Source organism: Arvicola amphibius, chromosome 7 (genome assembly GCF_903992535.2).
Source record: "Arvicola amphibius chromosome 7, mArvAmp1.2, whole genome shotgun sequence".
Classification (NCBI taxonomy): Eukaryota; Metazoa; Chordata; class Mammalia; order Rodentia; family Cricetidae; genus Arvicola; species Arvicola amphibius.
Genome location: NC_052053.1, coordinates 29,182,755 through 29,418,465, shown reverse-complemented (window position 1 = coordinate 29,418,465; position 235,711 = coordinate 29,182,755). Strand labels below are relative to the sequence as shown.

General features: G+C 43.1%; 1 protein-coding gene across 2 annotated transcripts; it reads right to left on the bottom strand.

Moving 5' to 3' along the window:
• Nucleotides 1–7,043: 7,043 nt before the first annotated feature.
• Nucleotides 7,044–196,135, bottom strand: Neb (nebulin). 2 transcript variants are annotated; one of them, XM_038336440.1, is made up of 155 exons: nt 196,100–196,135; nt 192,330–192,371; nt 190,554–190,754; nt 188,708–188,815; nt 188,150–188,254; nt 187,415–187,519; nt 186,686–186,790; nt 182,907–183,011; nt 177,032–177,136; nt 176,429–176,536; nt 173,897–174,013; nt 172,221–172,325; nt 172,019–172,126; nt 171,812–171,916; nt 171,266–171,364; nt 170,055–170,159; nt 169,009–169,116; nt 168,779–168,892; nt 167,531–167,632; nt 167,332–167,439; nt 167,139–167,243; nt 166,048–166,146; nt 163,851–163,955; nt 163,202–163,309; nt 162,997–163,110; nt 159,881–160,078; nt 157,607–157,714; nt 155,621–155,719; nt 154,703–154,807; nt 154,511–154,618; nt 152,851–153,162; nt 152,565–152,771; nt 151,605–151,709; nt 150,823–150,930; nt 148,425–148,736; nt 147,302–147,508; nt 145,302–145,406; nt 143,691–143,798; nt 142,509–142,820; nt 141,678–141,884; nt 141,333–141,437; nt 141,055–141,162; nt 140,195–140,506; nt 138,685–138,891; nt 137,478–137,582; nt 136,390–136,497; nt 134,883–135,194; nt 134,549–134,755; nt 133,946–134,050; nt 132,891–132,998; nt 129,305–129,616; nt 128,928–129,131; nt 125,760–125,864; nt 124,472–124,579; nt 123,799–124,110; nt 120,253–120,456; nt 119,916–120,020; nt 119,724–119,831; nt 118,340–118,651; nt 117,850–118,053; nt 117,301–117,405; nt 114,285–114,392; nt 111,709–112,020; nt 109,422–109,625; nt 108,791–108,895; nt 107,101–107,208; nt 105,654–105,965; nt 104,846–105,049; nt 103,639–103,743; nt 99,884–99,991; nt 98,615–98,926; nt 97,316–97,519; nt 95,692–95,796; nt 95,109–95,216; nt 93,143–93,454; nt 91,511–91,714; nt 90,379–90,483; nt 90,129–90,236; nt 89,309–89,620; nt 88,240–88,443; nt 87,370–87,474; nt 86,342–86,449; nt 84,883–85,194; nt 79,167–79,370; nt 78,684–78,788; nt 75,305–75,409; nt 74,892–75,203; nt 73,977–74,081; nt 73,319–73,417; nt 72,855–72,956; nt 72,614–72,721; nt 71,628–71,939; nt 70,372–70,476; nt 70,156–70,260; nt 69,735–69,839; nt 69,012–69,119; nt 68,796–68,909; nt 68,193–68,390; nt 67,739–67,843; nt 66,931–67,035; nt 66,729–66,833; nt 66,398–66,505; nt 64,669–64,782; nt 63,965–64,162; nt 63,509–63,613; nt 62,814–62,918; nt 61,570–61,677; nt 60,970–61,074; nt 59,537–59,644; nt 58,831–58,935; nt 58,459–58,563; nt 57,167–57,265; nt 56,651–56,761; nt 55,785–55,889; nt 55,069–55,173; nt 54,533–54,637; nt 52,370–52,474; nt 52,105–52,209; nt 51,239–51,343; nt 49,802–49,906; nt 48,364–48,468; nt 46,049–46,153; nt 45,610–45,717; nt 42,306–42,410; nt 40,440–40,544; nt 39,980–40,084; nt 39,255–39,359; nt 39,054–39,164; nt 38,348–38,458; nt 38,031–38,132; nt 37,819–37,923; nt 35,889–35,999; nt 35,423–35,527; nt 34,646–34,750; nt 32,744–32,848; nt 30,210–30,320; nt 29,699–29,809; nt 29,036–29,149; nt 28,486–28,590; nt 27,661–27,765; nt 26,971–27,075; nt 26,233–26,325; nt 24,663–24,755; nt 23,127–23,219; nt 22,566–22,658; nt 19,750–19,842; nt 16,534–16,626; nt 16,142–16,234; nt 15,715–15,807; nt 14,741–14,848; nt 14,239–14,422; nt 13,837–13,929; nt 12,741–12,884; nt 12,215–12,321; nt 7,044–7,217 (listed from the first exon to the last, which is right to left on the bottom strand). In XM_038336440.1, the coding sequence occupies exons 1-155, from the start codon at nt 196,133–196,135 to the stop codon at nt 7,044–7,046; spliced, it is 21,450 nt and encodes a 7,149-aa protein (XP_038192368.1). The 2 variants fall into 2 exon arrangements, with proteins under 2 accessions (XP_038192368.1, XP_038192369.1); XM_038336441.1 differs by lacking the exons at nt 22,566–22,658; nt 84,883–85,194; nt 86,342–86,449; ... (4 more) ...; nt 109,422–109,625; nt 111,709–112,020 and adding an exon at nt 18,221–18,313.
• Between the last annotated feature and the right edge of the window lie 39,576 nt (nt 196,136–235,711).

Here is a 235,711-nt window from a genome sequence, read left to right as displayed (position 1 = left end):
AGCCCTGAAATAACCACACAGTAAACTATTAATCAAATCACTGCTTGGCCCATTTGCTCTAGTTTCTTATTAGTTAACTCTTACATCTTAATTTAACCCATTTCTATTAATCTGTATATTGCCATGTGGCAGTGGCTTACTGGGTAAAATACAACTATGTCTGGCTGCAGATCCATGGCCTTTCTCTGACTCTGCTTTCTTCCTCCCAGAACTCAGTTCTGTCTTCTCCACCTACCTAAGTTCTGCCCTATCAGACCAAGGCAGTTTCTTTATTCACTAACCAATACAAGCAACACACAGAGGGGACTCCCACATCAGTGGACATTATTGGGGTGTGAATTTTGGCTGAGGGCAGAAGCCTGAGTCATTACAAAAACTAGTTCAGGCTCGACTAGAACTTATTATGTAGACCACTTAGTCTCAAACTTATAGCCATGCTTGCTTCAGTGTTTTGATTATATGTATGCTAATTGATGTGTGGTTTGTGATCATTTAGTTAATGGTTATGTCTGTTATGTACCTGGCTTTATATATTGCTCTTTCAAAGTATCCATAAATTTAAGATCTGCAGTTATTTTGTAGATGTGCCCTTAACAGTATCTGTGTGAGTTCTTGGAATAGATAAATGTTACAACCTTTTTTCCTATATATACTAAATCTTTAAGTAAATAACAGACATAACCTGTTAGATGCTCATGTTCCTGGAAAGTACCTCTAGTATGGGTTATGGACCCTTTATGTGATTTGAAAATTCGGGCAATATTTTAAACCGCTGATGTTGAAAAGAACAACCTCTCCCATGCAACTTTCGTGGTTCAGTTGTAGCAGAAATGTTCTTTGCTGGTTTGTAACTGAGTATAAAACTACTTTAATGTTAAGTGTATATGCTTATTAGCACATAGTAAGTGGGGCAGTGAAGAGAGAACAGGAGAGGAGGGTTTGGTTTGGAAACAGTCTTACTTCAGCCCCAGGTAGTGTGGACTGTACTTCATTGCCAGGGCTGGTCTCAAGATCAGGGCACTCTAGCCTCAACCATTTGAGACAGGGCTTTTTTTGTAGTTTTCATTCCTTATATATAGACCAGGCTGGCCTAACTCACAGAGATTGCCCCCGACTTTTATTCGATGTAGGCATTAATGTGTACCACCACACTCAGCCAAAAGTTTGATAATAAAACCATTTGGTGTAAGGGTAGGCACTGGTTCCCGGGTGCCTTTATCATAAAACTGTGTCGAAGTTAGTTCTCAAAATTAACTTGAGTGATTATTTTAAAATATCTGATCGGGAGTGTGGTGGCATGTTTGTGTAATTCTAGTCTTAGGAGGTATACCTAGGAGCAAGAGTTCAAGGCCATGAGAGACCGTTTCAACAAATGTTAAAACATTCATTCAGTACTTTATACTTCCAGCAGTATAAATGTTTAAAGGTGGCCTTGGGTCTTAAAAGATAAATACCTAGGATGTTCAATATAATGTCTTGAAACCTTTAAATAGATCATTAAAGCTATTTTTATGCATAATTAGTATCTAAAGCATTTTAATTTTTTTACAGAATAAGAATTTTCTAAGAAGAAAAGAATTGATTATTGAAATCAAAGTGCAATAGGATAGTTTAGTCATGATAGTGAAGCAAACTGCCTTACCTCCTGTTTTTAACAATTCACTTTTTGTGTGTTGGTGTTTGGCCTGCACACTTCTGTTCTTTGTTTTAAAGTCATTGGGAAGAAATTTTAAAAATATTTCAAGCATATGAAAAAATAGGAAATTCTTAGTATTCAGAAATAGTTGTATTGTGGCAGTCAGGCTGTGTTTGGCTGCTTTCCTGGTTTGATGACTCGAAAGTCATCTGAGACTGGCCTCCTTCAAGTCTTCAGATATTTCCCTCTTAATTTAAGTTTGTCAGTCCTTGTTCCAGAGAACAATTCTGTTCATATTTGGTATGTGGTCAGTTTAGACAGTGGTAGGTAGGTCTGAACTTTTCTGTGACCCATCATAAGAATCCTGATGGTCACTGCTTTCCTGATGTTCCGGTATACATATACTATGAGCCAATTAGTTCTTCAGTATACTTTTCTCAAGTTTTTTAGTACACTTTTTTTGAGCCCTTAAGCATATTTACCATGATATCAGGGGACTTTGGTCTTAAGGAGAAAGCGTGGCACTAATTAGTAAGTTAAACCTATGAAATAATGTGGAATTTGGCAGTTTGCTTTCTGTGTTGGTAAGTTAGCAATTGCTTTCAGTCCATTTTAAACACTGGATAGCCAGCCCTAGCAGAATCCAACTAGTCATTGTTAATATTTTGCTGCTGTTGGTAAAAGTTCAGTTTTACGTTCAAAGTATATTTGTTGAGTTCTAAAATTTGGCAAATACCTATTCATCCTATCAACTACACTAGCAGGTAAGAAGCAAGAGTACTGTTCTGTGAGACTGTTTAACAGTCTGGAAGCAATAGGCGGTCCTACTTGCTGTGTCGGGCACTAATAGTTGAGTAGAGGCGTCTTTATAGTAAAACTAATGAGTAATTGAGAGTTGACGGTAATAATTTGCCATTTGAGACTGGTTATTAAAATGCACTTTTATTTAAAATAAAAGTATAAAAACATTTCTAGTGTTTACTTTTGTTTCTTGATTTTTGATAGCTGTGGTTTGAGACCTAAATGGAATAAGGATAACATGATCTAAATATCTGGGTTTATGAGCATATGGTGTGCCAGAGACACAGTATTCTCCCCCTCCCCCATTTCTCAGGGTTGCCTTACAAAGATTGATGGGTTCCATTGTCTTCTCAATCTGTATTTATTAAATAATGAGAAGGTGTATAATACTGCATTTATGTGCTAGTTAGCATGCCAGGGTCAGTTTTAAAGTGGTAAAACACCTCCTATTGGGAAGGCTGGCCCTGGGGTTGGGGAGAGAAGTCATAGTGTTCTCCTGGGTGAGCGAGCGCAACCAGCCGAGACTCTCCATCACAGTCTCGCAGCAGATCAAGCAAAGCACAACATAGTCTCATTCTGAGATTCCTGGAAGAAGGATCACCATTTTCAAACTGAGGTTGAGGTAAGGTCCAATGGTTGTCTGTTTTGCTTTTCAGATCTTCAGGTTGAACTCCAATTTCTGACCCTTAGTTTTTATTAATCGTGCTTCATAACTTTATTGTAATTGTGTCCTCCATTTCTTAACATGGGGAAAAAAATCCCCCTTTAATTCCTCTCTTAAGAATTCCAGTTTTCTTACCAAATCTGCCACAAATAATGATGAAGATGTGAGGCCGATTGCTGCTGCGTAGAGCAGTAGAGGCCTGACTGGATTTCAAGGCAGCCACCTAGTTTGACAGCAGCCTGAGAAGGGGGTTCAGGGGGAGCCCACCAGGAGTGAAGAAAGGAAGACTCAGGTGGCAGGCAGTGACTCCAGTCGCTTCTAGCTCCGGCCTATGTTGGTAGCTGGAAGGCCACAGACAGCTTTTGCATGAATTTATTCCCCCAAAGTTAGGCATTAGTTGTAGCATGACTTAAAGCAAGCACAGAGACAGATATTGGTGATCAAACTGAAAGATCAGAGAAGCTAAGCAGCCAACTTCTGGAGAGCTTTTACCTCTATGAGATCTTCAGACTGAAGAGAGTTCCTGTCTCATTCTGCCTTATATTCCTCTCTAGTGCTAGGATTAACGGTGTGTACCACCTCTGCCCAGCCTCTATGGCTAACTACTGTGGTTGCTGGGATTAAAGGTGTGTGCCACCACTGCCTGGCCTGTATGGCTGACTAGTGTGGTTAGCTTTGCACTCTGATCTTCAGGCACGCTTTATTTATTAAACACAAATATCACTATATCCCTCTGCCCATTATCTGATTTTCTGGTTTCTGTGCTGTTGGTAGTCTATGTATCATGCCCAAATCTTCAGGGGTGTAGGTTGGGAGATTGGGAGGTACTGGGTCTGGCAGAGTGAGCACCAGAAGGACATCAGTAGTCTATTCTGCCTCCTTGTCATTCTATCAGCTCTCTGGTTTCCACTGACCACTGGCATGTCAGCCTTTTGATGTCCCAGGCAGGAGATGATGACCAATTTGGTTAGCAGTCATAGGCTGCCAGTAAGACTAGTATCTTCCATTTGTTTTTGGTAGTCTTTCCTTCTGCAGCGAGGAGCCCCAGTTCCTGACAGATGACTCAATGAATGTGGGCTGTGGTGAAGGCACAACGGCTGTCCATGTATGTATTCAGCCTCCTCCCCTTCACCATCTCCAGTGCCTTGGTTAAGACTTCGAGTTCAGGCTTCTGGGTTGATGTCCCATCATGTGACATCCCACATGAAGCTGCTCCTGTCCATCTACCAGGTAAGCTCTGCATCTGGAAGGGGCTGGTCTTATAGATCCTTTCTCAGCCTGTGTGCTTGGCTCAGGATTCCTGCACAATCATGTAGTGGAATGTCCAGGTCAGGGTCAGGGAGTTAGGGACGCGGGGTTCAAGCTTGCACTCGGAAGGAAACGGATCTGGGGGGGCGGTGATTAAAAAGGAGGCTCTGATAGCGAGAGTCATGTGAGTGTCACACTCATTCATAGGTCAGGCGGTTCTTTGAGCACTCCTTCAGTGGCACAAGGAACTCTTGTCTCAAGGTTAACTTGATGGCATCTTTAACCTGCAGGGCGATGGCCACAAGGATTCTAAGGCATGGGGACCAACCAGCTGCCACTGAGTAAAGTCTTTTAGACAGGTAGGCCACTGGCCTATTCCAACGTCCTAGAATTTGGGTTAAAACCCTTTGGATATGTAGAGATGGAAGGGTTTGGAGATGTCTGGCAGCCCTAGTACAGATTCTGAGAAGGAGGACCTTTTTGATTTTATTGTAAGCCTTATCTTCAGTCTCAGTCCAGAAGAAGGGCTGGCTTTGCTTTGTGGTCTCATATAATGTCTTAGTGCAGCCAAACTGGAAATCCAGAGGCGGCAGAAGCCTGCAGACCCAAGGAATTCTCTGTTTTACCTCTTGGGGGTTGGAGTGGGTATCTTGAGTCTCCTTATGGGCTTCTTAGAGTCATCACTGTCCCCCTTTGAGTATAAATCTCAAATGGGTTACTTCTGTCTGGCAGATTTGAGCCATTTTAGACGATGGCCGATACCCCGGTTAGCAGATTGCCAGTGCTCACCTGCAGTCCTCTTCACTGGTGGCTGCTCTCAAGGTGTGGTTCACATATCTTAAGAGGGTGACCTGTGGGTGTCCCCTCCAGTATTTCCTAGGTCCTCATGTAGGGCCTCATCAAAGACGGTCACTAAGATTGAAATTCATTGCTTTTCCTTATTGGACCAATTGGATTGAAATCATCACAAAACTGTTGAGTCCAGAGAAACCTTCCCTGATTTAAGTTACTTTAGGACTTTTGTTGCAGTAATGGAAAATCAATATAGGTAAGTATGCCTTTTCTTGGGACTGTGAGGACCCCAACTTTGTCCTGCATATGACTTCCATTATCTAGTGCAGTGCCCAGCATTCTGCTATTTGCCCTTATTCACAAGTGTGTGATTTTTGCTAGAGCACTCAACCCCTTGAGTCTCAGAGAGGCACATGGTAAGAGACTTGAGGGAACAGGGGTATTTGCCTAGCATTCCCAGGACCCTTGGTTTGATCTCTAGCACGCCAAAACCAAAAATCAACTGAAAGAACCAGCTCTGGACAGTTGTACTAACGTAGCTATCACGTTAAGGGACAGTCTTTGGCTCCTCCAGAAGGACAGTATGTGAGTAAGTGGTCAGACATTCGTTACTGGTTGTCTTTCCACCCCTTGTTCCTTCACACAAGGTTTTCATATTGTTAATCCCATTGCATTCAGGAGGCAGGAATCCCTCAAGTTAACATTGCATCCCACAGGTCTCTCTCTTTAATGCTCTTAAGGGAAGTTTGTTAAATAAGTATGGATTAATACCGGCCTAAAAAGTTGGTATGAATTGTCTCCATTCTCTGGTTAAGAGATATGAGTTAGCTGAAAGATTAAGAAACCAAATCCAATACATATGTAAAATGGACCATTCTGAGAATGTCTATCCTTCAAGATTATCAGTACATTAAAAAACTTTGACTTTGGCTTTTATTTTATTGTTTATAGGCATAGATGTTTTTCTTGTGTATATGTCTGCACCATGAGCATGTGCTCCTTGGGACTCCAGTTACAAATGGTTGTAAGCTGCCAGGTGGATGCTGGGAATCAAAGTTCCTCTGGAAGAGCCACCAGTGCTTCTGTGTCTGTTTTTTCATTTTGTTTTTCCAAGATAAGAGTTTCTCTGTGTAGTCCTAGCTGTCTTGGAACTTGCACTATAGACCAGGCTGGCTTTGAACTCAAGAAATCCTCCTGCCTCTGCCTCTTGAGTGCTGGAACTAAAGGCATGCACCACCTCTGTCCGGCTCAACCAGTGCTTCTTAACCACCAATCCACTGTTCCAGTTCCAAATTTGGTAACTTTTAAGCTGGGACTTTATTAGAGTGTAGCCCAGGAGCAGTTTGATGCAGAACTATGGAGCTTATTAGCTTTCAGTTTCTCACCAGTTTGTCGACTGTCATCTTTATAACTTATAGAAACAAGAGTAGAAACACAAGAAAACAAGACAAAGGTGGTTCACTCTTTTTTTCTTTTACTGTTTGGCATGTCCAGAATAAATGTCAAAACATTTTTATAATCGGGAAAGACTGGTCTGGTTACATAGCGCTACAGAAGCTTTTAAAAATCCTAATGTGAATTTCAACTTACTTTAAAGCGGAAAGGAATTGATGGTAATAATTTTCAAAATGAGCTTTTACGTGTTTGCTGTCTTTAGTTTCCTGTGTAAATCTAGAAAAGAATGAATCTGAAGTCTAGTTTAAGGACTGACCAGATGAATTAATGTTTGGTTTCATGGAGAATCACTCAGGTTCCTATAGAGGAGATGGCAATACATTAAATGATATTGATACAGGTGAAAATATTAGGCACTTTGAGATCATGGGTACACTGATGTTTCCTGAAATGTTGCCTGCAGAGGACAGATGCAGACACCGCAAACTGATGGAGATCTTGAGGTGCTTAGATAGCTTCCACGTAGTTGGCTGGGAGCATTCCGGTCCTGCCGGTCCTCTGCACAGTGCCATACATCCAGCCTTCATCAATTGCCTGAGCATTCACTATAGCATCTCCATCTTTGAAGGACACTTCATCTGCATCGGCAGCCATATAGTCATACATGGCACGGAAGATTTTCTATTCATGGGAATGAAAACAAGGAAAATATAATGATAAAAACATATAACCTTTTGTGCGGCTACCACAAACAAATACAAAACAAAAACCAGTAACAAAACAAAAATCTCAAAATATTTGCAGATCATATGTTGATTCATGAAGGCCTCCAACTCAACACCAGAAGTATTATTTAAGATGCTAAAGTTATGAATAAACACTTCTCCAAAGGAAATACATGAGTGAACAGTTAGGGAGAACAGAAAAAGATGTTTCACTTATTTCTTTTGGTTTTTGAGACAGGGTTTCTCTGTGTAACAGTCCTAGCTGTCCTGGATCTCACTTTGTAGACCAGGCTGGCCTCAGACTCAAAGATCTGCCTGTCTCTGCCTCCTGAGTATTGGGGCTAAAGGTGTGCACCACTACACCCAGGCAAGATGTTTCACTCTTATTCCCACTCTCAAGCTACCTAATGATTTTTCTTGCTGGAGAGAGCTCAGTCATTAAGAGCATGTCCTATTTTTTTTTGGAGGATCTGGTTCCTAGAACTTAAGCAGTGGCTCACACTGTAACTCCAGTCCTAAGGGATCCAGTGGTCTTTTTTGACTCTGCACTCATGTGGGGCACATAAATAAGTACAGGGAAAACACTCATAAAAATAAATCTTTTAAAAGTGTAATAAAGAGGCTCTGGAGGGAGCAGAGGACATCTTCTAGAAGAAGTCCTGAGTGAATGTATATTGTTGACATGGCGTGGTCACACCAAGGACTCCACATGGTGTGGTCACACCAAGGATCCACATGGCGTGGTCATACTGAAACAAAGGCCATTCGCCATATGGGCTAGGCAGAAACTGAGGGCAAAGCTCCCTCAGGCGTCCTACTGATGTTTGTGGACAACTGGTCACCTTGTATAAGACAAAAATCTCCTGGATTTTTTACAGCCTGAGACTGCTCAGTGACCTCCTGACCCCCAGCAAAGCAGCCTTGCAGAGAACACTGGAGGCAATATTTTGGGCGGAAGAATAAGCTACAGAAACAAAGCAGATGAAGCTTTAATTCCTGAAGTGCAAAACAGGACGAAGACAACAGATAGCAAGCAGCTCCACTCCCGAAAGCTGGTATTTATTGCTTCGATTCTCTGTTCAAGAGAAATGGTTAAGCTGAAAGGATTAAGAGATAAAATACGTATTTCTGCTGTCTACAAGAAACTCAACTTTAAAAACATAGGTACCACCTTTGAGTGAAATGATGGAAATCAGTGCTTCAGGCAAATGAGGCTAGGAAGCAAGCAGGTGTGACGATCCTACCTGACAAGTCTCTCTGACCAAATAGACTCCGAGCTTCTTTCTAATCAAGGGAACAATTAACCAAGAAGATGTTCCCACCCTCCCTCCCTCCCTTCCTTCTTGTTTTTTTTGAGACAGGTTTTCTCTGTATCTTTGAGCCTGTCCTGGAACCAGCTCTTGTAGACCAGGCTGGCCTTGGACTCACAGAGATGAGTCCTGCCTCTGCCTCCCAAGTGCTGGGATTAAAAGCATGCGCCACCTCTGCCTGGCGACATTACATTTCTAAACATATACGTCAAACTTGGCAAACCCAATTTCAAAAAAAGTGTACTTCTGGAATTAGAGACAAAATTAACTCCCAACTCAATATTAGGTGATTTCACTATCATACTTTCTCTAAGAGACAAGCTGTCTGAATAAAAAACAAAAAACCAAACAAGCAGAAGAGTCTGAATTGAATGACTTCATACATCAAATAGGCCTGATACCAACAGAATATCACTCTAATACCAAAACTAGGCAAAAATACAACAACATAAAACAAACTACAGGTCAGTAGAGTATGGATGGCAGACCATTTTTTAACTCAATACCGTAGTCTAAGTACTGGCACGTATCAAAAGATTGGTATAGGAGGTCCTTCTATGTGTTGCTTTCATTAATGAATAAAGCAAACTGCCTTGGCCTGTTGATAGGGCAGAACGTAGGTAGGCCAGGAAGATGAAACTGAATTTTGGGAGGAAGAAAGCAGAGTCAGATGCCATGGAACCACCAGAGACAGATGCTGGGAATTTTACCTGGTAAGCCACTGCCATGTGGTGATATACAGATTAATAGAAATGGGTTAAATTAATACAAGAGTTAGCCAATAAGAAGCTAGAGCTAATGGGCCAAGCAGTGTTTTAATGGATATGGTTTCTGTGTGATTATTTCAGTTCTGGGCAGCCAGGACAAACAAGTGGGCCCTCCTACAAAAGATGACCACAATCAGGTTGACTATCTCAGGAATACAGGGATGATCCAATATATGTAAGTCAATAAATATAACACACCACATGAATGGACATTAAGACAAAAATTACATGCTTATTTTACTGGATATAGAAAGGTTTCTTTTTTTGACAAAATCCAACATGGCTTCATGATAAAGTTCTAGGGAGTGTGACTTGAGGTAGCATACACAACAAAGGCTGCAGCTGGAAAATCCACAGCCATGAAGCACTAGCTATAGCTGGAAGATGAGCCAGAAATGAAAGGGATGCAAGTTGGAAAAGGGGTCAATGTTTATCTGCAGATATTCTATGTAGATCCCAAAAATTCTACCAGAAAAATTCTAGAAATGATCAACACTTTCAGCCAAGTGCCAGGACACAAGCGACTTAGAAAACTCAGTAGCCAACAGCAGCAAGCATGTTGAGAAAAAGAGATCACAGAAACATTCCTATTCACAGTAGCCTGGAAAAACATCTTAGAATAAACCTAACCAAGGAGGTGGACAACCTCTACTCTGAAAACTTGAATCACTGAAGAAAGAGATTGAGGAAGACACTAGAAAATGAAAAGACCTCTCATACTCATGGATTGGTAGGATTAATATTATTAAAGTATTTTACAGCTTCATTGAAGTTCTAATCAAAATCACCACAGGGGAAAAATCCTATAGTTTCATATGCAATCACAGAGACCTCTGGAGAGCAAATCCTGAGCAAAAAGGGCAAGTTCGGAGGGATCACCATTAGGTTTCAAAATCTATCCCGGAGCTGTAATGATAAGAACAGTACGGCACGGGAACAAAAGCAGACACGAAACAACAATCTCAAACTATGAGACCACACAACTCCAGCCATTTGATATTTGAACAAATACAAAAACACACTTTCCAGAAAACACAACATCTTCAACAAATGGGGCTGGGAAAACAATGTCTATACGCAAAAGAATGAAATTAGACCTGTCTCTATCAGCACACACAAAAGTCAACTCCAAATAGATCCAAGACCTCAATATGAGAAATGTTGAAAGTGCTAGAATAAAAAGTACGCAGTACTCCTCAAGATGTAGACAAAGGAAGGACTTTCTGAATAAGATCCATCTGCCCAGGAGTAACAGCCAACAATGGACAAGTGGGACCTCAGAACTGAAGTTTCCGTGCAGCAATTGAAATGTTCAAGCCCACAGAGTGGGAGAGAGTCTTAGCCAGCTATACAGTTTACAGAAGATTAATATCCAGAATGTACAGATACTCTGGAAACCAGTGTAGAGAATCCTCAGAATCGATACATAGATTGCCCATAGAAGCCCCCTACACCACTCCTTGGCATGTGCCCCAAGTATTCGATGACCCTACTCTGCAGATGTTTGCTCATCCATGCTCATGGCCGCTCTAGTCAACAATAGCCAGGAACTGCAAAGTCTGAAATGTTCTTTAGCTGATGAGTGCATAATGAAAATGTACACATACACAATGGAAAAGTATTCAGCTAAAAAATCATGACATCTGCAGGTAAATGGGTAGATTATGTATTATTCCTGGTAAGGTAACGTGTGCGTGTGCGCGCGCGCGTGCGTGCGTACCCTGGAGTAACTGCAGAAACCAGGAAAGTGAAGAGAAAGGGCTCTAGAGAGGGCAACAGCCGAACACAGGTGCTGTGACTGGGAAATGGAAAAAATGAGGGGAGGGTTTTAGCTGGGGAGAGGGGAGAGATAAAAAAACCATAGGGAATTGTTTTATGTTTACCTAAAATTACATATAATGTATACATATTATTACATTTCTTTCAGGAAGTGATGTCAGTGGAGCTGTAATGCTACCCCTAAGATCTACAGACTAAAACTCAAGTACTAGGCGTGGAAACCTCCTTTGGAGTTGATCGCAGAGTAACCCAAGAGATCCCCAAAACCTATGCTGATTGCCTTTAATTGCTCCCCATAATTTGAAAGTAAGTGCCTGTTCCTGAAGACACCACCCACTTCAGACACAGGGCTTGTGGAAATGCAGCTGGATCTGACCTCAAGGTCTCCTCCCTGAGGACTAGCTCTCATAACATCTGAAGGTGCCATGCAAGCTGCTGGAGGAGAAAGATCAACAGGCGTACCCAGCGATAATGCTTAAGGGCTACAAAAATGACCAGCACAGCAAGACATTCCTAAAAGACAATAATGGCACTTATGTCTTGGTCATAACCAACAGCTGTCTAACTAGACCTAGAGCCTGCTCAGTGGAGAGTAATTGTGCCTGGAACTATACACCTCGTCAACGACCCAATGGATCCTAGAGGAGAATCTATTACTGCCTCTTTCCTAAACCAGTATTATCTTTTAGCTGCATTCTAAATACTTACAAATCCTTATACCTGCAGTTGGTCTTATCTTATCCCTTATCCCCCCCACAAGAAGCCAGAGGACCAGGATGCCTGCTTCAGGATTGTGCCTAATATAGAAACCTCAACAATATGGCTGCCTAAGCAAGACTTCAACAATTGGGAGAAATCTTACAAGGCCAGCCCCATAAAGGAAGAGCAATAGGCAATTAATAAGCGAGGAGAATCAGTCTGGAATAAGCCCGTAATTGGTTATCTAATACTGAGTGGTCAGCCCTAAATGTATATACATATGAGCAACTCTTTATGGACCTAGCAGGACGATTTTGCATATTTATGTGTTTGTATATTTCACAGTCAGAACTGAGGAAAGAGAGTCTAGCAATTTGTGTCCATTACTCTTTACTTACTCCGGCAGTGGATGGGTGGGAAGGGATAGAAGACAGCGTGGTCTGCTGGGTGGCCGCGGAAGATGACCGCTGCTGTGGGAGTTCGGTGGTTTTCACGTGCTTGTAAGCTGCGAAGAAGAAAGAAACAGTTGGTCAGGGCGTGTGTCAGACGGCTCATCGGTGGTTACCAACCAAGCAGGGCTGTCCTTTCCTCAAATTAATGACTCCTGCGAAGAGAAGAGCTAGGAAAATTATGAAAATTAACCACGTAGCTTCGTGTGACTCCACAAAGACTTCTAGTCTTTCCCCCAGCAAAATAATTAACTTTTCAATTTAAAACATTGCTTAGTAACAGTCAGTGAGCGGACCTCATGACAGTCCATCCATACCATCCGCTTGATTGTTTTGGCTGGTGTGTCTGTTGGTCTGAGACAAATTCTCTGCGTGGCACGGCTGGCCTCGGGTGTGCAAACCTCTGCCGGAGCCGCCGGGATGCTGCAATTACAGCTGCGCACGACCACGCCCATCTGGGAAAGTCTACTTGTACCTGATGAGGTGGCCGAGAAGAAGGCAGCTCCGTCGCTGTAGGTGGAAAGGCGCTGGTCCGCGGAGTGCTCAGACTTGTCCTCACCTCCACTGATGCTCAGTGCGCTGGCGGACCGCGACTGCTCCCGGCTCCGGCGAGCTTGGGCTGGGAAACAGGAAAGAGACGCCTCCGTCACGTCGTTTGTTTTTGTGGAATGTAGCTCTAAGTGGTTTCCTACGACTTACATGCAATTCTTCTAGTGTAGAGTTGTTCTCCCTTTCAGGTGAGAGATTAAATGGTCAAAGCCCGCGTAAGTGGCAGAAGGAAGGAGGTTTCAGACCTGTATCTGCCTTTAACTACAGGGCCTTCCCACCACCGCATTCCTTTCCTGGCTCACTTCAGTGAATAGAGGGCAAGCACATTCACATTTTGGTTTCTCCAGAAAGGCCTCCCTCACTTCCAGATAGGTGGAAGTGTCTGTCCTGTGTCCCATGGTATTGCGAGCACAACCTTAAAACTGTGTATGTCAGGGTAGAACCAGGAGTCCCTACTGGTCTCTCTTTATCCACAGACTGCAGCATAAACCCTTAAAGAACAGTATAGCATACTTAAAAAGAAAAACCCAAACAAACAAAAAGTAGGGTGTCTCACCATGGAGCCCTGGTTGGTCTGGACTCATAAAGATCCGCTTGCCTCTGTCCCCTGATTATTGGGACTAAAGGAATATACAATCTCTGGCCCAATGGTTTATTTTCTATATAAGAGACAGTGTGAATATGTGCCATGACTCTTGCAAGGATCCCCCTAACACAAATAGCTCAAGAGGTTCCTGATGAACATTTGTGTTCTATTCCCTCTGTATTTTGTATTTTACTGTCATCTTTAACTTACTAACTTTTTTCTTTAGGAAAATACAGAAATGATAATAATGGGACTTGAAGGAGAAACGAAGTCAAACAGTTTGTCAAAATTTTTTCCTTAACTGAACATGCTTAGTTTGGCCCACCAGTCAATGAGCAAGCTCAGAAGCTGGGAACCCTGGCGGGAAGAAATGCTCATTGGCTGTAGTCTGCTAGATGGTGGTGTTTTTGTCCCGCATCGCTGGGGGTCTGCATACCATTAATCATGTGTAAGCTCCGGGATTGAATGTTGTCTTCTGCCGGATCATAGTCAAAAACTGAACCAGGGTTAGTACGCCAGACACGCAGACCTGAAAGAAAGCCAGCAGTCAGGGGAAATATATATATATATATATATATATATATATATATATATATATATAATGTATATATATATATGTATATATATGTATGTATGTTCTCACATTTGTCTGTAACTTAAGAAGGAGTGTGGGCAATCACAGGAGGGCTGGGCTGTCCTGCTTAGCTTATCTGGTCTCAGAACAAAGCTGGCAGAAGATGCCTGTGAGACCTCAGCTTTGTGAACTGGCATTAGCTTTCTTTCACAGATCTGTGTCCTTCGTCTTCCATTTGGTGTAAGTGTCCCTTTGTTGTCTTACCTGTAACAGTATCTTGATCCTGGTCATTCCGTTTCTGTTCCATTTCTACCACTTTTCTTTGAATACCTCGGTAGTTAATGTCACTGAAATCCTGGGTGTTTTTCTTCACTCGTTCAGTGATGGGATCTGTCACCACTGGCGTGAAACAGCCTTTGTGTTTCTCAAAGTCTTCATGATATTTTACCTGAAATATGAATTTGCTTTATGAAAATATGATAGTGTAACCAATCTCTGAACATGTTCCAGCAGGTTGGCCCACCAATCAGAAAGAGTTCTTGCAGCTGGAGAGATGGCACAGCAGGTAAGAGTGTGTGTTGTTCTCGCGGGGGACCTGGGCTCAGTTCCCAGCACACAAGGCACTTCGCAAACATATGTAACTCCAGTTCCAGGAGCTCAGATAGTCTCCTTCTGGCTTCTGCAGGCATTGCACACACATAGGAAACATACCGACAGACAGGCACATACATACAAAAATAAATTTGACAATTAATTCCTGACTTACTGTTGAGATGTGCCTTTGGGTTTCCCTCACTCGTCTCATCTCTGGTGTGTCTAGCACGTAGGCAGCTTTGCCTTGTATTTGTTTCCGGAAGCTATCAGAATAAAGGACCTATGGAGGAGAAACCATGCATGAGCACACGGCATGGCATCATTCTAATTCTTAAGCTCAACAACTTCAACAGCTTCATTTAAATGGAAGAAACTGGTGGAGGGAAGTCGGAGTCACCAGACAGTGGCCAGATATACTGGACTAGCAGTTTACCAGATTGGAGCAAGGACAGGCAAAGCTTACATCAGTAGACACAAAACTTGTTTTGACTTTGAAAATGAGAGGTTTCATTTTCAAAGGAGAAGGGGCACAGTAAAAGTCCGAAAGAGAGGAAGAAAACAGCCTCTCGAATTTACTAGGAATTGCAAAACCAGTGCCGGAATATTTGGTGGTATTTACATTAAATCTGATACTGAAAGGAGTTTGAAAGACCTGGCCTTTAAGCAGGTAACCATTAGATAATATCCAGATTACATACCAATATGCCCAAACCAAAATCAGAGTCTTCCAGACACCAAACACAGTACTATCAAAGTGAAAATAGTAGTAATTTCTGGGTCTGTTACCCATTTAATAAAGTACCTTAGCAATAACAGCAGAAGGTAGAAGATGTTAGGGGTCAATTTGTTATGGCTTGTTATGAAAAACTACTTGAGTCCAGTGTCAGAGGAGAAAAACCATAGGCAATTATTGTATTCTTAGTATGATCATTTGGGACGGAAAAGCACAGCTGTGTTAATTTTAGTGTAAATTTTCAGGGAACGAAGTGCACATTTTTATGATGTTAAAACATTTCCCAAGATGTTGCATTATCTGTCATTTTTAAGTTTTAGTGTCGTTTTCAGTTGAACAACAAAGGGCGTGTTTTCATTATGTTAAAATGTTAATTCCAAGGTGTTCCACTGCTTATTCTAGTCGGGAAATACCGAGCTAATGTTCTCTTGGTTGCGCTTAGCTCTCTCCATCTCTGGAGTGACAGGTGTCGGAGTTGCTTTTCTCATATTCTCTTTGTACAATACCTAGAGGAGCCAAGAGAGTATCCTGACATCAGAAAGCAAAAGAAAACACAGGCTTGAAAAGTCGTCATTTAGCTGTGGTTATGGCTCAATTATGTCACGCAGTATAAGAAACACCTCAGGAGGAGAAAGCCATTAAAATGTTATAGTAGAAAGCAGGAGCTCAAAGGCCCGAACTCAGTGTGAACTAGCAAGGTTGGGTTCTTGTTTTTAAGTGGCCAAGGAAGAATTTTAAGAGGTATCAAGTCTTGGAAACAATGTGAGAGAAATTAGTGGTATTGCCATGATGGTCAGGCTTGTTAGGATTTTAATGGTTTTTTTTTTTCCTTTCAAATACCGAGCTAAAGTTTTCTTGATTGCGTTTGACTCTCTCCATCTCGGGGGTAAAGGGTGTGGGGGTTGCTTTCCCCATGTTCTCTTTGTATAGCACCTGTGAGAAACAAGGCGGTACCTAAGAGTCACTCACAAGGAGGCAATAATCAATTAAATATAAATACAGCTGGGGAGGGGAGGGGCGCATTAGGTATAACCTGTTGCTATTAGTGAGAACAGCTCTCAAGAAAAAAGCAAAGGTGGTTAATGGCAATGATAAATGTGTGTGGTATTTAGAGGAGAGTAACCGAACTGGCATTTAATTTGGTTTTTAATTTTGGATGGGATTAAGAGCAGGCCAAACTGCCAAGAGTTACTTTGTAAAATTAGAAGCACTTTCATTTCTCAAGACAATACCGAGCTAATGTTTTCTTGATTGCGTTTGACTCTCTGCATCTCTGGAGTGACAGGGGTTGGGGTGGCTTTCCCCACATTTTCTTTGTACAAAACCTAAAAGAGTCCAGCAGATCCAAAAAAAAAAAAAATCCAAAAGGAGACACAACAACAAAAAAGAGTTACAATTACCAAAAGGAGAAACGGAATAATACATTAACTTTCGATAAGGCCCTGGGGACTCAGTTAGGCACTAAGGTTAGATAGCAGTCCATGTTTTCAAGGGAGAAGCTGATTACAGTTAGAGCAAGACACACGTTTCTATGGGACAACCTTGCCCTGAAGCTCGCAGATTCCAGATGAGGACTGCGATGTTCCAGAAAAGACGCAGTCCTGCCATCATTTCACCATGGTTCCATGCCTGTCAGGCCCCTGGTACATCATCTAGTTGGGAGTTACCATGAGGGCTTGTACCACAGAGGTTGAAGTTGCCCCAAGACAACAGTTGTTGAGTGGGTATTTTTGCAGCATAGGCTCTCATACAGAGTAAAACTGTAGATCCCGGGCAAGTGTTTCCCTTACTCTTCTATCTTTGTCTTCTGTTTATTCTGTTCACTAAAGAGTCCACACATATCAGCCATGAAATGTTTTCAACAATTACACGACCAGTGTGGAATAGCAATAGACACGTGTCCTGATAAATCCTCAACCTCCATGTCTTCCCTGGTGTCTCTCTAGGTGACCCGGGAGATTTGGGACATGGCACTCTGGAGGGAGTCTCTTCCCGCAGTTCTCCAATTCCTTGAACAGCGGGCCAGTGTCAGTGGCGAACTTACTAGAAATGCCCGTTTTCAGCTCCATACTGACAAAACGAAAGGAGCCCAGGCCAGACCCAGAAACCTGGTTACATCAGCTTCCAGGTGATTCTGATGGCGAAGCCTTCAGGTGCTGTAACGGCTGAGTAATAACTTGTCTACTGGAAGCTAATGTCCCCACAGACCTTATCCCCCCAGCCACTGACAGATTACTAGCAGAGAGCTCAAGCTTGAAGTTATAGTTATCGTTATCATTATAGTTATCGCTAAAGATCAGAATGAAGAGAACAAAATCAAAATGAAAATCATAGAAGACAAAAAGCCTTTTTGGTGACACCCTCCTTTTTAAGCAACTTATTCAAATATGGAAAACACCAGTGGACTGAATTTGCGTGGACTGAATTTGCATCACTCTCTGTGGAAGACCAGGAGCTACTTTCCCAAGGCCTCTTTGCCCACATCTATCATAGCAGGGTTGGGAGCCCATCTTAGTCTGTGTAAGGCCCTGCGAACTGATTCAAATCTGGTGGGGTGAACCTCACACCATCAAAGACGTCGGTATCAACAAAGAGTTCCATTATCCCTCCTACCGCACCCATCAAGATCCCCCCAAGTTTTTCAAGCACACAAGGAGACGTGGGTATATCAGAGAGTAAGTCTGGGGAGAGATGAGCAGAGGATATTTTGTAGGAAAATCTGTTACCTCGATATTAGAATTTTAAATGGAATAAAGCAATTTTGTTATGAAGTTAAGGCTAGGAACGAAGGATAAACGTAGTCAAGAAATGGACAAGACTTAGGTGCCTTTTAAAAGTAGGATTAATAGGAATTATTTTAAATCACTGAAGTAGTTTCAAAATCATTAGAGAAGTATTTTTTTTTTTTTGTCAGAGTACCGAGCTAATATTTTCTTGATTCTGTTTGACTCTCTCCATCTCTGGAGTGATGGGTAAAGAGGTTCCCTTGCCCAGGTTTTCTTTGTATAGCACCTGTATGATGAGAAAGTATCAGAGAAAGCTGTGGTAAGTGGTATTTCATTGAAAGGTAAGGTCAACTTCTTTGGTCTAAAATAACAGAGGAGCCAGGAGTTATATGCTGGCAAGCTGCCGTGTGCTATTTAAGGAAGCTGTTACTGGGCTAGGAAGCTGTGTGCCGCAGAAGCAAGACCCTAAACTGCTAGCCAGCGAATTGTAGGAGAGCCATCCACACTCTTCTTTCTCCCCTTCATCTTTGTGAGCGCCGCACTTCCTAAGCAACTGCGGGGATTTGAGGTGGTTAGAACTCGGTTTTGTTATCCACCAAACTAAAATATATTAACATCTTTAAAAGCATCAGGTGAAGTAACAGAGGTCCAATCATACAACTGAGAAAGAAAATCAGATCCGTTAGAAGCAAAGGAAGGGAGGAGGCTTAATGGTGAGTTCAGATCTGGAGTTAAATGGCACCTTGCCCTCCCCCCCCACACACTTCTTTCCAATACCGAGCTAAGGTTCTCTTGATTGTGTTTGACTCGCTCCATCTCGGGAGTGATGGGGACTGCAGTTCCTGTCCCCAGGTTTTCTTTGTATAGCACCTAGGTGATAAGAAAGCATGCAGAACAGAACTGGCTGTCAATCACTGTCCCTCTCCTGTGGAGCAGCTGGCCGTGGGAGGGTGGAGAGGAAAAGGAGTTAGGGATGGGGAAGTACCAAAGCTTCAACCTGGAAGACAACAGGATTGCAGGAAGGAGCCGCAGAGATAGACATTAAAGAGGTTCTGTTATGTTTGCTGTTTGAATTTCTGCAGCATAGGCAATAAAGATCGCTCTGAAGGGAGAAATTAGTTGTTAACACTATCAGAGGAAAACGGGGGGAGGGTGGGTAGCAACCAAACCAAGAAAAGTTATTGCCATAAATCATGTAAAGGATGTTTGAGTTTTATCAATGTCATCGATGGGAAGATTCATACATACTTTTATTGACTTTCCAATGAAGTCGAAGTATTTAATTTTTAGTCCGGGTGGTCTTCAGAGCAATTATGTTAAGATGCTAAAGAAATGTCAGAGGACTATACAGGCGCCAGGAGAGCGGGAGGTTAGGATAGGAAAGGAGTCGGAGACCAGATCTTCACAGAATGGAGCTTTTGAAACTGTGCGTTCACGTTACATTTGCCAAAGCAAGGTAAACACAGATGCCGAGACACCCAGGCTGTTATGTGTTTTAAGCTGGGATACTTTTAATGATCAGGTTAATGTTTAACCAAGGTATGGAAACCGACTCATAGGAAACAGCAGCATTAAACTGGATACGAAACAGGTCATATTTTAAAAACTGGGATAAGTTAATTAGATTTTAAAGTTCTAGTCATTAATCTTTTTAAAAACATTTTAAAACAGTTAAAGGGTTTTTGGTTCTTTTTTTTTTTTTTTTTTTAAATTTGTAAATACCGAACTAAAGTTTTCTTGATTGTGTTTGACTCGCTCCATCTCTGGAGTGATGGGGATCGGAATGCCTTTCCCAAGGTTCTCTTTGTACAACACCTGTATGACAGGAGAGAGCACGGGGTGGGGAGGGACAGGAACAGTCAGACTGTGAGCCGCGCATCCTTCAGGAAAGACCACGCCCACTGCCCTGGGTGCTGGTGGTGAGTACAGCTCATTCGTTCACCTTCCTCCTCTAACCCACAGAGGTAGTGAGAACTACAGCTTTATGAGAGCACAGAAATGTTCACTGTGCAAAGAGACGAGTCTTTGTTGAGTGAGCAAATGGTCCCTTTTTCTACATAAGACATTTGTCTCAGAGCATAATAGGCATTTACAACTACAGACAGAATCTGGGCTCTCTCTGACTAAATTGGTCTTTGCTAAGGTTACAGAAATAATAAAATCCAAAAGTTCACATTTAACATACAGTCTTTCCCGTAGTATCTAAAAGCCCTGGGTACTCCTGAACAATATATAACTGGTGTAAAATCAACACAAATCATACTTGAACAGAGAAAAACTTGTCCAGGGCCATTAGAATGATTAGCTTCAAATAGGTATACACAATAATACACTGTAATATAGAAACAGTTAAAATATCATTTTGAAAAGCGATACTTTTTCCCAAAATGGAGAACAGTAAGTGAAGCACCCCAAAAGACAAAACCGCATACAGTGAAAACACATTAAAATTGGGAAGTTGTTAGTGAGCAGCAAATTAGGAACAGAACAAAAGGAGGAGTCACAGGAAGACACTCCTTTCACTGTGCCAAAGAGGGATCTTTCCACAGAAAATCAAACTGGCAGCAAGTACTTAAACTAACTCAGGTGGGCCCTCCTCCCACAAAGTGGATCCAGTTAAATTATTGGATATGTGAATCTTCGTTTCAGGCCCAGAAGTTCCTTATACAGAAGGATCACAGGTTATTGATTACTGTAGTTTTTCAGAAACATCAATTAAAAAAGAAAAGACAATAACGCAAACGCATGCTCTCTGATTTAATTGGCATGTTCAGAAAGAGAAAAACATGCCTATGCTTTTCTCAGTGCTAGGGAAGCTGAGGCGGGAGGATGGCACACTTAAAGCCACCCTGGACTATCTAGAAAGCTCCTGTCTTAAAAAAAAAAGTAATTTAGAACGTGTAAGTTTCTAGTCATAAATCGGAACTATCAAATTGAGGCTTTTGGTTCTAACCCTGAGCGTTTTTCTTTGCTGTGCATCCAGGTGAGACCTGTAGTAAGGACACCACTTTGCCCAAGCAAAGGCACTGGTCCTGCACACGGCCTTGGGTCAGTGTCTTTTCTTATTGCACTAACCTGGAAACATCCGACTGGAAGATTCCATGTAAATACAAGCTACCAGGTTTGGGTCGTCGGGAAATCAGTTAGTTTCAAAAGTACCAGTACTAACAACATGGCAAAGGAAAAGGATTTAAAGTGTTAAGTGGGGAGCCCACGTGGTGGAGCACTTGCCTAGTCCAGGCAAGGGCATAAGTTCAATTCCCACCACCACTACGTACAGACACTAAGTTAAAACAGATATACCTACATATCTAATGACGTTTTATGGAGGTATTTCAAAAAGTAGAAAGAAAACATCAAGATTAAATGGTAAGTACAATGTCCAGGACAGAAGGATTCAGTTGGTAAGTTTTAGTTTTTTTTTTCAAAGAATTTGTTAAATTATTATAAAGGGATAAATGGTAAGAATTTTGTTTTATCGGAATTATTCTTTTTAATACAGAGTTAAAGGAACTTTCTCGCAAATACCGAGCTAAAGTTTTCTTGATTGCGCTTGACTCTCTCCATCTCAGGAGTGACAGGCAGGGGAGTCCCCTTGCTCAGGTTCTCTTTGTACAATATCTGCGTGCACAGAACCGACAGTCACATCAGCCTGGATCCATCTTTTAGGTAAATATGACCTTAAAACAAATCTCCAAGAGTACTTATTCTTACGAAGAAGCAAAGCAAAACCAAGAAACAGAGCAACCGTGGACCGCTTTGTGCATTTAGTTGCACACCATATAATGGCTGGTCTCTCAGTGATATCAGAGCACACACAGGGCTGCTTGCTTACGCACATTCTCAAATATACAGGATTAGGCTTTACCAAACAGTACTTAGCTCGTTGAAGTTACTGTCTATGAGTTAGAGACAGCACTGAATCAGAAAAACTGAGGGCTTGAGGAGATTAATAAATATTCATAAACATTATCAACTTAGCAGTGGTCCTGAATACATCCCTCGTAGGAAAGCTCACCTGCATCTTTTATGGCATACAAACAAAACTCGCTGACATAAGTGAACTTATATTTCTGAGTTACTGTGAATTGATCTGTTATTTTCGAAGGATGATGTTTAAGGATCACGACCATTTAGGAAAAGCTACGTATACAAACAAACAAACAAAAAAATTCAAGCCACAATAATCACAATTCTGATTAGTGCCGTCCTTTGGGGAAGGATGTTAGATTTTCTTTTTGACCTGTACCACACTAGTTAGAACTGGAGGAAGAAAACTGAGAATTATAGATTTTTAAGGAAAGTAATATATAGCTGAGTTTAAACATTAAAAAAAAAATAGTTAAAATTTCACACCAGTATTAAAAATCACATTAGATTTGGGTCGAAATCTTAAGTAATATTGGCATCATTCTTTCATTATATGAATTTAGTCATTTTACATTTGTATGTTAAAGACATTGATGTGCCCACTGTTTGTTTGTTTTTTTTTTTTTTAAATAAGAATTAGGGTTGGGATTTTTGCCCCTGAGAAATACCGAGCTAAAGTTCTCTTGATTGCGCTTGACTCTCTCCATCTCAGGAGTGATAGCAGTAGGGGTTCCTTTCCCCAAGCTTTCTTTGTACAAAACCTGTGAGATACAAGAAAGTGCCCAGAAGACGTTCAAAACAAGCCAGAGACAGAGGAAAGAGGGGCTGGGGTGGGGGTGGGGAGGGAGATTTTTTAGATAGCGGCATTTAGTCAGGGCAATGCTTTTGCGCGTTGCAAAATGCAAAGATGAACTCTACACCACTACATCTTAGAAGAGAAAGGTACAGGAGGAAGGAGGACTGGGTTCTAGGGTGCAAGCACCCCGAGGAAGCTTGTTAATTCTGCTGGCCATATTTCAGATCTAGTTCACATCAGTCAGTTGCAAGAATGTTAAAGAGCAACAAGAAGAGTGGGCATTCTGGATGGGACCAGGGGGCTTTCATCAGAGGGCGATACACAAACACACAGAGCCATTAAAATGTTACTGTGGAAAGGAGGCCGGTAGGTTATTCTGGTAGTTTTTTTTTTTAATGGGAAAGAATTTCTTAGTTCATATATCCATAAATACCGAGCTAAAGTTCTCTTGATTGCGCTTGACTCTCTCAATCTCTGGGGTGATAGTGGTTGGAATGCCTGTTCCCAAGTTTTCTTTGTACATAACCTGCAGAATAATTAGAATACCCAGAAAGCAAAGTGACCACAAATGCTTTAGATTACAGCTCCTTGAGGGTGTTCGGGTGAGTGTTCATAAGAACGAGCTACATTTGGAATACGAACTTGGGGACAAAAGGAAAACAAAGTTCAGAAGTATTTGTAGAAATTTTGCCATCTTGAACACCAGATCCTAAGTTTTTCATTTTTCACAGTCAATACTTAGTGCATTCTTGAAATGCATTAAGTTATGACAGCAAATTTAATAACAATGAGAAACATTTTCAATTAGCATGTGCAAAGCCCTGGATTCAGTTGCCAGTAACCACCCCCCTCAAAAAACAAAAACAACAACAACAACAAAAAACCAACCCCAAACTAAGCATTTCATTGTATCCAGTCTCAATGTCTTGTGCATTCTAGGTCTGCATATCTATACTCAAAGCACATGTTGTCTGTTTTATAATTTTCTAACCATATGATGTTCTAATACTTTCTCCTTCAGAGTCATTGAGAATTTTATGCATTTCCTACCATTTTACCATATATACATATTTTACCACAAATATATTTTTACCACAAATGTTTGTTTGCCACAAACACACACACATTCATATATATATTTGTGAAGGCTCTTTTGCTACTCAGCCCTGACTCATGTTACACCCCTAGTATTCCCCCTGCTTCAGCTTCCTGAGTGCTGGGATTTCAGGCATGCATATACGGCAGGTTTATTGGAACCTTAGGTGGTCCCTAGTTGGACATGTGATATGAGCAGGACTAATTTGTATTTCAGGAAGAGCATCTTTCTCAGTGTTCTTTTACTGTGGGATCAAGTAAGCTAATACTTGTTGGTTGGTCTTTTTCCCCCCCACTGTGTTTATTTTTCTGTTTTATTTGTAGTGTTGGGATTGAACTCGGGGCCTTGTTCCACCACTGAACTATGTTCCCAGACCCTGCACTAAATCTATGCTGTTTTTTTACGGGGACTGCAAATTTTAACAAAAAGAGTAAGGAATCCCCACTTTCTAAACCTCTTATCTCCTTTCCTCTTAGTGAGTTGCAGCCTAGGCTCAGCATGGTGGTGTGAGCCGTGAATCCCATCACATGGAGGCAGAGGCAGGGTGGATCACCAGAAAACTACAGAAAGGCAAGAAGTTAGAAGCCAAAGCAACACAGAACCCCTGGGCTGGTTTTCTTTTCAGGTTAGGGGACAGAAATTCAAAATGACGTTTACAGCACAGAGAAGATATAAGGAGTCATAGGGGGTGAGCGACAACCATGACTGAGGTCTCTTGGCTACTTCTGCCATCTGAGGGGAACTATGGGGGAGTCACAGCATCCCTCAGCATTGGAGGCCATCGGCAGAAGGAGGGGATGGATGGCACTGGGGTACCAATGAGAGGAGAGGTGGCCCGTCACACAAATAGGCATGCCGAGTAAGAGTGTGTACCGAGCTAATGTGCTTCTGCGTCTCCTTGACACGTTTCACTTCGGGCAGGTCAGGGATTGGAGTTCCTTGTCCAATTGCTTCTTTATACTTGACCTATGGGGAAATGGGGACATGAAGGCACAATTGCATGCTGAGATCTTCTCACCTCCTCTGTCTGGTCGATTAGTAGTCCTGTACTTTTGAGGGGAGTTGGAGATGGTGCACGTTTACTTTCTGCTCCCCAGCTCTCCTTCAGTTTTAGCTGCTTTGTCCTGACGGAAGACCTCACCAGGTCACCAGACTGACCGCAGACTCACAGAGATCCACCTACTTCTGCCTGCTGAGTGGTTTAAAGGTGCACGCCACCACACTCAGATTGCCTTTTTCTTAATTAAGTGCTTGCCATGCACTGTGGCTTTCTCTTTTGCAGTTCTGAGGCATGATAGCAAACAAATATGGGCTTCTTTCCCTCTTTTCCAAGTCCATGAACATAAAAATTCATTCTACTGTATCTCTTAGCAACCTTAGCAGATGGCATCTTTACTTATTATGTTGATCACTTTGATTTTTTTTTTTTTCAGACAGCGAGACAGGGTTTCTCTGTAGTTTTAGAGTCTGTCCTGGAACTAGCTCTTGTAGACTAGGCAGGCCTTGAACTCACAGAGATCCACTTGCCTCTGCCTCCCGAGTGCTGGCATTAAAGGAGTGTGCCACCATCGCCCGGCCACTTTGACCTTTTTTTTTTTCTTTCAGAGGAAGCACATTGGTTTATTTATAAGCTTTGGTTTTTCTGCATGGCCAGCATCGCTCCTCCTGCTCTTTGGGGCCATCACTAATACAATAAGGGCTATCTGAACACAAACATTGCAGTACTAAAATCTGGCAATGCAGACAGCTAGGGAGGGCAGGCAGCATGCACTTTGGAATGTACAGATGCAGGGATGATTCTTGCCCCAGGTGGGATGAGATGGGAAGCCATGGCACTGATTATATGAGAAAGAATAATTATTCTGTGCTTTTCCATTTCACACTTTTGGACCAAGACTGCTTGAGAGGAGCCGGGCGGTGGTGGCGCACGCCTTTAATCCCAGCACTCGGGAGGCAGAGGCAGGCAGATCTCTGAGTTCGAGGACAGCCTGGTCTACAAGAGCTAGTTCCAGGACAGGCTCTAGAAACTACAGGGAAACCCTGTCTCGAAAAACAAAAACAAAAAAAACCCAAAAAAACAAAAAAAAAAAAGACTGCTTGAGAGGCAGCGGAGGTCAGAAAATGCAAAAGTAAGAAGAGGCTGCCTGGCCTCCAGCATCTTCCTACCCAGCAATCCCTTTGATTAGGACATCTGTAGCTAGCCACACATGTGCCTCCAAAAAGGTTCACTCCTTGGTGCTGATAGGTCCTATTTTCCCATAAGCCTCTGCTTTCCATCTTCATGAGAACCCCCACCGGGACGTAGCCTGTGATGTCGGCAGTGCCCAGACATCTGTTTTGAGGCTGGATGCTGTTTCTGGTGGCATGTTTAGATTACGACTTAGAAGCCACAGATTTATCAAAGTCAGGTCGAGAACAGCCCACGTGACTCTGACGTCCTTACCGAGCTAATGTGGTCCTGCGTTTGCTTCACTCTTAGCATCTCAGGGGTCTTTCCGATGGCTGTTCCCGGGGAGACATCCTCTTTATAGAGAACCTGGGCATTCAGAAGCAGGAGACTGTTACACAGAAAGAAGGAAACCCGGGCAGTGCCTGGAGAAAGACTAGCCCGCATGGCTTCCATGAAAACAAAGGCACTACACAGTATTTCCAGGCAAGGGCTGAAGTTTCGCTTCTGAATTCCTCCTGTCAGAATCAGTGCCCAGAACCAGAGAGGCAAGGCCAACCGCTTGCCAGCTCTTGAGAGTTCTCTTTAGAATACCACACCATATTAATACAGGATGAGAAAAAAAAAACCACAGAAAACGATTAAAAACCACAGAACTCATTAAAGAAATGCAAAGTCAGTCGGTCAGTTATTTTGTAGAGGGCTAATAAAAGAAGATCACACCACAAAGAAATCCACCACCTCGGAACAAGACAACACGGGTTACTGTCTGAGTTACTATTTGAGATCAAAAAATATAAAGAGAGGCGTTATTTTGTTAGCTTTAAGTTATTTCAAATGTTCTCAGGAGTGATGATTTGGGAGCAAAGTTTGGGGCATTTTACCAAGGACCCGCTAGCATCAACTGGGCAAGTTAGAGGTTAATTGCCTGTGTGAGCACGGGGCCCATGTACCTTCTTAAACAGAACGACATTGTTAGGTTAGCATTAGATGGAGAGAAAATCGTAAATGTACCGAGCTGAAATTCTTTTGGTTTTCTTTGACACGCAGTATTTCTGGCGTGTCTTGAACAACTGTAACTTTCCCTTTACTGTTTTTAAGGTCACACTGGTATTGGAGCTATGAAGAAAGAGTAAATACCCTGTTAAGATTGCCACATTGCCTGACATACTTTATAACTGTTCTATATTGTGGATAGGAAGCTAGAATTTTACATTCATAAAAGCCCGTGCCACAATAATCACAATGCGATAGCCCCAAATCAGTTCTTTACCAAGAATTTTGGAGAGAAACTCATTTTAGTGATGGGGTGTTGCTAGAGACTTGCTGGGGATTGAACCCCGGAGTCTCACGCCATAAGAAACTCACGTTCTAACACCAAGCTATGTGTGCTTCTAGACAGAACTAATTTTTAAAAACATAAAATATATAAAAATTCAAAGTATCTCTTGCTGAGGTTTAGTTGGAAAAGGACGTGTCAACAGTAAAAGGTGACAGCAATAGGCCTGCATTCAGTGACAAGAAGTCACCTGTTGAGCAGCTGAGACTCGGACACTCATTTGGGATTAAAACACAAAGTGAGCCCAGAGAAGATTTGCATACTCCTCTGCCCTCATGGGATGCCAAGTGTGTGTCCTCAAAGCCACCCCCTTAGCCTGCTGTCCCTCGACCAGTGGGCTGAGCCTCAGCGGAATAGAAACTCACAAGGCTGAAGTTCTTCTGGTTCTCACGGACTCTTTGCATCTCGGGAGTGTCCAGGACAGTCTCGTAGTATGACATGGACTTCTCTGCATCTTCCTTGTACTTTTTCTGGGAAAAGGCAGGGAGCACAAACATAGCATGAGCCCCATCGTTATATAGGCCGGTAACCTAAAAGAGCCCTTACACTTCGGCAGGGAAGGCACATCTGAAGAGTACTAACAGAGGAAGGAATCCTGTTGATGCTTTATTTTGTTTTTGTAATTGTTTAATTTTGTTTCAGAGACAGAATCTTGCAGTACAGTTTATGGCGGCCTCCAACCTTGTCTCCCCGACCTGCTGAGATTACTTCCGGCCCCACCTAACTTTTTGTCACAGGATTTTTAGGAATTGGGAAAGTAGCCCACCTGGGGCGCCCCAGGTTGTGTGGTTCAAGTTGATGGCTCAGTCTCAGGCACGAGTGAGAGGGTGGCCTACTTTGTGTCTTCCACATGCACCCACACACCTTAAACCCCCATTCTAACAGATGCTCCAACATTCATTAATTGTGAGTTGTACCGCGGAAGCTGCGGAAGGGCTCCAGGTCTTGGAACCTCCCTCATGATGGCTTGAGTTTTTCCTTCCAATGTCTGAGCTAGAACCCAGGGTGTCACACTTTACTACTGAGGTGCCTGCACCCCCACCCTTCTGTCTTTAAATCTCATGCAGAAAGTTCAATCCTGTCTCAAATCTGCACTGTAAACAAAGGCCTCCTGTTCTGGCGGGGAAAACAGTGTTATGAGAAAACTGTTGGGATTTACCAGGAAACCCTTTGCCCTAAGGAAACTTTACCTGGCTGGAAAGGTTCTTGACCTGCTGAGCATGAATGATCTCCGGGGTATCAACGACAGAAGTGAAATTGGCTTTTTCCAGTTCGGCTGATTGCTTGTACTTAATCTGTAAAAGGGACACCCATCAGTTCGGTGAATGTTTACGATACGCGTAGCCCTTATAGGCTTGGTTGAATTAAGACCTAATCATATTTCTTTCTTTCTTGTAATGATTTTTTTTTTACATGCATTGTTGTTTTGCCTGCATGTGTGTCTGTTTGAGGGTGTCAGATTCCCTGAAGCTAGAGTTACAGACAGTTGTGAACTGCCATGTAGGTGCTGGGAATTGAACTTGGATCCTCTGGAAGAGCAGCTGGTGCTCTTAGCCTCTGAACCATCTTCCCAGTCCTCTTCCTTTTTTTTTTTTTTTTTTTTAATTCTGGCAATCAACAACGCTTCTTCCTGTTGTGTTTATAGTTTTTAAAGACTTAAAATTTTATGTGTGTGGGTGCTTTGCTGGTACATATGTTTGATCTGGCGATGTTGGTAGCGTGCAGGGATGGAGTACTGACCTGGCTGGCGATGTCTGTAGCATTCTTGGCCCGCATAAAATCTGGAGTCTCGTTGGCCATGGTATTCAAGCCTCTTCCTTTAACTTCCAGCTCCAGGTCCCGCTTATATTCTTTCTGTAGAGGAATTGGTTTTTAAGGGAAAAAGGTCATGCGCCTTCTCTTAGTAGGTGGTGACAGTACCACATAAATAAAAATCCACAGGACACGCCCTTCACGAGTCACAGGCGGTGTCCTTGCCAGCTGCTTCCCAGGACAGGGTGGCATGCGTGTTCATCCTGCTCTAGGTATGGTGACATTAGGCAAGGGAAGTCTGTTGACATGGAAAGTACATTTTAAATCTGGCTTGGTACATTATCAGGATTAAATTTAGGAGCACACCAACCATCCCGGTGTGCTGTGCTGTTTTCATTTAAATGAGCATTGTGAATATATCAAAACTAAATCAAGCAATATTGGATACTAATTGGTTATGACAGCTGCTATAGACGCATCCTGTTTCATATCTACTCACCAGAAATTGGCATACATTTTATCTAGCAGTTAATAACTAGTCTGGATATAAAGTCTGAAAGGCAAAAATTATTTTTTTCTCTCTCTTGGTCTAATTTGGGTATGCAGGTGCCATATTAAGGATGTGCATGCAGTAGCTGGCTACAGTCTTACCTCATTGAGGATTTGAGTGGCGTTCTTCGCTCTCAGCATGTCAGGAGTATCTTCCATTTCAGTGAGACCTTTCCCTCGAATGCTTTCTTCCAGATCTTTCCTATACTCTTTCTATGTCACAAAATAAAAGCAACAAAATTGACAGGTAATGAGTAAATAAAACAATTATCCCAATTTTAACAGTTCCTGGTTGAGTAAGTAAATAGGTGATTATGCAGGGTGTATGGTTCACGGTTGGTGTTAATTATTAAATAAATACAAGACTAGAAATTAATAGAATGCAAAGGTAGGCATGTTTGATTAGATTGTCTACAGAATACTAAGGTATGCATGTTTTATTAGATATTCCATTTTAAAAATTAGAAGAATTAAAAGGGTCATAGATTAGACAGTAGTACCAAACATAGGAACTCCACCGGAAATCCCAAGTGGTATCTGGGTAGGAGCACAAAGGTGAGTCATTAGTGTAATTATTGGGTGAAGAGGGACGGGAAGACCAAGCATCTACTACCTCGCTTGCTATTTTGGTTGCATGTCTGACATGTAACAAGGCAGGCGTGACCTCCAGGCCCGTCAGGTTTCTGCCTTTAATGGACTCTTCATATTCTTTCCTATATTCTTTCTAATATGAGTAAAAAGGAAAAACAAGAAAGACCCTGTTAGAATCCATATTTCAGTCATGTAGGTTTTCTTTCAGGGTTTGGCCTCTTAACCACAGTTCTGACAAGGTGTGCACATTTGAAAGTGTCTCATTGTTCTGGAAATATTTGGCTGGCAGTCAGTGGCTCCAAAGAAACTCTGAAGTTCTTTGATGACTCCCAAAAGTCTACCTAAGGTTGGGATGGAGCTGGCACCAACCACAGTGAGGGAATGGGTGGGCCATTAACTTAGAATCTACTCTCTTCCTGAGACTGTCCCATTTAATTTATTATTATTATTATTATTTCCATCTTTGTGGGTGATGCGTGAGTGAGAGCATGGGCACACACATGCCACAGTTCTTATGCCAAATGCATACGTGAAGGATGGGGACAGCTTGTAGGCATCAGTGCCCTCCTTGGGTCTTGTGGAACTTGGGTTGTTGGGTTGTTGCAGCACAAGTCCTTCACACACTGAGCCATCACGCTGTCCTGTCACACGTTAAATTTTACTTTATTTTATTTTCCCGTGTATGGGAGTTTTGCCTGCTCAGGCCAGAAGGGGGGTGTTGGATTCCACAGGAACTGGAGTTACAGTTGTGAACTGTCATGTTGGTGCTGGGAATCAAACCTGGGTCCTCTGGAAAAGCAGTCAGTGTTCTTAACCACTGAGCCATCTGAACAACTCCTCTACCGCAAGTTTTTTTTTCTTAAATTGGAGAAAATATTTTGTTTCAGAATTTACAGCAGCTCCAGGGAATGGAATTAGAAAGAGGAGCCCAAGGGACCACACCTGCATTGGCACTTCGCAACATCATGACTTTGTTTTTGAGGTGTGGCAGACAGGCTGGCTTTGAACTCATGATCCTCCTGCATCAGCCTCCTGAGTGCTGAGATTACAGGTGTGTGCCACCACCCCTGTCACAACCTCCTTTTCAACCTCTTCATTGAACAGGCAACATTACCATGTGCCAGCACTTTGTTAGGTTCTAGCGTTGAAGTGACAGACACAGTCCTGTCTGCATTACAGTGCCAGGCTCAGTCCTCTTGGGCCCCAGGGAAGCAGTAAGGGGCTTGTGACCTATTATTTGAATCCCCGAATAGACTAGGTGAAAAGTGAGGCTGGAGAATAGGAATCTGTGGTTTCATCCATGGGTGAGAGAAAGGGCTATTCCCCTCTCCTGATCTCTTGAACACATGACGTCACTCACAGAGAACAGATGTTAGATGCGTGCTTTGCTGGCTTATCTTCATAGGGCTTTAAATCCCTAGGAAGGTTTCAAGAGTACCACAGAGCACTCGCATAGACTTAGTTTGGACTCACCTATTTCTTGAGCCTGTTTTGAACTTTCTATGACCTGCATTCCATATACCAAGAAAGCTCACAAACTACTTCTCTTTAAAAATGAAAAAAGACAGAACAGAACAAAGCATCATCTGTTGTCATAGGCCTCACGGAGAAGAGGCAAGCAAGGTCTCCAAAGGCCTATTTCCCTGTAAAATTCATTCTCTGTTTATGGTTCAAACTAAAAAAAATATTTTAAAAATACCTCCTCTTTTCATAAGGAATATGGCATTTGACTTGACTTTTCCTCTACATGTATATAATATACTTTGATCATATCTACATCCCCACCCCATCTCTGTCTCTTTATCTTTCTTTTCTCCCCATCTTCCTTCTTGGTCTTCTTCACAAATAATTCCCTCTGTGCATTCATGTCCTTAAAAATAAAACCTGGGTTCTGTAAACATAGGACATTTGTCTAAGTCTGGCTTGTTTAACTTAACACGATGACCTCCAGTTCCATCCATTTTCCTACAAGTGACATGACTCCCTTCTGTGTGGGAGTAGCACTCCATTGCGTATAAATAACACAACCTTTCCCATATTCATTCATTCACTCCATTGCGTATAAATAACACAACCTTTCCCATATCCATTCATCTGTTGATGGGCAAGTAGGCCGATTTCCTGACTTGACTGTAGTTACTACTGCCACAGTAAACACGGGTGTGCAGGAAATGGAACCCCACTTGTTTGTCCCGGGGCACCCCACTAAGTGGAGGCCACGGCAAAGCAGCGATGTACCTGTACGGTGGGAACTCTTCTTTCAGCAAAGAAATATTCACACTGTGGTCCATATAATATTTTCATGTTTAGGAAGGATTGTTTTCTAATTTTATGAAAATACTTGCTGGAACAAAACATGTACGCCAAATACTACTCAAAACATCCTAAAGAAAATAATTATAGGATTTCTACAGTGAGCAGGAATTTAGGAATCGTGGGTTACAAAGCTATGTCTCCGATCACTTTTGAATAACTGGAGGCTGGAAATGGTCCTGCCTGAGCCAGTGTTCACTGGTTTGATGTTGCTGTCCTTTATGGTATTTCTTCAGGACTTACCCCACTCTGCATCTGCTGAGACTCTTTGGCAGTAATATATGTTGGAGTCTCAAAGTCGAGCATGGGCTTTCCTCGTTCTTTTTCATATTTTTCTTTGTATTTCACCTAGGGATGAGAAGGTCTGTTAAGTATCTCCCTGTCAGTTCCTAGACTGGCCTTGAACTCATAGCCCTCTTGTCTCAGCTTCCCAAGTATGGGGATTATGGGGTTGGGCTACTACCAAGCTAGAGAAAGGACTTTTAGTGACAAACTATGTCCAGTTAATTCATCTCATTGCCACTCAAGAGACTTTCCTGTTGTGTTGCTGATCGAGGACCTTTTAGTTGATGCCTGGGCATGGGGTAAGGGTGGGGCCGAGAATCAATGCTATCTAAAAGTACAATGTACAATGTTTAGATTTAGTTTAGAGGCACAACAGAATCAGTGGCAACAATCAGCTGATGGGAATATTGACTTATGGAAATGATGCTTGGAGAAGGTTGCCCATATCTGAAGTTGGCCAGGATTTGATAGCGATTCATGAATGCTTTGACAATAAATAGCATCTGTTGATATTGCTGATAAAACCCCCAGTCCTTTCAAAAGAGCTATCACCAGAGACTTGTGATTTCAACTGAATGGAGAGCATATGAGGTTTTATAAGCACATAACTTTCCTGGGTTATCACTCTCTCTCTATTTGACTATTTGCTATAAACTGGCATAGGAAGAAAAGCTAGTTTACAGTTGGACTGAATCACTAATAAACTTGATATTAACAAATAAAATTACCTCATTCTTACCACATGCTATTATTAATAGGGAGTCACATAAACAGAATATTTCACAGAGGAGAAACTGAGACAAAGACAGAAAGGCCCTTCCACTCATAACCTTAATGGCATCGCTCAACTCAGCTTTCTCGATTATATGGGACACTGGAAGAAGACACACTGCTTACATGGGATGTGGGGTACCTATAGTAACTCAGCCTGCTGGACAATACCTGATGGGGCCCCATAATGGTGATTTTGTGGTAGCAAGGCCATGTTAATAGAACGTTATTTTCTCTGGGAAAAAAAACCACTTTTCTTCTGAAGAAAATTATAACACCCAGATCTTCTTCCAGGGCTAGATCTGATGATGTCACGTATCTAGTAAAACCCTCCCCTAGGAATCCCTGTCTGCTGGTGTTTCCTGACTTGGGACACAGACCAAAGGGCACATCAGGGTGACTGTAAGGGGCTTGTCTTGCTGGGAAATTAACTGTCATGCTTCCAGCCTTGTCATAACCTGAAGAACAGTACAGCATGTATATGGTGTGGGACAATTGTCTGTATTCTGTCAATTATATTTTAAATAAATGCTGATTGGCCAGTAGCTAGGCAGGAAGTATAGGTGGGACGACCAGACAGGAAGTAGAGGTGGGCCAATGAGAACAGGAGAATTCTGGGAAGAAAAAAGCTTATTTAGCAGTCCTGGCCCATCCACAGAATAAACAAGATGTGACTGCCTCACGGAATAAGGTACTGAGCCACGTGGCTAACATAGACAAGAATATATATATATATATATATATATATATATATATATATATATGTTGTAAGAGTTAATAAGAAGCCTGAGCTAATGGCCAATCAGTTTATAACTAATGTAGACCTCTGTGTGATTTCTTTAGGACTTAACGATTGTGGGAACCTGGCAGGACAGAAAACCTCAGTTAGCATGTATATTTTTCTATTATGCACAAAAACTGTTAATGCAATACTTTCAAAATGTTACTAAGTTCAAAGCCCCAGTACCAGTGAGCCTTTTCTCAAATAAAGTCTATTAAAAGCCTCATTCCTAGAGTGGACCTGGTACTGGTTATTGATACTGCAGGCGAACAGACGCTGGCTGTGGGCCGCCATCCTGATGGACTTACTATGCTCTGCAGCTCCGTGGCTTCTTTGAGGTGCAGCTGTTCCAGGTTGTCAGGTATCGTGTGGTAGTGGCCTTTGCTCTTCTCATAGTTCTTCTTGTACTGGTACTGAGGGGAAGCAGCAGAAAACACATCAGTAGGAAGGGCCCAGTGTCTCAGGTTTCCTCTTTAGATTGGCTGTCTGGGGGGCCAGGCGTGTGGTGCATGCCTTTAATCCCAGTATTTGGGCAGGGGTGTCAGGGATCTGTGTCCAGCGTCAGTCTGGCTTACACAGCAAGCTTCAGGCCAGCCAAGTATAGAGAGAGACACCCTTCCACCCCTTCCCCATAAAAAAAAAAAAGAAGAAAGAAAAAATGATTGGCTAGATAGAGCTCCAGTGTAGTGCTGTTCCTAAGACTAGAGACATACACTGCACTGGTACGGATGCTTCTGTGTAGGCATCAGTGAAAGTGAGAGGCTATTTTAGACAATTCTTTTACATCTTTGCAAGGACTAGAGCTATTTGTTTGTTTGTTTTTCTCCTGGACATCAAACCCATGGGTTAACATTATGGAGCCACATCCCCAATCCAAATAGAAGCAGCTTTACATTCTAAGAGGTATTGTAGTTGATGCAGGATTGGAAGATTAATGCCATTTGGAGGAATATCATCAGCTAGGAATTTTAAGAAAAGTTCAGAGTAAGTATCAGTAGCAGAGAAGAGACCATACAATCTCAGAGGAGGAAGCAAACTGCAAATGGCTGAAAGGAGCTGTCTCCAGCATGGATGATTGAGCTTACAGAGCTGGCAAGCTGGCTTGTGTTGAGGACGTGATTCATTATCAGGGACTCCTTCATGTCAGTCACAGGCTTGTGGAGTTTCTTCAGGTCAGCCTTGTATTTAACCTAGTGGTAAGGGAGGAAAAACTGGAAATCACATAACTAGAAAATAGAAAACAGCACTAAGGAAATGAACAGGAAGATGCTGCTTCGTGAAAGGAACGCTGGGGGTGGGGGGGAGGGCTGCGGAGGAAACTTAAAATAGGACACAAAGAAATATGACATCTATAAATTAGGCAGAATCATACAGATATAGAGGTTACCAGGAGCCAAGGGAAGAAGGGGTTGCTTAATGGTTTTGTCTAGGGTAATTTAAAGGGCTTTGGAAATAGTGGTAGCTGGAGAACACGTGAAAGTGATTAGTGCTCCTGAAATATGGTTAAAAGGCAACAGGATGTATACAGGTCACCACAGTTAAAGAACATACCTCACTTGCAAGGTTGTTGGCATCTTTCATAGTTTTGTAGAGCTGGCTGTCTTTTGGGTTGTATTTTGGTGTCTTGCCTTTCTCTTTGTCAAAATTTTCCCGGTATTTAACCTAACAACAAATGCAAACATCCAGATTACTCCTGAGCATCCGATAGGGAAATGGGAGCGGTAGTGGCTATGCCCATACTGTAAGGGGTCACACAATTTGTTCTCCAGCTTATGTTTAGAAACCCAGTCACCGCAGCTATGACATGAAAAGAAAGTGTGCTAGTGCACATGGGGACAGGAAGAAATAGACCCTCATGCTGAGTAAGAACAAAGCCTAGAAGTGTGCAGATCCACCCTGGAGACTGTAACTTCATTCGGAAGCAGTATTTGTTCTGAGGAGCGGCCACCCAGTTGGCTTCACCTGAGTGTCTTCATTCAATCTCAAGTTTACTTAAATTTCCAACTTTTAAAATTAATGAAACAATCCAAAACAACAACCCCAAACACCTTTCCTCTCCAAAAGAGGGCTGCCAGGCAAATGCAGCCTACCATAATGGCAGACATGATCTGAGCACCTTGGGCTATGGTTTAACCAACCTTATCTTCAAAAATGTGTCCATACATAAGATCCAGCGCTTCAGCAATGGGAAGGGTGGTGCTGGACCAGGTGGGAAGGGCAGTGACATTTGGGACTGTAAAGGCTACTTCTGCTCACTAACCGTGGAGGCCACTGAGGTAGCTGTGCTACCATGGCCCCACAAGAGGCAGCACCCAGGCTCTGTCAGTCCACAAGGCTCAGTTATTGGTCTATAGCACACGCAGTGCTGGAAGTGGTTATAAGTTAGTTTTCTTTCTAGTAATTACTTCTAACTGTTTAACATCTAGTTAATGGTTTAATGTCTAATTGTTTAGTTGGTTTTCAGGGCATTGTACGAGACGTTGGTACTTGTAAAGACTAGAAAACAATCCCCAGATAGAAAACTACTCCCATGAAGACCTGTTTTACAAAGGATGAAGGAACTATGGGGAAAACTCTTCAACATCTTCCTATTCCAAGTATGTTTCAGAAGGAAAGCTCTGAAAAGAAAAAGAGTCTGTATGGTAAGTGTGGTGGTTTGAAAGAAAATGTCCCCAAAGGGAGTGGCACTGTCAGGAGATGTGGAGGAGGTGTGTCACTGTGGAGGTCTCTTTTGCTAAATCTTCCTGGCACCTGCAAGATGGAGCACTCTCAGCTCCAGCAAGGTGTCCCCCCCTGCACACTGCCATGCTCCCTGTCGTGATGATAATGGACTAAACCTTTGAAACTGTGAGCGAGCAACCCCCCCAAAATCTTTTCTTTATAAGAGTTGCTGTGGTCATGGTGTTTCCAACACAAAGTTAACAGAAAAAAAAAAAGAACAGGACCTTTGACCTTCTTTTTCTTTTTTAAATGGCACTAACAGGATCTGGTTATTCCTCTGACCAAGGTCCATGAAATGAGAAAGGATTGCCTTGCTGGCATCATTCTCCCATTACTGATGAGAATCTCAAGTTGCCCCATCACGACTGCATGTGCTATGTGCCACAAACATGGCACTGACATGGTATTCTTTTATGCAGTTGGGTTTTAAAAGTTAGAAATTCATCACTGCTACACAGTGCCAAGCATCTCGTAGGTGACCTACATATAAGGTAGACTTGGATATGAATCTTACTGCCTGCAAAGAGGTCCCCTTTGTCACATGAGAGCAGTTCATTACACAGGCAGCTAGATGCATACCTATAAATGGAGATCTGGAAGACTACAGAGCCTAGCTTGGTTAGCAGGAAATGAGTCAAGGCCCTCAGTACTTTTCAAAGGGCTACCGTGCAACTTAAGAACCCGTGTCTGCTTAGTTGCTGACACTGCTCTTTCTGGGAAGCACTTCCCACTGGAGTCACTGCTTGCTCTTTTCCCTTACCTGGCTGCTCAGCCTGGCTGCCTTCTTGGCCATCTCAATGTCTGGGCGGCCAAGCATACTTAACCCATGGCTGCCTTCCTTGCGGTGCTTGGCTCTGTACTCCACCTGTATGAGAGAACCGAAATGGGCAGTGTGGTCTTAGTGGCACACACCCTGTTCTTCTTTTTCACAGTAGCCATTGGGTGCCAGGGACATTTTAAGGGCACTCTTACCTCGCTGGCTTGTTTGGCTGCCTGAGTGGCCTTCTTGATGTCTGGCCGATCAGCAACTGTGGTGTAATGCAGATTCTCTTTGGCATCTTTTTTATAAGCAACCTTTATTTGGGGGAAGGAAATGCTTATTTGAGGTACACAGAATTCTGAAACATCCTCATTCAATATAAGCATCTTTTGTGTTACGTAAAAGCCAGCCAGTTTGCAGCACTGTGGTTCTAAACCCATTGGCAAGAGAAATCACTAGAGCAGGAACGCACACTCATCTGGGGTCCACAGGCTCAAGAGAGCCACTGGGATGCCGAGGGGGAACTTACGTCGCTCTGCTGCTTGGCCACTTCCATGGCATGCTTCACCTCGGGGGGCTCTTGCATGATGGAGTAGTTGGACTTGCCTTTCTCTTTGACAAACTTCTTTTTGTAATTTGTCTAAACAACATCAGAATTACTCACGTGAGCGGAGGAAGATGAGAAACAGATTTATTTGAAGACTCTGAGATCTCCGGGAAAATCCATGGCTCCCCATCATGGTGCCAGTTAGAACTTCAATCTACTTTCTCCCCACCCTTTCTCTATTTGAACCAGAAATACCAGGCAAGTTTAGAGAACTGAATTCAAGCATATTAAATGCTTACTCCTGATTCTTACCTTTAGAATATACGAGTCATAGTCTCTAAGAGCAGGATGCAGTGGGCAGAGATTACTGAGGTGCACAAGGTGATTTTAGCTCTCACACTGCACAGTAGTTTAATGGTTGCAGAAGTCTTCTTGACTGGCCCTGCGCCCTCCCATTATCAACACTAGTTATGCCTTCTACTGCTGGCTGTGCTATGAAGCAAAACCTACGTCTGCCACGACTGGCATACCAATACAGTTTTAAAAACTAGAGTTTAGGATTTGTATACAAGTAAGCACTCAGGTTATGGATGCTGAGACATATAAGAAAGCAATTGGTAAGCAAGGAGGTGGCAGTCTTTGACCCGGTTCAAAGCTGCCATCTAGAGCTCTGTGGCTAGCCACTTACATCACTGACATGCTTGGTCACGGCCTTGACGTGAACTGTGTCCCTGGTCTCCGGCAGTGTGGTGTATGAACCCTGGGCCAGGTGCTTCTTCACATGGTCCTTGTACTTGTTCTGGGGGAATCCACAAAGGGCGTGTTAAGGACTCTGCTTGGGGCCTCAGCCTGTGATGGAAGCGAGGCATATGGGCCGTGGGTGGGTTACCTCAGACACCAGATTGCTGACAGTCTTTGCCAGGAGGATCTGTGGGGTGTCAGGTACAGCATGACACGTTCCTCTTTCCTTAACATGTTTCTCTTTGTATTTCAGCTGTAGGAGTAGAAGGGGGGAGAAGTAGTCATTTCTTACTTTCTTTGAGTATCCTGCATACTTTTAATCAGCCCCCAAATCCCTCAACAGTATCAGAGAGGATAACACCAAAGCACACAATAAAGAATTTGATGCGCATTCAAAATGTTTTTTTTTTTTTTTTTGTCCCCTGACAACTCTGAAGTTGAGGCTTTAATAAAGATGGCATCTCACAGCAAACCTTTGCCTTCAGTTCAGAGCATTCTCAAATATGCCATCAGGGCTGTACGCACCATCTTTCTTCCTTTCCAGATGTGGGAAGTACGCGGTAGGAAGAAAAGGATTTCACAGAAAAGAGACTAAAGGTTTGGGAGAGAATAGAGCCACAGCTTCCGAGTCCTAGTCTGTGCTGTGTGAACTGCCGGCTGTGGTTTAAGCCAAGAACAAGCCCGGGCCCGCCAGCATTTTTACAGATGGTGCTCAGCTCATCGCTGATGCCACTGAGGGCAGGACCATGTGTCAGGACCACAGCCAAGCCCCTACAGAGAGGACTTCTGTCCTGTCCTGGATGTTTCTGGGGATTGTTGCTGCAAGAGATGGCCTCGAGCCAGGGCAGACACTGTGGAAGGCAGGATACTTACATCGCTTTCTATTAAGGAGTTCCTGAGGGCCAGCACCATGTCCTTATCGTCAGTGACAGACAGCTTGCAGCCCTTGAGAAACTCCCGGTCCAGCTTATATTCATACTGTGATAGAAGAAAGCAGAGGATTCAACCAGAGAGAAGTCTCTGAAGAAGACTTTCCTAGACTAAAGGGAGGGGATTCCTGGCCGTTCCCTTCATCCCTTCATCCCTTCCAGCCCAGAGATCAGAACCAGGACCAGGATTCGGGTCTCCCAGCCAAACCCCCTCTAGCTTCAGGTCTCTGAGTCCACAGTGCCTATGCCCAGTTGTCAGAGAACAGGCTCAACAGCCGGGTTGGTTTCATAAACTTGCTTCTCCCTTCAAACTTTCTTCTCCTTGGACCTCATACGGTACCCGCTGGGGTTAGTGCCCTGGCAGGGCACATTAGAAACAACCACACGCTGCCTCCGTCCCTTACGTCACTCTGCTGTAGCGATGACTTCGCAGCCTGGATGAAGTCAGGCCGGTCAGGCGTCCACTTCCAGTAGGCTTTGTTGGCTTCGTATTGCTTCTTATAGTCCAGCTGTTTTGAATGTGACAGAAAGACAGTACTCAGGCTCCGTTGACGAATGCATGCAATGCGCAGGAAGACTCCTGCCATTGGACATTCCACCAATCATCGCTCATGAAACCGTCTGTGCTCTATGCAGCTCGCCAGCCACTCAGGTCATCCATCGACACCCTTTGCCCCCAAATCGGCGCTAAAGCTTTGAAATGCTTCCGGGTGAAATGATTCTACAATCTTCCTTAACTGCCAGTACCCCCTCATCACCTGCAGAGTCAAGTGCTGGTTAGCTTGTAAGTAAATTACAGGTGTTTCTGTAAAGGTGGCCGGAATATTACAGAGACTACATACAACCACCACCCAGATTCCACAGGGTCTATTTCCTTCCCGCATCTAGTTCCCTGTTCATTGCCGACTAACTGGTTGTGGTGGTTTGAAAGAAAATGGCCCTCAGACAGAATGACACTATTAGGAGGTGTGGCCTTGTTGGAGTAGGTATGGCGGTCTTGTTGTAGGAAGTATGCCACTGTGGAGGCAGGCTTTGAGGTCTCATATATGCTTAAACTGTGCCCAGTGAGACAGTTCACCTCCTGTTGCCTTGGGTCAAGATGTAAGAAATTTCAGCTTCAGTAGCATCATGTCTGCCTGCATGCTGCCTTACTTCTGGCCATGATGATAATGGGCTAAACCTCTGGAACTGTAAGTGAGCCCCAATTAAATGTTTTTATTGATAAGAATTGCTGTTGTCATGGTGTCTCTTCATAGCAATAGAAACCCTAACTAAGAGAGTTCTCCTTAAGACACTTGCTAACTCCTATGGCACCTTAATTTACTGGCCCCAATAAATGGATGCTTCTGGAATGAATGAGAATCAGATGGGTTACTACTAATGTCTCATAACACTATTTTATATATTTTTAAAAGTTGGTGCCCATCTAATTCGTGGAGTTGTTTCTGTGGATGAGACTTTAAGATATTACAGCTAAAGACACACATCAATGCAGGCAGATCTAAACAAGCGGAGGATCTAGACAGTGACCCGATGGCAGCTAGTAACTCCATTTTCTCCTTCAGAAGGAGATGTTAGGGCTAAGGGCCCGAGGAGAGCATGGGGCAAAAGAATGAAAGATGCTGAAGCCCTTTCCAAAGTGCAGCCTTCATTGCAGAATTAGCCTTCAGGTTTCAGCCGCTCACAAAGGCTAAGGAGATGTAACGTGTGACTAGGTCAGGACGCCCTTGCCCTTCTTCATGCTCCTTCATGAGGAGCAGAAGGGGTGCTTGGTTTTTAACATCACTCAGTACTCATTTTCCTGGAGATGAGCTTTTCATCTGGACGGGCAGAGCTCTGTCTCACGAAGAGACTCGAAAGGACCTATGCTTCCTGAAGTCGATAAATCCCTACCGCGCTTGCCATGAAGCAAACGGCAAACCACAGCCATCTCCAAAACTCACGCTGAGGTTTTCCTGCCACTGTGATGACAGGAGGAGGGGAGACCTTCAGCAGGCTGTGTGGTCGTGAGGGCAGAGCCTCGAGAAGCATTGGCGCTCAAGGCTCAGTAGGGTGTTAGCTACCTCTCAGCCTTTTCCCTTGCTCTCCTGCCCTTCTGCTTTCTGCCGCGGGAGAACGCAGCAAGAGGAGCCACGCCAGACACACCGTGCTTTTGACCTCCCTGTCTCTAGAGCGTCAATCAATTTCTGTAAGCTACCTAGTCATGGGTGTTCTAGTACAGCAGCAAGAAGAGGCTAAGGTTGCCTTGGGGGGAACATCTTGGCACTTACATTGGTGTTGACTTTGTAGGCATCTTTGGCTGCTTTGATATGAACAGCGTCTGGCTTGATGGTGCAGTTAGATTTATTTCTTTGGTAAACTTCCTTGTATTTCAGCTATGGGAGGAAACAGTGGCATGGTAAATTTTTTCCCCCTAGGAAGGAAATTAGTTAAACATTTTATAAACAAAGTAAAACTGTAATGTTAGCACATGACGTTCCCCGTGAGAGTGTTGAGTCGAACCCTGCTGTGGAAAGGAGATGGAGCTGCCAAGAGACGGGCCCTTCTTCCTTAGAAGTGTGGTCAACAGTGCGGCCACGGGGTTAACACCTGTGGGCGTGGTCTGAACAGGGAGCTGGTGCTACCCACTTCCACTTTACCTTCCTGCATCAGGGAAGCTTGGTGCAGACGTCCTGAAAACCCGCCCTCGAGGAGGCATTCAGGGCTGCCCTCCTCTGTGTTTCCATAGCTCTTCGCGCTCTCTGCTCAAAGCATAGCCCTTTATCTGCCTAGCTTCCTATTTAGCTGAAGCTCTTCAAAGTGAAGTTGTTGTCTCCTATCCAGGGACCGGCACATAAACACTCAGGGGGCAGAGGGACTGAAAGGTGCTCTCCTCACAGCTGTGGGTCCGCAGCTGCCCCTCGTGAGGGCTGGTAACTGGATTGAATGGAAGAGGCCTGACAAGCCGTTCCTCTGTGTTGCGTCTGGGACTTCTAGCTTTTCTATTTTTGTTTTCCCTAAATTCCACGGCCCTAGGATGCAATCTGGTCATTTCCACTAGTTGTCGGGGAAGAATCCCAGATGTACCACGACTAAGGTAGAGTGAGCTTCTCAAAGGCAAGGAACCGTAGTAGGGATTACTATATTTATGAGAAGAACCACTGCATTCTGGGCTTGACCACGGACCTACTGCATTAATTCAGACTCCAGGAGGAAATCCTAGGAATTAGTACTTTTCATCAGTACCCAATCCCAGGATATTCTAACACGCATTTGAGGAAATAGGTATAGATACGCCTCAATTTTCTGCAGGGAGCAAGCTGTTCCCATATGGGCTCGACCTGACAGATACTTATGATCATTTATGTTTGTAACATCCAAACTTATTTTAACAGATTTTACATTGCAAAGATGCTCTTTACAGATTTCCACCTTCTCAACCAATGTACTGAATAATCAAGTGTTTTTCATGGTGAACCATAGTCAACAATATGGCATATTTATTCATCTACCAATGCAATTCTGAGCACAGTAATAATCAAGTTTTTAGGATGGTGATTAGGCACAGCATAGTTGCCTCAACTCAGATAAATACATAAACATGTGCATATGCATATACACACGCACACATATATACATATATGTATACATTGTGTATTTATGCATGCATGTGTGCACCCAGAAGTGTACATAACCACAGAGTTATTTAAAACATTGAATCTATGTGAGGCATGTTGGTTCATGCCATTTGGGAGGCTGAGACAGGGGAACCAGTGTGAGCTCCAGGCCAGTTGGAGCTACAGAAAATTAAATAGTTTTAAAATAATAAATAGTGAATCTTTTTTTTTTTTGGTGAAAATGATGGTGGTTTTCAACTACAAAATCAAGCAAATATCTAGTTTTGGTTTGGTTTATTTTTGAAACAGATCTTGCTATGTAGCTCTATCTGGCCTTAAACTAGCAATCCTCCTGTCCAGCTTCCTAAATGCTAGGTTATAGACATTAATTGCCATGCAGATCAAAAGTCAACTATTTGAAAATTTATGGATAGGAATTCTTGTGAAATTCAGAGTGTGAGAACACAAGTTTGTTTTTCTCAGGGAAGATAAGGTGGAGAGAGTGTTTTTGGCACATGTGACATGCTGCACTTTTATTGACAGTGGCCTCCGTGAGACCGCTTCCCCATGCTGGCCTGTAGTGTGGCTCTGCTGTTCGCTCATCCAGAGCTGGTGATCATTTCTTTAGCACTTGCCGTAGTTTGGATCTGGAATGTTCCTAGAGTCTCATATGCTAACGTCTTGGTCCCTAGCCGCAGGTGTTGCTAGGAGGTGGTGGAAGGTGGCCGCATCTCCCACAGCTTCTTCTGCCTCCCAACAGCACTGCCTGCTGGTCCTCCGAGGGGAGCCTGAGACCCCACCTTTTTCTTCTTTTGTATCTCAAGCCTGAAGAGGTCAGCAATTTTGCTCCACTGTGCACCTCTGCCATGCCGGTGCAGCCACATCCAGGCTCAAGCAACAGGGCCAGCCAATCACAGAGTGGAAATGCCCGACTATGTGTCAAAATAAAACGTTCTTTTTCTACGAAAATTTATCTCAGTGACAGCAAGTGAACACATCTCTTGAATGTGTATGAAAAACAGGGAGGGAATGATGTCTGAGTACTAGGTTAAGCTCTCGACTGACTTTGAAGTTTCGGTTCTCTGGCTCCTGGAGCCCAGGCATTACACTGCTAACATCCATGCCACGTGGAGAAGATGCCCGGAAGAAGCCTCATTTATATAGAAGCCAAATGACCATCAGCTGTCAGTTGTGAGTGTGGCTCTCTGTGGATTCAGTTTTGTACGGCTGTGCTTATCTGATCCTAACTGCCATGATCACCCAAATCGGTTTCTCCTGCACTGTTTCCCAGCAAATCACTGTAGTGATAAATAGACCTTTGCAACCAAAGGTCGGTGCCAGGGAAAGGTCGAATTCTTTGGCATTATTGTTTGTTGCTGTTGTCTGCTTTTGCTTTTGAGGCAGGGTCTCACTATATAGTTCTGGCTGGTGTAGAACTCACAGAGACCCACCTACCTCTGCCTCAGGACTGCTGGGATTAAAGACACGTGCTACCATGCCCAGCTGACATTATCTCAAGATGAGTAGGCACGTTCCTGGTTCTGGTGGAGTTGCCTTTGACCTTTGACCTGACCAATATACATAGCTCTCCCTCTGTTGCGAACTGTACGGATCTGCTTCGTCTTGCTTCCCTGGGCTAACTAAGCTCCATCAGTAAGTCCCCTCCAACTGCACTCTGTACCTCTGGATCTGCCTGCCCTTCTCCTTCACACTGACGTGGTTCTCACACACTGTGCCGGGGTCCTGGAAGATTTGCCTTGAATTTCTGGCCCAGCTGTGGCCCAGATGTCTGCCTACAGCCTTTGGAACAAACCTATTTTGCTGCGTCCAGCCAACTTAGAATCATAAGGAAAATGGAGGATTATGATTTCAGGCTATTAGGATGCAAAGTGGTTTTTCCCCAGACAGAGGTCACTACCTGGGGTTTACGCCATCGTATTAAAAGCCCAAGACAGAGGGGCTAACAAAGGCTACTCACATCACTGACTTCATCCTTCACTTTGCGGACATGCAGCAGCATGGGTGTGTCATGGATGGTGGTGTAGCCTCTGGGTCTGGCCTTGTTGTATTCCAGTTTATAAAGTATCTGCAGCAGATAAAAGGCAGGAAGGTACAAAATTACATTTCTCCATTTATAATTTAAAATACAAACGGAAAGTGAATAAGAGGGAAAGGCAATTCTATAAACCCAATAGGCGTTTGTATCTGTCTGCTGGGGCCTGATGCTCCACTGGCAGGCTTGCCGATTTGAAAGACAAGTCTCCAGTGTGAAAGAAGAGAGAGCTCTGTGTGCGGCAGGCATGCAGCCCCCTTACCTCCCTCCCCCTGCATCTCAGATGCATGACAGTCTACAATGGCCCCCTTCTGGGCAAACACTCCTGAAGCCAAGAACGCAGGCTCTTGGCTTCTGTACTTACGTCACTGATTTGCTTGTTGACTTTGGTGGTGCGCAGGTGCTCCGGAGTGTCCACAATTGAGGTGAACTTGTCCTTCGTCTTCTCGTACTTCCTCCTGTAGTTGATCTACATTGTGGAAGAAAGGATATGTTACTTTCAAGAATGAAGGTCTTGAAATCTCAGGAAACACCAGAGTGGGTGCTGGCATCCTAGTGGCTTCTGTTTTGAATCCTAACTGGAGGTGTTTAATAAAACTTGCATTAGATAGCAGTAGTGTAGTAGAGTGGACTGGTATTTTTCAATATGTTTCATACACATGGAAGTGAACAGGCTCTCAGAGGTTAGGAGACCGAGCCAAAGGCATGTGTAGGGTAAATCTCAGAGGAGGACTAGAACCTTCTTTGTTCTGACAAGTACAATTTCTCTCTAACATTCTATATAACATCGGTGTTTTTCCATGCCCAAGTGAAATAGATGCTCGTTAAAATGAGTGTATATGATTTTTTTTAAAAATTATATATTTATTTTATTTACATTGTTCTGTCTGCATGTATGCCTGCAGGCAAGAAGAGGGTACCAGATTTCATTACAGATGGTTGTGAGCCACCATGTGGTTGCTGGGAATTGAACTCAGGACCTCTGGAAGAACAGTCAGTGCTCTTAACCTCTGAGCCAATTCTCCAGCCCAAGTGCATATGATTTTTAAAGTATTTTAATTAATTTATTTTTCTTCTCTCATAAAATACATCCCGACCACAGCCTCCACTCCCTCCCCTCTCCCATTCCCCCCCATTTCCCCTCTCCCCAAGATCCAAAATGCATCTATTTTTGTAGTTTTCAAGGCACAGTTTTTTTTTGTTTGTTTTTTCATGCACGCAAGCTGTTTTAAGCAGGACAAACACAGAGAACGAAGAACTTCCATGCACACAGTTTTGATGTTCCTATCAAGGCCAAGGATGTTTATGGTGAGAACATGGTTCTCTCTTCCTAATATGTTGATTTGACCAACAAACAAAAACGACAGAGCACACTGATGATATACAAAAGATCGGCTAAAGCCTTTTTGGTTTGGGCCAAGAGCCTGGCATTCCCTTAACGTTCTTACTGGAATCAACAATCACCACACTTCCCTTCCAGCCTCTGAGGGAAAGGCGGCAGCATGTTCAGTAGACCTTGCTGGGTGGCAATCCTATCAACATGAACATGGACAAGGTCCAGAGGCAGCATGGCTAGCCTCGGCTCTCTGAAACAGTGCAGCCGCAGAGAGAACTGGGCAACGTTAGAAGAAAACATTAAATATCCAGACCTTTCAATCTATTAATCTACCAAACACCTCAGTTTCTAAGGAATCTGTCTCTTGAAGCACACGTTAAAAAAAAAAAAAAAATACAAGTTAATGTTGTACCAATTTGAAAAAAAATTTTTTTTTGTGAAGGAGACTCAGCTGATCTTGGAGGGTTTCTAAGTACAGACAGATGATGGCTGCCTAGGACCCGGGCCAGGGTCAGATTTCATTTCTAAGGAATGAATATTCATGACTTCCTGTGAGAAAGCAGCATGGGCAGGGGTCGGGAGAGGAAGCCAATGAAAGCATAGACAGGAACGCCTCCTCCCACCCTGTCGGACGTTACCTGGCTCCACATGTATGTATTGTAGAGAGCAGTCAACATATCTGGGCGCAGAATTTCATTACATCCTTGTTTCAGAAGCATCTTGGCACTAGATTTATATTTTCTCTGTCCATGCAAAGAGCAGTGAAGCACAAAAAGAGACTTATCAAGACGGAAGGAACATGGCTCTATATCCCAGTCACCTCTGAGTGAAGAGATGTAGGCTTAGCATGCTTTGTGCGCTCACAGAGCTGTGCGGTGAAGACCCCCATGGGCGAGGCAAGGGGAGCGGCTGAAATCTTTACTCTGGCCCATCCACAGTCCTTGCCAATGGGGAGGACAAAGGCAGCAACGTGTATGTTACCACCCAGACTGCCTTACGGGGATGACATCATCGGAACAGGAAAAGATAGCAGGGATTTATTTCTTTTTGTTTTTACAACTCAAGTTGCAGTTTACAGTCGCGGTTTCCAAACAGGCTCTGCAGGGGAGGGGCCCCAGCTTCTCTTCTCGTCTTCACCACAGAGCCAATGAGGACACAGAGCATTGACTGGGCACACTCAAACAGCGCCAAGGCTCTTTGGGTGGCTAGACAGATGTTTTGAAACAGAACAGTCCAATATCATAGGCAGAACCTATGACATCCTTGCAGCAGACAGGACGACACCTCGTGAGAATTTGGAGCGCGGTCCTGCTTGGGCCGCGCTGCCAGCCTCGCCACAGTACCTGGCTGATCTGGTCGCCTGCGGTCTTAGCCAGCAGATGTCTAGGCTCATCGACTACCAGGTGGTATTTATCTTTCCGCTGTTCATAGTCAGCTCTGTATTTTTTCTGCTCGAACATCATATTAAATTATAGCAAGAATATGGCATCAAGGGTACACAGTAATATCTCAGTCTAAACACTCCAGTGAGGGAGAAACCTGTCATTTTTAGCGAGTCCCTCTATCTCCCAGGACAATGTTTACTGTTCATATAGGAAGCAGAAAAGGCAGATGAAGACCGATTGCATGGAGAAAGGCTGGAGCCTAGGGGAGAGCAACCTCTGAAACAAACTGGGGTACCTCATGCCCGGAGGTTTCCACCTTTTCGTATGACACATTATTAATGTCTGGCATCTTCCATTGTATTTAAAACGAGATGCTGATAATCTATGAGTTTAACAAATAAGGCAGGAAGAACCCAAAAGCGTAATTAATGCTATACGAAAATATCGCTCACTCTACTAACCCAAAGGTATAACTAAGGAGGAATACCCAAGCACAGCTGCCATCATGGTGGAGCGCTAATTTACTCGATGATTTTAGAGGACACCTGGGAATTCTTTATGGAACAGGAAAAACAAAATATATCAAGACTGCCCTAGGAAGTTACTTATGGTACCTGTTCAGAGTTTTCCAGCCTGGAAATGCATTGAAATGAAAAAAAATAAGCAAAAATAGTTGAAATTGACAAAAGTCATCCATGTAAATGTACCACTGGCTACAATCTCATTACGAGGTCTTTTACTAACTTTCTAACATGTCTGAACTTAGGCAAATCCACAAAGTATCTGAAAGCATAAAATTATAATTTTAGCTATGGAAACATCTAAGCATTATAAAATTCCCCAAATAGAACTCACAGTTTTCTTATTATAACTTGCTTGAAATATATTCAAATTACATCACTGCAAAAATGGCTATAGGGAAGACTGAGTTGATTGTAAAGGGGGGGGTGTAGATTGGACTACTGTGTATTCAATTCTGTGGGAGTGGCAGAATATATCTGAATGCATGGTTCACACAACTACCCCACTGTGAAGGTCAGGGGGTCTAAACCACTTCCTCTGGGGTGCCTCTGCGGGACTACCGGATCAACCTTGAACTTCTAGGTCTCCTGGCTCTAACAGTTTAAAGGCGTTTAGCTGACAGTCCACAAAATCCTTCTTCCTTTCTCTGACACCACAGGAATGTGCTGAAGAGGTGAAGGGAGGGATAGACTTAGTCAAGGTTTTGGCAGAGCCTACCAGATAGTGACAGTCTACCATCTTTCCAAGTCCTTCTATGGAACAAACATTTAGGACAGGATTTCCTGTCGTGCTACAGATTAGATTTTAATTAAGTAGCCCTACAGATTTCTCAAGAGAACCGAATAGGCTTATTAATACACTTAGTAGTACGTACCTCATTCATCAACTGAGTTGCGTATTTGAAATGCCTGTTAATTGGGCTATCAGCAACATACTTGAAATTTGACTTCGTCCTTTCAAATACTTCTTTATACTTATACTGGGGGACAAAAACATAATTATTAGATTGCATATACAGTCTTAAGAGGATATAATCTTTTTCTTACAATTATAATAATGCTTTCACAGAGCTAACAAGTCTTTATTATTTTTTTACAACCTAAAACAGTGATAAGTAGAAAACAGTCCAAAATACACAGTATAAACCGTCCATTAGAGCAAGGGTTCTCAACCCTTCCAATGCTGCGACCTTTTCATGCTGTTCCTCATGTTGTGGTGACCCCAACGATAAAGTTATTTTTATTGCCGCTTCATAACTATTATTTTGCTACTGTTATGAATCACAATATAGATATCTAGTATTTTCTGATGGTCTTAGGTGACCCAGTGAAAGGGTCATTTGACCCCCAAAGGGGTCGTCACTCGCAGCTTGAGAATCACTGCGTTTGTTGGTTACTAAATACAAATTCAATGCTGAGCAAAGATCTAAAGCATTTCTTCTCTGTTTTGGTATATTATGATGATTTTACTTTAATGTATTTTAATGTGCCATGTGAATGCAGTTTTTAGTCCATTAGTTAGACTATAGTTTTCTAGCAACTAATCTGATAATTAAATATTATAGAGCAGGGGTGAGTGACGACCTAGCTACCCTGCAACCTGTTTTTTAAACAATTCTACAAATTATGAATGGTTTTTACAATTTTAGATAATTATAATAGAGAAAATAGGTGCTATTATAAATGTGACCCACCAAGTCTACTGTAAAATATATACTGTCTGGCATGTATCAGAAGTTGGCTGATTCTTATTTTATATTAAAAGCAAATTCAACTGCTTTATTTTGTAAATAGGAAAATTAGGCCCTAAAAACTTGATTTACAGCTTGTATCACATATTTTGTAGATTAAAATAACCACACTTGATATTTGCTGCTGTATTCTGCTTTAGCTGGGTGAATCATCCACACAGATTAATGAGAAGGAACACAGGAGTAGTCATGAGTGGCTGTACTAGATAATTTTTCATCAGATTCAAATAAGCTACAGGTAATGAGGTCAGCACTAAAGAAATCTCTAGCTAGGCGTGATTGCACTTGGGGAGGCAGAGGCAACCAAAATTCTGTGAATTCAAGGCCAATCTAGTTTACCCATAATGAATTCTAGGTGAGCCTAGCTACATAGTAAAGACCCTGTCGAAAAACAAAGCAAAACAAAATTGAAAATCTCTCAAGATAGTAAAGAGTTCAGCATGGCGTTAGTTTCAGGATTTAGAAGACAGGACAGGGATGAAGCTACAAAGGCTGTTTTCCCTCTGTAGACTGGGTTTGTATCTAATGGATGAAGCATTCTCCTGGAGAATAAAGGTATACCTTGCTGTAGAGAGTCTTGTTCTGTTCAGCTAGAGTCAGGTCAGGGGTGTCATGGGCATAGCAGCCAATGCCTCTGAGCCAGGTCAGATCTTCTTTATATTTTACCTGAGAGAAGAGGAATATCAAGGAGTTATAACGATTCTTCTCTTAGGAGCCATCCAAGAGAACAAGTCAGAAACTCTGATTCCCAAAGTATGCCAAATAATGAAGATGTAAAATAGTCTGTATTATTTAAATACATTTCTAGAATTACTAATTTTTTCCTTATGATTTGTTTGATAATATTTAGAAATTTTCATTTTTACTATTAATCAAAATCAACTTTAACCAGTATACTTTTGTACAGAGAATATCATTGGCTTGGCAGCTATACTTTCATGCAGAGAGGTGAAACCTCTTTCTAAATGAGCGTTGCTTTCTGTCACAATCTCTTCAAAGGATGCAAGATAGGCATGAACTATAATTGCTTTGACTCATAGAGGAAAACAGAAGGTGACAAATTCGAATATAATTTGTCCTCTCCCAAGCTCAGGTTTACTCACTTAGTAATTAATTGAACTTTATGACTTGAATAACCACATACAAGATCTAAACTCTGTGGAAGCGGGGCCAGGTAGATGACTCAGCAGGTAAAGGTACATGCCACAAAGTTTGATCTTTGGAACTCTAATGGCAGAGTGACAGACTCAACTCCCACGAGTTGTTCTCTGACCGTCACGTGATTCATCATAACTCACGTACAGTGACATGGGACACCTCCTCCCCACCCCTGAAAAAATGTAATTATAACCCAGACAAATGCTTCACCAGCTTGACATCACAGTAGAAATATGGATTCCTATGGGAAAACTGGAGGTGACACTCACATCGCTGACGGCATCTGTGACTGCCCGGTGGTGGAAGTGTTCGGGGCGGTCGGGGATGGAACTCCAGATTCCCAGCTGGCTCATGTAGTTCTCCTTGTATTTCACCTGTTGTAAAAATGTCAAGACTCAGAGTTAATCTCTCTGGAGTTTTCTAAAAATGAGATTGTGCTAAGAAAAAAACAAAACAAAACCAAACAAACAAAAAAACCCCAAAACAGTGGTAGGTTTCAGAGCCCCTCTGAAGTAGTCCTATCCAGGGACATACTTTGCTGATGTCATCTGTGACTTTGCGATGGTACACGATGTCCAGAGCATCCTTCACGGTGTGATATCTCCCTTTAGTCTTTTGAAATGTCTCTTTGTAGCGAAGCTGTTAAGAGAGAATACAACACCAATCATGAAGAATAACTAACTACCACGTTAAATAATTCAGTTCTGCTAAGCTCCAACTCTCGAGTTCCTCTCTTAGATTTTTCTCACAAATAGATTTAGGGAAAAATTTGAAAGGTTATCCCTGATGTTAGAAGAGAAAAAGACATGAAGGAAAACTTCATAATCCAAAAAAAAAAATGACGTGGCTTGATAAAGTAATAATGTATGGATCATGGTTCACTGATGGTGACAAATGTCCGAGAGTCATTAGTGATGGGGAAACTACGGGGGGCGTGTTAGAATTCTCTGTATGTTTTCACTGTTTTTCTTTAAATCTAAGACTATGTAACATAAGACATGTACGTAAGTGTTAGAGAATTCTAATTCAGGGAAAGACGAAAACAATAAAGACCACAGCCTTGGTGAGACATACCAAGGTACATGGGTGGGCAGAGATTCGACTCCCACCTCCTGCTGTTAAAATGACTTTTGCACTAAGCAATCTTGCCATTTCATTTGATTATGACTGCTGACTTTGTGATTGGCCGATCGACTCATCTCACGTGTAAGACCGCTTCTCTAGGCAGTCTGCTTCCCAACCATCATCTCGTTGACGTAAGACCGCTTCTCTAGGCAGTCTGCTTCCCAACCAAGACACCTTTTCTGAAATGCTTTGTTCTTTACGTGGGTCATGTTAGAAAATTACTTGTGGGGTCAGCCATGGCTGATATATTAAAAATTAATACCAGCTACCACCCTTGTTGCATTGGGTGATTTTAAAAATTAAAGTTGTTGGAATTGGTGCTGTTTTAAAGATAGAGGATTTGGAAACTGGCAGAGGGGAAGTTCTGGGGTACAGTCAGACTCTGGGATCAATTTTGGTGTGTGGCCACCCCCGTGCAAGGAAAATTAAATTTGACACGAATTAACAGTGGGCAGTATTGGTCACAGTGGCTCCAGCAGTGTGCTCCCAGTACCTGGGAGGGACCGTTGTGAGTTTAAGGCCAACTCGGGCTACATAGTGAATGATAGGCCACCTTCAGCTACAATGTAAAAGTCTGTCTCAAGAAAACAAAACAAAATGGGGAAAATTCAGCAGTAACCTTGAATGATAAAGACAGGGGATGTCACAAGACTGGAACTGTCCAGAAGGCTATGGCTTTCTTATCTTGCATTTTAAGTGCTAACGGGAAATGTCTCTTTTCTACTAATTCCTTTGTGTGGCCATGAAATCTAGAGCTATATTGTGGACACGTGGTTCTGCCTGAGGCTTTTGACTGGGTTTAAGTCTCAAGTTGTCCATCCCACGAAGGGTTGTGGCAATAGATATAGCAAATCTGAGTCACACAGCCAGGAGGAGCTGGGCACCTCATCAAGTGGACTAATAATTCCTATCTTCAAAAACAGATAAACTAGTTACTAGCGAAAGGCAGACATGTCCCTGAACAGGTGATGGGGACAATGAAAGTCCACCCTCTGATTCTAGCTGCTGTGGTCATGTATCCTGGCACATCTTTTTTGAAACTCTTTGTTCTTTACGTGGGTCATGTTAGAAAATTAACATATTAGTCAATTAAGAGACAGACGAGAGCATTTCCCAAGCATTGATAAAGTAGTGTAATAAACACATTGTTCACGTTTTCTTGTGCATTCTTACGTCATCACGTTTCTCATTTTCTCATTCTATTTCACACACAAGAAAAATTAAGTAAATTATATGGACTTGAAGAGCAGGCAATTAAATTGAATCTATGTTTGTCTGCATCCAAGACCATGATTTTATGTCTAAGTAAATTAGCTACCAAGTATCTCTAGGATGCTACCCAAAAATTACAAGGAGGGGGTCATATTGTTGCCCAAGAGATAACTAATGCTTGTAGCATCTCGACACAGTTCTTAGCTACTTTGCTAGATTGGTACTGTGTGAGTATGTATTCTTTCCTGATCCATGTTGTGATCAATGACTTTCAGCTATGGCTGTGACCAAACACTTTGTGTTGCTGGATCACCGCAGCTCTCCCTGTCGCAGCAGGAGAAAGAAGGAAGGGATGCTCACATCACTGGCGTTCCAGTAAGCCCTCTTGGCTCTGATGAGGATTGGTGTGTCTGCAACTGGTGTATACTTGTCCTTCATCTTTTCATATTGAATCTTGTACTTGTTCTAAGATACAAAAATAGAAGAGAAAGACAAACAAGTTCAAATCTTACTACAATTATCGTGGTGTATTTGCATGTTTGTGTGTCTGGGGCCTATGCATAGAAGTCTGAGGGTAGCTCTGTGGAGTTGGTTCTCCTCCTCATTTTCTGTGGGTTCTGGACACTGAACTCAGGTTATCAGGCTTGTACTGCAAACACTCTCCTGGCAGAGCCAAGGCACCAGCCCCAGTTGTGATTTAACCCTCCCCAATTTACACCCGAATCACAGATCTAAGGGAAAGGCACATCATTATCTCATTCGCAGAGTACAGCTTCTGCAGTTGGGGGATGCTGAGCCCACTTTGTAGTGATAAAATTCTCATCAGAAATAGCAGAGGAAAGCTTTGGAAGTATTTCTTAGCAAACGGGCACGTTGGTGTAGAATCCCCATCTTACCTCGCTGACCAAGTCCTTCACGTCTTTGGCGTGCTGCAAGGCTGTGGTCTGGTTTCCAGCGTGGTGATGGGGTCTCTCTTTAGTGGCCAACTCAACATAGAGATACTGGGTAACAAGAGAGCCGGAGGAGTCAGAGACACAATTTCACCTGTCCTCTTAATTTTGAGTATTTCTGTGTGTGTGTGTGTGTGTGTGTGTGTGTGTGTGTGTGTGTTTGGTTGCTCGAGGTTGCTGTTGGTGTGTGTGTTTGTGAGTTTGTCTCTCTGTATGTGTCATTTGAAAACACCCATCCACAAACCAGTTGTCTAACAGTTCTGCTGGGTATGGTCCAGTGGAAAGCCATGTGATAAAGAATGCTAAGAGAAGACTGGGTGGATTCTGAAAGATCCTTTGGCATCCTTTCTCCCTAGCATTGCCTGCATGTGTGACACAGGATTTCATTTGTCTGTAGATAACAGACACATCCTTGAAGTGATCAAACTCCTGAGAGTCCATAACCACTCATCTGAGGACAAAATTAGCCCTTTGCAAAGAAGATGTGGGATCCTTTGCCGTAAGAACATCAGGATTCTGATAGTCTTGAAGAAAACTGCAATGTTAGTGGGCACAGACTACAGCAAAGACAACCAACTGTGTCAGCTACCAGCCTAAGAAGGTCAAGCAGACATTACTGTCCTATGGCGGGCTAATCAGCATTCATTAATGACAGGCATTACCTGACTTTGAAGCTTCTGTCCTCGCTTGGCTCTTAGGAGGTCAGGAGTATCAGGGACTGAAGTGAAGACGGACTTCAGCTTCTTGCCTGTAGCTCTGTACACCAGCTAAGATGCAAAACAAGCCATCATTGTCCCTAGTCGCCCCAACTGCTTACTCGTATGGAAGGCAGGCAACCTACTACTGCAACAGGCTAAGTAAGTTCCTTCCTTCTAAACCCGTGGTTCCCAACCTCCCTACTGCTTCCACCTTTTAATACAGTTCCTCGTGTTGTGGTGACTTCCTGTCGTAATATTATTTTCACCGCTACTTCATAACTGTAATTTTGCTACTATTCTGAACTGTAACGTAAATATTTGTGTTCTCTGACGGTCTTAGGTAACCCCTGTGAAAGGGTCACTTGACCCCCATGTTGAGAACCAGTGCTCTAAACTGATTGTTTATGATTATTTGCCTCTAGAAGCTTCTTTCTTTCACCCCCATGGCATCAATACAGCAGATATTATCAAGCCTTCCAATAGCTGACATTACCTTGTTGCTATATTTTTTCGTATACTCAAGACAGAAAACCTTGAATTAGCTTTAGTTTGCAGACAATTGTTCATGTCAAGTCTTTCATTTGCCTTAGTTGTAGAAAGGCAAATATTAATGTCCACTTTAAAAAAAGAGAAAATTAAACAAACAAATTGAACCAATGTAAGGCCAACTGATTAACAGAGACATTGGGTCACTCTGCAGTCAAGGGAAGAAGGGACATTTTTTCCTGCCATCATTGAATACTGATCACCATAGATAGGAACTAAGAATCTTTTGAGTAGCTCAGGCCAGCCGGTCCGTTTGCCTCTCGAGACAGATGATGGACCCTTACCTCACTCAGATGGGTCTTCAGTTCCTGCACTTTTCTGTACTCTGGGGTGTCAAGCACCACTTGGTACTTGTCTCGCATCTTCCTGGCGTTATCAGTGTACAGGTAATTTGACTTAGGAGAGGAAAGCCAGAAGGACAAACTGGTTAGTTATTGAAGGGACTGCATTTCACGTCTTCCAAATGACTGGCATATGCAAACTGAGCAGGCTTTGACTGTGTCCTGGGATACTCAGAGCCTCAATGATGTCCACCCTATATTTCCTGGCCCCCACTTTCATCTCCCTAGGCAAGAACAAAAGCAATGATCATTTAACTAAGTTCATTACCTTTATAACAGGCATGTGTGGATCATCATAAGGAAATCACGACCTACTTAAGTGGGTTGATTGCAAATTTCTCCTTAAAAGTAGATGTAGGCTGAGATTTGTTCTGCCCTACCCCCCCCCCACTGGAAGCTAGCAATGGGATGCATGATAGTTGTGTGGGGAAGCTGTAGACCGTGAAGGTGTGACCTTACCCAGAGTTTCCTTAGGTGCCGGGAGCGGACCATGTCAGGAGTGTCATACAGGAAGCAGCCAAGCCCCTTCAAGATCTGCAAGTCCTCTTTGTATTTAATCTGTGGGGCAAACATAGACAGCTGGTTGTGAGCCAATGTAAACACACGACAAAACCACAGGCCAGCCACACTTCTTTGTCAGTGCACAGTAGCTCTCCCTATCACAGGTTTGCTTTCTGTGGTTTCAGTTTTCCAGTGTTAACTGTAATGAAAAAATATGAAATGAAATATTCCAGTAAAAAGCAGGTTTTTTTTTTCCAGATGGTAGTGGTGCATGCCTTTAATCCCAGCACCCAGGAGGCAGAGGCGGGCGGTTCTCTGTGAGTTTGAGGCCAGCCTGGTTTACAAGAGCTAGTTCCAGGACAGGCTCTAAAGCTGCAGAGAAACCCTGTCTCGGAAAACCAAACCAACCAACCAACCAACCAACCAACCAACCAACTAACCAAACAAACAAACAAAGAAGCAGTTTTTACATTTTAAGTATCTTTTATCTTAGTATATTGTTATGATTATTCTACTGTATCCTTAGTTGTTAATCTTAATATCTTATGCCTAATTCCCAAGTTCAATTTTATCCAGAGTATGTATTTAATGACAGTATAGTCATGGTTGGTACTGTCTATGGTTTGATGCATCCCTTGGGGTGGGGGGGTCTATGGAAGGTACCCTCCTCCACCAATACAAGGAAACACTGTAGTTTTCGTCTTGGCTCAACATGTATACCTTCTGATATTACTCTGCTTGCATTCAGACCACAGTTGAATCTCTAACCCTGAGCTGAGTGGAGGGGACGGCACTAATATTGTCTTATCACATTAAGGGACAAAAATCCACAGATTTAAGGGGTTGGTCCACCAGGAAAAGGAGATCGCCAAGGAGTTCTTTTCTTGACGGCAATAGGAAGATGCTATGAGGGAGTGCCGCCAGGACCAGGAGGGGAAAGAAGCTAATATGAGCTGGGAAGCAGGGCACTTGGACGGCGGGAACTGGTGAAGACCTCACGCAGATGTAGAGCGGCAGTCACTGAATGAGCAAGCGTGCTGGCAGCCCTCTTCCTCCACTGGTTTTCTCCCGACTTTCCCTGTGGCTGGAGACCTGGAGGAGTTCCCTAACAATTTCACCTCCAGATTGTACATTTAGGTAAGAAACGAGCGCTGGAAAAGGCTTTTCAAAGACCACTGAGTGTCTTAAATGCCAAAAGCAAGGCTACTTCTTGGTAGGACTCCTTTAGAAAGCGCCTACAGGATGCTTACGTCACTGGTGATGTCGCCCACGTAGCGACAGTGCAACACTTGAGGTGTGTACGGCAGCGAGATCATGTGGCCCCGCATCTTGAAGAAGTCTGATTTGTAGATCAACTAAAGAAAAAAAAAAAACGAACAGAAACTCAGATTAGAGAGCAAATGGCCAGCGTTTCTCCCTGGGTGATGGCCTGTCCACTCCCCAGCATTCTCCCTGGGTGATGGCCTGTCCACTCCCAGCATTCTCCCTGGGTGATGGCCTGTCCACTCCCAGCATTCTCCCTGGGTGATGGCCTGTCCACTCCCAGCATTCTCCCTGGGTGATGGCCTGTCCACTCCCAGCATTCTCCCTGGGTGATGGCCCCTCTGTCCCATCATTCTCACCTCACTGACAGCTTCCTGTGTCTTCTTGACTTGGCGGATCTCAGGTGTGTCTGGAGTTGTGTGTATCTTGTCTTTTAGTTTATGATACAATTCTCGATACAGTCTCTGCAGGGAAGGAGAAACCATTCTAGGTGTTTGGGACAGGAACACAGGGGCATTTACTGACTAAGAAACAATTGAACACTTTACACAAAGAACCAAGAGAGGAAACTCTGAGACTATAAAATGATTTAAGGTTAGCATAAGAGAAAATGCTTATTTCATTTTGGCGAAGAATTCTGAGGGCAAAGTGGTCTACACCCCATGACATGGTTGCTTAGTAGGACAGAGGTACAAATACGGCTGATGAAAATCAGGGCTGTAAGTCAGACAAAAATATAATCTGATGAAAGATGTTGCACAAATATCACCATAGTCTATGGAACCAAGTCTTTATGATGAATTATGAGGGACACAAGAATCAAAATTGAGTCCTCATACTGTTTTCTAGGCTGTAAACTTACAGATGAAGCCCAAGAAATTCTTAATGCATTTCAAATGAAGTCATGATTTTATTTTATTTTTATTTTTATTGATTTTTATTGACCTCTACATTTTTCTCTGCTCTTTCCCTGCCTCTCCCCTCCCCTTCAACTCTCTCCCAAGGTCCCCAAAAGTCATGATTTTCAATTCAGTATTTTTCTCTGAGAATAAGTGTTCACAGTACCTCACTAGTAACGTTGTTGACCCTCCGGACATGGACGAATGGGACATCCTTGGGACCAAGTGTGTACCCATATGCCTTGATGTGTTCATAGGCTTCTTTGTACTTGAACTGAGAAAGCAAAATCAGACTGAGATCAGTGATGGCTACACAGAGAACTGTACTATATTTCTCAATTAGAAAAGAGATTGTGTCTTGATTTGAAGTTTATTCTCTAAACGCCAAGAGTAAGAACTAGCCATAATTTAAATAAATATGACATCCATTAAATGTTATTTTGTTATTAGTACTGTGTGTGTATGTGCATGCCATGCGTGTGTGGGTACAGGTACATATGTGTGACATGTGTGTGGATGTCAAAGGTCAACTTTTTGGAATCTGTTCCCTCCTTCCACCACGGGCTTTGGGGTCAGATCTGGTGTGAGACTTGCACGGCATATGTTTTTACCCTTTGCATTATCTCACTGGTCTCGATGACACGATTTTAGTATTGTCTTAAGTCTTAAAAGTTATTAGTTGACTGATAAGCAATGTCTGGAAAGGTTAAAAAAATTCCCTCCTGGGTGAAATCTATTTGTAGGAAGTGAAGGAAACCCAAGAAATAGCGATCACTTTAGTCTTAAAGTAGTATGAAAATTAGGAAATATAAAAGGACCAAGATGACATTTTTAATACTGATGAATGACTTATAGTCTGGTTTCTAAAAATAACAGGTTTGATTCTTAAATTTGTTCATGTCTGCTTTGGAACTGTATTCTTGGGCCACAGAGGCGCTGCGTCATTAGCACAGCTGATTCCCAGGACTCTGAAGATGAGCATCAACGAGAGAGAGCTGAATCTTGGTCTCTAGCCAATGGCTGGCTATGGTATAGCCTGCAGTCTACCACACTCTCCTAAGAGTTGCCCCTGGAGTACATGTCTCAGGTCTATGCTGGCACTCAGGAAATCCAGGAAAGGGAAGTATCGGTGGACTTCCAGAGGCAAATCACAGGCAGTGGAGTCTAGATAGCCCATGAACCGAGCACAGATGTTAAAAACCAAGGTAAGTGTCAGGTTCAGTAGCTCTGTAAGCAGTCTCTTCAAAGGGACACACAGCGACGCCTCCTAAGTAAACTTTGTATTTCCAGTAAATGATGTGGGAAGAGCTTGGGATGTTTCCAGTCCTTGGCCAGCTGAGACAGAGGCATCTTGCCAGCACTCAACACTGAGCCGAGGTGCCCAGGTTGTCCTGTTGTAACCCACTGTTGTATGCAGGCGCTACCAAATGGTATGTCGAAGAACCAGTGCATCTCATCCCCAGGAACATGCTGTCTGCCCCTGCCCTGCCCACCATCAGGTTGAGCCTTCCTGGTATCATTTATGAGCGCGAGAATCGATGCTAACATTAGTCTCTGCATATTCAAATTTCAGGCTCCAACAGAATGAAGAGTACTCACGTAGCTACTCATGTAGCGCATGTCCTTGACGTGATTGAAGTGAGGGGTATCACCTGGGAGCCTGTATCCAGTGGGCAGGTAGCGCAGGCCTTTCTTGTACAAATTCTGACCGAATGAAAAAGAGCAAGTAAAATGTCTTCTGGCATCGAATAACATCGAGTTAAACACATCACAAGCAGTTTGTTAGATTTTTGGCCAGGGACAGGAAAGGGAGTGAAGGGTAGGGCCCGAGTTCTTTGCTTAATATTCAGTGACTTCCGCCTTTATCCCTTACGGTTAGTAGCCCTTTTAGAATCAAATGCCCTAACTCTGTCATTGTGATTTCAAGGTTTTTTTTTTTTTTAAGAGCAGTGCCAGCGTGCCAGCTCTCTTCTTTCTGACTTGCAAATATTGGTCAACAACACACCCATTTTTTATCTGTTTGACTGCTTGATAGGAGGATCCCATTAGTCAAGAAGGAAGGCAAGGCGTGCTGTTTATTGTTCAACTCTTTGAGTGGATCTTACAAGATCAGCGAATGAGGATGCATACACGAGCCAGCATGCCTCTAGGGGCCCTGTGGCTGGGGTTTCTGCCGATACCCCCTTTCCCAACACCCACCTCACTCTGAAGCTTGTACGCATGGAGGGCCCGGTCCAGATCCACGGTTTTGGTGGTTGGGGCCACTTTGCCTCTGATGCTGTGCACATAGTCATAGTGGTAGACAGCCTGGGTGAGGAGAGGTAAGGTCAGTCATCAGATTGTGGGAGCATTGTTAGAAAGACACAGAGCAAATGGAAATCCATGATCTCTTTTAAAGACTATGAAAAGGGCGAAGCCGGCCTTTGCTTAGTGTTATAAATATGGACCCCTGTCCGTGCCGTCACTGCTTGGACCTGATCTGGTGGCACTATTTTGTAAGTTAGCTGGAGGAAGTTGGTCAGTGGGGGCAGATTCTTGCCACAGGCCTGCTTCCCCACCCCTTTCTTTCCTTCCTATCTGCCACAGGCAGAGAACTGGCCTTCCCCATATGCTCCTACTACCATGGTATCTACCCAAGGACACAGGACCAAGAAACCATGGGATGAGTTCTCTAAACCTGAAAGACAAATGAAATAGTTCTTTCCATTGTTTCTGTGAGGGATCTGTCACAACGAGAGAAAAAGAACGAATGAACCCAGAGACCTCTGCTGTGTAACTCTGTCTTTTTATGCAGTGGAGTCAGAACCAAGGCTGCAGATATCCCTGAAAGGTGGACAACCCATCTCAGGTGTCAAGGGGTGGCCATCTCCCCTCCAGGAGTTCTAGATAATAGGTAGGAACCTTCTCTTCCCGGGTGTGATCTATTATTTACTTGCTACCTGTGCATTTAATTGATCAAGGACAGCTTGGTGGCTCTCTGCCTGCTCTCAGGCATGACAGGGAATACATGCACAATCCATTTTACACATGAGCCTTGGAGGAGTTAGAAGCTTTTCCCAGGCTTGGATTATGTGGCAGAGGCAGGACTCCAACCCACATCCTTAACATCACACACAGCCCACTTCCTTCCCATTCTACCAGTTGGCTCTAATTAACAGAAGGCCTAGACAGGGAGAAAGACATGAATGCCTCTAACAACACAGAACACAGCACAAAAAGCAGCACTGGATGCTCTGACAACAAAGCATTTCACGAACTCACTCACGACGTCACCCCTGCAAACTGCTGACACTCCGGATGTTAGGGAAAGGGGGCTGTGCAGACCTGTTCTAAGGCACCAAGTCTAGTACCCAGGTAGAGAAAGGCTGGTGTTGCCCAGTCTTTGGTTGAGCCGTGCCCCATCTTCACTGCTACCCAAAATCGCTTCCCCAGGGAGGGCTTACATCACTCAGCTGCTTCCCACTCTTGACAGCCTGAACGTAGACCGGCGTGTCGGTCACCAGCTTATAGTCATTCCGTGTCTTCTGCACGTGAGCTTTATACTTGATCTGCCAAGAAGAAGCAAGCCAGCCTATGCTGGAGCATCTATTGCAGCACACAGCATAACATTTTACTGAGGGCTTGAGAGTCACACCCATCAACAATGTGCACAGGATGTATCTGAATTTGAATGCCCACACTACTGGTGTTTACAACCATAGGGGGCTTTAGAGTTATCTAGAAGGTGTGACAGCTGCTCCCCTTGGAAAGCTCTTGCTGAAATATTGTCATATTACATTGTGTGGCAAATTTCCCTGTACCTTATGACTAAATCCCATCTATTATCCTAACAGATGAGTTTTTCATATAGTAAAACTTATGCTCATTAATATATTCAAAATAATTTAAAAGGTGGAGAGGAGAGCTTGGAGTCACTTCTCCACAGAGGAGCGTGACACAGCTGGGTCAGGTTGTTTGATAGAAATGCTAAATGCTGAGAAGCGAATATTATGTTTTTAGCATCTTTCTCCAGCTTAGCTATCCTTAACAAGATTTAATTTACAATGGTGCCATGGCACCGTTCTCGTTTTAAGCATTGTTTCCTTGCCTCTAGATTGTGCAGAGGTGTGCCTTAGACCAAGAAACCGAAGACACTCACGTCGTTGCGTAGATCATAAGCGTGTTTTGCATGGAGAATTTCAGGAGTGTCCCAGACGTAGCAACCAATGCCCTTCAGCCAGGTGAGGTCATCCTTGTACACAATCTAGGGGGGTTTCGGTAGATGCAGAGGATAAGAAACACATATCTGGCCATTTCTTTTCTTTTCTTTTTTTTTAATCTGGCCATTTCTTGAAGGGCAAAGAATAGGTGTAGCCTAGACCCAAGTGGCACTGGGAAGGAATGAAAAGCAAAAGTTCCTGGGCAGAGGCTGAGAAGCCACCGGGATCTGCTCAGCCGGCTCCCAGGGATCGTTCCCAAAGCCCTCAGACCCGTGGACAGGAAAGCGAGAGGGACAAAGGCCAATGTGGATATCTAGATGAGCCTGCTTTTCATCAGGTGGAAGGAGGAGGATGGTGGGGCGACCATGGGGGGTCCTCCTAAGCCATGAGCTTACGTCGCTGATCTGGTCAGTCACTTTTCTAACGTGACTGTTGACTTGTAAGTCGGGGTGGCAGATCCATTCATGGAGGTGCAGGCGGTAGTCAACCTCGCTGACTTTCTTCTGAGAATCCTTGGCCGTCACCATCTCTACCATGTCGGGCACGGTGTGGATTTTCATCTTGTTCTGTTCATACACCGATCTGTACAGGCGCTGTGAAAGTCAAGTTGCATCTCAGTTACCAAAAAGCTGCTCTATCGTCACGCAACATCTGCCTTCTCCAGCTTATAGCAATGGGGGATGGGGTGGAAGCTGGATTCTTCTTGCATCTTGTATAGATTAAAACCAGGCTATTTTTTTTAAAAAAAGATCCATTTTTATTTTTATGTATGTGTCTGTGTGTGTGTATGAGTGAGTGTATATCACATACATGTGGGGCCCCTGGAGCTGGACTTTCAGGCAGTGGTGAGTTGCCTGACATAGGTTCTGAGAACTAAACTTGGGTCTTCTCTAAGAGCAGCAAGTATTCTTATCTTTTACCCATTTTATCTCCCAGCCTCCAGAACCATTTGCTAAAGTGCAGGCTGGGATAATACTTAGCTTCTTTCTGTATGTACAACCAGTGCCACGTGCCTGGTTTCATAGAACAACCTCTAACGGATACCACGTGACTACTTGATTCAGCTTCTGTGCCCACTCAAGCCTTTGCCGGTACTCACATCGATGTTGAGCTTGCCCACCCGGAGGCACCGCGCTGTGTTTGGGTCATCTTCAACGCTTTTCGGCAATGTGTAAAGAGCTTTGAATTTTTCATATTCTTCTCGGTATTTGATCTATAGAGGACAAGTAGAAAAAGCTAAAACATAAAGAGTAAAGACTTACTGTTTAAAAAAAAAAAAAGCGCGAAACAAAGGTTCTGCCTCCAAGATCCAGATGATGTCGGGGGCTGAAGCACTTCCCAGTGCTCACGTTCGGACCCATACAAAGACACTAGAGCTGGCACAGGGCCATCGTGAGGCTGCAATTAGGCCGCATCTGGAAGTACTTTTATCCTGGACCAGGCTATAAAACTGTATTGTTTTTAAGTGCCCATGTCAAATACCGCTGCTACTACACCTTATTTCTAGGATTAAACACCTAAAATGTTTGTAATGAGGATCAAACCCAGGGCCTTGAACATGCAAGGCAAACAGACTGCCACTGAGCCACGCCTCCAGCTTGTGGCAAGCAGACTGTTAAATAGTCTCTTTCTTGCTCTCCCGCGTGAAAGGTTCAGACTGTGCTCGGAGCCTTTGCTGTTGAGACGTGCAATGGCCTGTGGTGGAGAGTGATAATTCTTGAATTTCAGTGTCTCCAAGGGTTTGCAAAGGTAGCTCAGTCAGCCTTTAGATTTTAGTTTGTACCACTTGTCAATCAATATTCTGCAACGCAACGAGCTAGGGACAAGGCAGAGGTAAGAGGCAGCCTCCGGAGTATGGGACCAACACACAGACTCCCAGGACCCAGGAGGAACACACAGGCTCTCGGGACCCAGAGAGCCACTCTCAGAGGCTGTGGGGGGCTGCTTCATTAATTAGAAGCCAAACAGAATTCCCATCCAAATCCCAAACAAATACCAGGACACAATATTCCAGCCTCTCTGAGCTGATCTACCCTCAGCTGTGAAAAGTCAGCCTTAACAGGAACTCCATTTTCCCCCTTAAAATTATTTCCCAACTGATGTTGGGATCCTTAATTTTCCCCCTACCCCTCTTTCCAACAATGTTCTGCCCAGCATCTGCAACAGAAGAAGAGGCACCTCCCCGGGGCTCTGTAAAGTTTATTCGCCAATCCAAACAAGGGGCATGCTCCTCGGTCACATCGGCTTCTCTGGTAACGGTGTGAAAACCAGCTACGGCTACCACATTCCCCAGCTTAGCTTTGGACCAGCTCTCACCTAAGTCTATCAAAACACGCTATTTTTGGTTTTGTTTTCTGAGGCAGGATCTTACTCTCGTCCAGGCGAGACTGAAACCCATTACTGTAGGCTAGACTGGCCTTGGACCCACAGCAATCTTCTTGCCATAGTCTCCTCCATGCTGGACTTGTGGTTGTGAGCTACCAGGCCTGGCTGGAAACGCTCCATTCTTACGGTGGTTTGTGTTAGCTTTCTCTCTTCATTGCTCGCTGAAGCAGAGGCTACCCAGCCATGCTATCTGCACACAGGGAGCCTGAACGACTGCACCTGTGTCCTCCTGACTGGTAAGTGTGACTCTCCAGGGACTACAGTGCCCCGAGAGGAGGCAGTGAGCAGGGACTTTGATGCCAAGCTATTAGAAGTGTTTGTCAGACACCCCTGAGGGTGTTGGGGTGCTTCTGGGCAACATCAGAACAGCCTGGGTACTTCTTGGTATTGGGGGACGGAGAACAAAGGGTGAAGGGATGCTGCGATACTGGTACTTGACTTACATGACTGGCCAGGTGCTTCTGGTTCTTGGCATGAGTCAGGGACAAGGTGCTGGTTGGCAGCTTATAGCTGGTGGCTTTCACCTTATCCCAGGCCTCCTTGTATATGTTCTGGAAGGGTTAAAAAATCTTGTGAATATAGGCACCACGCTCTGTTAGCCCCCACATATTTTCCAACCCTGGGGCATTCTTTCAGTGTGAAGTTTAGCTGTATAGTGAAGATATATTGGGAAAATGGGAATTTGATGGTTCATGAAAAACTAGACAAACCTTTATGGAAAAGTTTTATACCTATTTTTAAAAAACCTGTCTCTGAAGGGGAAGGACAACTCACACTGCTGTAAAGACTCTTCAGGTTCTTGGTTCTGTCGTAATCGGCAGTCTCTAGCACCGTGGTATACTTGTCCTTAATCTGATGATAATTTTCCTTATATTTCACCTGCAGACAAAAAGGAACGGCTTCTGCACCTCTGCTGGTGGAAGATCTCTCAAGACAAGAAAGGGCTTACCCCACAGAGAGGACAAGGACATCATACCTCGCTGGCATTGATGCCACTCTGAAGAGCAGTCACGTAAACCGGCGTATCTGTGACCAGGTTATAGTTCTGCAGATTGTCTTTGCTTGCTGCTGTGTATTGTAGCTGTGAAGGAAAACAAAAGTCGTCCAAGATGGCAATAAAGCAAAGTTAGCTGCTTCTAGCATCTTAGCCATCTCTGTCTTGATTTCTGGGTTTCTGCTTTAATTTAAGAAGCAGGCTGCCACCACTCTGCCGTCCACAGACTTCGTGCAGCAGCCAAAAGAAGCAGCAGCTGTCCTTGGCCAAGACAGAGGTCTGGATCTCTGTGAGGTGTCTTTCTTCATTCTGTTACCTTCTCCATGCCGCCTTCCAGCCCTCACAGTAGCAGCCCACAGAGCCAATAGCCATCAGACCTGCCCAATCACAGCTCAGCTGCGACACATGCTGCGACATGCCCCCCGATAACGATTTCCCCCAAATATAGGTACCTGTTGTCAAAGCACACTTTACTTCCTATATTCTGCAAGTTAACCTGGCCAAGATGGAGATGCCTATAAACAGTTCACCATCCCACAACCCTCTCCTCTGTAACTTCCTATTACAAATGCACATGACCTTCAGCTATAGGCTAGAGTCACACCAGAGCAGGTCACCACAAGAGGTTTGATTGGGGACAGTTGCCTTAGATTATGAGTTACCTTAGATCATGCACCTTTACAGCAATCTCCCATCAGAGCTTAGGGACAGCCTGGCCAGCAGCCTACTGATGCTACCACGGACTATGATGACATCTGGACAGTTGGTCCTTCTAGAGAGATCGGCTCACCTGACTCTGGAGGTCATATGCCTTCTTGGCATGGAGGATCTGGGGTGTGTCCCAAACATAGCAGCCGATGCCTTTCAGCCAGTTCAAGTCATCTTTATATACATTCTGCAACAGAGAAGAAAGACGAAAGGTGGCAGGTATTCAGAATTTACAGTTGGTCCCTTTGATGGCGTCTTGCTGCTCCTTGACCTTCAACCAGCTGAAAGCTACTTCCTGGCTGAAAGATGTCTCAAGAGGGGAACAGTGCCTAAGTCTGAGTGTAGTGCTAAACCGATTAAATATTCAGCAGGGCATCCTACGGCTCAGAGGGGACCCTCACACGAAGAGTAGATAGTCATGCCACTTAGTGTTGGAAGTCTCTGGGTCTGTGAGCAGGGGAAGTGGCAGCACGGAAGGTTAAGCAGGAACAGGTGAAGCCTACAAGCTAAGGCAAACTGCAGAAGGGGCATCGTACATCACTTAAAATCTCCTGGGCGTTTCGGGCGCGGATAACGTTGGGCTCCTCCGGAAGTGACGTCCACTGGTGGAAGTAATGTCGGTACTCCAGGTCGCTGAGGATGTACTGGCACCTTTTTGCCAGCACGTGGTTCATCATGTCATTGGGGATATGCACGTTTGCTTTTGTGTCCTCATAATCTTTCCTGTAGTTCAACTAGAGATGGTTTTAGAGACAGAAATTATTAAGGGATGAAAACTTAAAATATTCAGGCCAATTTCTTTAGTCTCATTTCTAATGTAGATCAGTACATAGAGAATAATACATAAAACAACATTAAAAAATTTTAAAAGTATTCTTCCTATCCCTCTGTAATGCAATGTCATTAGGAAACTTGTTTTCCTTTTTTGCCAATTCAAAGCCCGTATTGTAGGCTTGGTTAAAAAAAAAGGAGTGGGGGCAATGTCTACAGCCATTGAGGGTGATGAAATCTGAAAGATGATTCACTCCCATCACTCTCTCCCCCCAGCTAATCTTGAGTCACAGGGAAGGCGATAAATGGTGGACACAAGAGCACACGGCAGCTGTACACATCTCACAGGGAAGTAAGCCCTGGCTCACCGCACTCCGCATCTGCTGGAAATCCAGGCAGTGAACCACTCCGGGGAATTCGCTTATTTCTTTTCCAGCCAGGTAGTGACCCTTCTGCTTCTCATAGGTTTCCTTGTATTTCAGCTGAAAAATGGGTTCAACATTGAGAATCGCTAGAGTTTTCTATCCAACTTCTTGCTCCTTAATAAAGACTCTGATCCTAGGAGAGGAAACAGTCAAACTGACCTCACTGTTCACCAGGTCGGCATGCTTGGCTCCAACGATGGGGATGTAACGCTCATCCAGGGTGTAGCCGTAGGCCTTGGTTCCCTCCCATGCTCCCTTGTATAGTATCTGGAACAAAAAAACACAAGTTAACAGAATATATTATTCACCTATATTCAGATAGTACCCAAGCCATCATTTATGTTTAAGGCAAGAATGAAAATTTTGTTTGTCATCATTAGTGTGCCTAACCTAGAAGCAGGAAGTTATTTGATTAAATCTACAAATGGAAACATTTTATAACAGTTGCTCACATTTATACTTCTTGAAAAAATGATGAGAAATTTGCACACAAGGAAAAAATTCACCAAACATTGTTCCATATTGGTGTACACACACACACACACACACACACACACACACACACACACACGTCTTTAAATTAGCTGGATTAAATTAGGAAGCATAAGCCTTCCATTTGCTGACTGGAATTATATGTGTAGGGTTGTTGAGGAAGGATGTGTTCTCCTCCATTTTTTTTTCTTTTTGGTACCTCTCCATCCTTTGTGCTGTCTTCAGAGCCCTGATAAAACTTGCTACACCATTACCTATTTATTTGCATAAGTATAAGCAATGAAGGCAACTGGCCACCCTCCAAGTTCATCAGTTTACAAACCAGTTAAGAATACAAAAATTGACAAGACCGTAATTAGGAAACAAGTCATTACATAAAACAGGACTCACAGTGCTGTAGAGTTTCCCCATGTCTTTGGAGTGGGTGATGTGTGGTGTGTCTGGAGAAAATATGTACTTGCCCTTTGCCTTATTAAATGTTTCTTTATACTTCACCTAAAAAAGAGGAAAAAGGAAAGCCTTTTGGTTAGCCTAAACTCACATTTAAAATTTCCTAAGTCATACCTTGAAGACATAATAATCTACATTTATATAGAAAAACTAACCAATTGGTTGACTTTCAGATCATTTTAGTTGAATTGAATATTCTGGTCAAGAACACAGATATGTAAAAATGGATGCAATATATACCATTGTCAAAGATCGTCTTGCAATTTATCCCTCTCTCAATTTTAAGTTGTCAATTATCTAGAATTAATAATTCACTTAGCTTCTTGGTTCAAGCACTTCAACATAAACAATATAAACTTACATCACTTTGATTGACTGAATTAATCTTGGCTAAAACAATCTCTGGAGGGTCCACTACACTGGTAAAGTTGGGATAGTTGTCAAGAGCGTCTTTCTTATATTTTATCTGAAATGAATAGAGACAATTAAGATAGCTCTGTCCCCACAGGATACCCCATCCCTTTGTGGCAGGTAAGGAAAGTAGGCATTAGGTTAAAAATCTAATAGCTCTGCATACCTGATTCACCATTTCCTGGTTCCTTGTAACCCTCACATGGTCCACAGAATCCAGAGGGATCCAGCCAATACCTCGGAGCCATTCCAAGTCAGCTTTGTAGACATTCTGAGGGGAGAGGAGAGACGGAAGGGGCTGTAGGTGACACAGGATAACCGCAGAGGATTCCAGACAATCTTTCAGAAGATTGTGATGGATTTCTCTTTAGCAGCTGTTGTCTCGTTCATTCAGCCATGGCTTTGCCTGGTATTAGTTCTTGAGCCTGTGACTGCACAAGGCCCTGAGTTCAGTGCCTTAAGGAATCAGCACAAGGTGAAGTGCCATGAGAGCTAGGTCGTTGGAGGGTGACTGGACTTAGGAATAAGTTGTGGCCGTGAAGAAAGGTTTACCAAAGAGGCTGCAGTCGTAGATGGGCAGGGTATCTCACGTAGCTACCTGGACTACATGAAGGAGCGTGTACATGGACATGCTCATGAAGGTGTGGGGAATGGGGAGGCATCTCCTCTCATCTGGACAAGGCTGCCTGTTCCCATCACCACCTTCTCTCCAACCCTAGCTCCTGGATTGGCTGACTGGAGGAAATCTGGCCACCAGTAACTTTGTAGCAAACAATGAGGCAGAGTCTCTTCCATCTGCTAATGATGAAAAGACCCATGTTGAGTTACTCCTCTGTGTCTGAGACGGGACTCCAGTACACTCACTTCAGGCTTCAGGGTGAGGTGGTGTGTCCTATTACCCTCCTGAGGTATACTGGGCTCATGCAGCTTACGGTTCTCTCTCCGTCTCCCTCTCCCTCTCCCCCTCCCCCCCTCTCCCTCTCCCTCTCCGTCTCCCTCTCCCTCTCCCCCTCCCCCCCTCTCCCTCTCCCTCTCCCCCTCCCCCTCCCTCCCTCCCTCCCCCTGCTCCCGCTCCCTCCCCCCCCTTCGCTCTCTCTCTCTCTCTCTCTCTCTCTCTCTCCCTCTCTCTCTCTCTCTCTCTCTCTCTCTCTCTCTCTCTCTCTCTCTCTCTCTCTCTCCTTTGACTCCCTTATAAGCAGCTGCTTAAGTCTCTTGAAGAGTAAGACATCCAGGGAAGTAGGTCGGCTTTCCTCAGTCTTCATCTTCGATCAAGGTTGCTAAAATCTCAGCTCAGTCTCCATCATTATTCCTTTCTAGGGACAAACTCAATGCTTGTGGCTCAAAGTGTCAAAGATGGAATGCTGCTTATTATTCTCATAGTGTATGGCGTAGTCAAGATAACAAGAAACGACAGCCACTTACGTCACTCTGAAGGTCATAGGCGATTTTTGCTTGAATAACATCATTTTGGTCAGGATGGCACGTCCATTGGCGTAGGTAATGGCGGTAATCAATGTCACTGACAAGGTTCTGCCCCTCCTTGGCAGCCACCACTGACACCATGTCGGCAGGTATGTTGATTTTGGCCTTTGTCTTATGGTAGTCCTCCTTGTAGAGCCTGTCATTCTGAATCTGGCCTGCATGCTCAAACCAAACCAGCTTGGGATCGTCTCTCATTGTGGGAACACCAACATAGTGACCTTTCTGCTTCACGTGTTCAGCTTTGTACTTCAGCTGGGGAGAGGCAGAATATGGAATCCGTCAGCTTTGATAAGCTTGCGGCACAAAGAAGAGTTGATGAAGATAAGGAACAGCCAGCAGTTTCACTCCCTAGCTTTCTGGTGGACACTTCTATTCTGAGATAACAAAAACCACACTGAAATAGAGATAAATGTCACTGAGATAAACAGATATGAAGAAATAGCTAGTTTAGCCTTGTTATTGTTGTTGTTTTAGCCAGTTTCTTAGCTCGTCAAGTGGAGGCTGGCCTTCGTAAAGTAAAGCTGAAGTTCTCCTTGAACTCCTGATGCTCCTGCCTCTACCTCTTAAGTTCTGTGATTATAGGCTTGTGCATAAATACCTGGCTGAGACAGCCATTTTAAATAGAGAAAAACCTTATATGCTTGTTCTCTAATTGTGGCAATTTCTTTATTTGGGAGCCTGCGGATTTTATAGAGGTCAGAAGATATAAGAAAAACAAAACAAAACAAACAAACAAACCAAAACCAAGCCCAAAACCAAAGTAAAAAGACCCAAAAGGGAGGGACTATTTCAGCCCTCAGCAAGCACAGCCAGGTCTACCAAGCTGAGATGGGGCATCCTTGAGCTGATATTTGTGTTTTACAACCAGTGTCCCTTTCTGGCAAGGTCCAGTTTCTGCAGGGTACAGACACATTGGGATAAATTACCTCACTCTGAACATCGCCGGAATGATGGGCATGGACAAACGGTACAGCATCTGGTGGCAGAATGTAACCCGTGGCTTTCTGTTTCTCCCAGCCTTCCTTATAGAGGTGCTAAAAGACAAAGAGCCATCATAGGGGCTAAATGAGCCATCAGAGGAGGATGAGGTCAGGTCTGTAAATCTCCTACAGACCTGTTATGTGATTTTCTATCTCCAAGCACTAGGCCACTGCAAAAATCCCCTACCTGGTCCAGGATGCGGGCAGCCTCTTGGGCAGTGTGCAGTAGCGGCGTTTCTGTAAGGGTATACTTTGATTTGATGGCATTCCAATCTTTCCGATATTTAATCTGAAAGTGAGAGGCATTAGGGTAAATTACTTGATGTTAAGAAATCTCTCTTAAGAGAGACATGCATGGATCTAATCTACATGGAAAGTAGAAAAAGGCAAGATCTCCTGAGCAAAATGGGGAGTGTGGAAATCATGGGAGAGGGTAGAAGGGGAGAGGGGATGAACGGAGGGGAGCGGAGATATACAACTCAATAAAAACAAAAACAAACAAACAAACAAACAAGAAATCTCTCTGTTGTCTAAGCATTGCTAGCATCGATAATTTGGGCGCTGGAAATACAGTTCAATGATCGCAAGAGGCAGGAAGTCACGGCAACAGCCTCCGCAGGGCTGTGTGGTTTCACGACAGTGCAAACTCACGTCGTCTCGGATCTCAGTGCTCTGTTTTGCCGTCACATAATCTACTCTGTCATCCACAGGAGTAAAGTTGAGACTTTCTATTTTGGTGCGGTATTTTTTCTGTGAAAAAAAGAGAAGTATGTCAGTCGTAGTCCCTGGATGTGTGAGCTGAGAGACACTAAAGTAAGGGTCCTTCTCTGTTAGGGGGATACAGTGCCTTCAGTGAATGGCATTTTCTTGGAAATTTAGCACTATATTTTGTAAACACCCATGCTGCCTTAGTATACTACCTATGACCTTTTGATATTGAAGTTTGAATTCAGGGCCTCACAGACTTTAAAGCAGCAAAATGCTCACCTCCCAAGGTCTATCATTACTTGTATCATGATATTCCATATTTCCAACTGGAAGAACTTCTCCCAACAATTGTACACTGCAATTGTTGACAACAGAAATTTCCCATTTGTGCTATCTCACGCATGGGTGAGTGTGCTAGATGCTGTCAGGGACACGGTCCCTAATGTGATAGCAATAGTACATTGTGGACAAAGTCTGGCTTAAATCTCAGCAATGGAAAACGGTTAAAAGGTTGACCTAAGGTTATTATATATTTTGGCTCGTGTCTCTTGCTCATGTTCTAAGGAAATGTGTAGAATGGCCGGGCAAAATCTTGGAGTACCTCACTGAAGATGTCTGCAGCATGTTTGGCATGGTTGACAGAGACAGAATCGTTTGGCATCCACCCAATTCCACGTAACCATTCCAAGTCAGCCTTGTAAACAGCCTGTGAAAAGAAGGGCAGAGTTAATTTAACAAGTCTAATTCATGGAGCCTATTGGTCTGATGAGGAAATACAATGTAAATAGTGTAAAAGCCACGAGAGGTAGCCAGGCAGGTAGAGTAGCAAAAGCAGCCGGGCCAGGTAGCCGCAGCTGGAGGATATTTTTTTTTCTACTGAATATGAACTACCCTCAATTCAGCTGCGGGGTACAGTTGCCAAGTGGCACCACCTGTATAGAGCTGCGTGTTTAGAATTTTCAAGAGAAACAGGGAGTTTCAGACTTGCCAAAAAATTTCCCGAACTGAAACTTGGAGAGCTTTTTCAAGCTCTCTCAACAATTGCGTCAGTTGGAAAAGTGTATATGTGCCTAGATCCGAGTATGAACTACCAACAGCTCATTTGTACAAACCCTGACTGTTATCTAACTGCTGCAGACAATAGTTTTCCACAGTAATCCACTGCCATCTCCTTCCTCCCCTCCAGCAGGATCTGACTGTGTAGCCCTTGCGCTAGACCAGGCTGGCCTTGAATTGGCAGCAACCCTCTTGCCTCTGCTTCCTAAGTGCTGGGATTAGAGATGTGTGCTACCACGTACCTGATTTGCCAAAGAAGTTTTTTGAGACCTTCCATCAAGATTAGTTTACACTGCCATTTATTTCTTTACGTGAAATTTATAGGTTTCCTGGCATTGCTAATTCTGATATCGCACTGAGAGGCCTAACTACTATCAAACTCAGGACCATGTAAAGACATGTAATTGTGACAAAGGTATGTTATGCCATGATCTGTCTGGGTACCGTTCGGCCCACTCACATCGCTCTGCAGCTCGTAGGCTTTCTTGGCCTGAATCACATCGTTCTGGTCAGGCATGCACGTCCACTCGTGCAGGTAATTGCGGTAATCAATGTCGCTGACCAGGGTCTGGCATTTTTTAGAATGCAGGATGGAAAGCATGTCTACGGGGCTCTGGAACTTGGTCTTCCACTTGGCCCACTGCAGCCTGTACTCCCGCTCGTTCTGAATCTTGCCAGCTATGAGGGCCCACCGGATCTTGTTGTCATCCCTGGCCGTGAGGGTGCCCACATAGTGTCCCTTCTGCTTCTCGTGGTCCAGCTTGTATTTATACTGCAGAGAAAACAGCAGAGCAGATGGCTCACAGTGGGTCCTCGGACGCACACAGAGAATTTGTTGGGAAAGAGCTCGGAAGGCATGGAAGGGCCACTTACATCACTGGCAATCTCCCTGGAGGCCTTGGCAGACTGGATAGGGATGGCATCCAGCCGCACATCACAGCTCATCTTGACCTCATCCCACCCCTCACGGTAAAGTTTCTGAAGAGGAAAAAAAGGTATGAGAGGTAAAAAAAAAAAAATGTTTTCTCTACATCATTGTTCTGGAACATGAAGCAGTATCTAGAGTCAAAAACCTGGAGCCAGCAGGGCTTCTTTCTTGTTCCCTTGCCTCAAAGCCTCCCCCTGGTTGTCTGAGGCCTGTGTCAACCTCCCTTTCTCAGGGTCGGTGTAGGCAGCATGGGGACAAGCTAGATGCTAACTTGTCTCCTTAGCTAGATGCTAAGATGTCTCCTTAGCTCAGCTTTGCTAGTGTGACCTGGACAAATGTTTTACATTTTTGAGCTTTTCCTTTCCAATATGGCCTTTTCTATCTTCTAGAACCAATGGTGCATATTGTTTAAGCACATCAGATCTCCTGATAAAGGACAGTTGGATGGGACTGCTATCTTTCTTTTGTTGTTAAAAACAAGAGAGATAAAGTAGTAATTTATCACTCCCCTCCAAGGTCCTTATTTTCTATTTTAAAGTCAGATGGAGGGAACTATCATAAAAGGTCACAGCAAAGGACAGTTTAGAGTCAGCACATGCACGAGAATGTCATATATTAAAAATGATGGCATTGGCTAGTGTACATGTCTGAGACATATATGTATCACATTTTAAAGGCTACATTCTGTATTGATCATGGCAGAAAGACTCAGGAATAACAGTAATTTAAACATATAATTTAAAAATCCCACCATTCAGCATGGGGACTCCATGACAGCTTCATAACTGTTGATGTTATCACAATTTTAGGTGAATTTGATACTTATAAGTATGGTTAAGTGTTGGTTGAATTCTCATTTAAGATTATTTGTGTGTGAATTTGTGTGGGCGCATATATATATGAGTGGGTGGGCCTAGTTTAACAACTGACTTGCTTTCTATAAAGAGAAAAAAGTGTGTTCCATATTTTAATATACCATTCTAGAGCATACTTCATGTAAACAAGTCATATTGCTCCTAACCTTGCTTTTGTCTTTAGCTTTTCTTTATTGTCATTTAACATCTTTATTCTTTTCATTTGTTTTTGTTTTTCTCAAGACAGGCTTTCTTTGTGTGTATCTTTGACTGTCCAGTAACTCTTTCTGTAGACCAGGCTGGCCTCGAACTCACAGAGATCCTCCTGCCTCTGCCTCCTGAGTGCTGGGATTAAAGGTGTGCACTACCACTGCCCAGTCCATTTTTTTATTCTTTCTTGTTTATATGATCAAATACATTTCTTTCAAAGAACTGACACAAACAAACCCAGGAACAAGGTCTAATTTCTTCAACTCATAACTTGGAGAACGTTGACAAATTCCCAAACTTATAGAAGTCTCAACTTCCCTGTCTAAGTAAAGACGAGACCCACTCTATTTTACCTGGGTACTTAGAGTGCCTTTGAGCTGAATTTGCTTTGCTACTCATAAAATCTCATACCACTATCCCACCAAAGCCATTTTTTTTTTTGTCAATGATGGCAGCAACTGGGACTAGCAGACCTTATCAGTTATCATAACAGTAATATCACATGTAAGAAAATGGACATTGTGGTTTGCATTCCAAATCAGAGGTATTTGATTCTCCCTACAGTGTGAACCACTGTCATTACCCTCCAAAGCTAATGCGTTCGCTTTTAGCATAGCTTTGAAGGCTGTACTAACGTTGCTATCATGATATTAGTAATAGTATCTAGTATTTCCAGAAGAGAAATAGATTATACAAAAAACAAGCATCTGTGACTTCCCAGAAATCTTCTGCCAAAAATGACTATGAATTGAGCGGGAGAAGCATCTTTGCTGTGGTGAAGAAACTCCCAAGAGTGACCTGCACTGTGACACCAAGCGAGACACCCATGAGTGCCCCACAGTTGCCCTGTGCTCCCAAGTTCCAGAGACTTTCAGCTCTGTCTAACCCACTGTAGCAGGTCTGAGGGAGCTGAGCACGGCCGAGGAAGCTGGCTCGTCTTCTCACACAGATTTATTATTTTTTTCTGGAAATAAAACATGAGGTTCCAAACGGGAAAGATTGCATTAGACACCCCCTTTTATTATGGTCATTCTACCCACAGGCAATTTCTGGTGTCTGGTGGCATCCGCCACACACTTCTCTTGAAATGTGTGGCTAATCGTGTAAACTGAATCTTGCTTCTGAGCTGGTGGACTCGTTGCTTCTACGGCAGGCTTAGCACTGCTTCTGTGGAAAGTAATTTTGCCTCTTTCGCTCCGGCTCTCATCTCTTGTTCTTCCTCACGTGTGACCGAGAGCCACACTGTCAGAAATGTCAGATGATGCTGTGTATGGTCAGACCTGTTTCAGTCCTGACTTGAATCAGAGGCTTGCTGAGGACAAAATGGCCTTTGCTTTGAGATGGGCTTTTAAGGTCACATTCAAATTATCTTCACTTATTCCTTTTACTAGGATTTTATCAAAGAATAAGTCTGAATAATGCATTGTGTCACATCTTTTAAGACACAGTAAAGTGCATGTTTTTTTTTCTCATATGTTACTGTTTCTTTAGGTTTCTGTCACGGAGACCCTGTTATGCCTGGACCCTTGTTTGCAGCCTATCATTTGAATGTACAGCTGAATTTGATTTGTTAACATTTTTATTATTTTTCCTGTTGTTATTTCTCAGCAGTTTTGATTTGAGAAACTATCTGTAACAGGATTTGGAGCCTATGATGGCTCTCTTCTTGTTCTGGGCTCTCCGGTAGTCGATTGCCTACGGCTCTGAAGGGATCCTATGTAATGATCAGGAGGACCTTGGCTCTAGAGGACAAAGCATTTAATAAATCTTTTTTTTGTTGCTATGCGTTTTCAATATTTTTCCAGAGTCAATTTTGGTAATTTCTATTTTCCTAAGAAATCTCCCACAATCTGGGTTTTGCAATTAACCCATATATTTATATTTTAAATATATAATTATATTTATTATATTACATAATCATTATATACAACATATAATTATGTTATTATTACATTAATTTATGATTATCAATTATATAAACATAATTAAATTTTGAGTTTGAATCTGTTATTACCTCCTTTTTCTAGCCCATGCATTTCTTTATTCTTTCCTCTTCCTTGTTCTTATTTTTCTCTCCCTTAGTCCTGTGGTTACTGGCTCACTAGTAACCAGCTTGGTTACTAGGCCTTGGGGCCAGGGCTCTGCTCTGCTCCTTACTGCAGGCCAAGTGCTGCCAGCCAGGAGTACTCTCCCCCTCGGCTACCCTGATTCTCCCTGGTCATGTAGATGAGCCAGCTGGGTGGCTGTGTGCGATACTTACATTGCTCACATTAAGAGCGTTTGCTCGAGCGAGGTTAATTTCAGGTGTGTCTGGCATTATATGGATGGAAGTTTTATCTTTGTCCCAAACTTCTCTGTATTTTGGCTATGGAAAGAACCAAAACAAACAAACAAATAAACAAAAACAGAAATCACTACAAATTTTTGCTAGTTTCAGTGAACAACTTAGAACTATTTTTTTTCGGTCTGACCTAGAATCTTTTTACATTAAGGTAAAGGTTTTTATAATTTTTACATGTAAGTTACTTAGATTTGGTGAGAATATTATATTAGTATTCTTTATTAATATTTTAGGTTTTAAAAATAACCCAATCCAAAACAAAGCTATTATTCATGCTGCTTACATTTATCAATATTTTTTCTAAAAATAGGTGGCCAACATATTTATCATGTCATATTTTTGTTTGATTGCCACGTGTAGCTAGGATTTAGTTTTAATGCATAGGGAACAACAGCGACTCACAATACTGATATTCTCGGCGTTTGACTTAGCAAGGACGACTTCCGGCGTATCCACAATGCTTGTGTACTTGAGCTTCACCACGGGGGTCCGGTAGACACTGTCACACAGGATCTCCTGGGCATTTTTGACTCTCAGTACTTCAGGAGACCCTTCGGGCATCCAGCCGATGCCGCGCAGCCATTCCAAGTCAGCCTTGTAGATAGCCTGGAGGAGACGACCCAGTTAAGTAGATGCCATGTTGTCTCTTTCTGATGGCAGCGATGAAATAGGGAGCCATTTTCTTTATGTCGGGTTTTCCTTTTCACAAGCAATAATGAAAAGAGCACTAGCCTGGCATTGCCCACCTACACAGCCGTGTTTGGTTTCAGTTGTGCCGGGGGTGGGGGTGGGGGGGCTACACCGAAGTGCCTATGTACGTGTGGAAGCAGCCTTCCACTTGGGTGTATGTAGGGATGATTTATGATGAGTATCTAGCCAATCAAAACCATAAAAATGGCTCTACATAACCAGAACAACCTCCGCAAAGTTCTCTGCTCAAATCTGGAACCCCAGAGTCCCCCTCATATACAGCCTACAGGTTTCAAGATGAAGACCCAAGACTTCAGTATGGACTCTGGACTGGTACTAGCCAGCACCTTCCCTTTCAGCCTCCTCCCATGCCTTCCCTCTGTGTCCTGGTCACACTGGCTGTCCCTGAGTGTCCCCTTCACCTTCAGAAGCTGCTAAACCAGCACTTCTTCCAAGGAAAGCCCCATTTCTCTTTTCTCAGTGCCGCAGAACAGACGTCCCCCGCCCTCCCATCTCCGCGGGCACTCTTCTCTAGCACGAATTTCCGCACCGTGAACTTCCTCAAACCCAGAGCCACACCTGGCTCTTCCTTCACATCTTTTGTGCCAATACAATGCCTGGCACATGGCAGATTTAATAAGTATTTTGAGAGGGAATAATTAAGAATTCAAAAACCAACTGCACTAATTGAGTTTTCTTTATCTAAGAGAGTCCCAACTGGGATCTGGTGTATCCTTGATTATCACAGCACATATAAAAGACAAGCGCATAAAACTGTCCTACTGTTAAAACACCAGCAATTAATATAAAAAGCCATTGCTTAGAAATGATATTTTAATAACTAGTTATGGGACACAAACGTCAAGCTAAAATGGGAATAATAGAATGGAAATACTAGAAAAATCTCAAAAGAAAAATCTTAAAATAAGTCAGCTTCAAAATTCACATTTCCCTTGCTCATTTTTAAAGAATGTGATTTGAATACATTACTCAATATACCAATGCAGTTTATTCTAAAACTAGCCTGCCTCTGCCACCAGGCAACTTAAGTCATCTATAGGCATACTACAATAATTCATTCAATATTTAATAAGCACCTCTCGAAGAATAAGGAAACCAAGTCCAGAAAATTAAAAGAAGACATCCATCTACACAAGAAATGCATAACCTTGGACTGGAAAGATGAGGCAGTGGTTAAGAGCACTGGCTGCTCCTCCAGAGGACCCTGGTTCAATTCTAGTACCTGCATGGTGACTCACAACTGTGTGTAACAAGAGTTCCTGTATCTCTGCAGGCACCAGGCACATACATCGTATGCTGACATATATGCAGGTAAAATACCCATACACATAAAATAAATAATTTAGAAAGAAACACATGACCTTATAGAATCTGTATTTCTGAAAAATTAAATTGACATAAAGTATGAATAAATCTATAAAAATGTCTTGGTCAAGATAAACACCTCGATGCTAAGAACATTCCATTCAGAAATATAAATAGGTGAGTTTAGAGCATCTCCCTAATCTTTGAATTAATTCCAAGTAAGACATCTTTATCATTCTTCAATATACAGCTGAAGGGCCATGGATATCCTTACACTGAACAAACCATAAGTATTAAATACCTCAGTAAGTCTCCAAGAAAATTTCAATAGCACCTTATCAATGAAAATTAGAACTTCCTGAACAAATCTAGCCATAGCAGTCATTAAAAAAAATCTGGCAAAATAGTAAAGGGATGTGCTCACATGGGAGAGCTAGGCTCCCTAGAATGCTGACAAGAGCCAGCATGCCAAGCTGTGCAGGGTGTTCTTCCGGGGGACACTTACATCACTCTGCAGGTCGTAAGCTTTCCTGGCTTGGATCACATCGTTCTGGTCTGGAAAGCAAGACCACTGGTGCAGGTACTGCCGATAATCCACATTGCTTGCTAATGCCTGGCCCTCTTTGGCAGCGTTGATGGAGACCATGTCCACTGGGATGGAGATCTTGGCCTTGTGGTCATTGTAGGCTTTTTTGTACAGCCGGTCATTTTGCATCTTTAACACGTTTGCTGCCCAAACCAGTTTCGGGTCTTCCTTGGCACTGGGGCATCCAATGTAATGGCCTTTCTGCTTCTCATAAGCAGTCTTGTACAGATACTGGGAAATGTGGGCACAAGAAGGAAGATAAGGTTTCATCAAGCATGCTTTTCCTAAAGACAGCATTTTCCCATTGACAATAACCCCACCTTCCTTGCGCCACTTTTATTCTGGACACTGTTTTTCTCTAAGTTCATGCTGTAGTTTTTTTTGCACTTTTTTGTCACGATATTTTTCTTTCTAAGAACATATGTCTGGAAACATTGTGGGCACCCTGAAGATAAGACCCATCGCCTGGATGTCTGCCCGCTCGAGCCTCGTCAGCGTCTCCCAGACTACAGTCACTGCTTGCTACCTTCAGATGTTTTATTATAAACAACCACAGCCTGTACTCCCTATCATGTTAAATAAAATTAATTGCTTGGAGTTATTTTGAAATTGTAAACTTATTTTAATAATAAATTGAATAATATATGATATTTATATGATATATAAATAAATGCATAGCATAAGTAGAGGGTAATCAACATCTCTGTTACATTACAATGAATTGTGGTTCATTTTAAATAAAAATTACTTTTTAAACTAAATTTACATTTTTAACTAAAATTAAAATTTTACAATTAAGAAAACTTGTCCCTGTACTTCCGAAAACTATCGAAGGAACCACAAATAGTATATGTGTCACACTTCAGGGTGATAGCAACATTTTCTATGTTCATTAACCCAACAAAACTGTGTTCTTGTAAATCAACTGATGTTGAGAAGATTTGGGAGGTGAAAAATTTTGTGCATAAATATAGGAATTGTAGAACGAAGAGCAGGCAAGGGATCTTCTCAAATCACTGGACAAGGTGTTCTGGAATTTGGAATTTTAAAATAATACACTCGGAAAATTACTGGCGCTCTACTCTAATTCTTGAGGAATTAAGTCACCTCCCCATGTGTCTAGGACTCAGTGTTTGTGAACACGGAAGAGCTCTTACATCACTGGCAATATCCCGAGAAGCCTTGGCATGCTGGATCCCAATGGCATCTGCACGTATATCATAACCCGTCATCTTGACATCTTCCCAAGCCTTCTGATATTGTTTCTGAAAATGGGGAGTGCAATGCCACAATAAGTCTGAAGAGGGAGCTGCCGAGTTAGCGTTAAGATCAAGAACAACTCTTGTACACACATTCGACAGTGACAATAAAATACTATGTTACTGATTGTAAAAAATGAACTGTTGCTAACACTTCTGCTGAATATAAATCTTCTCAGGATTTACACGACAGACTAGTTTCACGCTCAATTTGACTTCCAGCACATTTCAAGGTGTGCAGTAAAGGAATCTCCAATATTGTGTGTATGTGTGTGTGATGGCTCACTGAGAAGGAAAACCAAGCAATATGCTACAAATACATTTAAGTTACATTTTACTTTCTTTTTGAGAAACCATTGCCTTTCCCTTTCCAATAAGGATATATCTCTACACTATAAAAAGCAGAGAAGGACATACAAATTCCTAGTGTCTTAAAGACTTGAAATAAAAGGGCTGTGCTTTTGGCACAAGTTTCGCTGAGTACACTAAGGGAAGGTGCTGTGGACAAGAACGCTCTGTGAAGCAAATACCGCTAATCTTACATTGCTAATCTGGATGGCATTGAGTTTGGACTGCAACATCACTGGCGTGTCAGCCGGCACGTTCACGTTCGCCTTCTCTTTGTCCCAGGCATCGCGATACAGCGGCTGGTGGATGGGAAGACAGCACAGCAGATTAGGGAGTCCCTTACCACACGAGTGTGTGCATGTGTGTGTGTGTGTGTGTGTGTGTGTACATATACACTGCATTATTTACAAATACTAAATTACTTCATGAATAATTTGTGTATGATACAATATAGATTTAAGTATGCTAGTAAAAACTCTTGCCCAATCCCACATCTAATTATGTGACCCTTCAGTCTATATGATGGGCAATTCTGATACTAGACAATGCTAATTAAAACTTTGCTTTCTTAGCCAAAACAACTATTGTGATGCCTAAAGATGGGATTGTTCCGGGACTTCTCAGCGTACCTCATCATTGAGTAGACATGCATAAGTAACAGTTCTGTGGTTATAGTACTAAATAGCATTTTTTAAAAATTTATTTATTTATTTATTTATAGATTCATTTATTATGTATACAATATTCTGTCTGTGTGTATGCCCGCAGGCCAGAAGAGGGCACCAGACCACATTACAGATGGTTGTGAGCCACCATGTGGTTGCTGGGAATTGAACTCAGGACCTTTGGAAGAGCAGGCAATGCTCTTAACCTCTGAGCCATCTCTCCAGCCCCCTAAATAGCATTTTAGTTGGCAACTTCGGATGCAATTAAAATGTACATCAGAGTTTGGACTCAGTTGTTTTGACCCAAGATGTGTCAATTACAGAGATGGCTGACTGGCTGAAGATGCGGACTCAGCTGTGCCCCAGATTTTACTTCCTGTGATAGTGGCAATTTGAAGTTCACCATCTGGATTCCCCTCGACTGAGAGTGCTCCTGAACACAGAGCCACAACAGCTTACCTGACTGATCTGCACAGCGTTGGTCTTCGCCAGGATCACTTCCGGGGTGTCGACAATACTAGTGAATTTGTAGGCCTCGGGCCCTATACGATACAACCTCTCGTTCAGAAGATTCTGAGCATTCTTCACTCGCACGACGTCCACAGAACCCTCTGTCAACCATCCGATACCCTTCATCCATTCCAGGTCTGACTTGTACACATTCTACACAGAGGAGGGAAACACACAGTAAGAAGACTCAGGTTAGCCAGTAGAATCCGATACTTGAACACCACACAGAATTTCTCTATAAGTCAGCCAAAGGGCATCCAGATTAAACGTGAATCTTCACATGTTTTATCTCTGGCACCTGTCTCTAGGAGAAGCTCATGGTCTCTCTTGAATCTCTGGGAATAGAAGCTATAGGAATATTAGGGAAGGAGCCCTTTATAAAATATCTCTATAGTATTTTCTACTTGTGTGAATTAAATTAAACCAACATTTCCTTATGCCTCTATCTGTTTCTGAAATTTAGACAGCTGATCATGCAAAGATCAGAGCAGAGGAACCAATATTTTCTATTGAATTACACAGAACAAGACTTAATATTTTTATCTTGGTGAATAGAATCCTGCTACCATCAATAAGAATCCTTCACAAGGCAGGAGATGTCAGGACGGCTTCTATTGTTACCCTGGATTGTCCAGAATGCCTTAGGAGATTACTGTCTAAAGGATGTCTCTAGAGCATGCACTCTACACTTAGACCCACACACGCCATCTCCCTGGAGGCGAAGACATACGCACATCACTCTGCAGCTCGTAGGCTTTCTTAGCCTGGATCACGTCGTTCTGATCCGGCAGGCAAGTCCACTGGTGCAGGTAATTACGGTAATCAACGTCGCTGACCAGGACTTGGCATTTCTTGGCTTGAACAATTGACATCATGTCCAAGGGTGTGTTGTAAATCCCTTTAGACTTCTCATAGGCTTTCTTGTATTCCCTGTCACTCTGGATCTTGGCAGCATGTATAGACCATACCAGCTTGGGGTCATCTTGCAGGCTGCGGAAACCCACATGGTGGCCCAGTTGCTTTCTGTAACCTTCTTTGTATTTGTACTAAGAAATATTGTGGGGAAAGAAAGCAGAGAAAAAGACAAATAAAATATTGATATCTTTCCTTTAAGTTATTTCTTAATTTTATGCAAATTGGCCCAACACTGAAAGCCATTATCTGTTTGAGTCTAAAGAAATCAGGACTATTTTAGGCAGACGAATAAATCAGGAAGAAAACAATACGTGAATTAGAATAACATGAAAATCTAAAATTTCTGAGCAATTACTACTTAGACAAGAGCTTCAGATGTGTGAGGCTCATCCACACTAAAATGATGTTTTTCTAATTTTAAAATAATTAAACAGTGGCAGTTATAATAACAGTTAATTCTCACAGTGTTGCAGTGAGATAGGTCCTATGCTGTCCTATAATTCAGAAGATGGCGCTGTGGGGGTAATGAGGTTGTGGGGTAGGTGAAGGGTTCACCCGAGGGCACTGAAGGGGTCTCAGGTATGGAAGAGTCATAGGCACGGTTTTAGAGACTGGAAAAAAATATATTTTTGATAAAGCAAGGTCACTGGTTTCAAACAGGAAATGCCAATAGGGTCTGTGGACAGTGGCCTCCATTTGATAAGCTTTGGAGGGAGATGGTGCCCTTTGGGGTAACCTGGAAGTATTTGGATCAAACAGAGAGAGAACTAGGATTAAGATGTGGTTAAGAGGTGAAAATGAGGGCCAAGGAGGAGGGGGAAGTAGCTATGTGTACAGATGAGGCAAGGAGAGGAAACAAAGAAAGGAAGCCGCATTTTAAGGCTTGGAGCTGGGAGTAGGGAATGGTTTGGACCATGTTATTGCTAGTGAACTTTGAATTAGCAGGAAGTGAAATTGAAAATGTAGCTGAAATATTATATATAAGTCTCCAGCATAAAATATTTGATAAAAAATGTGATTTCAGCCTGAAGTGTTGTACAGAATGACCATCATTTATACTGTGGAGAATGCCAGAAATATTTGGGGATATAATGACACTGTATTGATTCCTACATTTTCACCCCAAAATTTAAAAGCTGTTTCATATTTCATTGTTACTGATAAACAATATGCAACACAAAATGCAGCTGTTTGTATGGGTTAAAGAAAGGAAACAGGGTTACTGAGATAGTCCATTTGTTTATGGGGGAGAAAAATCCCAGAGCAGAAGGAAGTTACCTCACTGGCGATTTCTCTGGAGGCTTTGGCATGCTTGATTTCAATGGCATCTGCTCGTAAGTCATAGCCTTTCTGCTTGGCTTCATCCCAGTCTTTTTGATAGAGTTTCTAGAGAGCCAGAGTACAGGTTTGTTTAGAAAATGAAGACAGACTTGTAGCAGGCATAGCAGATATCATAATTCATACTGTAAAGGCAGTGCAGGAAAAACATGCATCGTTGAGTCCCTTTGCTGCTGGATGCTTGTTTTGTAGCAGGAATACTTCGGATGTAAAATTTAAAGCTAAGCATCTAGCGGTACCAGTGACGGAATATTTACTTTCATCCCAACGTGGTGTGCATTTGAAAACATTCCCCTTCCGCAGTATGTGGAGACTTCGGAATGAATGGTGAAACCAAGGATGCTTCATTAAGGTTCCTGAAGACCTCCTAAGGCTTACCTTTAATTTTGCTCTTTAACTCAAGAGTATTCTTTTGAAGGACTGTGGTATTAACTCATGATCTTTGAATGTAATTAAAATTTGCCTATCACTTGACTTTGGAATGTCAAACAAGAAGACCTAAGATGGCAGTAGGCACTGTTGGGCATGGAAGCGCTTGACTAGGGTTTTATTATTTCAGGAATACATGAGGAGCCAAGGCACAGTCGTTGGCCATGGGGAGAACACCTTTCAAGGCCGAAGAGAGAACACCTACAGTCTAGACACTCAGTCATGCATTTATGCAATGTTTCTGTTGGCTTGTTTTTCTAGACAGGGTTTCTCTGTGTAGCTTTGGCTGTCCTGGAAGTCACTCTGTAGACCAGGCTGGCCTCAAACTCAGAGATCTGCCTGTCTCTGTCTCCCAAGTGCTGGGATTATGCACTTGGATATTAACAAGGTGTGATACGATAACCCAGCTATGATAACCTCTTAAAAGACAGAACTTCTATCCATGGATGCTAAAGAAAAAAAAATTAACACCAACAACATGGGCATTCATCATTAGCGAGAAGATAGAGGCCTCTCCACACCACGGTTATTTCCCTTACATTGCTAATCTGCAAGGCATTGATCTGAGCCTGCAGCATGGCTGGAGTGTCCAGGGGAATGCTGATGTTGGTTTTGTCTTTATTCCAGGCTTCCTGATACAGCCTCTGTGGACAAAAGGAAGCATCACGTTAGCTCAGCAGCAGAGAATGGACAGCCGAAACATTAAGTCTTAGCAACAACTTTATTTAAAAAAGCAAATGTTTCTATATGCGCTTAGAATGGCAAGTTGCAGGCTCTACTGAGCAGGCACTGGTATTCAGACAGATCCTGAAAATATTCAGAAGATTACAAATAGCACAATGAGCTCTCCATCGTGTGATGGGCCTCATCCATCAGTGGAAGGTTGTTATTCCAGGAGGAATTCTGTAAGAAACCACCCACAACATTGAGCTGTCATTGTCCCCTGGGTCTCTAACCTTCTAATCTGTTCTTCAGATTCTGGAATTGCCAGCCTGCATAACCACATGAGCCAATTTCTTAAGACTGTAATCTCTTTCTACATACACATCTATAGAAAGATCACACTGGATCTATTTCTCAGTGGACTCTTGCCCCGTGCAATGCCATACCACTACATAGTATTATGTCCCATGCCTTGGTACTAGTAAGAGTTCTAATGCTCATTTCCTGGAATTGCTGTGGAGTGACATCTTTCAGTTTAGCATTTCAAGTCCCTGTGAGAAGGGAAAGACACGTTTCCCCTATCAGAGTTCTATTTCCAATGTGGCTGCACTAAGCTAGTTAAGAGACCCTCAGGTCGGCACCCTCATTGGAAATCTTTGAAGAAAACAGTATGGTTCAGCTTTACTTGTCTTTACCTGAACACTGTATCCAGAAACACAAAAGCTTAATAGGTGGATGGCTCTTACCTCACTCATTTGCAGAGAATTGGCTTTTGCTAGGACAACTTCGGGAGTGTCCACAATGGAGGTGAACTTCAGGGCCTCTGGTCGTGTCCTATACAGTCTTTCGTTCACGAGGTCCTGAGCGCCCTTCACTCTGGTCATTTCTACGGAGCCCTCTGGTATCCAGCCAATCCCACGCAGCCACTCCAGATCCGCTTTATACACACTCTGCCAAGATGTCAGACCACAGTGTTGCAAATGTCAGACATGCCCTCTAGTAGCTGAAACCCAAGGGTTTGAGGAGGGGGCGGAGGAGCATGGGGGATGCTGGTAGTACACGAGGAAGAACTGTGTTCTCAGAGGATGCAGGGGTTTTAATACTGACGACAAAAGTAACTGGAGAAAACACAGTTATTTCTACTATCCATTAATATAACAATATTTATGAACCCCACAGTATACTTATATGAAATGTTAAAGCAATTGCATAACTAGGGAAGGTCTAAAGGGAACCTGTGGGGGCTAGAGAGATGGCTCAGTGGTTAAGAGCACTGGCTGCTCTTCCAGAGGTCGTGAGTTCAATTCCCAGGAACCACATGGTGGCTTACAACCATCTGTAATGAGATCTGGCACCCTCTTATGGCATGTGGGCATACATGGAGGCAGAAAGTTGTATACATAATAAATAAATAAATAAATAAATAAATCTTTAAAAAAAAGGAACCTGTGCTGACTCTCACTCCATTTTAAACTGTGACAAATGACTCACATCCTGTTAACATTTTGGAACTGGTGATAATCATTTAAAAACATTCAGATTTACTATATCTGTTATTACGATGTATGGATTTGCCAAAAATTACAAATGGCATGAAAAAATAGTTCAGAAATAAAAGACATCGCCTCAGTAGAGCTTTCATCTCTGCATTTTGCTTGCCATGGTTTTTCTATTAAACAGTGGGAAGGATACCTCCCTCCTCCCCATCCCAGCCTGGGCTATTCACAGCCCACAGATCTATACCCAGAGGCTCTGACTGAACAACTAGCAAACAAATATCCCTGCCTCCTTATCCTCCAAGCTCATGTTACATACATCACTCTGCAGCTCATAGGCCTTTTTGGCTTGAATAATGTCGTTCTGATCAGGCAGGCAAGTCCAGTTGTGTAGGTAGTTCTTGTAGTCCACGTCGCTGACCAGGGTCTGGCATTTCTTGGCCAGCACCAAGCCCAGCATGTCCACTGGGCTGCTGAACTTGGTCTTCCACTTCTGGAATTCCTTCTTGTACTCCCGGTCACTGTGAATCTTCCCTGCATGCATGGCACACATGATCCTGGGATCGTCTTCCACGCTCTGGGCTCCGATGTGGTGGCCTTTCTGTTTTTCATAGGCTTCCTTGTATTTGTACTAAAATGCCAGAAAAACCAGGTTTAGATCACGTGGTATGCACAAGAATTTCAAATCTCAAGTTTCTAACATCTCAGTATAATTTTTATGCTTTTCTGCTATCGGGAAAATAGCTGGGCTGGAGAGCTGGCTCAGTGGTTAACGGTAATGGCTGCTCTTCCAGAGGATGAGATGCTATTTCCAGCTTACAACCTGTACAGCTCTAGAGGATCACATGCCCTCTTCTAGCCTCCTTGAGCCACTCATACAGTGCACAGACATACATGCAGGCAAACACACACCTAAAATAGAATAAATTAAATTTAAAATAGTGTAATGATTGATATATCCTCATTTTTGAGAATTTTCCTTGCAGCCACTTTAATTCCAAAATGCATTCTCTGCAAAATGAATGGGGGGGGGGTGGGCAATCTGGAGAAATGCACATAGAAGCAATTGCAAAGTGGTTCAATAACCAGAATGCTCAGCACTATGGGAAAAGCACAGGATCTAAAGGGAAGAAACTCACGTCGCTGGCAATATCCCTGGAGGCCTTGGCACTTTTGATGGAAATGGCATCCTCTCTCAGGTCATAGTCCTTCATCTTCGATTCATCCCAGCCTTTGGTATAAAGTTTCTAGGTAGAAGGTAAAACACAACAGAGAATGGAACTGTTTTAGAAACCCAACAGGCCACTCCCAAAGAAGACATAGTTGAGGAGGAAAAACATTTTAATGGCTTCTACAGAGACATAAACACCACCCGAGGGGCCCTCTTACCTGGCTGATATTGGCAGAGTTGCTCTTGGCCAGCAGAATTTCAGGGGTGTCTGGCATGACATGGATGGAGGCTTTGTCGGCATCCCAAGCTTCTGTGTATAAATGCTGTGGAGAAGGAGAGGAAAGCCTTCTGCTGAACCCAGTCACGTTAGTTCCCATCAACCGTAACCTGTTTTTACTACAAATACAGCCTTCTAAAGGTAGTAAACAGTAAAACCTGGCAACTCAGAGACAACTGGGCATGGCCTGAGTGCACCCATAAACCAATATGATGGCCTAACTATGGATCCTTTCCACCCAGTGAACCCTGAAGAGCGCTTGGTTACACTGCAGAGGTTGTACACAGAGAAGTTAGCCTACGGACGAAGCTCAACCAAACTTGTTGGAAGCTGAGTGTTTCCGAGAATGAAATGTACGTTTCTCACTGCTCCTCTTTAAAGTCACAGTAGATTCTCTCTGCCTCTTTCTCTCAGTTCTCCTTTGTGATTGTTCTTGGTGTAGTGTAAACTGGTCTCTGGAGTTTTATTCTGCAAGCTCTCTCCGAGAGGCATTTCTAATTCTCTTCTGAGAGCTCACTCTCACAACGGAAGAATGGAAAGACACCCAGGCAGGGTTAGGACTCATCTCAGTTAAACTCAACCTGGAATGCACATGCACCCACTGAGGAGCTACTGATTTGATAAAGGATGAACAGACAGATGGGACTCTGAGGAAAACATTCTTCTCTCTTGTGTGATAACAATACCAGCTCAGTTTCTAAAGTGGATTCTCACAGCCTAAGTCAGCGGAACAAAAGAGGCAGCTAGGCTGTGGCATGAACCACGGACCAAGAGAACCAGGGGCCTACATCTGCTCCACCTGGGCCAATGTTTCATGCAGAGGCAGGTCGCAGCTGAGGGGGGCATGTGCACTGGTAGGGAGATGATCTCCAGGCTTGGCTTTCACATGCACCCATGCTTAGAGGGCACCCATGGTTGGAAAAAAGCACCAGAAGTTAGCTAGAATTCCTGCAATCCTTCTACAGGAGGGCCCTCTCCTGATTGTTGCTCCCTGGCTCACCCGGCCATTCCCCGCCTCACAGGTCAAGTCCACGGTAGGCCTGACTGGTGGCAGACAGCCGCTAACAACTCACCTTGCTCATTGTGATGGCATTATTTTTCGCCAGGACAATTTCCGGGGTGTCGGTGATACAAGTGAACTTGAGCTGGTCTGCAGGCTGGCGATACTTCCTGTCACTCAAGATTTCACCGGCTCTCTTCGCCTTCTCGACCTCAACGGAGCCAATGGGAACCCATCCGATGCCTCTCAGCCACTCAAGATCAGCTTTGTAGATAGCCTAGAAACCAAAGGGTTAAGCATTGAGACGTCACCTCGTCATCCTGGCGTCTGACTGACTGAACAAATACAAATAACTACTGAATCGTAGTTGTGTACAATTTCAGGAAGACCCATCTTGGTTTAAAAAGGCTTATCAAATACCATGTCCCTGAAGCTGGCTGTTGTTCACCGCATTTCTAAGACCCATCAAATCTCTTCAACATTTGATTTCAGTGGAACAAAACATTACTGCCCGACTTCTAGGGAAAGGGGCTTGCTGTCTGATGTGATGCTCACACCTCTTCACATGGGAATAATTCTCCTGGAACACAGGGGGCTCCTGTGTTGTTTGGCAGCAGCCTTCACAGATAGTTACGTGAGAGACACAGGGTGAATATTACCAACTGACCACTGGTGGATGAATATGCTTTCTTGCGCAAATAAAAGTAGCATTTTACATGACTTTGTATGTATGTGCTTCTAAATCTTGTTTTTCCTTGTACTTATTCTAAGTCTTTTTTGACGTGTCTTGGAATTCATTTTTTTTTCCATTGGATTTAAATAGTCAGCTATAAGAGAACACTTCTTCTAAGGGAAGCATTTTATTTTTATGGTTTTTGAAGAACTTTTTTTCCTGTAATTTTGCAATACCATTACTTTCCTAATCTTTCAAAAGCAACTATTTAGTCAGAGCCCAATCAAAACAAGAAGTTACTGAACCAACAAGGGGGTGTCTGTGAGGTCACAGGGTGTCAAATGCTGACAACAAAAATGTCCCTTGTATTTTTAGGTCACCACAATATTTCAGTTTCCGAGAAATTGGCCAAAATGTGCGTGTCTCTTTCCTAAACATTCATTCACAAATTATTACTGATGTTTCCTATAAGAAAATTGAGTCCGTGGAAGGATAATGCAATCAGTCCAATTGGGAAATTAGTTTGCTTTAAATCAGGACTTCTTAACCTGACATCAGTGAACTTGGAAATAACTAAATCTAACATCCATATTTTTATTAACATCTAACTGAAACATAGCATTCAAACAAGTAATGGATAACAGATTACAGTACTATTAATACTACATGTGTCTTAGCAATATGTGTTAGGGACATTTGTGTTATTTGCAGATGTTACAGACTTCTTAAAATATTTATTATGCCTTTCACTTTTCTTTGGAATTAGTTATTATATTCGGAGCTAGTTATTACAGGTAGGGCTGTAATTATTTAATGTGTTAACAAATAAGTACATATATGATCATATCTCAGTTTTGGTTGAATATTTTCATAATCGTTCTCAATATGCTTGGCTTCCTTTGAGCTCAATGCTTATTTTATGTATTTCATGGGTTTTATTAAGCTTCCCAAAGATTCTCTGACACTGAAAATGTAAGATTTCCCCCACTGAACTGTTTGAAGACATGGCTGAAGAACATCAGGCCCACTTACATCGCTTTGCAGGTCATAGGCCTTCCGCGCCTGAATGACGTCATTCTGATCAGGCAGGCAGGTCCACTCATGCAGAGGATGCTTGTAGTCTATGTCGCTGACCAGGATCTGGCACTTCTTGGCCAGCACCACGCCCAGCATGTCCACCGGGCTGCTGTACTTGGTCTTCCACTTCTCAAAGTCCTTCTTGTACTCCCGGTCACTCTGGATCTTGGCCACGTGAATGGACCACATCATCTTGGGGTCATCTTCGATGTTCCGTGCCCCAATGTGGTGGCCCAGCTGCTTGCGGTAGCCTTCCTTGTACTTGTACTGGAGAAAGAAAAGTTATGTAAACCTGATGAAAGGAACACATACTACTTCTGTGTATTTTCCCCACTATTATCAAGCAGAACAAAGACTATTACCAACCCCATCTATAAAACAGGATCCTGATGGGCACAGTGTATGTTTGTAACAGGGTTCAGCTTACACTTCAGGGCTCCTTGTATTTTGTATTCTTTCTTTCTCTAAACTACACTACACAGTATACATTGAATTCCAAATAAACTTACAGTTTTTTTTAAACCATTAACATTAAAGATATTTTAGAATATCTCTCTTGTTGTTAGACCTTAGAATGAACTCCTTGGTCACAGATATGCATCACATTTAGGTAGAGTTTATGTGTCATGGAGCTATTCTCCTTATTATCCAGTCAGCATCTCCTACATTTGCCAGGAGAGTCTTTCCTTGGGGTTTAGAATCTATCTACTTTTAAAGTTCAAAAGTAATGTATCATGGCCCACTGTACCATGAGAATCAGAGAACTCTCAGCTGCTAAGCTGAGAACTCCATGGTGACAGAAGGAAGAATCAGTTCAAGGGATGGATACAGGGGAAGAGTTTGTGTTTCAAGGAGGTGACGTGGTACCCAGAACAAAGACACTCTCTGTGCTTCTTATGCACAGAGAAGGAAGGAAGGGGCAAATGACTGCTGAGAAGTCCCAAGTGCTTCACAGTTTGTCAGTTCCCCTTAGGGACTTCTTACAAGAGAAGTTACATAGGATAAAAATACCTCTAAGCCATGCCCACCATCCAGCCAGCCTTCTTTCATGCCACAATAACCACATGGAAGCAACAGGAAAACATACCCGCATTGGTAGAGTTACCTGTACTGCCTGTCACTCATTTTAATTTCATAAACATCTGGATTAACTACTGTTCAATTTCTGAGGCTCAAAAAATATGAACTTGGACACTGGTTGGTGGCAGAGTCATCAGCGAGTGTAAGCAGGACCCTGGGTTCCCGCCTCAGGACCAGGAAACCAAATAAAACAAATCAGTAGGTCTTTACAAAGTTACTGCTTTCGAGAACGACCCACCAGCCAGGGAGCCTGCATGGGACTGACCTAGGCCCTCAGCACATAGGCTACAGTTCTGTAGTTTGGTCTTCTTGTGGGACCAACAGTAGGAGCTGGGGCTGTCTCTGACTCTGCTGCCTGATTTTGGGGACCCTTTCCTTCTACTGCGTTGCCTTGTCCAGCCTCGGTAGGAGGCTAGTCTCACTGCAACTTGATATACCATGACTAGCTGATATCCATGGGAAGCCTGCCCTTTTCTGAAGAGAAATGGGGGAGAAATGAATGGGGGGGGGAAACAATTGAGGGGGAGGGGCTGGGAGAAGAGGAGGCAGGGGAAACTGCAGTTGGGATGTAAAAATAAATAAATACAAAACAAAAACAAACAAAAAACAAAACGAAAAATTACTGTTTTAAAACACAGATGGTCTTTACCTGACCAACAAGCATATTGGGTGGGGGTCGGTTCCTTACCACTCTTCTCATTTTAATTTTGTATGGGGGGGCGCTAAAAGAGGATGAAACTTGGAAGTGCAAGCAAGGGCTGGCGACGAACACCCTGAAAGTGTCCCTCTGACAACATTAAAAAAAAAAAAAAACACTTCTTAAAAAAAAAAATCATCTTACATCACTAGCAATCTCTCTCGATGCCTTGGCTGCTCGGATAGGAATGGCGTCCAGGCGCAAGTCGTAGCCTTGCTTCTTGGCCTCTTCCAGCGACACTTTGTAGAGTTTCTGTGGAGAGAGTCCTTAGTCACCAACCCCTTCGGAAGAAATGACGCTGATTTCTGTTCAGTGCTTTCTGTCGCCATTTCAACGGAAATGAATCCCCTAAACACAGTGGCGGTGTCACGGACAATCACGCTTCACAGGCCACAGGTCCTCGGGCACATGTTTGAGACATCAGGTTTTTCTGACTGGTAAATCTGAAAACATGTTGGGGGAGTACCCACGTTTGGCTGCTGTACCATGGCTGACCCATGGGAGGGTCTTAGCGGAGTGACACTCAGGATACTTCCCCACAAGCACTCCACTTCCTGTCTTGTAACCAAAGCTTGGTCTTCCTTGTGGACCTACCACATAGCCCAAGACTAAGTCAAGGGTGAGCTGTTTCTTTTGCCAACAATGTCAGTTATAGGTAATAAATTAGGGAAAGCATTTAACCAAAGGAAACATTACGATCCCTCGTTTGGCCTCTCTGGATACTCACGTCGCTGTAGTTTATCCTGTTGAGTTTGGCCAGCATGATCTCTGGCGTGTCGGGCATGACGTGGATGGTTTTCTTGTCGTTGTCCCAGGCTTCCGTGTACAAGCGCTATTACAAAAAGGAGAAAATGATTTTGGTGTTCACAGAAATTGTTATCTCTTTGATACAAAGCAGAACTAAATTTATTAAGGCTGTATTCCTTTGTTCATTACTAAAAGTTTATAAATACTTCAATTATTAAATAATTCAATTGTTCTGCAAAGTATAATTTTCATACAGTATGCATGCATTGTAAGTAATATTTCAAATTTATTCATTGAAAATGTTATCAGTGTATGTGTGCTGGCTAGTTTTATGTCAACTTGACACTGCCCAGAGTCATTTGACAGACTGATAATATGCTTCCATAAGAACAAGCAGCAGGCAAGCCTGTTGACCATTTTCTTAATTAGTGATTGGTGGGGGAGGGCCAAGCCCACTGTGGGTGGGGTCATCCCTAGGCTGGTGGTCCTGGGTTCTACAAGAAATGCAGAGCAAGCCACGGGCAGTAAGTCAGTAAGCAGCACCCTCCATGGCCTCTGTATCAGCTCCTGGTCCCAGGTTCCTGCCCTGTGTGAGTCCCTGTCCTGACTTCCTTCAGTGGTGAGCAGTGCTGTGGGAATGAAGCCAAGTGAGCCCTTCCCTCTTCAAGTTCCTTTGGTCACGGTGTTTCATCACAGCAAGGGTGACCCTGACTACGACAGCATACAATGTATCTTGACCCTCCAACTTCTCCTGGGCACCCCTAAAACATCTCTCTCTCTCTCTCTCTCAACTTCGTTCCTCTTTTTCATAGTACTTTAAACAAGAATTTAATATTTTGAAGCATCACCAAGTAATAAACATATTTAAGTAGAAAAACATTTATATTAAGATGGGTAATATAAACTCAGAAAGCAAAAACTCACTTGTTTTAATATGTAGACACTAGTTTTTACTCTCTCTCTCTCTCTCTCTCTCTCTCTCTCTCTCGTGTGTGTGTGTGTGTGTTTGTGTGTGAGAGAGAGACAACGAGAGAGCTGGCAAGATGGCTCAGTGGGTAAGGGTGCTTTCTACCAAGCCTGACAGCCTGATTCCAGGGACTCACATGGTAAAGGGAGGTAATTTAATCCCACAGGTTGTCATCTTACCTCCACATGTATGCCACGGCACACATGTGTACACACACACATATATATGTATACATGTATACACACACACACACACATATATATACACACACACAATGTAAGTAAATAAAATGTAATAGAGAATGTCAACAAGTGAAAATGTAGGTAAAGCCTTCAAAAACTACAAAGAAGGTCGAGAAAAGTTAAAAAGTGTGGAGGAAACAAGGTAAAGAAAAAGGAGTCCACATCACACAAAAGCAGAAGAGAGACTGGGTGGCGAGTAAGACAAAAGGGGCCGTGTGACAAAGGAGTGGGAGAGACGACGGGGAGAACTACCAAAGCATATTTCATATGCCAACTGCAATCATTTGAGCAGGTATGATATGCCTTGGAGTAACTTCGAGACATAACAGCATGCCGGAGCCATTGTCTTGCCCTGTGGTAATTCTCGGGCTGTATGGTGGAGCATGAAGACTCACCTTGTTCATGTTTATTGCGTTGTTCTTTGCCAGCACCTGCTCCAGCGAGTCAGTGATGCTGGTAAATTTCAATTTGTCAGGACGCTGGCGGTAGATATTATCGCTTAGTATCTCGGTGGCCCTCTTGGCTTTAACAACTTCCAGGGAACCAATGGGAACCCAGCCAATGCCTTTCATCCACTCAAGGTCTGCCTTGTACAAATTCTGAAGACCAACGGGTAAGAGAGATGTGTTAACTCTTCTTTTTTTTTTTTTTTTTGAGTCATCCCAAAACACACCACACTCAAGAAACAGGAATTCTGAGGGTAGGTGAGTGTATGTAGAAATATGCTCTATATAATATGTACATGTCCAAAAACCTTTAAAAATTAATTAATGAAAAAAAAAGAAATAGACTTTTTGCTGAACAGATAAAACTGGCAGCATACTCAGACAACGGTCTCTGACTAATAGCCTTGAATTCTCTAAAGATTTTTTTTCTTGAGCTTTTTAAAAAGGGACATTATCCTGTCCTTAAGGATTTTAAAAGATCTTTCACAGAGGACCAGCGCTCCTTAGGCGTTGGAAAATGTGTTCTAATCATTTCAAATTAAACCACACGAGTAGACCAATGGCACAAAGTATGGCAATCACAAGACCCTTGCCTTAATTTCCATCTCTAAAAAGCCCAGCTCTCAAGTGAGTAAAGGGGATGTGCTGACGGAAATATATTAGGTGTTTATCCAGTTTATTCTTGAGCGAGCTGCTAATATGAGATAACTGGCTTTGAAAAAGCAAGGATGTCTTCATATTTTTCTTCTTGTAAATTTCAGTATAAGCAGTTATCAAAGTAATATAAAACAATGTACTTTTATTTCCAGTCTCCATTAGCCGCTGCCAACATGTATTCTCTTTCTTTTCATTTCTACTTTGCTGGTCAAAATGTCACTAGTGATCCTTCCTCTCTTTCTTTCTTCCTTCCTTCCTTCCTTGGCAGGGTCTTATAGCTAAGGCTGGCTTTGAACTCACAATCTTTCTGCCTTCACTTCCAAGGTTCTGGGATTACAGGTGTGAGCCACAATGACTGGGTCAGCAATGTTATTTTGAAGGCTAAGCGTTAGCTGATTCAGACAAAATAAGCCTGAATCACTAGGAAGCTAAATTCTGTATAACATTGATAGTATTTATTTCCTTTTTGCCCACAACCTTTGGAGGGGTTCCCAATGAGAAATTCCTGCTTCTAGGGGCATTTAGATTCCCGTCCTTGACACTCACAGACTTTCTTCTGATATGTTTTTATCCTATACCAGGGATACTTACATCACTCTGAAGGTCATATGCTTTCCGTGCCTGTATGACATCATTCTGGTCTGGCAGGCAAGTCCATTCGTGCAGGAGGTGTTTGTAGTCCACATCACTGACCAAGGTCTGACACTTCTTGGCTAACACAATCCCAAGCATGTCCACTGGGCTGCTGTATCTTGTCTTGTATTTCTCAAACTCTTTTTTATATTCACGGTCACTCTGCACTTTGGCAATGTGGAGGGACCACATCATCTTGGGATCATCGTGTATGGCTCGGGCGCCAATGTGGTGACCCAGCTGCTTCCGGTAGGCTTCTTTATATTTGTACTGAAAGAGACACAACCCAGAGTGTAAGGAGGAAGGAGGAAGTAGAGAGGACCGCTGCCGGCTGCTCCTGCGACGCCACGCCTTGGGGCAAGAAGAACCCCACTGCTCCTTCTGTACGTCGCAGAATCATATGCTGGCAAAAACTGGCCAAAAGTGATGACAGGAAGAGGGTGTCCAGTCGCAGCCACAAGCTAATCCAGTGCCCCAGAAGCCCTACCAGGCAGCCTGCGAGAGAGCAACCGGGCTGTGTGCCTACATAGCTCCCAGGCTTCTCCTTGGAAAGGCAGAGAAATATAGCACATATGTTACTCAAACTACGTACAGCCTACAGAAGCATACATGTAAGCCAGGAGGCATCGTTTTGAAATAGACAAATTCTGTTACTTAGTAGGTGTGGAGTTTGGGTTTTATAAAATGAGGAAGTTATGGGGCTGTTTTGCCTGACAGTGGGAAAATATGGAACACTATTAAATTTTACGCTTAATCAAGTTACTGTAGTCAGTTTCACCTTTTCTAACCTAGTAACAAAAAAGGTTTAAAAGCTATGAAGTTGGACACTGCTTCTACTTTCGGATAATTTTAAACATGTCCAGGAATCTGCTATCTTCATTTTCAGAGCACAGAAAACAGTCTTTGGCACCTTCCTTCCTGTGTGGGCAAACTCAGATACGCCTATTTCATGTTTGTCTCCATTCTCCCGAGTGTATCATGAGCGTTCACGAGCAGCTCAACCCAGTCCATCTGGCTGTGAGACGCCTGCTCTATTTAACAAAGACGAAACGCAAGATCAAGAGAGCACAGCGCAGTGTAGACTACGAGCCTGGGGTCATGAGCGGGTTATCCAGGTCCCGTGGATAAGGTGAGATGAGTGAAGAGCAATGAGAAGTCCCACAGTGTTACAGAAGGGGGACCCCTGTGCCAGGGGCTGGCCTGACTGGGTGCCAAGCCAGTGCTTACATCACTAGCGATGTCCCGGGAAGCCTTGGCGGCCACGATGGGAATGGCATCGCTCCTCAAGTCGTAGCCTTCCTTCTTAGCTTCTTCCATGGCCTGGCGATAGAGGCTCTGGGGAAAGAGGGAAGACACTTTCAGCTAGAGAACTCACATTCGCTGGAAATCCACATTTTGGGAGCTGAGGGGGGGGGGTGGGTCAAAAGAAGACAACCCTTGGATGTAGAACTATGCAGTCTTAACCGAAACAAAACAACGAAACAAAAAGATTTTTTCCAAGTTATTAAGTTAAATGGAAATTTTGGATTCAGTAAATTGTAACATGACGCCTTCTTGCACATCCTTACAGGTTTTAGACACGAAGTCAGCAGTTCTCGGTGGTGTTTAAGTCAGTAAGCACTCACTCCATTCTTAAACCAGCGAAGAAGGATGCTAGGACTCCAGGTTTGAAACAGGGACAATTCTACCTGCACCACTCTATACAACAAATCTCTATAAGCATGTGCTCATGATCGAAAGCATGCTGCAACGAGACTGGGAAAATGCTTCTAAAAGTCTCTGCTAATATTTAATTGCTCATTAGTAATTGGTCTCAGCTGCTGGGAATTGGTAGCAGACACAGCGATAGCAAATTCCAAAGATTGATGAGCCAGGAAAAGAAAAGATTCTGTTTTTAATTTGAACTGAGAAAACATCATCACTGTTCAGTTTCTTTGTGCACAAATTTTGACCAACTTTGTTGGTATCTTTACAATCATCCTGAAAGTCTTCTGAAACAGTGTACTTTACAATTGTTGCTAATATTGCTCAGTAAATCAAAACCACCACTCTGATTTCATGACAATGTAGTTCAGGCTGGCCTAGAACTTACAACCCTCCAACCCTATGTTCCCTGGTGCTGAGATAAACTGAATGAATGGTATGTGCACCATGCTCGGCAAAACATTTACTTTAATAAACAAATCTTAATTGTAAAAAGTTATCAGATCTCTTAATGAGACATGTTATTTCGAGAAGCTCACTGAGCTTTGAATGGAAAAGATTCTGATGACCACGAACAAATTAAATGGTCTGTCCGCACAGTTTTGTGTGTTTGTATGGAGCCTCAGATGTACGGCACCGTGCTAGTGACACAAGTGTGCTTTGTGCTTTTAGAAACTAAGGCCCTTATGTAAGCACGCTTGGGCAGAGATTTTAACAGATGCTCTGACACTCCCAAGTGGGCCTTTTCCTCTTTCAAAACCTATAGAAAGTTTCATGACAAGATCAACCTCAGTGAGCATCCAACTTTTCGCCTTGTTTTCTCTCCTGCACTCTGTTTTTTGTGTCGTATATATTTGTCTATTTGCTATTTATATTTCTCTATCAATAAAGACCACTTTAATGTTACAGATTAAATCAAATGCTCTACAACTTTTTAAATTAAAAAATTTAAATTTATTTAAACTAGTCAACCAATTAAGAGAAAATTATAGTCACCACAAACTTCACTCCTAAACGTTTTAACAGAGATTTATTTCCTTATTTATGGGTATGTATACGCGTCTGTGTGAATATTTGCTAAGTGAATATATGTCATCAGATCTCATGGAGCTAGAGTTACAGATGACAGTAAGCTAATCTATGTGGAGTGCTGGGTCCTCGGGAAGAGCAGGGAGCTCTCTTAATTGCCCAGTCACCTCTACAGCCCCAGAATATTTCTTTTATAGCTGTAAAATCCTATAATCCATCTATTATATTTTTCCATCCCAGAACAAGGGCTTAACTATGACCTCATGGTACAATCGAGAAAAATGGTCTGGAGCCATCTCTTGACCTCAGGTCAGATTTCTTTAGTTTTTCCAACCTTTGAAAGAGGCACGGTGTTTTGAGGCAGACAGCACTTTTCGTTATCTCTAAGGTCATGATTCAAAGCTTGTTTTGGGAAGTCACACGTGCAGGGCAGCTAGAATAGCTACAGGAGCATACACAAGACAAGGTTGAGGTGTGTTCGTTTCATTTGCAGTCAAGGAGTGAACTGTGGGGTGAAAGCCCTTGGCAATGCCTTTCGCAGTCATTTACGAGGGCTATTCTTAAACCTCATCTTCAGAACACAGGGGCTGGTGAATTAATCTTGACATTTTAAAGAAAATAAACCAAGTTGGAAATTTTAGAAATAAAAAATATCCCAATCTACTCTTACTAGTCTAAAAGGAAAATCTACTTCATTTCTCCTCAGGTAAACAGGAGCCTCATCACAACCTGGGACAGATGTTAGCCACATCTGCCTTAGGCTCAGCAAGGCCAGGTTCAGCAGAGAAACTTACACCAGTGTGGCTGAGCTGGGGCAGGAGACTCCTAACGTGACTGAGTCTTGACAGGATCTCCCCTAATGTGACTGAGCCAGGCAGGAGACCCCTTAATGTGGCAGAACCAGGGCAGAAGCTTGCCCCAATGTGGATGAGCAAGAGCTGGTCAGATATTATTGGTGAGTCTGTTCTTTGATCATAGAGGAAGGAAAATCTCACCTTTTTCATTGATTAGTCTTTGCTATATGAGATAAGAAACATGCCTTTTTAAGACTCTGTTATTACAAATAGATGTGTATTAATAGATTAATACAGATAAGATAAAAACTTAATCAAGTCTTGAGCATAAAAGCTTAAAGATCAGAATACTTGAATCAATCAGATAATTCCTCACCTGGACAAGGACAATCAAATAAGAAACTACTTATGTAGTAGCAATTCTGCACTGTAAAGATAATTATTTCCCCTTAGATTCTAATGCATCTAATAAACTTCAATGGCAAGTTTATTGATTGCTCTTAGGCAATTTTGAAAAGGATGAGTTAAAAAAAACCTCTCATTTGCATTTGGATCTTGCAAATAAACTTTGCTATTTCAAATATATTACATACATTTAATTTTCTTCTATTTCCCCTTTCCAGGGAAATCCATGCATCTCTCTTGGGGCCCTCTTATATTAATTTTCCTGGTGACTTGAGGGTAAAAGAAAGACATTAATATTTATTAATCCACTACGACATCAGTTCCCATTCTACCCATAGTATATAAATTTTTGTCATCTCAAAAGTTTCTAGATACTTTATAGATGAGGCAACTGAAGAAAGCCAATATGCAGAATACATTCCAAAACAAGTCCCAATTTGATGAACAACACAATTTCTTTGGATCTTTGCGTGTGTGCATCTCCTTTTCTCTACCCCTCCCTCTGTGTGTGTGTGTGTGTGTGTGTGTGTGTGTGTCCAGACACACACACGCCACAGTGCGCTTGTGGAGTCAGAGGACAACCTTGAGTGTTAGTTTTCACTTTCCGTCCTGTTTGAGATGCCCTCTCCTGCGTGTGCCTGGCTAGCTCGCCTGGGGATTTTTCAGGAATTCTGTCTACCCCACCTTTCATTCGTTCTGGAATAAGATGCTCACTAGCACGTCTGGCTTCACACGGTTTCACGGGGTCTGAGCTCAGGCCATGACGTTTGCATAGCACTACTCTACCTGTGGACCCGCCTTTCTAGCTCCGGCAATAAGTACTATTAGTTGAAATCATTATTGACTTATTACCAGTTGATTGTAAGGGCTGATACTTTTGTGTTTGTCTTTCTAATTTTTGATACAAAATTAAAAGTAATACAATGAGTACAAAACCAAACCCAAGAAGCGTGGACTGCATCATGACTGTGCTGAGGGACAGTCTGACGTTTCTACATCAGCCAAAGTCAGTGTGCGCAGATGAGGAAATCAAGAGCAGGTAGGTCTTACCTCACTGTAGTTAATTTTATTTTGTCTGGCCAACATAATTTCGGGTGTATCAGGCATAATGTGGATTTGGGTCTTGTCTTTCTCCCAGGCTTCTGTGTACAAGCGCTGCGAAGGAGAAAACAATAAAAGAATCAGAAAAAAAAACCCAAACATGTTTTAAACAGGAGTTGTCATGAAGAGACCATGAGCAAACTGAAAAATGGCTCTTTACCTACTGTGCTGTGTACATGATTTACACTCTAGTCAATCCCTTTGATTTTTATAGGGTATCTACTATAACTAGATACAAACATACATTAATATGAGAAAAATACACAGACAAGCAGACACACACACACACACACACACACACACACACTACCAGGTCACTCAAAACCCAATTAAAATTTCAAAATCAAGAATTTCCCAGCATATTTATATATTCATAAGTTTACTATGGCTATATTAAAACTCTTTTCATAAGTTTCAAGGAAGAAGATTCAATACCAACAATACATTATTCTAACAGACTTAAAAGATGTTGAGCCAGGCAGTGGTGGCGCACACCTATAATCCCAGCACTCAGGAGGCAGAGGCAGGTGGATCTCTGTGAGTTCGAGGCCAGTCTGGTCTACAAGAGCTAGTTCCAGGTCTGCCAGGCCTGTTACAAAGAGAAACCCTGTTTCGAAAAAACAAAGATGTTGAGCCCCAAACAGCCATTCGATTTTAATATTTTTATATTTTTAATTGTGAGCCAAGCCTTTAACGGCTGAGCCATCTCTCCAACCTGATTTTAATATTTTTAAATTTTTAATCCTGTGCACGCATGTGGGTCTGTGCACATGAGTGCAGATGCCCACAGAGGTCAGAGAAATCAGATTCCTTGAAGCTGTTCTTGCAGACGGTTGTTAGCTGCCTGGCATGGGTGCAAGGCACTGACTTGGCTCCTTGGCATGCGCAGTGGGCACTCTTAGCTGCCGAACCATCTCTTCAGCCCCAAGGAATCCTATTCGTAACACTAACCATTTCACAAAGAGACAACAAACCAGAAACTCCCCTGTCCGTATTTGAAATTTTTCTATAAGGATGTATAGAACTCAACTAAACCACTGTACTTAGGAGAAGAATTTAACTGGATAAAATAAAAGAAGACCAACTTAGAGACCATAGCTACTCGCTCTAAATGACTCACACTCCTGCTTTGTCTTTCCTTAGGCTGGGCACTCACCTTGTTCATGTTGAGGGCGTTGTTCTTGGCCAGCACCTGCTCCAGAGAATCTGTCACACTGGTGAACTTGAACTTGTCTGGAGGCTGGCGGTAGATGTTGTCACTCAGGATCTCTGCGGCCCTCTTGCACTTGACCACATCCAGAGACCCGATGGGGACCCAACCAATGCCTCTCAGCCACTGGAGATCTGACTTGTACACATTCTGGGAAGAGGGAAAGGGCAGATGTTATCACCAAGAATCTCCGTGTTGGTCTTACACTTCACCACATCCAGAGACCCAATGGGAACCCAGTCACTTCCATTCACCACTAAAAGATTTTAAATGTTCTAGTGAGATCCAACATGAAAGCGAGTGCTACTGAGCTTCTTATGACACTTGGTCTCAAAAATAAAGAATAAGGTCTGGAAACTTTGGGAAACCTTAAGCTTTGTATATGTCTTTAAAAATATGAAGGCAAGCCAGACGTTGGTGGCACATGCCTTTAATCCCAGCACTCAGGAGACAGAGTCAGCTGGATCTCTGTGAGTTCAAGGCCAGCCCAGTCTACAGAGTGAGTTCTAGGAAAGGCATCAAAGCCACAGGAGAAACCCTGTCTTGAAAAATCAGGAAAAAATATGAAGGCAAATTGTATTTCATCTTGTAGAATATATAAGGTTCTCATTTTAAAAATATGTAAAGTGCATTTGAACAACTGAGAAGTAGAAATCAGACGCGTCAGCTCCCTGAGAGTTCTACCCAATATTAAACATAAACGTTATTGTGAATTACTACCAGGAGTGGGATTCCCATAGGTCTCAGCACTCACATCGCTCTGGAGGTCATAGGCCTGCCGAGCATGGATGACGTCATTCTGGTCAGGCAGGCACGTCCACTGGTGTAGGTAGTTCTTGTAGTCCACGTCGCTCACCAAAGTCTGGCACTTCTTGGCCAGCACCACCCCCAGCATGTCCACTGGGCTGCTGAACTTGGTCTTCCACTTCTCAAAGTCCTTCTTGTACTCCCGGTCACTCTGGATCTTGGCCACATGCATGGACCACATCATCTTAGGGTCATCTTCGATGTTCCGAGCCCCAATGTGGTGGCCCAGCTGCTTACGGTAGCCATCTTTGTATTTGTACTAAAATAAAAATGGTCATTTTTTTCAAAAAATTAATTAAATGGGTTAAGAGTTTAATTACTTTAAAATCTTGCTATTTTTCAGTTCTTGCTAAGAAATAAAGTTATCTGCATATTTCCATATCTCTATTCTAAACTGTGGTTTAAATGCCCAGCAACACTCTGGTGGGAATACAGACCAAGCTAAAAATATCTTATTTCTTGCAGACATCAAGTCTCTGGACATAAAGGTAGTAACATTTTTCAAAAGCCAAATCAGAAATGTATACCGCTTTCTCGTCATCTTTGGCCAGTAAAACCACCAACTAGAAATCTTATGTGTGATTTCCATGAATATTATTCTTCAGTTGGTAGACGTGATTTCGTCTCCCACAATCCTCAAACTGCATCCTGATCCTGAGTCTGGCTCTGGTGACGTTCATTGAGTCTCTTGACTCCCAGAAATGGGCAGGACCGGACCTCCATGTTGCATGTCCTGTGCCAAGTATGGCTGCAGTGAGGTGTCCACAAGTGAGAAAATGACATGGGCTCCACTTTGGTGGAGGTGGGAACAGCTACCTTGGTGCTCTCTGGTGACAGGGTCACTGAAATTTTAACATAGATCTACTGTAGTCTACATTCTACCCAGGACCTTTCAGAGACAGCAGAAGGAGTATTTGAACCCATCATTTTTGGTTTTGTTCATCTTTGTCTTTCTATTTTCACTAGATAAGGGGAAGGGTGCAGTTCAGACAATTTTCAAAGAAAAATGTTGGCAATAATACAGAGCAAGTTTGGGGAAAGGTAGCAGAGTTTCTTGTCCCATACCAGGTCTTTATCTGTTGGACAATGAATATAATCGAGTTATCTTCTAGTATTTCCTATGCCTATGAAAGATGGGATCAAATATAAAGATAAATTTTCCATAATTATAGACCTAAAATACTATAGATTATGATTCAATTTTAAACTAATGGTACCTGGGCATTAACCTTTTGGAATAAAAAAAAACCCTTTTTTCCCCAAATAAACATTTATGTGATTTAAAAATAAGTCAACAGATGTGTTCTAACTGGCATTTCGAATGCATCTTGTCACCGTGTCACTGTGCCTGCTTCCCAGTCCATCTAGCCACATGCATACGAGCTACTACTCACGTCACTGGCGATATCTCTGGAGGCCTTGGCTGCCACAATAGGGATGGCATCAACGCGCAGGTCATAGCCTTTCTTCTTTGCTTCTTCATTGGCAAGTTTATACAGACTCTGCAGAAAGAGAAGAAGGTTAAGAGCAACCATTTGGAGAGTATCGGGTGACTCCCACCATGCGACTTTTAAAGGATGGAACTGGATATGATCTAAGGTCCTGGTGATAGGGAAAGCAAATGAATTCTATTCTATTCTTCAATAAAGCATTTAGCCGGGCATGGTGGTGCACACCTTGAATCCCAGCACTCAGGAGGCAGAGGTAGGTGGATCTCTGAGTTCTCCTGGTCTACAGAGCAAATTCCAGAACAGCCAAGGCTATACAGAAAACAACTGCCTTGAAAAACAACAACAACAAAAACAACAAAATTCTTTCCAAATCAAAAAAGCTATTTAGTGTCAGAAATGGATTAGACATAGTAATGGGAATTAAAATTGATATAATAATCTATTAGCTATTTTATCATTACAAGTTTATATATCACTTATAGATTAATGATAAAACTATTGATACAGACTTATAATTTATTGATATAGATATATAATCTATACATGCTGCTGAGTAAAAAGGAAATGGGAGAGAAATATACTCAATATAATTCATTTTACTTATATGGCAGGTACTATTGTTCATTTCTTCACTGCCTATCTTTTATTACAACAGGTAATATCTTACAGTGTTTAAAAATCAAATAAAAAAATAAGATATAACTTAGAATATAGTTGACTATAATCTCAAGACTAGATTTTGATGTAACTTAGAATATAGTTGACTATAACCTCAAGACTAGATTTTAATGTAACTTAGAAGATAGTTGACTATACCTCAAGACTAGATTTTGGTTCTCTATTAGGGAAAAATGTCTATAAAACTGCACTTTCTGTGGACAAATCATCACTTGGCATCGTTGATGGAGCGGACTGTTGTAACGGAGCCTCAGTTCCTCTATCTCCCTTTCCTGACTCCTTGCTCCTCTCTCTGCCCTGGATCGTGTGGTGACTTATCTGATGGCTGAGGACGGATCTGTGACATGTACAGGCAGTCTCTCCCCTCTGGGTAGCGAGTCTCCTGCCCTCTCAGGAGGTTATCGTGTCTGAAGCCTGGTGAGGGCAGGCTGCCTGCTCTGCCACAGCTCACTTAGCTCTCGCACATGCGCTAATTCTAGCAGTTTTTAAAACTGTGGTATTTTGACTATAGTTTCTGTCCCTTTGTTTCATTTCTCAATTTCAAGTCAAGCTCAGTGTGGGGAAGAGGTGTGCGTCAGTGAAGAAGGCTCTTTGCTGCGGCTATGAGACACAGCCAATTAAATATAATTAAATATACCACATCAGTTAACTTGAATTCCAGGTACCTGAACATTAGTTGCTGGTGTTAATAATGAGCCAGTGTTTTATCTGGCTAACTGACTCCTTACCAGTGCCCAAAGCCACTCCTTGGTCTATCTGTTTACTTTAGGAATAACTTCAACGTGTAAGAAACAGAGCAAGTTCAGTTTGCCTGCAGAATCTCATGAAATGTAGTATTCAACCCAGAAACAGAAGGGGAGGGGCCAATGTTCACAGGAAAGAGACATGTTATTGAGTGCTCGCATCTCCCACCAGCCTACGCGAGAATCTCCACAGGGCGCTGGAGGCCCCCTACCTCGCTGTAGTTAATTCTGTTCTGCCTTGCCAGCATGATCTCCGGTGTATCAGGCATTACGTGAATTTGAATCTTGTCTTTGTCCCAGGCCTCTGTGTATAATCGCTATAAAAATAAGACAAGGTGTTGAAAGAAAACCATTTAAGATAAGAAAGAAAACCATTTCAGTTTGACTCCAAAAGTCAAACTGAAAGAGGATTATTGTTGATTTATTTAGGGGAAATGAGCTACATTTGATTGTACTAGAGCAGTGGTTCTCAGCTTGGGGGTTGCGACCCCCGTTAGGGTTGAATGGCCCTTTCACGGGGTCACATATCAGATATCCTGTATATCAGATATTACATGATGATTCATGAGTAGCAAAACTACAGTTATGTAATAGTAACAAGATAATTTATTCATGAAGGTCACCACAGCATGAGGAACTGTATTAAAGGGTTACAGCCTTAGGAAGGTTGAGAACCACTGGGTTTGGGACATTGTTACCAAGATTAAAACTGGAAACAATGAGACTTACTAAATTTCAAGAACAATTTCAAAGTTAAATGTGATTCTGTCCCTTAGGGAGAACTTTGAATCCATTAGTCATTCAAGGTGTGAAGCCTGCGAAGTCCGAGGTGGCCGGGCTCACCTTGTTCAAGTTGAGGGCGTTGTTCTTGGCCAGCACCTGCTCCAGAGAATCCGTCACACTGGTGAACTTGAACTTGTCTGGAGGCTGGCGGTAGATGTTGTCACTCAGGATCTCTGCGGCCCTCTTGCACTTGACCACGTCCAGAGACCCGATGGGGACCCAGCCAATGCCTCTCAGCCACTGGAGATCTGACTTGTACACATTCTGGGAAGAGGGAAAAGAAGGCAGGAGCTCTTCATCGAGGGCAAAGTGCAGGGTAAAGCCCACTCATTGGAAAGATGCAAATGACCTCAGTAAGAAAGCGAGGATCTACTGTTTTCAGAGAGAGCAGGCTTGATGCAGGCGCATGACAAAAACAACCCAGACACCTTTTCCAAATCACAACCAAAATACGCCAAGTATTGACACTGTTAGGAAAGGACTGATCCCAAGGAAGGCCTGTCAGTCATGCTAGCAACTTTTATAAATAATGTACCCGGGACAGAATGCCAATCCAGAGTGAGAAGAATCATGAATTGCCATAAGTTACCAGTAAATCCATATATGGCCTTAGCCTCATGAAACATTCTGTAGCTATCAAAATGTTCAAAATTTCTAAGAATACTGACAACAGGCAGAAACATTATTAGTATATATTTTAATGAAATTGGCATGGGGAGCAATGTGGGTGGGGAAATTTATGTGCAGAGTTTTGGAGGGGTTAAATTGAACTAGATTGTTGCTTTCACTGCACTTTTTATTATATTTCAAATTATCTTCTTAAAAAATGAGTGACTTCAAGTGACAAGGGACATATAATAATAAGGAATCCTTGATGTCCCCAGAATGTGGATAGTTGTCATACTGCCCAAGACTGGGGACAATAAATGCACATGGTACTGGGCTAGGATCTCAGTCACTTTCCCACCAAGTTCTCAGGGTAGACGACTCAAGCTAGTTTCCAGAGGCATCCATCTTGCCATATGCTTTTTAGTTCATTTTAAGCCATATTTTTTCTGCTCAGGATCTCGTCAGTATTTCCCAACAATGTTGCTGGACCCCCCTGGTCATCTATCTAGAAGAATTTCAGCAGCCTTGGGAATTGGATGTAAAAATAAATGTGGATTTCATAGACCAAGACTCCTGGCACTGCCCGGTGCTGACTGGTTAGCACGCTTGAAGAGCCACAGCAAGGCTGGCTACAGTGCTTGCTGTATCTGCAGGGCATGCCTCCTGCAGCACCAAGACCAACCACGGTGCAAGGAAGGCAGCCCAGAACAGGCACTTAGCAAACCATGGCCGACAGTATATCAGTATATCAGCTACTGTTTGTGACCACCAATCCTTCACCAATCCCCTAAGCCCAGAGCAGATGTGGGAGTCTTGCAGGTGGCTGTACAGCTCTGAGGAATGGTCATTAATGTGTAATTGTTGTGGATTCATCTCATTCTCCAAAGCTCTCTAATGCTTTGTAATTGCCTCAAATATTTATCAAACACCCTGGGTTGGAAATGTGCTCCTCACACCCAGCTCCGAGATAGCACATCCACCGCCAATAAATGCTTGGTTTAAGTCATTAGCATCTGACACCCCACACAGATAGCGCAAATGTCAGTAGAATTGTCCAACAGCTTGAAAACACAGCAGCTTCATCATCTTCTGAGAGCAGCTTGAGTCCTGTGCTGTCATTAGCAATCTAATGACTGGAACCACTGAGGAAAACAATAGCAAATCCTAGAGTAGTGTGTGTGTGTGTGTGTGTGTGTGTGTGTGTGTGTGTGTGTGTATGTGTGTGTGGTGGGATTAGGTCCAGGCTTATGTACACTAGACAAGCACTCTACCACTGTGTTATATCTCCAGCTTTCCAGAGGAATTTTTTTTTAAAATAAAAATTTTCTTTTTCAAAAATAGTTAACTTCCGCCGGGCGGTGGTGGCGCATGCCTTTAATCCCAGCACTCGGGAGGCAGAGGCAGGCGGATCTCTGTGAGTTCGAGACCAGCCTGGTCTACAAGAGCTAGTTCCAGGACAGGCTCCAAAGCCACAGAGAAACCCTGTCTCGAAAAAAAAAAAAATAGTTAACTTCCTAAAGAATACAAGAAAATGTTTTCCTGTTGTAGAGCATTGAATCACACATTGCTTAATTATAGGTTTGTCCTCATAAAATCAAGTCCAGCTAAGAAATAGCATTTCCTAATAAAGATGTCATTTCCCAACCAATAAATCTTAGCTTGAATAGACCTGTGGGTTGGGTACCAGGGATAACCTTTTCATATAACTTGGAGGCTTTTATACAGATACCACACTTACATCGCTCTGGAGGTCATAGGCCTGCCGAGCATGGATGACGTCATTCTGGTCAGGCAGGCACGTCCACTGGTGTAGGTAGTTCTTGTAGTCCACGTCGCTCACCAAAGTCTGGCAGTTCTTGGCCAGCACCACGCCCAGCATGTCCACTGGGCTGCTGAACTTGGTCTTCCACTTCTCAAAATCCTTCTTGTACTCCCGGTCACTCTGGATCTTGGCCACATGCATGGACCACATCATCTTGGGGTCATCTTCGATGTTCCGAGCCCCAATGTGGTGGCCCAGCTGCTTACGGTAGCCATCTTTGTATTTGTACTGAAATGAAAATTCACAAAGCAGAGTTATATTTTACATACTTTGATATCAAAATTTGTACAAAGTCATGTTACCTTCATCATAGTTTAACTGACTTTTGCTGGTGAGCACCAACTCCAGCCAACACCCTTTACCCTTAAAGCCTGTGGATGCGGTAAAGTAGGTAGATTTCATACAACATGCCTAAGACAGGAAGCACACACACACTGGGGAAGGTCCTACACAGGAGTCAGATGAGGTCATCTGAGCAGGGGTAACCTGAAGAATTGGATCTTACACACTGAAAATGGCAGAAAAGGAATGCATTTGGGAGCATTGTGTGTTTAGTAAGCCGTAAAAGTGGCTTCATGTGGTTGGATCGTGCAACAAAGAAGGTATTCCACACCAGATTCACACATTCATCATCACTGGCAAATTTCTATCATCAACATAAAGACCGATTACATTGGTAAAGTTGCTATGGCAACCCATCTGGTTAAGAGTGCTCTTAGCAAGGCCATTGTGCTCTATCTTCACAAGGATCAAGAGTGTTTTTATTATGACAAGTTGAATGCCTTCAGTGCAGGACCTAAGCCAGTCATCCCCAGTACATGCTTCCCATTCTAAAGACAACTGAGGTAGAAAGTAAAGGTGAATAAATGGGAAGGGGCATGGCCTAGCGGGAAGGAATGAGTTTGTCTGGTTTAAACTTCACCACCTATTGAGACTGATTCTGGGAGAGTGGTTTGAATAAGTCATAAAATGGAGATGATGACAGTGTGTACCATTTGGGTAAAATACGAAGATAATCCATAGGAAGCTCTTCGTAGATTTCTTAAAGTTGATGATTTAATTATTTATTACTGTTGGCATTGATCCTTTTGCTGAGGCAAAGAAGAGGCTAATATACAAAAAAATGAAGTGAACCACTATTCTTATATAAAAAAGTCTGCCTTCATATTTGTTAACAGGGAGCCTCAATATATAAAGCAGGAATCCATTCCTCAAGGATTTGGGAGGCACCGGGTAAGCAGGATGACTTGGCAAGGATAGGGGTGGGGCAAGGATAGGGCGTGCTACACTGCATCATCAGGAGTGGGCAAGGTGCAAGCCTGGGCTAGAAGTCTCCATGTGGTACCAATAGATGCTTTCTCTTCGTAATCTGATCAGGGTGAGTTGCAATAGCAAGGCTCACATGCAGTTTAATTACTATTCATTAAAACACCATGTTCCCCAGCAGAATGGAGGCCTAGGAGCCTACTGATCACTCATACATAAACGTCTTCAAGCCTGCAGCTCTGCTCCAGCATTCTTTCATGCTACGTCTTCGGGGAGTGATTCCTTTTTTTCTTCTGAGAACACAACCCCCTTTCAGAAATATCAAGTTTCCCATTCTCTCCAAAACCAGATTTCTGGAAATTTTCATAAAAGGAGATCATTTTTTCTTTTGTCTATTTTTTTTGAGATATACAGTGTGACCTGGCTAGTTTTATATCAACTTGACACAAGCTAGATTCGTCTGAAAGGGGGGGACCTAAACTGAAAAAATGCCTCCGTAAGATCTATCTGTAGGGGAGGGACTAGCCCATTGTGGGTGGTGCTATCCCTGGATTTGCGGTCCTGGGTTCTATAAGAAAACAGGCTGGGCGGTAGTGGAGTATACCTTTAATCCCAGCACTTGGGGAGGCAGAGGCAGGAGGATCTCTGTGAGTTTGAGACCAGCCTGGTCTACAAGAGCTAGTTCCAGGACAGGCTCCAAAGCTACAGAGAAACCCTGTCTCAAAAAACCAAAACAACAACAACACAACAAAAACAAAACAAACAAACAAAAAAACCCAAAACAAAAACAAACAGAAACAGGTTAAATAAGCCATGAAGCATAAGTCAGTTAAGTACTGTTCCTCCATGGCCTCTGCATCAGCTCCTACCTCCGGGTTCTTGTCCCATTTGAGCTCCTGTCCTGACTTCCTCTGACAATGAACAGCAATATGGAAGTGTAAGTCAAATAAACCCTTTCCTTCCCAACTTGCTCTTTGCTTGTGGTGTGTCATCACAGCCATAGACACTCCAACCAAGACACATTGCTCTAAAGCTCGGCTAGCCTAGTAATTACTACGTGCCGGAGGGAAGCCTCAAACACAGGACAGTCCTTTTACCTCGGCCTCTGAAGGGCTGGGGTTGTGTGCACACACCACCACACACAGCCTACGGGAATTACTTTGTGAAGCTCAGGGAGAATGTCACACCACACTGCTCACGGAACGGGAAGAGAACTGCTAACTTACGTCACTGGCGATGTCTCTGGAGGCCTTGGCTGCCACGATAGGGATGGCGTCACTTCGTAAGTCATAGCCTTTCTTCTTTGCTTCTTCATTGGCAAGTTTATACAGGCTCTACATTTGGGCCACGGCCCGGAAAGAAAGGAATTGGTTAGATGGTGATGTTCATATCTAAAAACTCATAGAGGGTTTAAATAATTCATCAAACTCTCCATGAAGTGCTTATTAGAATGTGATTTCTGAGTTCTTTTTTTCTTTTGATACAAAGAAAATACCTATGAAGATTATTATATCTGATTATCCTAAAACTTTACAATGAATTAAATAAACGAATATACATGTAAAATGTCTCCAGAGAAATCAAGCTCAAGCCTAGGGAGACATGCAGATAAACTGTTGTTTACGGTAATCAATTCAGTCTATTGGGCCTGACTTTGTGCCCGTGACGATGCTGGGTACTTGACAACCAAGGATGAAGACAATCATTCCCTCAGCCTTCCAGTTTCTGGGAGAAGTGATGAGAGCCTGGTAATTTAGGGGACCGGCTGCTGAGAAGCCAAACCACACGAGACAATTTAACCACAGAGATGACAGAGTTCCAGGAAGCAGTCATTTACGGTGGTCTGGGAACGAAGGAAGTTCCTGCCCAGAGCTGCCCTTGGGCGATATCTTGAATGATAAGTGAGGTTTCTAAAGAATAAGCTGGTGTTCAGGGGGAGTGAGGACATGTGAAGGAGTGGGGCTAGCTACCAGGGAGGAATGCCAGACGTGGACTGAAAAGATTATGGAATTGCAGCATAATGCCTGTGGCTGAGGAAAGAACGTGGCCTTTGGGCTAGGTTACAACTCTAAAGCAAGTGCAGGGCACTTGAGGCCCTGAATTCAACCTCTGGTACCAGTGGGGGGCGGGGAAGGCTTTGTTGCTGACTTCCATAGGAACCAAGAAAAAAATCTTAAGAGGGTGAATGGCAGGATAATTTCTACACTGTGTATTTCCATCTTAGATAAGATGAGAACAGAAAAGACTCGAAGCAATTTGACAGTGAAAATGCTCAGAAAGGAGAGGGTGGGTTAGGCACTCAAACAAGGGAGTTCTTCCTGGCCCATGCTTGACTAGCAACATTGCCCTACTATGGTGTCTCTGGGAGTTTCCTGCAAGACCGGTTCAAAAACTCCCGGCTAGCTGAAGGACTTGATATTTTTAGTTTGGGTGATAATTAAAAGCTGATTATACAATAACTACAACTAAAGCCTGCCTTCTCCAAATAACATGACTTTAAACCTCTAATTCTGTCTAAAGTCTTTTGTTGTGCAGACATTAGTATTCTATTGATCTGTCCTGTCAGAGAAATGGCGTTCGACTCGCTGGTGGCACAGAGCTCAGAAGGAAAGCTGATACGCCTCTGTCAGGACCTTAGATGCACAAAGATCTCTACAGGCTTACAGCGGCAGCCTCAATCTAACAGCAAGAAATTACGGAGGGCCGGGCGGTGGTGGCGCACGCCTTTAATCCCAGCACTCGGGAGGCAGAGGCAGGCGGATCTCTGTGAGTTCGAGACCAGCCTGGTCTACAAGAGCTAGCTCCAGGACAGGCTCTAAAGCTGCAGAGAAACCCTGTCTTGAAAAAAAACAAACAAACAAACAAAAAAAAAACAAACAAAAAAAAAAAGAAATTACGGAGGGATTAATGTCAATCTTGGAGCTAGATTTAAATTACAAGTGTGCAGAGGCAGACCAGGGGAGACATAGCTTAACTTTACTCCTTGTGAAAGGTCTCAGAGTCTAAGAGGATTCACGAGCACACACACCAGCATTGACATAGCAGCCAGTGTGCTCCTGCAGGGTGCAGAAATGTGGGCCACAGGTCAGAAGGATGCCAAGAGTAGCTCCCATGTTTGGCTCTGATCATAGCGCACCTACGGCATTTTGTTTGGCTCCGAGTCACATTTGACCAGCTCATGGGATGTCTAGGAATGTAGGGAAGTTAAGATTGCAAAGAGAACCTGACAGGGAAGAACATTGGTGCCTATTTCTATCTGTGTACAGATTGGTACTGCCAGCTTCTGAGGACATTGTGGGTATTTAGAGAAATACTTTTTAATGGAAATTTCCAGAAGAGACCGATTTATGAAATAAGCTCCTTGTCATGGGATTCTTAAGCAAAGGTGACTCAATCCTGTGAGTGGGGGTGTCTCTCTTTCTTTCTACCTAAGCTGTGGGTTCTAAAATGGGGACACATGGCCCCATCCCCCACCAGATAAGAAAAGACCCAGGCTCATTCCTATATAATCCTGGCGGAGGTTCCTTCATAGTCTCTCTGGGTTGGTCAATGGTTCTGGGGTTTCAGACCTTGGCTTTATTCTTAAACTTTAGAAATCATAAGTTTCAACACTACACCACGATTTAAGAGCAATATGTTAGACATAGAAAAATGTATTTAGGAAGCTTTGAACTAGTACTAAGGGGAGACACATGCATATTCTGTTTTTAATTTCTTCACTTCAAAAGTTAATAAAAGTGGGGCTAGAGGGATGGCTCAGAGTTATGAGCATTGATTGCTTTTCCTAAGGTCTGGGGTTCAATTTCCAGCACCCACGTGGTGGCTCACAACCATCAGTAACTCTCTGTAATACCAATTCCAGAGGTTCCTGTACCTTCTTCCAGCCTCTGTGGTCCACACACATGGCGCACTGACATATATGCAAGCAGAACACCCACACACATCAAATAAAATGCTGTTTTTAAAAAGTTGAATTCAAAAGAAATGTACTTCATCGTATGATTATTGCTGAAATAATTAATTCTTGCAGTTAACACAAAAATTGCATTACCCTAAATGCTAACTCATCCTACTTAACGTTTAACCTTTATAATAGTGATTGAGAAATGCAAAAGTTGCTCTTCTCATGAATCGAGAAAATGTGGCTCTTTCCACAGCTGCCATTTAGTATTATACCACCATGGAATGAGCGACGGGAGTGAGAACCAGTACAGATGTCTAAGAGTCGGCAACTCCTCCCACCTCACTGTAGTTGACTTTATTCATTCTTGCCAGCATGATTTCTGGCGTGTCTGGCATGATGTGGATCTGCGTCTTGTCTTTGTTCCAGGCTTCTGTGTATAAACGCTGTCAAAGGAGATACACATCCATTAGGAAACAGCAATGCCTAATCAGTAGGAGTCTCAAGACCATAGAAAAATTATGATAGAGGAAGAGAAGACTATGGTATTTTACATGAATATTATATACATGTATATATATATAAATATATATATCAAACTAATTAGTTCATATTGGAGTATAATCTGAAAATCATTACAAATTAAAAGGAAAGTAAGAATAAGTATTATTATACAATGATTATTTTTTCACAAAATATTTATAAAAATCAAGAAATAATAACTGAAGTCAATAATAAAATATGAATAACAGATAATAGATTAGAGAAATAGGAAGATAATAAAAGATATAAATGTCCTATTGTATAAAACTCTTTTCTCAATCATGTTTCTGTGTCTTGGATTCAGCTTCAGCAAGCCCATGCGGCTTTCCTGAACTCTGACCTCTCACCTTGTTCATGTTGAGAGCGTTGCTCTTGGCCAGCACCTGCTCCAGAGAATCAGTCACACTAGTGAACTTGAATTTGTCTGGGGGCTGCCGGTAGATTTTGTCACTCAAGATTTCTGTGGCCCGTTTGCATTTTTCTACATCCAGAGAGCCTATGGGCACCCAGCCAATGCCTCGCATCCATTGGAGATCAGACTTGTACATATTCTGTTGACACAAAGAGTCGGTTAATGTTTATCTCCATGTTGGGAATGCATTTTCAGCCAAAGAGCATAAAATCAAGTACGATCTCTCTGAAAAATATAATTTAGTAGGTAGCAGGCACTTTGTGGTTAGCATTTTGTATGAATACTAAAGATTAGTGTTCGAAAGGAAAGCAGGCGTCCTGCCCCTCACACACTTGCAGGCACAGGTGAGCTTTGGGCCACCTATTTAAACCTTCTTCTGTGGAATTAACTCACTGTTTCCCGTCTTTATGGTTGTCAGTACTCACATCGCTCTGGAGGTCATAGGCCTGTCGAGCATGGATGACGTCATTCTGGTCAGGTAGGCACGTCCACTGGTGTAGGTAGTTCTTGTAGTCCACGTCGCTGACCAGGGTCTGGCACTTCTTGGCTAGCACCACGCCCAGCATGTCCACCGGGCTGCTGTACTTGGTCTTCCACTTCTCAAAGTCTTTCTTGTACTCCCGGTCACTCTGGATCTTGGCCACGTGCATGGACCACATCATTTTGGGGTCATCGTGTATAGCACGAGCCCCAATGTGGTGGCCCAGCTGCTTGCGGTAGCCTTCCTTGTACTTGAACTACAAGAAGAAAAAGACTGCTAGCGGTCTGTTCCGACCTTTAGAAAAATACATTTACTAGGACAAAATTAGCCTATTCATTAAACGTAGTGATTTCCTTTGAATATATAATATATCTATCTTTTATCATGCAGCAAACAAAAACACTAAAGAGAAAAGGAGAACAAAGAATTTTACTACACGGGGCTATTTGTGGTGCAAGTGTATGAAAGAATATAATTAGAATATGAGTCATATGTTAATGGGTTTTGCCTGCCTTTTGCAGTTATTATATAAGCACTTTTCTATGTCGTTAAAAATTCTTTATGAACATGCTGTTAAATTATAGTAGGCATGTCATATGGTTATACACTAATATTAAACTTCTCTGTGTTGATAATTTTTTTAAAAAAATGTGATAATTATTTCCTGTATTTTGTAAAGAAATGGTATATTTCTGATTCAAGGACAAAAAAGTGAATAAAACATTTGAGCAAAGTGAGCAAAGGCATCTTTTAAAGAAAGCAAAGAATGGAAGAGGGGACAGTAGCAGTGTATAGGAGATGACCAAAGCACATGTGTGTGCTTCCTTAAAAATGGCCATACGTAACCCACTGTAACACAATAAAGAAAGCAAACAAGTGTCTGCAGCCCAGCCCTGGAGGTTGACACAAACACATGGCCCATGCGGATGGCTGGTCTTTGAGTGATGTGCACTGTTTGCTTAGATCCATCAGTTCATACAGCATGGATTACGTTTCAAAGGAATGCTCCAAAATGTGTGATGTGAAAATAAAAAATATATATTTTTGGAAAAGTGAAAATCAACCCCAACTTCAGTTAAGTGTGTGTTGCTTTGGCTCAGCAGGCAGTAGACACACTTGCAAACGGTCGTTCTTACAGATGACGTTTGGCTCGAAGCCGCGAGTTTTAGTCTCATTATTTTAAGCGACTTGCTGACATAATAAGCTATTAGCAACAATTTTAACTTCACAGGTTGGCCCGCTGTGAACTTAAGAGAAACAAAGTGGTCCTGGAGCCAAAGCTATGGTGAAAATCTCCCAGGTACACTTAACTTCCCAGGGGTACTTACGTCACTCGCGATGTCTCTGGAGGCCTTGGCTGACTTGATAGGGATGGCATCAAGCCGCATGTCATAGCCTTTCCTCTTGGCTTCTTCCAGGCCAAGTTTATATAATTTCTGCCACAGACATAAATTATTATGTTTGATTAATAAAGAGAAATAGAAAGAAAATATATCACATATCATAAATACATTGCTTACCTCGCTATAATTTATTTTGTTTTGCTTAGCCAGCATAACTTCAGGGGTATCTGGCATAATGTGGACAGTGGTTTTATCCTTATTCCAAGCTTCGGTATAGAGGTGCTAAGAACAATAAGAGAACAAGTCAATAATGAACACTTTGAAACCACGCTCTTGAGTTAAATCTGTGACGCGTTCAGGTTTCGGTTTCTCTATTAGTATGTAGCGTGTTTCCTTTAGAGACACCTTAATGTCATGGAGAAGAATTGAATGTGCTTTTTCTTTCTATGGGAACAGTGTTGCCCACTCCTGTTCAAAATATTGAATACCTCCCTCATGCAAAGAAAGGACTTACGTGGTTCATGGTTATAGCATTATTTTTTGCCAAGACCATTGGCATGGAGTCCATAAGGCTGGAAAACTTCAATTTATCTGGGTGCTGCCGGTAAACATGGTCACTCAGAATCTGGGTGGCTCGTTTGTTTTTCTCATCCTCGAGGGAACCAGAAGGTATCCAGCCAATGCCTCTCAGCCACTGAAGATCAGCCTTGTACAAATTCTGAAATTTCGAGTCACACATGTAAGCATATATGATGGAGGAGAGTTATCTGTCTATGTTTCTTTTATTGGTTAATTAATAAAGAAAACTGCCTTGGCCCTTTAAGAGAACAGAAAATTAGGTAGGTGGAGTAGACAGAACAGAATTGTGGGAACAAGGAAGTAGAGTTGGAGAGACGCTTCAGGCATTCGCCATAGGAGACTCCATGCTGCTCCTCTCCGAGATGGACGCAGGTTAAGATCTCTCCTGGTAAGCCACACCTCGTGGTGCTACACAGACTAAATATGGGTTAAAGCAAGATATGAGAATTAGCCAATAAGAGGCTGAAACTATGGGCCAGGCAGTGTTTTAAAAGAATACAGTTTCCGTGTAATTATTTCGGGTGTAAAGCTAGCCAGCGGCGGGTGGCGGGACGCAGCCCCGCCGCTTCCACACTACAGGCGACTAGGCGGCGGGAACACAGCCCTGCCGCTTCACACTACAGATTGGCGCTCCAACGTGGTCACTAAATCCACTTAAAAACCTTGCCAGCTTGGTATCGGAAAGAAAGTACTCTGAGACCATGCCAATGGCTCACTGCTCCCCGCCTGCACCTGGGCAGATGGCGGAATCAGGCTTAGGCGAGCGGGACAGCGTTTGCGGATTCCTGCCGCCATAGAGAGAGAGGTGTTTTCAGTCTGCGCAGTGCTCTGCGCATCTGATTTGGCTGTAACTTGGATTAAAAGAGTTTCTGTGCTGCACGCTCAGTATCAAAATTAAACTGCTGAGTGCAGCTCCAATGTGGACTGCTGTGTACTGAGGCAGTAGCGGCTTTGGCTCTGCTCCGCCATGCTGAACTGTGCTGATCTCAGGCAGGATCTATCGTAATTACCACAATAACAGCGCAGTTAAGGTTTAGACTTGGCTGTAAACAGGCAGTACCGTATTATTTTAAGAAGTGGTTAACCTTTTAAGAAATGCTCCTGGATAGTAAAAAATTACAGATTCACAATAGAAAAGATTCAGACATAGAAGGCCTTTAAATGGCTCACGTAGGCTTAAAAGAGAGAAAAAGAAAATATAGAGAATAAAGTTAATGCCTTAAAAAAAAAAGGTTAAAGTCTTTAAAGAGACAGAGTACAGATAGTTATAGATTAAAAGAAGTAAAGTGATAGAGTAAAAATAAGCCACGTAAAAATGGAAAATTCACAGAGAGTCTGGATTATGTATTTTGTTGTGTTTTCTTTGATTTTTTTGACTGTAAAGGAGCTAAGTACAGAGAGACATTTCATTATATGGGCTGCCAGGCTAGACCAGAATGGACATCTTAACGGTATGACTTCAGGATTTGGATCTAAGAACATGATGCTTTGGAAAAGAGTTTCTTCTTTTGTTTTCACAGAGGACGAGACTCTGTGGATTGCTTCTATCCCAATATGGTATGATAGACCACGCCCTCCTGAAAGGTTGCTGTGAACATCTTCAAAAAATTACTTCACTCAACTGCCAACTGAGAGGAACCTAGCACACAGGTTATACCATGAAAGACCTAAATAACAGCGCCCCCATTCAGCAGGAAGCAGTTTGGAGAGAAATAACTGTGCCCATTTTCCCAAATATTGTTTATAAATGTTCTTTTACATTTAAAGGGGGATATGATATAGATATGAATAATTTGCATTGGTATGGATTTTAAGGTCAATTTGTTATATGTATATGTATTTCTGATCTTAAGCTATTGTGATTGTGTAGTTCATTTTAAAAACTGTAATGTATAATTAGGAAATATAGGTTGTTAATGGATAATCATTGATAATAGTTAAGCTTGTAGTCATGTTATTAGATTTTCTAGATATGTAGAGATATATTTCAGTTAGATAGACATTCTTCATATCTTTCAAAGACTGCAGAATATGGCATTTAATGTTTTAATAACTTAGGGTTTTCCATGACAATGAGACACGTCTGCTCCTGGCAGCACCAATCTACTTCGAGAGGAAGATGGGCATCGAAGAGGCTACTTATGGAGTTTGTTAGCCATTTGGGCAAGAAACTGCTCTTGGCTGGACTGTTGCATAAACTGGACACAAAGAACCCGCAGAGAGAGGACTGCTGAACTTGCCTAAAGGTGAGATGGTCTCTCAGGGTTCCTGATTCATTAAAGAGTCTGCAAGACGTTCTGCAGGACACAGCAGAAAGTGACTGAACTGTCTTTGGAATTTCCTGCTTCATGAAAATGTCTGCTGGATACTTATGGGCCTGTAGGCTGAAGATGGATGCCCCAACAGTACAGAGGAACTTTGGGTGACTGTCCAGGCAGCGAGTTGTCTCTGTCATTTCTAGAGTTTTATAAGTTACTTATTTCTTATTTACTTAGGTAGCATTATATCCTTCTGGAGTCTTTGATGGAGTTGAAGAATAAATAGATAGTTATAGATTTCCTTAGTTATGATAAAAGATAAAATAGATTTAAATATTGTAACTGTAATTCTTGCTTGATAACTGTTTTGTTACATGTAATTTTGCTATGTTAAAGTTGAAGCCTTTCTTTTTTGTTTAAACAGAAAAAGGGGAAATGATGGAGGAGAGTTATCTGTCTATGTTTCTTTTATTGGTTAATTAATAAAGAAAACTGCCTTGGCCCTTTAAGAGAACAGAAAATTAGGTAGGTGGAGTAGACAGAACAGAATTGTGGGAACAAGGAAGTAGAGTTGGAGAGACGCTTCAGGCATTCGCCATAGGAGACTCCATGCTGCTCCTCTCCGAGATGGACGCAGGTTAAGATCTCTCCTGGTAAGCCACACCTCGTGGTGCTACACAGACTAAATATGGGTTAAAGCAAGATATGAGAATTAGCCAATAAGAGGCTGAAACTATGGGCCAGGCAGTGTTTTAAAAGAATACAGTTTCCGTGTAATTATTTCGGGTGTAAAGCTAGCCAGCGGCGGGTGGCGGGACGCAGCCCCGCCGCTTCCACACTACAGGCGACTAGGCGGCGGGAACACAGCCCTGCCGCTTCACACTACACATATATCCACAGAGAGATAGAAGGGTATGATCTGCTATATGATACAGACACGTTTGCAATACTTAACATTTGGCTTCATGGATAATTTCAGAAATTTAATGAAATACTCTGCATGTTTTTTAAAGAGAGAGAAATGTGTAGAGAATGGCTCAATTCTTCATTGCCTAGATTAGCTATCTGGAATATTCTACTGTAGATTCTTTGAGGAATAATGCTGCTTGGATCACTAGGTGGAGTTTTAGCATTAGTGTATAAATTCCCCACTTTATGTGAACTTTGATGCTTAGAAAAAGACACCGAATGTTTAATTGAATAAAGGAAAACCTTAGACTTACATCGCTCTGGAGGTCATAGGCCTGCCGAGCATGGATGACGTCATTCTGGTCAGGCAGGCACGTCCACTGGTGTAGGTAGTTCCTGTAGTCTGCATCACTGACCAGGGTCTGGCACTTCTTGGCCAGCACCACGCCCAGCATGTCCACCGGGCTGCTGAACTTGGTCTTCCACTTCTCAAAGTCCTTCTTGTACTCCCGGTCACTCTGGATCTTGGCCACGTGCATGGACCACATCATCTTGGGGTCATCCTTGATGTTCCGAGCCCCAATGTGGTGGCCAAGTTGTTTCCGGAAGCCTTCTTTGTACTTGTACTGAAGGAACAAAAGAATGGCTCAGCCCTTTAAAAACGGACTTTCCTTGCCTCCTTGGTGGCAAGTTTCAAAACCTATTAATTCTAAATTTCTTTCTAAGCCTGAAGAGCTATAGATTTCAATGTTTTGATAGGAAAGATTAAAGGCTAAATCCAGCCACAAATCCCATACACAATAAACTGACCCTTGGTCTTATCCATATCTTATGCCGCATGTCTGGAATTATCGCCTTGTTTTAATTTGCTATTAGATGATTTTGTTCAATTTAAAATAGGCCCATTACAATCAAATCACTACAGACAGGGCATAACATCTACACGCATTGCAATCAAATCACTATCTACAGGGCTAAACATCTTACTTCACTGGCAATTTCCCGGGATGCTTTTGCTGCTTTGATTGGAATGGCATCGACAGGAAGGTCGTAACCTTTTCTCTTCAGTTCCTCATAACCCATTCTGTAGATTTTCTGTTGAGAGATGAAGACAATCACTTTGGGACAAGCATTCTCCATAAATAGTGTAATGAATAAGCAATACAATGAAGCCAATGTACTATCTACTTCAAGAGTCCACGAGAAGAGCCTCTATGGTCTCGACCACTCCAGTGTAATTGGATATCATGCCCACGGATTGCTAATAATCCTGTTCTAAATTTTAAAGTGCCTTGATTACCAAATGCACAAAATTAAATGCCAGCTCTTGCCAAGTGCTTTAGAGAAGGCAACAGGAGCTAGCTGACAGAGACATGAATTATCGTTTTGGTGGTATCTTCCAGTTTATGTTGTGTTCTGTGAGAAGCTGCTATAGAGAAGGGAAAGTCTTTCAATCTTACTCTTCCCATGGAAAAAACAGTGAGAGGATATTGCTTCCGTGTAGCTAATGTTCCTACGTCATGACACAGGACCATCAACAGAGGGACTGGAACCTGGAGGTAATATGGTTCTTCATAATTGAAAAAATACTTTAAAGTTTAAGTACTGAATTTTAAAACTTACATGTTTATAATTTACCCATTCAGACTGTGACATTACTGAATAATTGAGAATATATTCAAACATATTTTTATCCAGAAGCCATGTGGTTTAAGATGGCTATTGACTATTCTTAGACTTTTTGTTCATATTCTAGTCTTTGTAGTACTACAGTCATATATTCTTTAATGTTAAAGTCACCTTATTGGGGTTCAGAATTTGTGTTTTAAATGTTTACTTTTTACACCCATACATTTCAAGGGTTAACATTTGGCAGCAAAATAATTGGTAAAAATGAAAATTTCCTCTAATGGATTGTTTACTTGTTCAAAATTTTACCTAGAATCTATTTGTCAAGCACAAAACATTGTAAACAGTGCAAATCCAATAATAATTGTTTCTGCCCACACAGGAGAGGGTGAGAATGGTATAAACATTTCATTTTGATAATAATACACGTAATGAAAAAATGCAAAAATAGAGATCTGTGCTCCAATGCTGTTTTAAACAGTGAGTACCAACATTGGATAAGCAAACTCCCAACCAAATAAGGAGCCCAAGTCATTCATAGTCAATTAAATGACTTGGGCATTCAGAAGAGCTTCCAGACCACTTGGCCGACTGAGACACAGCTGACAGAGTTTGCCGGGAAGGCACTATGAACTTGGATACTCACATCACTTGTGTTGATCAAGTTCGCCTTAGCCAGAACGATGTCGGGAGTGTCAGGCATGATGTGGATCTGCGTCTTGTCCTTGTCCCAGGCTTCTCTATACAATCTCTAAAATGAGAAATGACCATTTTGTCAGGGGATTGTCAGGGTCCAAGATCATGGTGAGGAGTATTAGGTTCATGGGCACTGAACATTATAATTGATTAAAAAAAAGACAACGATATAAGCAGAAAACAGACAAGGTTTTCTTAACTGAAATACAATTACCTTCAAATTTAGAGTACGGATCACCCTTTTGAAATGATAGGTACTGTCTATAGAAATAAATAAATATAATAAAACTTTGCTGACCCTATCAAATAGCATAGCATTCTCTGATTTTTTTTTTGGCCTTCAAAATACCCCATCAAAAGATGATCTATCCAGGTTATGTCCTGGAACTAGGGAATCTTAGTCCTCAGCTGGTTTATTATTTATAGTTACTACATATGATTATTTAGGAGAATAAGTAAATTGACAGAGATTTTGGGATTCCCAAAAGAGACAGTTTTAAAATTTATCAAAATCTCTTGAGTGTCCTAAAATCTTCATATTTATCTTCAACAGAACACCAATGGAATTCAAATAATTCCCTAAAAGTAAACATTTGAAAAATAGGATATTTACACACTATCAAACTTTATCAACAAGATATTTATCAATTACAATTTTTGAACCCCATTTCCAGTGCATGCAGTGAATGATATTTTGCCAAATGTGGTATCGCATGTCTTTAATCCTGGCACTTGAGAGGCAGAGGCAGGCCTCTCTGTGAGTTTGCGGCCAGCCTGCTCTACATATACATAGTGAGATCCACATCACCCAGGGATACATAGTGGGACTCTGTCTTCAATTTTTTTTCCAAGGGATAAAACGATCAACTTAACAGTGAAGAATGTGGCAATGCCACTTTAAGGAAGTGATAAAAGTTCAAATGATCAGCAACAGGACAACTACTTGATGTCCTGGATCCTCCTTTCATGGGACCCGAGGAGGACACAGCGTGGGGCTTCCTCTTGGAAAGACATGATCTGAATCGTGAGGACACCCTGGAAAACCCAAGGGGAAGGAGACGCTGCGCCTGTCATCAACATCAAAGATTCAGAAGATGGAGGGATAGTAAGGGAATGGTCCAGAATAAGAATGAAGACATGGCAAATAAATGAAACGTGTGACCTCAGATCGCTTCATCAGCCAAGGGAAACATTTTTCTTTTACTGTAAAGGGTATTTGTAATAAAACTAAATAGATTATTTTTATTTTTAACATTTATTGTGTGTGTGTGTGTGTGTGTGTGTGTGTGCGCACGCATGCGCATACATGCACATGCACACAAGTGTGGTGATAGGGGTGGGGGGTTTCAGGTGCCATGACTTGTCCATGGAGGCAAGAGGACAGCTTGGAGGAGTGGGTTCTTGTTCACTATGTAGGTTCCAGGGGTCATACACAAGTCAACAAACTTGGTAGCAGGTGCCTTTATCCGCTGACCCAGCTCATCAGCTCTTCCAGTGTGAACATTTTTAAGGTTTCATTAATTCCTTAGACTTTCCAAGTTCCCTTTGAGATGTACAACGTGGGGCATTCAAAGGGTTGGAACCTATCTCTGTATGAATATGCTTTCTATCATGCAGATGGCCAAGAGAAGTTAATTAGGCCTTCAGGACCCAAATGAAACAAGGCTCTTTAATGTTAATATGTGCTTCCTCAAGTTCCTGGCCAATCTTTCTGCTAAGAGTGCCACTGCTTTTTTAGCCTTATAGTAGCTGGTGTTGGACACGGGGTGGCTCTTAATTGTAGGGGGCCGTCTTGTGTTTCATGGGATCTTTAGCAGCATCCCTGCTTTCTATCCACTAGAGGCCAGTAGCATGCCACCTCAAAGTTGGCACAAACAAAGGAAAAGAAGTTTCTAGATCCTGTCAAATTTCTGTCGGCATCCCTGCGACTATGGCACACTGTTCAAGCACGGCCTGGTCAGCTTTGTGATCCATCCTCCTGCCTTGCTTATCTTCCCAGTTCAGAGCTTTTAGTTTCTTTCTCGGGAAAACTAAAATTCTAAAAAGAAGCAACATTCAGGGAAGAAAGAAAACCAAAATGTATTGCAAAGATCTAAAGAGAAGGAAGGGGGATGGAGGCAGAAAGAAGCCTGCAGGCTCACACCTGCTTTGGAAAACAAAACTGTGGAGTGTCTATGAGTACTTGGTTAGGACGAGAGGAGCTGTCAGTTATAAAACACAATCTTATGCATCAGGTCAGAACTAATACGTGCGTTTAAAATGGAGCGCGCATTGAACACGGTGTACAAAGCCATTCTTAAGACCTACACAGCTACCATCTGTATCTATTTCAACTTCCTTGCATGTTCCAGGATCCCAGGGCAGTTGGTTCAGCTTCTTGTAATGTTCAAGCTTAGGCTGAGTAACAATAGTGTTTGGCCCTTCCTAGTCTAGAAACATCCCAAACAGCTACCTTTGTTTATCTCATTGTCAGTGCTTACTAAGCACCTATTCTATAAGTACTGGTGTCCCTGCTAGAGAAGGACACTAAAGGCAGAACATAAATTAAGTATGCTATGGAATTATTGCATGATCATGATTCAGTTATATTAAAATGCATTATTATCATTTTGTAAAAAAACATTTTTTTTGTGGCACTGAGAATTGAACCTAGGGTCTCATAAGTGCTAGGCAAATATCCTTAGAAAATATACCTTTTAAAGGTTGGAAAATATGACTCTGGTTAAAACAAAACAAAACAAAATCCCAGACCCATTTCTTTATAATATTTCCAGTATGCAAGGCCCCCCAGATTTGCCCCCCCTTTTCCATGCTCTGTCCCAACCAAAATACCCAGGTCCTTATTGTATCTAGGTTCCAAAGCAAAAACATATTCAATGTATTTTTAAATCACATTTTAGCTAAGTAAGGAAACTTGGTTGAACAAAGATGACAATAAACTGTATATATTATTTAATGTAAAGTGGTTAGTGATTCAAGTAGATCAGACCACCATAAAACATTACGCTGTACTAACTGAGACAAGGCTTTGCTGCTCTGTCGTTCACTAGGCAAGTGCTCCTAACTGCCAGGTAGCAAGTACTATAAACTCTCCTGTCAATTTCTAACAGATACTCACATCGCTCCTGTTCTTGGCATTTGTCTTTGCCAGAACTATGTCCATGGCGTCAGGGATGCTGGTGAACTTATTTCTGTCCGGAGGTTGGCGATACTTCTTCTCACTGATGATTTCTGAAGCCCGCTTGTTCTTCTCTGCTTCCAAAGAACCCAAGGGGCTCCATCCTATGCCTCTTAGCCACTCAAGGTCAGATTTGTACATGTTCTAGGAAAGGACAAAGCAAGCAATCACAATCTCATCTTCATCTTCACCATGACACACCCGTGTGGTTTAGGTGGTCAGTGATGATAATTCCCCTTTCCAATCTCTGTTTTATCATATAAATAGCTATCAATACATGGAGTAATTTTAAGTTAACAAATCTGATAGACACTGACCTCACTTTGCAGTTCATAGACTTTTTTAGCTTGGATGACGTCATTCTGGTCAGGCAGGCACGTCCACTGGTGTAGGTAGTTCTTGTAGTCCACATCGCTCACCAAGGCCTGGCACTTCTTGGCCAGCACCACGCCCAACATGTCCACGGGGCTGGTGTATTTGGTTTTCCACTTCTCAAAGTCTTTCTTGTATTCTCGTTCACTCTGCATTTTGGCTACATTCATAGATAGCACGAGCTTTGGATCATCTTGCACACTCAGGAATCCAATATGGTGTCCCAGTTGTTTCCGGTAGCCTTGTTTATATTTAAACTGAAATCAGAAAATGGTCTTTTTTAATAACGTGAATAAAAGCTAAGTTAACTCAACTTTCTTTGTTGTTATATTTTTCCCCCAACACGATGTGAAAGAATGATTTCTGAGCTAACCTAACAGGAAATGTTTCCTTCCTTAAGTAAGTCCTGTTTAATTAGATCTATCTAAAAAACGAATGCGGTTGAATATCAAGGGAGATTATCATGGGAAATTAGTTCTTTCCAAAGGCAGAGATATGTGCCAGATATTGTGTGGCTGAATTAAGGATAACATTCAGCAAAATCCTTGTCACATGCTTATGAAAAAAATGGGGGCTGAACGACAGAAAAATTATGAAGGTATATGATCTGGTGAACATGCTAAAATGTAAATTACAGAGTTTTTACAAGATCACATTATATAGTTTTGTCTAGATTGGGATCTATATCTTATAGGCACAGATGGGAATACTTTGATATTTTCGTTAGAAAAATAAATTACATAAGAACTCAACATCTTGTCAAGTAGGCGAAAATAAGCTATATAAATTTGAGATAACAAAAGTAAAGTCCAGAGCTTTATATTTAGTTGGAGAAATTACATTGCTGTTAAACGACAGCACGGCTAGTAAGCGCAATGATGGTAACTTAATGTTAGACTCTGAACACATGGTGGGCCTCACACACATAGGCTCTGCTCCCTCCGAATACATACATTTCAACTACTCTGGATTTGAAGTTGACTATATCATTGTGATCGTTGCTAGCTGCATTATCAATTTGATTGACTACAGAATCATCTAAAAGATTGAAGGTACGCCTCTGGGTGTATCTGTGAGGGCGTTTCCAGAAGGGGAAAGTCCCATTCTGCATATGGGTCATGGAGTCCCATGAACCAGGGCCTGGTCCGAATGAAAAAGGACAAGGAGAAAGCGGGCTGAGTGTCAGCTTTCCCATCTTCAGCTTTTTGGTTTGCAGGGATGGAAACTGAGGTGCTCACCCTGCCTTCTTTGCCATGGTGGGAACTGAATCAAAATACAATGTCTTTCCCTTCTTGTTTTTGTGAGGGGTTCTAATCAGAGCCATGCAAAACCTACCCGACACAGCCCTTGATATGGACAGTCTGGCAAAATTGCTTATAAAAAGTAGAGCCATCTGTCTGTAGGGAGCACAGATAAGCACATGCCAGAAGCCCATTTAAGCTAGCCTGAGCTCCTGTCTCAACAAAACACTAAAATTTGACACACTATTTTAAGACGACAAAGCAAAACAAATCACAGACAAAACGAACTGCTCATAGAAGGCCAACACAGTTCCAAAACTAAAACCAAAGGAGAATAAGGAGACAGGGATATTTGAAGAAATGTCAAATAGAAGAAGAAACAAGCTACTTTGTGCTATTCCAGAACACAGACTTGGTGCTGATGGATAGAATACCCCACACCAACAGTAAGAAGTCTGATAATAACTCAGCACAGCCCAATGGGCAAAACTCCCGCTCTAAGGACCACGCATGTCCTCTGTGTGCGAGTATCCACGGATCCAAGCACTTCATTCCCTCTCCACATGATGCATGAAGAGAAGGCAGATGCTGGCGAAGGACTGAACGGAATAACCGCTCTACCTCCCAACTCTAAATTCTATTCATTAAATTATGAGATTACACATTTAAAGCCTGCTTTGAAAATTCTATGAAATGGTAGAGAGCCATTGGGAGCTGAGAGGAAAAACTATTTCTCCTGTGGTGGGGAAGTTCACATATAGCTAATTTAACTGCGAACTTTCAAGTGGATTTGCAAGAAAAGGAATGAGGAACTATTGGCCACTGGGTTGCTGGGAAATTGTCGATGCCCTTTCAATTGCTAGGTTCTTATTAGCATACAGCACTAAAGGAAAATGAGTTGGTTTTATCATGTAGTTTCATCATTATTTCGGTTCGATTTAATGAGGTCTTGATCTGAAAGCCAGAGAGTCCAAATTATATCCTGGTATTTCTAGAGTGCCACAATTGAATTAGATAGATTTGCCCCCTGTATCCTTTGAATTTCTTCTCAGATTCTGGGCTCTCTTTCTCCCCTTCCGCTCAGCCCATGTGTGGAAGCAAATCATCTTTGCTGTTGGGTTTTTATTTCTTGCTGCTGTTGTTGTGTTTGTTTTCGAGTCAGGGCCTCACTGTGTAGCTCTGGCTCTTCTGAAACTCACTATGTCGATCAGGCTGGCCTCACAGGGCTCTGAGGGCTGGGATTAAAGGTGTGGGCCAATACACCTGACTTGCAAATCCTTCTATGTTTTAAAAGTTTTAAGAGGCTGCGTGTCCCTAAGAAATTTTGGTAATTCATTCTCTAAAACTATAAAAAAAAGGAGAGAGAGAGAGAGAGAGAGAGAGAGAGAGAGAGAGAGAGAGAGAGAGAGAGAGAGAGAGAGAGAGAGAGAGAGAGACTTCTGCTATAGCATGCATGCAGTGGTCAGAGGATAATTTGTGGAAATCATTTTCTTCATGTGGATCTCTAGGACCAAACCCAGGCTGTCAGGTTCAGCAGCAGTCTTTGCTGCTATAAACCAAGCACTATAAGTTAATTTTACTACTACATTTGTTTATTCACTCATGTGCATGTGTCCATGTGTGGGTACACGCACGCCACAGTGTGTGTGAAGACAAGCTGTGGGAGTCAGTTCTCTCCTCCCATCACGTGGGCTCCAGGGATTGGACTCAGCTTGCCAGGCTTGCTGGCAGGCTCCTTTACCTACAGAGCTAGCTCGACCACCCAGGACGATCTGCATTTCTTCTAGTGAGTTTTGGGGATGAACAAAATGAAATATTTATTTATATGCAAATGAAGCATATTTTATACAAAACTGAATGAATATGGGGGCCATATGTAGAGTGTTCACCAAAAGTTCCAACTTTTCCAGCTATATGAGGAATCTGCCCTTTAGGGCACAAATGGCATTTTTCTTATGAACCAGATCTCTGAATTGTCAAGAAAATGTAAAGTGAGTCTTTTGGGATTTTCAACTAATTTACTATAATTATTCAAGTGCAAGGAGGGGCTAACTTAAAATGACTGATGGCTAATTTTCAGACATATGCAGGTTAAAAACTATCAACACCAGTTGCTAATGTTGATTTGTTATCTGGTCTTAAGTTTTCTAAAATAGACCAATAGAAAACAGGAAAGAGGGGGTAGCTATGATAGAAAGAGGTGAAGAAACAGAAGTCCATTTCTAAAATAACCAACACCCCATGGCCCACCCAGCTGAAAGTGCAGCCTTCTGCCCCCACCAGGACCTACGTCGCTAGCGATGTCCCTTGACGTCTTGGCCAGCTGGACAGAGATTGCATCAACAGGAAGATCATAGCCTTTCTTCAGAGCCTCTTCCCAACCAAGTCTATAGAATTTCTGAAAAGTAAAGAGACTCTTTAGTGCTATTTCTTCTATATTAAATTGCAGACAAGCCCAGGCGTGTGTAGAGAGTGAATACAGAACCCTAAAATCAACTACTCCGACTCCACACACAGATAAAACCAAGCAGGTGATAACAATAGACTCAGCACTGACAGCATCATGGGATCTAGCTTAGTCTTTCATTTCATTTTGGGCTGATGGTGTATATGGACACAGCATCCACTATTTAGAAACAATCCAGTCCTTCTGGATTTATAAGGCAGCTTTCTTCTAGCAGCTAACAAGAGTCTGGGGCCACTGTTTTAAACACTGGCGATAAATGATTAAAAAAAGAAAATCAGATCACACCATTTCAACTACCTACATGATAAAAGTAATAAACGCCTTTTGGACGTTTCAATAAATGAGCTAGCTATTCCAGTCAAACTTGTTGGCAGTATCTTAAAACCACCGTAGCAAACTTGTCATCTAGGACTCTCTGCCCGCTGGGTGCTGTGCTGTGCTGTGCACCATATGGGGCCTCTCATTTGTTGCTCATGGACATCCAATGTCACAGGTACTTTTGTGGTCCTGATTTTAGTAGGGACGGAAACAAACTTCAGAATAGGTGGTTCTTCCAGTATCAAGGAACACACAGATACCAAAGTCAAAGCTTACATCAGGTCCGTTTGACATAACTCTATGTTTCAGTCCTTATCTATGGCAACTCTCCTTTGCACCAAGCGCAATGAGCATGGCGATTGGACAGATGTAGCCCCTGCCTCCTTAGAGTCCACAGCCAGGGCCCTTGCTCTTAACAGGGTCTCGAAAGCCCTCTAGAATGAGGAGTTTGATTTGCTTCCGTTGCTTCAGTATTTACACCGGATGTTTCCTATTACATCAGTTTCTAAATGAGTATGTTTTGAGACAAAACATGTCATCAACATGCAAGCTTCACCTACCTGGCTGTACAGTGTCTGATTCTGCTTGGCTTGCAAAATATCTGGTGTATCGGGCATCACATGAATCTTGGTTTTATCTTTATTCCAGTCAACGGTGTATAAATGCTAGGGAGTGGGAGAAGAATCATTTTACGTCTGAATAATGGTTAAGGATAACAGGAAAGAAGATAAACAGAATATTCAAATGTACTTTGTTTGAACTAGAAAAAGGAAAAATGGGATTCAGAATACATATAATAGTGTATCTATATCTATCTATCCATCTCTATATAGAGAGAGAGCCTGAGCCTTCCAACTGCTAGGATTACAGGTGTGTTCTGTCACACCTGGCTTTAATGTCAGATTTGGAAAAATAGTATTTTGTATCTTTTCCATAGAATGGAATGAGAGTACTTAGGATATATGCAGTGAAAATATACGCAATTTCTAACCCAGTTATAACGATAAGGGAAGGCACTGAGAGAGACAGACATTGAAATGTGGTACAGGACCACGCTCTACAATCATTTGCCACTTCCTAGAATGCAGGACCTGAGTTCAGCTCCCTCATAGCCTGTTGACCTCTTCTGGACTGGGAGGCAGGAAGTGCGGTGCGCGCTCTACCTTATTCATGGTGTGAGCATTCTGCTTGGCCAGCACCATGTCCATGGAGTCGGTCAGCTTTTTAAACTGGAAGCCGCTGGGATGCTGGCGGTACTTCCGGTCACTGGCGTATTCAGTGGCTTTCTTGGCCTTCTCCACCTCTAGAGAACCAGCGGGGCTCCAGCCAAGCCCTTTGTACCACTCATTGTAGTCTTGCTTATATTCGTTCTATAAAGAAAGGAGACACACTTGACTTTACTTCTCCAGATAAGACACTAAAATATAGTAGATAAGACTGCAATGTCTCTATTTATGCTGGGGACCCAGCCACCCCTGAGCTGGAAGGTTCTCTTACGTCACTCTGGATGTGATTCATATTCCTGGTCAGCTCGATGTTCATCGCATCTGGGAGGAGGATGTACTTGTGAATGAGGTGCTTGTAGTTAGTGTTGGTGATGTTGGCTTGGGCGTCCTTGGCAGCTGTGACACTCAGCATGTCGGCAGGGGTGTGGTAGCTGGTCTTCGTCTTCTCGTAGTTCTTCTTGTACTCGCGATCGGACTGCATCTTAGCCACTTGCATGGAATGGACTAATTTGGGATCATCCTCCAGACTGCGAAAGCCAACCATTTTTCCTTTCTCCTTTTCATAATTGTGCTTGTATTTATACTGTGAAGAAAATAAGTGAAGAACAATTCTAGGGTTAATACTCTGTATTTCATAAAATCGGTAGCTGTGCACGGCTCTGCTGTGGACCAAAAACATTCTGACGTTTGCTTATGAGCCTGGCAGCAGAGTTCTTACTGCAGGCCCCATTTGATAAGAGACTACCCACTGAGCGACTTCCTGGGGTGACTGAGGACTGGGGTGCACACCATCCTGCACTATGCTGCCTTGCTCTCACCCTCTGCGGTTACAGGAAGATCGCAGCAAAGGAGGGACAAAAAGTGAGCTTTGTGTAAGCAGTCCAGTGCCGCCGGGGAAATAAACCAGTCAGTCACCTGCTGCTGAAAAAGCGGCTCATGTATGGAATGCAAAGCATGATTTTGGAGCAGCTTCATATTCTGCAGGATTTTTTTTCTCTTCAAGCTGACAAAACTAAGGAGCAACGTTGCTATTTCTACCCAGGTTGCATAGAGGAGAGAGAGCGCGAACCGTACCGTGCTTCTTAGTCTTTTCTTCGTGAGGCTGAGTGTGTAGGTTACAGGGGAGGAGCCAGTGTATCAGAGGAAGAACTAGGGGTTCCCAGCAATGGGAGGGACTGAGAAAGGGAGGATGCAGGACGGGAGGGCAAAGGAGAGAGCGCAGCCTGGTGTGTCTCATCACTCCCGCTTCTGAGAGCAGAGTTTTGAGTCATGGATCAAGTTTCCTATGACAGTGTTGTGCTGGTCCACCAACTTTCTCAGGCTGTGGGGATCCCGAGATCATAGGGTTCATATGTCTTGGTGGCTTGAGTTCACCTACCACAGCTGATGCCAAGTCACTAATGTTTTAACAACTAGGTTGCAGGTTTCCTCATTATTTAAAGAGTGGCCATCATCAGCATCAATGATCAAAAACCCAGTGACACTACATAAGGTATCCTGCTGGGAATACAGATGCTAACAAGCAGAGAGTTCACCTAATCCTCCTGAGGGGGATGCTGAGGTCTGTGAGTGCCCTAGCATGATCAGAATCCTGTTGTGTCTTTGTACATTTTCCCAGAAGGGCCAGAGAAGACACAAGCATTGTCAAGAGGCATTTGTGGAGCAGAGCGAGTCTATGGCTCTCAGGCATGGGATGATGTTCTGCTTTCATATTGCAATGCACTCTGTGTTTGTGGCTCTATTTCTCTGCTTGGTTCCTGGCCACCCTTCACACTTACGTCGCTTGCAATATCTCTTGATGCTTTGGCAGCTTTGATAGGAATTGCGTCCGTTCTGAGGTCATAGCCTTTCTTTTTAGATTCTTCCAGAGACAGTTTGTAGAGTTTCTGCAAAGAGAAGAAAATCCAGCTTTATTCTAGAAGGCTGACTAGTTGTGTAGCAAGACTTTCTGTCTGGCAGATGCGGTATTGGTGGTTCGATGGTTGAATGTTCTAAGAAACATCATTATGTCTGGGAGAAAAAAATCAAAAGAAAACAATTACTTGAGCTCAAATGTGCTTTTAGTATATCATTACAAAAGGAAAGGTCCTGATTGCTGTGAGGTTGAAAAGATGCCGTGAAGACGATAAAGCTCAGCCAACTCCTACTTGTTCATTTTGATCAAATTAGAAGCAAAGAAGGACAACAAACCAGCCGTCTTCACGTGCCAAAAGAACACCTTAGTTTTACAATGGCCTCTTTTACTTATGTAAATAGTTGCACGGATTCCACAGTCAAATAAAAAACATCCACAATTCCAAATCTCTGTGGAATTCAAACAAAGAAAAGGAATAAAAGCCGCTCATCTTGGAGGAGTTCCAGCAACCAGGGACAGAAAAAGAAGGAAATGAAATTAAACATCAAATGCATTTTCCAGCAACAGTTTCACATTCCTTATTGTAGGGCTTGTTCCAGTTTGTTCAAGACATTCATTTTTTTTCTTTCTTTCTATTGTTTTAACCCCTTTTAAGGATCGTCTCCACAGTTTAGTGGAGGGTTTTTCAAAGGCTGGGGTTCTCTTCTGGCTCCCAGCCTTTCTCTTCCTGCCAAGTCTCTGAATTCAAGGTGGGGGGGCTGTCCCCAAATGAAATCCAATAGTTCTTCAAAACCATAGCTGTTGTCTCAGCCATCATTAGCAGCCCTGCTCCAAATTTTAGCAGAGCAAAGATTAGAGAGGGAAAGACACTGATTGACTTTAACAAAGTGCAATAGTCTACTAGTTTTTACGTGTTCTCTCTCATAAATTAAGAGACATCAGTGAGTTAATTTTCTATTATTGGTGGGAGCAGGCAACAAAGAAAGATGGCAACCGGGGTATTATACTTACATTGCTCATATTAATTGCATTTGCTTTTGCCAAAACAATCTCGGGGATATCAGGCATGATGTGGACTTTGGTCTTGTCAGCTTCCCATGCTTGTCTATAGAGATGCTGGGGGAAAAGAACAAGGTGGTATTTAAAACTCTTAAAAAGAGCTCACTATACACATGCACATTATCGTGTGTATACAGGTCTCAGGATTTTGTGTATCTAAGTGAAAAGTAACATGGAGAAGAAGGTGCAAGAAAGAAAATCAAAGTGTCCCATCCCTTTGCCTTAAGCCTAGAGATGGACACTTCCTCCTAGAGCTTTGTAAGCATGCTGTTTCAAAACAAAAGTAAAATCATAGAACATATAATATTTAGAACTGGCTTTTTGCCACAAAATATGGATCAGACATCTTGGAACCTTCTAAAAAGAATTCTCTCCATCTAGGAAGCTGCAGAGGCATGATCCAACTGGTTTAATCAATTCTCCAGTGACAGACATGAATCTGTACTTTCCAGTCTGTTTCTAGTGCAGTAACAATGCTTGAACATGTGCCTCTTAGGTTTCTGGTCCAGGGAGGACCAGGTTTTGGCAGCTGGATACTTGGTCATCTACTCTTGGTCACTGGCTAAGGCTGTGTTGAATCTGCATTGCAGGTCCTTTACTTCCAGACCTCTCTCCTACAGATATGCCACACTTACATCACTTGCCAATATTTAAAATATTTCTAAGGTACTATCATAAAAAAAATCCTACAAGCCTCAAATTCCGTATTGACATCTCTTTTCAGAACCTCTAACCTGTAAGAAACAACACGAGTGTGTCTTGGCACACACAGAGATTTCTGTAGGGTAAAGAACATGTTTCTTTTTCCCACAAATATTGATTAAAACATTACATTAATATACATTTGCTTATAGATACAGTGAATGGCATAGCTCTGGCCCATTGTCTGTGGCTAGTCTTTGCTTTAGCCCAGTGTTAGCCAGTAGAATTTTATCTGATGATAAAAATGTTTGCATAAACCAATATGGTAGCCCCAAGCCCGACAGGGCCACTAAGTACCTGCATACTTGACAGTGTTAAAGAGGACTAATTGTTCGTATTGCACTTGTCTGGAACACACACATGCATGTGGCTTGTGATTTATAGGGTTAGTGGAGTTGTAGTGGAAAGGCAACAGAATCTTTCTCAGCCAGGCCAGCTCCACTACTGCAAGACTTACGTCATTCATGATTTTTGCATTGTTCTGAGCCAAAACCATGTTCATCGAGTCCATCAGCGTGGAGTACTTCAGAGTGTCTGGGTGTTGCCGGTACTTCTTTTCGCTAATAATCTCCATAGCTTTCTTGTTTTTCTCCGCTTCCAGGGAGCCCAACGGGAGCCATCCAATGCCCTTCATGAAGTCAGCGTAGTCTGCCTTGTACTGATTCTATCGGAGAGGAAGATAAAACAATGGTCAGAAGAGAGCAAGCGTCCACGGACCATGAATGTGTGTGTGTGACAGGCCATCATTTCCATGTGTTTTCAACTTGCATATTAAATGCCAATCATTTCACCCCCAATGTCTTCCTCACATTCCTTCACACAAGAAATTACAAATGAGCAAAGGACTTATGGATTTGGTTTTTTTTTTTTTTTTTTTGGTTTTTCGAGACAGGGTTTCTCTGTGGCTTTGGAGCCTGTCCTGGAACTAGCTCTTGTAGACCAGGCTGGTCTCGAACTCACAGAGATCTGCCTGCCTCTGCCTCCCGAGTGCTGGGATTAAAGGTGTGCGCCACCACCGCCTGGCTGGATTTGTTTTTCTTGATGCCTTCATAAAGGGAATGTGTGAGGAACTAATAAATGGATTCATCTGCCACATGATTACACTCTCCTGACAGATAATTGGTCCAGATCTCCTCATGGATAGGTTAATTCTGAAAATCAGGTTTTTCTCTCCGGCAGAAAGCATTTGATCATCTACCTTTGTTACGATTTCCTAATGCACACTAGAAACCTGTTAGCACTTGGTACAATTGTGTGGGGTTCCCCCCTCCACTGAGACATGTCTCCCTCTAACTATGTGTGGTGTTTTCATTTAGACATGGCTGTGTCTTCCTGGAAATTCATAGCCCGGGTTCCTAGTCCAATGAAAACTCTAGGCCTGGCCTGGTGTGGTCTGCATTTATTTTTATAATGCACATGAGTTGATAATGGCTCTGAAATCCTTCCCTGTCTTCCCTCTATCCATTCCAAGGGATTCCTCAGTCACTCCCTCCTCAACATTCCATGGGCAGCACAGGCAACTGCAAGGACAGAGGTGGTGGAGGAAAACTGGTCCAGAGAGAAGCCCGGGGCTGCCCTAGTACGGGCATCACAGCATACACCACCACACTGGCCTTTCCCTTTCACCCTGTGACCAAGAGCCTTTCACACGTTTGATCCTCTTTGCTAGGCTTATTTCCTTCAATGGGTGCTCTCTAAAATCAAATCAATTTGCTGCTGCTGACCTCCACGGCCAACAGTGACTGCAGCAGCAAGAGTGAAAGATTAGATTTTAGTTTGTAGAACAGACCCTTCTTCCATTCAGAAAAAAATGAATTCAGCCCAAGGGGATGAATAAGACTCCTCCCTCTTCAGGAAACAGAATGTGGATTTCTTTCAGGATTTTTGAGATGTTATGACGTAGGTCACCCATGAGCGGTTTATGGCGTGGACCAATGGCTCTACAAACGGGCATCATTCTTACGTACATCGCTTTGAATCTGCATCATATTCTTGGCCAACTCAAAGCTCATGGCATCCGGAAGCATGTTGTAGGTGTGGATTATATTCCTGTAGTTGGCGTTGGTGGCCACTTCCTGGGACTTTTTGGCTGCCACCACGCTGAACATGTCCACCGGGGTGTGGAAGGATGTCTTGGATTTCTCGTAGCCCTTCTTGTACTCCCGGTCTGATTGCATCTTGGCCACTTGCATGAAGTGCACCAACTTGGGGTCGTCTTCCAGGCTGCGGAAGCCAATGTGCTTCCCTTTGGCTTGCTCGTAAGCCTGCTTGTACTTGTACTGCGGACAGACAAGAGACAGGGCAATGATTCAAATGGTTCAGCTAAGAGAATAAAATGTGATTCACTGGGTGCTCCTAACTTCGGTGTAGGTAAAGAAAGTTAGCGCTTCCTATAATGAGACAGAGAGGGGGCAGCAGAGCCAAGAAGCAATGGCTCCGTACTTCAAATATTGGAAAGGAATCTCAGAAGCAGTGTTTCGGTCCTCACACCCTCACTGTGTAAACACAGAAGACCGCAATTCCTTAGTGTGTCTTTAGGATGAGAGCTGGCCATGGACTTCATAGGTAAAGCACATAGATCACACCCTTAAATTTCCTTAAAATTGTCTTTTGAATTCAAATACTAAGCATAACTTATTTTAATATGACCTTATCATTTTTACCTTGAACAATGAGCAAAATGATTAGAGGGTATCTGGCCTGCGCGAAGGGAAGCATCTTAGGGTAGTGTGTCCAGCCAGTGAGCTGACCCTAACTCACGATCAGGCACAGCCTGGCTTGTCTGCACCTTCTCTCACGCTAACCGTGTTCCCGTGGCAGCACTTACATCACTGGCAATGTCTCTAGAGGCCTTCGCAGCCTTTATTGAGATGGCGTCAGGCTTCAGGTCGTAGCCTTTCTTCTTCTCTTCTTCCCAGCCAGCTTTGTAGAGTTTCTAAGCCAGGAACCAGAGAAACAACAGGGATGTGTGACTTCAGTTACAACAGAGCTCCCGATTCCAACACGGCGGGCATGTAAAAGACAGGCATTCCACCAGCGTTAGCTCCCTTCAGCATTCCCTGCCCCCAACACACACACACACTGCCCACTTCTTTGCCAACTTACATCACTCATGGTGATCTGGTTCACTCTGGACAGCAAGATGTCTGGAGTATCAGGCATGACGTGAATGGTGGTCTTGTCTTTGTTCCACTTTTCCGTGTACAGCCTCTGTAAAGAGAAGGTCAGCACATGACGCTACAGTGGAGCAGGTATGTAATAATGGGAGAAGGAAGAGGGCATGGTGGAGGAGGCTAAGCCTGATACACACACACACACACACACACACACACACACACACACACACACACACACACCATATTCCTTCCCCCTAACCATGAGACAAAAGCGCTGAAGACTCACAAAGGGCCCCTCAGGCTTCTCAGGCTGAGGCTGCCCCCGGGCTCTTACCTTATCCATAGTCAACTTGTTGGTTTTGTTAAGCGCCTGCTCCATGGTGTCCATGGCGTATGTGAACTTCAGCTTCTCGGGGTGCTGGCGATACTTCCTCTCGCTGAGAATCTCTCCAGCCTTCTTTGCCTTCTCCACCTCCAAGGAGTCTATCGGGACCCAGCCGATACCTTTCATCCAGTTGGTGAAGTCAGATTTGTACAGATTCTTCATCACGAAGAAAGAAAGTTCATTTCAGAAAGAAGCAGACCTTGGGTTTCTTTGGTTCCAAGACTTACATTATCACAAAGAGAAGGGAACGCCTAGCATTTACTCACTACAGTCTTTTAGAAAAAAGGGGTTGTGGAAGTGATTGCATTCATGGCGGTTTTAAACTGGAAATCCTAACATAACAATTTGTTTTAAAACTCATTTTCTTAGCCAGGCAGGATGATACACATCTATAATCCTAGAACTTGTGAGGCTAAGATGGGATTGTGGGTTCAAGATCAGCCTGGATGACACAGTGGGCTAAGCTGAAAACAATTAGATAAGACTAAATTGAAAACAAACAAAACAAAACAAAACAAAACAAACCACAGCAACAACAAAACAGAATGAAATTTTAAAAAATTGCATTGGAAAGATTATAGTGTATCTTAATTTTTTCACAGAATACATCGTAGGTGGTCTAACATACACACAATGTGTGTATAACGATGGGTCACATGAATGAAACGCTCTCACTCCCTAGGTCAGGTGCAAGATGAAGATGTCTCTGGTGACCCTGATTCTTCCCCCACAGCCATGGAAATGGAAAACTAAGCACCCCAGCTTCTGACTGGCACATACATCACTCTGGATTTGCATGGCATTCTTGGAGTGCTCCACATTCAAGGCGTCGGGCAGGAGGGTGTAGTTGTGGTAGGGTTGTCTGTAGTTGGCGTTGGTCGCAACTTCCTGAGACTTCTTGGCTGCGGTCACACTGAACATATCCAGAGGTGTGTGGTACCGGGTCTTGCTGGCCTCGTAGCCCTTCTTATACTCGCGATCTGATTGTATTTTGGCCACATTCATGTAGTGAACCAGTTTAGGGTCATCCTGAAGGCTGAGAAAGCCGATTTGCTTGCCTCTGGATTTCTCATAGGCCTCCTTGTATTTGCACTATTTGGAAGAGAGGGCCAGATAGAAGTTTGACAGAAATCGAATTTATTTAAAAATCTATACAAAGGCCAAGTTCAGTCTGAATTTGACAATACCTAAAATATTTTTAATATTTTAACATATGACTTGCAAAATATTTCTAATGGATGACTGCAATGCTTGTTCCGAGAATAATAAATAATATAATAATTTGCAATTTATATCTAGATTGTCCATTAGTAGATTCTTTGAATGTGTCCAAATGGTCCTGAAAAGTTAATTTATTAAGCAGTTGTATATTTCTACCTCATTTCCATTAGTAACTTACACTACCTTTAAAGAATGATTTGTGGAATCATGACTCCATTTCAGCAAAACTCTACTCCAAATTAAAGTATTGACTTTAAAATGAATGAATTTAAAATGAATTATTATCTATTATGATAATTGCATCAAGTCAACCAGAATATATAATTAAAAAAACAATTAAAGCATTGTTATCTAACCTACAGTGCTTCCCAGTTTCTCTTGTTTCACTGGATTTGTTTCTTATGTAAATAAATTGTGAAATTAAAACAGTATATTCTTTTAAAATGTTTGGAGACGTTAGTCATACTTTGGTAGACTGAGACTTTTTCTTGACAAAATCTAAATAAAAAAACTTAAGCTCACAGTGAAAACAGTAAGACTTTCAAAATTTCCACAACTAAAAAGAAAATGTATCTGTAAATTTTTAATGAAGTTTTAAAAAAATATTTTCAGTGAAGTAGTTGTGAAAATATCCTTGGCACTCATGAAATAAGGAAATTCTTCTATATTGTAATCTTTCCTCTTTAGATCATGGTTTCAAGCACGATATGCAGATTATAAAACACGCATGGTTTTCCTTACGTCACTAGCAATGTTCCTTGAACTTTTGGCGGCCACAATGGGAATGGCATCCGGTCTCAAGTCGTAACCCTTGGCAAGGGTTTTCTTCCAGTCTGCTTTGTAATGAGCCTGTGAGAAACAAAGGGGTTATCATCTGACTTGGTTAAAAGACAAATGGACACCGGACACCAAGGTATCCTTTACCAGATATCTACGTTCCCTTCTATGAATAGAACCTCAGCTAAGTGATTGGCTCATCGCCTGTGGCCTGCTACATTCTTTTTGTAAACCGTAACAGGGCCTGGAGATAGCGGCCAGCGGTCCTGCCACTGAGGAGGCCGGGTGGAGGATTATGGGTTCAAGGCCTACCCATATTATACAGGGAGACCCTGCTTTGCAAAATGAAACAAAACAAAAATCCAATTCAATAAGAACAATGTAAAACCATCAAGCAATACGTGGTATAATCTCAAGTAATGACAGAATGTTTGTTTGTGCGGCAGAGCAAGGGAAGGGAGGTACATAGGACAACAAAATGTTCTCACAAATTCCTGTTTTTATTCTCTCCTTTGAGAACGTCATATTTGTGACAAACTTTTCATAATAAAGCATTTCAAAGTTAGAGAAATTTGTTGTTATCAAAAAATTAAAATCAAGATACAGTACCAAATCCTGTAGCTTTCATTGTTAAAATGCTTTTAATGCTATACTACAAGAGAAAAGTTGAAGTGACCCAAAATCATAGAGATGATTACCAAAGAAACCTTGCACATCCAGAAGATAAAAGAGTACTGAAAGTGTTAATGTTGAGAATAATAACTAAGCTATCAGTAAGACATGAGCATTTGCTGGACATGGTGGCAGAGGCAGATAGATCTATGAGTTCCAGGCCATCTTGGTCTACATAGGGAATTCTAGGCTAGTGAGGGTTACATAATGAGATCATGTCCAAAAATAGGTAAAATAAATAAACATATTTTTCAGGTTTAACGCTATATTAAAATTAGAATCCAAATGTTGGATTTATTTATTGATTTGATTTGATTTTTGTTTTATTTTATTTTTGAGATAAGGTCACACTATGTTGCCTGAGTTGGGCTCAAACTCCTGATTGTTATCCTCAATGTGTAGGACCAGTGTCCCAAGGTCCTAATATTACAGGCACATGCTGTGACTCCTGTCTTTATAAATCCTGGTTTAAACATAGTAACCAATTACATGCCCAGACTACCTAATAACTAGTTTCTTTAAAAAGTTCCAACACTCACAGAGGGAACCGAGCTCTTCCAAAAGCTTTAATAAAGAGTTGAAACAAAATTGCACAGAACAGACTATAAACTTGCTCTTTCCAGTCTTGGCTAGACTTTGTGATGTGTTTTGTTTTTAAATGGAATATTATTTTCTGAACTGGTCTTACCATGTCACAGCTCATAGTTGAAAAGAGTATACATTAAGTAAAATTTTATAGTGACCCCCTAGTCCTCTGTTGCCTGTATAAGGGTCCCCTCTGGCTGCTCAAATGGTCTACATTTGGTCTGTTCTCTTTGAATGGCTCAGTAAAAGAACTACCCAGAATTGGGAAAGGGATATCCCTATAAGAGATGTTAGACCAGCACCAGGTTAGATACTCACGTCACTCATATTGATGGCATTGACCTTGGCTTGGATAAACTGAGGCAATTCGGGGTCCATCGTGTACTTATGCTTCAGTTTCTCGCCCTCCACCTTGTAGTTCAGCTGTAAAGAAAGAAGCACGCAATGTTATGAGCTGACACAGTACGAGCTTGATCCTGTAGCCATGACTTTAAAGGGAAGGCTGTCCTTGGTGTTTCCCAAACACAAGACAAATGCTTACAACACCACAGCTAGGGAGCCGGAGTAGGTATATTTATGTCTTTACCTTGCCAGGTAGGGTGGCAGGTTCTGTGTTTAAAATGAAAAAAAAGTCAAAACTCTCCTCTTGGAGCTTATAGTTTAATAGAGAAGGCATGTATTTGCATAAACATGTAAACTATAAACTACAGCTAAATTGGTGATATGTTGAAAATACAACCATACCAGAAAAACTTGGACAACCATGAAGGAAGAGGTAGTGTGTGTACTCAGACTTGGATGGAAGGGAGCATTCTGGGAAGAAGAGCAGTGTTTAGGGACTCAAAGCAAGAAATGACTTGGCCACATGGAGGAGTTCAGGGCAATTGGAATTAGGATTAGATAGACAGAGAGAGCAATCCATGGGACAGAGGTCTCTTCACCCGAGGTAATGAGTTTGAATTTTAATTTCATTCCCAAGGGGAGCCCAGACAGTGAGGCTAAGTCTTTGCAATCATCCACATGACGACAAGGAACTCTGCCTGAAGGCAGAACAAAGACAAGCCTTGCAGCAAACTGGCTACTTAGGACACAGGCTTGGCAGAGGTATTGGATGTGTGGAGGGCATGGAGGGAGTTACATCCAAAGTCACCACCACAGTTCTGACTGGAGTATATAGGTTTGTGCTGATGGTATTTGGTATGTTCTTCTGTATATATGTTGCTTTTATTGGATAATAAACAAAGCTGTTTTGGCCAATGGCTTAACAGAGTAAAGCCAGGCGGGAAATCCAAACAGAAAGATATATAGTCAAAGAGACGCATGTAGCTGCTGAAGGAGGACGCCAGAATCTTACCTGTAAGCCACAGCCTTGCGATGATACACAGAATTAATAGAAATGGGTTAATTTAAGAAGTAAGAGCTAGCTAGGAATATGCCTAAGCTATTAGACTATAGTATTGTAATTAATACTGTTTCTATGTGATTACTTGCGTCTGGGTGTCCAGGAAACAAAAGAGCAGTCTCTACAGGGATTTCTTCAGATGGAACTGACAGTACAGTGAGTACCATTTTCCTAGCTAGCTCCCATACAACCGGGAATGACATTGTCCTCAGCACAGGGAGTCCCTGGCATTTATGAGCACTAAAGTACAACATATCCTTAAACACTGCAATAACAGAGGAGCAGAGATCACCCTGAAGGGATGCGACCCACAGATGACCCACAGGTCCAAGGCAAGTCAAAAAGCCCCCTGCTTTCTAACCTCTGAGGCTTTGCTTTAAATGTTGCTTCTCTTTCTGGGGGCATTGTGAGTGAACCCTGGAAGATGAGGTGATGTAACACACTGGGCACTGGAAGAAAAGGCACTTGCTCTCAGAAGCAAGGACAAGACGAACTACTGCTCTCTTTCCCAGAGGCCCCACTTGAAGAGCACCTCCTAGAATGAGCTATTATACAGGAGGACTGGGACACTGTGCCATTTCTCCACGTAGCTGGTAGAACTACTGCAGAACAACCGGCCGCTTTTACAATTCAGACCAAGTTAATAGGAACACTCATCTCCTGTGTATAACGAGCAGATCATATGAATAGCACAGACTTTCTGTGTTGGGAAAAAATAGCAAAGTTGGAAAGACACTATTTTCCCTGCCTTCAAGTTCAACATTGTTTCCAAAGTAGAATCTGTGCCTTCACCTCTGAAAACGGTGTCTGTGTTAACCATAGATGCATCCTCATATGCTGAGAGAAGGCGCATGGGGGAGTGGCTTGGTTGCGGAGGTTTACTCGGGGACTAAACCTTTAAAGGGGAACCTCTTACATCACTTAGCTGCTTGGTGTTCTGCTGAGCCAACACCATGCCCATGGAGTCAGGCACGCTTGTGAACTTGATGGTGTCCGGGTGTTGTCGGTACTTCCTCTCATTTAGTGCCTCGCCTGCCTTCTTGGCCTTCTCCACCTCCAGGGAGCCAATGGGAATCCACCCAATGCCCTTGAAGAAGCTGTTATACTCATCTTTGTACACATTCTGCAGAAAGAATAGGCTCATATGAGAAGGTAGCTTTGGGAATACTCAGGGAAGCTTCTGGGAGCTGCAATGCTACACAAAAGAAATGAAAGCAATTATTTCCTCTGCGCTTGCATCTCGTCTGTCATTCGGCTTTTTACCAGGAACTGGAAATGAGAAGAAGCAGATCGGTCATGAGAGCGCATTGTACGTTGCACAAGGGAATCTAGGTCATGCATTTCCACGGCTGTTTGAATTTTGTTTTGTCGATTTTGACCATAAATTGGGCTTTCTTTTTAATTTCACTGGAAATTTCGCAAGTCTGAGTTTCCCCACACTATCCAGCCAGGTTATTTCTGACCTTAGCTGGGTAGTGAGATTTTTTTTCACAGCCTGCTCAATAACAGAATACCAACCATTTCTTCCCCTGAAAGAGGACAAGTCTTACAGAACTCTGCAGAAAGAAATGCCCTGAATGTTAAACAGCTCCCTGGGCGGCTCTCTATGAATCATGCTGCAAGCAGAACCTTCCTAGTTTATTTGATATGACTCATAACATGGATTTACATGGATGATGGGGGTGACCTTGAGTTTAAAAAAAACGAAAAAAAATCCCTGAATTCTGAAAGCATTGGGAATTTAATTTTGCATCATCCAGTGATTACCACTGAAGCGGGCCCATGAGGATACCTCTGACTGAGAAGCAAAGTGCCTCATCTCATTAGAAGAACATGGTCCCATCTTCATATGTCAACAGACACAATGCCGATGCTTATACGCATGGAAAGTCAGAAAAGTAAATGCAGCTTACGAAGTTTCTGAACGAATGCTGCTTATTCTAATGTGTATTTTTCAAGTATCTTATTGTGTTTTTAAGCCAAATAAGATGAACGGAAATGATCAGTGTCTTCGGGTCTGTTAGGTAACGCATACTTACATCGCTCTGGATTTGGTTAGCGTTCCTTGTGTGCTCGAGACTCAGGGCATCGGGCAGGTATGTGTAGTGGTGCAGAGGTTGTTTGTAGTTGACATTGGTGGCCACGTCCTGGGCCATCTTTGCGGCAGTGATGCTAACCATATCCCCAGGGGTATGGTAACTGGTTTTGGTGTTCTCGTAGTTTTTCTTGTATTCTCGGTCTGACTGCAACTTTGCCACGTTCATATAATGTACCAACTTGGGGTCATCCTGCAGGCTTCTGAAACCAACGTGCTTACCCTTTGACTTCTCATAAGCTTCCTTGTATTTATACTGTGGAAACAGAACTTGGTTAGCCAAGTGCCATTTGGTACAAAAACGTTTTTCCACACACAAAGGTAAACAGAACATTATGACTTTTTGGATGAGTGTTCATGAAACACACATCTCATCTTGTCCAGAAAATCATAACAAAGCCTGTTTAAACTCTGCTCGGACTTCAAGGGAATCCCATGATCAATTTAACAATTTCCATCCCCTTTGCTTGACTCCTACAGATGATTTGTATACAGAATTATTATTATTTTTCAAAATATTTATTACAGCATTAAGCTAGCTTTCTGGCTCCTGTCCTACATTTTTTTTAAAGATTTATTTATTTATTATGTACACAGAGTTCAGCCTCCATGCCTGCAGGCCAGAAGAGGGCACCAGATCTCATTACCGATGGTTGTGAGCCACTATGTGGCTGCTGGGAATTGAACTCAGGGCCTCCGGAAGAGCAGCCAGTGCTCTTAACCACCGAGCCATCTCTCCAGCCCCAGAATTATTTTTTAAAATTGACCAGAATATGAGCACACTATTTTCCAAACATAAGACTAATGTCTTTTAGCTCCATAGGGATGTAGCCTTTTCTAATCCAGATTGTGATTTCTGTTCATGGATGTGACTATCCATGTAAGCAGTTGGGGCTTCACCCCCTCCCTCCATCAGCTGCACCCTCTGCAAGCTCGGGACTGAGGGAACCGCAAAGGAAGGCACTTTGGCAAAGCCAGGACCTGCTGCGGGGTTTCTCATCCTTTAAAGCCCAACCCAAAGCAAATCTGTTCAAGGATTTTCACTGTGGGGGGGGGGTATCATTGAGATGCAGATTGAGCTGCGTGGTAATAGCTCAGACCCTCGATATTTATTCAAGAGAAATCAAGTCTACAAAACCCTGCAAACACTGAGCAATGGTAGTGTAAATTCATAAGCGAGGACTTAGCAGGGTTACCAAGGAATTACTTGATATATTAGAGAAGGCTCTAGTGGGGGGAAGGGACAGAATCACACTCCAGACTTTCACTTTTAATTTAAATCAGGAGTGCATTTGAGACTCATGTGTACTGTCTGCAAAGTTTGGAAGGAGGCATTTTCAGTCCATCCCTGCCAGGAAAGCTCTAGTGACTTTATACCCTTCTCTTCTATGTGGATTTTATGCACATACATGTGGTTTCTTTTCTTTTCTTAAGTCAAGATTGTAGCCCGGGGAATAGAACATGACAGTGACCCCTGCAAGAAGTGAGTGACTAAAAATGTGTTTTTAAAGATGAGAAGTGTGTGTGTGTGTGCATGCGTGTGTGCGTGCATGCATGCATGTATTATCATAGATTGTGGTGGTTTGAAAGAAAAAGGTTCCCAAAGAGAGTAGCACTATTAGGAGGTGTGACCTTGTTGGAAGAACTGTGCCACTGTGGGGACGGGTTTTGAGGTCTCTTTTGCTCAAGCTTTCCTCAGTGTGGCTGTCAGTTGACTTCCTGCTGCCTGCAAGAAGCAGCGTTCTCAGCTCCGGCACCTCATCTACCTGCCTGAACACCACCATGCTCCCTCCATGATGATAATAGACCGAACCTCTAAAACTGTAAGTAAGCCCACCCCAATTAAATGCTTTCTTTATAAGATTTGCTGTGGTCTCGGTGTCTCTTCACAGCAATAAAAACCCTAAGACAGATGAAATGGCACCAATTGACTGAAACGATCACCATCATATCCTAAAAGAGGCAGGGGTCCTACTTGGCTTAGGGAATGTCTGCTGATATGCAACATCCTCCATTCTTTTTAATGCAGGCAGGCATCTGAACTTAACATGTTTCTGTCATTCATTTCATGCTCTCATTGAAAATAAATGCAAACTGTCAAGGAAATGTGTCAGCAAAGGGAATTTTCATCCTGAGTAGGGGGAGAAAGCCATTGTTAGACTTATGGCATTGCTAAGTGGAGTCATCTGAGAAAACAAATCCCAACAATGTTGAAATGGTGGCAGGTTTTCAAAACACCATTTTCAAGAGAGTTTGGGCATCATTAATTTATAGGTACACCCAAGCAAGCATGTATCCGATTACTTTTAAAAAAAATTCAGTCAGTTAAAATCTTTACTCACATCACTGGCGATGTTTCTTGAGGACTTGGCCGCTGTGATGGGAATGGCATCAGCCAGGACATTGTTGCCTTTGGCTATTAAATCATGCCAGTCCCGTTTGTAACAGACCTGGGGTAGAAAAAGCAAAAGGGAGTCAGCGCAGTCTTTATCCATCCTCTCAGGAATCCCTCAACCGCTGGCTTCTTCAGTTCCCTCGTGTGTGTGAGCTAAGGAATTAGACCCTCCCATCACATGTATTCTGCTACGAAGTCACATCAGCAAAGGGTCACATTTGAATCTAGCATGAAATCACGGGTCTCTTGCTGATTGTTCACCTAAGTCTGGCTTTGGCAGATAAAGAAGAAGGATGCTTAAAAACCAGAGTCGATGAAGGGAGGAAATGAAACTATGAAAGATGGCCAAGGGAACACCAGGCAGCCATGTTTACAAAATGTAAGGCTATTATTAAAAAAAATGAAATCACTGAATTAGAATTTCATTAAGTTTCATTTTTGTCCTGGAGGATTATAATCCCTCTCCCATGTGCCAATTGGAAAACAAAGCAGAAGTTTTAAGGGAACATGCAATGTGCTCTATATAAGGAAGAGTGCTACACCCCATGAAGAGGGCCTTCCTTGCCAAGAGCCAACTTGAGTCAAGAGGCCACCATCCCGAGGCGTGCTCTGCTGGGGACCAAGAGTGGGAAGCTGACTTGAATAATCACCCAGATGCTTCTCCACTCCACGGATCTATCCATTGCCACATCGGGTCTTCACACCCCGTCAGAGACACACGCTACTCACATCACTTATGTTGTAAGCATTGCACTTGGCCTGGAGGAACTGTGGGAGGTCGGGATTCAGAGTGTACTTATGCTTCACGTCTTCTCCTTTCGCTTTGTATAAGATCTGCAATACACAGACGCAAGAATAAAACACCTTCCACACCAGGCTGAAAGGAAAAGCCCTCAGCCACACACTGAAAGGAGTGGCTCTTTGTAAAGCCCTCTCCCACTGTTTCCCTTTCCTTTGGTCTCCTCCTCTTTCCTGTATGGATCTTGCTCTGTAGCCTAGGCTGGCCTAAATCTTTAGACCCTCAAGTTCTAGGATGAAGGGTGTGAGCCACCACACCTGTCCTGGAATAAAACTTTTTGTATCAGTCAAGGTATTCAATAAGGGGGCAGTAGGGGAGAAATCAGAGGAAAGGGATTGGGAGGTGTAGGTTGGTTCTAAACACCATATATCCATGTATGGATAGTAAATAGAATATTTTTAAATGTATCTAGTAAGACAGTCTTTTAATGGCAGTGGAAAATGACAACTTTGTAGAGGACAGTTAAAATGTTAGTGCCTGGGGAATACAAAAAAAAATATCTAAGCTAAATTTTTAATTTTCTTTTTTATTTATTTAACATTTTAAAATTTATTTTTTTGTGTGTTAAGTGTCTTGTTTACATGTATGTTTGTGTACCACACGCGTGGTACTTGTCGGAATCAGGAATGGGCACTGGAGTTATGGATAGTTGTGAGCCACCATGTGGGTGCTGGGAACCAAACCGGGGTCTCCTGCAAGAGCAGTCAGTGCTCTTCAACACTGAGTTATCTCTCCAGCCCCCGATGTTTTAAACATTGAGTACACAGAATGCTAAATTAGCAATGAAGGCATTGGCATAAGAGTAAACACATTGAGTAGGCACTCACCCCGTAAAGAGTACCCCCCCACACACTCACACAAACACACAAACCATCTTCTTCTGTACTCACATCGCTGACTTGCTGCGTGTTCTGCTTGGCTTGCACCATCACTGGGGAGTCCACGATGCTGGTGAACTTGAGCGTGTCCGGATGCTGCCTGTATTTCTTCTCACTCAGGGCATCACCTGCCTTTTTCACCTTTTCCTGGTCGAGACTTCCAATCGGTATCCAGCCGATGCCCTTCATCCAATTGTTATAGTCTTCCTTGTAGGCATTCTGCAGTGACAGAGAGGAGGAGTGAGAGCCAGGTCCATTCTGGGAGCCGAGGGCATGGCCTGGGGACCACGGCACTTACGTCACTCTGGATATGCATCATGTTCTTGGACAGCTCCAGGTCCATGGCATCCGGCAGGTAGGTGTAGTGGTGGAGAGAATGCTTGTAGTTCGTATTGCTGATTACATCCTGTGCCTTCTTAGCCGCCACAACATCGAACATATCGTGAGGGGTGTTGTACTTGGTCTTTGTCTTTTCGTAATCTTTTTTATACTCCCGGTCTGACTGTATCTTGGCCACGTTCATGTAATGAACCAGTTTGGGATCATCTTGGAGACTTTGGAATCCAACCATTTTCCCTTTAGCCTTCTCGTAATCTTTTTTGTAATGGACCTATTGGGAGTGAAGGGGGGCATATTTTGAAATGTAGCTTTGAAGATACTGAACAGTGAAGTCATAATTTAAAAGTTTTGAGTTTCCTAGACATTTCTATATACCCATAACAACGGGATTGGTTCCAGGATCCTCACTTTGTGCCAACACAAAGCCCCACCCATACTCAAGTCTCTTATATAAGCCATGGTACTTGCACATAACCTATGCACACTCTCCGTGTACACTTCTAATCATTCCTAGACTACTTACAATATCTAGCAAATTGTAACTGCTATATAGATGGTTTTGTGTCATTTTGAAGATAATGACAAGGAAAAAGTCTTTAAGCGTTTAGTACAGATGTAATTTTAAAAGTCTTTTCAGCCCACAGTTAGGTGTCTATGGATATGAAATCTGAGGATAGAAAGTGTCAACTTCCTATGTAATAAGGTAAAATAAAGCATCACTTAGGAGCCTTGAGTGTCTATATCTACTTCTGCCACCCAAAAGAGATTGGGATCCAGCTTGTCACTGATATGAACCATAATTCATATCAATGACAAACTAATTCTCCACACTCTGTCTTCCCCCACAGACATAAGTAAATGTCATGAAAAGCAAAAGGAAGCATTTTCCTTCTTTACCAATTACACTCCGCTGTCAGGGTCCTGGAGCCGCTGAGGATTTGACAACTCTTAACTAAAAGACATTTTCAAGTCCTTGATTATTGCAAAGAAAACCCAGAGCCAGTCATGGTGAATAGCATTTGGCTTTGAATTATAGACAGAGGGGGACTGGGGATTCTTGGGGAGACCTGCAGAGGATCCTGGGAAAGCCAGAGCAGACAGGAGAGAGTGCTGGAGGATCCACCACGAGAAAGGTCAGAGAGACCTTCCAGGAGGGAGGGTTTTTCAGAATAGGGGCATCTGGGTTTGTTCTTTCTTTTTCTTCTAAAGCTGTATTGTAACTACAGCAGTGTAATGAAGACTTCATTTCAATCAGAAGTTGAATTTCCCAGAGAAATAGATATAATGGATGAAAAAGGGAAGAAAGGGGAAGAGGAGATCACATAAATTAATAAAGATTAGAGATAAAATTATTCCATCCAGAAGCTATTATAACTTGAATTTCTTCTTGGTTTCTTATTAAAGTAATGTGGATGTATGCAGAAATCTGCACAGTGATTTGAAGTCTTCTTGGTAACTCACAAGTGGACAGTTATACCAATTCCGACCCCCGAGAATACTAAGGTCTGTTTAGGGTTCTTTCTGTACAGAATCATTTCCAGTCAGGGACACCATACGTGCTGACTTCTGGGTACCCCCACTAGGTCTCATGTTATGCAGGTGACCATGGCTGGACTTACGTCGCTCGCAGCCTGCCGGGCAGCTTTGGCAGCTTTGATGGGAATCGCGTCAACTCTCAGGTCATAGCCTTTCTTGCTTAAGTCTTTCAGATCGGCTTTGTACAAGCTCTGCAAGAGAAACACCCCTTGAGCAGGACTGGCCACGGAGCCACGTGAGTAAAGGCCGGGCGTGCAGGGCAGCGCTAGACGCACCTCACTGACGTTGTAGGCGTTCACTTTAGCCTGGATGAACTGCGGCAGGTCCGCGGGCAGGCTGTACTTGTGCAGCATCTCCTCCCCTTTGGCTTTGTAAGCGATCTAGGAGAGGAGAAACCACGTTCAAACCAAGTATGGAGAGACAGTCCAATGACACTGGGGAACATTTTCAGCGTGGTGTGTCTGTCGCAAGGTGATGCTAAGAAAGACAATCTCTGTTCTGTCCCGTCAGGCATCGGCAAAAACCGCTGTACATTCTAGGATCCTGATGCAGCGGCATGGAGGCCTGTCTCATTGCATGCACACGGTTGGACAAGATTTCCGAGCACTGGCTAGGAATCTCTGGCTCTAGGTACCAGATGCCTGGAGGACCTCAACCCAGGGGAGTGAGCTGGTGGAAATGCTAACCTGCAGCCACTGCCCTGAGCCGGAGCAGGCTGTAGGCCAGAACCACAGCAGTACTCTATTTAAGACTTCGTGGGAGTCTAAAGGGACTTGCAGGTGGTTTTGATTCTATATATTTTCCCTTAGCCCTGACTTAAGATATAATCTCCACGTCACCCAGCACCTACATTCACTCTTTCTGGTCTTCCTAGAGATAACTTACCATGGTCATTAAAAGAAGACCCTCTCACTGATTCCTCTGAGAGCCTTCCCTTAGTGGTAGAGGACAGCTGGTATAGAATACGCAATACTCTAAAGTTATGATTAGGTGAGCGTGGCATCATTGGGCATCAGGAATTTACAGCTGGCCCCAAGAGGCCCTTCAGATGGTGAAACAGCTCCAGGTGACCAGTGCACTCAAGGGCAGGGTCCTTCATGTTAGTAAACAGTTACGAAAGCACACACAGGCTGGACACTTACAGGTGCCTTCACGCTATTACATAGAAAGCCATACACAGGCTGGACACTTACATCGCTCCTCTGGGCCTGGTTAATTTTAGACTGCACTGTAATAGGAGCATCTTCAATTGCGGTGAATTTGAGCGTATCTGGATGCTGGCGGTATTTTTTCTAGGAGAATCAAAAAGAGAGAGAAAAAATTAACCACCGACTCTTTACTATAGGCCCTGTAATGAGAATCTGGAGATTTACTTTGGAAAGACACAGAAGGGTTTTCTCAATTTTAAAGTACTGCAGTCCCAATTGCCTCAAATGAGGAACGAATACCTACATGATACAGAACTGAATGGTTTTAAATTAGAGTGTCACCATAGGCAGGGTGTGGAGGAGGGAGGCACAGCTCCCCAGAAGCATGCTTGCACTCCTCAGGTGCCTTGCTTATGGTGTGAAAGAAGGGCTTTCTGCTGTGCTGAGCCAGAAACACCACAGAGGTCTCGGAGGGGTTAGCAGAAAAGCAAGCAAGAATATATGGGCTGGGTCTTAATGTAATATAGGGTTGGCTTCAATCTCAGTGTAAACCCAAGAATGGTCCTGAACTCCTGACCCTCTTGTTACTACTCTCCCTTAAATACTAGGGTGACTTCACACAACCCTAACTTCATCAGCAGCTGGAGCAAAGGAGTTTTCTGGTTGAGGGATCAATTAGCAAGAGCTAATGAAAAATTAGGCAGAGAACATGTCTGCTTTGTAGCTATATCGCGGCTTCTTATGTATGGGACACTGATGTGCTGGAGAAGAAAGAAAGAGGGCCTTTGGGAAGGCAGCCCAGTGGGGAAGCTGACAAATGTCACTCCTTCTATGCCTGTCTTCTCTACCCATCTGTCCAGTCGCCATCCTTGGGGCATACTGTACATTGCAACTTTTTTTTATATATATATTTTAACACTGCACTGTAAAAAAAAAGTGAAAAAGTGTGCTTTTTCACTTCTGACAACTACCAGCACTGGAAGACACTTCCTGAAAGACCTCTGGGAAGGCAAAAATGCTTTCGCCCAAACCAGACAAAAGCACACAGAAGCGAGAACACTTCCGGCTTGAGCACGGTGACAAGCCTCACTTTGTACCTCTGTCCTTCACACCCTTCCCTTTCCCTGGTGATGCAGTCACGTGACAACAGTGTGTCTTCAGCTGTTGCTGGAGAGGGGACAGAAACTGTGTCCATAGTAAGACGCTCAGGACGACCACTGCCTTTTCTCTAAGCCTGAGTGGCAATTTGTAACTATGTGAGAGCCATCAAGACTATAATCAAGGGCACAATTTTTAAAGAACCTTCAACAGCGACATTACGCAGAAGTATTCCAGGCTAGAAGCAAGCCACACCTCTACCAACAGGTCAAGAGGCCACTAACATGTGACATGTCTTTGCAGAGGAAAACCATGTAATTAAAAGATAAAGAAAAGGAATGAATTTTAGGTATAGGCAAAAGCATCGAAAGAAACAAAAGAAACCTCAAAGAAATTTTCATAAAAGGTAAAACTACAGAGGCCAGAAGCGGCTCAGTAACAACCTTGGGATTGACAGGCAGGGGTTCTTGAGGAAACTTCATGGAGCATTAGAAGCATTTAAAATTAATTTCTAAGGTGGGGTTCATGCCTGGAATCCCCATAACCAGAGGCTGAGGCAAGATCACCACCACATGTTCAAGGTCAGCCTGGGTGACAATAAATTCTACACCAGTCTGGATTACAGAGTGAGACTTTGTCTTAAAATAAAAACAAAAGTAGAAAAAGTACCCTGGTGGCAGCAAGTGCAAGTCTGCACGGGTTCTGTCTAAATCAGGTAAAATTCACATTGCGTGGATAAAGTTGCTCAGCTCTATTTGAGTGTTTTACACGAATAGTTTAGATGCTATATGGGGCATGAATATATTTCTGGATTGTTGGTGTTTTAAGAACCTTCGTCAGCAGCAATGACCAGAAAGGGAGGTAGGAAAAGCGCTTCCTGTGGCCCTGCATTTTAATGGGAGGCAGTCCCCTCTAGCGCCCCAGTGGCCATACCTCATTCAGAATGTCCGTGGCTCGCTTTGCCTTTTCCATCTCCAGGGACCCGAAGGGCACCCAGCCACAGCCCTTCATCCAGCTGTTGTAGTCTGCTTTGTACTCTGCCTACAAGAAAGAGGAGCCACGTTTTCCTTCATTGCTATTGTTACACCAACGACAGGCATTTTACTAAGGGTTTTAAAGATGTTTGAGCAGGCGTGTTGCTCCACACATGAACATATTTTTGGTGATAGCTTGGAACACCTGGAGTATTGCTTTCTAATGGCCATGTCCTCCACTTCCCCCTTACGTTTAACTTAATAGAAATTTGATATTAACCCAGAAAATGCTCGATTCCAGGCTGTATTTTAAAGAATAAATGGAATGATGATATTGGGACCATTGGCTGTAGAGTTTTTCGTTCTGGAATGTTAAGTGTTGTATCTCTGTGACCAAATTAGGCTGGAATTGATGACACATAATTGAAGGCAAATAATCTTGGTCATTTTCTAATAATGTTTGATGGTAGTTATTTGTCAAAGCTCTGGCACACACTGTCCTTCATGTATAACGACCATCTTAGAAGGGCTTCTGCACTGGCCAACAAAGCACTTGGAAATAGTTCTTGTTAATTTGCTTAAGGAGACAGGTATTATTTGGCACTGATATTATGTGGGGACAATCACCAGATGCCATTAAGATAGTGAGCTCTTTTAGTCATCGGACCATAGATGATACCTGAAATTTATCTCTAGAAATCAACTGAAAATTCTTGTTCTTTAGAATGGATCTTAAAAAAAAAAACTGGAGTAGAAAAAAAACCAATAAATCAACCTTGCCTCTGGGGACCTTCAAATAGAATTGTATTGCAGACACAGAGAAAAATTAAATAATTAAGAAACAAGATCCTGCATATAGTAATTGTTGCTGGTAGTAAAGTGGAGATGAGAAATCTATCATCTATCTATCTATCTATCTATCTATCTATCTATCTATCTATCTATCTATCTATCTATCTATTATTCTCATATATGGACCTAACAAAATCAAACTATCACTCTGTATTTTGATAGTCTAATAGAAATTCCTGCCTGAAAATTGTCGGACTGCTTAGAAAATAGAACAAGTTAAAGTTTTACTCAAGGGTGCTAAGTTCATTCTGTTCACAAGTTAAAGCCCCTTCCTCTTGCCTTGGGATGGCAAACACTTGCAGAAACTGCCTAAAAGAATGATTTTGGCAGCTATCAAAGGTCATCTTGGAGATCCTGATCACCAAGGAAGGAATGCTTTATTTGCTATCTGCGAGCGTTGGTGTATTTTAATTTCTTCCTGCAGACATGTCTGTGATGGAAATTCCTGTGCCGAGCATGGGACTCAGAGACCGGCCTTAGATTGTTGCCCTGTTACCTGACCTATAAAAGTTGAACTTTCCAAAGCATGAGCTTGGGTTTGTGCCTGGATGCTATCAAACTGAGTTTCCCCTGTCTCTCCGACTGCCTGCTTGGTTCTGTGCTGACGGGAGGAGTGTAAATTATTCAGTCATTGGAAAAATAGTTTCGCAGAAAACTAAAAGACTGTCATATGACCTAACGATTTGACTTCTGGAGTATCTACCCAAAAGAACTGAAATCAGACATTGACAGGACAATCAATTACTCATGGTCACATGAACAATTCTCAGTAGCTAGAAGGTGGGAGCAAGCCAAACAGTGGCCAAGAGGAGAGTGGATACACAAGATGTGGCATACATTGATAAAGGAAGACGGTCAGCTTTCAAAAAGAAGAAAACTCTGACAAAAGCTGTAATAAGGGAAATTGAGGGCACTATGCTAAGGGAAAAACTCAGTTTCCAAAGACAAATACTGTATAACTCCACACATGTGATGTGTCTACAATAGCCCAACTTATAGCAACAGGTGGTTTCTGGGGGCCAGAAGAGGAGATAAAGGGGGATTTCTTGCTTAATAGAGCATTTTGACCTTCTGGACCATCTCACTGGCCCTTGGCATCCATTTAAATACTCAATAAAACTTTTTTGATTTACTCCAGTTTAACAGCCGAGGACTCTCGGCTCAGCAAGGTTGCTAACTTTAGGAAATAGTAACAGCACACGCCAGATACAGGTGTCCAATCCCGAGGACACGCACTTCCAAGAACCAAGGGACCATTTCCCTCATATCTCAATGCTTCCTCACAAAAGGCAGATGCTTCAAAGAGGACTAAAGGCCAGTCTGGGGCTAGATCCTGTCCCGTCTCCCCTTCCAAAGAGGGGAAGAGAAGGCCTCTACTCACGTCACTCTGCAGTGCGTACGCCTTCTTTGCGAGGTCCACGCTGATACTGTCTGGTGGGTAGCTGTAGTTGTGCAAGATGTGCTTGTAGTCCACGTCGCTGGCAATCTCCTGAGATTTCTTAGCTTGGGTGACTTGGAGCATATCAAGTGGGGCGGTGTAGATCGTTTTTGACTTCTCGTAGTCTTTACGGTATTCACGCTAGAAGAAGAGAGCGTTTAGTCCCTCTCGTTCTTAATGAGTTCTCATGACAGTAGAGTAAGTGTAATTTAGAGTAATAGGTGCAAACATTTGAGTAATTATTTTGCCCCAAATTTATTCTAATGACTTAAATCGTTTCTCTAGAAAAAAATCATATATGAATCTTCCCAAATTTATTTTACTTTTCTCTTCTGACTTTTTAGACAGAGTCTTGCTTGTATGGCTCTGGCTGGCCTGGTACTATCTATGGAGCCCAGGCTGAAAATGAATTTACGGCAGTCCTCCTGCCTCATCCTCCTGAGTGCTGGGATTACAAGCATGAACTACCCACCAGCTTCCAAAGTTTTTCAGCCAGAGAAGAGCTATCGGTAAGCTCAGGGGACTTTATCTGCCTTCTTACATCCGGTGGGCTGTTATTTGCAGGTGATGAGTTTAAAAATTATAAAACCCAAGCCCTGAATGATGAATGGAAAGCTTGGGAATGCGCTGTGCCCACGCAAGCGCATGTTTAAAGCCTGTCCCGCAGGAAAGGGACGAACAAGGCGGTGCTGCAACAGCAGCTGTAGTGAGGATGGGGGGAGTGATTTGATGAACTGTTCAGACGCTCGCTCGTGTTTACGTTCTCAGCAGCTGACACAGATCAGCGTCCATAAAACGCTGTTAAAACACACCACAGAAATCCCTGCGCATTTATGTTTATTGCCGAACTATTATTCACAATAGCTGGGAAAGGCAACTGCCCTAGCTGTCTGTCAGCAGACAAACGGATCCAGAAAACATGGTTCCTCTACACAATGGAATTTTATGTAGCGTGAATAAAAATAAAATTAGGGCATTCGAAGAAAAATGGATACAAATGGAAATTGTTGTGTAGCCAAACAAGGCAGGCTCAGAAAGGCAAACTCCATGTTTGGTCTAAATTTAGACGTGTGCCTGTGTGCGTGTGCGTGTGATATAGGTCACAAACTTCAAAGGGGGCAAGAAAGAAGAAAATTCCCTAAGGTAGATGGGAAACAGAGAGGGTAATGGAAATACAGATAACAAGAAAACGGAGGGGGGGGGGGAGTGTGGCGGCTTGACAGAAAATGGACCCCATTGGTTCACAGAAAGGAGCGCTATTAGGAGGTGGGGCCTTGTTGGAGTAGGTGTGGCTTTAAGGAGGAAGTGCGTCACTACGGGGTGGGCTTTGAGGTCTCTTAACCTCAAGTTCATTTCCTGCTGCCTGCCAATCCGGACGTAGGGCTCTCAGCTCCTTCTTCAGCACCAGGTCTGCCTGCGGGCCGCCATGCTTCCCGCCATGATGAGAATGGACTGAACCTCCGAACTGTATGTAAGCCAGCCCCAGTCAGATGTTTTCCTCTGTAAGGGTTGCCATGGTCGTGGCGTCTCTTCACAGCAACAAACTCCTAACTATGTCAGGGAGACTAGTTAGGAATCAGAAGGAATGGGGCAGGATAGAGGGCGTGGGAGAACACGGAGAAAGGCAGTGGGGAGGTGACGTAAGGAGAACGGAGTCTAATGACACGGTCATGTGTGTGAAGATGCCATTGATGGACACGGTCAAATTGCTTTGTGTGCTAACCCAAAAAATCCATTTTAAAAAATCACTGAAGATGCAAATGACTTTAAGGAAAAGCCTCCTTGCTAGACACAGCTTAGCATTAGCCTGGACTAATGAGACTGATGATGTCTTTCGGTTGCAAATGTCAATCAATTAATACGAATTCACAGGTTGATTTTGTACCTAGTGCTCTAATGCTTTCAAGGACAGGAAACATCCTGTCCTTAAAAGGTTTAAAGGTTTGTTCAAAACAAACCAATAAGAATGATGTAGGTTTTTGTGGCATCAGTGTAGACTTGGTTCTAGCTTTTTTTTTTTAAAAAAAATATTTATTTATTATGTATACAATATTCTGTCTGTGTGTATGCCTGCAGGCCAGAAGAGGGCACCAGACCCCATTACAGATGGTTGTGAGCCACCATGTGGTTGCTGGGAATTGAACTCAGGACCTTTGGAAGAGCAGGCAATGCTCTTAACCTCTGAGCCATCTCTCCAGCCCCTGGTTCTAGCTTTTGAACCTGAGAGGGCACACAGAATGGTGGAAACCCAGTGGCATTTCAGGAGCACCGTGTGATGCTCACAATAATGATAAAGAAAGCACACACAGATTATTGTGTGCACACATGGTTGCAGCAAGTAAATGATACCCACATCTTCCTTCTTCACCATGGAAACCAGTGTTTGAAAGCCATGCCAAACACTGTAGCCACTCTTAAAATATCTTCTAAGCAGTATGGACGGTAATTGGCAAGAACAGATGCTTGTCTCTATAGTAAAAATAACTAGGACAGGATAAATGATCCATGGATCACTTTTAGGGAATCCACAAATCCCTGAAGTTAAGGAAATAGGTATGATGAAGAAAATGTTCTATAAATGTGATCTGTATTTTATAAATAATATTTTTAAAAAGGCTTAATCATCAATGAAATTTTTTCTTAGGTGGAGACCACTACCAATTATTAAAGGCAATAGTAAGCATTGATAGCCATACTTGATTTTATATTGGAAGTTCATTAGTTTCTTCTAAAGACAGTTTTCAAATCAATTTAAAAGCTATTTCTCAATTAGATTTAAACACCTTAGAGATTTATTATGGGAGGTTTTGTGAACAAAAACTGATGCTCTGTTAAATATTAATGCAGAGTCTTCAAAGTGGAACGGATGTCAAACACTGCCAATAATTTCTGTTCTCAAAAGTGAGGCACGCAAGAGCCAGGGCCCACACGACCTCTAAAGCTCTCAGCAGGTTATAATGAACTTGAGAGCCCAGTAGACACAGAACCATCCACCTGGAATCCTTCCACACCCTGCATGTGGTCAGTGAAACCATCTCGACAATAGGGCAGACACTCACGTCGCTCTGGTTTTTGGCTGTCTTCAGGGAGTGCAGCATCTTGGGGTCATCGTTGATGCTGAGGGCGCCGATCATCTTGCCTTTGCTCTTCTCATAGTCCTTCTTGTACATCACCTGCAGGGACACCACACATGCTAACTGCTCAGCAGGGACATCCCAGGCCAGCAGCCCAGCCCAGCCCAGCCCAGCCCAGGGCCACACTCACATCACTGGCATTCTTGCTGTTGGCCTTGGCTGCCAGCAGGGGGATGGCATCCACCTTGATGTCAAACTTCTTAGCTTTGCTCTTCTCCCAGTCTTGCTTGTAGACATTCTGGGAAAGTTTCAGAAAATAATTTCTTTTTTTTTTTTTTTTTTTTTTTTTTTTTTTTTTTTATAAAAAGGACATTGGTAACAGGTTAATCCCGTGAACATAAAAAAGTTGAAAGTTTGTATCTATAAACTTATTTCTTCTATGAGTAATTTATTAGCCATATTAACTATTGATGTATTTATTATATAGTTTCTTCTTCTACACCACTAAATAGAATATTCTGTTTTAATTATTTAAGAACATTCTAGAGCCCCTTGTCTATACCACCAATAACTATATAACAAACAACCACCTAGAAAGGGGAAAATGAGACATTTACATGGGAGAAATCCCAAAAACTCTAGAAATTATCAAACAGACACATGAGAGAATGCTTGTGATAATAACAGAGGCCATGGACACGACATCTGATAATGAAGTCGGTCCCCAGAGCCTGGGCGACTGAAAGTCCCCACGTCCACTGCTGACTGTCTCCACAGCTAGCAGCATGGAGTCTAGCTCCACATCTTCTGGCAGACTTGTACTTTCTCCCCATACTTACATCGCTCAGGTTGTAAGCGTTGACTCTGTGCTGGATGAACTCCGGTGCGTCTGCTGGCACGTTGCACTTGAATTTCTCACCTTCATGCTTTGCTTTGTAATTCAGCTAAGGGGGAAGGGGAAGAAGGGGAAGACAAGTTGCTGTAGGTTGACTGTGTGTCCCAAGCTTCATGCAGTTGAAACGGAATCCCCTGAAGTCATGTGGGCGCTATTTGACAGGAGACACCTGTCAGAGGTGATTGTTCACAAGATTTCTGCCCTCATGAGTGGATTCATCTGCAGGAGTGGTTTTATTATTCAAGCAAGCTCTGGGGAGGGCTTGATCTGCATCTCCCTAAGCAATACCTGCACCATGTCGTGATTCAGTAGGAAGCCCTTGAGCCGGCACCACACCCTTAGACTCCCTAGCCTTTGGAACTATGAACTAAGTAAACCTCTATTCTTTTTGAGGGATGAGGAGGTGGTTTTAGAAATAGCATCTTACCATGTAGCCCAGTCTACCCTCAAACTCAAGATTCCCCTGCGTCGGCCTCCCAAGTGCTAAGATTTCAGTCCAGGGTCACTTCTATACTTTATAAATTACTTGGCCTTAGGTATTTTTTTCATAGCCCAGAAAATGGACTCAGCAGATATTCACACAGTTCAAAGCAGGGATTTCCTTGAATTTGTGTAAGACAGTATTGTGTCTTTTTAAGGAACACGCTTCAAAGAGCTTCTTAATCTTGCCAGCATCTCATTCCCTCTCTCAGAAGGATTGTGGGCAACTGGACTTCACTTAGACATGTTGTAGCTGTTGCTATACAGTAGACATGTTAATACATGCCTCACCGACATCACAAGAACGGGCTTGGAAGGCATGAAAATGCAGTTACAGAATTCTGTAATCAGCGCAATAACAACACCAGGATAATTCCCGGGGACAGCTTAACCCAGTTCTAAAGTGCTGGCCACACCGTCGCTGCTTCAGGCAGCTGTCTGCCCACAGTGCTCTTCTGGTGGTTCCTCTCCTTGTCATCCTAACCTAGCTCTTTGTTAAAGTATAGTTGCATTATTTCCCATCTGTTCTCTTTCCTTCCTTCAACCTCCCATGCCCCCTTAACTCCCTCTCAAATTCCTGCTCCCCTCTTCCTTCAATCCCTTACATACACACATGCACACATGAACACACACACATGCATAAATAAGTAAGTATGACCTGTTGAGTTCATTCAGTGCAGCCTGTATGTACATGATTATTTCAGGGCTGAGCACTAGTACTGGATTACTGTGGGGTTCCTCCCTATGTGGGGTTCCTCCCTCTCCCACTCTCAGCACCCCTAATTGTCAGTGGTTCTCTGTCTAAGGGTGGGACTCCCAATCCCCCTTCACTTTAGCATGTCTGTTGGTATCATTGTCCACGTCCTGCATAGACACCCATACTGTTGAGGTGTCAGGAGTGAAGCTTGCCTGTCATTTCCAGGAGACACAATTCATGGCGGATTTCACGGTCCTCTAGCTCTTAAGATCTTCCACCCACTTCTTCCTCAGGTACAGGAGACATGGAGGAAGAGGTGATGTAGCTATTGGGCTATCTTTAATTTTAAAATGCTTTAAATTACATTTTAAAACTGTGTGTGTGTGTGTGTGTGTGTGTGTGTGTGACAAGTTTGACAAGAGGTCAGAGGACTACTTTTGGAAGTCAGTTCTCTACTTCCACTACGTAGAAGGAGATCAGAGATTGAACTCAGGACACCAGACTTAGTGGCAAACACGCACTGAACCATCTCAGTGGCCCCATGTTTTACCTCTGTTTCCCGCTAACTGCCTGGAGTAATGCTTTGTTATAGTACACCTTTTTTTTGCTTTTGCAAAGTCTTTGTAACTTTACCAGAACAGGAATACTTCCCTTTCTGCCCGTCAAATGGATACCTCTGCTGCAACTGTTTTCTTAAGGGGCACGAAGTTCTAGTGTTCATGGGACACATTTTAATAAGTAAGGCAAGCCTATGAAAAATCAGTGGGCTATTTAAAACTCTCAGTTACTGTTTTGCTGTGTATCAGTCTGCTGGGGGCTGCAACTCCATCTAGCAGCTTCATTTGCATTTTATTAAGCAAAATCTGAAGCATGGCATTAATGGCATGACAGAAGAATCCTTGAAGACACTGAGATTTTCAGTAAGCCATCCCTGGGTCGCCCCCTCCGATGTGAGGACACTTACATCACTGAGCTGTTTGGTGTTGAGCTGGGCTTGCAGCAGCACAGGCGTGTCGGTGACCGCTGTGAATTTAGTCTTATCAGGATGCACTTTGTAGGTGTGCTGGAAGAGAAGACAGCGGTCACTGACGGGTCACACTGTAATTTTCTATTCCTGTTCATCCCACACCAATGCAGGGGATGTTTACAACCAAAACTTTGCTTTCTTTAGTTCTGAAAAGCGGGTTCGATGCTAGGATCCTCGTTTTCTCTTTCCCTTCTTTCGTCTCTCCCCCTCTCCTCCCACTGTTAAGCTGTAGACGTGTAGCATTTATACTAAAATATAACATTATTTTCCTCCATTTCTTCTCCCCTCTGTCTCCTTCTTTCCTCTCTCTTGGTTTTTCTACATTTGATATTAACCAAAAGGCTGAGAAATTACCGAGTTTTCTGCTGCATCTATGCGGCTGGTATGCCTCTGCACTGAAACTCGTGTCCAGTCAGGGCTGTACTTTGAGTTATGAGTTCCACACATCCCCCATCCCTTCCTCTTTGTATCCTCACCCTCCCAGCACATCCTAGTCACATCTCTCAATTTCCCTTTCTCTCTCAAGACTGTTCTTTCTGCTTCTCTGGCCCCGAGCTTGGAATGGCAGAACAGTCTTGCTTCAGATTGCCTGGGTCCATCTCTTCCTTGCTCCTAAGTGTTCCTTCTTCACTGCCTGTCTCTTCCACTCCAATGGAACGTCCTGGAGAGCAGGTCACCATGGAACCCTAGTCTCCAGCATCGAGGACAGTGCCTGACTCATGTCCTGGTGTCACTTTGTTGGGCAATGAAGACCCTGATTATGACAAACCTGGGTAATGTCCTTTTGCCCTGGATTAATAGCTGTCCATACTAATGAAAATAAAAACATTAAACCCGAAAGATTTTCATAGCCAATGGACTTCTTCTTAGTAATTCTGGTGTTCTCCAATCCTACCCCCAAGGCCCAATTTAAATAAAATATTATATCCTGACCACTAGGTGAGAGCATTTAAACTCCTATGAAAGATACCACTAGATGTCACAAGCATCCCACACCCAATCTGAGGAACTCAGGGCCGCTGACTTACGTCTTTACACTGGTCCAACTTCTTGATAGCTTCGTATTCCTGAGTTATCGTCTGAGGGAAATAGCATTTCCCTTTGTCTTCTTCATATTCTGCTTTGTAGCTCTTCTAAAAAGCACAAGAACAAAACCACTCAGGATGGCTGCTGCTCCCAAACAATGCCATTGCAGGCCCTAGTCACTGGATGCAAACTTACATCACTGTTTTGAGCTGTAACTTTCATGCAGTGTGTATGGTACGGGTCCTCAAAGCTGCCTACATAGTGGCCCAAAATATTCTTTACGTATGAATCTTTATATTTTGCCTAGTAGAGAAAACAAACACAATGCTTCATGTTAGCAGTGATTTTTCAATGGGCAGGAAAAGCCATCCCGCCCAAGAGGTCCCCTCCGCACCTCACTGAAGTTCTTCAGAAGGGTGTCGAGTTGATACTTAGGGGTCTCACAATAATTCATACTCTTGGCCTTGGTCTTCTCATAGTTTTCCCTGTATAGTCTCTGTCAAAGGAAAAAAGAAAATTGAGCAAAGAAAAATATATCTCACACACCAACAGCCACCAGGGTCATTGCCAGACTTGAAACAATGGGGCGGGATGGTGATGTTTTCTTCCACTGTTTTCCATCATGAGGAAAGGATACCCTTGAGGCTCATGTCTTGTATGATATTAGGTGCTAACAATGACAAGTGCTCATATTGCCTATCTCAGTATTGCTCAGACCGAAAGAATGAATGTTGCCACTCAAGAGAAGTCCTGTCTTGAAATAACTCCCCCATTTCCCTATGCTTGAAAAACATGAATTGCTTAAAAAATTGAAGTAAAATGAGTCCCGAGGCCTAAGAGGGCCCGAGGACACAGGCAGTTCCACAAAGTCATGAGCTCGGCACTTGGTCCAAACACATTTCGTCATACCCCTAGAAGTGAGCCTTCCCCGCTAACTTATGTTCCCTATATAGCAGCTGTCCTTGAATGATGGCTTTTAGGATTTTTAGTTCTTTAATGTGTACATATGTCATATGCTTCTCCACACTCCCTTTTAATTTTCTCATATAGGAAACTCAAAATACACTCACTAAAACAGGGAATATTGTAAATGACATGAAATATAAGACTTTCTTATTAGGAATTACAAAGGCAGTTTCAGTAGATTTTTTTTTCTAAAGTAGGATTAAAGTCTTCGTAATGAAGCCAACATTTTTATAAAATTCTCAAACTAAAATATCTTGCTTTGGCATTCATGCTTCATCTGGTTCTACTGCTTTGTTTTGCAGTTGGTCTTCTCACTTCTTGCTGTTTGTTTCCGCATAGCCTTGCAAACACCTTAGTTCAGGGCACTGAATGGGTGCACACCCACACTGATACTAGGAACACTGTGTATACTCACATATTTAGCCCACTTCTGGGAAACAAAGAAAACAATGTTTCTAGCGTTTGTTTCCTCCTCATAAAACAAAAGGCAGAGAGGAGATGAAAGAAGCAAGCTTCCCAGAGAAGAATGTCACAAACGGTGAGTCTCAGCTAACCAAAACCTCTCCACATTTAGTTATGTGAATCAGATTTGAGTGTAGGCTGACATCCAACCCAAGGTTGTATTAATTGGTAGGGTACCCACATCAAAACAGAGCGGTTTTGCAAAGACACTCACATCGCTCTGGTTTTTGGCTGTCTTCAGGGAGTGCAGCATCTTGGGGTCATCGTTGATGCTGAGGGCGCCGATCATCTTGCCTTTGCTCTTCTCATAGTCCTTCTTGTACATCACCTGCAGGGACACCACACATGCTAACTGCTCAGCAGGGACATCCCAGGCCAGCAGCCCAGCCCAGCCCAGCCCACCCCAGCCCAGCCCAGCCCAGCCCAGCCCAGGGCCACACTCACATCACTGGCATTCTTGCTGTTGGCCTTGGCTGCCAGCAGGGGGATGGCATCCACCTTGATGTCAAACTTCTTAGCTTTGCTCTTCTCCCAGTCTTGCTTGTAGACATTCTGGGAAAGGAATTAGCAAAAGTGTAATGCCTGTCATCACATTTGAAGACTGAGGCTAGGCCAACTCATCGGTTTATTCTAACGGAAAATAAATAGACCCTGTTCATGGTCTAGCAATTGTGCATATTCAAGGTAATTCTCTTTAAGACGGAGCTTCTAATTCTAAGACTAGGTTTCTTGTTCTCCATCAGAAATCTTTCAAATTAGCTCAGTTCCAGGGGCCACACTAATATCTGAGCCCAGAACTAAAGAGTAGAGAGTGGTACAAGCATGCAGCAGTTAGCTCACTCTTGGTGGTTTCTGGTACCACTTTCGTTTGTCCTTTAAATCCACTCAGAGGTCATTTCATGAATCATTCTACTGCCCGGATAATCGCAGTACTTGTTTTGGGAATTGTTGAAGAAACTAAGAGGGTAATTTAACTTTTCTATGAAATTTAAATTGGAAAATGAAAGTTGGCAATGGATTCCTGGCCTTCTGCCCTTTAGATCCTCGCTGTTATCATTAGCATAAGCTGTCTTACATCTAGACATAAGTCTAATTTGTGTGAAACAGGACACTATAGGCCTGGGGAATAAAGGAAATCATTTCTAAAAAGAATCATATACTAGGAAAATTGAATTATGGCATAGTATACCTAAATGCTTCTGGCGGATGTAACATTAAGATTTACAGTGAAACACACACTCATGGTGACATTCCAGAGGCTGGTTAGAAAATATTAATGTTACTAACAATTAAATGAAGCTACTGACAGAACAACCGCACAGAGGCAGCAGGGATGTGCAAGGTCAGCTTAAAGGGACACATGACACGACTGTCACGGGTGCTTCCTAGCTTCACCACTGAAGCAGTCGTTGAACTACAACGAAGCAAACCAAAACTAGGCACACGGCTAGCAATGCGCCCCTGTATGGTGCGGTCCACGAGGCACTTACGTCACTCAGGTTATAGGCATTGACTCTATGCTGGATAAAGGCAGGAGCATCCGGAGGTATATGACACTTGAATTTTTCACTTTCATGTTTGGCTTTGTAATTTAGCTAAGGAGCAGGAAGCAGGGTATGGAGAGAGAGAGAGAGAGAGAGAGAGAGAGAGAGAGAGAGAGAGAGAGAGAGAGAGAGAGAGAGAGAGAGACAGAGAGAGGATCATTAAATTCAGAAGAAAAAGATTTACCAAATACAAACCCTCCTTCAGGCATTTGGTGAAATAACTGACAGCCATCCCGAGAGCGAGCGCTTAGGAAAGTCGCTGCAGTGCGAGCCTGTGTCCTGGGCCCTTGTCAGCACGTCCTTCACGGTCACCGTGGCCTCCACCACAGTAGGTGACAGAATGCGGTAGCTCTTCACGCACATTCCTCTCCACACCTTTCACAATTGGCCCCTTTGGTTCAGACACACTGTCCTGGCGTTCCTGTCCTCGCTGATGCCGCTTACTGGAGAACCCTTCATAAGTGTCACCTTGTATATACTGTGCTTACTGATACTGCGGTTGAACTGTCATCTTGGCCATAAATATACTGCGGCCATTTTTATTTTTATTTTTTTTAGGCCAAGACAGACATGGAGGTTCATACAAAAAGCTCATATAATAAACTTATCTCTAGGTTTCAGTTTTCTAGAAAGTTAGTTGGCAAAGAGAAGCCTGTATGCTCTCTGGTCTGGGCCTGACTGTATACTCAAAACACATCTCGTATCATGTTGATTCCCAAACATCTACAAATTATGTAAGAGAAAGAGGCACAGAAAGACTAACTTATTTGAATATCTTGTCACAAGAAGCTGGGTTATGAATCCAGTTTTAGAAGTTGTGTTCCTTTCAATAATTTAAGCTATACTGGTTTCTTAATTTTACTAAGAGTTGTCAACTCAAAAAGCTTCAGCCCATCCAGATAGAAAGATATTTAAAATGATTATAACTATATAAGCATATACTAAAATGTAATGGTTTTCTAATCAATGTAATCAAACAAGAAGCTGGATTTTATCAGCTGAGAAGGTAGAAGTAGAGTATTATTCCCAACATGAACAAGGCTTGGGGTTTGAACCCAGAACTGCAAAATAGAATGAATTGAATTTCTGCATAGATTTATGAAATTCCTCCCCACTCCCATAACTGCTTCCCCAGATGGGTACTTAGCTGAACTTACATCACTCAGCTGTTTGGAATTGACCTGAGCTTGTAACAGAACGGGAGAGTCCGTAACTTGAGTGAACTTGGTCTTATCTGGGTGGGCTTTGTAGGTGTGCTGGAACGGAACAAAGGAGTTTGGTTTAGTGGGGTCTATGATGTCCAAGGTGGTCTCTGAGCCAGGAAAGAACCTATCCCACCCCACCCTGAAGAAACTGCTGGCTAAACAAACATTCAAGGTGTTTGTTTTTAGCTGGATTGCAGTTTGTCTGAGAGGCGCTCTTCTGTGAATGTGAAGACCGACCCCATGTTTTCAGATTCCTGACAGCTCGTCACGGAGATGAGCTCGAATTAGCTCTTGAACAAGGGATGCCAGCAGGAACAGAAGTATATCGTCTACAAAATTGTTTCTTAGACATATTTGTAAAGTGGGCAACATTTTAAAAGCATCTCAGCCTCTAGATGCCACAAAGGACAGCAACATCTGGATCAATGTCCCCAAAGCAGGAAGCATCTGGACTGAAGGAGGAGGAAGGACTGTCACAAGCTCACTCTGTGAACGTACATCTTTGCACTGGTCCAGTTTCTTGATTGCCTCATATTCCTGGGTGATGGTCTGGGGGAAGAAGCCTTTGCCTCTGTCTTCTTCATATTCCGCTCTGTAGTTTTTCTGTGAGGGAAAATAATCAGATATAATGATCCAACCATCGTTTTATGACTTAAACCCACAACATCTTATTTAGAAAGTGAAAACAATAGCCTTAGGACTTACGTCACTATTTTGGGCGGTCACTTTCATACAGTGTGTGTGATACGGGTCCTCGAAGCTGCCTACGTAGTGTCCCAAAATATTCTTTAGGTAGGAATCTCTGTACTTCGTCTGAAAGACAAAATGTATTCCACTTGTTAATTGACCAGTGGCTTGTTAAAGAAGCGAGCCTTTAAAGACAGCGGGTGGCCGTGGTGATACTCACATCACTACTGAAGTTCTGCAGTACTGTGTCAAGCTGAAACTTGGGGGTCTCGCAGTAATTTATGCTCTTGGCCTTTGTCTTTTCATAGTTTTCCTTGTATAGTTTCTGCCAAAGGAGGGAAATCAGTTAAAATAGATCCTGTCACTCCCACGCTGATTATAACGCTCATATTTTCCAACACCAGAAAAAGAAGAAGAAAAGATACCGTCCGCCAACTACCTTAGAAACCTACAAACACTCGGTGTCATGGCGTTATTAGCAATGATTGTAAAACTTGAGATTTTGACATTTTCAGAAACTTAAGAAGCCAACATGCTACCCCTAGCTGAGCCTCAGTGGCAGACTGGCATCTCTGAGCTGCTCTCTCTCTCTCTCTCTCTCTCTCTCTCTCTCTCTCTCTCTCTCTGTCTGCACACTTACTCTCTCTTTGTGCCCCAAGTACACGGAGGCTATGATAATGGCTTTGTTATTTTTCAAATAAACGTTTATAAAAAGCTAAGTAGAAAAACCTACAGTTAGGCTTCATAAAATAAGACTCATCTGAGAATTTGAAGCATGAATGAGTCACCACTGGTTCTCCTTCACTGCTAGTATCTTTGCTTAGCCTTAAAATAACACAATCAATCAGCGGTTGGTTTCAAGGGCATGGCTGAGCAAGTGGACTATCATCACTTTTCACGTTGAGTTTTCAAAGTGTCAGTACATCCCAGCTTCTAGCAACAGTGGATCTGAGATGGTTTGTTTGGTAAACGTGCCCATCATTGGAAAACAAAGCACTTAGTGTTGAGGTTGCAGCAGAGCCATTTGGACAGATGAATTAACACCTTATCCCTTGCCCTCCCGCTCCCCAGACACATACACCCCAGTATGCTGATGTAGTTCAAGAATAGAGAAACATTAACCTATTCAGAGAGCTTGGAAAAAAGTGTAATATAATCTATCCATATAAAACCTCAAATGATCACACATTTAGCCTGTATATGTTTGTTGTGTATGCATTTTGTGTGTGTTTGTTGTACATGTGTACAGGTGTGTGTATGTGTGTATGTATGTGAGTGTGTGTGTATATGTGTGTGTGTGTTTTAGTCAAATTGGTAAACTGATCTTGGACCCTGAGTCTTCTAATACAAAGCACTAGCTTATTTTATCTATTTAACCCGAATAGCTTACTTGGGCTATTAACAATTCTTCACGGAGAAGCAGACAGGGACCAAGTCAGGGAGCATTTTCTGAATTAAGTGTCTGCAGGTGACAGTTTCAGGTGTTAGCTCTGTTTTTGAAGGTCTCCCTTTGCCTGTTCAGAAGCCCAGCACAATATGTTCCGAGCCCACAAGGAATGTGGTGGAATCTTCTAAGCAAACGAGGAGTTCCTTGCCCTTTGAACTTACTTCACTGGTTACAGATAGTAAGGCATGTTGTGGTTAGAGACCCTCAGCCTTCTATGGCTAGTTAGCTCTGCTGTGACTCCTCCTTCAGAACCTTAAAACACTAACAAAGCTATATAGCTATACAGGTATACAGCTATATAGATATACAGGTATACAGCTATACAGGTATACAGCTATACAGGTATACAGCTATACAGCTATACAACTATACAGGTATCACACCAGGAGAAAGACTCCATCTCTCACGAAGTTAAGGTTATAAAAGATCTGTGAAGAGAGTTGACTTACATCACTGAGGACGTTTCCTGCTGCCTTCAGCTGCCTGAGCAGTGGGTTCTCTGATGCAGGAAGTACATTATAATCTGCTTTTCCTTTATTCTTCTCATAGTCTTCTTTGTATTTTACCTGTGGGAGGAAATAAAATAATAAAGGAACTCCACAGGTTATTTTGCCCTCGTCTCCACTATAGCAATTATGACATGGTGCCACAAATCAATTTTCTCTTTGGAAAAATGGCAGCTTGACATTTTATCAGCACAAACCCAGAGTAACTCAGAGCAGCCGTAGAGAAACTGCATGGATTTCCAGGAAACTTCTTTTCACTCATTTATTCATTCAAAAATATCAGAGGGAGTTGATTATGTGCCTGGCTCTGGGAAAGACACAAAAAAGAACAACATATGGTCTCTGTCCTCGAAAGGAGAAAGGCATGTAAATATTGGGGGGAAGAGAGAAGCACAAATAGTGACAGCACATCGTGCCCCAGATGTCTGCTCTTGTAGAACCTCCACTCAGCTCCCGACTTCCAGCTGCCATCTGCCCGCACATCTGAAAGACAAGGAGCTGGGAGCATCAGCGCCGCCTTGATGCCTTTCCTACAGCCATGCATTGAGCAAGCACGTATTTAATACACAGGCAGGAGAAAAAGGAGCCAGCTGGGATGGATGGTGGCAACCTCAGCTTTCTTTTCCCTTCCCATTTTGTACTTTAAATCCCAGTCATGGCAGACGCTGTAAGTTTGAGACGGGGAAATTAAAAACTCTGAAAAGGAACCCGTCCACAGCGATCAAAACAACATGGTCTTGAGGCGGACCGTGATCTCGAGTCTGACTTCCGCTTGGGAAGTGGAACCAATGAAGTCTGAGGAATCCTAAACAATTCATTCACTACCTTTACAAGCTGCACAAAATGAGGCCAATCAGCTCTGTAGACAATGACAGGTAATGCACAACTGAAACCCAGATGCGCCAACCCTACTGTCTACCCAGAGTACCACAAGGGCTACTCTGCAGGCTCTTCAGGCATGGGAGAGCTGCACAACCTTTCTACCTCGTGGGATTATAAAATCCCTGGCAAAACAGAATTGAGCAGAAAGGATGTTCACAAACCCTACCATGCCACCTGCATGTGTCATTTGGAAGAACTGTTAGGGCGTATGACAATGTCATCCATCCTCTTACAGATCAGGGCTCCCCTCCTTCAAGGGCATCATCAATCCAGCAGTTTGCTCTCAGCCTCAGCTCAGTGTTACCTCTCTGTTGGATTTTCCCATCAGCGTAGCAGCATGGAATTGTGTGTCCTATCTTAAAACATTCCTTATTTCTGTCTTTTCCATCAGCTGCCATTCATTTTCTTTTCTTTTTAGAAAATTCTTGAAAGAATTCAATATACTCTGACCTTCAGTGGTTTCTTCTTTATTATTCAGTCAGGAGCCTTCTCCAAGCAAACTCAACCAACTTATTCTTTGGGCTGCCATTGACTCTGCATTAGCAAACCCAGGTAGAAATACTTGGCACAAATGATAACTCCATCCTCCCCCTTTATTAACTGCACACTCCTGCTACCTCTCAACCGTGGTCCTGTCTCACCTGGGAGCATGTCAGGGTTCAGTCGGTGGAGCTGTCTGCCCATCCTACCTCCTTTGTGCTGTCCAGTCTCGGGACATTATTTTCCACACACGAATGTCCCCCAATTTTATATAAAATTCCCATAAACACTCTTTGAACCTCCAGACTCATGCAGTCAACCAACCAACTTCATATTTCCACCTGGGAATCTAAAAGACATCTGAATCTAACGGGTTTGAAGATGAACTCCGGTTTCACTAAGAATCACCTTCTCTTCCTGTAATCGTCCCTGTATCCTTCAAGGGAAACCGCATCCAGTGAGCTGCTTGGAAATCTTTCCCTCCTCTCTCACACCCAACCACTGTCTCACACTTTCTAAGTGGTGCAGTCCTGCTTTCTATCCTCTGGCAGAACCAGGGCTCCGGGAAAGGCAAGGATCAAACAAGTTTACTTGACCTCAAAGTTCATGTTTTTATAAAAACCGTACCACTTTAAAATGTCAAAGCGTAGCCTACTTATCAAAGTCACTCTACAGGCTATCTGAAGACGTCCACGGACATCTGGACTTTTGGGACTAGGTTTTTCACCCGTCAGTCAGAACACAGGCTAATGACAGTGTTGAGTGTGAGGCATGTGGTTTCATATAAAGCTGCCAGTTGTTATTTTTTTTTTTCTGGTGGAAGTTCTAGCTAAGATCTAAGATGATTACCTTCATCCTTCAGGCCGGCAAAAGGCCCTTCACTCCATGAAATAATGGAAATGGTGGTTAGGCGCCATTAAGGCTCCTATTGTGATGCCAATATAATTTTCATTTTTTTACTGTTTTTAGGCAATCTACTTTACACTGGTCTCAACTTCAGTAACTTGGCTCAGAATCTACCCGGCACCTTTTTCATTATATACGAGAGCCAGAGTGAGGACAAGCTCACCCCACTAAAGACATGAGGGGGTGGGAAAACGTCTTCATTTATACCTTGCTGGCTGCAATCCCAGCCTGCTTGTTCATTTTGTACTCAGGCGTTTCTGTCTGCATGAAGTAGATCTGGTCTTTCAAGTTCTCGAAGTCTTCCTGATACTTCCTCTGTGAGAGAGTAAAGACACAGTAGAACAGCTGTAGAGACAAGCTTCAGTGCAGAGCCCCTAAGTCTACACCCACCCCTTGGGGTTAGGCCAGTCAGGTCGCAACTGGAGACTGGTGGCATTGCCAAAATGTCTATCAGCTTAACAGAGATCTGGACAATTCGAACAGGCTTGGAGAACAATGGGAAAGGCACAGTCGTTCCTGCCCACTGAGGAAGAGCTCTGGAGAGCCAGGGCAGATAAATGAAAGAAATTAAGTCACTCATTGTTATAAATGCACAATTTTGTTCAGCAGGGAAGAATAAACTGAAAAGGGACTTCCTGACTCATGCTAAGTGTATTTTGTAATTACTAAGAGGGTTTCACTAAGTTGTTCCTATGGAAATTGAGGTAGAAATCATGCAGCACGGTCAAAATAATATCTAGCATTCCAGAATTTCTCAAGCTGTTGTAAGCAGCTGGAAGCTGTCAAAGACAGGGGTCCTCTCCCACTTACTGAGCTGAGATTATCGGCGTTCATTCTGGCGGTTGCAATTTCAAAGCAGGGTGTCTCACTCCATTTGCCTTTGACTTTCTTTTCATAGTCTTCTTTATATTTTTGCTGGGGGCAGAAAGAAACAAAATGAAACAAAAACAAAATCCGAGAGTTGACAAATAGGAATTGAGGAACAGTGTGACATTAAAATCTTTACCAGGCTCATGTTAGGGTCTCCAAGTAATCTTGTAGTGTGGTCACCTTACACACCAAGAAAGTTGACTTGAGGGGAATAGAGAAAGCCAAGGAGAGGACTATCTCTCTTTGCTGACTTTAGGGACTTAGAATTGAACCCCAAATGTGGTGTGTGGAAGTTATCTCATAACTGAACTCAGGTATACTGTTGTGAACTGTCTTGACACATGTATTCTTGGAACAGAATTAACCTAGCCAACCCCAGATCTGGGCCCATGAGGCAAAGCTAGAGCAGGGTTAGAGCAAATTCTCCTTGGCTTGTAGAGCTACGCTAAAGACACCATCACTGACTCTCAGGTGGCCTGTATCTCCTATACCCCCACCACACTCTTTACAGAAATAGAAAGCCCTTCTTTGTCATACCATCAGCACGAGCTCTAATGTAAAGAACCAATGTGTCAGAGTAAAAGGAAGTACAGTTTTCCCGTAAATGTCCTGTTTTCTGTCTTCGCAATGGTTAATATGCCAATTATTCACAGCAATTTTTATAGCTGTTCGTTTTAGACCTCCAGATCTTTAGTGCCTGTGACTGAACACTGTCATTACCGAAGATTTGACTTAGTGCACCAACAATTCAAGTTGCTCAACTGGAAGGATGCAGGATTTTACACAGAACACTGCTAGCAAGATGAAGCAAGATCACACGCTTTGTGTATCTATGACACTAAACAAATGAATGGTATAATAATTATAATAATGACAATTTTATCGTGAAGAAACTGGAGAAAAACTGTATGTAAAATGAGGGGGGGAGACAGAAAGAGAAACTGAGTCCTGCTAAGACTCAGATTCGCCTTGTATACTGGGGAGGCAGATGCAGGAGAATCTTGAGATAAAACCAGGCTACATGGAAAGATCCTACCTTAACAAACAAAACAGAGCAATAAAATATGGATTAGACTACTGATTCAGCTATCCTCCTTTGGTGGTTTGAATGAAATTGGCCCCTGTAGGCTCATAGGGAGTGGCACTATTATGATGGGTGGCCTTCATGGAGGAAGTGTGTCCCTGAAGGTGAGTTTTGAGGTTTTGGATGCTCAAGCCAGGTCCAGTGTCACTCTCTCTTCCTGCTGCCTTCCAATCCAGATGTAGAACTTTCAGCTACCTCTCCAGCACCGTATCTGCCAGCATATCACCAGGCTTCCCACACTAATGATAATAGACTAAATCACTGAAACTGTAAGCCAGCCCCAATTAAGTGTTTTCTTTATTAAGAGTTGCCATGGTCATGGTGTCCCTTCACAGCAACAGAAATCCTAAGTAAGACCAATTACTTGATGTGGGTGCTGTGGAATAATTCTCTTGTACACTGTAAAGATTTGTCACTCAGACTGGCATGATAAAAAGCTGATTGGCCAATAGATAGGAAGAAAGTATAGGCAGAGCAACCAAACTAAAAATGCTGGTATGAAGAAGGGCGGAGTCAGAGGAGTTGCTGGCAGATATAGAGAGAGCAAGATGGGCATGCCATACTGAGAAAGGGTATCAAGCCACCTGACAAAGCATAGATAAGAAATATATGTTAATTAAAGTATATGAGTTAGCTAGTAACAAGCCTGAACTATCGGTTGAACATTATATAATTAATATTCAGTCTCTGTGTCTGTTCGTTGGGAGTGGCTTGCAGGACAGAAACTTCAGTCTACACTTGGGGACTTGCCAAGACTGTCTGTAGAATACTTCTAATCTTTTTGGGATTAGGCTTCTTAGAAGTTTGATAAATAAATAAGTACCCATAAACATTAAAACTTGAGAAGTCCAATTTGGACATGGTGGCAGATGACCTGTAAACAAGCACTTTGGAAGTGTGAGGCAAGGGAACTTTGCTAAAAACCAGCCTGGGTTTCACAGTAAGACTCTTGTCTCAAAAGACCAAAATAAAACCAAATAAAACAACAAAAATATCCAAAAAATCAAAAGCAAAAAACAAAGCAGGACTTTGGAGGTCATCTCAGCTTTCATCCTCCAGCATTTAAGTTGTTGTCATGGGGTTCTGGTCCTCCATGCAGAAAACCCCAGGAAGCTCAAGACTTCGGGCAAAGGAATCAAACTGGTGCAAAGTCAAGACACAGAGATCTTTGTAGGATCAAGTTGAAAAGCAGCAGGTGCTCCTCTTGGTCAACCCTTGGGCTATAACCGAGACATAGGTACTGTGTGTATGGCTTTACTAATGAGAACTGAGAAAGGGTGCAATTCTCACAACAAAGATAAACACAGGATTTTAAGAAGATAGTTAAACAAGAAGAACAGAATACAGAATCATCCAGATGCCTCGTCTAAAGTCCTTCCTTCCTCCTGACCCTCCAGGAAGAAAAACCTGCTATTTCCTCCCGCAACAGGTCTGGCTGGGGATGGATCACTCACAGTCTGTTCCCAAGTCCTCCTGCGTTGGTCAGGGCTCCCAGTGCATGGGAGTGGAGGTGGCTGGCTAACTGCTGAGGAGGGTACCCTTGTTCCCCTTTATGGGTAGGTAGCAAGGAGGTCAAAGGAACAGACTTCTAACGAGAAGAGTGGAGGAAAAGGCAGGCAGTGTCCATGCGGGAAGACACATCAAGAGTCCAACATCCAACTTCCTGTCTGATCTTGAAGCTTTCTCCTTAAACTCCGTCCCCTGCTCTGCTGCAGCTGGAGCTGATCAGTGATAGACTGGAGGAAAGATGTGATTTAACTTTCCCTGCAACTTTCATTTAACAGAGAAAGAACATTGGGTCGGTTCTGAGCTCTGAATAGACTCTGTTGGGGGAGGTGACCACATGCTAGCAGGCACAGCGGTTGCTTCTCTGAACCGTAGCCCCTCCTAACCATCAGTCGGTCGAGGGAACTGGGCTAAAATTAGGCTCCCTGGTCTCTTGCTTAAACTCATGGCTTCACTTTTCACTTTCCAGATCGGCACCTGCAGTTTTTATGTGGTTATCAAATGGAAAGAACATGAATTGAGTTAATCACATCTCTTCTATTCTAAGTAGCTCAACACTGAGCCACCTGTTAGTTCCGTTCACAGAGAAGTTATCGTTCAGAGTGTTGGAGGCATCTTGACTGGATTTTTTTTATTGGCCACAGTTGGTCCAGAGTTGCTTTCATGTCTTTATATGATGCCTTATGGTGAAATCCAGAGGAATCTCCCTAATTCTACACAATAGAATATTTCAGAAGATTCAGGCTCCATGCTATCTACCAATGTGTTACTGCAAGACAAATTTTTTTAAACATCCTAGATTCCACTAGAAATTACTGGAGGGAAGCAAAAAGGCACAGAGAAACAAAAGGAACTTCCCAATGTTGTGTGCAGAATCCACTTCCCGGTCATGGTGAGTCTGTTCCCTCTCCTGGAATATCTGTTATAAGAACAATTCTGGTCAACCTCAGTTAGAATCACAGAGCACACCTGAGCCTGGAAAGGGTGCTGGGATGAAGCTCAGGATTTTGGCAAAGACAAAGTCAAGAAAATACACTCTGAAAAGGATAGCAAGGAAGGCTTAGAAAGAGAATGTAATGTCAATACAACCATAGCCAGCGTGTGATCTTTACCAGCCGAACAGGAGGCTGCAGGACAAGCAATGGACATGGAAGATATGGTTGGCAAGGGTGGCTGTGTCAAGGGTTTAAATGTCTAAAGTGAGACAATGAAGGAGACATTTTTAACCTTTTTTGGGGGGGAGGATGTGGTGATGCTGACATGAGGGATCTAAGCAGCTGACAATGGGGACGACTTGAGAAGGGGAGCACCACAGAGAAGTCACCCTTGGTAGCCTGGTTCTCTGTGGTTGGATGTCTGGTCATGGATGGACAGCTACAATGAACAATACTTCTCTCTAGAAGTGACCTTCATCTACAGCCGCTCTCCCTCAGCTCCTATTATTCTACAAGGTCAAACCCAGGTTGGCCACTCTTTCCACATACCCAATAGTGTGTCACCTAATCCAACCAGAGTGTGCAGTCCAAAATACCTACTATGAAAGCTATCCCAGAAGCCGTATTTCTTAAGGCGTAAAGAGACAGGTGCGAAGCTAACTTTAATATATTTTACTTAACTCAGTAGACCCCAAACACTACCATTCTAATGTGCAATTGGCGTAAAAATGATAAGCGATTTTACATTCTTTTTAATTTCATAGTAAGCATTTAAAATCCAGTATATACTTCTCATGTGGAAGACTCTCGGGGTTAGGGAAATGAATACATGTATGTCCCCTTCCAATTCATATGCTGGATCCTCAGCTCCTAAAGAGATGGCCCTTTGTTTTGACTTTCCATTTTCTGGCACTTTGAGAAGCCAAAGTCCGCTGTTTAAGATTCTCTGCATATGATGTTCTATTGTAAGTCCAAATACACTGATATTCTCTTTTTTCCCCCTAGTCACATCGGAAGTGCTTGGTTGTCAGGTTTGTGTAAGGTCTGCCACCCTGAGAAACGTAACTTGAGTTTTATTTACTGTTGGGAGGAGTGACTGCAGAGAAGTTTGATACTTAAAAAAAAAAAAAAACCAATCACTTTCTCCACACTGCATGCTCAGATTAAAGAAAGAGCTCTATCTGAACCAAGACATTCTTTAAAAACCAAAAATAGATTAATTTAAATGACCACTTTAAAACAACTTCTTTACCCAGAGTTAAACTATCTTTCTGTTCCACCTTTTTTTTTTTTTTTTTTTTTTTTCTGCTGGGAATACACTCAGCAGCCAGTCCATTGTGCACAACCCTCCAGTTAGTCTCTGCTTAGCCCTGGGGGGAAAGTAGGTTGCTAGTATTCTCATTACTTTTACTATTCTTACCCTGGGTTTTACAGTAAGCATTCTGTGAAATGAGGAGCTAAAAACATCGCAGAACAGACTGCATCATTTATATCTTTCCTTTTTTCTCCTCTTTTAAGAGCCCACCTCTACCCAAACCAACCAAACAACAACAAAAATAAGAACCCTGAAGTTTAGCAAACACCAGAAAGCAGAAAAAAAAAAAGCAGAAGACCAAACTGAGTGTCAACTTTCAGAAGGGGGAAAAAAGCAGCCAGGTCCCAGAGAACGCATCCTTACTGGACCAATTTGCAACAGGACTTAGCCCGGCCTATATACCAGCCGAACACGTGTCTCTCCGCATTCCTTGCCACAGCTGCGTCCTCCTGGACTACTTTGTTTGGCTAAATATAGGCAAAATAAGTAGCTTGTTAGGGCTTCAAAGGTCTGAAGTGCTGGCCCCACCAGCGCCCACTGAGCTGTGTCCGAGAGCACACTTGCACAGTTGCGTGAGTTCACGTCTCAGAGTGTGAGGGCAGAAACTGCACAGCGTCTCTCCCCGCCGCACGAGTTAAACCACAGCCTCCACAGAAGGAAGCAGAGTTAGGCCATGATGACCTACGATTCTGTCTCAGAAATGAAAATGTCAAGTGGCACTAAGCCATATGCTGTCTTATTGAGAGCTGACTGTGACATTTAAACTCACTGAGTCATCGAGTTGGCGGACCACTGACATCATTTATGCTGGTGGCGCATGTCCTGTTTTTGGTGTAAAAGACTTTTGGGGGGGCACATGCAAAAATACCTCTAGTGCTTGCCATTCAAGCTCACCATCGGTTTCTCTCCCAAATGGCTGAAAAAAGCTGAGTAGGTTTCCAAGAGAGAGAGAGAGGATCACCTCTGTGTACGTACCTTGCTTACTTGGTTGGTTACTTTCTTGGCAAATTCTACATCAGGAGGATCAGGCAGGGACGTGAACTGAGTTTGCTGTTCAGTGAGTCCCTTTTTGTAGGCAATCTGTTAAAAATAAAAGGCAGGAATGTCCGTCAGTGTTTGAAAAAGAACCCTCCTTTTCATGTTCTCTGCATTTGATGGCATTTTAAACAAGGCCAATGTTTATTCTCTCAGTCTTTAATGGTTGTGCACCATCTAGCCGTGACTGGTTTGTATGCCCTGCCTCTCAGGACTGCCATTCACTTCTATTTCTGTGAGTCTTCTCTCCTCTCAAGGATTCTTGGTCCTAGACCTGTTTCTTTGCATCTGTCTTTGTGCCATCCTTGGTAAGGGCAAGTTTTCCTTTTACTGGCATCCTCAACTCTTAACCACATGCCTGCTTAACAGCCTCCAATTCTGGACCAACCTAGTTACATATATGCATATGTATATTTATGTATTCTTTGCCCAGGGTGCTGACTGGGTCAGAGGACAGTTACTGACAGGACAGTGCTAACATTGTCTGGGGTTAAGAAGGACACACGAGCAAAGTTTACGGGAGTAAATCTTTAAGCCACAACACCTGTAGATGTGTCATCTGCCCAGTTTTCTTCTCTGTGAACTGTGACTTGCCTGGGGCTGTGTGTCTAACATTCTATGACTTTATGATGTACAATCACCACTTTGTCTTCAGTGAAATTTGAATATCCCATGACGTGTCCAGATTCCTGGGAGGAGGTCTCAACTCCAGCACTTCTGTAGGTCCTCAGTAAACTCTATGCTACTCTGATTTTCTCTTTTGTAGAGAAAGGAGAAGGCTTTACAGTTCAAGCTTCTCTCTGTCCCTCTGGTTCTGACCCCAAGGAGAAGCAGCTTTCTCAGGGCATGGCTCCTGCACTCTCTGCCATTCCCTCCCTTGCCTTCTGTACCAAGCTCCATCCATTGTCGCTACTAGGTGTCACAGCTTCAATCTCTCCCCCTTTATACCTCCTTCATTCCAGCCTATAAAAGCTTCTATCATCTTAAAAGTCTGGTATGCATGAATCATGGACTGCTTCATCCTTTCTCTCCTTTCTCCCTGTCTTCCTGAATCTTATACCTAGAGGGAGGGGTCGGTGACTGATTCCAGCAGAAATCCTAACTCGTCTGTCACAAAATACCTCTCCTTCAACATGACAGCATTATTTATTTATTTATGTATTTATTTATTTTGGTTTTTTGAGATAGGGTCTCTCTGTAGCTTTGGAGCCTATCCTGGAACTAACTCTTGTAGACCAAGCTGGCCTCAAACTCACAGAGATCCACCTGCCTCTGCCTTCCAAGTGTTGGGATTAAAGGCATGCACCACCACTGGTCAGCTAAGCATTTTTATTTAAAATAAAAAGGAATTCTTCAAGACCACAATCATGTTATACTTAACTAGGCCTAAGTATGTCTTTTAATAACATTGACCTAGTATCTGTAACAAACGCTTTCATGAAAATCATTAAATTAACTGGGATATAAAAGTTTTTTTAAAATCACACAATATATATGAATTCCCATGTTTAATTTAAGTGCATAAAAGCCTTATTTTAGGCAAAGGGCAGGTGGAATTTTCCATGACTTAGGGAAAGTCCTTAGGGAGAAAGTTGTATTCAAATGGAAGAAATGCTTAGTAAGAATGACAACCTGTCAAAAACTGTCTGAGAAATCATATCACCAAGTTCTCGTATTTCAGGACCCATGCTCAGAGTTCTGTCTACTTAGAATTCTGCACTCCAGATCAGTCTAAAGATATTCTTAGTCTTTAAAACTGTTTTCTCTGTATTTAGATAATGGGAAAACATAGTAAATAGTATTTAGAGAAACGCAGAGAAAATGAGTGACTGTAACCTCAGCCCCTGGCTTGAAGGCTATGTGCCCACACAGTGGTATGCTCTGTGGACAACAGCTTGCTCTGGTGTCTGAGCTAGGGACTGTAAAACTCATGTTGCTAACAATAGTATTAATAGCCACACTAGTAATGTGATACTTGGTGCATACTTGGTCAGCAACAAAAATAAAAGCTATGTCCCCACTGCCAAGCATTGCGGAGTTGAGAGTGGAGATTTTACTTCATTGTTCTAAGTTCTTTCCTGTGTGCATTTCTGCAATATCTTTAAGGCAGTTCTTAATTGTCTGAACTTAAGACAATTGTCTTAAAGGCAATTCTTACTCTTTGTTTGATGGGTAAAGGAAGGTGTTCAGAGAGCATCTTCTTGGACCCCTCTCCCTAGGCCTACATGACATGGCATTTCCAGACTCCCCTTCAGCTTCTCTGTGCCCTCATCTTGTGCTGGCTTCTTCCAGGTGTCCTGAGTGTTCTCCAGGACTCTGACCTTGACGATCCACTCTTCTACTTCCGTCATTTCTTGTCTTCAGCTGTCACATCTGTTCTGATGACTTTTAAACATTAAGTGCTTATCCTGATCTCGCCACCATGAGGATCTCACACCCTCAATCTTTACTTTATCCATGGAATGTTCTGGCCCAAACGCTTTCCCTATTATTTCAAGTCTGTTTCTTTCTCCACAATACATAGCCGTTTGAGCCGCCAGACCACCTGTGTGTGGTAATAAACCCCATCATCACTCCATTCTCTCCTTTGTCTCCAGTATCCAGTGCCACCAACACTTACCGTTACTATCATGAGATTCCTTTCTTTTTCTTTGCTCCTTCTCGACTGCTAAGTCAGACACTGCGAGTACTAACAATTTCTAACGTTTCCTGGATCCAATCCACCGTCCTGAGTTTCTCCAGATTTTACCTTTGTCCCATTGTTTTCCTCATTTGCATCTTGTGCTGACTTGTTGCCTGACTCTTATGTCATGCTGGTTCTTAAGGTCCTGCTCTAGCGATTTAATAAGCACCCTGCCGATGAGGCCCCCACTGTCATTGTTCATTAGCACCCCAGACTCATGTCACTCTTTCCTCTTGATCAGAGAGGTTCTGCACCCAAAATGTGTTGTGTTTTTTTTTTTGTTGTTGTTTTTGTTTTTGTTTTTTTTTTTGTCATTACCCAGCTCTCTATCATTTCTAACTTGTGTGCTTCCTCACAGCAATGGCTAGGTAATCCTGGTCCCTTTCTATCTTTGTTCGACATATAATGCTTTCATCTTGCTGGTATGATAATAGACTTTCAAGGGAAAAGATGAAACTTTCATAGCCTGCTAGATATTCATATACAGTAAACTTCCAATAAATAGTCATTTATTACTCTGACTCTTCCCAAGGGACCACCAAGAGGCTCTCTCAGGTTTCCAGAGTCCCCAAGGGGAGGAGAGAAACATCCCGTTTAGACTTGACTTGGATGGTGGGGCAGAGCTAAATAACACCACGGGTCAGCATTTGCTTAGTAAATCTGCACAGGGAGGCATGTGATTCCAGTGGCTGTTGTGTTTTTATTTTTTGTAACAAATGCCACTCCAGTGGCACAGCACAACTTTAGAGAGCCAAAGCGGGAAATGTCACATGGTTTGGTGGGAAGAATGTTAGTCCTGGGTTTTAAGTCCAGGTTCTGCCTCTACTGGTGAGAATGTAGGTTTCTCACATAAAGGAACTGGGCTAAATTATGTCTAACATAACGTGCTAATATAAACACATATAATAAATTTTGGTTCTGAATGAAGTCCTCTGTCATAATACTGGATACCGGATCTTTTTTCAAGGACCTATAGGCCTGGCCCTGGCATTCCCCGGCTCTACATTCAGATGGTACCGAGTGTGTATTCACTTACGTCACTAAGCGCTTTCTGGGCCTGCGCGACCCTCCTCAGTTCTGGACTGTCGTTATAGGGATAAAACAACCCTTTGTCTGCTTCCCAGTCTTCAGTGTACAGTTTCTAAATCAGAAAAGGGGAAGAAAAACCACAGTGAAAAAACAAACTATACTCACAGAAAATACATAATCTGAGCTTTTTTGATGACAAGGCACCAAGGACAAGGTGCGAAACGTCAGTGACATTCCTAGGTAACTTCTCCCTTTCCATCCAATCCATGTTATTTTTGTTAGTAGCTTGTTTTAATTCTAAAAAAAATATTTATTTTTAGACATTGTCTTCTGTCTGGACTTTACCTGTCTTCTACCTAAGGAACAGAAAATATTTTCCCCAGCTTCTGTCATAAAACAAACTTCTAATTAGAATGACAGCTAGGGGCATTCAAAGCATGACTGACTTTTTTTTTAAATGATGCTTTATCAAGTTCCTCATCAGATCTCTGGTGTTTTAATTCTCTCCATGTTATGCTCCCTCCCATGGGGTTTCTCCAGTTCTCCAGGTACTTCCAGCCACTCTGCCCAAGAGTCCCCCTCAACAGGACCTGAGGGTCCTCCTTGCCAAGTTCTAGCCATGTACAAGTCCCAAGGCTGTTCCCCCCAAACACCGAGAAATTGTCCCAAGTTGTCAAGAGTTCAGCAGTTGTGGCTCTAAGTGTGCGGTTGGACATTGGAAGGAGCTAGACCTCACCTTACTGAACATGGCTGTGTTCTTAATGGCTTGGACAAGTTCAGGGGCATCAGGGGGAAGCAGGTACTTATCCTTGGTGTCTTCCCAGTTCTGCTTGTATAAAACCTAGAGAGAAAAACAGATGGACCATGGCTTGACCTGTCACCCCAGGTGGGAGGATTTGGAGAGCAGGGGGAACCGTGAAGGCTACACAAAAGCTGCTGAAGGCTACCAGGAAAAAGCTGACCACGCCAATATTCCAGGACACCTTGTCAGCATTAGGAAGCTTTTGCAACAAACAAACCAACCAACAAAAACAACAAAACAAACAAAAAACCCAGAAACTTAAATTTGAAAAATACTTGATGATTCTGATTTTCAAGTGATTTCTTTCAAAGGTTGCAATCAGTCAATGAGTTCAATTTTCTTTTGTCTTACATGACATCTATTAATTAGCTGTCCACATGTGAAATTTGGAATTTTTTCATAAAAATTCCATATTCTAAATTCCTCAAAAAATAAGACATCAGGACTGCACGCTTTGCAGTTCCGTCCCCTGCACCCCACCACCACTGCCATTTGGGTAGCAAATGTCTCTTCAGGCAGGTCAAGAAATCTTCACTCCACCCCAGCCATCTGTAGGCCGCTTCAGTCCTCTGTGAGCGACGGCGTGGCCGTCAAGCCACCTCTAAGACACAACAAAGCGGGCTGCGCACGCCGTTGAACACCCCAGCGCCGCCCACAACATGGCCTCACCTTGCTGACTTGCTGCGACACTTTCTTTGCATGTTCAATGTCTTTTGCTTTTTCGTCCACGTGACAGATAGTTTTTGCAACATCTCCATCCATTCGATACTTAACCTGCAGAAACAGCACGTGTCTGAAGTTCCTGACAATCGTGGACACGTATCTAAGCCCCGTTGTAACCCAGTGTCTGTATTTCCGCATCACAAGGCACTTTAGCTAGAAGGATCCACAGGGCACCCGCGTGGACTACTTGTCTGCGCTGCTGGCTGAATTTTCAGCCTGAGGCTTCTCAGCCATGCTGTACTCCATGTGGATGACCGCCATGAGTTGGAACATAGAAAATAGTCTCCTCTTTGATTGTTAAACCAAGCTTTTCAAAGTCTCTCTGGGTTCATTTGCAACAAATACTCATGTTAGTCATGGTTCATGACTAACACCATCTCTAGATGTCTGGACTTGCTCAGAGTAATCTGACTCCTCATTCCCATGATGCTTAGAGCTCCAGGACCCCAGAGCTAGGCAGATTTCCACAATGCCTCCCTCCTCTACTTTTGGAATGCAGCCTACCTCACTGAGTTGATCCTGTACTTTCTTGATTCTGCGAAGTTCTGGAGTATCACTTGTGATAGCATATGGCTGTCCCTTTGCTTTCTCATAGTTCTCTTTGTATTTATTCTGAAAAGGATACCAGATATTAGTCTGGAACGTGACCAGACAACAGCAGAGAGTTCAGGCAACACACACATTTCCCATCTGATTTTTCCCTAAATCCTCCAAATACAATATCAGTTGTGACAGCTTTCATTCTACCCCACACCCTTTCAGCAAAACCTAAAATAGATCTGTTAATTGTTCCCCCTAAACATGCTAGAATCCTGAAGACTTGTTACAGACAATTGTCTTGGATATGCCCTAAAATTATTCTCTTGATATTTTTGTTGCACATATAAACAAAAGCCTGAATATCAATTATTCTAGAAAACGAGTTAATTCTGAAAAGATTTAATTGCTAATACAATGGAAAACTACTCAGTTCAGAAGCTGCATGCAGCTGAGCTGCAGTGGTTACCCAGCTGCAATGCCAGCTGAATTAATGGGAAGCATGAACTATGGAATATTTTATGATGGAATGCAAATTTATCACCTCTGCCAGCTATACAACGGATCCTCGCTTTAGTAATAATCTGCATCATTTGTAATTAGCAGGGCCTGAAAGAGTATTCGTGAGTAGTCAACAATCGGAATTACACTGCTGATTCAGACACTAACCACTGGCAAACTGGGGGAGGGGGCTTGCCAACATTCCACTCAGAATATCATAAATTCTAGGTTCATAATGTCTGAATTAATGAGATTATATGGCAATAAATTAATGAGGTAATTTTGCCTTTACTGAACGCTGTAGCGAGGAGGCAAGAAAGTCTTGTTTTAGAATCCTACATGTGAGACCATTCAAGGATTCAAATGAGAAATTTACTACACAGTCTCCAGGAGTTAAGACAACCAACATTGAATCTTTAGAGGTCAACCAGACACAGAAGCGTTAGGCAACAGTTTTGGTCCCACCTAATGCAACATCCCCCTGAACTATAACTATTTGCCTCTGCATGTCTCCGGAGCACATATAATCAAGCTTCACAGAGAGACCTTAGCCTCCCATGGAAATTGACAACTCAGATCCACTGAAACAGATGCGTCTCTCTGGCAGTCACTGTAAGTCCCATTGTCCTGGGACCATAAGGGACAGAGAACACTGACTCTTCAGTCATTCTTTGGCTGGGGTGCCTGTGGGAACACCTGGGCAGCTTTAAAAACTCCTCTTGCACAGGCCCAAGCCTTGGACCATTAAACAAATATGCCATGAGCACTGGTAGGTTAAAATATTGTAGGAGATTCCACCGAACAAGTGGCACTTGTCCACCTGTGGCTCTGGGCTACCCTCAAACACTCTGTTGCTCGGTTTCAGACGAGTTTAGTCTGAGCTCAGTCTTCTGAATTACAAGTTCTTCACCCATCACCACTTAGGAATCTTTTGTACAGCTGGCAGCTCTAAGAGACTGTTCCCCTCAGGCACAATTTAACTATATGACTTAGCGTCTACGAACAGACTTTCAGTAAATAAATAAAGAAGTAAAATATTTATGTTTGTGGTTTCATTGCTCTGGATGGGCTATGCAGCAAGTATTGTACAATCAGGGTCTCGTATATCTTCCAGTAACAAGGGTTTGTCTCAATACTGTAATGGCATGGGTGAATTACTCAAAAATTCCAGTTACACACAAGACATATTTCAACAAACTAGTTGTGTTTCCTACAAGACTGAAAAACAAAATTAGCCAGCATCTCAGAGCTGGTTAAAATCAGTAACTTCTCCATCACATAGCCAGCATAGGAGGTGGCGCTCAATACTTACTGAGCTGAAAAGATCCTGCATTTTCTGACTGTGTTCAATGTAGGGGGTCATGAACTTGGAAGAGTCCACCTTCTTTCGGATGACCTTCTTCCGCTCCGTCGGTTTTGCCGGTGGCGGCTGCACCAGCGCTGGGGTGGAAGGCTCCGGTTGACCATAGTCAGATGTCCTGGTCGTCGTGGTCTCATAGACTTCTGTGATTGTCTGAAAATGAAACGTGGATATGAAGTAAACACCAATACCATGACCTTGGTGTATACTGCTCCAGTGTCAATCACATCGACCTTCCTGGTGCTGTTTTTCCATTCACAAAGCCAGCCAAAGCATGAAGACGCACACACTGTCCATACATCCGTATGAAGACATTGAACACACGTCAGCCCGGATAGATTGTGACATCATCTGTAAACTGTATTTTCGGAGAGCTAGTCAAATACCTCAAGGCTGCATAAAGATTACAAATAAAATCGTCTTAATCGTGTTTTCTTAAGTGAGTTTGGCTGTGGTTCAACAGTAGAACACTTGCTTAGCATGTACAAGGCCCTATGTTCCACCACCAGCACTGTTAAAACAAAACAGTAGGAATCTTTTCAAGTTGTCTAGATCAAGAAAAAGCAAATGTGACTGAGTAATGAAATATTAAAAATAGCGCTTAAATTCTTGATATTCTTTTAAGTGAATAAGAAAGAGTAGTTGCATTTTCTATAGGCATTAGTCATTCTGTATAGTTTGAGACAAAAAAAATTAATCATCTCAGTATTATAAGTATGAGTCTTTTGGATTAGTTTATTACTGTGAACTAGAATGTCCCTCACACTGGCGGGCCAGAACAATAGTGATGACATAGTGGACAATTGTCCTCTCAACAGTCTTGTCTGTGCAAGAGTAGGAAACCCTTGTTTCTTACAGTGGGCTGTTATGGAAAAACTAAGATTCAAAGTTTGAATGTAGTCCAAGGTTAGAAACATGGCAGGTATACAAGGAAAGAGGACAAGCAGCAGAGGTTCCCATGCCCTGTGTAAGAGCATGTCCTTCGAGGCAAAGGTCTCCGGTCCCAAGGGCAGAATTCTAGCATCAGTGTGGGGAAGAGAAACCGGCTAAGGCAACTGTAAAGTTGACGAGTCCTACTGTAACTGACGGCATTCTGCCCGTTATTGCTAAAGCGTGACTCACTGTGAGAAACCAATCAAACCACCAATGCTAGTTTTTATCCAATCCCAGGCTTCTTGAGCAAGCTGCAGTTTGCCACTTTTACCAGTATTTGTCAGACTCAAAGAGGAACAACTCTTCTCAGATAATAAAGCATGGGGCTGGGGGATTCCCAAATTGGAATTGTTACAAAACTGCCTTTTCTTGGGATTCCTAAAGGGGCATGTCACTAAGTTATGGGGGACAATGCCTTGGGAGCAGCACCCATGGTGACAGCGACCTTACCCTACAAGCGACAACTCCATACAATTAAACGGCTAGACTGCGCCAATCAGAAGTTCAAGGCAGTCTAGGAGAGAGGCAGCCACTGAGGCGTCCTTCATTCACACCATCTATACAAAATTGTTGCGTGAGCAGCAGGGAGTCATTCCTTGCTCTCTTGCATAAGCAGAGCATAAAGACAGTGAGTTAGCCTGCCAGATGCATGGTCTGCTCTTTTACCACCAGCTTCTGGGCACGGGTAGGCAAGTGAGCTTCCTAAGTGAGCTTCCCTTTCTCCATCTTTCTGGCTCCCAGAGTAGGAGAGGGAAAAGAGGCTTTTCTCTAAAGCACACATGGGCCGAGTCTTACCTCTCCCGGCACCTCCTCGTAAACTGTCTCCTCCGTGTAGTACTGTAGACAGAGCACAGGGGAGGGGGGGGGTCAATGTGACAAGCAGAGCAGCCCACAGTCAGCCCTCCCCTGCCTCTGCTGACCCTGGCTTCCCTGGCTAAGGTGGCAGGAAGGAAGGGGGTGAGGGTCTGCCCATATTCTGGGGCCCACTGTCACTTAGGAAGGCCGAGGAAAGCTAAACTGGACGTGTCAGGTCTAAGAAAAAGATGCAAAGTGTCCAGCAAGGAGAGGGGTCTGAGGAGCCTGTAAGCACTGGAAGCTATTTTCCTAGGGGCAAGAAACATCTGCCCCTTATACTTTCTGTCCTAGTTCGCTTTCCGTTGCCGTGATCAATCCCACAACTAAAAGCGGCTTAGGGAGGAAAGGATGGATTTGGCTTACAAGTCCCATGTCAGTCCACCCTCAAGGGAAATCAGGGTGGGAAGTCAGGCAGGAGCAGAGGCATGCACCATGGAGGAACGCCACTTTGGTGTGCTCTCAAGTATCTCTCAGACCACTTTCTTCTACAACTCAGGACTACCTGCCCAGGGCTGGCTCTGCCCATAGTAGACTAGACCCTTCCATATCAATCATTAATCGAAAGAATGCCCTGCAGACTTGCCTACCAAACAGTCTGACGAGGCAATTCCTCAACTGTGGTTCCCTCTTCCTGGGTGGCTCTATTTCATAGACAAAAACTAACGGCCACAATATTTGAGAGAATCTACTTAGAAAAGGGCACAGTAGTAGTATCCCGAGGACGCTGTGTGTGCAAAGAGAAACTATGCGAGGACTCACTGTCCACTAATTATAAAAACAAAGCAGAAGCCTCCCGGGAGCAAATTGTATTAATAGTCACGTCTCAGTTATTCCCGTCTCCCCCGGACTACTAGAGTCCTGTGGAGTGATGGCCACCCCATTTCAATAAAGCATAGCCTGCATCTGGTTCGCCATTGCCTTCCTGCCCCCCACTGAACACCAAATGTTTTCACTAGCCAAGATGGGGTGGCCTTTCTGTGGGAAGGAAGGAGGGGCGCGAAGGTGACCATTGGCAAAGGTTGTGGGAAGGAAGGGGAGAGAAGAGACTCCTCAGAGAATACAGGGCGGTGAGTTTGCTACTGGGCCTGCAGCCTGGTTCTGAAACCCACTCTAGTTTCGTTCTCTGACATCACAAGCAATAAATAGATACAGAGAGGAACTGGCTGACATTTTGTCTCTGATGCCTAAGAGTGGAATCCAGCTCCAGGCTCACCCAACTCTGCTGGGCAAACAGTGGGAACGGCTCCTGCAGGTCAGCACACACAAGAGAGGGATAAAATGGAAGCAGCTGCTTCAGTTTTCTCAAGTCGAGAAAAAGCATGGAACTTTATGCTTCTTTTCTTTTCCACTGACACTGAAGCATTGTGGGTAGGGATGGGTACACGGATGCAAAATTTTCCTCAGTGCCCTACTTCCTTTCGTCCCTAGTTCAGCAGGCTCTCATTGCCACAGGGCATCTAGCCTAGTCCCCAAGGTTATAGCTATATAAAGCTCACTTAATGTCTCCTAAGCTTGTACTTGCTTCCATAGAAAATGTAATTTTTGTGTGTACAAATCTTTACCTATAGCAATAAGCAGAGCCTGCTCTTTCGGGACAGAGGAGAGCTCTTTCACCCCTGTGACTTTAGCACAGGACAAGGGCCATTTAGACACTTTAAGAAATATTGTTTGGCACTGAGGGCAAACGGAGCCATTCCCCTGGTCACACAGAAAAAATATTAAATTACAATAGACTTCCATCAATTTTAGGTTTTCCTAGCATCCCAGCAGAAGCAGCTTTTGGGAGCAACGTGGTTTCGCCTTTAGCGGCTCTCATCATTGGGAAATCGATCTTGGAAAGAAGCTCACACACACACACACACACACACACACACACAAAAGTAACATTGTTCAAGTACTTTAGCATTAACTTGAACGTTAAATCTTATTTTTAAGAGTTATGCTGCTGCCGGGCGGTGGTGGCGCACGCCTTTAATCCCAGCACTCGGGAGGCAGAGGCAGGCGGATCTCTGAGTTCGAGGCCAGCCTGGTCTACAAGAGCTAGTTCCAGGACAGGCTCTAGAAACTACAGGGAAACCCTGTCTCGAAAAAAAAAAAAAAGAAAAAAAGAAAAAAAAGAGTTATGCTGCTAATTGGACTCCTTTCTCCTTCAACATTTCAGTTTGTATAGACAGAGCCAGCAAAATTTTATTTCAGGTATCCAAGATCCCTAAGAAATACATATTTGAGGCTGGCTATTGTTTCTGAGACACTTCTCTTGAATCTGCCACCACCCCATTCTTGTAATCTTTTCTGAAACCAAAGAAACAATGGGCTCAACATTCCCCGAAAGGCACCTGTGGGTCAGACCAGCAGTAGTAATGGGGACAGAACGGCAAGGATGGAAGGCCTAAAACAGCCCCTTCCTTTTTTTGTGTCTAGTTGCCCCAGGCAAGGCTGACACTAGGCACAATGGCCAAGATCACACAAACTTAAGAAAATCAAGGTGTAATTCAGCTGGAGGTTTGAAAGGCTTCCTTTTGTTATCACAGTAGGGAAGAAATTAATCATAATTATAACTTAATTTATAGTGTGTTTAATACGCTAGTTCTGACTTTTAGGAATCTACATTAAAATGTGCATGAGTGATGTACTTATCCATGAGAGGATCAGCCATCAGTGTACAAGCCAGGGAGGTTAAACACTACATCTGTCAGATACATTCTGGTGTTTATATGTCCCAGGTAATTTTATTTATAGAACAAAAATTTTTCTTTGCCTACTTAAAGACTGATTAGCAAGGGTAAATTTTGGCATCTCTATCCCAAGTTTTGTTGGGGGCAGTCATTAAAAATGAACACCGATTTTCATCCATTTAGATGGTTGTTAACTGGAACTTTCTAGGCAGTCTCAGTTTCATAGCAACGTATTTGCGCAGATTAGCTGCAAGCCTTCGGGTTCCTGGCCTCGAACATAAAGCTGAGGGCAAGAGCAGACAAGGAAAAGTAATAACTGTGTCACAACAATGAGGTCCTAGTGTGCAGCACGCAGTTGATTCTGTAAAACTTCCAGGTGGCCACAAACAATTGGGGAGGTGTTTTCAAGATAGCTGCTGTGGTCTTAGTTCTCAGGCAGGATTCAAAAGCTAGTCTTGTCTGTTTGCTTAAATATGATGGCATCAACGGGAAAGATGCTCTAGCTGTAGCTGTGACCTTCATGAGTCCACACATGTATTTATGATACTTATGATCGTGGACACACACACACACACATGCCTGGCTCAGAGATGGCTGTTCCTGTGTATAACACACTCCCCTATGCCAGTCAACTAGCTGAAGCAGAACGAGAAGTTGCACCCATTCCCTATCTCCTGGTACAGATGCTGGGAAGAATGCCCTGTGATCACCGGTGTTGGAGATGGGAAATCCATCAGTTTTAAAAGGCAAAACCGACCCAAACCCATACCCTGGCTTCTGTTTGTCTGTTGCTGTTTGTTTTTGAAGGTTTTCTGAGCATTTAAGAAAAAGTAAAACTGGGAAGTAGTGGCATTTCCTTCCCTTCTCCGTCTCACAAACTTACTGTCAAACTGAACAGAAAATACACCTTTCTTGCTTTTTAACAGTGACTCTTTGGGAAGTTACAATAGATGATGTGTTTTTTTTAACATTTGCCCACTGACTCCGGCTGTCACATACAAGTACACTTTGCTGCCGAGCGGCCTTTCTTCTTACCTCTATCACCTCCTCGTATTCCTCCTCGTCCGCCATTTTTCCAGAGTAGTAGCGGCACCTACAAACTGCGCATATTCCGTACAAATGAAAGTATATTAGCATTTTCTTACAGCACCATAAAAGAATTGTAAAACAAGCCAGCCCACACAGTTATATACTTTTGTGGGTTAAGGGGCTTTACAGGCTACCAACGGGAGCCTCAGCCTCCCCCTCCTAACTCTCTCAGTGATAGGCTGAGCACCGCTACCCGTATAGGGTTCACTCAGTTTAAGTTTTAAAAGGAAGTGAGGCAGTTTGGACCCAGAGATGGAATTGAAATGACCAAATATCTAAAGAGAAAATATTTTAAGCAGTATTATTTTTTTGCAAAAGGAGTGTTAGTGTGGCTTTCAAGTAGTTGGAATTTTGCCTCATAAACTCCAAATTCTAGGAAGGCTAACTTAGTATTCTGCCTCAATCTAGAATGCTGTATGCAGCATATCTTATATTACTAGAACATGTAGAATAAATCTGCCCATAATTTTAAAAATAAAAGTAGAAACCTCACGGCAATGGGGTTATTTTCTTCGGAAAATCATTGGTTTCTGTAGATATTTTTTTTCCTTTCTGTAGCTCGTGTGCAAGCCTGAAAAAACAAAAAACAAAAAACTGCATTGGTTGAGGTACACGCAATCTTGCCAGTCTTTGGCCTACATTTCTATTTCAGGAACTAGGGAAAGGCTGAAGGCCCTTGGGCCTGACGCCAGAGAGTGGCCGCTCCATACATGCTGGGTAATGCCTGAGAGCAGCTGTCCCTCTCCTAGAGACGCTTGACTGTAAACCAATACCCTGGGTGGCTGGTTTTGTTAAGCTAGCGAAACTGCTGGTCCTTCTGAGGCAAAGGAAGCTCTGTAGGGTGAGATAAATATAGGAACACTGACCATAAAGCCTTCTTCATAGGAATATATTTAGGACAAAAAGAAAAAAGAAAATTGGTGTTCGACCAACTCAGTCCAGCAATAACTGGTGAGGGCCGAACTGAGTCTGCTAATCTATACCCTCCATGTCAGAGAGAACTAACAGGGTCTCCCTAGCCACGTCTCATCGCTGTTTCCCCCAGTTAGATACTCAAAACTTTGGAAAATAATTCAAGGGGAGGCCTGGGACATAGTCTCAGGAGAACATTCCAGAAGAAGACATAAACGGGCCTTACCTTCGAGCTACGCGAATAACCCCGGCCAGCAGCAAATCCTCTCCCAGCTCTCCCCTCCTGAGAAGCCCAGGCAAAAGCCACCCCGGTGCCTGCGCTCCCAACTTATCATGTGGTGGGAGCGACCAATCAGATCTCGAGTTGCTCAAATTTCAGAAGCTAAATATACTGGGTGATGTGCAGACCACCTGTTCATCAATTCCGCTAAAGGAGAAAGGGTAACAAATTGCTAGCTTAGAACTATTCAAATGCCATGGAATTTTACCTACCCGCCAATCTGAGAGTCAAGTTCAGGCTTAATTCACCATTTTCTGAAGCCGTGTTCAGCGTCCCACTTGTACAAAATTATTTAGACTAGGAACTAAGAGGGACTTGGAGGCCATGACGCTTCTGTTTCTGGCTTAACACCACCTGATCTTCACAGACATCTGTAGGATTCCTTTGGACTGGTCACTTTGGAAGGACAGCTCAAACTCTCACCGGTATGGCTGTGTGAGAAACTGAGGAATACCGTCCAGGAATCATCAGGCCGACAGAAACAAGGCTTTTTTTTTTTTTTAATGCAATGCAATTATAGGTGACAATATTTGGTTGAAACACTAGATGACAAGTGTAATCAGAGTTTGACCTCATTGACTTCCTGGTTCTAAGGCAGGGGGCATGGCCAGTGGTGTTCAATTTCTCCTTCCCCCAGTGGCCCAGCTGCTGGGGATACCAGGCTTCCCCTCTCCACGGTAACTGAGTTTCTGATTTCTTATTGACTCCCCATCTCCTGGAAGCAAAGCATGGATGCTGGCCCCATAGGTTAGCCATTATGAATGGCGAACACGGCTCCATTGGAAATCAGGAAATTACTACTACAACAGGAGAAAATGGCGTCCTCCTGGGCAATACTCAGTGATCCTTTGTACAGAATCTTCTAACAGCTGGCCCTGGTGGAAGGCCCAAGCCGTCCATCTAAACACTTGGGAAGGAGATCAAGGCAAGCCTAGACTACATGAGACCATGTTTCAAAAACAAATAACAAAGCCCCAAATCAGAAATAGATCAAAACAACAAAATCACTAAACAACTTCCTTAAAGCTTGCCTGTGTCCTTCTTCTTATTCTGCCTTTGATCTTAATGTACTGTTTCGGGCTACCACTGAATTCTGTCTCTCCTCATACAAAGCACATAAGCTGTAAATGCAAATAGAACAAGAATTTGTCTCTGGGCTGCTTCTGAGCCGAGGCTTTACACCCCAGAGGTCTCCTCATTGACACCAATCTTACTGCAACAGTTTTTTGAGTGAACTATTACAGAGCCATCTAATGGTCTGAGGATATTTACTTCTCCATCCTTGCTGCATGTGTGGCAGAAAGTGATATTTAATCTCTCTTTGTCATCTTAACTAAGTATACTAGCTCATCTCATGCGGACTCGTGAATCTTATGAGCAAGGGATATCTGTGTAATGTGAGATCACTCACTTGGTGACTGTAGACTGGAAACACAGCTTGCTTATTCAATATATACTATAGAAAGAAATATATTAAGTCTACGAGTTCCAGTCCAAACTGGGTTACTCTGTCTATTAAAAAAAAAAGCAAAATTTAGGAACTTTAATTTAACAAAATAAAAAAAGTGCAAAATTACAAAAAAAGAGACATGAACTTTCTCAAAGGCAGTTAAATTCCAGATATTTCTAAAGGAGGCACTAACAAATTTACATATAAAAAACATAATGGCCTTTTAAACAAAATCACACAGATATATCTCACTTTACACAAATAATTCTATCGAATAGATATAGTTTAATCATTGAACCTTTAAGTTATTTTGGTTTTTTTTTTTTTTGGTTTTTCGAGACAGGGTTTCCCTGTAGTTTCTAGAGCCTGTCCTGGAACTAGCTCTTGTAGACCAGGCTGGCCTCAAACTCAGAGATCCACCTGCCTCTGCCTCCCGAGTGCTGGGATTAAAGACGTGCGCCACCATGGCACGGCTGACCCAGGTTCTTATTACGTAGCTCAGGCTAGTCTCACACTTAGGGCCCCCAGCCCCAGTCTCCAGAGTGCAAGGATTACAGGCCTGCACAACCAGGCTCAGCCTGTTTTATGCTTTTTTTTCCCTATAACAAAATAAAACAATACAGCACTAAAGAGAGCACAAAACACAGTAAGCACCCCTATACATTATGTTTGCTCAGTTGTATGAAATATATCTGTGGGACAAATTTCTAGAAGCAAAACTACCAAGCCTCAGGTTATAGGCACATTTTGAAAATTGATAACCTTTGCTAAGTTGATATTTAAAATAGTTATGTTCAATTGTTGTATATGCATCTCAGCTACCTTCGGGTTATCAGCCTTGTAAACTTCATAGTCATTGGCACAATGTTCACTTTTCTGCTGTAGGGTGAATGTAACCCAGAAATTAATACATGGAAATCTTGCCCCTTAAGATGATCATAGTAGAAGACGAGGCTTTGGGTGGTCTCACATGAGGGTGGGGCCCTTGGAGAAGGGGTTGCTGCTTCGCCCTCCTTCCACCATGCGAGGACACCAGAAGCAGTGTGCCTCCAGCGACAGCAGCCTCTAAAGAACCCCACCCTGCTGGCAGCCTGAACCCGGACTTCCAGCTCCAGAGCTACTCTGGCAGGTGATTTCTGCTGTGTACAAGTCACCCGGTTTCTGGTCTTTTGTTTTAGCGGACTTGATGGGCTCAGACACACTACATTACTTTAAAAAAACCCACGACATTCAACAGACTCCAGAGGAGTGGAAACCCAGATCCAGAAGGCAGCAAGTAAGCTCATATGAAAATAAGCTTGCCTTAGACATCTCGATTTCACTCCTTCCTAAATGAAAGTCCCAAATTCCCAGTTAAATTTGCCTGTTCTCCGCTGTATCAACAATTTGCAAAGCTCATAAGGAATGAGCGTCCCAGGTGACTTAGTAATGTTCCCATCATAGTCACCCAGGAACAAGTGTGACAATGGGTAGCGTTTTCCTGCTCATTATCCCAAACTCAAACACTGCCATGCTGTCAGAGGGCTCTGCAGGGGCTAACCTGAGCTGTAACCTCCTGGAATGGGGGCACAGCTCTATTGTCCTGGCCTCTCTATGGCCTCTTATGCCCAACAAAAATAAAACAAAATCCTGGCTTAGTCATAGGTTCTTATCGCATGCCTTGAATATGGAGGACTCAGTGAGCATCTACTACTATTTTAAAATTTTGCTTACTGTTTTTGAACCTTTTATTGGAGTCTCCGTTTTTTAGTTCTATACTTAGCTGAAATATTAAAATACCATGAGGCTTCTGAAGTCAGTTAGTGGTTAGTCTAAGAATGTAAGAACTGGTAGGGGATACCCCAAAAGTGTAGAAGGGTTGGGCGAGGCCCTGCCGATGAGCCTCAGGGACCGTTTCCTACATAGTGGTGTGGCCCGTGGGAAGATGAGGTGTGATGGATGCAATTTCTTCAGTTTTATACACTTTTAATAAATCACACGGACACAGGTTAGTAATCAGGGAGTTCTGTAAGGCTGGTGGGCAGATGATGGCGCTGTTAGGGATGATTATGGAGGTAGGGTCTTGCTGGGAGAAATTTATCGCTGAAGGCAGACTTTGAGGTTTTATTGCCTAGCCTCATTTCCTGCTCTCTCTCTCTCTCTCTCTCTCTCTCTCTCTCTCTCTCTCTCTCTCTCTCTCGTCTCTGTTTCTTTCTCTCTCTCTTTCCTGTGTACAGACGAAATGTGAGCATTTGGTTTCCTGTCTGCCAAAATGGCCTCTTGCTCCTTCCCTGCGTCTTCCCTACTATCTCTATCTACTGTAGCCCCTGAACAGCGGAAGTCAAATAAACCCCTTCCCCTCTAGCCTGCTTTTTGTTAGGGTATTTTATCACAGCAATAGAAAAGCAACTAATGGGAGTGGTTAATTAAATTAGCATCCATTTCCACAGCCCCAAGGTCAACACTTACTCTCATTCCCCTGAATCTTTTGTTCTATGTGGCTACACGGTTAACAAAACTGCCTGTATAGTTCCTCACTGATCTCTCAGGTTCACCCATCACCTGTGCAGCCCCGCATAGGAAGATGAGGCTCTGACTGACATTCGTACAACCTCCAGCGCTCATAGGGCACACACACATGCTCACCCCCCCCCCCCAATCTAGCACTCTGCATGATTTCGAGTTCCAGGCCCACATTAACACGACCACCAGAGGCTGGTATCCACTGATTCTCTTCTTTTCTTTTTTTTTTTCCTGCATAAAGATTTGTTTCTCTGCAGTTGTTGTCTTTCTCTCTCTTGTTTTTTTCTCCTGATCTCATACACCAAATAAGTGCTGGCTGAGACATTTTGCAGCAACGTTCTGTGGCCAATATCAGTTGAACAAAGAACAGTGTACTTTGGAGGCATGGCAAGACAAAGGTGTTACGCCCAAAGTGCAGATCCCCAAAATATCACTATGAGACTACAGTGCAACAGTGAAGAGTCTTTATTGCAAGTTAACCTGGGTCCCTCCATCCATCCCAAGCAGTTGCAGGAGCAGTGATGGCAGCAGCAACAGGAACAGCACAGGAGTGACCCTGACTGGCAAAAATAGGGAGTTTATATAGGGGAAGAGGCTTGAGGGGGGATTTCAAGCCTCTGGGCTTTTGATTGGCTGTCCCGGAGTGGGGTGAGGGGGAGTTCCAGACTTCTAGGCTTAGGATTGGCAGTCCCCTATGATGTTAGGGGATTTCCAGGCCTGAGGGGGAATTCCAAGCCTCTAGGTCCTCAGTGATTGGTCTGCTTTCCCTGCTCAGGGATTGACTGGTTTTGTGTAAGGGACAGAGATGGCTCTGATTCTGGGGCCAAACTGTGAACTGTGCTACTTTCTTTGTTCTCTCTCTCTCTCTCTCTCTCTCTCTCTCTCTCTCTCTCTCTCTCTCTCTCTCTCTCTCTCTCTCTCCATTTTTTACTCTAATTTTGGGACCAGGGTGAATAACTTTGGTATGTTCTGAATCTAGGGCCTCAGTGTGTTCTTTTGCTCCTGGTTTCAGGGTCTAAGAACTTTTCTCCTGCTGTAGATTTTGGAACAAAGTCTTCCCCTGACTCTTGTCTCATTTTCAGGGTGTATTTCTTTCCCCTGCTCTGAACCCAGAGCCAGGCTGCTCAGTTGTGCTATGGCTACAGGCTCACTGAATCTGTGGGGGCCTGGGCTCTCATGTGGAAAGAGCTGTCGGCTGGGGCAGTAAACTGGGGTGAATTGACAGGCTATGTATGGGTGGGTTGATTTGGGCTCGTTCATCTCAGCATTGACCCTCCCATATCTGGGTGAAGAGTTCTTTCCTGGGTACTAGGAAGACAATGAGGCTCTGCTTTTAGTCGGAAAGGGTTGACTGGAGAGCCTCTGCTACGTTTTCTCAGTTACCTTCAGGTGAAAAGAATCAGTGTGCCAGAATGACATGTTTGGGGAACGCATGTTCTGATGTTCTTCATGCCTATAGATCACAGAATCACCAGAGCATACGAGTAGATGTAGAATTTAATAGTTGTTGAGTATGCCTGCCTTTAATTTTCTCAATAATCACTTATTTTTCCAAGTGTTGGCACTGCTTTACATTCCATAAATTGAGCATACGTCTCACCTGCCACTGTTTAAAGCTGACCTTCCAAAGTTCAGCTTCCTGATGGATGTATAATAGTAAATTCTCAAATTTTAACTGCACTTCTAGGAAACCTCATGCGGTTGAATAATTGAACTTCTCCCTTCCTTCCTCTTGACCCCCGTCTTCCACATATCTGAGAGCGTGGGGTTGAACTCAGAAATTCGTGCCTGCTAGGCTAGGACTCTGCCACTGATCACACCAACGCACCCTCCCCTCTTTATTCCTTTCGTAGTCATCAAGGTGTTTTCTTTCTGTGGTTTGACATGTGTCGCCTTAAGACGCTTACCCGTGTTCCTGCTGGACTGCTGAGCCTTTGTCTGTTGATTTGTAAGTCTCTCCTGGATGCTGGGTGGGAGATTAGTTTAAGTAAGCCCTGCTCTCAACAAATAAATTAATAATGAGTAGACTCTATACTGCTATTTTTTTTTTTTAGATACAAGTATCTGAGTGCCCCTGCCCTGCAATATCAAAGCACACCAAGGAGTTCCAGTTGGTCATGCCTACAACAGTACTGGCAGGAGTAGGAGACAGTGTGAGGCAAGAGCCTGCACTTTTGGGGGAAACTGAGAAGTGGAAGGATTTGCTGTTGCAGAAAGACATTGTTTTGTTTTATATTTTTTGGGGGTGAATGGGGTTTCTCTGTGAAACAGTCCTGGCTGTCCTAGAACTCTCTTTGTAGACTAGGCTGGCCTCTAACTCACAGAGATCTGCTTGCCTCTACCTCCAGAGTTCTGGGATTAAAGGTATGAGCCACCACTACCTGGCTAGACTTCTACATTTTAAAGGTGTGTGTGTGCGTGTGTGCGTGCGCGTGCCTGCTTGTCTGTGTGTGCCTTGTATGTGCAGGTGTTCCCAGAGACCAGAAGAGGGTCTTGGGGGCCCCAGAGCTCGAGTTACCGGCAGTTGTGAGTGTCCTGATGTGGGTACTGAGATTCAAACTCCAGTCCTCTGAAAGAACAACGAAAGCCCTTAACTGCTGAGCCATTTCTCTGGCCCCTCCAATATGATTTTGCAAATGATGTTTAGAATCTTAACATGACCACTCACTCCTAAGGAGTTTCAAGGTGTTTCCAGTATGAGCTGTAAATATAAACCTGAAAATCCCATTTTCTTGTGTGGTTTGTGTACTAACTGCATAGGAAGTACCTCTAACCCTTATTCCTCACACAGGAATTATATTCATATATACATGAATATATATGACACACACAAACACACACACAAATGTATGAGTGTGTCTGTGGTGCTGTGGGGCAATGGTCTGTATTCTGTCAATTATATTTTAAATAAATGCTGATTGGCCAATAGCCAGACAGGAAGTATAGGTGGGACAACCAGACAGGAAGTAGAGGTGGTTCAATGAGAACAGGCGATTTCTGAGAAGAAGGAAGCCCATTCCTCTGCAGTCCTGAACCTACCACAGAAGAAGTAAGATGTGACTGCCTCGCTGAATAAGGTACTGAGCCACGTGGCTAGCATAGACAAGAATAATGGGCTAATATAAGTTATAAGAGTTAATAAGAAGCCTGAGTTAATGGGCCAATCAGTTCATAACTAATGTGGACTTCTGTGTGATTTCTTTGGGACTTAACAACTGCAGGAACCTCAGACAACACTGTGGAACAGTGATTCTCCTAGGTATTCCTTTGAATATATCAAAACTTATGTTGTCATCAAAAACAAATCCTAGTATTTGAAAATTAAGCATGTCTCTAGGTAAATATGAAGACATTGGCAGTCACTGAATTTGTAGTATTAAAGATACTTCTAGCTGAGATGAAAAAAGTTGAGACAAGGTTTTATACAGTCAAGGCTAGCCTCAAACTTCCCATGTAGTTGAGGATGACTTAAAACTCCTGATTCTCCGTGTCTCCATCTCCTGAGTGATAGGACTATAGGCATGTATACATGTATATATGTATACATGTATCCATACACTCAGCTTTTTATGTACTTGAGGCAGGATCTCCCTCTGTAGACTCAGCTAGACTGGAAGGCACTATGTGGTTCAGGATGACCTTGGACTATAGAGAATCCTCCTATCTTAGTGTCTCAAGTCCTGGGATTATAGATGTAAGCTACCAATGCCAGGCTATCAGTTTATATATACATTATATAATTTTCATATGGCCTCTCTTAGGGTTGGAAGCTGTCCAATAAACAAGCAGTAGCTTGTAATTACCAGGAGAAGCCTATGTGGAGTAGGTGGAATTTTGTCAGACCTTTTTATGATGCCAGAGTAATAGTCTACATTTTCAAAATTTTGTTAGAAATTAATTTCAATAGTGAGAACAAATGAAGGATAGTTCTTTTTAAAAGTCTTTCAACATATATACTCATTGTACAAGTACTGTGTTACATGAGGACATTTTCATACAAGTAAATATTGTGTGTTGGCAATATGCATTGCCCCCCATATTGCCTTTTTTCCCTTTTCTCTTGCTCACTATTGGTCCTCTTTGTAACCCTACAGCATGTCATTCTATGAATCTAGATAAGATTCAGGAACCACACACGAGAGAAAACATGCATTATGTTTCTGATGCACCCATTCCCCCACAAATGAGACAGTGTCAGTTTTCTTTACAGATGCCGAGATTTCATCATGCATACACACCACATTTTCTGTATCTGTTCCTCTGTTTCTGGATACCTGGGTTGACTCTGTAACTTACAACTTTTCCACAGTGCTGCAGGTGACACTAACGTGCAGGTGTCTCTGTGGTGTGCTGCTCAGAGTCCTTTGGTACCGCTGGGTCATAAGTAGGTCTAGTTTTTGTTTTCTGAAGCACCTCTATGCTGACCTTTACAATGGCTGGCCTAGTTTCTGTCCTCACAGAAACAGGGGGTAAAGGTTCCTTTTGCCCACATTTTCAGCAGGACTGCAGAGGAATGGGCTTCCTTCTTCCCAGAATTCTCCTATTCTCCTTGACCCGCCTCTACTTCCTGTCTGGTTGTCTGCCTATACTTCCCTTCTGGCTACTGGCCAATCAGCATTTATTTAAAATATAATTGACAGAATACAGACCATGGTCCTACATCAGGTAAGAACATTTGTTTATGACTTCTTTTTCCTAGCAGCCTGCATCACATCCTCCAGTACTATTCAGTGAGAAGGAAGCTTCTGGCTCTGTCCTAGCAGTATGCTCTTACCATCTAGTTCTAGGTGATCAAGAGCAGTAGAAAAGGCCTTCTTGTTTTGGGAGTCCTCAGGGTCACCTTCTCTCTGATTTTTTTTTTTAATGTAGACATGTACATCTGTGAACTTTCTCTTGGGACTGTGTGGTGATATTTTGTTTGTGCTCTAAAAAATAAAGCTTGTCTGAAGATCAGAGTGTGGAGTTGGCCACTAATTGAGGCCAGGCAATGGTGGCACACACCTTTAATCCCAGTCCTCGGGAGGCAGAGGCAGATGGATCTCTGTAAATTCAAGGCCACCCTGGGCTACACGAGATTGATCCAGTCTAAGAGAGAAACAGAGCAAGGTGGTGGCTCACACCTTTAATCCCAGCACTAAGGAGGTGGAGACAGGTGGAGACAGGAGTGCATCACATTCAGTCTGAGGATTCCTAGATGCAGGATCTAGCCCATGCTTGTCTGAGCATTCAGAGTAAGAACTCTAGTGGCTGGCTGCTCTTCTTCTCTGATCTTAAAGCTTTCACTCCCTAATATCTGACTCTGGGTTCTTATTTATTAAGACTAAGTAGGATTAAGTTATGGGACTGTTTTCATTGTATTCCATAAGTTTTGCTATGTGGTAGTTAATTTTAATTCTATTCTGGGGCTTCTGATTCCCTTTTATTTTCTTCAATCACTCATTCATTATTCAATAGTGTATCCAATTTCCACAATTTTGTGTATTTTTGTAGTTATTTTTCTGTGTCCTGCCAGTCAGCTCTGTAATCATGACACAGAAGCTTATCATTAATTATGAAAACTTGGTCAATAGCTTAGGCTTATTCCTAACTAGCTCTTATAATTTAAGGTAACCCATATTTTTATTAATCTTGTTCTACCACATGGCTTTTACCTCTATCCCATTTTGTGTGTCCAACCCATTCCACATGTCTGACTTCCCTGCCTTTCTTCTTCCAAGCCGTTTTCTCTGCCCCCCAAATCCTGCCTAGCTATTGGCCTTTTGGTTTTTTATTAAACCAATCACAGTGACCTATCCTACTACAGTGTAAAGGAATATTCTAGTTTTGTTTCATTGCAGTCTGACAGAATGTAAGTACTTTAATTTCCCTGTATTTGTTGAGACTTGCTCTGCATCTTATTATATGATCTATTTTAGGGAAAATTCTATATGGAGAAAAATTTATATTCTATAGTGATTAGGCAGAATGTTATGTAGATGTCTGTTAGGTTCATTTGACCTGTGTTGTAATTTAAGTCAGATATTTCTGTATTTTTTGTTCAGAAGGCTTTTCTATTGCTGAGAGTAGAGGATCAATGTCACCCACTATTAATGTGTTGGGGTTAATATGTAAATATTCCACAGCATAAACAAATGTAACACATAATAAAATAATATTCCACAACAATTCTGAGTTTCTTGTGATTTATTCTATTAGTGAGGCTTTTTTGTGTGGCTTTTTGATGTTTTGAATTTTTCAGTTTGTCGTTATTTCAGTTTCTCTTTATTGAATTTTTAGTACCGGCTTCATTACTTCACACAGCTCCTGTGTTCTTTTGGGATTTCCTGGGGGAGTTTACTTTGCTTTCTTTTACTTCTCTGAACATAGTCATAAGCTTCTTTTGAGTTCCTCTGGATTTTCATTGGAGTCATTCTTGTTGGAGATCATTGCTGGGGGAATTATTTTGGAGGAGTCAGCGCCTTGTGTTTTGTGTTTCCTTGTTTGTGTGTCAAGACTTGTCCATCTCGGGGTATGGTGCTTAACCACTCTTGTTCCTTCAGCAGAAGCGTTTGCAATCTTCAAGAAGCGCTGAGTTATAGGCATGGTTCAGGTGCTGGTTTCTTCTCTAGACTTGAGTTCACAGCAGCAGACTTGGCTCCCAAAGAGCTCCTGAGAGTAAAATACTGTCCGAAAAACAATTACTATTGAAGGATGCCACTAAAATATACAGCAGTGGTCAAATAGCAAACACATGATCCCCAGACTCCAGCCGTGGGAAGCAAACAGACACGAAGGACACGGTGTGTACTGAGACAATAGATTCTGTGGCTGTGGAAAAAGAGCAAGGCCAGGCATTAGTTTTGGGTTGATAGAGAAAACAGTAAAAGAGGGAAAAGGAAACATAATTGATGAAGTGTAAAGACAGGCAGGTGAGGGAGGCAGCTGTGGCTAAAGGTGGAAGAAAAGAGAGGTAAGGAAATTCAATAGACTGACTCAGAGCTGCAGGTCTCAGGAGGCAGGATACAGAGATGCTACACACCAGGCGTCTTAGATACAGAGATGCTATACACCAGGCGTCTTAGATACAGAGATGCTACACACCAGGCGTCTTAGATACAGAGATGCTACACACCAGGAGTCTCTTAGAGTTTCTATTGCTGTGGAGAGACACCATGACCACAGCAACTCTTACAAGGAAAACATTTAATTGGGGTGGCTTGCTTACAGTTTCAGAGGTTCAGTCCATTACCATCATGGTGGGACAGGCATGGTGCTGGAGCCGAGAGTCTTATATCTTGCAGGCAACAACATCATTGGGCTGTACCCTAAGGATAGGAACCTTCAGAGTCGGCTTCCACAGGGACACACTTCCTCCAACAAGGCCATCCCATTGCAACAAAGCCACACCTCCTGTTAGTGCCACTCCCTATGAGATTATGGGGGCCAGTTTACATTCAAACTACTACACCAAATTGTCTTATGTTTTTTGGAACGTCCTCCAAAAGGAAGCTGGAAGAGGAGAGAATAGAGAGAAAAGGAGGAGGGAAAGAGAGAGGCTGAGAAGTGAACAGGGCAGACCTTGTCTGCTCTGGCACTGGCTGTTAAAGGAGGAAAAGCTGTGAAGGGCAGAGATGGGTGGGGGTGTAGAGTCTGGATACAGCACCACCCGATTGCTCGCTGTAGCCTCTGCTCTCTCAACATCCCTTCCCTGGCTTCCAGATGCCTGTCACTTCTCTGTGCTCTTACGTCAAGGGGTCAAGTCACGGACGGTAGCCACACTTCTGAATGGTCCTTCTGGAGTCTAATTGCTAATGTCCCCAGCGGTGTGCCACTCGGAACTGTGTCTGTGTTCTCCTGCAGACTCGGGCCCCAAGCAGGTCTCTGCCTTACTGTGTGCCACACAGTGCTGATCAAGTTTCTCTCCCAATACACTGTCCACTGCTCAAGTTTCAGCACTGAGTCCCCTGAGCCTCACTCTGAATGTCCTGAGAGTATGGTTCCTGGAGGATCTGGGGCCACAAAGCTGCTGACACAGCTGGGGTCTTTTAAAGATGAACTCTTGCTGCTTTTTCTCATTGAACTCTGAGACGTTCCCAGAGTCTCTCCACAACTTTTCCCTCCCTCCCACCTCCTGCTTTTATTCTCTGTCTTGAAAAATGTCTGCTACTGAGAGGACAGCTCTCACGTTCTGAAGCTGTCGTCTCGAGTATGGCTCAAGTCACTCGCTCTCACTGGGGGTCTAAGGCGCTCCCACACCTGCCAATCTCTCTGCGACCATCTCTTTTTCTTGTTAGGACTTTAAAGTTTCCCATGTCACCTCACTATTGTACTGCAGAGTTTGGACCGTCACCCACCTCATCTGGTAGCTGTTATCCAACTTCCCTTGCTTTCGGGGAGATTCTAGCGGACCATGCCTGCATGGTGCCATCTTGGATCCGAATAATTCTTTTTTTTTTAAAAGTACTTATCAATGATCTTTGTTGGGTAATGAGCAGTATGGAAATATCTTAAGTCTCTTGTCAGAGTTTGAATATCTAACTCATTTCCCCACTAAAAGTATTTGGGACCAAATGAGGTTGTTTTCTCAAGGAAGAAGACAAAGAGGAATACATTTGTTTACATTAACTTTTCATGACTCAGTGTCTGAGTTGAAAGTTTAATGATAGCAAATATTGGCAGATACATAATGGACAGTTATTGTATTGATTTCTAGAGCCAGTTGAGAACTGCGCTGCAGGTCTTGTCCTGAACCCGGTGCATCACGGGAGCATTTGGCGGGACCACTGAGCACCAGCAGTTTGGGCATCACTGAAAAGCTGGGTCAGTTCTTTCATCTGCAGTGGTCTAAGATGTGATTTAGGGAGGGAACAAGATGGTGCCCTGGGCACGAGTAAAACAGACATCTGAGAGTCAAGTTGAAATCCCATAGGATGCTTTCTTGGCGTAATCTCCTTAGACTCCTGTCCAGAATGAGCATGGTATGAGGCTTGGTGAAATGATAATAAATATAGTTTTCCAAAATGGAAGTCAGTCTGGTTCCACAAGCCTGCAGCTTCCTTTCCTCTTAAGTAAGCGAGGGAACTAAGATGGGCCTTGTTTGTAGGAACTCTTGAGAACCTGAGTGTCCCAGTTGTCTGAGAGGAGGGGAAGCTGAAGGCTGTGACTCCTCCACCATTTGTGGGGACGTTGTCCGTAATGATCCAAGAAGCTAAAACTCACTGTCAAGGAAACCTACTGGCTTAGTTTCAGTTTCAGTGCCTGAAAACTGGAACAACTCCTTCGAGAAATGTCGGCAAAGCTACATGCGTAGTGAGTCTCTCTCTACCTTGATTCTTAACTTCAAAGCAGCCATGGTCTGAACTCCAGTCCTCGGGGCTGGCACAGAACAGAGATGGCATCCAGGACTGGGAAGGAGGCTCAGATTCCCACCCTGCGAGCTTTGAGGCACACACCGTTTATAACTAACTGTATTCCTCTTGGAAGTCACTCTCCTGCTTCAAGACTCATTTTCCTCATGTGTAAAATGAGTGAGTGAGCTGCACGAACCCTTGGCTCTGCCACGGCATGAAATAGCTTCCCATGAGGGAGGATTGCTGCAGAACTTGGCCTCCCCACCGCCTGAGGCTGTTGAGTGACAGGCACCACAGCTAATCCTCCATAAATAGATGTTCCATAGCTCAGGTCTCAGGATGAATTTATAGCTGGGGACTGACATTTAGTAACTTTCAAACAAGACCAATTTGACCTCTAAGAAGAAAATAGCCTTTACTGTCTTTAAACCATTGTATTACACATTGCAAGGCAGTAGGTATCTTATTTTATTTGAGAAACATAGAGCCCTGATTTTTACTTTAGCTATAATACTTCAAATATTTATAGCTAATTAATACTTGGTGAACTTTTTCTCAGGACAGGAAAATATCTAAAGGAAATGTCCAGTGGACCTGAGAGTTCCAATCAGAGTCACTGGGACTAATAATTAGCAAGTTTTTAACCTGAAAATTTTCTGTTTCTGTTTCTTTTTTGCTGTCTTCAAAAGGCCTTTGTATATGATTAGTACTTCTCTTGATTAGTTACAGATGTGGGTCATTCAGGCCCTGTAAGAATTTAGCAAGTGGCAGAAGCGATTGGTCTCCATCATTTTCTTGAACTTCTACAAGTTAGCAAATGCCTACCATTCCAACTGAGCTGACAGTGAACGTGAGACTGTAGAGACTGGGGAGCCAAAAGGAGAATGCCGATCCAGTTTTGATGCCCAAGAGAATATAGTTCCCAGGGAAGAATATCTACTGTTGACTGTGTGTCTCTGTGCTTCCCTGTATTTTCTGATTTTCTCATTCTTATGAAGCAGGTATTTGGAAAGAAAAACGTGTATTGGAGCTGAAGAGATGAGTACTCGCTGGTCTTCTAAAGAACCTGGGTTTGTTTCCTAGAACATGGCAGCTAACAACCATCTATAACTCTAGTAACAGGGGATCTGACACTGTCTTCTGGTCACCAAGGGCACTGAACCCAAATGGTGCACAGACATATATGCAGGTAAAACACCTGTGCACATAAATTTTTAAAAACTTTAAGACATGCTTTATATAAAAAAAAAAAAAGAAAAGAAAGCATCCATTATGACTCACAGTTCCAGTGGATACAACTTATCTATAATAGCAGAGAAGACAGGTCACAGGAGCAAGGGGCAACTAGCCATGCTGTGTCTACAGTCAGCAAAGAGAGCCATGGCTGCCAGTGTTCAACTTTCTTTTTCTCTTTTGTTTAGTCTGGAACCCTAGCCCATGCCTTGGTGCTACCACACTCAGGGTAGATAGATCTTCCCTGGCTAATTTAAACCTTTCTGGAAACACTTTCATAGACATACCCAAAGGTCTGTTTCTGTAGTGATCCTAACTCCACCAAGGAAATGGTGAAAATTAACTATTACACCCCAAGCTCATATTTTGGAGCCCTAATCCTTAATGGGATATCGGGAAATGGAGCTTTGGGAGACAGATGGATTTAGATGAGCTGGCGAGAGTGCTGGGTCCTCATGACAAGATTACAGTATTTAGAAGAAGGAAGAGCCTAGAGACTATTTGCTCTGCCATATAAGGACACAGTGGGAAGATGGCAACCTGCAAATCTAAAAACCAGGAGGAGGCTCTTGACCAACACTGAACCCAATGGCAGATTCTAGACTTCTACCTGCTGAACTGGAAGAAATACATTTCTGTTGTTTGAGCCACAGAGTCTATGGTGTCTCAGAATAGTAAGCCATGTTGAACAAGGCAGCACTTAACTTCCCAAGGAAAGATACCCATTGAGAAAAAAAGCAATAGGGAGAAGCCATGAGACTAAATTACCATTAAAATGTCTCCTCCAATCCTCCTCCACTGAGGAATGTCACAATCATAACGGCCACAAAGTAGCCACTCTAGGGAATCATAATCCTTGTACAGTGTCCCCTGAGCACCTATAACAACTTCAGCTACTGGCTCATATTGAGAAGCAGCTGGCTTGGGAGCAGGAAATGACTTTGTAGAAGGTAGCACCTGGCTTGGTCCTGATATGGGAGAGACGCAGGCTGCTAGAACAATCCCTTCACCTGGACTCTCACCATGTGACCAGTCACCAAAGGAGTAGGCAAACCTAGAGGGGATGTTTCCTAATTTAACTTTTTTTTTTCATTCTGGGATCCTGTCAAGTGCTTTGTGCAGGACAGGCAAGTGTGTATCCCATCACTGAGCCGAGGCCTCGGGCCTGTCTGTCATTTTTTTTTTTAGTTTTGAAAAATTGCGCTTGATTGTTCATAGGTGTCTGTATACGAGCACACCTGTGTGCCATGATGACTTGAAAGAGTCGCTTTTCTCCTTCTTCCACGTGATGCCTGGGGGTGGAGGCCAGGGGCTCCGGCTTGGTCAGTGTGCGCCTTTACTCACAAGGTCATCTTGCCAGCTCTGTGCTTTGTAAATGGTGTGTTTACTTACACTCCTCTCTCATCCGGATGGACCTACTCTAAGTCAGTGTCCCCCCCCCCAGAGTCAAATTATGACCCAAGCAAGGAACAGTCTCAGAGACATGGCTAGAATGCAACACCTCATCTCCACCATGATCTGTCCCTCAAAAGGCCAGGCCACCGTCTTTTCCTTAGTGCACTGCCCACACTATTTAACCTACCTGCAAAGAACTCCTCCATTTTCAAAACCAACCGCTATCTAAGTACTTCCTAGAAGTCATACCCAAACCTTACCTGTACTGTCCTATATTCTGTATGACTGTAACTTTCAGTTTTGGTCTCAAGATCAGCAGTGTTTTGGTGTTGTGTTTTGTTTTGATATGCTTGCTTCTGAGACAGGGTTTCCCTTCATGGCTCAGGCTGGCCTTGAACCCTGTCTCAGCCTTTTTGAGTGCTAAGACTAAAGTTATGGACCGCCATGCCCAAGCAGCAGTCTGTCTTCAATAGTGTTCTAATTGGCTCTGATACATGCCTTGGCTTTGCACTGGGAAATTACTTCTCTCCATCCTCACCCTGACTGCCCAAATCCCCACCACTTGCTGTATTCTTAACAGCCACTTGTTCCTGGCAGATTTGGCAAAAGTTGGTGCTACCTAGTGCTAGGACTTTCTCATACCATTTCCTTTCTTTTTGCTTCTTCCTTCATCCCTCCTCCTCCGTGTTTTAATTTATGTGTCACAGTTTTAATTTAGATCAATCAGGATTTCTCACTTGGATCAGCAATGTGGTTTTTCAGCCAGTGTCTCTGAATCCAGGTTTCCTGTCTATTCCTGTCTATCAACTGTGAGAATTACCTACCTAAAATGCAAATTGAGTCTTGTGCTTCGCAAAGACCCTGCCACATTGCTGTCACAGCTGATCTGGTTCCTCTCAAGTAATCGGCATCTACAGAGGAACCAGGTAGCACCAAACCTTCAAGGGTCAGAAACCACAGCTACCTGGGGTGTCTCATGTAGAGAGAGTGAGGGAAAACTGGCCTTTTTCTGGATCTGTCTGTCAGGCCTCCGGGCTTCTAAGCCCCTCTAGCTACCATGCTAGCATAAGGGTTTATTAGGCTCCTAAACTCTTAGAGATATATTGCTATGGTCTGAGAGTTATGTAGTCCTCAAATTGACAGCTTGAAATCCAATTCACTATAAGATTATTTGGAGCCGGGCGGTGGTGGCGCACGCCTTTAATCCCAGCACTCGGGAGGCAGAGGCAGGCGGATCTCTGAGTTTGAGGCCAGCTTGGTCTATAAGAGCTAGTTCCAGGACAGACTCTAGAAACTACAGGGAAACCCTGTCTCCAAAAACCAAAAAAAAAAAAAAAAGATTATTTGGAAATGGGAAGTTAAGGTCCTCACGCGTAGGATTAATGCTCTAACAGGAGAGGCCTGAAGGCATCTCTAACTTGGGATGTTCCTTAAAAAAGAATGGGCCTTCAACAACCACCAAATCTGCTGGCAGCTTGATTGGACAGCCCAGTCTCCAAAACTACGAGAAATGAATGTGTTTATAAGCTACCCAGTCTGTGATATTTTGTTGCAGTGGGTCAAAAGAGCCATGACAGAACCACAGTGGTCAAAGGTCTCGTCTTGGGGGTCGGATCACCTACCCGTCTGGGAGGATCTTAGTTACTTTTCTATTGCTGTAATAAAATGCCATGACCAAGGCAATTTATAGAAGAAAGCGTTTAATCTGGATATAGTTTCAGAGGATAATGACCTCTGGAACATTGATCATGGCAACAGAAAGGCAGGCTTACTGCTGGAACAGCAGCTCAGAGCTCACATCTTGAGACACAGCGGTGAAACATAGAGCTAATTTGGAATGGGCTCTTGAAATCTCAAAGCTCACCCCCGGTGACACACCTCCTCTAGCAAGGTTGCACCTCCTAATCCTTCCCAAACAGGTCTAACAACTGGGAAGCATTTAAACATGTGAGCCTACAGGAGCCATTCTCATTCAGACCACTGTCGGGGTGTCCTGGCTCTGCAGAGATGCCAACTTGGGTAAGTATGCCAACTTCGTGCTTTTGATTTCAGCCTGAGGAGGATAGTTGTACCTGCCCCATAAGGATGCTCAGGGAATGTTTCCGTTCTTATTTCTGTTTGTCTCGGGGGAAATACAGCATGGCAGCCATCACAACGACAGGAACACTTGCAGCAGTCAGAAAGCCATTCTGGCCTAGAGCCCTCTCAAGTCATGGGACAAGAGCACACAGGCTTAGGGCCTGACTGTGGAGCTCAGCGCTGGAAATAGAAGCCACCTTCGGCCATCCAGGATCACGTCCACCCTCCAACAAAGAGCAAGCAGGGCACAGAGAGAAAGGAAAGGGAACAGGAGGGTACTGGTCTGAATCAGGAGTGGGAGAACCAAGCTGGGGTGAAGGCAGTGCAGGGTGGCTCGGCAGAGAAAGAGAAAGAATCAGCCCATTGCACTGGAAGTGGCTTCCTTCCAAGTGAGGGCAGTGCCCTGCCTCCAAGGAGCAAGGGCCTTGAGGGTAAGTGTCTGAAGCCATGACTAATGAGGCTCACAGAAGCTGACTGACGTAAGCCAAGGAGACGCCAATTGCCATTCAGCTGAAATTCAAAATTCAGATCCCATTTTGAGAGGACACTACCAATCATTACACGCTGTCCATCACTACGACTCTAGTTGCCTTTGTGGATTGAGTACTTGTATCACGCTCTGTTTTTGTGTTACAAGAGTTTGTTTACTTAAGCCATGTGAAGTACTTCCGTGGTGCTTACAATGCTCTCAGGCCCGTAGGCGCAGTTTTAAGTTTTTTTTTTTTTCAGTAAGTCAATGGTTTATTTATTTACAGCATCTCATTACACAGACCAGGAAGGCTTCAAACTCTTGATCCTCCTGCCTCAGCTTTCTGAGTGCTGGGAATACAGTCATGAGCCACCACAGTCAGCAAAGAGAGAGAGACCTTGAAAATGGAAGTAGAACAGAAACAAGTAAAGAGCTGAGTCTCTCAAACCTTTAGTTTTACAAACTAGGCCACGGTGCATTGTGTCCCCCAAAATATGTAGGTTCAAGTCTTAGCTCGCAGGAACTAAGAGTATGATCGTATTTGGAAATCAACTGGTTAAAGGTATAATTGATCAAGATGAAGTCATGCTGGCATAGGGTGAACCTTAACCTAGCGTGGTTTCTGTTCTTATAAGAAGGGAGTCTTGGAGTGAATACCTCATAGAAACCTGGAAAAACCAAGGGACACCACAGATTGCCAGCAAATCTCAGCAGCTAGAGGCGAGAAAAGAAAGGGAACCTGGCCTTGCCAGCCCCCTCATTTTAGCTTTTATTTTCTACAAGTCTGAAGTAAGACATTTCTGTGCGGTCAGCCCACTCCGAGGCAGTTTGCTACAGCACTTCGAGGAACTGAATATCCAGGTGACTCTTTCTGTCTCCCCAGCTTCTATCGGTGGTCCGGGCATCTGTTTGAAGAGGCTCCCTGCCTTGACGGCATCGGTCTCCACTAGGCTGTGTGCAGAAGTGAAACTGTCCATCTGCAGTTCAGCACGTAGAGCTGGCTCTTCAGTGTCAGCTTGAGCAGAGGGATGGATCGCTGAGAATGCTGAGGATTCACCCTGGCTGCGTCCACTCTTGACCTTTAGCCCTTTCATGGTGAACTGCTTCCACATTAAGTAGGTATGCGGATGTACAAAGCAAGAAGGCAGGACAGCAGCAAATGGACCTGGAGGATGTTGTGGAACCTGAGATGGTCAGCCACACTGCTCTGGCTTCAGTGACACCCATTCCATCTGGGAAGACTTCAGAGGTACGTCTGACCTTTGCCATTTGGGGTGTTGGTGTGTTGCTTAGTTTTGGTATGGGGTATTGGGCTAGGCAAGCATTCTACCAACTGTGTTCAGCCCTGTTTGTACTTTTCAGATGAATTTTATTATTAAAAATTGGTGTGTGTGTGTGTGTGTGTGTGTGTGTGTGCAAGTGAGTGCAGGTGCCCATAGAGGTCAGAGGCTTCGGATGGTCTTGGAGCTGGCATTCTAGGCAGTAGAGAGCTGTTTTTGACGGAACAGGGAACCAAACTAGTCTTTGAAAGGATAGTGTGTGCTCTTATCTACTGAGCCATCTTTCCAGCCCGTTTTTACTTTTTGTTTTGATACAGTTCTTATTAAATTGCCCAAGATAGCCTTGAATTATTTGTGTAGGCCAGATTAGTTCACATGGACACACTCTGGAAGAGGAGGTCCCTTGGAAATCTGGGCCATGTCTGCTGTAGAATTCTCAGGGTGACTAAAGATCCCCTATACCCTCATAGGATCAGTTCAGCCCCAAGCCTCAGTGTGTAACTAGGACAAGAGCTTCCCTTGGCCTCTGCTCTCCTCCTCCCTGTGCCCCATTGTCTGGGAATGTCCCTCTTTTCTTGGCTTCCAGAGAGGTGAGCTGGAGGAGAGCTGGGACAGTCGGCACCAGAGCTCCCTCTTATACAGTTCAGGTGAAGAAAAAGCCCAATTCCCCAGCTGGTCCCAAGTCAAGAACACAGCTGCCTGCCACTAACCATTCACATTTACCCTTTGCTTTGAAGTCATCACTCCAGCCCCCGCCTGTCTTTCTTTCTTATCAGTCAAAATATCGATTCTGTTATTTGTGTTTCCACACTGCCACTTCCCACACCCCCTCCTGGGAAGGACCTGTTCCCTGATGTCAGCCCTCACTGCCGAAGCCATACCAGCACACGGGGGAGGAATCTGGGAGTAGTGACTCTACTTTCTAGTACTGTGTTGAAGAGTGATTTTGGGGTCGGGATAACATGGTGATGGTTTCTCATATAACTACTCGGCTTTGCAAATCCTTTTGAAGCTGTGAGAGAAACCCCAGGCGTTGGCATCAGCTCTCCCTCCATCTTTGCTCCAGAGGAAGGAAAGGAGGGAGGATTCTGTGAACGGGAGAACTGAAGTCGGAGTGTGTTCCTTTCCATTCGTCCTTTGTCACCAACTCTACTTGTTCTCCAGGGGACCTGCTATGCCCATCTGTTTCTCTCCTCATCCCAGAGGGGAGGACGGGACAGAGACTGGATCTTCCTGCTACCCACAGACTATCCTGAAATTGAATTCTGAGAACTAGATTAAGGTGCACACTTCCAATGGATTCCATTTTTCTGCCCATCGGCTCAGTTCCTGCCCTTCAGGTTCATCTTTCTAGTAGCTGTGTCCCAATGCCCTTGACTGGCTTGTTGGGAGCCCCGGGGCTGTGGGCTTGCTCTCCAGCTGGCCTGGATGCTCTTCCGCCCAGACTCACTGCCCTTTGTCTGTCCTGGAGCTTTGTTCCAACCACACCGACTTACCACACCATCTGTTGTCCTGCTTGGGTGCCCTTTGTGGTGCTCACCAATTATGACCTTTTGGCCATGTATTTATATCTTGGTTTATGACCTCTCTCTCTCCCAGTGGCACAGGCATCTGAAATGGGGACCTGAGTATTGCTTCCTATGGTGACACTTCCTGGAATGGGAAGAGTACGCGATAAACTCGAGTGGGTGAAAACAGGATCGAGTTTGTAGTAGTAACACAGCTACAGTTATGATCCCCCCCATGTATCTATGAGGAGACTATGAGGGAATGACTTTCAGGAAGTTAGAGTGGCTTTTCCAAGGCCTCAAAGACAAGAGCAGAACTCAGGGCTAGAAACCCAAAGGTCCTGATGCCCTGGTTCAATGTTGACCATCAGCACTCCCATCCGGCAGTTGCTTGGGATGTTGGTTCTCTCTGTTTCTCTCTCTCTCTCTCTCTCTCTCTCTCTCTCTCTCTCTCTCTCTCTCTCTCTCTCTCTCTCTCTCTCTCTCTCTTCTCTCCTTTTGCTTCTGACAAAGCTGACTAAGTAAGGGTATTTTGAACAAATTGGACAAGGTCTTTGACCATCAAAGATAGAAGAACTTGGAGCACCTTGCAAGGTGATCAAGCCAATTAGGAGCAATGCCATCACAAGTCTCTTTCTCCTAAATGCAACCCCCGCCAAGGCTTCAGGCCTCTCTGTGCCTGTCAGCATCACTGGGTGATGTCTCTGGCATGCAGTGATTGGTTTCCTGCAGATTTGTAACAAGCAGCTTTGTTTGGCCTCTTTATTGTTGAGTTAAAGCTGAGGGTATATGTGTTGGGTCCTAGGGAGATGTGGTGGGACTTTCTGGGATAATAGCTCACCTATATAACTACCCTCCAAGGCTTCCACAGACTGGGCTGAACCTAAGAACATATATTTTTCCTTCCACACTAACTCACAAATGATCACTAGGGTAGCTGGAAGCCCCAGTAGACTAGATCACTAAGGCCAAACCACCTCAAAAGCAAGGAGCTCAGTTGGAGCTTAGCAAAGATGGAGTATCACATGTTCCAGAAACACAGCATAAGCCAATCCTGGGCTTCCAGGCTTTCTTGTGTTCTTCCTTCTCCCAACATGCACACATGCATACACGCATGCATGCACACACACACACACACACACACCTCACCCACACATGCAGCTGTATTGTTTGGTCAGCAGTAGGCAACTACAGACTTGAGGCAAAGACCTATGTTTAGTGTTCTGTGGATGGTAAGTTGGAAGACTCTGATCTGTTCCCAAGGGCAGAATGAGGTTCCCGGGGAGACACAGAGACTCATGAGAAGTCAATAGACAGAGACTTACTCAATACTTGGGAAAGGAGTGGCTTGGTTGACTGGACAGCTCAAGAGTAGAAAGAAGACTGAACCTGGGGTACACACCTTCCCTGGTTAGCCTTTGACTGGGGTACAAACATCTCCATGGCCCTCCTCCCTGAGATCATAAACCAGCTTAAAGGTAACTGTTTTCCTAAAGTCACTGTGGCCTTGTGGCTGATGAGGCCAGCTTTTACCTCTGAATTCCAAATATACTTACTTTGATTTTTTTTTTTTTTAGATAATGTACTGTAAACATGGAGTTTCCATTTGTGTTCACATTTTGTCTTTGCTGAGACATAGTTTGTAGAACACTCTACCACAGGTAGTATGCTTAGAGCAGTTTGTCAAAAATTTCTCAAAACCCATGCAGTTGATATTGTGGAGCTTGCTATGTGTGACCCTCAGAATGTTAGCTTCCCTGATCCTGCTTCCTCAAGTCAAATACGGAGATCAAAATAGTGCTTCCTGTACTGAGTCCCTATCAGCATCCAAACATGTAACATAACACACCTAACATTCTTGCCAAGCTTCTGTCACACACAGAATACTCAAAAAAAAAATGCTGATGGTACTGTCATTATCATTAGCATCATCTTATAATCTGCACAAGAAATCACCCCTGGCAAGAGAGTACTCAAGAATGTGGTGGGCTTTCCAGTCTGTAAGGGACCCATCTGTATTAACAAATACCTGCCAGCTTAACGTGTGTGCGGGCTGGAGGCATTATTTATTGGGGTGCTCACGAGAAGAAACCTTTTAAGACAGTTGACAATTCCTGCTCCTGCTCCATGAAGTGTGTTCGGGGTGGTCTCCTGAGTGTTGACGCAAACTTCTAGTGCTTGTGGTGGAGGCATGAGAGGGAGGTTATATCTGGTACACGTGTGGTGGATGGAAGTTATATTTGCTCCCACGATTTTCAGTTGTTTGCCTATTTTTTTGAGGTGGGGTCTCACACTGTAGTCTAGGCTAGTCACACACTCATGACAATTCTCCTGCCCTAGTCTCCTAAGTGCCGGGATCACGGGCATGAGCCCATTTCATCTTAAGTGGGCATTAGAGATAACAAAGTTACACCTTAGAATGTTCCAGCTTCCTTGCTCCAGCCTAAGTTCTCACGAACATGGCCTGGTTTAGGTGTCTCTGCAGTGGCTGTGAAGTCAAGGTTATTTCTCTGACAGTTTGCAGTGTGCCAAAGTAACACATGCATCTTACTACATAGGGGAAACTTGCCGTTTAAAAGAGCCCAAAGCCAGCTCTGTATTGTGTTCCTTCCTCTAGGCTCTATCACGGAGACCAGTGTATGGTAGATTTCCCCAACGTAATCATGTGGAGTTTCTAGTCTCGAGAGGATTAAATTCAAACAGCTTCTCCTGGAACCCCATTCCTATTATAATCTAGCTTTTCTTCATATAGGATACAGATAGCAGAAAAATGCTACATAACTGCTTTAATGTTTTCCCTCATGTGAAACAAGTCTGTAAGTAAGCAGTTTCAGCTACGTCTAGGCACTTGAAATGACCTAGGCTCGTCTGCTTCCTCCCTCTCCAAAACACCAATAAGTGGTATATATTCTTAGGCCACCCATTAGCTGGCTATTAGACCAGCAGCCCCTGCCACAGTTTGCATCTGGGATGGCCCTAAAGGCCCACATGTTACACTTAGGCTTAGCCCCATCTGTATATACCATACAGATGGTCAAGGACCCAGCCATGTGGCCATACGTCATCATATAAGGAGGCTGGAAAGTGTCATCTTTATCTCTGAGCAACAGCAATCTCAGGAAGAATCAGGGTCCGGTCACTAAGGAGGAGGAGGAGGCTGGGGTAGCCTACAGCTTTGACTCCCTTGGCAGTGCCTGTCAGCTCACACCTGTGCTGCCCCACAAAGAGGCTCCACTCACTTTTTCCTGGCAGGGCACCGTCCTGTTCTTGCTCACACAGCCCTGGCTTAGGATACCTCCTGGCTCCTCTTTGGGGCTCAGGGCCTCTCCCAGACACCCTTCAGGCTCTCCCATGCACAGAACACTTGCCCTCACTGCCCAGGAGGTACCAATCCTGTGTGTTTTACTTTGCTGAACATCTCTCTTCACAGTGACAGCATGCACCTGTCAGGCTCAGAGGGTTGTTTTCACTCTTTGGGGGGCTGCCATCCAGTCCCCAAATAAATACACATGGAAATGTATTATTACTTATACATGTTTGGCCTTAGCTTGACTTGTTTCTTGCCAGCTTTTCTTAAATTAGCCCATCTACCTTTTGCCTCTGGGCTTTTACCTTTCTCTATATCTGCATATCTATTTTTTCCTTCTTATTCAATGTCTGGCTGTGTGGCTGGGTGGCTGATCCCTCCTCTTCTCGCTCTTTGATCCTCTCCTCCCAGATTTCTCTTCCTTTTTATTCTCTCTGCCTGTCACCTCTGTCTATCTTTTCTCTTGCCTTGCTATTGGCCGTTCAGCTCTTTATTAGACCAGTCGTGTGTGTTTTAGACAGGCAAAGTAACACAGCCTCACAGAGTTAAACAAATACAACATAAAAGAGTGCAACACATCTTTGCATCATTAAATAAATGTTCCACAGCATACACAAATGTAACATATCTTTAACTAATAATCTACGACATTTGAGTAGATTATATTTTTAGCTAGGTTCCTGGCATGGAAGATGCATTACTTATTGAGGAGATGTTGTGTCTACTTGGTTTTGTTATTGATGATACTGGCAGAGAAGAGCTATGTCTTGAGTTTGCAAGCTTGGTTTATTCAGTTTATCCCATTCCTTCTGATCCAATCCTACTTTGCTTCCTCTTGTCGCCATAAATCAGCTTCCAGAAGCAGCTTGGGAGAAAAGGATGTTTCTCGCCTTACATTTGACAATCCATCATCCAAGGAAGCCAGGGCAATAACGCAAGTCAAGAACCTGGAGGCAGGAGCTGATGCAGAGGCCATGGGGGAGTGCTGCTGGCTGGCTTGCATTCCCTGACTTGCTCGGGCTGCTTTCTTATATGATCCAGAAGCCCCCACCCAGTGAGCTGTACCCTGCCACATCAATCAATAATCAAAACCATGTCCCACAGACATGATCACAGGCCAATCTGACGGAGGCAGTTCCTTATTTGAGGGTCCCTCTTCTCAGGTGACACTAGTTTGTGTCCAGTTGTCAAGAACTAACTAGCATAGCATCTCTGAAGAGAACCATGAAATTTTGCAGACTTCTGTGGGGGTAAATAGGCCAAGGCACTGTTAGCTCATTTCAAAGGAACAGGAGCAAGATTTGGAAAGTGGAAAAATTTGTACAGATTTCACCGAAGATATTTAGAAAATGTTTCTAAGTCCCATTTCGTGAACAAGCCAGTGTCTCCTGGGAAGCTTTGGTCTCTTAGGTTCACGAAAGTTCCAGAGGTTCTCGGCATCAGTGGCTCCCTCCCATTACAAAGAAGTGCAATCTGAGATAAACAGCCTGGAGGCGAACGGCCATATTGGCTCAGAAGCAGACCCTCCCTAGGAGTCTGTTCTCCAAATACGCCAGACCCACCACCGCACCATGTCACCTTTTTGGGTGACCTCTCTTTCCCGCTCTGAGGATGTGTTATCCTCCACTGGGCTAATATGTTCCCCTTAGCTGGCTTCCCTTCCTGAGGTCAGCCCCAGCACAGGCTCGCCAAAAGAGCAAGGCTGCGTAAGAAGGATGCACACACCAACCTCACTAGACCTCTGCAGCCTTGATTTACAGATGTAGACCCTAAGGAGACTTAGCCCAGCCTCCCTTTTCTGCCCACCACCTAACATCATGGCACAGTCTCAATGGCTGAACAAACAGTTTTCATTGCCATATCGTATTCACATTTGAAGTTTGCCACTGTTTTGTTTACCTCTTCTCAGATACACCCATGAACTAAATAGAGACGTGACATCAAACAGTTGGGCAAACACAAGCTGTCCAGAGCCACCCCTGGGCACTCTGGGATGGCAGTTTGTTCGGTTCCAAGAGCTCTAAGGAGCCAGTTCACACTGAAAGGTCATTGGTTACCAACTAACAATTATGAGGCATCTGAGATATGGCAGTTGTTTGAACTCCATGGTTCCTAGTTTCAGTCAAGAGTTGGCTTGATTCTTGGAGTGACTATAATCATCATGACTGTCAACATATGCTATTTATGAGCTCTTCTGGCGTAAACAGATAAGAACATGGAGTGTGTGTGTGTCTCTGTGTGTGTGTGGTGTGTTGGAAGAGGATGCATTTAGTTTCAGCTGATCGATAGATGGTCCCCCTGTAGCCACTGAAAGCCTCAGATGTCCCATAAACATACTCCCCACCTGGCAGAGAGGGGGATGGTACCTCCAGGAAGTTTTGAGGATGTAGTATTGAACACGTGTCTCCAACCTCTTCTCTCCAGAGGACCCGATGGACAGAAAGCTCAGCTGAAGAGACACTCCCTAAAATGAACTTAGATACAGGAGACTGTGGGCACTCAAAACTGCTCACCATCGGAAAGACTCTGAAACATCTCCAACCTGACTCAGCCTGACTCTGCCTAGCACTGCGAACTTCACTGGGAGGAGCTCTCCAGTCTTCTAATCCGATCTCCCTATTCCACCAACATTTCCTATGCTCTAATATCTTAGTGTCTGTAAGCAACATTCCAGAGACTGGGATCCTTCGGTTCTGTGCGGCAGATTTGTTATCAAAGCCCTTTCTTGGCTCTGTTGTCATTCAAGAACTCTTGGCGTGAAGGAGACTCAGGCTAAAATAGGAAGAGCAATGAGAAAGTTGAAGACTCTTCTAGAACAAGGAGGCCCCGGGAGGCTCTGGAGCAGGAGAGTCCTCAGGTTCCGTCCCGGGCAGCTCCTTAGGATCCTGCTGGGAACTTGGTTAATCATCTTGCTATTAGGAGAGGAAGCCTGTGCTGCATTTAGCTCCATCACGAGAGGCCGCACGGGCCAAGAACGGAGCACACGTGTGAGCCCTCTTAGTCTTTAAGAAAGATCCCCCAGCAGAATCCTCTGCACGGAGCCTCTGCCTTCCTTACCGGCTCATTCCTCTTTACTCGCCGCATGGGTCCCAAGACCTTGGCACAACTGATGCCCTGTTAGAGACACCCTTCTGGCCTTAGAAGCCAGCACGTGGGCTCCCATACCTGCCAAAATGGGAACAAAGACCTACTACATCAAAGACATAGTCCGTAGTTCCAGGATCCAGAGAGGTCCAGAAACGTACTAACCTTGCTTTTTGGCTTCTAGCTTCTGTAGTTCTCCTTCTCACTAACTGCTCTTACTAACCAAAGTGTGTCAACCAGAATATGATTTTTTTTTTGGTGCATAAAGAGCAAAGAATGGTGAGGCTCAGAGCTGCATGTTTTAGGTAAGTTCCCTCATGTGGCTGCTGGCTGGCAACACAGACTTTCTATTCTGCTTTAAGAATAGCCGTATGTTCTCTGGAGGAATTACCTTGCAACATTCTGGGGGCACCAGAGAAATTCCCAGAGACTGAGATGCCTGATAACTGGGGGCCTGGGATTCTCTGGGCAGACAGCATGGGGAATGTGCAGTTCCTAGGGGAAGGGGCACACACCCTGTGGCGTTCTGAGACTCCAGGAACTTCTCTTGCTTCTTTTCCTGCTGACTCAGGGCCTCTCGATGCCACCACCCTATAAGGAGAAACTACATAAAGTTGTCTGGATCTGTCCCCTGTGGAGGTGAGTGTTTCTGGTACCTTCTGCATAGGACCCTTAGGAAAAGCTGGATACAGCCCTATTTCCAGTGTCTGGGATCTGTATAAGACCTCACCAGATCCCCTGGCTTTGGTCTATGTGGTGGCCACCCCTGGTTGTCTTTGTTGTTGCCCGTTGGTGTGTGTCTGATGTTTTTGTCAATTGTATTGACTGGAAGAAGAGGAGCTGGGTGGGAGGGTGTGTGACCAGTCCCAAGACATGGTTGAAGTGCATGGTATCTCAGTTTGGCCAGGTCTCTCAGAGAAACCCAAACTTCTACTTGTTCTCTCCCCCCTCCAATGTCCAAGCTTAGTCGTTTATAGACTATGCCCAGGGAAAGGGAAATAGTTGCTCCTGGATGCACATGTGTGCATTCTATGTGGGGGTGGGCAAGGATGGGGGACGGGTGGGCAAGGATGGGGAACGGGGCTGCTGTTCTTATAGTGGTGGTGGCGTAGTTCCTTCTACCTCAGACTCCCTTCTTCCCTCTACCACATGGAGTAGCTCTGGCCATGTGGTCTCTAGGAGTAAGTTCCCTGAGGCACAGGCACTCCTTTTCTTCCCTAGCCAGCCTCAAGACCCGGAGGTTCTCCTCTTTCCCCTTTCATAGTTTATGTCTCCTTCTCAACCAATGATATGTATATAGGAACTCACCATTCTCTGAAAGCCTCGGGCTCTTACACCCATAAGTACGCTGGGATGACTGTCAACAGCTCCTAGCCACTCTCTTTATTGCCAAGGAGTGAAGCAGAGTAAGGCAGCCACCCTTGGGCGAGGCAGGGGATCACTGATGGGAAGTGCAGCCCAGAGAGAGCAGATCTCCCCTCTTCTTGATCTGATAGGCACCCTAACACTGACCAGGATAATGAGGCTCTGGACAGTTTTGCCAGGCCCTTTCAGGAGAATCGGAGGCGGCTGTTAGAAAACCTACTAATCTAAGGCGAATGAGGTAATGCCAGAGCCCCAAGAATCACCTACAGGGTTCCCTGAATGCCTTTGAAGTTTACCAGGTTTTACTCCCACAGACCGAGAGGCTTGAAACTCAGCAAGCATCCAATATTGCTTCTATTATGCAGTCTACTCCAGATATTAGAAAATTCAGAAGTGAGAAAGGTTTGAGGATATGAAAAGGTCCCACTTATTGGAGCTTGATTGGAAGGTTTATAACTGTGACTCCGTGGAAGAAAAGCAGGACAGAGGATTTACCTAGGCAGCAGTGGCAGTGCTCGGGGAGACCAATAAGAGATCCTAGAGGGGGGAGTCAGAAAAGTCTAGGAAAAGAAGAGGTTAGAAAATAACCAAAGCCCTTATTGCAAAGGGCACACTGGCAAAATGCAGCGCATAACGCCTGTCTGCGCTCTATATGCTACCATACAGTTCCGGAGCTTTGGACAAGGGGCTGGAGGTTAAAACATACAGAGACACACAGACAGAGAGATAGAGACATGGACCTTTAGTCACTGGTAAGAAGCCTTTTATTCAATAGCACCATGGAGGCTTATATACCCAACAGTCAGGTGGGCCAACAGGTGAAAACCTTATCCTCTGATCCTCAAGGCCAAGGCAACACGTTCTCGTGAAGCAGAGCTGGTAAACAACTTTGACACAGCTTTCAGTAACTCAAATCAGAAGGAAAGTGAAGATCTCTAGCAGGGAAGAGCAGCTGGAGGCCAGGACTCCAAATGGTCCCAACAGAAAAATGTATGTCCATATTGGAAGAGAGAAGAATACCTAGCCTTCATCTGGGTGAGAACTGATAGGACCCAGGAGCCCTGAACTCCCAGGATCCGAGGGCATTAAAGGCAGAGGCAAATTTGTTAATTCCTGATGAACACAGGAAAGGCCCATTCAGTTCTGATAGAGCCATTTGGACCAGAGATATCTCAGTAGATAGCATCCAGGGTGCTACGTGACAGACTGTGCTCTGTCCCTGAAGAACTTCCCAGACAGTGGACTTGGGAAAAGGCGCTATAACCCACTCCTTAATCAAGCCAGTGTGCCCCTATTTCCCACCTGGTAGAGACTTAATATAAAGACTGAGGACAATTCTCTCCTTTGAGGAGGGCACCTACCCATCTTACTTTGACTCCTACTCCACCATATTCTTGTGAGCTACCCCCTACTGGAGGACTGCCTAGTCCAACCAAGTCCAGCACCTGCAAACAATGCTCAAACTTTGGGATACCTGCAAGATTTGCAACAACAGTACCCTGGGGTCTGGACTGAGAATAACCCATCAGGATGAACCACCCACCAAGCATCAGTAAAACAGGGATCCTGGTGTGCTCTAGCCACATGGATAATACAGAGGTCACCTGGCTGTCAACCACGTATGTTCCCAGCCTTCTGGGTGGAAAACAAGTTGTACATCTCTCTCTTTGAAGAGATGACCCCGTGTGTTTAACATTCCTGGTTCCCCTTGTCCTTATCTGTGTGTTGTGGGATATTTTGATGACACTCTGACACTCCCCAAACTGCCAATAATGTTTACCTTGAATCAGAAGGCAGAGCCAGCCACTAGCTGACCAAAAGTAGCCAAAGAGGTTTTGGAGGACCCGGGACACAGAAAGTAGTAGGGAGGAGCTTAGAAAGAGGCTTGGCCCTTCTGGGTTGAGGAAGGAGAGAGAGGAGGTCACTGGTGGCTTCTCCGCTGCTTCTTTGATAAATCAGGTTCTTACCCCGATATCTGAATGAGTTTTTATTAATAAAGAATAATTAGATAAATGTTGCTTGTTAAAGGAAAATCTAAAATCTCTGTCTCATGTCAGAAGGGTCACCTGGTATGGGGCAGAAGAAAAACCAAAATTAAGGGACTAGTCTATTGCCACTAATCTCATAACCTTTTGGTTTTACTTTGATTGTTTATAACTTTTCTTAAGGTATAAATATCATCTCAAAATTTTTTAGATTAAATATATATATAAGTATATATATTTAAACTTTGAGTTGTGATATTAATGGTCATATAGAGTACTAACTAATTCTAGAAATAGGCTTCATCTGTCTTCTTGTACATGACTTAAGACTTGAGTCTGAAGCACGTAACTAGGAATTAAGCTTCTGTACCCAGCTATATTTAATAGACTGTGGTCCTTTAACCTCTCCTAGATCTTCTGCATATGACTTTTAAAATGTTTAAGTTTTTTGCAGTGACCCATGACCATTCCTGGCAGTGACCTTTGAGGTATCTGAGAAAATGATGGGGCTCCACAGGGACGAATCCACCTGGACTGCGGTAATGCCCCTAAACTGACAAACACCGCCCAAAGATGAGCTTTGGATTACAAACTGCTCAGGACAGTTTTAAGGCAGTTAGCTGAGATGGTCCTACTTTGAAGACTTTACAGACTAGTCCAGCCAGGCCTTCAGATAAGCTCTACACTTTCCCATCACATAAAGACTAAACAAAAAATAATATAGTTAGCTCTCCCAGATATTGGCTATCATCCCAACTTTCTCAGGGTCCCCTAAAGATCCTGTTGCCCTCAGACAATGGGAAGCAGTCTAGAAAATATGATGTTCACATTCCTAAGAGGTAAGGTGGGTGGATTTTGGTCATTTGGTGGATTATGGATTGTCTTAGGGTTTTATTTATTTATTTTTTAATTGCTGTGAAGAGACACCTTGACCATGGCAACTCTTATAATGAAACAGTGACTATGTACACAGATAGTAGGTATGTATTTGCCATAGTCCATGTCCATGTCCATGGGGTCCTCTCTAGGGAGATGAGGCTCCTCACCCCACCCAGAAAGGAAATGAAAAACACAGATGAAATCTTGGCCCTAGTGGGGCCTCTCCAGAACTTGGTCCCCCTGTACAAAGCCAAATTGCTCCAAAGCCCAAACTACACACAGGAAGCAATCAAGTGGGCATAAAGGGGAGATGCCAAACAGGACACTAACGGGTGGTGATTCTTGCCACACAGGAAGACCCATGCTCCCTACTGCTCTCAGAAGACAAGAGGTCATCAAACTCCATCAGGCCACCCTCCTGGGGGCATCCAAAACTGCTGACTTCCTCAGCCCCAGATACTACATCCCTCAACTAGACAATCTAGTCAAAGACACTGAGTTCAGACATACCACTTTTGCACAAGGAAACCCCAAAGGAGAAAGAAAAGGCTGCAAGGAACTGGCACCCTGTTGGGGAATATTATCTTCAGGTGTGTGACTTTTGTTTACGCCGCATTTGTTGAACTCTGTGAAGCTGTGTTGCTATGCCTGTCTAGAACACCTGATGGTCCTAATAAAGAGCTGAACGGCCAATAGCAAAGATAGGTGGGGCTGGCAGGCAGAGAGTATAAATAGAAGAAATCTGGGCGAAGAGAGCGAGGAACAAGAGAACAAGGAGAGGAGAATGTCAGGGGCTATTCACTCAGCTATGCAGCAAGCCACGGAGAAAGAAGTAAAGAAAGGTATGCAAAAATAGAGAAAGGTAAAATACCAGAGGCAAAAGGTAGAAAGGATAATTTAAGTTAAAGGTTGGCAAGAAACAAGTTAAGGCCAGGCATTCATAACTAAGAATAAGCCTCTGTGTGTGATTTATTTGGGAGCTGGGTGATGGGCCCCCTCAAAAAGCCAAAAGAATAAAACATTCTACAACAGCACCCTAGGAAGGAATCCTTGCCCAAAGGGCCATGCTTGGAGAATGTTGGGTCGTGGACTTTACAGAGATAAGTGTCATAGTTCTCAGGCAAAAGTGTTAGTTTTCATAGATAGCGTCTCTGGATGCATGGAAGGATATTTCACCCAAATGGAGACAGTCTCAATAGTTACCAAGAAACTCCTCCAAGAGCTAATTCCTAGATTTGGGTTGCCCCTTCCCCCGAGGTCTATCAATGGCCCTGCTTTCATGGTGAAAGTTTCCCCAAATCTGGAAAAGGTCGTAAATGTTGATGATAAACTACATTGTGCCGATAGAGCTCAGGATGCATAGGGAGGGTGAAGAGTACCTTGAAGCTTTAATTAAACGTGTCCCTGAGACAAGTGAAAATTCACCACTTCCTTCCATTGGCCCTCCTGAGGGCCAGGTGCACCCGTAGTGAGAGGGTTTCACCCCATTTAAAATTATGTTCAGGAGGCCTCTTCCTCTCCTCCTTAAGCTCGGATGCTCACAAGGCAGAAATTGCTAGCTGTTACCTGCTCAAGTCTTTACAGGCCCCACAAGAAGTCCAGAGGGCTATTCATCAGAAGAGCTAAGAGGCCATACCCTTACCTGTGTCTTGATTTAATTTTGGTTAGTGATATTTATCCAGAAAATTGTTCTTTAAGTTTTTCAATTTTGTAGAACACAGGTTTTTGAAGTATGACCTGATGATTCTCCTCCATGTCTGTTATTTTCCCCTTTTCATTTCTGATTTTGTTAATTTGGATATTCTCTTTGCCTTTTGATTAGTTTGGATAAAGGTTTTTCTATTTTGTTAATTTTCTCAAAGAACCAACTTTTTCTCATTGATTCTATTTTCTTTCTATTTTGTTGATTTGAGCTCTCAATTTGATTTTTTTTTTCTGTCATCTAGTCCTCCTGGGGAGTTTGTTTCTTGTTCTAGAGCTTTCAGGTGTTCTCTTAACTCACTAGTGTGGAATTTTTCCAGCTTTTTTATGTAGGCATTTAGTGCTATGAACTTTCCTCTTAATGCTGTTTTCAGTGTGTCACATCAGGTTGGGTATGTTTTGTGGTCATTTTCATTGAATTTTAGGAAGTCTTTAACTTCTATTTCTTCCTTAATCCATTGGTGATTCAGGTGGAGCATTGTTCAGTTTTCAAGTGTTTGTGGGCCTTCTGAAATTAGTGCTGCTGTTAAATTCTAACTTTAGGCCATGATGATCTGATAAGATACATGGGGTTATTCCATTTTTTTTATCTGTTGAGGTTTGCTTTGTTACTGAGTATGTGTTCAATTTTTGAGAAGGTACCACAGGGTGCTGAGAAGGTATATTTTTTTGTTTGAATGGAATGTTCTATAGATGTCTGCTAAATCTATTTTAGTCATAACACCTGTTAGTTCCCTTATTTCTCTCTTAAGTTTCTGTCTGGCAGATTTATCTAGAGAGTGTTAAGGTCTCCAGCTATTAGCGTGTGGGATTTAATGCGTCATTTAAGCTTTAACAATGTTTCTTTTACATATGAGGGTGCATTTGTGTTTGGGGCATAATGTTCAGAATTGAGATTTCCTTTTTTTTTTTTCCTTGAGACATATGAAATATCCTTCCTTGTCTGTTTTGATTGGTTTTACTTTGAAGTCTATTTTGTTGGATATTATGATAACTACACCAGCTTCTTAGGCCCATTTGATTGGAAATTTTTTCCCAAACTTTTACTGAGACGATATCTGTCTTTGAGGTTGAAGCGTGTTTCTTGTATGCAGCAGAAGGATGGATTCTGTTTTCATATTTAATCTGTTAGCCTGTGTCTTTTTATAGGTGAGTTGTGTCCATTTATATTAAGGTATATTAATGACTAGTGATTGCTATCTCCTGATAATTTAGTTTTCGTTGTTGGTGATGTTATTGTGTTTTTTCCCTTCTTTGGGATTTGTTCCTGTGAGATAATCTATTGTCTGTGTCTTTATGGATGTAGCCGACTTCCTTGGGATGGAGTTTTCCTTCTAGTACTTTGTGTAGGGTTGGATTTGTGGCTAGGTAATGTTGAGATCTGGTTCTGTCATATAATACCTTGTTTTCTCTGTCTATGGTTAACTAAAAGTTTTGCTGAGTACAATAGACTGTGCTGGCATTCATGATCTCTTAATGCTCTTAATGTCTGCATAATGCTTGACCAGAATCTTTATTCCATATGTTTGGGGTTTTATTATGTGGCAAGAGGCCTTTTGGGGGGGGGGTTAGTCTATCTGGTGTTCTTTAAGCTTCTTGTACCTTCATAGGCATATCCTTCTTTAGATTGGGAAAGTTTTATTCTATGATTTTGTTGAATATATTTTCTGTGCCTTTGAGTTGAACTTCTTCTTGCCCCCCTATTATTCTTAGGTTTGGTCTTTTCATGGTGTCCCATATTCCTGGATATTTTGTTAGGCTTTTGTTAGATTTAAATTTTTCTTTGACCAATGACTATTTCTTCTATCATATTTTCAGTGCTTGAGATTCTCTCTTCCATCTCTTGTATTCTGCTGTTTGTTTGCCCTTGTGGTTCCTGGTCATTTACTCATATTTTCCATTTTCAGAACTCCCTCTGTTTGTGTGTTCTTTGTCTGTCTCAGTTTTCAACTCTTAAATGTTTCTTTCACCTGTTTGATTGCCTTTTTTTTGGGGGGGGGGTTTCTTTAAGTGATTTGTTGATTTCTTTTTTTCTTTCCCTCCACTCTTTGAGGGAATTTTTCAATTCCTGTTTAACATTTTCCTAAAGTTATCTTTTAGGTCATTTTCTTTTGTATCATCTGTGTGGGGGTGTTCAAAAGTCTCTGTTGTAGAGCCACTAGTGTTTGGTGGTACTGTATTGTTCTTTGCGTTGTGTTCTTACCTTGTTGTCTACCTGCCTTTCCTCCAATTGGTGAAGCTGGGCTGTCTCTGGTGGCCACTCCTCCAGGCCAGGGGATCCAAGGCTCAGATGGTTGAGTCTGAGCCATGGTTCTGGTCTCGCTGGAGGTTGCTCGGCACCCCTGGAGTTCAGGTCTGCTGGCTCTGGAGGGCGGGGCTATCTTGCTTGCTGGCTCCAGTGTTGGTCTATGGTGCTCTATAGTGTCCTCAGACTGAATGAGGTATTCTGTCTCTACAAGTTCTCAGACTGAATGTTCTCAAATTTAGTTTTAAAGGGTTTTATAACTGTATTTTGATTTTAAAAATATAATTATCTGATTTAACATTTGTTTGGTTTTATATATGTACTATGTAGAAATTAAATTTTTGGTGTTCTCAGAATTATTTGCTCATCTTTTCCATTTTTAAAATTAAGATGATTCATAATAAAAGAAACTTACTCTTTAGTATATATCCCTGTGAAATTTGGCAAACATATAGACATAACCCACCACAATAATTAAATGTGGATGATTCTACCATCCCACTTCATAATTAACTCACAGATAATCCAAAGATCTTGGAAAACATTGATATGATTTCTGTACCCTTGAAAAAATGTTATTAATGTCATTAAACATTATGGAGACTTCTAACCGACCAACAAACCAAGCACTGAGGGAGTATGACTGATACACAGTAAGCTGTACAATTTGTTAAATTTTGAGTTGGTATTCACGTGTGAAGCCATCACCGGGAGAAAAATAACGAAATACCCCTCATCTTCAAAGGGTTCCTCTTGTCCCTTTGTAAGTTCTCCAGCCTCACCTTCTGAGGAACTACCCCCTGGCAATGTGTAAGAGCTCCCTTTCCTTACAGGTAGCTTGGCATTTTCTAGAAGTTTCCATAAATTCTGTACTCTTTGCCTGGTTAACACTCATCATAGTAATTTTGGTATCCATGTATTACCAGGGAACTGGGGTTGCCTTGTGTGGGTTCTTTGTCTCCATATTCTCTCTCTCTCTCTCTCTCTCTCTTTCTCTCTCTCTCTCTTTCTCTCTCTCTCTCTCTCTCTCTTACACACACATATATATATTATTGAGCTCTATATTTATCTTTCCTCCCCTCCCTGTCTCTCCCCTCCCCTTCAACCCTCTCCCAAGGTCCTCATGCTCCCAATTTACTCAGGAGATCATGTCTTTTTTTACTTCTCATGTAGATTAGATCCATGTATGTCTCTCTTAGGGTTCTCATTGTTTAAGTTCTCTGGGACTCTGATTTGTAGGCTGGTTTTCTTTGTTTTATGTTTATAAACCACTTATGAGTGAGTATATATGATAATTGTCTTTCTGGATCTGGATTACCTCAGTCAAAATGTTTTCTAGCTCCATCCATTTGCCTGCAAATTTCAAGATGTCATTTTTTTCTGCTGTGTAGTACTCCATTATGTAAATGTACACATTTTCCTTATCCATTTTTCAGTCAAAGAGCATTTAGGTTGTTTTGAGGTTCTGGCTATGATAAACAATGCTGCTATGAACATAGTTGAGCACATGTCCTTGTCGCACGGTTGAGCATCCTTTGAATACATACCCAAAAGTGGTATTGCTGGGTCTTGAGGAAGATTGTTTCCTAATTTTCTGAGAAATCGCCACAATGATATCCAAAGGAGCTGTACCAGCTTGCACTCCCACCAGCAGAAGTGTTCCTTTTACCCCACAACCTCTCCAGCATAAGCTGTTATCAGTGTTTTTGTTCTTGGCCATTTTTACAGGTGTAAGATGGAATCTTAGAGTTGATTTGCATTTCTCTGATTAAGAATGTTGAACATTTCTGTATCTTTCAGTTATTTTTAGAGTTCTCTGTTTAGGTCTATTCCTTTTAATATGATTATGTGTTCTTTTGATGACCAATTTCTTGAATTCTTTGTATATTTTGGAGATCAGACTTCTGACTGATGTGGAGTTAGTGAAGATCTTTTTTCATTCTGTAGGCTGTCATTTTGCCTTGTTGACCGTGTCCTTTGCTTTACAGAAGCTTTTCAGTTTCAGGAGGTCCCATTTATTTCTTGTCTGTGCTACTCGAGTTATATTTAAGAAGTGGTCTCCTGTGCCAATGTGTTCAGTGTACTTCCCATTTTCTCTTCTATAAAGTTCAGTGTGGCTGGCTTTATTGTTGAGGTCTTTGAATCTTTTGGACTTGAGTTTTGTGCATGGTGACAGATATGGATCTCTTTTTATTCTTCTACATGTTGATATCCAGTTATGCCACCATCATTTGTTAAATACATTTTCTATTTCCATTTGATATTTTTTGATTCTTTGTCAAAAATCATGTGTTCAAAAGTGTGTGGATTTATATACCTGGACTTCAATTTGGTTCCATTGGTCCTCCTTTCTGTTTTTATACCAATATCAGGTTGTTTTTCCAGTACTGTAGCTCTATAGTAGAGTGTAAAGTCTGGGATTGTAATGCCTCCAGAAGTTCTTGTATTATACAGGATAATTTTGGCTATTCTGGGTTTTTTTTTCATATGAAGTTGAGCACATTCTTGAGGTCTGTGAAGAATTTTTCTGTTATTTTGATGGGCATTGCATTGAA

Bases quoted from the DNA above. Each gene is read 5' to 3' on its own strand.
- Neb (XM_038336440.1), bottom strand. From the start codon at position 196,135: ATGGCGGACGAGGAGGAATACGAGGAGGTGATAGAG. The intron at 109,626-111,708 runs GTAAGTGTGGTA...CCCTCTTCCCAG, and splicing joins CCTATGACCTCCAGAGCGAT to AATGTGTACAAGTCAGATCT. The intron at 105,966-107,100 runs GTGAGTAGTAGC...TTTTTATTTTAG, and splicing joins CCAGAGATATCGCCAGTGAC to TACAAATACAAAGATGGCTA.